Below are 281,032 nucleotides of genomic sequence, written 5' to 3'. Positions count from 1 at the left end.
TTGGTCTTGTGGATGGCTCCATGCTGTTGCATTGTAGTGTGACTAGAGACCTCAGGTGGTATCAGGGCCCCTGTGTGCCTGGTGCTGTACAAATGCACAGCAAGAGACCACCCCCCCAAGGCCTTGCCATTTAAATAGAGGGGCTCTGTTCGCACCAGGGAGAGGAGGATTTGAAAATGTTTGCAAAATGTGACTTTTTCTAACCTTCTCTGGCAGCTGGGTAAACTGTTATTCAGAACTGTTCCCTAAGCACACATTGGAAACTATGTTCTGCTAAGCCTTGAATGTACAGCTCTGTGTGTGTATGGGGGGTGTATGGGTATGGGGGGGTGTTTGGTTTTGTGTGTTTGTTTTGCAAACAGAAGGATTTTTTAACTTGATTTGGACCCAAATCAGCTCTTGTTCAGACCAGTTTGGTAAGAAGCAACACCTGATCCTGGTTTGGAGATGGCATCTCTTCCCGGGGTTGTAGGTGACGCACAGAAGGCTTGGGGAAGGGGTGGTTCTAGAGCACACACCTATGTGCCTAAAGCAAAATGCAGGACAATGTAGCACTTTAAAGACTAACAAGATGGTTTATTAGATGATGAGCTTTCGTGGGCCAGACCCACTTCCTCAGATCAAATAGTGGAAGAAAGTAGTCACAACCATATATACCAAAGGATACAATTAAAAAAATGAACACATATGAAAAGGACAAATCACATTGCAGAACAGGAGGGGGATGTGTGGGGGGGGGGAAGGAAGGAAGGTAAGTGACACTGTTGTGCTGTGGCTGTGCTCCAGGTGACTCTTACAGCACAGGCGTAGCTGTCCATAGCACAGGCGCCACTGCAGCCCATGAACGGGCCGTGGCTGAGGCCGGGGTGGTGCTCATATCAGACAGTTTGGCCTAGGAGCCGGAGACGTATCATGGCATGGAAGGCGAGCTGGGCCGTGGGAACAGAGCAAGGTCTAGCTACCACTGTGCACATGTTCATCGCTGTACCTGGCTCTGTGTGACCGGCGAGCAAGGCTACACAGGAGCACCGGACCATGGAAACCGTGGCAGCCCCTGTTGAATGACAGACGGCGAGAGCACATCTCCTTTATGCTCTGCACTGGCTGGCTGTTTGCTTTTGGGTCTTGTGCCTAGACTTAAAGCCCTCACTGGCTTGGAGCTGAGCTGTGAGGCCCCACAGATAGCAGCTCCTAGTGGGGAGACTGGAGCTGTGCAGACCTAGGGTGAAGTTTCTGAGAGTGGGCAGCGTGGGCATTAGGGCTGGAAGGGCTAGGATTGCTGGATGGTTTAACCAAAAATACCAAAAACCCTTCCCTCCCCCCAAAAAAAACACCAGGGAAAAAATTCTGTTGAGAAAAAAAAAAGGGGGGGGGGTGGGAGAGACCAAAGTTGTTAAACAAAAAAAAAAAAAAAAGAACCCCAAGAGTTAAGAAAAAAAAAATATATTTTTTTAAAAAACAGTGTGGCCCCTTTAAGAAATGCTTTTGAGGTTTTTTGGCCCTAACATGCTGCCAGCGGCAGTCTGCTATCTTGTCTCCCTGCTCTGGGCCGGACAGCTCGGCTGCGGAACCCAGTAAGCACCTGGGATTTTTGGCTCCTGGCCGGGAAAAAATCAGAAAATACTGGACATTTTAGGTCTCCAGTATTTTTCTGAATTTTTTTTACTGGACAGGAGGCGAAAATACCAGACTGTCCAGGTCAATACTGGACACCTGGCAACCCTAGGAAGGGCCGTGTGTTGTCTACCTGTGGGACTCCCTGCTGTGTGAAATTGAATCAGTCTGCGTTGCAGTGACTTCAGGCTCTGTAGCATGAGCTGCCATGCCATATTACAAACTAAAAGAGGAAGAGAGAGAAAGGTCAAACCAAACAGGCTGATTTGGGCTATGTCTACACTGGGAAGGTTTGGCAACAAAAGTGCTGTGGACATGCAAAAGTTTCCAGAAATGAAAAACAATCAAACCAGTTTTTCTTCCTCAAGTTGTTGACATTTCATGGCCACATTGCTATCCCCTTATCAACAGATCAGGCAAAGCAATGTGGGTAAGCACCCCCACAGTTCAGTGTTGTGGGAAAGCAGAACTGATCCCTGCTCTTCTTGGGATTCCCCTGTAGCTCTGTGAACTCTCCGTGCTAAGGAGAGCACAGCAGCCCTTCCAGCCCTCCTTCTGCAACAGCCGAACAGAAGCACTCCAATGATTTATTCTTTATTTGTTCCCCAAATGGAGTGGCTCACTCAGCTGTCAAATACTACCTGGAACTTTAAAAGGGGAAGGGCATATGCCTGCAAGGCAGCAGAAATTACAAAACACTGAGCACAGCCATTAAGGCCAGCATTGTGGGATATTGGTGGACGCCATACTGGCTCTTTGTTAAGAGTAAAGTGAGGGGAAAAGGCAAAAATCTCTCGCAGGGGGAGAAGATTTTTTTTGCCACCAAAACTCCCTGGAAAAATCACTTTGCAGTGTAAACACTCTCACTGTTTTGTTGCCAAAAGGCAGGTTTCGTGCGGTAGACAAGGCCTAAGAATCTTCTCTAAGTACCTTCATTCAAGGCACAAGCTCAGGGTTCTCTGGCTTTGTATGAGGATTGATGAGTGCCCTGCAATGTCTCTGCATAGAGAGGTGACCGTGTAGCCCTGTGGGTATTGCCAGTTGCTGAGATTCTTCTCCCTTTCCACCTCCTAGCATTTGTGAAGCCGCAGGAGGCTTACACAACACTGCAAGCTGAGGTAGCTGAAAGACAATTTTGGGTATCTCACCACTAGCTTATGGTGGCCTGCATACAGCTCTGCGGTGTGCTCTGTCGTGGAGTTCAGCAGATAGCTCTGTCCTGCAGCGAGGAATGAACGTTGCCGTGATCAAGTGGAATGCAGTCTGCTCCTCCATGCATGTGCTAAGCTGCTGGACTCCCCAGTGCCTTCGTCAGTTGCTGACCGTGTGTAGTGCCTGGAGAATCTGCACCAGAGGAGGGAGGTGTAACTTTCCCTTGACCTCTAGTTCTGGGGTGAGGTGCTGATGACCATCTGCATAGCTGAGTCCTGTGCTCTGACTTGCAGTCAGCTCAGCTGACTAGAGCAGTGATGGGGAAGCTCTCCAGATCTGCCATCCATTTAATTTAGTGTTCGTAGTCTGGAAGAAGCAGAGAGGAGGGAGAGTGAGTTGGCTGCTATGTGGGTCTTGCCTTGTTTAACACAGCTCTCTGGTTAGAGCAGGGGGAGTTGATTCTTTTTTGCCATGGTCCAAATTTCTTGGTCAAGGTCCAGACTCTGGAGAGAAAAAAGATTTCAGGGTCCATTCAACGGTTTCTGGATTTGGCCCTAGGTCTGCTTATTGACCACTCCTGGGGTAGGGCACCTCTGTGTCAGTGCCCAACATTTTAGTCTCTAGCTTCACGGGACTGGATATGTGCCTCAAAGGGGAAGAGCTCTGTAAGGTGAGACTCTGGTGAGCTGCTCTTCCTAATCATCTAGAACATCCCATTGACTTCACGTGGCTGTGGTTGGGCTTGGCACGTCCATTTCTACTATGTGAAAAGTCTGCTTCCTAGCACGTGGATCTTGGGGTACGTCTACACTGCAAGGCTATTTCAGGAAACCTCCGGTATCCTGAAATAGATACCCTGTGTCTACACAAGCCACCCGTTATTTCGAAATATTTTCTGAAATACCAAGCGCGCTCTTTTGCTATCCCGGTAAACCTCGTTGCACGAGGAATAAGGGCTGGCTCATAATAGCACTTTATTTAGAAATTTGGTGCCGTGTAGACGCACCAAATTTCAAAATAAGCTATTTCAAAATAAGGTATGCAGTTTGCATAGCGCAAATTGCGTATCTTATTTCGAGTTTAGGGTACAGTGTAGATGCACCCTGGCAGTGACGGGAGTTGCAGAAACCCATTGGCTGTGTCTACATTGGCACCCCTTTCCGGAAATGGGATGCTAATGAAACGAGTAGGAATTGCAAATCCACAAGGGATTTAAATATCCCCCACGGCATTTGCATATACATCGCTGCCGCTTTTTTCCGGCTTGGGGATAAGCCGGAGAAAAGCGCCTGTCTAGACGCGATTCTCTGGAAAATAAGCCCTTTTCTGGAGGATTTCTTATTCCTACTTTCCGATAATCCGGCACCTCTGGGACCCAGGGGGTGCCGGATTATCAGATATGCCGGATTATCGGAAGGGGGAGCTATGAGGGGTCTGGGGTGGGGGGGGATGCCACCCCAGACCCCTCATAGCCCCCCCTTCCGATAGTCCGGCTCTGCCCCAGGCGTCCCTGATCCTACTTTCAAGTAGGAATAAGAAATCCTCCAGAAAAGGGCTTATTTTCCGGAGAATCGCGTCTAGACTGGAGGTGGGAGACAGGGAGCTAGGGGGAATCAGTAAGTACAGTAAAACTCCGAAGGTCCGGCATCTGACGGTCCGGCACTCCTGATGGTCCGGCACCATCAGGAACCCGGAAGTGCTATGGGCAGCCGGACCATTGGAGCTGCTCTGCCCCCAGCTTCCTCTATTCAGCCGCTGCTAAAACTGACCAGCGGCTGAATTGGGGAAGCCGGAGGCAGAGCAGCTGGGGTGCTGCCGGGTAGGTCCCGTAGTGCTGCCCCTCAGGGCTGCGGGACCAACCGGGCAGCACCCCAGGTGTCCCCGATTCAGCCACTGGAGCAGCTCTGCCTCGGGCTTCCTGGAGTCAGCCACTGATCAGTATCAGCAGCGTCTGACTTCGTGACACCTGGGGCAGAGCAGCTGGAGTGCTGCCGGGTTGGTCCAGTAGCGCCGGAGAGCGGTGCTACGGAACCAACCAAGCAGCACCCAAGCTGCTCTGCCCCAGGCGCCCCCAAGAGCAGCAGGGGTGCTGCCCGGTTGGTCTCGCCGCGCCAAGGGTTGGCGCTACCTGACCAACCCGGCAGCACTCCAGCTGCTCTGCCCCAGGCGTCTCCGATTCAGCTGCTGCTGGTCAGTTTCAGCAGCGGCTGAATCAGGGACGCCTGGGGCAGAGCCGGACTATCGGAAGGGGGGGGCTATGAGGGATCTGGGGTGGCATCCCCCCACCCCAGACCCCTCATAGCCCCCCCTTCCTATAATCCGTCATATCTGATAATCCGGCACCCTCTGGGTCCCAGAGGTGCCGGATTATCGGAAGTTTACTGTATCTGAAGATTGGGTAGTTAAAACAAAGCAGATAAGAATCAAAGTCAATTGATAGTATCCTTCCTGACATAGGAATCTACACAAAGAGCTGTTTGCACCTTCATTGGCTGTTAGGTAGATAGGGTCTCAACCATTCTTCAACAGCCAATGAAGGTGCAAACAGCTCTTTGTGTAGATTCCTGTCAGGAAGGATACTATCAATTGACTTTGATTCTTATCTGCTTTGTTTTAACTACCCAGTCTTCAGATACTTACTGATTCCCTCTACCTTCCTGATTTTCTATACCCTCTGCTCCCTGTCTCCCACCTGCCCTTCTCTCCTATTTATTTTGGGTCTGCACGTCCTAAACTCAAAACTCTGGTCATCTGAAGAAGGGGGCTGTGCCCACAAAAGCTCATGATACCATCTGCATGTTTTGTTAGTCTATAAAGTGCTACCAGACCAGTTGTTGTATTTTTCTGTACAGAAAAAACTTGGCTACCCCCTGAAGATTCTTTCAGCCAGAGAGACTATTAACTGCCTCATTCAACCCTTCCTGCAAAAGTTGTCTCCTTGAGCAACGAGCTTTGATGTCCCACCCCAGGCCACTTCCCATAGGCATTTGCCCCCACAGCTGGTATCTGTGGGAAGCTGCTCCATGTGGGGCTGTGACTGGCAGACCAGCAGGCAGGTGGGAATGGTGCTGCGGTTTGTCTGTGCCATCCTCAGAGCTCTGAATAGATGGACTATCCCGGCAGCTGGGTTGTGGGGGCAGGAGCCAGATCAGGGTGTATCCTCATAGGAGCTGGGGGAAAGGACTGTCTGGGCAGGAGCCCAGGTGGGGCGTGCTGTTGTGGGAGCTGGGGAAGGGTTGGTGAATGCTGTTGTGGGGAAGGAACAAGGTGAGGTCATGTGATGGCATCCTGGAGGGCTGGAGGAAGAGTGTGGGGCTTTGGCAAGCACATAGGAGACAGCTCGCGTCATGGAAACAGTGAGGCGAGAGAGCCGGCTACTCTTTCCCTTCCCTTGCTTGGGGTGTTTGAGCGTCCTGAGCCTGCACCCCCTCCTCTATAAACACAGAGGCAAAAGGTGATTTCTGGGCAGCCAAGGATGAACCTGCTGGGCCTCAGGCTCCCAGACAGAGCCTGCCGCTCTCCCCCATCCCAGATCGGCTGGCAGAGGGTGTGCGGAAAGGTTAATTACTTGTTAAATTAACCGGCTCTAAGCAGATGCCCATTCTGCAGGCGGAGGGTTCGGGCATATCTGTCTCCTGCTGTCAGCCTCGTCCCTTCCCAGACGCTCCAGGAGAGAGACTGGGATAATGGTGGCGACAGGGCCGCCTTCGCCACGCTGCAGATGGGCCCCCGGCTGGTACCTCTGTTCTGGCAGCCCAGTTTCCCTGTACTAGGCTGAAGTCATTGTGCCTGGAGGTAGGGAGGCACACATGCACCTGCGTGCTCCACCTCCGCCCGGGCGCCCATGCCCTCCAGCAGGGATACGGTGCAGCCGTGAGTGACACGGGCTGGGGAGCTGGCTCCGAACCAGGGCGACATTATGTTCCTGATCAAATAAATCCCTTTCTTATCTTCCACAAGGAGATAATTACCCTCCTCTGCCTAATTTAACACACAGATTCCTCAGCTGAAATAATGAGGCCATTACCATGCTCTCCCGGCTGGAAACTGCGCCGAGTCAATGGGGCGGAAATGTTCACGCGCCAGGTAAAAAAGACAATTAAAAAAAAAAAAGATTCATGATGGGAGATGCGAGCGCTGGGCCCTCTAGGGACTTCCTTGGCAGGCCTGGTGCTGAGGGAGGTGAGCTAGTGCTTCAAGAGCACGTGACAGGTGTATTTGTCCAGGGATTTAAAGACCAGGGGGAATGAAGTTGCTGTTGCAGTGGTGGTGTTCCAGCTGTGGGCAGCAGGGTACCAGCAAGGGGGACATGCTTTTTGAGGGCAGACAGGGAACTTCACTGAAATCCATTGACTGTGGGACACAAGATGGACAGGGGGTGGGGAAGGATTTGCTCCTAGAGATATTAGGACTGGCACATGGCAGAGAGGTGGCTGGGAGCAAGACTTGGAAAACTTCTTATGCCCCTGCTGGCCAAAGCATGCTATGCAGGGACAGAGGAGGAGGTTGCTCTGTGAGGATGGTTGTAGGGCAGTGGCCCCATGAGAAAACCATGTCTCCTCCCAGCTGCAGGGAAAAAGGAGGGTGCTGGGATTTGTCAGGCTGCTATCTTTGGACCCTGCCTGGGAGCTGTATTTTCATATTGGGCCCTCACTCAATGACATCTGATAAATTTGGCTTCCCCCCACCATGTCTCGCTGCTGGAATGGAGCGAGAAGGCTTCTCTGTTCTGCTTCCTGATGGCATTGGGGGGTAGGGTAAGTGGTACTTGCCACAGATTCTCACCCTTCCCCTTGGTTACTTCCCACTACTCTGCCTCAACCTGAGCCTTCATTGTGGAGTATGGCCGCTTCCTCTAGAAATCGCTCCAGTTTCTGCCTTAGAGCCTTCTCCAGCAGTGGGAGTGACTTGATTCTTGATTGTTTCCTTGCTGCTCACAGGCTCCCACTAGCAGCAGAGATCCCGAGCAGAATCTTTCTAATTTTGCTCCGTTGTTGCCCGCCACGCTATGAGCAGCCTGGGAGGTGTTGGAGCTGTCTGCCTGCAGGCTCAGGAAGACTGCTCTGCATCGAGGCATGTTTCAGAGAATTTCTTCACAACCATAAGGACAAAAATGTCACTTTTTTTTTTAATGGAAGCCTGAATTCTGCAAAAGTTGGTGGTTTGTCTCTTCCCCGTCCCCAAATCAGTGAGATTCCCATGCCACGGTGGCAGGTAGAGGAGTGGATTTTTTGATTCCTACTTTAAAGATGTTTGACTGGGGGGTTTATTGAGCACTAGTTTCCATGGCCTCTAGCTGCTCTATCTCTGGCAGTACTGGAGCCCCATTGTCCTTGCTCCAGCGACCTTGTTGGGTCAGTGTGGCTCTGGCTCTCTGAGCCTGTGTGCTCTAGCATGTAGCTGGGGCTGCAGAGGTCTCCGCTATGGCTTCAGCAGCAGAGCAGGCTTGGCTGAACTGCCAGGGCGCCCTGCCCCACCACTGATGGGGAGTGAGGGGTTAAGGCTCCCAGTGCTGTGGGGCTGGTCCTGTCACTCAGGAAGTGGGGACGGGACTGGTAAAGGCCTTGGATGTGGCTGCACCGGGAGGAAGAGGAGAGCCCCACTCACTCTGCAACATGCCCGGGAGAGGGGCGTGGTGCAGCCACGCCTGAAGCAGAACCCCTGGCTTTAGCAGTGGGGAGCGTGGCAACATCATCAGTGCCCCTGTTCCCGTGGGAGAGCAGCAGCTTTGGGCTGGGTGCAGAGGGGCTGTCGGACTCCCTGGGGAGGAGCGCAGAGTGAGGGCTGCCTGGGGAGTGCTGGGGTTGCTTGCTCCAGGCTCCATAGAAAGACACTGATCTGATTAGAGAGAGACCTGGGCTAGGGGTGGTGTCAGGCCCCACTGGGATGCTCCAGCAGCCAGCTGTGCTAACAAGCCGAGGAGGGCAGGTCAGTTTCCTCCATGCCTTGCCTGACACCCCCCACTGTGCACCCAGCTGGAACCAAAGGCCAGCGCTGGCAGGTCTGTGTGGCAGGAAGGGACACTGCTTATCCCCGGGAACCGCACCTCAGGCTGCGGTGTCAGGGAGCGGAGCAAAATGCATTGATGCTGCAATGGTGAATGCACCAAGCAGTGTGCATAGAGCAGTGGCCCAGCCACCCCCACCCCGTGAGGGGTCAGCCCCAGCCAGCTTAAGAGAGCAGTGGGCCAGCTGCTGAGCATGGGGGGGGGAGAGGGATCCTGTCCTAGTGGTGTTCAGAGAGCAGTGTCCCAGCCACAGGGCCCTACTTGCCTGGCAGAGGAGATACCATGATCACAAAGATGGTTTTCCCAAGGTGAGGCTCATCCATTGCACTGTGGGTGTGCTGATTTCCCCAAATGTGGGAAACTGGACTGTATAATTTGTGATAGTGGGGGACTGCGTTCGTGCTTTCCCCTGGGGAGTGGGGGGAGGGAGGTCACCTGTAGAGCTGCACTGGATGTGGCCCCCCTGTGTGTATGCACAGAGGGGCAGCCCCGCTCTGGATATTCAACCAGCCACCATGCAGCGTGGTGCTAGAAGAGGAGTGAAGTTCTGGCCCAGAGCATGTCGCTATTGTTCTGGGAATCATGGAATAGTAGGATAGAACACTGGGACTGGAAGGGACCTCGAGAGGTCGAGTCCAGCCCCCTGCCCTCATGGGGAAGTGAAGGAGTTCTGCAGGGGCAGCAGTCTCGGGCACTAGGAGACAGACCTGGGGTCAGTTCTCAGATCTTCCACAGACGGCTTGTGGGGTCTTGGCTCATTTCCTCCTTCAGGGCCTTTCTCTCTCTCCCTGCGTGGTAAGGGGGGGATACGCGTGCTGCTCCGTCTCCTCTGGTTCCAGCTGTTTTGAACACTGTGCACTAGGCCAGCTACTGCTGGTCCATGGGCCCGGGCATCAAATCAGTGGCAGCCCCTGCCCTTCCCATGTTCCAAGAGCAACAGCCACACCCTGAGCTGCTTGTGGGTGTGTGGTGGCTGCCAGCTCCCTGAGGTGAGTGACAAGCCCAGGTGGTGAGGGTGAGATTCACTCCCGTGGAAGCCAGGCTCAGGGAGAGTACCCCATAGGGTAGAAGCCGAAGCCACTTCATCACCAGTTACACTGAGACTCAGAGAGCAAAGCCCTGGGCTTTGCCTGGGGCTCTCCAGTCTGGATTGTCCCAGGTCGTGGGGTGGTTATCTCTGTGGCAGGTGCTGCTTCACCTAGATCCTCTGTGTGACTCAGTGAAGTCCCCTCCACAGTCAGTGACTCAGTCAAGTTAATGCTGACTTGGATTTAAGGGGCGACAGGAGCTGGAGGGTGGGGAGAGGTGTGTGAAGTTCTGCGGAGTCTTAATGCAGCTGCCTTTAATCTTTGGAAAGTGACCCACATTTGCTACTAGCAACCTCTGTTCAGTAGTAGAGGGAGGAGGGAGTGCTGAACATCTGGACTGGGGTGTACTGGCAGAGCTGGAAGGGCAGGCGTGGAATAACGAGGAGGGCTGAGGACAGGACAGGGGTGCGTTGGTCGAGCTGGGTTCGGGACATGGGATGGAGTAAACCGAGATTCATCTTAGCGAGCAGCACATCTACTTCTGACCCTTAGCAAACTTGAGAGAAGCTTGCAACAAGCCAAGCCATTGAAGCAAATGGGAATGTGGAGAAAGTTAAGGCAGGTTCTCCGCTTGCTGACCAGACTGGGGTTGGTTTAGGTGCAGGACAGTTTCACTTGGAGGATGCTCCCTGGCTCCTTGTGTCCCCTGGGCCTGTGGATCTGGCAGGATATCCCTACGTGTCTGCTTGGGTAAGTTGGGGATATGCGGGCATGCTAGCTGGGACGGAGGCGGTTGCTCCGCTACAGGGGTAAATTGCAGAGAGGGGCTGGCTGGGGATGCAGTGAGCTTGTGTTGCGGATCAGAAGAACTAGAGTATGCTTGCGAGAGATCATGGGATTGTCAGGCCTGGCGACGGGGGGCAGCTCTGGCATGCTGCTGTGTGTGTACGCACCACATTCCGGCTCTGACGCGCTGTGTGAGATGTACTCCAGAATACCTTTCCAGGAGGGAATGGCTGAGGAATTCTGGGCGGGTGGCAAGGGGACCTGTTCTCTAGCCGGCACAGAGAATGCACGGCACGGCACGGCACGGCACGGCACGGCGCTGCGCTCTGCAGACTGGTGAGTGAGCCTCAGTGCCATGTTGCTAAGGCTGGTCTGGGCAAGCTGGAAAGGATGGGCTGATCTGGCCGGGGACCTTTTTGGGTGCGAGGGGATCGACTGGGTCTCTCCGGCAGAGAGAATGCAATGGCTCAGCCAGTCCCAAGGACTCAGGAGATCACAGGTGAGGGCTCAGGACTAGAACTCATGGGGCAGGATGATCAGTGAATCTTTGGAGACATCCCCTCCCCATGCACACAGGTCTTTGCAGGCTGCCCAGGGGCCGGGATAGCAGGTCATTGTTCTACGGCCCCATAAGCTCTTCAGAGTCCTGGCAGCTTAAGTGCTTCTTGTGCTGCAGCCCTTTAATGTGGGTTTTGTATAAATTAATTTCCTGCAGCGCTTCCCTTTCCGTCAGGTTTAATTTGAAATCTCTCTCAGCTGGAGAGCTGCCGATTATCTGCTGCGGCCTATGTTCACCCCACTCTGTCATGGGCCGGGAGAGGGAAGGGGCTTTTGGCTGCAGTTGGAAATCCTATGGCTCTGAGCTCTTCACCTGAGCCACACCTCGGCCTCCGCATTTTTCTAGAGCTCTCCTGCGGTTGCAGCAGCTCCAGGGCAGCGCTAGTGGGGCTGACAGGGAGATGGAGCCTGCTCCCCCCAGCCTGGCAATCACCCCACTTTGTGTGTTGTGTTCCTTTTTCCCTTCTTTGCCTCTCTTCTCTGGTTCAGCCTGCAGGCTCTCAGGGTTGAGGCTATCTTGTATGTGATGTTCTGCAGCATTCGTGGCTCCGGGTGCTCCCATCTCTTTTGTGGCAAGACAGTTCCATAACTACCGCGTCCGCATCAGCTCCCACGTGCTCTGCACAGGGTGGCAGCATTGCCTAATGGATAGGGTACTCCATTGGGAATCAGGACACCTGTCTCTTCCACCGATGTGCTGAGTTACATTGGACAACTTGTTGCTCCCCCGCTCTGTGCGTCAGTTTCCCCTCTGGTTCCCATCTGTCTTATCTACTTGCATTGTGAACTCCTTGGGGCAGGGACTTTGTCTCTCACGCCACAGCACCTCGCGTGATGGGATGCTGCTGGGTGGAAGGTATCTGAGTGACAATAATAACCGGCTGAAACGCTGACAGACTCTGCACTGTCACCTCTGGCCGTGCTGGCAGAGTCATGGCTGGAAAATCTGACACACTTCCCTGGTACTGACACAGCTTCTCTCCTGGGACTCCTCTCCCCACCCTTCCCTCTCTTGGCCCTGCCACCTCCTGCTCCTTGTGTCTGCCCCAGGCACACTGGTACACTCCCCTGCAGTCTGGAAGGCATTTGCAGACCTTTATTTGCACTGCTCCGGTTCCAATGACTTATGGTCCTTGTCTCCCTTCTAAGTTGGTTTCTGTTCTGTGGTTTATGTATTTCCGCTTCTGCTCCGATCCGTAGCAGCAAGGCGCTGAAATTACCCTCCTTCGCTGACTGCGGGTTTCTGGCATGCATGCAGCCAGATGGCAGAGAAACTGTTTGTGTGGGCGAGGTGTCTCTGGGACAGGCAGGCTCAGCCAAGCCCACGGACACGAGCAGAACCGTGCAAGTGCTGGGCTGGGGCTGGGAGAGGAGCGATCTGGCAAAGGATGTGGTGACAGGCCTGAGCCTGACGCTGGGTTTTGTAGCCTTAAACCAGGGAGCTGCCGACCAGCCACGGTGTTGGGCCAATATACACGGCAGAGGGGCATTGCTGGCACTTGATGGCACAGATCACATTACATATATGCGGTATGTGCCACGCCACTTTCCTGCCCCAGCTCTGGGGCTGGCTTCACTGTGAAAGCAGCTTCCCGGTTGCTCTAAATAGCATGGCAGAGGGGCCATGTTGTCTGTTCCCTGGGCCTGGCCACGGAGCCAGCGGCATGTGCAGGAGCGGGGTGTGTTCATGTCAATGTGTAGCAGGGCTTTTGCAAATTGTTTTCTAATCTCTTATGTGTTCAACCCTGCGCCATCCGGGCATCATCCCCTGTAAGAATCTGCGGGGTCGTCGCTCTGGGGTGCTGTGCAGGGCTGCTGCCTGTACGCTTGCTAACACAAGCTATTTCATCTTGGGGTTATCCCGCAGGGAAAAGCTTAAAAACATTTCCCTGTACCCCTGGCAGGAACATTTCCAATGCTCTCTGGGGCAGGGGCTTTGTGTGTCTACTGTGTCTTGTTCGGAGCAGAGCTTAGTAATAACAGCAGAGGTGCTTTACAGTCTCTGTCAGCCCTAGAATAGTGATAGAAATGTAGCCGTGTTAGTCTGGTGTAGCTGAAACAAAATACAGGACTATGTAGCACTTTTAAAGACTAACAAGATGGTTTATTAGGTGATGAGCTTTCATGGGCCAGACTCACTTCCTCAGATCAAATAGTGGAAGAAAATTGTCACAACCATATATACCAAAGGATACAATTAAAAAAAATGAACACATATGAAAAGGACAAATCAAATTTCAGAACAGAAGGGGGATGGGGGGAGGTAAATGTCTGTGATCTAATGATATTAGAGGTGATAATTGGGGAAGCTATCTTTGTAATGGGTAAGATAATTAGAGTCTTTATTCAAACTTAGGCGTAAAGTGTCGAATTTAAGCATGAATGACAGTTCAGAGGATTCTCTTTGAACTGTCATTCATGCTTAAATCCTCTGAACTGTCATTCATTGACGGCAGGAGACAGATCCATTGGCTGCTTGTGCTTCCCACTGTGGCATCAGCTTCTTGCCTGAATTCCATTGGATGTTAAGAGCGGTGCAGCGGCAGGCAATTCCCCTTGCATGGGGAAACCCCAGGTGGCAAAGAGCCTGAATAGCAGCTGTAGTTCCCTGCCACTTCTGCCTACCATAAGGCGTCTGGCCTGTGGAAAGAAGTTTTTTGCTCTATCTATTCCTGGTTGCAGGAATGTCTCCTTGGGCAGCTGGGTGTTATTTAGAGCAACCACGAAGCTGCTTTCATAATGAAGTCAGCCTCAGAGATGGGGCAGGAAAGTGGTGTGGCATATATTGCATCTATGTAATGTGATCTATGCCATCAAGTGCCAGCAATGCCCCTCTGCCGTGTATATTGGCCAAACTGGACAGTCTCTGTCACGAAGGATAAATAGACAAAAATCAGACATCAGGAGTGGTCATAGCTGCGAACCTGTAAGGGAACATTTTAACCTACCTTGTCACTCCATCATGGATGTAGAATAGCCATTCTTCTGCAAAGCAATGTCACCACCCAGTTACAGAGAGAGACTGCAGAACTGGAATTCATCTTCAAGTTTGACAATTACCCTGGGCTTGAAAAAAGACATTAACTGGTTAACGCGCTACAAAGCCAATTTCCCCTGCCATTGACATTCGCATTTTCACATCAAAAGCTGTGAATGGGACATACCTAGCCCACTTGATTAGCTTCATTAACACTTCCTTTGCTGTTATACATCTCGGAGTCTGTTATTTCCACTCCAATTCCTCTGATGAAGTGGGTCTTACCCACAAAAGCTCATGATCCTATGTATTTTTGTTAGTCTCTAAAGGTGCCCCAGGACACCTCATTGGTTTTTAAACTTTCATCATAGTTAGGGCCCTTTGTTCCCAGTTTTTATTTTATTTAATTTTTCCTGGGAATCTATCGGTATTTGCTATCACAACGCCAAAAAACAGTGAAAATATATGGGGAAAGAACTATTAACTTTTCTGGGTAACTATTGGGATTTACAGTAAAACTCCGATGGTCCGGCATCTGGTGGTCCAGCACTCCTGATGGTCTGGCAGAGCAGCTGGAGTGCTGCCGGGTTGGTTCTGTAGCGCTGCCCATCGGGGCTGCGGGACCAACCCGGCAGCACCCCAGCTGTCCCCGATTCAGCCACTGCTGAAACTGACCAGAGGCTGACTCTAGGAAGCCGGAGGCAGTGCTGCTCTGCCCAGGCGTTTCTGGAATCAGCCCCTGATCAGTTTCAGCAGCGGCTGACTTGGGTACACCTGGGACAGAGCAGCTGGGGTGCTGCCGGGTTGGTCCCCGCAGCGCTGCTCCTTGGCGCTACTGAACCATCCCGGCAGCGCCCCAGCTGCTCTGTCCCAGGCATCTGGATTCAGCCGCTGTTGAAACTGACCAGCAGCTGACTCCAGGAAGGCAGGGGCAGAGCAGCTCTGCCTCAGGCTTCCTGTAGTCAGCCGCTGATCAGTATCAGCAGCGGCTGTCTTGGGGACACCTGGGGCAGAGCAGCTAGGGTGCTGCCGGGTTGGTCCAGTAGTGCCGAGGAGTGGCACTGCAGGGACCAACCCAGCAGCACCCCAGCTGCTCTGTCCCAGGTGTACCAAAGTCAGCCACTCCTCGGTGCTACTGGACCAACCCAGCAGCACCCCAGCTGCTCTGCCCCAGGCGTCTCCCAAGAGCAGCAGGGGTGCTGCCGGGTTGGTCTCGCCGTGCCAAGGGTCTGCGCTACCGGACCAACCAGGCAGCACTCCAGCTGCTCTGCTGCAGGCATCCAGATTCAGCCGCTGCTGAAACTGACCAGCAGTGGCTGAATCAGGGACACCTGGGGCAGAGCCGGACTATCGGAAGGGAGGGCTATGAGGGGTCTGGGGTGGCATCCCCCCTCACCCCAGACTCCTCATAACCTCCCCTTCCGATAGTCCGGCAAATCTGATAATCCGGCACCCCTAGGTCCTAAAGGTGCCGGATTATCGGAAGTTTACTGTATTTTGGTGTATGGAGGAATAGAGGGGAATTATTCAGTAGATTAATGTATTGATGAATGGAATTCAGTATGGTTTGCTACAGCACTAAAACAGAACTGAAAACACAACAACACCTCTGAGTTTGAAAAAAAGATATCTCTGAGCGCCAAATATAACTTTTCATTGGAATAAACAGTTTACTATTGTAGTCTTAGAACTTTTAGCCTAGAACATAGCGGTACCACCATTTATTGCACATACACTCAACTTCATCCTTTTCTACTTTTTTTGTTTTTCTTTAAACTTTCAAATACTTGTTTTTGTTCTGAAATGTATTCTGATACAGACTTTCACTTTCTTCCCATTTTAGTGTGTCAGATCTTGAAATCATTATCTGCTAACAGCTTGGAATGTGTAGGTAGTTGGGTGTGAGATTCATCAGTATGTTCAGATGTGCGCACACACTTCTGAGTTTGCCTGCATGCCTGTTTGTGTGTAGTGTATTGCATAGCCTGACTTCAACAGGCAACTTTGTGTTATTCTGTGCAGATATACATGATCGTAATGCATATATCTCAAGCATCGTATTGCATTTTCCTAAGAAAACAAGTTTTAAAAATATATTTGAATGGTACAAAAGTAGGGTGAAAATCTGGGTGGAAATAATAATACTTTTTGTAATACCCGGGATTTTTTTTTTTATAGTAAAACAGTTTAAATTGAAAATGAAGGGGCTAATCATCATTTTAAATCAGAGCAGCTGCCACTTGTCAGCAAACTTCAGAACTATGTGTGTTGCATAGTGTATGCTTTGTTTCTTTTACACACTCCTATCTCTTCTGCCCCATGTGCACGTAGATAGATATATGCATGCACATGCACTTACATTAGCCTGAAAACAGGGTCTCTCTAGTTGCATCCTCTCCGTGCCACCCAGACCATTTCCACAGCAACTAGCTTTGATGTCACAGACAGATGGCTCAGATATCAGGTGGATGCTATTACTATGGCAGCTCCTTGCTGCCAAAGGAGCCAGGCATCCAGAGAAAGTGATTCAGAAGTGTTCCTGAGGTTTTCTGGGAGGGGATAGTGGCTTTGGGGCCAACGTTTGGTGTGGCGATTGAGGGTTCACATGTGTGTATTTATAAAATCCGGATAAGCTGCAGTTGTTGGAACAGATGTGCATGTCTGTGTATATGTATGTTTAACATACTATATGTATGTATAGATTTGGTACATACTATATAGCACATACATGTGTGTATAATATATTTAATTTTGATATTTGCCGATGGGTATATGTAGCGTCTGTGTGTGTATATAGTGTGCAAAGATGTTTAATTGTGATAATTGCTGCTTATCCTGCACCATCCTGTTAATGCTTGGCATTCAGCCGCACCCATTACTGTCAGAGTACTTATACTCACTCTGACCCTCCTCACCACGCGCCTGAGAGGTGGAGGAGTGCTTATCTCCATTTACAGCAAGGGAAACTCAAGCACAGGAAGCTGCCGTAAGGCTGTGCTGGCGCTGGGGTGAGAACCAGGGAACCTGTGCACGCAGCCCATGTCTCTGGCTGGTGTGATGCAGTCATTAGGATAGGTGGTGGCAGACACAAGGAAAGAGAGAGAACTGTTGTTTTTCATTAGTGAATGAGCTGTTTATAAGACATAGGCGCCATACATCTGGAAATGCTTGGGGAGGGGGGTGCATTTTCCAGAACATAGTGTACATTCCAGTGTACTGACAGCCTTTGCATTGAGCATGGCAGTGGAAAGGAGGGGAAAGGAATCTGCAGCCTCCTTATGTACCAGAGGCAATATTTATGAACTTGCCAGCCTTGCACTAGCCTAGTTCTGTGCAAACAGCTACACTCCCCTATGTAGCTTCTGTCTGACTGCCCCTTGCAAGAGTTGCATGGGAATTAGCAGCTGCCTGTGGATTGCCTCGGCTATGTGCCGTCCCTGTTTGTAGGCTGGTTACCTAAGTAACGGCAGTGCAGAAAGAAATTTGACTGGCCGAGTGATGAGACTGACAGTGATGGGGAGCAGGGTGTTGACAGGAGGGAGGGAGTGTGTGTGTGTGTGTGTGTGTGTGTGTGTGTGTGTGTGTGTGTGTGTGTGTGTGTGTGCGCGCGTGCGGGGGAGGAGGGGTGTGCACGCATGCGCTGGGGAGTTTCAGGTGGTTTGATTATGGTTTGTGAGAGGAATGGAAGCGGATGTTCTGAGTTTTTGATGTTCTTTTTAAAGTGATAACATCAACTGCCATTCGCCCCCAAAATCCGATATTTAAAAAAAAAAGCCGTTTACAGTAGGGATGTGAGCATATACTAGTGTACATGGTTAACTGCTGAGCCTGGGCTCATTGGTTAACCCTCATGGTTACCCGCAGTTTCCCCCCTGCTGCTGTCTCTAAATAAAAGCTTCTTCTAAGCTGATGTGCATGAGGAGCCGCCTCCTCTCCCCCTCTCCCCCTCCAAACTGCTGCCTCTTGTGTCAGAGGCAGCAGCATGGGTAGGCAGGGAGGGGGTAGGCGGGAGCCGGCTCCTTGTGATCAGTGGCTCCTGCTTCTCCCGCTCCCCCATGTGTAAACATGTAACCACTGACATTTGACATGTAACCTAAGGCTAACAGAAGTGGTTCTAGGAACTTAAAAATAAAAGCCAGTAGAAACAGTTGTGTTTTTCAACTGGATTCCTGCAGCATATGAATCTGCATTTTGCAGCATTGAGGACTGCGATGTGAAATTTTGAATTCCGATACAAAATGCTCCAGGGGAATATGAAAGTTGCAGGTGCCGACCCGTGGCTTGAGTGTATGTTCTCTTTCAAGAATCTTTGACATTTTTTTTTAATTCAAAATATCTATGAAAGGCAGAATTAAGATGGCATTTCTCAAACAAAGCACCCAGCAGGTATAATAGGCCAGAGGAGCTTCTACATGGGGCATATCCAAAGCTGCTTCTAAATAACAAAAGCTTTTCCCCTAGGCAGGTTGGGTCCAGGGCGGGGAAGCATGGCGCACGTTTGGCAGACCTGGTGATCCTTGTGGGGCGTGCTCTGGGGCTTTGGCCTTCCCGGGCTTCTCCAGCTGAAGCAGCGAGCTCTCAAGTCTTCGGCCAGCCCAGGAAGAACTCCTGCGGCCAGGGAGCGTGCACTTTGGGAGGTGGGAGGGCAAGGGGTCTTGGAGCTCCAGCCATTGGGAGGGAATAGATAGGACAGAGCTGCAGTCTAGTCTCCCCAAAGGGGGCCTCCACCCACTGCTCATGCACCCAAACAACCTCAACTCTGCCCTTGTTGCTAAGCCCTGAGAAAAGTGAAGACCTATCAAGCATTATCCATTGGAGTCTCACCTTAGTGGTGAGGCAGAAATCAGAGAGCCGCTGCCGTACTCAGGGCCTGAGCCAATGGAAAGAAAGACCTCCAGTGACCTCAGTGGGCTTTGTACCAGGCCTGTAACAACTGGGCTGCCTCGTACCTAGAATATAATCTTTCAGACTCCTGCCTTGACCCACCACTTCTCCTTTGACCAGGCTCGTGGCGCACAGTCCTTCACAAGCTGTAATGAGGAATCAAAAAACCCGGAGCCAAGCCTCTAATGCGAGGTGCCACGTTCTCTGCTGAGGTAAATTATCATCACTCGGGTCCAGTCAAGAAGGCGACGATGCCTGCTACCAGCAGAGGACCTGTCCCACTGTTAAGATGGGGTCCCTGTGCAAGCTTCATACAGCCTGAGCATGAAACCAGAGCACAGGCCTGCCCAGAGAAAGGGCAACTGAGGTGACAGATGCATACATACGGAGTGAGTTTGCCTAGGGTGCATTTTTTCAGTGCCTGTGAGGGAGAAGGGCAGGCTGGCTCTGCTACAGATCAGAATGAAGACTGGGTTGGGTGCAAGTGTAACTCACCCTTTCCTGGCTTTCCCTGTATGTGTGTATGTTTGTGCACACATGTGATTGTATGAGCATGAAAGCAGGGTCTCTAGTCCCATCCTTTCTGTGCCACCCAGATCATTTCCACGGCAGCTTGGTTTGTTCTCACAGACAGCTGGGCTCTTTTACGGCTCCTTGCTGAACCAGGAATCCAGAGAATGTGATTCAGAAGCAGAAGTGTTCCTGAGGTTTTTCTGGGTGGGGATAGTGGCTTTGGGGCCAACGTTGGGCATGGGGGTGTGCGTGTGTGTGCGTGCGCGTGTGTGTGCGTGCGCGTGTGTGTGCGTGTGAGACAGAGACAGAGAATGAATAAATCCGGATAAGCTGCAATTGTCGCAATTAAATTAAAATTTGATGGCCACTCCATAGCCAACACCGACATGGACTTCATTGATTGCCATTGTTCCAGCCGAGGGAAATACTGGAAGTGAGTGAACAGCAGAAATGAGTGAAAGGGGAATTGGGTTTTCCCGCCTTTCACTGTTCTGGTGTCGGTGACCGTTTTGGTAAAGTGCTGTCAGGACCTTGCCATAATGGCGCTAGGAGAGAGCCCGTTTGGCCAGCGAACCAGGCACAGAGAAATAAGGGCCCGGTCTTCAAAGGTGCTGAGCATGCAGTGCTCCCCTTGGCTGCCCGTGGATGGCGCCTCAGTGCGTTCTGGGGCCCAGGGCTGCAGTTCCGTCCAGGGGAGCCACGATGGAAGCTGTCACGCCGACAGGGCTGTCCAGGGCAGTAGAAAACCTGCTCTGAGCAGGGCTAGACCTTGCACCCGTGAAAAGGCCACTCGACATCGCACCATTGCTAGTGTAGGGGAAGCCGGCCAAAGGCGTTGGTTTTCAGAGGCACCGAGGGGCTTGTAGCTCCCGGACTTCAGCTGGGTTATGAAGAGGGCAGAGGGAGCCGGTGTCATGGATGCTGCCTCTCAGCGAGAAGGGTACAAGCCAACAATGGGTGCAGGCTGGAGATGGCAGGGTGTTCACGAGGCTCATGTCAGAGGAGCCGGCTTTGAAACTGTGCTAGTGGAAGTGGGACCTCTGAAGCTTCATGCACGAGCTGCTGCCACCTGAGCTAAAAGCTGCAGAGGGAACTCATTTTTTCCACCCTGTACGTGGGCTATGTGCTGCTACAGGCACAGTGCACCACGCCCAGAAAGTGTGTGGGTTATACCAGCAGCATGGGAGAAAGTGGGTAAGGGTTTGCCTGTGGCCCTGGCAAGAGCTCCCTCGCCACCAGCTACAGCTAACCTCCCCTGCACAGGCTGGCTGTGCTCTGAACAGAGCCTTGTAAGGAATACACAGTAACTGCCCCATCCAGGCCGCTGGGAGCTAAACCCCTTCTTGCACAGGTTGACGTGCAGACGGGAGTGTCTGACGAGCAGACACCACCAAGCCTTGCCTGGGACTCCTCCCAGTTTGCTGGCTCTGCATGAATATTTGCTGCCTGGGGCACTCGCTGTGAAGACAACCTGCAAATGGTGCTGTTCCCTCTTTGCTCTGGTACGCGCAGCAGTGAGCCCCATTCGCGTCAGGCCCATCCCCTGCGGGTTACCCTGCCTTGTCCCCGGATGCACGTGGGCTGCACCAGGCTGTCACGCTGAGGCTGTGGGAATGAGGCAGACTGAAACTGTCTCTCCATGGCCCCAGCCTTTGAATGTCCCCGAGGCTGGGGAGCCTCCCTGCAGCAAGAGAGGCATGGCAGGGCTGGGCACATGGTTACCTTCTTCACGTTGTAGCATTCTGGCTATCAGCCCACCGAGAGGATCCCAAATGCCCCCCCTCCCTCTCTCTCTCACACACACACACACACACACACACACACACCCACCCACCCAGCAGGAATCACTGGGGAGTTGTGCATCCCTCCTGATGGACTCTCGTTTTAGTATCAACGGTTGCGGAAGCTAGTGGGCACTGACTCCTAATCTGGGCTCTGCCACTGACCTTCTGGGTGACCTTGGGCAAGTCCCTCCCTCTGTCTCTTTTTTTCCCCTTATGCTCTGTGACTTGTCTGTTACCCGTATCAGCTCTTTGGGGCAGGCCGTTGCTGTGTGTGTAAATACAGCGCCTTGCACAAAGGGCTTTTAGATGGAGCCTCTTGCTGCCCCCATAACGCAGTTATTAAATGATGGGGATGTTTCCTGAGCTGCAACAGAGATTTCCCAGCTATGCTCAGTTCAGCCCATTGTTTCTAGAGCTGAAAAGCTTGTACAATATTGACACTTAATCTTAAAGCCTAATTATAATCACTTAGCAGCCCATTAAGATGAATGGAGGCCGGTTTGCACTTCTCTGTTGTCTGGGTCTTGTCTGGCTGCTGACTCAAGGGCTGTGTTGGTGCTGCAGAGCTGAGCTGTGGGTAATTAAACCAGTGGGATAGCACTGATGTAAATACCAGCGCCTTAGCAGTGGTGGCCATGTAAATGTCATTCCATGTCATGCTTCTGCCAGGTTGTGCGGTGGGGCCTGAGACCATGCCCTGAAGCAAAGGCTTCTGGGAGAGTTGGAAAGGCCATAGGGCATTTGAGCAGAACTTGCCAGGAGCCAGTGTTGAATGCCCCCATGCTCCTGGGTTAGTCGATTTGCCCACGCAGGAACTGAGGAGGAAGTGCTGGTTCTGGCCACTGGTCTGAGGCCTCAGCCCTGTGGGGCTGGGCTCTCCTTTGGCCCTAAGGAGGGATGTGAAAGGTTAACTGTTTCCAGTTAACCAGTGGGGGCTGGAGCATCTCCCTGCCCACCACAGGCAGCAGCTGCTCTGGCCAGGCTGGAGCAGCCCCTGCCTGTGGTAGAGGGAAGGCTGCTCCTGCCTGGCCGCCCGTTTAATCGGTTAAGCATCAAGTTTAACTCGTGAACCAATGAAACAGGATTTTACGTCCCTAGTGAGCTGCGGCGGCAGCACTCCAGTAGCAGGAGGGGGACAGACGGTTTCTCAGGGAGCCAAAGGGGCTTCGCCTGCATTTTGGGCTCCTGAATCCAGTAGGTTCACACCGTCCTGTCTCATGTCTCTGGGCCCGAACCTGCGGAAATCTCTCCATTGACATTAGCGGAGGTGGGAGCCCGATCCCTGTGTACGTCGGCGTTCCCTGTGGTGGGGGAACACACGCTGCAGGAGCAGAGTGCCAGCAGCGATCTCCTGGGGAAGCTGGCTGCCCTGGCTGGCTACTGGTGGCTCAGTCACCAGATTGGGACTGGGAAAGCCATTGGGGGTAGGGAGGTGCAGAGGTGGGCCAGGCCCATCTGGGTGTGCAGCCACCGTGGCTGCTGCGTCTGGGTGGAAGCGTGTGTCCGTGTGGTGCTCCCCAGCAAGTCCAGGGGGATGTTATTAACGGAGGGGACTCACTTTGTGCTGCGGCAGACCTGAGTGGGTGAAGGTGTCCGGTTCAGGGCCCAGCAAAGGGGATGCCACAAGAGCATTCAAAAACTCTGGACGTTTCATGGGTGGTCAGAGGGGCTCTCCCCACAGGGAACACTGGCTTGAGACGGCGCCTCTCTCCGTGCTGTCACTTCACGGGGGAACCCTCCCTAACGAAACCATCGTCAAGTCAGACACACCCAGAAGCTCCTTCCCATGCAGGTATAATGTAGTGCTGCTGCGGCAGGCTTTGGGGTGACTCAACTCAAGTGGCAGATGCTTGTTAGCCCTGCAGTGACCTGTTCTGTAACAGACGGAGAGCTCATAGTGTCTGCCCTGCTGTTTTTTCACATAGCGAGTGCAGAGGGGAGGTCCTTAAAGAACAATTGAGTGGGAAGGTGCCAGGACTTGGAGCAACCAATGTAGAGCCAGAGGGGCCCCTAGGAGCAGCTAGGAGCAATGTTCCCTCTAATTTTTTCCATCTATGTGTGTGGAATAAATTTAGTTATGCGTACCAAGGCATGTGGAGATGTGCACCACTCATACAAACATATGATGCTGGCTGTGGGTGCTTTGCTAATCAGCTGGGTGGCATTTAAATCTCTCCTGACCAGCTGCCTAAGTGCTCAGCTTGCATGTGAATCTCTGCCATGTTGTGCTGGGTGCTGTACACATACAAAGCAGAGCTGACAATCTGTACCAGGGCTGCTATCTATGAGCTCCGCATGCTGCCTCTGTTCCAAGGCTCTGTGCCCGTGTGCTGAAAGGTGGTGAGGAGCTGGGGATGGATGTGTGAACTCTGTATGACCTTGCATTCTGTATTAGGAGGCATTCACAGTTCTCTGGATGGTGGCCTTCTCCCAGCGTGCAGCTTTCTAACCTCAAATAATTATCTGGCTCTCCTGCTTCGCTTGCAGGGGTTTGGGTTTGATTTGTGTGGTGTCGATGGAGCCGTCGCTATTAGCGGCTGCTGCTGAGAGGCGCCTTTCTGTGAGCTGAGGAGTGGTGGGAGGAGACGCTGGAGTGTTTTGTCCATTTGTCATTCCTCAGAGTCATTTGTGATAAGCTCAGTGAAATTGCGCTCGAGAATGAATTGATGCGTTGCCGTTCAAGAACAGGGCGCACAATGTTCAGAGGTGCACAAAGAGCTACCCTGTTATGCACCAACGAGCTGGCCGGCCTGCAGAGCTATCCAAGCAAAGTAACACGGTGGCAGTAGAAAGATGGGGTCAGACCCGCTGCTGGTGTAAATGGGTGTGGCTCCATGGGCTTCAATGAACAGTGCCTAGCCACAGCGCTGGCTTTTCTCACACATTCCCAAAGTGCATCTTCCTGGGGCCTCGGTTGCCTCTTAACTGGGCAGGGTGGGGAAGGCTTAGATGTGCGCCGCACCATGCACTCAGCGTGGGGTGGGGAGGGAAAAGGGGGCAGAAGAGATGAAAGGGGAAAGCAAGCAAGGGTAGGGTTTGGGGAAGGAGTAATGGGGGGGACCCTTCTAGGGATGTAAGAGGTTAATTGGTGGGCTGGTTAGCTGGTGAACAGGCGTCTTATCGGCTTGCTTACAAGGTAACCGGTTAACCAGCCCTGTGGGTGAACTGTTGTAGGTGGTTTTTACATCCCTGGCTCCTGCACGCAGGTGGTAGTAGGTGGGGAGGGGACACAATGCAGGGCCCTGGTGTGGATGGGATCCCTCGGGAACACTCATTTGCCTCCTGCCTGAGCTCCACGCCCTGTGGGCAACGCCTGCTGCTGGCTCTGGGCTGTGCCGTCTGAGCCATGCCACATTCTCCTACTACTCTGCAATTCCCTGGCAGCTTATGGGCCGGACCTGGAGGGGGCAGTTGTGCTGACACCGGCACTGGCCAGGGACGCAGAGTTCTGCCCAAACTCTCCAATGGCTTCCATCAGATACAGTTCCATTCAGGGCTCCCAGTGGTATACAAATTGTTCCAGCGCCCCAGCATGTGGAAGGCAGAATGCGTGCGAGGGAGCTGATGCACAGAGGGCCATCCAGCACCAGTCTGGATTTGTGCTGTTGTGGAGCGGCAGGGCTGGTTGCTGAACTGGCCTTTTAACCATGATTTTCCTGCAGCCGTTACAGGGTCATTAGAGAGTCCCTGTTGTGTCTCTCCCTTTCTGCCTTCTCTCTTGTCCTGGAGATAGTCCTGCATCAGATTCTTGTTGTCTTCCTAGAGGCCAGTCTAACCTTAGTCACTAGCCACCATGCTCCTTGCCTGAGATCCATGCCCTGTTATGTTAGGGGCGGTGCATGTGTAGAGTGGGAAACATTCCCTGCCCCGAAGAACTTACAATCTAAATGGACACACAGGTCGGAGGGTGGGAGCGGAGGAGACTTAGCCCCTGTTGTGGAGCGGGAGTCATGTCACAGAGAGAAAGTGACTTGCCCAGGGTCACACAGGGAGTCAGTAGCAGAGTCGTAGAGAGTGACGCTAAGCTCCTAAATCCTGGAGCCTCAGCCCATCATCCTTCATCCCTGCACAGGAAGAAAAGCCAGTTTCTTGGGGCAAGGGGGCTTTCAGATGTGACCTGCATTTTGTGCTCCTCAAGCCGATGTGTTCACTCCGTCCTTTCTTGTGTCTCTGGTTCTGATCCAATGGGAGTCTTTCCATTGACTTCAGTAGAGGCTGGGGTCCATCTGTCTGAAGGAATTATCCTGCCACTGCCCTTGTAAGAGCTCCCTGCACTTGAAACCAACCGCAATAGCAACGTCTTTGGCACTTCTTGCTTTGCACAGTAAAAACTCTGCTTGGGATGGCTGTTTTGGTTTTGTGATTTCAGTTTGATTAATTTTGTGCCTCTTCCCCCATGTTTTTGGTTGGTTGGTGGAAGGGGTGTCGATGATGTGACTGTCGTTTGTGTGTGGGAAGAGTTTTTTCACAGAGTGTTTTTGCAGCGTTTCCAATAAATAAGCCAGACTCCAAATTGGCCTGATCTCCTTGGGAGGATTATTCTGTAGCCAGTTCCCCTCAGTTCCAGCTCCCTAAAGGAGATGCCACCCAGACAGAGCCTGCGTTTGGCACCCCAGTTCCCTGCCCCGGTTCATAACCCCCTCCTGCACCCAAATTCCCTCCCTTCCCCTGCATCCTTGCCCTGGATCAGAACCAATGTTCCCTGTAAACTCTGCACTTGTGTGGCCACTTAGGAGAGAGTCAAATGCCACTCAGATGATTAGCAGAGGGCTCATAGCAGGATGTGTTGGTTTCTGCTGGTGGTGCACACTCGTGCTGGCCTGGGTGCACATAAAACATTATTCTGCACATGGATGGAAAAAATCCACACATGGATGGAAAAGATTAGCAGGAACATTGGTCAGAACCCCTTCTTGTACACAAACTCCCTCCCAGACACCTCACACCCTCCACTAACGTTATAGAAAAGTGTGGCCAGTGACCACTTTCCAAATTCTCGGAGTGGCCCCCCATAGAAAATGATTGCCCACCCCTGAACCATTCCTCTCAGTCCCCAGGACTGCAATAAAGTACTCTGCTCTGTTTCCAAATCTAGTGCCTTCCTGACGGGGCCTGTCTCTCGGAGCAGAGGTGAAGAAGGCCAACAGTGCAACTAAAATGGACGCACGTCCCTTCTAGGAAATGGGGCAGGTGTGGGGACCAGGTCATGGCAAGAAGAGGGCAGGTGAAAGGAAGGAGGAGGAAGCAGGATGAAGGGTCAGCAGGAGATCTTGGCGGCCATTGAATCTGGCAACTTGCATTTTGAGTTTGAGACTTGACACTTCTCCCATAGGGAGCAGCTGTCGCCAGCCCTCTGCCTCTCACTGGGACTAGAGCAGGGGTGGGCAATACTTTTTGGAGTGGGGGACGCTTCACAAATTTCGGAAGTTGCAGGAAGGGGCGGGGCCAGGAGACTTTGATTGCTCCCTCGCCCACAGACTCTGGTTGACCGGGGGTGAGGGAGCACGTGAAGTCTTTGCCCCCCTCTCCTACCTTGCCAAGGGTGCACGGTGCCTAGAGGGAACCGCCAGCTGCCGGTGGTTCCCTCTGGTGCCACGTGCCCCTGGCAGGGGGTGGAGATTTTGTGCGCTCCCCTGTTCCCAGGTCTCGATTGGCCTGTGGGCGGGGGAGCAACGGGGCGGCTGCTGGCAGGCTCAACCGACTTGGCAGGCCAGATCTGGCCTTTGGATGCTGTCTTGCCCACCCCTGGACTAGAGAGGGGCAGACCCGCCCTGCTGGTGGCCAGGATGCCATGACGAAGTCTGCTGGTAGTGGGCTCAGCCTGGCGAGGGGCTTGCTGCATTGGGAGCGACAGGCTTGCTGCATTGCCCCAGACGTGATTGCCAGGCTGCAGCGCTGGCTTTATGACATGGCCATCAAGCACTAGAGGCTAATAAAGGCTGGGATTAATTGGTGTCTGCGCACTGTAGTGGCGTATGTCATCAGCCAGCAGGCAGGATTAATGGTCTAATTCCTCCCTCAGCCCTGGCGGCCTGTGCTAGTTGGACAGCGCTGGCTGCCGCGCACCGTACCCAGGGTTGGTTTGCACACTAGAGAGCAAGGCAGGGCAAAGGCTTCCATTTCTGCAAGCAGAAAATTCACAGAAGTCCTCTCCAGCCCCAGTTCCCAGCATGTGCCGATCTCCAACCTCCTGGGACCTCTGGCTGGTGGCAGCCTTCAGATCTGGAGGTAACGCAGTTTGGTGTTGGCTCTACTCAGACCCCCAACACATAGGGGGATGTAGCTAGAGGATTAATGGGCAGCTGTCAGGCATAGCTTGTTTTCCTTTGGCCTCACCAGTTCACTGGGGGCATCAGGGGAGGGACTGGAATGTGCTTGGCACACGTAGCCTCGGGGCTCAGTGGAAGAGCAGATGCTTAAGCCTTTTGGATTCCTTGGGGCAGGAGGATGGACCAAAATCTGTCCAGAGCCGCCTTGTTTGCTCTGCTTTGGCTTCACCCTGTGTGTTTGGACATTGGTTGTTGGGACAAGCTCCCATGCACAGGAGGGAGGAAGGCTGATCCTCCTTGCCCTCTCCTCACTGTGATGCCTCACCTGGAAGTGCTCTGGGTAAAGTGACAGGCAGACCCCAACTAAACAATGGAGTGAGTGTGGGGATTGCAGTGGTCCCATGCCACCCTGACGGGGCAGCTGGTGACGCACAGCGAAGATGAACAGCGCCGTCTGTAGGAGCGGCAAACCTCGCGCCGCTGCAGTCACACATGAGAAGCGGCGTTCCCTGGGCAATTTAGTGCTGGGGACGAGGTGGACACGCTCTTGTCGCAATGGGCAACCTAGGCTAGAGGGTGGGCTGCAGGAGTGACCCTTCTTCATCTCAGTGGGCTGCAGCATTGTGGTAACCAAGACAGTCTCCCGGGATAGGGCAGTTTTGCTCACTGCGGTTGCATACCTAGAATTCGCGGGGTGTTGCCGATGGAACCGCAGCAGCGCTTTGAGGGGATGCAGAGGGAGCGCCCGGCTCTCCCACTCAGTGCCGTGTGCAATCCGCACGCACCTCACTTCACAGGCCCTTGCTTTACACGCGTGTCACTTCTGTACTGCCGGTAGGAAAGAAATTACATGGGTGGAACCCGGCACCCTTGTGGGTGGGCAACGGCAAACAAAAAGTCATACCGGCCGCACATAGAACCCTGATGGCCACCAGTCGCCCGTCACTGTGCTGTTGTGTTAGCACATGGTAAAATAGGGATGTTGGGGCTGGGGTGGCCCATGCCTTCTGATGCCCAGCCATGAGAAAGCTGGTACCCTGGAACCTCTCCCTTTGCCTGAGTCTGTGCTAGGCTGTTCTGTAAAGGTTGCTAGCCCTGTTGTTCACAGTTGTGTGGGCCAGCCACCGGCCTCTATGCCCCCATGTCATCAATGCTGCTCCAAGAAGGCCTGGGTGCAGGACCGTGCTCCAGCACCTGGCCTAGGCAGAGTTCATGGGAAGTGCTTTATCTGCAGGTCCCATGAATATTCAGCAGCCCTGCACATGTCTGCCAGTGTTTGGGAGCCTGACAACAGGGAAACAGGAAACACCAGCCTCAAATCTTGCCTTTTCTCTGCCTCCCCCTCCTCCTGACAGAGACATTTTGCTAAAAGCCCTGGAGAACAGGTATCAGTGGCGTGAGGAGGTGAGCGTGCAGCAAATCAAATGGAGGGGGCATGCAAATGCTGTATTCTTGATAGCTGCATGGTAGGAAGTGAGTTTGCTGAGGGAATTAACCTTCGTTTGATCGCGCTTCCTCCAGCGCATTGGAGGCCCCCTGTGCGCCAGCCAGAGGTAATTGGGCTGATGTATGCACAGAGATGGAATTGCTCGTGACATATTCTGGAGCATGAGCTGTTTGCTTGCCAAAGGTACTGGGTCTATGGCAGCAGAGTTACAGGCCTCAAGAGCAGCTAACCCCTAGTTCAGTGGTTTTCAAACTTTTTTTCTCAGGACCCAGTTGAAGAAAATCGATGCTTGCAACCCAACATCGTTTGACTAGAGTGTGGGCCCCGTAGTGGAGCTGAAGATGAGAGCTTTGAGATGTCGGAGGGGACTCTGCCTTTCAGGACTGCAGCAGGAGGGACTTACCTTGAGCAGCTCCTAGTCAGTGGCCCAGCAGGGGGGCTAAGGCAGGTTTCCTGTCTCTCCTGGCACCACAAACCCATGCTGCGCCCCAGAAGCAGCCGGCAGCAGGTTCCCAGCCAATGGGAGTGTGGAGCTAGTGCTCAGGGCAGGGGAAGTGCGTGAAGCCCTGTGTACTCTCTCGCCCCCTTCCTCCCACCTGGGAGCTGGACCTGCTGCCATGCACTTCTGGGGCACAGTGCAGTCTGCAGTGCCAGGACAGGCAGGGAGCTGCCTTAGCGCTCCCCTAGTCACCTGACCCCCCCGCAGCAACGAGACCCAGAGCCCGACATTCCATGCCCCAGTGCTGGGTCGTAACCCATCGCTTGAAAACCGCTGGCCTGGCTAGTGATGAGCCTGGGAGCAGGTGACTAGGGTTGCCAGGTGTCCAGGGGCAGATGATGATTTTGTGGGGCCCAGGGAAGCACAATTTCGCGGGGCCCCCCCTTTGACATGGTGCATGCACGGTGGCGCCACGACGCATGCACGGGGCTTCTTGAAGCATGGGGTCCGGGGCGGCCGCCCCGCTCGCTCTGCCTTATATCCGCCTCTGCAGGTGTCCCGTTTTGAACCGGACAGTCCAGTATTTCTGTCTGGGAAACAAATTGAGAAAATAGAAGTGAGAAAATAGAAATGTCCGGTATTTTCCAAATGAGATGGGATGTCGATTGTGATGTCATGTCAAGTGTATCCGGAATTTTTGTTGAAACCATGTGGCAACCCCAGGTGACTAGCCCCATCTCTGCACCCAGAATTACAGCCTCTACAGAGCAGCGGGACTCTCCGAGGAGACCTCTTCTAGCAAAAGAAGGAGCAGCAGTTCCTGGGGCCGTGTTGCCTCGTGCTGCTGGCTTGATGAGAGATGTATGGGCCCTCATCTCCACATGCCCAGAGCTGGAAGAAGTTATATGCATTGGGGCACTATGCTGGGCTGTGGGAGAAATGGGGTTTTATTCCCCTTCTCCCTTCCTGTCCCAAATCCAGAGGCCTGGCATTGTGGGGAGAGGCAAGGGGGACCAGCCCTCTAGCTCACAGGCTCGTTATTTTCTCCTGCACTCTATCTGGCTGCTCCCTTGGGCCTTGAGGAGTTCTCTGCATCCCCCTTTCATCTCTCTCTGCACTATCCTGCATGATCTGCTTTGTCTCTCTCTCTCTCTCTGTTGAGGTCCTTTGGACCCGGCCTTTCAACAGCCCTGCCTGCGTTGCCATTGTGGAGCCAGGGCGCCAGGCCTGGACTGAACAATACACCCATAGGCCGCTTTTGTCTCCTCATTCAGGCGCAGTATTGAATTTGTCTCCTATTTCAGGCGCGATTCTGTTTTTAACGGCCTCCCATTCTGAGGAGAGCCCTGCTGGCCCTGCTATAAATAGGCTTCATGCCCTGGCCTTTGCTTGGGGGAGGGACTAGCGATGGTGGGGGGGGCGTGACGCACTGGACCATTCGGAGAGAGCCTGGAGCAGCGAGCCAACTCTGCACTAGTGCCGTGCGCTGACACGGGGGTTCTGAAATGGAGGCTCCATCACAGGGCAGTTTTAGGGAGCCCACAGTCATAGAAGTGCTGGAAAAATGTGTATAGAGTGGGCAGGGTTGCCAGATACTTTAAAAAAAAAAAAAGAACATGGTGGGGGAAAAAAATTGATTGAGCAAAAAAAAAAAAAAAGCAGGGGACCAAAGTTGTTGAGCCACCCCCCCAAAAAAGGGCACAACAGAAAGTCACTGTGCCTTTAAATCCTCACACTCACTTCTCCCCCCACCAAACGCGGCAGGGGGGGAATGTCCCAAGCGGCCTTCCATCCGAGAAAAACAGAAAATACCAGACATTTTACATTCAGTATTATCGTCCGGTATTTACTGGGTTTTTTTTTTACCGGACAGAGGCCACAAATACCAGACTCCTGGCAACACTAAGTCCGGGGGGGGGGGGCTGAAAGCCATTGACCCAGACTATAATCCCTGTGTATAGTGGAAATCCCTTCAAGCAAGGCCAGCATCCCTAGTGGCGGCATCTGTGTGCAGCCAGATTGTTCCTCCCTGTGATGGGCGACAAAAGGTGAAGCCCGTGCCCGGGCTCTCAGTTTTTGAGCACGCCGTGAGTTTGAGACGGGCTCGGTAGCTGCATTTCGTGGTCACAGGCTTTCCGGGAGTGTGGATTCCCCCCTCCCCGCTGAGACTCCCCCCTCCCCCATGTTGTAGTGTGGACTTTGATGTTCCTGTGATGCCGCACAAGCTATGGGATGCATGTGCAGTGATGGCAGTGATGGTGGGGTTACCCATTGGCACCAGTGGCCGCCTGGGGGGTCCCAGGCTCATCTCCCTTGGTGCATAGAACGTGGAAGGCTGCGTATGCTGAAGGGGTTTGCGAAAGGGAACGAGGGCTGAGAAGGGCACAGCTCCCGTGCTGTATTCTCCATTCCCTCTCACCCCTCGCTGCTGTGCCACATATCTGCTCACGCCAGCCGTGGGGCTGCGCTGTCCAGGCTGAAGAGTCTGTGCTCCAGGTGGGGCAGGGAGGGGAGCAGCTGTGAGAATGTAACTAGAACGCATCAGCAGAGTTGGAATTTGCTAGACTGGGGCCTGGTACTGCAGCACAATATGGGACTTCCCGCATTGGCTGGGACAGGGAGGGGTTCCCTCAGGGGCAGGGAGCTCTTCCAGCCAGGGACTTCCTTCCGCACATGGGTCTGTGCCACTAACAGTGGTGCATGTTGGCACCCGGCTTTCTGTGGAACCGAACCGCTCACAGCTCACTAATGAGTTTAATTTTACAGCCCTTCATCAGCCCATTGCTCTGTGTTTGATTGCACTGTTTTACTGCTCTAATTATATTGTTAATGGAGTTTATTACTTGTTTCTTTCTCTTTTTGTAAATGTAGATCAATGTCTTGGCTGGGACCTGGAATTGGTAGCTTGTTTCTCCAGAGCTCTGTCACCAAAGCCAGCCTCCCCCTGTCCTCTGAGGGTCACCAAGGTGGAAGGTGTGAGACATGCACGGTGCAGTCAGCTGACCTTCCCCCACCCCCCGCTCCTCATAGTGATCTGGGAGATGCCTTGAGTATATGGTGCCTCCCCCAGTTGATAGCATTGCTCCCCCATCTGCTAGCAAGTGGAGAGGGAGGCCCCACAAAGATTGAGGATTTATGGTGGGAGCTGGTCCACTAGGGGAGCCAGTTTAAAAACCAACTCCCCTGGTGGATCAGCTGCCTGTCTCCCCGTGCTGCTGCCTCTGTTACAGAGGCAGCAGCATGGGGTGGCAGCAACCCTTGTCTTGGGGGGAGGGGGAGGCTGAGCTCCTGGACCTGGGGCAAACCAGAACTGAGCTGGTCTGCCTGCCTCCTAATACACTTTAAATGCAGAGCCACAGCATCCGGGTAGGTCCCGGATCTGGTGCAAGCCAGGACTGAGCTGGGCTGCTGGCCAGCCTGCTAAACAATTTACTGGCAAGGGTGGGAGGGGATGCATGTAGTCTATAGCATTAACCGATACGCTTTTGCTTATTGGTTAATCGGTTAATTGCCTGTGCTATTACATCCCTAATGTATGCTGCATGACTTATCCTGGGTTCCTCTTTGGAAGGATTTCTTCCCCTCGCCAGGAGGGCTAGAAACTTGTTTTTTTTTTCTCTTTTAATGAAAATTAAGCTTGTGCAGGAAGGAACACCTGTTCGTACGAGCGCACTCTCACACATGTACTCTGCTCTGCCACCCCAGCAAGTATGGACTAGAAAAGGCAGCCTCAGTTGGTGGCTGGCTGCAGCCCGGTCATTGGCACAGATAGGGCTCACCAGGGCAGGGCCCCGGTACGTGTTCCCTGTACTCTCTGGATCCGTGCTAGGGGAGGGTGTGAGGAGGGCAGGGTGCCCTGGTGAGCCTGCAGTGTTTCATCTCATCCCCCTGAGGCCACAGAAGTGCTGGGGTGGGTTATAACCATTCGCCAGGCCACTGCACACGATGTAGGCCCCTTGCTCATTGTGGGCTATCTCTGACTGGCCCTTCCGATGATTTTCGCCTTGTTCTGTGGTGGGAAAACGGCGGATGTGGAATGAGCCCCATTGCTCTGGGGTAGGGAGCGAAAGTCGGCGCCCAGCCCCCGCCGCAGCGGGTTATGCCCTGCTGGGATGCAGCTAGCGAGGTGACAGCTGCTGCCCTTTGGCTGCGTTCCAGGGGATTGGTGGGCATGTCCTCTGTGACTCCCTCTGGGGTCCAAGCACCACGAACCTGCGCTGCCCTCCTCTCCTGAACCCGGAGAGAAGTGACCCGCGGGCTTTGTGCATGTCCAGGGAGTGGGAGGGGGTTTAATCCTGTGTCTCGTGGATTGCTCTGGGCTGAGCACGCTTCGGAGGAGCAGGACTCCTTCTCCCAGCCCAGAGCTGCGTGCCGGCTGGCCCAGGACAGCGGAGTGTCCCTCCAAAGTGGGAGGGCAGTGAGGCCGACACGCAAGACAAGGTCACGGCAGACCCTGAATTCCGGCGCATTGCTCATGTCTTTCATAGAGTGCCAGCTGGTTCCTGGCAGCAGTTTTGCTTTCCAAACCATTCACTCCTTAAAATAGCATTGGGCTTGCCAAGCCCTGCTTCTCTGGGCTCAGCGCTGACTGCAGCACTGCTCTCTGGGGCTGCGCGCGAAGCTCTCTGGATGGGTGGATCTTGCCCCAGTGAGAAGGCGCACGGCAGACTGCCTGGCGAGGGGAGGGAGCATGGGGCGGCAGCCCTCACCGCTGTTCCTCCTGGACAAAGCACAGAAAGGAGCCCTCCCTGGCTCGTCTGGGCCACCTCCTCACCCCGCCGTGCAGCGCCGCCTGCTTCCAGAGCCACCTGTCGCAAACTGGAGGCCCAGCAGCACCGCTTTGGTGAGGGTGATAAGAGCTGCCCCGAGTCCCTCACTGGGATTCAACTCTTTGGTGACTGACTACAACATGTGTGTGCTTCCAGCACCACCGGTGACTGCTCCTGTACTGACCACAGCACCGACCTGTATGGTGCCGCAGCTGCTCACCGCCCATGCGGACCCAGCCGTAACATCGGTACCGGGAACTCCTCTCTTTGGTGCCGACCGTGCCCCCATCCGTCTGGGACCTAGTCAGATTGTGACTCCTGCCAGCTCTGCTCCTCCATTCTCAAGCGATGAAGAGGACGAGGAGGAAGTAACTAGCCACATGCCTCGCCACTCCTCTCCGAAACAGACTCGACAGCGACCACCACTGGCAATTCCAGGGCGTGCCTGGCAATCATTTCCTTGGTTACCAGCCATCCCTCTGCCCACTATGGCTACGTCTAGACTGAAAGCCTCTTTCGAAAAAGAGCGTCTAGACAACAACCAGTACTTTTGAAAAAGCGAGCTGCTTTTTCAAAAGAGAGCACCCAGGCAGTCTGGATGCTCTCTTTTGAAAAAGCACAGTTTTTGGATTACATAGCGCCTTTTTTCGAAAGAGCACTTTCAAAAAAAGGTCTTCTTCCTTGTAAAAGGAGGTTTTCTGCGGTCGAAAAAAACCACTGCGTTCTTTCAATTTACTTTCGAAAGAATGCAGCAGCAGTCTAGACACAGGGGAAGTTTTTTTTAAAAAAGGCCACTTTTTTCGGAAAAAACCCTGTGGTTGAAACACATCCTAAATGGCCAGGCTGGACCTGTGGGTGTTTTATAGAACCCAACATCCTGCACCTTCCGAACCCGCGACAACGCACTTAGCCACGCAGCCACCTTCGCCATCTGCCCCACCTCTGTCGGAAGCTCATCAGGCTGTCTGTGGACAGAGACAAAGCTCCAGAAGGAGAGACTGTGTTTTCCACGTGTCCTCTTCCTCCCCTGATGAGACAATCGTGCCCCCACTTCTTACCACAGGAGATGATTTTAAGTCCTTCCAGGAACTATTTAAGAGTGTGGCTGATTCGTTGGACATTTGCCTCGCTGATTTACTGGAAATGCTACATAAACTGACAAACGTACTCCAGACATACCTGCCAGTCAGTATCTCCTGGCTAATCATTGGATCCGGCAACCCCAATCTGGCAAATGCCGGCCAAGATTCCATGCTCTCCCAAGCGTGCAGACTGTGAATTTTATATCCTGGTCAAAGGAGCAGAGTTCCTCTTCACCAACCCTACTCTGAACTCGCTGGTAGTGGAGGCAGTGCATCACTGTGGCAAATTTGCCCCAATATAAATCAACACCGTATGAGAACTGGAAAAAGCTGGACATTTTCAGAAGAAAATCCTACTCATCAGCCTCCCTACAGCTCTGCATGGCCAACTGCTTGGCTTTCTTGGCAAAATGCACATAACGACCTCTTTGAAAAAATGCCGGGCAGTGGGCCTGGGTAGGCAGGGCCTGCCACACTGTGCCGCAAGTGAGGCCGGCTGGCGATCAAGGTACCTCAAGAATAGAGGACAGTTGCATTTAGTGCATAGTAATTTTTTTAAAACTAAATTTAGTGCTAAATCATCATAACCACATCTATAGAGACCACCAACAAAATTAAAAGTTTACTCCTCATTCTAGGAGTGACTAGTGTTGATATTTCTGTCCTTTTCTGGCCACATTCAGAAGTTTTTTGTTATTGCATTCATCTGAAAAATTAATACAGAGCTGGAGCTCTGCTTTCACGCTGTTTGCCTCTAGTCTATTCCTCTTGTTTCTCCAAGCAGTGGTCATCATTGGAAAAAAACCTATTCTGTGTGAGCATAGCTGCACGGTATTGAGAATATGTAGGAGCTGATTATCTTCATGTTTTTGAAAGATATATGGGCTTTGCTGAAAAGTTAGATACCTCTCCTCAGTCATCTGTCAGTCTTTCATTTCAGGAAAGCATGTAACACTTTCCACAATGCCAAATATGTTGTACAGCGAATCTCTGTCAATCTATTTAATATTGCAAGCCCAGATTCCATCACAAAACTATTTCAAGGGTACAGCACTTGCAATGGCTAATTTGGACACTGCTATGAAAGCTTTTTTCAGATAAAAAAAGCAAGCAAATCATCTGGTAGCACTTTATAGACTAACAAAACTGTAGATGGTATCATGAGCTTCTGTGGGCACAGCCCACTTCTTCAGATGACCGGAGTTATGATTAGAGGATAAGGAAACTCGAAATAAATAGGAGAAGGGAAGGGGGGTGGGAAGAAAGATGTTCTGTCACCCACCCCCCTACCTCTATGCATAAAGTATCAGGAGTATCATAAAGTATCAGATAAGTCACTTAAGTATTTTTTGGCTCTTTTGTAAAAATGTAGAAAGTCACTCACATTTGTTTGCCATAACTTGTGTTAATTGCTTCAGTCTGGTATTCACAGGGAACTCCCAAGCCCTGTCTTGACTCCTTTTCCAAAGTTTCTCATAGATGTCAGTCATTTACTCAAGATGATGCTGAATGACTTGGCCTCTGAAGCTTCAAAATGGTCCATGAATACTTTCAGTGTGCAGCTGAGAGAGAGAAAGTAAAGCTCAGCTAACTCCCTGTCATTTCCCTCATCACTGAAACATTTCCACAGTTTTTTGGGGGCACTCATCTTCACCTAAACTCAGAAAGTAACTTGTCAGAGATTTACAGCATTTCAACAACTGGTCAATAGATGGAAGCAGAGAAAGCCATCTGGTCACAACATGACACAATAGATTGCACTTCTCTACTTCAAGGAAGTCTCAAAACTCTTTCTACTGCTGTTCTCTTTGCAGAAATGCTGAAAAGAACATACACCTTGAGAGTGATATTTTCCACATCAATATCAAAGTTTCCTGCGGCGTGCCTTGTGGCGTTATGCAAAACGTGAGCCGGAGAGTTGGCTGCAAATGTCCTTTTGAGTGCATTTCATTTTTTTGGTAAACACTGTTGTGCTTTCCATAATTAACACTTGTGGGTTACTTGTGTGGTCAGCTGTGAATGCAGAAAGTTTAGCCAGGTCAAGACCAAAATATTCAAGTTTGGATAATAGTTGTGTTGCGATTGCTTCTGAGGTTTCCTGACTATCATTGTAAAAATCCAGAAGGACCCGCTTCTCAAAATTAAAATATCTCAAAACTAAGAGGAAACATTTTGTTATACCCTTGTTTGAGGCACCGGTTGCTAAAGAAAAATAAAAGTTGTTTGCTTGGAGGTAATCCAAATGCCTTTGAACAGTATATGGGGCTAGAATGTTCTCACAAAGTGATTTCACCTTTGCTTTTCCACACGTCAAATTTTTCACAATGATGGAGTCATGGTAGATTTCTTTATTGACAGCATAATCCAAACTTCTGTGCAACTAGTGATGCTTCACGGCGTGGTAGACTTTGCAAAAGTTCAGCTGCAGTAACTTTATCGTCCTGAGGTGAGACAGAAGGTTTGAAAGAAGAGGTCAAAGATGATGTACCAGCACTTTGAGTGTTCAGTTTGTGCTTTTCTGACAAAATGTGCTGATGTAGAGCTCCCTTTCCTTGGCTTCTGACATTGATATCATAGCGGCATGTGGTAAGGAATGCGTGATGCTCGCCCTTTCTGCTTTTCGCTGTGAAATCGTGTTCTTTTGACCATTCTGAGCTGAAGGACATCTTTCACTTGGGAATTTTAAATTAAGGATGTTGTCAAACTGAGTTTGAAGACAAACTTTTAATGGAGGCAACCAATAGCCCTAACGTAAGGACGTCACTAGGAAGCATTACAAATAGGATCTTTGTTGGCATTCGCAGGACCAATACAAACATGGGATTAATTAAATGACAAATATATTAACCAATTAAGACCAACAATCTAAAGTTCAATTGTAGGTGGAAAGGTTGGGTGTCTCAAGCAGGAGTAGTGACAGTAACTTAAGTTTCTTACAGGCACTGTTGTATCACATGCACCCTGGGAGGGGGGGGTTGAGGGCAAGGTACTGGGATGTGGGGGTGCAGGAATCAGCTGTGGGGGGGAGGCATGGCTCAGGGAAGGAAGATGTGTGTGTGGGGGGGGAGTCAGGAGTCACAGCAGGGGGCTGGAGGTGAGGGAGGAGCAAGGTGCCGAAGCACCCACAGGGACAGTGCAGGTGAGTAACCCCCTCTTCTCTCATCCTCTCTGCTCCTCCCTATAAGCTACACCCGTCACCTCCTTCCACCCTAGTCACATAGATCAGCCCCTGGCTTCCTCCCTTTGTAACTGCCTCTGCGCCCAGCTGTCCCTTGCCTGCTGGATTATGGACAGAGGCTCGTGCCGTGCACCCAGAGAGGTGGCTCTGGGGACCTGCCAGCCTGGGAATTCTGTGCCCGGAGCAGCCGTGAACAGAGCTCAGGCCTCGGCCCAAGCACAGCAGCTGCTGGAGAGCAAGGGGAAAGAGAATGCTGTGGGTGAGTGCCAGGGCAGGCTGCAGGGGGGCACTGGCTTGGCATTGCCGGGGATGCCTCCTCTAGAACAGGAGAGGGAAGATGCAGGCTGTTCGGATGCACACACCGCAGGGAGCCTGTCACTTGCCGCCAAAGACACAGATGAGCTGGGGGAAAGGAGGGAAGCTTGGGGCCGAGAAACTCTCCTCCCCCCTCTCTCCCCTCCCATGGGCCTTGCCTGAATATGTTTCGCCCGTGGTTACACAGGGCAGGCTGCCAGCCCTCTCCCCACTCGCAGACGGGAGCCTGGCTGTCATTCATCCACCTTGCGATTGTTTTCTACTCGCCCTGGCCTGCGCTGCGGGAAGCAGCAGGAGAGATGAGAGTGACCCCACTGTGACCTGAGAGAGGGAGGAAGACAGGCAGAGAGCTGGGATGTGTCTGACGGAGCTTTCTGCCTGAGCGTGCTGGGCGTGGGGGTGGGTCATGGGGGGGTTTAGCTTAACATGAGGGAAGCTCTGTGGCAGTAGCCCGTCTTCCAGCAGCAGCCATACAGAGCCATGGGCACTTGTGGGGGACGTGGACCCACTGCCATGCGTGGGGATGAATGATCTGGTGGGGAAACTCTGGTGGGATGCCAGAGTTACTAGATTTTATGGCTCCCCTTAGGCTCTGGGATAGGGACAAAAATGAGGGCTTCAGTGAGACACAGAGAGTGGGACGGGGTGCAGGATCTGGGAGGGAGGGGGGTGCAGAAGGGGGAGAGATTGTGAGGTCTGGATGTGAGGTAGGGTGCAGAAGCAGGCTGGGAGTAGGGTGTCTGGCCAGGTGGATGAAGCAGTATGTGTCCAGGAGGGAGGGAGCAGGAGCAATGGTGGATGCAGGTCTCTGGCCAGGAGGGAGGGTGCAGGAACAAGGGAGGGTGCCAGAGCAAGCTGGGGGGGGGAGATCTAGGCAAGGAGGGGGATTGGTGCGAGGAAGAGGGAGGGCTCTCCAGCCTCTGTGTGGAGGAGGAGGGGCGGGGCAGGGCTGGGTGGAGCTCCCCCTCCCCCGCCCCCCCATGTGCCACTGAAAATCGGCTTGCATACTGCAGGTTGCTGACCCCTGGATCAGAGCGTCCAGCTTCGAGAGCAGGACCAGCGTCATCTGTGGGAGAGGAGTCGACAGAAGCCCAGTGAGATCCTACCTCAGGCCTCCCACTCCCATGGGAACTGTGTGTGGAGGGGGGTGGGTCCGAGAAAGGGTCTGGTCACGGTAGTATGAGTCCCCAACAGTTGTGGGAGAGCTGGGACTCAGTTCCCCCCACTCTGGTCATGGGTGGGGTCAGGGGGAAAAATAAGTTGAATTTTTTACAGGTACTGTCTTGTTGGGCCCCCTCTTGGGGGGAGAGCTGCCACATCACAGTACCTGTAAGAAATTTAAGTATAGGATGGAGTGCGGAGGTGGGAGGGGGTCTCAAGGCAGGGGATTGGGGTGTGTGGGGCCATGGGGGAGCTCAGGACAAGGGGTGGGGGTGGGGGCTGTAGTAATCAGAGAAGGGGTTGGGGATGCAGGAGAGTACAGGAGACAGGGAAAAGGGGTTAGGAGTAGGAGGTTGGGGTGTGGAGGGGGCTCAGGGCAGGGGCTGGGGGGCGGGAGCTTGGGGCTGGGTGTGCAGCCCATCCACCCCAGGAGTGGTGGGAGCCTGGCAGCCCCCTGGGAGCTACAGTTAACCGTGTAACCTATAGAAATTTCATCAGTTACATGGTTAATAATGTTTTCAATTGTTAACATCCCAGTTCCTAGGTGATGTGCCACATGCCATTTATATGCGGCAGTGTTGGGTGAGAGTGTATGGGGGGGGGGGGCGTATAACAAGCCTCCAGCTGGTGGAATTACATTAAGAACAATTAGAAAGAGACCATGTAATCAAGTAGTGCCAGTAAACAAATTGACAGGTCTGGAAAGAACCCAGCGACTGCCGGGGAAATTTCCCCCTCCAAACTCTAGATGGCGAGTGGCTGTGTTAAAGGCGCATGTACTGCAGCCTGGTCTAGCGAAGCAGAAAGATGCGGGAGGAGTGAGGTTTGATTTCACGTCCTGAAAGGAACTTGGCTTGCTGGTCAGCTCAGTGGGTTGGTGCATGTGTGTGATTTCTGACTTCAGGTCCCTGTGTTGTCGTAGTAACAGAAAACCATCTAATTTATTGCTGTCCTGCTAGTTCCTGGTGTGGTTGGAGCTGCCTCAGCCTTGGTGCCACTTCTCAGAGCATCCAGTCTCCTTGTTCTCACACAGCTGCCCTGAGATGGCTTGGATCAATGCAGGCCCTTTCATCGCAGGAGCACGCTTGGAGGAGTTTTAATTAGTGCTCGGTTCAGACGTTGGCTCTCCCACCCCGAGATATCTAAGGGAACTGGATTTGTACTGGCTTTCTGTTCCAGCGGGAGATGCCCCATTAATCAGAGACTATGACCATTTTTAGGAGGGAGCTCTGATGAGCCTTTTCAGCCCTTCAGCTTCAGACTTTGTGTCTAAGACCAGATCCAAATACAGACTCTAAAAGGCATGCCTCACTCAGCATGCTTTCATAACAACTGCTGTCCCGGGATTTCAAAACCTTTTACGCACCCATTTGTGAGTTGCAGCACCTCTGTGGCATAGGGTGCATGGTCTCCATTGGGCACATGGGGAAACTGAGGCGGCAGCCAGTGATGTGACCTGCCCATGATCACACCACAGGGCACGGGTTGGTGGAGCTGATATAGGCTACAGATCTTCCTTTCAGCCCTGTGCTTGAACCACGTACCGTCCTTTGGCCACGTCCGAGCCCTGTTCTCCGGCTCCCCCAACATTTTTCCAGCCTGTTTGATGTCTGCTGAGTTCTGTTTCACGGTGAGGATTGTGTTCTCCCTTTCTCAGCGTGCTTTGGCTGGCTAGGCCCATTCCCCTTGTGATGTGGTACGTGCAATGCCTTGCAGAGCTTGTGCATAGACCAGCAGCAATCCCGGCCACTGCTCCATGAACGAGTTGGCTGCACTGTTACACTCTGCCTAGAACAGCTTTGCTGCAGTCACGCCAGTTAGCAAACTCCAGGGAGGCTGAACAGCTGCAGCAGGTGGCTCCTCTCCCCCCCCCCAACACCTCCCACTGCCTCTTCTGTGCTTTGACCTGATGACAAGTGTTTCTTTGGCTGTACGTCCCGTGTCTCACCTCTTTGAGGGCTGGTCTAGTCTCCTCCTCAGGCAGCTGAAGCACCAAGGTAGTGCACGCGGCACAACACACTAAGAGGCTGTGCAACCCCAGTGCCGAGCCAGAAGCCAGCTAGACAATGACACCAGCAGAGAGCCAGCCCGCCCGCCGTGGGAAAGGAAGCTCGGCACAAAAGCGGCTTTGCTCAGCGCTGGGCTTTGGCTGGGGAGCCCTGCATGCGCTGTGCCTCACCGGATGGTGCAGGAAGCCCGTGGGCTAGAGCAGGTGCCATGGGCCTTTCAGGGAGCTGCTCTCCCTCTGCAGAGTTAAAAGGCACCCAGCACAGTGCGCCAGGGCTCCTGAGCAGCCCTGCTTCACCTGGAGTCATGAGCTGTGGTGAACAGGCAGGAGCCTGACTCCGCACCAAGGCTTGGTGGTGGCAAAGGCGTGTGTCAGAGCAGGCCTCCCAGATGTCCTCCAGCCAGGAGTGCCTAGGGCTTGTGAGGTTGCATCCAGTGGGGAAAGTAACATAAAATGTCTTATAGGTGCTGTCCTATTGCACCCCTGGGTCCCTGCCAGCTCTTCAATAGCTCCCTGCTGGCTTTTGCTGCAGCTCAGCCAGCTCTTACCAGAGCCGCGCACCGGGGCGCGCCCACTCACTTTCTTGAGCCCTTTAGCAGGGTTTAGTGCTGAGCTGGCACTTTGCAGCCATGCTGTAAGGGAGCGACAGGGCAGGCTCATTCCCCCCGTTCTGTGGTGGGCAGCAGGGGTGGACTGGCCCGGTGGGATACCAGGAATTTCCCGGTGGGCCGTCGTGTCCATCTGTGTCGGGCCGCTGTCGTCCCGCACTCTGAGCGGCTCTGCGTCCCAGCTGTATGCGGCACACAGAGCCTGACCCGCCACTTGTGCTGAGTTCTGGACGGGACGCAGGAAAAGGGGGCGGGACTTGAGGGGCACACGGGGTGACGTCATGCGGAGCCTGCCTTTGTGATGGGTGGTGCCTTGCACCAAGGACCACAGCAATACTCAGGTTACTCCCTGTGCCCTTTCCTCAGGTCAACTGCACCTTACATCTCGCTCCAGAGGCAGTGCTGGGAGTCAGTCCTGCAGCAAACTACCTAACGCTCTATTCAGCGGGAAAAGGGAAGCGGGTTATTTATGTGGTTAAAGCAAGTACATACCTATATAAGCGATAACAGAATTGGCCAGGAATTAGAACCCTGCTGCTAACATCGATTGCCTTCCCTTTGCTGCCCGGGCACTGATTTGCTGGGGCCCTGCCTGGGTGGGGTTTGGGTAATTGCCAGCTCTCAGACAGTCCATGGTGAGTGGGGATCTTGCCAGATTGGACAGTAGGAGCGGAGCACGGCAGGGAAGCAATGCATAGCAGGAATGTGCAACACTTCGGCCTGCGTCCCCTGAACTGCCTCTCTGCTTCCTGCTCCGGACAGCGGAGGCTAGTTTCAGAGGTGACCCCCCCCCCCCGATGCATGTGGATGGGAGGTTGCTCATGGTGCCTTTGCTGGGGCAGAGCATTGGAGTCAGATGAGGAAGGGGAGGAAGGGGGTGGAAGAAACGGGTCCTCCCCAGCTTCTTTGAGCTCGTCCCAACAATCTGCTCCAGCCTGCAGTCTCTGTTCTGTGCTCACCCCTCACGTGTCTTGGCGCTTCCGCCTTGCGCTGTCGGCTCCCAGAAATGGTCACACCGTGGCCCTGTCCCGTGGATCTCTTCCTCTGGGCATGCTCATCTGGCCGGGGGGGGGGGGGCATGAAGAGGGGCAGCCAGGCAGTTAGAGGGGAAGCCAGGCAGTGCTCTGGCGTGAGGTGGCATGTGGTGTCAGGGCGGCGCTGGCGTGCTAGATGGAGCAAGGGACCCTGTGTGGATGCTGGCGGGCAGGGGATGTGGGTGGAATTGAGTTGCTGGGAGCCATCTCCCTGCTGTCTCCCTGGCTTCACAGATAATTACCCGGCAAGTTAACTTTGTCATTATGAATTCTCCCTTCTCGCCATTAACCCCGGACCCGTCCTCCAGCTGGCTTGCTGGGGAAGTGGCACATCTCCATCAGCGTGCTGCAGCGGGGCCCTGTGTTAAATGGAGCTGGGTCCGGGCAATGCTGAGGGTTTATTATCTTCCTGGGCAATGCGAGTCATTCACATGCTGACTCCCCCTCCTGCTCCATGGCTTTTCCTTCAGCACCCTGCCAGCCTCAAGGACATCTCGGCCCCTGTTGACTGAGATCAGAAGGGCAGATTAGGGAATAGGGAACAAATTCTTGCACGTGCACACACATGCTCCTGATTCCCTCTCCAGCTTTGCCAATACACTGACACCCTGTGCTGCAGCCCTTATGCTATTCCCAGGGCAGGACACTCACCCAGATCTGCCAGTGCACATGTTGCTCCTCTGCAGCCTCTGTTATCCGAGCCAGGACTCCCTATGCTACTGTGTGTTGTGGATCTTGTCCCTTTATAAATTGTTCAGAGAGGAACTGTTCAGGATGGAGGGTTGGGGGATGTGTGTGTGTGTGTATGTTTGGGGGGGCGGGGCTAAGAGCAGTGTGGCGTGGAAGCAAGCAATGGAAAATTCCTAATGAGATTTGTGAGTGTGTGGCACTGCCCCACTGTGGAAAGGGAGCATGTTTCCAGAAATGCACTTGTAATCCACACACCTAGGCTACGTCTACACTACGAGTTTTCTCTGCAAAAACTATGCTAATGAGGGACTCATTTGCATGACTCGTGATCTCATTTGCATATTTCCTGCCGATCCATTTTTGCGCTAGGGGTTTTTGCGCAAAAACAAGCAGTGTGGACATTTTCTTTTTGTGCAAAGCCCCCTTTTTCCGCAAGACCGGTATACCTCTTTTTTTAGGGCATAAGGATCTTGCCTAAAAAGGGGTTTTTATGCAAAAAAAAAAGTTTTTACGCAAAAAGAAAACTGCTTGTTTTTGCGCAAAAACCCAGAGTGCAAAAACGAGATTGGCAGAAAATATGCAAATGAGGTCACAACTCATGCAAATGAGTCCCTCATTAGCATATTTTTTGCCAAGAAAACTCATTGTGTAGACGTAACCCTAGTGTTGTTCACTGTCCCATGCAGTGAAACCAAGACCGCAGCAACAGCTAAGACCAAGAGGCCTCTGCAGCAGGGGCTGGGAGCCAGCTGGCTTTTAGCTCAAAGAGTAGAGGCTCCTCTACTAAGCTCCAGAGGTCCCCGGTGCATGGTAGTGATTACACATAGTCCTTCAGCACGCTGCAGTGCTGCCTGCTCTCATTCTATTGTCGCGTCTGCTGCTGGTTGGTGTTTAAAGGCCCCACTCCTGGAGTGAAGGGATTCTGTGAGACTTGCAGCTTTTTACTTTTCCTATTTCTTGGAATGAGGTTCCTAGCCCACCTGGAAAAAAATGTCACAAAGTGAATGCCCACTTTGTTATTTTTAAGTGATCTGGGGTTTCTTTATGCCAGTCTCCTGATCTTTGGGGGTCCGATTCCTGAGCGGGGGGTACTTAGGGTGTCAGGGCTACGGGTGAAGAGAATCCTGAGACAGTTCTGTCCCTGCTACTATACGCAGGACGGCTTGTCTCTCCTCCTGGAGCTGGCGGGTTGAGTGGAGGCTTTTCCTTGGCAGAATGTGAGGCCCAGAAGGAGGGAAGGGAGGTGTTGGGGGAGGGGGTCAGGAGTTTGCTTGTACCTCCTGGGGCTGGTTGTCTCTCTCGGATTGATGCCTGCTTTCAGTGGCTAGTCAGCGGCGTCCGGCTTGTGCTCAGAGGCACGTGTTAATACTCAGTCCTAGCACATCGCTGCTGGTCTATTAGGTGTTTGATTTTGGCTCATATTGTCCTTGACTTCCTGGCCAATATTTGAATGGATTAAGAACAAACCAGCTGGCAATGGTACAGAATAAATGGGTTTTCCCTCCGGTGGTGGCACTCGACCTGCTCTGGACACCTCTGAGTGCCCCTCTGCAGGGGCTCTCTGCACCCCCAGTTCCTGATGCTGTAGAGTGGGGCTTTAATTTGATCTGTGTGGCTCCTTGGTGTCACTTCAGTGCCACTGCAGGTTTGAACAGAGACCAAGGGACAGTGCATTAGGCGCCTGGGGTCAGCTGGGGACACCAGCTGATCCCTGACTCCGCAAGGCCCCTTTGAAGTGCTGCTCCAAACTGTTACATCCACATTGCAAGTGCATTCCTTCAGCAGTAAATCAAAAAAACAGAGCAATGGGTAATCCTCGTTCTATGAGGAAGAAGCCTTTTTGCGAAAGAGCTCTTTCGGAAAAAGGCCTGTGTGGACATGGAAGAGGGGAGTTTTTTCGGAAGAAGAGGGAAGAGGAAAAAGCACAGGTGCCCTGGTGGCCATTCTATCCATAGGAATCACAGCTTATGTGCGAGAGAGCATCCAAGCAGTCTGGGCGCTATCTTGTGAAAAAGTGCATCGCTTTTTCGATGCACTTTTGCAGTGTGGACTCTGTCTTGCACAAGAAGATCTCTTCCAAAAAAAGCTTCTTGCTCAAGAAGCCTGCAGTCTAGACGGAGCCTGGGGCACTGGGAGATGAAGGCTTCTGTGGAGGTGGCAGGGAGGGAGGGCTGCTGTTCATCAGAAGGACCTGCTGGTTTTGCTTCTGCTGAATGGTCCTGAGAGAGAGGGAGGGATGCTGCCTTCTTGCTTCCTGAAAAGAAGGCGAGCACCTAGAAAGAGCCTCCAAGGAGAGCGAGCCTTGGATGGGCAGGGGGACCCGTCAGCCAGCCACCTGACATGGCCAGTGGGCTCCCACAGGGCTGGTGGAGGAGATGGCAGTCACCAAAGTGTGGGGGAGCCAGCAGGCCCTGCAGCCCATTCTCAGCCAGACGTGATCTCAGCCACAGTAGAACAGACTTGGCTGCGTCAGTACAATTCATCTTCGGGCGCGGGGGGCCGAGAGCCAGGGCCCTGGCCCTCCCCCGGCTTTCCTAGTCAGCTGAGACTGACCCACTCCCAGGTCCTGGACCCAGCCCCTGCAGCCAGGCCGCTCCCCGTCTTTGTCCTACTTCCCCTTGGGCACAAAGTGTCACCTGGTCACACCCCGTTCCCAGCTCAGGTTACAATCAGCCATTGTGTTGTGCAAGAGGCTCTCGCACCAGAATTCCCATTCACCGTCCCATGGGAGCCGTGCCCAGGGAAGTTGAGACACACACACACACACAGGATAACTGTAGGACAGTAATCATGCATCCTAAGAAGGTGAATACAACCCCCACTTCCTCCCATCGGCCATGGGGCCTGGGGTGCTTTGCCATTGGTGAACCCCAGCTCGGGCAAGGCAGGGCTCCCTCCCACAGGCTGGGCAAGGTGCGTGGGCTCCCGGGTGAAGTTGGCCAGTGTGCCTGGCTTGTGGTGGGGAGCAAGGCCCCCGATGAGGCTGGTGGAGGTGAGGGGTAGAGGGGGCACTTCTCCGGCAGCAGTAGTGGGGGTGTCTGGTCTCTTTATTTGGGGTGTTTTATATCCCATCCTGCTCCGTGTCTGCATTGTCTCCCTATGCCAGTTGCCAGCATCAGAAGCCTGCGAGGGGAACGGGATGCTGCCAGGCTCTCTGCTGTGGTGAGCTCAAGGCCTGTTAGTTCCTCCACCAGCAATGTCCTGCCTAAGAGTGGCACAGGCTGGGTTCCTAATGGTGCCTGACAGGGCCGACCCACCCCTGCCTATCTCATTACCCAGCGCCTAACCTGGGGAAAGGAGCCGCCACAGCTGCCAGTCACGGGGCCATGGCAGCCGGGTGCCGCGTGTGGGTGACTCCCCTGGAGCTGCACCAGCAAGACAATTACTGTCCCATGCAGCCGGCCTGGCCAGCCTCCGGGCCCTGGCTGTGTCCCTAGGAAAGCACAGCGCCAGTGCCAGCTCCATGCAGGGTGGTGTCACCAGGACCTGGGAGGCAGGAACTCTTGAGTTTGAAGCACCTCCCCCCCCCCCCCCGGAACTTTTTCTTCTCTTGACCTTGGGCAAGTCACCCAGCCTCTGGGCCTGGAATCAGGGATGATACGTGTTACAGGACAGGAAGGCAACTGTGGGTCTCTGAGATCCAGGAGAGAGCTCGGGAGCGAGCCTGACTTGGCCTCTTCACCCCACCCAGGGCTGGGAGCTGAGCAAGCAACCTACTGGCAGGGCAGCAGAGAGCCCGTGGCGCTAACCCGCCTGGATTGTTCCCACCACCTCTTGCACGGTGCTTAGTGCAAACTGGCCTCCGCTAGCTACCCCCGTCACCAGGGACTGCTATCTCCGGGCAATAGCCGCCTGAGCTCGGGGGGGGGGGGCGTTTTTCTGGCTAATCACTCTCTAGGAAGGCCGAGGGTGGGGAGGAAAGTCACTGCCCCACAGGGAGTGAGCAGAGAGCAGGAGACTTTGTGAGTCACTGCCTAATCGTTCCAGCTGACAAGGCCCCTTGTGCTCGCAGAGCAGCTAACACCCGCAAGATCTGAATCGCTGCCTGTGCCCCTCGCGTTCCCCCCCCACCTCCCGCTGCTCTGTGGATCCATTGATCATCCCTCTCCTCCCCCCCCCCCCCCGAGTGAAAGGTGGCGTAGATTTAAAAGGAAGGGACAGCGGTGGGAGGCGGGGGGAGGGAGGGCGGCTGGAAGGGTGGGGAGAGCTGCCAAGCGAGAGAAAAGCGATGGGATTGTCAGCGCTGGCATACGACCGCGTGCAGAATAAGGGGACTGTAGAAGTTAATTTCCTGTTCCTGAGATGCGGTGTGGCTGATATTTCTGCTTCCATCTCCTAGGAGACGCCAGGGGCTGCTCTGCCTCTAGAATACTAATGGGAGCAGGGCTGGGCGCTGGCGGGGAGGCAGGGGCTGCTGAGAACAGCATGGAAGCTTTAGAACGGGGATGGGGGGGACTTGGTGCCACTGAGGCATTCCCCCCCATCCCCCGCCCTTATGTTGTCTCAGCAAACACCCGCCTGGGGAGAGCATCTGTCCCTTCACCACCCAGCAGCTCCCCCCAGCGCCTGCCTCTGAATGTAAGGCCGTGCCAGCAGCCAGGCCAGCAATCCCAGCAGGGCTGCATTTGCACTGAGCGTGGGCTCCCCTCTCTTGATTTTCTCACTGGTAGCAGGTGACAGCCGGGAGCCTCCAGGGTTTGTTTGAGACTCACATTTCAAGTGCCGTTGAGGTGCCATGAAAACACCTGCTGCGAGTGGCGCCCGTCCCGGCGGGACCTGAGTGCTTACCAGGGCTCTGAGTGAGCCCTACCCTGGTCTCAGCGGGAGAGACCCCCTCCCCCCCTCCACCGTCCTCCCCTGCCACTGGGAAGGGCCTGGCGTTCTCAGGGATGTTCGCATGAAGCTGTCTCCTGTGAGGCTGGGGAGTCGGGTTGGGGCTGAGGATACCAGCGCGGCATGTGGACATGGTGCTCTGTGCGGGGTGATGAGCCTATGGGGCTAATGCACTTCAGTGCGGAGACCCAGAGCAGGCCCGTCCTAGGAGTGGTATCTTGCTGGGCAGAGAAAGGAAGAGAAGCTGGCATGGGGATCTCTCCCCCACCCTCCTTCCCTGCCCAAGAATGATCACCAACCACACCAGCACCCCTCCCCCTATGCCACCCCCTGCCACATCCAAATCACAGCACCAGCTCCCAATGTGTTGGCCGAGGGGCGGGGAGGGAATCTGTCTTGGAACAGATCTGGGAGGCTCCTACTGGGACAGGAGATGGCAGGGGGAGAGGAGGGGAGGGGGTACCTTTCTATGCAGTGCCCGGTGCGTTTTGTCAGGCTTGCAAAGAAGCACACAGCAGCCCTGTGGGAAGAAGGAAGCTAATTGCCCCAGGGTGTTGGCATTGCTGCTGGAGCCCCTGTGGGCTGGGAGCCAGCGAGTGGCAAATTCCAATCCCAACATTGTCGCTGCCTTACTGTGTCTATGGGACACTTCCCCCTTCCGTGTCTGAGGTGGGGAAGAGGCTCTGCCTTCCTCCCACGCCGTTTTTGCTGAGCTGAAGACCCTTCCTGGCCCACAGTCCGATGGCACCACCCCTCTCTGGAGTGCAGATGCTGGGCTGAGCACTTCAATAAGGTTGGGATTACCCGGCCTCCACATCAGCATCAGTGCCTGGTGGAGTCACCAGATGGTTTCAACAAAAATACTGGACATGCTTAACATGACATCACAATCCACATTGCATCTTATTTAGAAAATACCGGCCATTTCTATTTTCTCACTTCTATTTTCTCAATTTGTTTCCTGAACAGAAAGCTCAAATACTGGACTGTCCGGTTCAAAACCGGGCACCTGGCAACCATAGGCGTGTGCAGCACATTTCATTAGGGTGCGCACCCAAAGAATTTTTTTAAATGTACTCTTTGACCCCCATTAGCCACGCCTCTGACCCCTATTAGCCATGTCTCTGGAGGTAAACTTTCAGGGCAATATGGACACATGACCAGAAATAAAAGGTATCATGTGACCCCCCCCCCCAAAGACTTTTCCCACTATCCTCTTACCAATAGGGATTAGTTTGGCCCTCACCAAACCCCCCTCATGCAACTATCCTGCAATTGCATTAACCCAATGTGTGTGACATTAACGCGGGATGGAGGGGGGGGTGGAGAGGCTGGGGGAAGTGTTCCCACTAAGAGTTTCCTCCCACGAGCACAATAAATTTTGTGTTGTGCACCAGTACTGAGTTTGTGGCTTGTTTGGATGTTCCACTGTGGCACCCAAGTTATTAATAAATATCTTATGAACCTCTACCTTTCCCCTCTGCTGCTCTGTCTCCTCCGCTTGCTCCATCAGCTCCCCTGGTGCCTGCTGCCCCCCCAACCCCTCACCCACCTCTGCTGTCCTGACTCCTGCCCTTCTCACTGCCCTCAGCCTTCCTGAGACCTGCCCCCCTCCACCAGCCCTTCTCTCCCCACCTGTGCCCACTCCTCCAGTAGCCCCACTCTGATCACGTGAGCTACACCTCTTCTAACACCTCCCTCTACACACCTGCCCTGCCTCTCTCCTCTGGTGCTGGTCCTTCCCCTGAAGGTGTCTGCCCTTCTGCTTCACCCCCAGAATCCCCTGGCACCTGCACCTTCCCTTACCCCTGCACCCTCCTGGTGCCTCCCCCTTCCCTTACTGCCCTTGCCCCTGCCCCCTTTGCCTTCTTTTTCCTTGATGCCCACCCCCTCACCACCCTCTGCCCCCATTCCCCTCATGCCCCTCCATCCCTGCCTTCCTCATGCCCACCCCTTCTTTCAAGCCTTCTCCCAGCACCTCTCCTTCTCCCCTCTAGCCCCCAAAGTCCTTCCCCTCTCCTCTCCTAGAATCATCCTGCCCCTTCCTCTCACTGACACCTTCCCTCCTGCCCTTTTCCTCATTGTCTCCACTTGGCGTTTGTCTCTCTCCTACACCCTGTCCCTTGGTGCCTTCCCCTTTCTTCTCCTGACCTGCCCTGCTCCCCTCAGCACAAGCCCCTTCCTCTCTGACCCTTACCCCCTATTTTTCCCTCCTCTTCCAGCAGCCACCAACTGGTCTGTAACAGAGTTCTAGGGTCACCCTGAATGTCACCTTTCTGGTGCTCCCCCTACTCTGTCTGTCTTAGGTTTCTCAGCCCCCTTTTGGGCCACATACCCTCACCCCGCAGTCTCTGGTTCCCAAAGTTCCGGCAGTCCCCATCACTTCGTGCCTGCACCCGTCCGACTGATAGGGTTGCCAGGTAGACCCTCCCCAAAAAAACCAGACACACTTGATCTTGGGCGGGGGGGGGGAAGGAGGAGGAAGAGGGACTGGCTAGGGGGCAGGGACTGGCTGGGGGCCAGGGGGAAGAGGGGATGGGAAGCAGCTCGGGGGGGGCAGCCATGCTACCCCCTCCCCTGGCCCCCTCCCCTCCCCGAGGCAAGCCGCACTGACCCTGACCCCCTCCCCTCCCCGAGGCCAGCCGCGCTTTCCTCGACCCCCTCCCCTTCCCTCTCCGAGGCCAGCCACACTGCCCCCGTCCCCCTCCCCTCCCGTCCCCTCCCCAAGGCCAGCTGTGCTGCCCGCGACCCCCTCCCCTCCCCAAGGCCAGCTGTGCTGCCCCCGACCCCCTCCCCTGGGCCAGCTGCGCTGCCCCCGACCCCCTCCCCTGGGCCAGCTGCGCTGCCCCCGATCCCCAGCCTAGGGCACCCCCCCCCCCCACCTTCCCACCCGGGGTTTAAACTCACCTCGCTTGATGGGTCGGCCGGGTGATGTTGCCGGGCAGCCCTGCCACCTCTTTCTCTGGGGTCTTAAGACCTGCTGGTTTTGGCCATGCATGTGCGGCAAACACAGCGCGGCGTCCGTTCCCCAGAGCACTGAAGCGGCGCTCCTTCGCTCACGCCCCCTTTGAAACATTAGGGTATGCCTGGGCACACCTGGCACACCCCGTGCGCACGTTTATGCTGGCAACCCTTGTGCCTGAGGATCTTGAACAACTTGCAGAGCCAGGCCAGCTTCCCCTCCCACCGGCGCTGTCAAGCAAACCTCAAACGGCACAGCAGCAGGGCCCAGGTGGCATTCCTGGAACCGTCTTCAAGTGTGTGTGTGGGGGGGGGGGGCGGGTATGAGCTCCTCAGGAATTTCACCACCCCCTGTTTAAGGATTAGAAACTTAAACATGGCTGAAACTGTGAAAGGAAAGGCAACCAGCCCCCTCCTCATTGTCATCTCCTTCCTTGCCACTGCCTTACTCACAGTAAATGATCCCAGAGCAGATCCTGCCTGAAAGCCCTGTGGCTTCCGCGCTGGGTGTGGTCTCGGCACACCTCCAAATTCAGGAGAAATGTCATGAGCAGACCCACGAGTCCTGTGTAGTTTTGTTGATCATCCTAAGGTCCTCCGCAAATTCGGTTGCCCTGATAAGTTTGTCAATATTATTACATTTTTAAGAACATAAGAAGGGCCGTACTGGGTCAGACCATAGGTCCATCTAGCCCAGTAGCCTGTCTGCCGACAGTGGCTAGCACCAGGTGCCCCAGAGGGGGTGGACCGAAGACAATCATCAAGCGATTTGTCTTGTGCCATCCCTCTCCAGCCTCTGACAGAGCCAGGGACACCATTTCTATAACCTGGCTAATAGCCTTTTATGGACCTAACCTCCATGAAATTATCTAGCTTCTCTTTAAACTCTGTTATAGTTCTAGTCTTCACAGCCTCCTCTGGCAAGGAGTTCCACAGGTTGCCTACGCGCTGTGTGAAGAAGACTTTCTTTTATTAGTTTTAAATGCACGTTTTATTTTTCTTTGCAAGTATGCAGGTTCATGTTCGCCAAAACTGCTTCTCAGCTCCCTTTGTTGTCGCCCGTGGAGTAAAGTGAGGCTGTGTTCCCGTTCCATTATTTAGTATTGTCTTTGCAGCTGTCTTCATACATGCATTCAGAGATGTCGACTGTGGCATTTGTATGCGGTGCTGTCTGAATGGAGGTGTCTGGAATCTTCATTGCCTGCCTGTGAAGACAAAAGCTCTGAAGGCAATTAGTCAGGAGTGGCTGACAATCGTGCTGTACTGGCTCATCGTGGAAGGGACATTTTTGGACCCTGACTGCTTTGTACATGCAGCAAAATCTTCAGCCTGCAGTACATAGACGTCATGGTCCAGCTTTGAGGTACCACTCAAGGTTTTGCTGCCTTGGCAGTGTCATTTCAAAACATGCAGTGATTGGCGGTGACATGGTGAAATGCACTGGAGCTGCCAGTGAAGCCTTTAGAGAAATCTCCATGTCATCTCTGTAGTGAACATAGTGTCACACTGCAGATAAAATAGGCATTTGCCACGTCGGCATTGACACCCAACTCCGCTACGGCTGTGAGAGGTGGGCGACGTATCAGTGCCACTCAGAATGGAATGGCCCAATCCCACCGACCGTGTCTGCAGTGGATAATGGGAATTCAATGGCAAGGTTTGGTTCCAGATGCCGAGGTCCTTGAGTAATATCACAGGCAGAGCAGCTTCCATGGTGCGAGCACAGTGTGCTTTTTAGGGCTGAGGGTGGATTGCCGAAGGCCAGCTGTTATGAAGAACTGCAGAGCACTAGAAGAAAATGTTACAAGGACACTTTCAAGACCAACCGCCTATTTTGCAGCATTAACCTCCACACCTGGGAGCCCTTAGCCCGGGACGCTGGCTGGAAAGGCTTTGAGAACTGGTGCCTTGCTGCAGTCAAGGACAGCTGACCATTGGTTTCGCTTGTGGAGCTTGCAGATGAGGGTTTGCGGGTCCGAAACGCGCCTTTGGGTCTCATCTCCTGGCTCACAGTAACGGACTGTTGAACTTGACAGGAGACGGCTTCGGCATGCGGCAGAGAAAAGCCCATGGCAGCCAATTAACTGGGGGCTTCTTGGTCCGGCCAGCAGACATGGCCTGGGAAGGGTGGGCCTGCACCTCCTTGCTCTCCTCTCCAGGGCCAAAGCAGGTTGCAGCTGCATTGTCCCCCAGCTCCCCGGGGCCAGGGCAGGCTACAGCTGCATTGTCCCCCAGCTCCCCGGGGCCAGGGCAGGCTACAACTGCATTGTCCCCCAGCTCCCCGGGGCCAGGGCAGGCTACAACTGCATTGCCCCCTGGCTCCCCAGGACCAGGGCAGGCTGCAGCCACACCATCCACTGGCTCTCTGGAGCTCCAGAGCCAGGAACAGCTGGGGATGCACTATCCTAGACTGGGGATGCTATCCTGGAGCAAGGGGTGGGGTTGGGCAGTGTCTAGCAGCAGCCACAGTGGTGGGGGGCTGGGCATTGGTGGGTGGGGCTGGGGGAGTTTGCCTTCCCTAGCCATGAGGACACCCTGGAGCGTAGCATGGACTCCGGCTTTGTGTTGGCCATCACGGCTTTTAAGCACCCATCTCGGATGGTTCCTTCTACGCAAAAACACCCAGGCCGTTTCACAATTGGTTCTGCCCCTTCTGCTGTGTGAAAGCAAACGCCTCATGCCCCTGTGGCGCGTGATCCCTCGCTCCCTCCTGCTAGTGACCCTGGTTCGCTTCCAGATCTTCTTGTTGGTTGGAAAGGCTCTGAGGTGTCAGTTTCACGGGTTGGGCGGATGGCGGGTACATTAGTGAACAGCTAATCCATTTTCAAAATCCCTAGGATGTTATTCTTGGGAAGCAGATTATTTTAATGCTGTAAGTAGAGACTTTTATCAAACCTCCCTTGGCTCAGCCGGGCAGAAGGATCAGTGTCAACTCTGGAGGGAAATGCCTAGCTCGGGAGTGTTATTATGCCGCGCTGTAACAGAGCAGTTTGAGAGCTCTGCTGTCGGGGGATGCTCCCGCAACTTGGACACCTGCCTCGGGGCTCCTTTAAGAGCCTCTCACTTATTTCTTCTCAGCCTGCTCAGAAGCTCTCCACTCCAGCTGGAGTCAGGGCTTGTTTTGCCACTCAGGAACAAGTTACAAAGCAGCATTGACTTGAGGTTTACGTGGCCGGGGCCAAGTTTGCCTTCCACTGCTGCTCACCTCAGTGCAGAGTGGGTGCGGTTTAGTAGTGTGCACTTATGTCTCACATTCTTTGTGCTGGGTGAATGGCTGCACAGGGCCCAGGGAACCAAGGAATCAAACCTTTTATGTCCCTGATCTTGAAAGGGGGCAAGGCCCGGGTGTTTAGCCATTACTTCTTCCAGCTTCGTATTGCCTCTCTGACCCTGGAGCCCCGGAGACGGCTCCTCTTTGCTCCCTGCCTGGCAGAGAGGAATCGGAGGCTGCAGGTGAAGTGACTTGGCCGAGGTCACATTCGTAGCAGAGTTGAGCCTAGAACCCAAGAGTCCTGCCTACGGGCTGACCGCTAGACACACATCTGGCCAGGGGTTCTCCCTGTCTAGTGGGTTGGAGCTCAGCCCCACCTGGGCACGGTGAGAGGAGGGACGATGGGCAGCTTTTGCATTCCTGTGTCAAGCCTGAACCTGGAGGCTTTAGTGGGAGTGTGGGGGCTTGGCTGGGCTTTGGGTGTGAATGAGGGGAGGGCAGCTCTGGCAGGGGGAGCTGACAGCTCAGAGAGCGTCTCTGCTGTTGTGGGGCCAGGATCGGCAGCCCTTTCCAGGCTGCTGGAAGGCCACGTCTACACTACAGCCATTTTTGTGCAAAAACCCATGGAGCGTTCACACCTCAAGCGTGTTTTTGTTCAAGAAAATCTACAGGTAATCGACAGAACGAAGGGCTTTTTGCAGGGTAGATAACCTTCTACGAGGCATAACTCCTTTTTGCGCTACAGCTCTTGCGCAGAAAGGTGTGCGTGGACGCACTGCAGGGGTTTCTTGTGCAGAAAGAGCCTATCCAAAAAAGCCCGGTTGCTCTGACGGGCCGTTCTGCGAATGGCCGTCAGAGCTTTCTTGGGCAAGAGCGTCCATGCAGCGAGGACACTCTCTTGCACAAAAGCACGTCGCAAAAGAGTTTTGCCCAAAAGCCCTGCAGTGTCGACATAGCTAGAGTGAGCGAGAGCTGTACTGACAGAGTCCTCCCCCAGGAGTTCTCGCTGAAGTCCTTCCCTCCTGCCAGTGTGGTGAATGGGGCTCCTGCTGAGAGCTCTCTCCTGACAACAGGCAATTACAGAGCCCTGCTGGTGGCTGCTGCCCTGTTCACTCTCCTCCAGACCCTGCCTCTGCCTCTATGGTACTTGCATGTCCTGGGGAGAGTTGCCTAGGACCAGGGAGGGCCTGAGACCCATCTGCATTGGATCCAAATGTCTCCATAAGCCCCCTGGGGGTCTGGATCCAGGGACCCATCTCTACTGGGACCCATGGATCCCATAGGACCGTCCCCACCAGGCTCAGCTCCTACAGAGGATCACTTAGCCTCCCAGTGGAGCGGGGCATGCTGGGAAATCAAGCATTCTCCCCGCAGGCTGTGCCGGGCAGAGTTGGGGGTGGGACGAGCTGCTGCAGCAGGGCCGGATATAGGGCAGGGCGAGCGGGGCGGCTGCCCCGGGCCCCGCGCTTCAAGAAACCCCGCGCATGCGCCGTGTCAAAGGGGGGGTCCCGTGAAATTGTGCTGCCCTGGGCCCCACGAAATCCTCATCCGCCCCTGTGCTGCAGGGCGGGTGGCCACGGTGTGTTGAGGGCCCTGTCTGGACGCTGGGCGTGGGAGCTGTTTTAGGAGGTCTGGTCTGGATGGGAAGGAAGTGGAGCCCCAGGGGATCCCGCAGGTCCCCTCTAGCCCCAAGCTGGATGGGCAGTTTTCTCTTCCTTTCGCTCCTCGCGGTAAGGGGAGGGGGAATTTCAGGGCCTGGGCTGCACCTTCCTCTCCGTAGGTTCCGCTGCGCTTCGTGCGCCACCTGCTCCGGGGGAGCCTGCAGCAGGCAGCTTCCACCCAAACCGCTCACCTGCTGCAGCTCCTCATGCTGCCAGGGCTGCCTGCCCCCCAGGGGCTAGAGACACCTGCCCTGGAAAGGGCATCCGGGCTGCAGGCCTCTCGGGTCCAAAGAATGCAGCACGAGCGAGACAGGCCAGGGCCTCCCCACTCCCCGTCCTGGGAGAGAGGCAGGTCTGAAGGGGGTTGGGTGAAGCTGCGATTGTCGCACTCGACCTGTGACCAGGGCCTGAGAGCCAGCGGCAGCAGTTGCCCGCTCAGGAGGTTGCTTGCACCCAGGCGACAGGTGGGCCAGTCGAGGGCTGTATGAGAACGCCCAAGGCCCAGCCCTGCACTCCTGCAGCTCCCCTGAGGGCATCAAGGGGGATCTGGCTGTGGGCGTGGGGGGCATAGGATGTGGCAAAGCCAGGGGCTGCTGGGGGAATCTGCTGCGCGCCTCACTGGGGACAGAAACAGGACTGTTTTAGAAAAGGTGCTGTCCTCTCTGTGCTGTGGAGTGGGGGGGAAGTGGTCAGCTGGGTGCATGGAGGGCCCCTCTGCATCATCTCTGGGGCTGGGTGCTCAGCCACAGCCAGGAGCCTGCAGTTGAGTCCTGCTGTGATGTCAGGGCTCCGGGCTGGGCGGCCTTAGGAGTAATTAAAGCTGATGCTGATGAGCTGCTGCAAGTGGGTGAGCAGAGGTGTGAGGCAGGAGCCCAGAGCAGTGCCCCTTTGCTCCCCACTTTCTCCTGCCAGTACCAGGACCAGCACCACTGTCTGCAAGGCACATGCCTCCTGGGACCAGGGCAACCCCTCCTGCTACTGCCCTCCTCCAGCCATGTGCCCAGCCCCCAGGACACCTGCCCTCTGCCCCATGCAGCCCAGCCCTGGAGTGTCTCCATCAGCTGTGCTAGCTCCATGCTGGCAGCACTGCTCCCTGCCATCACCTGGCCCCTCTGACGTAAGGCAGGACATCCCGAGTGCCAGGGGGCTGCTTCTCCAAAGCCGGGCCACAGCAGGTAACAGCAACTGAAAGCTGTTCAGTGGGGTCTGAGTGTTGCCACCTGTCCTGGATTCTGCCCCCACGTGCCCAGCCCACAAGTTGAAAAAGCCAGGGCAGCTGAGTTATACTGCTGCTGCAAACCTGCAAAAACGACGCGGAGTCCTGTGGCACCTTATAGACTAACAGATTTATTGGGGCATAAGCTTTTGTGGGCAAAGACCCACTTTGTCTGATACATGTCAGATGCTGCAAACCTGGTTAGTAGTCTGAGGAAGTGTTTGTGGTAGCAGTTGTGCTCAGACCTCGCCCATGTAGAGTAGCAGAGACACAGCGGCTTGGATCCAAAAATAATCCCAGAACTTTTGCCAAGTTCCCTGGGCCGCAAGACCACATCCTGATTCCTGGCCCAACCCAGCCTGATATGTATCCTGGTCTCATCTAACTTAATTGGCAACTTGCACTCAGGAGAGGCCCACCTCCGAAATAGCAGGGCGGGATGGGGGGGCGGGCAGCTGGCAGAGCTGTGGGTGTAATAGGGGAGGTTCTGGGGGGCACTGCTGAGAATGTCAGTTCAGGACACATTGCGTAGAGACGGGTACTTCAGCCCAAGACTGGGGTCCTTCACCATAAGGCACACCAAGCCAGTCACAAAGAGCACTGCTGTTTGCCACACTAGCTAACAAGAAACCATACACGCAATCCCCCCTCAACACTTCAGTTTTCCTGTGCCACCATACAGAGAGAGGTTATGAAAACGGATCTCACCAAATGAAAAAGGTCTTCTGATCCCAAAGGACCAGCCACATTCTTAGGTCAATTTATAACTTAGCTCTCACCCAAAAAGCATGTTGTTGCCAGTCCTTGAGAATCTAAAATGTAAAATCTCAGAGGTGTAGCCATATTAGTCTGTAACTTTTAAAAACAACAAGTAGTTCAGTGGCACCTTAGAGTCTTATAAAAGTATATAGGATCATAAGCTTTTGTGGGAAAAGCCCACTTCATCACATGATGCTCATGGTACAATATACTTTTGTTAGTCTCTTAAGGTCCCACAGGACGACTCATTGTTTTTAAACTTTAAATGTTTATTTATAAAAAGAAAGAAAGGGTGAGAGATAAAATAGTAAAAGGAATCAGATTGCATATACCAGCTGCAAAGTGCTTGGGGGCAGGCTATTAGCAGAGAGGGAAGCAAACTACCGGTTTAAGTCAAGCCTCTAGAGTACATTTCCTTAGGATGGGTCATCAGAGGTGAGAAGCAGGATTGAAGACAAATGGAGGGATTTCAGGGCCTTTCTATGTTCTCAGCCATGTGGAAGGAAACCCATTGTTCTCGCTGTGTAACAGTATGTCCCAAGGTGGAGTTTGGAGTGGTGTGAGCAAGTCACCTGTCTGTGCATGAGTCAGGTCTTTACAGGTAGACACAATAGCTCACATTCCAGACTGAAGGTTTACAGGGAAGCCCATTCAGTGTCCTTGGTGCCTCCCATACTTCCTTGTTCATTGAATGTTTCTTGATAGGCCAGTCCACCTGACACCAGACATGCGGGCGAGCTACTTGGTGGGTGTTGCTCCAGCAGCTAACATTTGAAGTACAGATGCACAGCTAATGCTCAGGTCTCCAAGTACAAACATGATACATGCACACACGTAGCCCAACCATAACCAGCGAACCATCAGCTTTGCATAGACATCTCACTTGGCCCACTTCGTACATGAAGCAGTGGTCGCAACAGTGATCAGTAAAGACACATCACAATCCAATAACATCACAGTGAGGTGGGGAGGTACCAGGCTACAGCTGGGGTGTGTGGGCGAGGCTGGGGTTGGGACAGCTGGGGGCTGCAGGTCAGGCAGGGGCACTCGGTAATGTAGGCAAGGGAAGGCACAGTCTTTCCAAAATAGCCTACGCGACCAACTGCCTTAGGCTGGGGCCGCGGCGCAGCAGCCTGGCTCTGTCCGGCCACTGGGGAAAGCAGCCCAGCTCAGCAGCCCGGCTGCTTGGGAGCAATGAGCCGTGGCACAGCAGGCCAGCTTCCCCCGGCAACTGGGAAAGGATCAAGCCATTGCGCAGCAGCCCAGCTTCCCCCAGCCACCAAGGACCACAGCACAGCAGCTGCAACTCTCCACATGGCCAGGAAGCCTTAGGTCGAAAGGGGCGGAGCTTCAGGTGGAAGGGGGCGGGGCTGGGACTTGCCATCCCCAGCTGGCCTTTCATGGGTGCATGGGCAGAGCTGGGAGGGGCCAGAGCTGGGATAGTCAGCTGGGTGAGGGTGGGGGTGGGATAGCTGGGAGGTCCAGATGAGGTGTGGGATGCACGGGCAAATCTGGGTGAGGGTTGGGCGGGGCTGCAGGGCAGGCCTGAGGTGCATGGGCAGACCTAGGTGCAGACTGTCCCTGGCTGTGAGCGGGGCTGCGGCCTGGGCCCCTGGCACACACAGGTAGTGGTGCTGATCGCTGAGCTCCGAGGCGCTGCACCGACCCTTCCCATGCCCCGGGGTTGGCGGGTGGGCGGCAGCTCTCCAGCTGCGGTGCTGCCGTCTCATGCGCCCCCCCCGGCATCTGTTTTGTTGTTTGCAGATGGCGAGCGGCTGGGCGAGGTGACAGATGCTGGCAGGCGCGGGGCCGGGGCCCGGGCATCAGCGCAGCAGAGAAAGGCCGAGGACTCCAGCGAGAGCCGGGAGGATGAGCAGATGGTAATTGCCGGCTGGCCTGTCCCCTCTCTCTGGCAGATGGGAAATGAGCTCTAGGCTCCGGCTCTGGGCTCCAGGCATGTGGGGGGGGGGTGGAGCTGTGTGCGTGCCGGGGGCGGGGCCAGTGAGCTAACACTAGGCCCCTCCCCCAGCTCAGAACCTGGGGTCTCCCTGCAGGGCTTCCTGCCGCTGCCCCTTGAGCTGGGCTGCGAAGGGGTCTCCCCATTGATGCTGCCCTGACACAGAGGGCACCCTGAGGGAGGCAGGGGTCCTGATGGGAAGGCCATGGAAGGAGTTAGGATAACCGTGATGGGAAGTACACGGCAGGACTCCTTCGGGCAGTGGCTCTCAGCCTTTCCGGACTCCCGTCCCCCTCTGAGGAGGCTGGTTTGGCCTGTGTACCTCACTTAAAAGCTGCTTGATGACCAAATCAGACACAGACACACAGTGGCGGCAGCGCCGCACGCGAGTACTGCATCGTGCACTTTCTTATGCTTGCCATGGAATCGTATAGATAGTAGCCCAGTGTCTGTGAGTCTGTAACACTGACGTACATGGCCACACCCCCTGGCTGTGTATGTCAGCGCCCCACCCCGCTTCCTCATCCTCCGTGGCGGCTCGGCCAAGCGCTACACCACTCAGCTGGGCCGTGGCGGGGGAGCAGGCGGCGGCAAGCGGCCATTTGGGGTCTGTGCTCCCAGGCTGAGCGCCATGGCGGGAGGGGAAGGGGCTGGGGTGGTGACTCCACAGTGGGAGGTCGATGGGAGCAAACAATCCCATCAACTTCCCTTCCTCCTCACAAATTGAGGGCGCCCTCAGCGTTTGATTTAGCGGGTCCTTACTAGACCTGCTTAATCAAATGCCAGAAGATTGATCTCCAGCGCAGTAAGTATAGATGTGGCCTGAGTTGCTGTACTCCCAGGAAGACCCCAGCATACCCCTGGGTACACCTGCCCCAGTTGAGAACCACTGCCCAAGGGGCTTGTGCTGCTGGAAACCAGGAAGGGGTATGAGAGCTGGCCTGTACGGCTTCGTCCCTGTGGCGAGCTCCTGCAGGCATGTGTGGGGATCCTGGATCAGAACACCTCTGGCGTGTCCGTGGGTCCCATGGGGTGCCCCCTTGGCGAGCACATAGGCAAGAGGCGTGGGGCAGCCCCGTCTCAGCGTCGCCCTGTTGAGAAGCACAGAGTAGGGGTAGAATGCTGCTCGGCCGGATGGAGCCCGGGAACCCAGCCGCCCCTGAAGATAACACTAGGTGGGGAGCAGGCAGGGGACTGTGGCCGGAGTGTGTGTCTCCCAGTGGCATCACCACTCTGAAAGACGTGCGGGAGGGCCTGCCCAGTGGACGGAGCACAGCTGGTCTCTGCTGGTTGAACTGGACATGGCCCTGCTCCCGCTGGGGTCTGTGGGCTGAGAGCCCGGCTGTGGGCTGGGCACAGCGAGCTGCTTCTGCCATTGCAGCCCCTCAGGGGCTGGAGGAAGAGCTGGCAGGGCACTTGGGTGCTTGGCTTGCGGACAGAGGCATGGTAGCACCCAGGGGATGCTCTGTGCCCTGATTGCTGACTGGCTGCTCCCTCATGCCCCCTCCCTGATCCTCGGGGGGGGGGCTCTCCCTGCACCCCTGCTCCCCACAGGCACCCTTGCTTCTGCCTGTGGGCCATGTGCCGTACAGGGCCCCTCGCCCACGGTGGCCCGGGTAGTGCAAGGAGCACGTTGGATCTGGCTCACTCTGCCAGGACTGCGCTGTCAGGGCTTGCGCAGGCTGTACGGGAGCCTGGTGGAGGGAAAGCTCATATTTCACCGCCTGCCGGCGATAGTTCATTTCCCCTCACTGTGATAACGGTGACACTGACAGATCGCTGCCCCTTTCCGCAGGCATTGGCAGCCACGGGATGCAAGGGGGACAGAAACGGTTCTGGAATGGAAATCACATGGCAGCATTTAGCACAGGGTGTGGACCGTCTGGCCTGCCACATGCAGAGAGCTGTGCTAATGGAGCCCTGGCCCAGGCCAGTAGCTGCGGCCAGGGGTCCCTGTAAACTGAGCACTTGCGCAGCCACTCAGGAAAGATTCAAATGCCGCCCAGCTGATTAGCAAAGCGCCCACAGCCATCAGCATGGGTTTCTACTGGTGGTACATACCTGCTCATGCCTCGCTACACACAACAAAATTTATTCTCCACATGGCTGAAAAAAAATTACAGGGAACACTGGCTGCAGCCCCCCAGCTTATTGAAGACTCTGTGGGGAGGACTGGAGAAAGTAAAGGACCATTTACATCCCAGCCCAATTCCAGGTGGTTTAGATACCAGGGCCAACCTCACCTTCCTCTAGGCTGGAGCTATTTCTTCCTGGCCAAGCTGCTGCCCTGAGGCATGAGGGTTGGGAGCTCTTGAAATACTGACATGGTGCGAAAATCCAGCCTGCCCTTCGCACACCTTTCACCTGAGGCTGCAAAAGTGTCTGGCGAAATGATCAGTAGCATCCACTCCGGCACACCCCGAGAAGCAGACGCAGTGAGAGATGGGCACGGCGTGCACGTCAGCCAGGGAGCTCGGAATAGACCCCAGGCCTGTGGGCACCCAGCTCCCTGCAGTGTCTACTGGACAAACTAACCCTATGCTGGTTGTTACTGAGCCGTTTCCAAGCCATCAACCCTGCCTTGCTGCAAAGAGTCCCTTGCTTGGCGTGGTCTATCCCAGCTATTTCACTTCTCCCTGCCCTTCATCCTTTGCACCCTGAACAGCCCTGCTGCCTCCGTTGCCTCCTGCCTGCCCCCTCCTCCCTTGCTCTCAAGCCCTGCCGCATCTGCTCCCCTCCTGTGCTGCTCAGAGAAGGGGAACCGGCCCTGATAGCCTGCGCAACGTGCCGGCGTTGGGTGATCTCAGGCCACGGTAGCAGCTTCGGCGCCCTTCTCTGTTCTGTGCTTGCTGGCGGGGGCAGCGCCCTGGGGCACTAATGGATCATCTCTGCCGGGGCGGGGCGGAGCGATGCCAGAACCGAGCATTTGGCCTCTCGGTGGTTTTGTCCCCAGCCTCGTTTTGGGGATGTCACTGGAACAAAGGCCGCTGTTAAGTGGGACCCAGCCAGCAGCTCCCGGAAGTTGCTTCCCATCTGAAAGAGCACGTGTGTGCTGGCAGCCACAGGCATCTGGCCTGGCTCCCCACCCTTCCCTCCAGCCGCTGAGAGCAGGGCTCCTCCATGCCTCCCCCCATGCAGCCAGGAGCATCTCCAGCCTGTCACCTGAGCATCCCATGCCACTTTGCAGGCCCTGCAGAGCTAGCCCGGCTGGACCCAGTGGGAGGCAGGAGAGGACTGTGATCCGGCGGCGACGTGAGGGTGCAGCTCTCCCAGGCAACCAGGGATTCTCCCTGCTTTGATCTCAACTAGACACGCCCCTTTGAGAAGCAGGATTTGCACCATTCCAGCCATTGGGTCCCTGCTCCGGTGCCCCGCTAGGCTCAGTGGCTGTTTTCACTGGTGGAGCTAAGACTTGCTCCAAGTGGAGCTTTGCTGGCTGGGGCTATGAGGGGGGATCCTGTCGGTGCTGGGGTTTGCCTCAAGACAGCTGCCCCATTGGCCGGCATGGGGGCAAAGCCCCATTGCCTGTCCGCTCTCGTCTCCTCCGTTCCGTGCTGGCGGCTCCATGAGCGAGGCCGGGAAGGGCATCCCACAGCTCAGCAGAGCTGTGCCCCGTCTGAGCATTACAGGCCCCTTCTTCCCGCCCCCAGCGCTGGGAACAAACGGGAGAATTATCCCGCAAGGCAAGCCAGCAGGGGCCTGCTCAGGGCAGCCTCTGAATTGCTGCCTCTGTCAGTGCAGGGCGGGGAGAAGTTCACTGGCTGGAAAGGAAAACAGCCTTGGCTGCCATAGCGCCCTGGATCCAAAGCAAAGCAATGGGGCTAAAAAGCCCCAGCCATGGAAAACTGGAGCCCAGGGTGGTTTAAACTCAGTAGCATTAATTACAGAGGCTGTCGTCCACAGACAGCTCCTTATAGCTGGGGCAGGGCAGGGCTGCCAGCACCCAGCCCCTCCTCCGATAGAGCTCCCGCCTCCCCCCGTTCTCCCTAGCCATGGCAGGGAGCCACCTTGGCTCCGCACTGCTGCGGAACAGAGACGCTTTTATCTGCCACCGCTCGGCTGCCCTGGAGGCGGGGGCTGGAGAGTGGGGAGAGCCATTTTGGGGGGTTTCCCGAGCGTGTGCTGCTAACAAGAGCCAGCTGCACACGAGGCCGCAATGAAATTGCAAGACAAAGGCTCATTAGACATGGCCGTTGTCAGTGCGTCCTCCCCCTTTGATGTGTGCCAATCCAGCGCTGGTCCCACATGGATCCTGCCCATCAGCCCCTCCCCCCAAGGGCCCACACCAAGGGGTAGGGGGCTCTGAGCAAGTGGCACTGAGGTGCTCTCACCAGCCACGGGGGCCTTAGCAAGTCCCCCAGACATTGGCATGAAAGTGCCACTGAGTTTTGGAACTGGCACTGGTACCGGCTGCTCCCTCCCTCTCCCTGCACTGACACCTTCAGAGCCCTTCCCCACACCCACCCCAACCACAGCGCATCTTCTAAAGGCCACTCTAGAATTCGGGCTAAACTTTCCATGGGAGCAGAAGAAATTCTTCCTTTCCAACAATCAAAGCCTAATTATGCTGCCTGTCTAATCGTGTTTTCAGAGGGCATCGTTCCCCTCCTCCAGGGCTTTAATTAGTTCGTTTAGACAAAGTTTGCTAATTACTTCCATAGTGCCATGCATCCTAATAGGCTCCTCTTTGTTTACAGCATTTATCTGCCACCTCCGGTCGCCGCGTGCTCCACTCAGATGTGCAATGTACTTGTCACCCTCCGTGCTGGCCTCAGCCATGGCCTTCCCTGAGTCTCTGGGGGGGCTGCCTTTTTGTGTGGTCCCATCAGCCTTCATGTCCCGGTGCACTTAGGGGCCTTTGGCTCGCTGTACCCCAGCAGCAGGGTCCGGAGAGGCAGGCTGGCCTTGGGAGATCAGACTCCTTGGCTACATCTACACTGGCAGGATTTTCCGAAAATGCTTTTAACGGAAAAGTTTTCCGTTAAAAGCATTTTTGGAAAAATCGCGTCTAGATTGGCAGGATGCTTTTCCGCAAAAGCACTTTTTGCGGAAAAGCGTCCGTGGCCAATCTAGACGCGGTTTTCCACAAAAAAGCCTCGATCGCCATTTTCGCAATTGGGGCTTTTTTGCGGAAAACAGAACTATGCTGTCTACACTGGCACTTTTGCCCGAATGGGAGCAGCATAGTATTTCCAGAAAAGCACTGATGATTTTACAGGAGATCGTCAGTGCTTTTCTGGAAATTCAAGTGGACAGTGTAGACAGATGGCAAGTTTTTCCGCAAAATCAGATGATTTTGCGGAAAAACTTACCAGTCTAGACACAGCCCCCTGTGTGTCCAGAGCTAGTCACTGCATTTGCCATCTGTAAAATGGGGATGAATGGGTAGGTCTGGCTAGTTCTTGTCCTTACCATGCTGTGTATAGGGCCTACCGTGATGGGCCACGAAGGGCACATCTACAAATAACTGGAGATGGTTAATTCTAGTAGCAATTGGAGGCTCCGTAGCAGGATTCAGCTGTGCCAGGCGCTACACAGATGTGGGCTAGACTGGGACCTTGCCTCTCTCAGGGTATGTCTACACTAGCCCCCTAGTTCGAACTAGGGTGGCTAATGTAGGTATTCAAACTTGCAAATGAAGCCCAGGATTTAAATATCCCGGGCTTCATTTGCATGTTCCCAGGTGGGTGCCATTTTTAAATCCCCTTAGTTCGAACTGACTGCCCGCGGCTTTACGTGGCAGTCAGAAGTTAATCCGAACTAAGTCCTTAGTTCGGATTAACTGTTACTCCTCCTGCAATGAGGTGTGCCAGGGCACCACTGCCAGGCTGCAAAATGACCAACATCTGCATGGGTTTATCTCCATAAGGAGCAGGTGGGCTAAGGCCTGGCATGCGGGGCTGGGAGCTGGGAGAGGCAAACTATCAGATGGATGCAGCCACTGACTCTCTCGGGGCATGTCCATACTAGGAAATGATTTCAAAGTAACCTATTTTGAAATAACAGCTCCTGAAATAACTGTTTCGAAATAGCACGTCCACGCCACGGGGAAGCCTCAAAATGAGTCCAAGGCAGGCTCCCCCTATGTGGGCACGCTGCCTCGCTATAGAGCCCCAGGAAGCACTGGGGAGTGATTACTTTCAATGACTCTGGGGAGGAGCTATTTCAAAGTAGCAGCAGTGGAGCATCCACAGACCTGCTATTTCAAAATAAGCGTTATTCCCCGAGGAAAGCAGGGGTTATTATTTCGAAATAACCAGCCCCTTTACTTTGGAATAACGGGCTGGGTAGTGTGGACGCCAGAGCTCAGTGATCTTGGGTTAATACCTTTTCCCCCTTCTGCCCCTGGGTCCATCATTGCGCTGCCTGGTGTTGTGGAAGATCCAAGCGTTACCAGGAGGCGGGTTGCGTCAGGAGCAAGGAGCGCTCTGTGGAGGAGCCGGTTGGAGCTTTCCTCTGCCCCGGCACGCTGGAGAGCCAGCCACTCACTTTTCATTGTCTTTGCCGTCAGCACTGCAGGTGCCTGGGCAAACTCTAGTTAGCAGGATCGCCGCTCGCGTGAGCCACGAGAAAAAGAATTGCCCCACAGGGGTGGGTCTGCTTCTGTCCAGTAGAGGGCAGTGCTGTGTACCAAGGGGGCGTGGTTACTGACAAGCACCCATTCATAAAGCTTTACTGGATGCTGCTCTGCGTGGCTGGCCCGGCTCTGTCGGTCCTGCTTGGGTGGGTAGATGCACTTCGACGAGATCCTGCAGCTGATGGTGCGGTGCTGGAGGAAGCTGAGGGGAAAGGGCGAGGCTGGGAACTAGCACCGCTGAGTGGGAAAGCTCCCAGCTCTGCTGAAGTGAATGCCTCTTGAAAGATCAGCTTGCAGTAACAGCTGTGCCTGGCCCACGCCCCAGCTAAGTGGGATACGCCTGCCACTAGCGTCCTGTGAGAGATCTTGGGCAAGTCGTTGACCTCGTCGGGCTCTGGTTGCCTCATCTGCAGAATGAGGCGAATGAGATTTCAGCCGCAGAGGAAGCATAGGGAGGCCCAGAAATAAACACAAGCCAAGTTGCAGTGCTGGTGTGGGGAGCAGCCCCGAGGCTTGGGACAGCAGTCCCGGGCCAAGGTTAAAGTGACAGTGGGATTGGGCTGTGCAGCGGGCGAGGGGAATGGCGGGTGGATGGATTACCAATGCCACTTGCTGCCCACTCTCAATTAGCTAAGCCCGATCGATAGGCCCTGTGTCAGAGCCAGACACAGCTCAGGGCTTAGAGGGAATGGAAAGGGAAAGCCGGCTGAAAGGGGCGGAAAAGCAGAATCCGCTCCAAACTGGCTCCACGCCTGGTTCAAAAGGCTGGGCCGCCCGCCAGGGAGAGTCGGTGATGTGCACTGGGATGGTATGGAGTGAACCTGGGACTCGAACCCTCTCGTGGCCACTGAGGCTCTGTGGCAGCGCTGCCCATTGCAGGGCCTCTGGGTAAGGCAGGCAGGCAAATCCCCTTTGGCCGTCTGAGTGCCGTAAAACAGATCTGTGCATCTGTTCAGCTCCAGCGGGCACCAAACGATCAATAATAATCACATCCCCGTCGCCGGTTGCTTTAACCTTTGAAAAGGGAATAATTTTCCACTGCTTCTTCCAACCGCAAAACCAGCTCCTTTGCCCACAGGCAGCTGCTGTCGCCAGTCAGCAAAGACCCTCCCTCCCCCAACTTTGTGATTGGCAAAGAGAATAAACTCTTGCACGCTCTCTCTCAAAGCTTTTTTGTTGTTGTTTTTACCAGACATCAACAAATGTTTCGCTTTTGGTAGATTGCCACAAAGCCAGAAATATTTCAAATGACACAAGCTTTGTGCTTTGGGAAAAGGCTATTTTTCATCCAGGGAAGGGGGAGCATGTTTGGACAGGAAATGTGGGACCAGTTCTCCACAGGATGTTACATCAGAGCCCCTGTCTGTCTCTTCGGCTGGAAGTGGTGTCAGCCAGAGTATACCAAACAGCCCCCTCCTGGTTTCCAATAGATGGGTCCTATTTTTTAGCTTTCCAAAGCCTTTGGCTTGTTGGTGGAAGAGCCTGTTCCCCATCTGACAGGGAATTACTGAGTCTGAATCCCTGGGGCAGGGGGAGGGCATACGTGTGCGTATTTGTTTAAAGTAAAAACAAAAATCGAACCAACCGTTCTTTGAACAAGGCACCAGGGAAAGCAGTGGAGGTTGGAAGCAGCTGAGCTTGGGCCCTGTGGGAGCAGAGCCCTTGTAGTGACCATCCTCTGCTAAGGCTTAGAGACCCTGCCTGGGAAATGTGGCGCTTAAGGGTCTGGGATAGAAGAGCCAATTCACCACCTGTACATGAAGGATCCTCATCACCCGTTGGCTTTCTTGTGCTGGGAGCGACCGTAGCCACGCCTCTGAGCTGGAGAGCAATCACTTGGTGCACAAAACCCCCCAGGTGGCTTGTGCATTTTTGGCCAGGTGGCTCCTTGCGCCTCTTTGGCCTCAAGAAAGAAGCTCAGCGGAGGCCAGTGACAGCCCAGAGTTTGGCTCCCTGTCAGCCAAGCTGCACCAGGACAAGTCAGTAAGTAGCAGCTGGTGCGCTCCATCCACCCCTGCATCTGTGAGCTGGGGGTGTGGTACCCGTTACAGCCCTGAACACCAGCGGCCCCTTTTCCGAGGGCCGCGGCGCTCCGTTCCCTTGCCAGGCTGCAAAACTGACATGATGCGTCTGGACACGGAGCAGGAGAGGAGGGAGACGTGGAGCAAATGGCAGGGCCGTCTCCCCCCGCTCCTGGGGCCGCAGGGCAGGACCCCTGACACTCGCCAAAGCCGACGAGAGTTTGTACATGCAGCTCGAGTAGGAATCATGGGAGCCCTGATTGCACCGTGCTGCTGGGCTTGCAGGGGTGCACGTGGGGCGCATTCAGGCGTGCGTCTCTGGCTCTGTTGCTGGAGAATCCACTAGGGCAGCTGTTTGCAGCCTGCTTTTCCCCTTCCCATTAATGTCTGGCGGATGGTTCTCCGAGACCAGTGTTCTGCCCTCTTTTCGGAGCCTGTCCCCTTCACGCCCTTCCTCTTATCCCATATCCTGCGGCTGCCAGGACACAAGACCGTCCCTTATTTCACTCGCTGCCCAGGCAATGTTGGGATTGAGTGGGGAGCGGCTCAGAGTAACAGCAGTTACCGGGGGTTGACCAGAGCTTTGGTTCTTCCTCCACAGCCAATGCTTGGCTCAGCTAACTGGTGCAGCTGCTAGCAGGCAGCTTGCTCTGGATTTCGCCCACCTCTGCAGTGGCAGTGTCGGGAGAGGTCACGGGCAGCAAAGACCCAAGCCATCCTGCGGCCTCACAAATAGCAGCTCTTTGCCAGTGTCTGGCCGCACCAGAGGATTTTGTAACACAAAGAGCACATCACTTGTCAGAGGGGCTCTTGCCCAGTGCGGTGCAGCAGGCCTCAGAATTGTGCCACCCCCTTTACAGATGGGGAAACTGAGGCATGAAACAGCTAACTTTGTTTTCGGAGTTCACGGGGTCGGGTTATTTTTGGTCAGGATTGGGACCCTGTCACAACGTCCCGCGTGGCTCACACAACTCGGTCACGCTGCGTCTCCTGCAAGTCACATCTGGCACCTCTCCTTTCCAGAGCTGTAAAGAGCATCCCTGGCCATAGGGCCCCCTCCGCCCACCCTCCTGAACACACATTTTGTTTGCATGTAGGTACAGTGCTCACTGTGCGCCTAAGCTTGTGCCTGCCCCAAAGACCTTCTGTTTAAGCACCCCTGGGGCCACCTCGAGCTGGTGCCAGGCGCTTCACCGGCCAGATCCCTTCCCTAGCTGCCATGGACCCAAACAGCGCTGCCCCGGGGCCGGCTGGGCAGCCACGCTGCTACGTCTGTAGCTGCAGGCTCCTTCCATCCCTGCTTCCTTCCTACGCTGGGCACAGCTGGCTGGGAATTAATTCCACCAGACGGGGAGCTTGACAAGGAGTCATTTATCACGGGCTAAGGCGCTTTGTTTCCTTCTCGAGAACCCCAGTCGCCAGGGTAATTTGTCTCTGTGTAATGAGGAGCGGCTGGCACAAGCGGATTGGGTCAGGCGTGGTTTATCTCCTGCCTGCCACTGCCTCATCCCTGCGCATGGCAGGAATGTGGGCAGCAGAGGGCTCCCCCGCGGGCATTCATCTCCCCCATGCAGCCCTCTTCTTCCTCCGCCTGGCCCTGCTTTGAAATTCCCCTCTGCCAGCACAGCCTTGGCATGGCCAGCGGCTCCTGGTGCATTGTCCGTCCTGTTCTACTGGGCGGCCTGCCTTTGCTCTTGGCCAGTCTCCCATCCCGGTTGGCCCCTCGTCTCTGTGGGCAGCTCCCTGTGCTCCCTGGACCTTCCCTGCCTCGAGGAACGAAGCTACATGCCGGGACCTGGCACCAGCCAGTGGGCTCATGACCACCCGTCTGCTTCACCCGGTGCCTGGCTCTGGGTGTGCGGTGTCTGTGTCCTGCTCGGGATTGGCCTCCCACGCCTAGGAGACAACCCATCCCCATCAGGACAGTGACACGGGGCTGACGGGGGAGGAAGGGCTCTGCGTGGGTCTGGGTGCAGGAGAGGACCGGACACCCGCTTCGCTGGGCTCAGAGCGCCAAGCCAAACTCACTCCTCTGGCTTCCCTACCCCAATGGACACAGGTAACCCCTTCCCTTCCCCCTGCCTAGTGTGCTCAATCCTGTTGCTCCCCGGGCTGAGGTGGAAGCTTCAGCGCTGTTGCTGTTTCCCCCAGCTGTCGGCGTGACGTGCTTGGCTCGACTCACGCTGGCAGTGAGCTCTGCAGAGCTGTAAGCTCAGTAGGGGGCACGCTGCACCTTGCCCTGAGGGGCCCCTCATCCCTTCATCGGGCCTCTCTGGGGAGCTGCCAAACCAATGATCCCGCAGGATTGTCCTGTGTCAAGGGGCTGGGGAGGTACCAGGATGCTGCGGTGCCTGGCTCTGGGACCATCTCTCGATTAGACAGGAAAGTGCCACACACAGGCCTTCCTGCCGGGTCACGGAATGGTCCCTGGCCCCTCGCCTGGGTGTGGGTGGCTCAGAAAGGGTGTTTAGATTCCCCGGGCCCTTGTAAACAAGGCCCTGCCGGTCTCCTCATTGGACACAACCCTGCCCTCCAATGGGGAGGTGGGGTTCTGCGGCCCTGCCAGCCTCCCCATTGGACATGGGGCTCTTCTCCACTGCCTGCCCTGAGCCACCCCACGGCCTCGCTGCGGGGCGCTGAGCAGTGCTGACTTCAGCCTCGGGAGGGGCTGCATTTCTGGGGTAGAGGGAGTGCTCCATTGGGCCTCAAGCGCTGCTGGGGGGAAGCGCTCCCGCTCCCCAATGGGAGAATTTAAATGCACAGCCTTTAAATGGCATCCATGTCATCCGTGTCATCCATGTCATCCGTTGACCCTCCCCTGGCCTGGCATGGGATGCAGCTCTCTCATCTTGTCCTCGGTTTCCCCAGCAGGGCGAAGGGCAGGACTTGGAGGGATGGCTGTCCAGAGGCCACAGGGCAGATGGAGCCAGGAAGCCCCCCAGCCTGAACCTGACCAAGCGTGTTCTGCCATGGAGCGAGCAGGTGAGCTGGGCAGGAAGGAGCAGGCGGGGTGAAAGCCATCCTCGCTGCCTGCGCGGGAGCTGTGGAGATGGGGCTGGGGGTGCAGGAGAACCTGTGGGATCACCAAGCAGCTCCTTCCCTCTGACTGATTCTGCCGGCTTGCTGGAGGGGAGCCCACCTGGAGGCAGCCTCCCTCTGAGCAAGCTCCCATCCGTCGTGATGGGCAGGCACTGGGACGGAACCAGCCTCCCAGCCAGGGCAGAGCAGAGGCCGGAGAATCCTTCATTCCCCATGTCTTAGTGTTGGAAACGTGGCCAGCAGACAGGCCCCCTTTGCGCTGCCCCCCAGCAGCGCTGTAGCAAGAGCAGCTCAGCTCAGAGCTCAGCAAAGGGGCCAGGCAGCCAGAAACCTGGGCCAGGCATCTGCCTAATGAGCTCATGCGGCGCACCAGCAGCCATGGGGCGGGGGCTGCAGCTGGGAGGGGCTCGCCGAGAGCTGTTCCCCGGGTGGAGGCTGTTTTGATCACACCAAGGGGCTGCATCCCCAGTGAGTGCAGGGAGGCCAGGCTGCTGTGCCACATGGTGGGCCCTGCTCTGGGGCCAGATCCAATTACTTATTAGGCACCCTGGGAGGTTGGTCCCATCCTGCGATGCATTGGGTATAGCGAAGCCCCATCGCATGGGCATTGGCTGCCGCCCTGGGGTGTGGGGCCTCTGCTGGGAGCTCCTAGAACTTGAGGAGCTCAACTGGGGCTGCAGGTCAGCGTGGTATGACCAGGTGGGACGCTCCGGCTGGCGTCTCCACAGACACCCCAGTGCCATGGGAATGGGTGTCACCTTGCCAGTTTCTGCTGCTCCTAAGTATCATGCTTTTAGCACTGAGGGTCCCATGACAGCGGCCACCCCACATTCACAGGAGAGGAGTTGCCAAAATACAAAGCCAGAAGGGAAAGAAATGGGTGTTAATGGTGGAACAGTCCCTGGGTCCCTATTCAGCAGACCCATGACGGGATGGGGCAGCCGGTCAGATTCTGGAGGAGGTCTGATCTCTGGAACTTGAGCTGTCGCAGGGCATTTAGGGTATGATGCAAGGCCTGTTGCCAGCAGCTTGGCTTTCTCATCAGCTGGGGATCAGCTGTGCTTGTGGGCAAGGGCATCATTTATGGGGGGCTGTGTGGGGTAGTAGCTGCATGCCCTGACTCCAGAGGCAGTTTTTAAATGCTACGGAGTTTGAGCTGCTTGCAGCTTTGATTTTGGGGCAGGGAGTTTGTTATAAAAAGAGGAAGGCGGAGTGATTAAGAATAACAAAAGGCTGGGCAGTCCAGTAATTGATGGATCGTTAGATCATCATGAAAACATTGCCAGGTACTCCGCTTAAAAGACAGGGTGAAAAAAGAGTAGGAATGAGTGTTGTGCTGCAGGGATCTGCATTGGGATTACTGTGTTAAATGTTCTTGAAAAATGGGTGAACAGGGACTTATCCAGTGCTGACTGCAAAGAGTTACAATGGGATCTCACAAAGTTGGGTGATTGGGCAACAGAAAGGCAGATGGAATTCAGTGTTGATAAGTGCAAAGTAATGCACGTGGAAAAATATAATCCTAACTATAGATACAAAATAGCTGTTACCACTTAAGAAAGAGATCTTGGAATCCTTGTGGATAGTTCCCTGAAAATATCTGTCTAATGTGAAGTGGCCATCTAAAAACTTAAAAGCTAACAGAATATTGGGAATCGTTAGGGGTGTGTCTAGACTACAGATTTTTTTTGAAAAAAGTGGCCTTTTTTCAAAAAAACTTCCCCTGCATCTAGACTGCTACCGCGTTCTTTTGAAAGTAAATTGAAAGAACATGGCAGTTTTTTGACCCGTTTTATGAGGAATAAAGTGCTCTTTCGAAAAAAGGCGCTATGTAATGCAAACTGTGCTTTTTCCAAAGAGAGCATCCAGACTGCCTGGGTGCTCTTTCTCGAAAAGGCGGCTTGCTTTTTCGAAAGTACTGGCTATAATCTAGATGCTCTTTTTCAAAAGAGGCTTGCAGTCTAGACATAGCCTAGGAAAGGAATAGATAATAAGACAAAATACCACATTGCCTCTACAGAAAGTCATTGTATGCCCACATCTTCAGTACTGTATGCAGATCTGGTCAACCCATCTAAAAAAAGATACGTTGTATTTTGAAAAGGTACGGAAAGGGCAACAGAAATGATTAGGGGTAAGGAACAGCTTTCATGGGAGGAGAGATTAACAAGACTGGGACTTTTCAGCTTGGAAGAGAAATGACTAAAGGGTGGGGGGATATGTCAGAGGTCTAGAAAATCATGAACGGTGTGGAAAAATAGAATAAGGAAATGTTATTTATTCCTTCACTAACAGAACACAAGAAGCTGGCCCAATTAAATATATGGGCAGCAGATTTAAAACAAACAAAATAAATCATTTGTTCTCAATCAACTGGTGGAACGCTTTGCCAGGAGATGGTGGAAAAGCCCAAACTATAACAGGGTTCTAATCAGAGCAAAATAAGTCCAAGGAGGGACAGGTCCATCGATGGCTAGTAGCCAGAATGGGCAGAGATGGTGTCTCTAGCCTCTGTTTGCCAGAAGATGGGAATGGGTGACAGCGGATGGATCATGAGGATGCCTCTTCTATTCATTCCTTCTGAAGCACCTGCTATTGGCCACTGCTGGAAAACAGGATACAGGGCTAGAAGGACCATTGGTCTGACGCAGAGTGGCCATTGTGATGTTCTTACATAGAGCTGAAGTGTATCTGCCCCCTGCTGTAACCCACTAGACCCCACTCCCCTTCCTGAGCTGAGATAGAGCCCAGGAGTCTCTCTCCCCCCATCACAGTATGCACAGGTGCCCCCCCCCCAATCTGAAATGGCGCCCCTGCCTTTGGGGAGCATGGTGGGGGCTGTAGACGAGGGATTTGTCCTGATTTGAGCCACTAGCGCTGTGGCCACATGGCACCCTGGCGAGCGCTCAGGACTGGCTGACGGCAGAATCGGGGCTAGGGAGCTGGTGTGGGTTGAACTGAAACTGATCTTCCTTTGAGCTGGCAGTGGCGTGGGCTGGCTGTGGAGCCGGGCAGGAAACGTGTCGTACTAACATGCCACAGCCCAGAAAGACAGCAGCCTGCACCCATGTTTCCCAGCGAGCGCCACCCAGAGCAGGGGGCCATATGTTACTAGCGCTGTGTGCCCCCTTCCCTTCCACAGCCCCTCAGCTCTCCCCTCTGGCTCGCTTGGCCATGTGCAGCTCAGAGCTGTTTCATGGGGTCGGACCCGGCACCATAGGCCTCCCGATGGGCGTGGCCTTTGGCCCGCGAGGGGAGGTAGCACGTGGCACCTGGGGCCCCGTCCGGGATGTGCTCTCATTCCCTCGTATTCCGTCGGCAGAACAAGGGGAAGGCGAACCTGCATGTTTTCGAGGACTGGTGTGGTGGGGCCGTGAGGCACCTGAGGAAGAACCTGCACTTCCCACTCTTCCCCCACGTGAGTACAGAGCCCTCGCTGGGACAGGGCCGCACTACCCCTACCTCCCCCGCATCGCCTCCCCTGCGGGGCGCTGGCTGGTCTGCTCTGGCCATGACCTTCATTGCTGCCAAAGCGCTCGGTGTCCTGAGGGCCTGGTCCCAAGGCCATTGCAGTGGAGGGAGCTTGTGAGTTGGGGCTGCCCTAGGGACTTGACCCTGGAGAGAGAATTCCCAGGTCTTGCTGCGGCCCGTTTCCCTCCATGCAGGGGATCAGTCTGGGGCCTGCTCACGCCCCATGTGCGCTGGCCAAGGTGTAGAGCTGAAGTGGGCGCTGGACCCAACCCCTGGCGGCAGAATTTCACCCTCACTGGGGAGCAGGGTGGGGCTGTGGGACATGCTCCCCTGCCTCACCCACAAGCATGGGTGCTAGTGCGACATGGCCAGGCCTGAGTGTGACCCGTCCCTGTGCTCTCTCCCTCTCGTGCTGGCCTGGGCAGACCCGCACCACGGTGAAGAAGCTGGCTGTGTCGCCCAAGTGGAAGAACTACGGGCTGCGAATCTTTGGGTACATCCACCCCTTTAAGGATGGTGAGCATCTCCGTCACCCCTGTCCCTCTCCCCCCTCAACAGCTGGGCTGGGAGGCTGCACAGAACCGCTTCCTCCTGCCTTTTGCCCTTGCCTCCTCCACCATGGGGGGGAGAGACGGCCTGAACCAGGCAGCCTGGCCCCAGACACTAGCCTGCTGTGGATTCCCCTCGCCATGGCCAGAGTGGCCAACGCAGCCTAGATCTCCCCCTGCTGCAGCCAGAGCTGCCTGGGCAGCCAGACCCTGGAGCTCTTCTTCCCCCACACACTTCTGCTGTAGGCCCACCCCAGAGCCCGCACCCCCAGCCAGAGCCCTTGCACTCCAACCCTTTGTCCCAGCCCTGAATTCTTCAGCACTAACTCCTCCCCAGAGCCCGCACCCCCAGCCAGAGCCCTCATGCTCCTACACCCCCCCATCTACCCCAGCCCTGAGCCCCCTGTCACACTCAGAACCCATTGCCTCACTCCCACCACATGAATTTTGTTGTGCACACCAATAGGAAGGTGATGTGTCACATACCACATGCGCATTGGTGCACATAATAAAATTAATTCTGCTCAGGGATGGGAAAAATGAGCAGGAACCCTGATCCAACCCCCACCCTCCAGCCTGGATGGCTCTGGCGTAAGGCATAGTGAGAGCAACCTCCAACCCCTCCTGGGACAACAGCGTAGCCCCAAAGTGTGCTGGCAGGGACCCCTAGCACAGTGAGTTACACGGGTGTCACTGACTCAGCCACCGTCTCCACCCCACTTCCCCTTTGTCCTGCAGTACGGAGAATGTCCCTCATCCCTGCTACCTGCATTTCTTCTGCATCATAACTTGGAGGTCCTCTTTGGGCAGCTGCTGCTGCTTTGCCTCATTGTTGTTCTGGTCACCCCATCGCAAAGAAGGCATATTAGGGTTGGAAAGGGTTCCGAAAAGGACAACAAATATGATTAGGGGTCTGAAATAGCTTCCGTATGAGGAGAGATTAAAAAAACTTGGGAAAGCTGTGAGTAAGAGGGATACGCTAGCTGTGTGCAACATAATAAAAGGTGTGGAGAAAGTGCATAAGGAAGTGTTGTTTCCTCCTTCCCATAACACAAGAACCAGGGGCCACCGAAAGGAATTTATAGGCAGCAGGTTTAAAACAGACACAGGAAGTATTTCGTCACACATTGCCCCGTCAGCCTGTGGAACTCCTTGCCAGGAGATTTTCCTAAGGCCGAAAGTGTGGCTGCCGTTCCTGGAAGCTCAGTCCATCAGTGACGATTAGCCAAGATGGTCAGGAATGCAACCCCATGCCCTGGGAGCCTTTGACTGCCTAAAGCTGGGGAAGGAGCACTCGATAATTGCCCTGTTCTGTTCCTTCCCACGGAAGCACTTGGCACCGGCCGCTATTGGAAGACAGGATACAAGGTGGTGAACCATTGTCTGACTCACTCTGGCCGCTCGTATGGCCTTGTGCTAATGGCAGTGTTCTTCCTTGCCCCACAGGGGACTTCCAGTTTTCCGTAGCATCAGATGACAACTCGGAGTTCTGGCTCAGCTCTGATGAGATCCCAGCCAATGCCCGGCTGGTGGCATTTGTGGGCAAGGTACAAATCCTCTCTCAATGACTCCTCTGTTCTCCCCTCCACCCCCGGCTTGGAAACACTCAGCCTATGCCGGAAACTCTCCGGGGCTCACCCCTCCAGGTAGCAACACTGTTATCCCCCAGCTAATCATACCATCTGCTGGGAGAGGAAGAGCCCATATCCCCAGTGCCTTGCTGGGATGCTAAAGTACAAATGCAGCCAGAATAATTCCCAATGGGATCCTTGGAAAACATGAGCAAGACCAGCGTGCGATGCATCATGAGTAGCTGTACAGGTGCTGTGTCCTGGCAGCAGCCCTGCAGCACTGACCCCAAACATTTCCCTTAGAAATGTCCCGCACACGTTGTGGCTGAAATGTCTCTGCCTTGCTCTGATCCAGGAGAGTGAAGCTAAGTGAATAAGGAAACTCTGGGGACAGGGAAGCTTTTCTCCCACCCCCTAGAAAGATTTGGGGCATTGCCCTTTAATAACTGTCCGGCAGGCTTGGATTGGAAATCGTGTTGTCGCTTGGCTCAGGCTACGCATTGCTGCCCTGGGGAGATACATGAGGGAAGGAGCAGTTGGAAGCTCATGGGAACGGGTGTGAGATGCACAAGCAACTTTTTTTTTCCCCAAATCTTTTCTTAAAATCTCACCTCCATCAAAATGGCTCCAAAACAGCCAGGGCCCCTGTTGATGATACCAGAGGTGTGGGCTTGGCTGATGTCCTAGGAACATGGGAACAGCCAGGTTGTTTTAGATCATGGGGCGTGCTAGTCCAGTGTCCATTCTGCAGTAGAGGGTGCTTCTGTGTAAGGTGCAAGAACCCCATAGTAGGCTGATGTGGGACCATCTCCCTCCTCACCCCTTAATGTGAGACCATCTCCCTCCCCTCTCCTGGTCCTAATTTCTATCCATAGTGATCAGTGTACAGCCTGAAGCCCTTGTGCACGTGCAAAGCCAATGCTCGGCCATGCTCGTCTATGAGCCAGGGGAGGGGAGATTCAGCTGTCCCGGTGAGCATGGCAGGCCGGAGCTGCTGCCAGCCAAAGTGTTGGGGGCCTGGAATGGTGTCTGCTGGCTCTCTGGGGAGTGAGAGCTGCTTGTGGCGATGCTACCTGAGCCTGCGTGGCAGCCCTGTCCGTGACACTCATCCCGCATGGAGCTGTGGCAAGGCAGAGCCAGCGGGGAAGCTGGCATCCTGGCAGTGAGCTCCCACGGGTGCAACACTGAGCAAGGAGGGACCATGAGCCCTGGCTGGTTCGTGGGCCTTGCCTGCGCACAGCTCGCTGGTGGTGCTAATAAAGTACCTAGGGAGCGGGCACGTGGAACACCAAGTCCCCTGGGTACTGCCTCTGTGGCTAGTGGTCCCTGGTCCCGCCAGGGCGCTTTCTCGTAGCTGGTTAGGACTAGCTCTCATGCCTCTCTCTCTCTTTCTCACCAGCTGGGCTCTGAGTGGACAGCTCCGGGGGAATTCACCAAGTTCAGCTCTCAAGTCTCCAAACCCATCCGGTAGGTGGGACCCTCCTTGCGCCTGCTTGGTCCTTTCCGTGCCCAGTGTCGTCTCCAGCAGGGTCACAGCAGCATGGGAGTGTGACCCTATGGGGCAGTGTGTGGCTAGCAACCCCCACCTCCAGCCTCACCCCTTTGTTTTCCCTGTCACCTCTGTCCCCCTCCCATCTGGCCCTGCTTCCCTGCCCCTTGTGTCTCTCCCACACACCCACCCACCACTGTTGTGTTAGCGAGTGGTTCCTCTCCTGCCACCCACGCTGCTTGTCGACATGGTTCAGCTGGAGCTGACAGCTCTATTCTGGCTTGTCTCTGCCCGCTTCGTCAGCTCTCTGTCATGCAGCGCATTAGCGCCTGGGCTGGGGGCGGGGGCTTTCCCTTCCGCTCCGTGTCACAGCCGCGTTCGCTCTCTTCTGCGCTGCAGCTCCCGGGGCTGTCGGCTCTCATGGCTCAGCCCCAACATCTCTGGCAGCATCAGGTGCTACACAGGTAGAACTCAGGGATGTGGGCAGCTGTGCTCAATAGGAGGGTCTGTCCTGGGTTAGGCACTGGGCCCTGGTGCCCCAGCATTACTTGGCCCTTCCTCCCTGTGCTGGCTCTCTCGGGCATGCTGGTAGAGAGGGCAGAGACAGCAGCGCTGAGCACACAAGAGTTCTCCCACAGGGCTCAGGATTCTGTGCCTGGTCTGCCAAGCAGGCTGCTGGGAGGGTGCACTCAGCATGCATGTCCAGCGTCCCCCTCTGGCAAGAATGCAGGAGGAGCGAGCCCAGCAAAAGCAAGAGGGAATCTGTCCAAATGGAGAAGGGACTCTGAGGACTGAGCCTCCCAAACCAGGCCTGGCCATGGGCCATGCAGGCAGCAGGCCAGCACCACCAGGGCTGTGTCTAGACTGCATCCCTTTTCCGTAAAAGGGATGCAAATTAGACATATCGCAATTGCAAATGAAGCGGGGATTCCTCTTAAAATGAGGGATAAGGGATCTTTCGGAAAAGGCTTTATTTTCCAAAAGATCCGCGTCTCGACTGACACTTTTTTCCGTCAAAGCTCCGAGCCGGAAAAAAGCGGCAGCCATTTTTATGCTAATGAAGCGGGGGAGATTTAAATCCCCGCTTCATTTGCAATTGGGATATGTCTAATTTGCATCCCTTTTAAGGAAAAGGGATGCAGTCTAGACACAGCCCAGGTGTGTGGTTCTTCCCTTCTCTCATAATGTCATCTCAGTAGATCTCCCTGTGCCCTCTGCCAGTCCTGACAGCAACACAGGCAGGGCCAGATAGAGGAGGACCCAGGCCCTGCTAGTCTAGTATCCTGTGGCCAGCACAAGATGCTGCAGAAGGCGGCGCGTGCAGGAAACCTCTCCGTGGGCAGATGCAGGCTAATCTGCCCCTAGGAATGTTTCATCCTAACCTCTAATAGCTAGAGGTTGGCCTGAGCCTGAAGCGGGATATTTCTCCTCCTTTCCAGAGCCCTCTCTTTCAGTGGTAGATCTTTGTGTAGTCTGGGGATCCACATACAAGCCCCGTCTCTGTCTTGCTAAGTGTTTGGCCTTGATGACACCCTGTGGCAATGAGTTCCACAGTCCAATGCTGCTGGGTCGGTCTCATTATTCCTGCGTGGTGGCAACCCTTCCCCTGTAGTAGAGTAGTTTGTAGAGCATGGTCTGTCCCCACAGAAACTGTACCACTGCTGAGGTAATAAAGCTAAGGGCTTAGGGGTATTTACCCCTCTTCTTCCAGACCAGGTTGCTTTAGACCAGATGTTATTGCCCTCACTCTTGTGCAGTGCTTGGCTCCAGCCTGGGCTTTCCCAATGAGGGGATGTCTACACTACCCCGCTAGTTCGAACTAGGGGGGTAATGTAGGCATACCGCACTTGCAAATGAAGCCCAGGATTTGAATTTCCCGGGCTTCATTTGCATAAGCAGGGAGCTGCCATTTTTAAATCCCCGCTGGTTCGAACCCCGTGCAGCGCGGCTACACGGGGCTCGAACTAGGTAGTTCGGACTAGGATTCCTATTCCGAACTACCGGTACACATCCTAGTCCGAACTATCTAGTTCGAGCCCCGTGTAGCCGCGCTGCACGGGGTTCGAACCAGCGGGGTTTTAAAAATGGCGGCTCCCCGCTTATGCAAATGAAGCCCGGGAAATTCAAATCCTGGGCTTCATTTGCAAGTGCGGTATGCCTACATTACCCCGCTAGTTCAAACTAGGAGGGTAGTGTAGACATACCCTGACTGTGCAGTGGGAGGGGGCTAAAGCACACCCCTCTCCAAGAACAAATGCACCCTGCCGCTTGCCCACCTGACCACCCTGGGACGAGACCAGAGTCCCACCCCGTGTCCCTTCACTCTGAAGGCTTTGGGCATGCGCTGCTGCTCCCCTTGCGCAGATGATTAGCTGGGGACAGCGTGAGTCTCTTAATCTAATTAGGATGGCAGTGAAAAAAAAGGGAGGGAGGGGAGTGTGGGTGGCAGCAGCCCTCAGGTGCACAAGCCACACACCATTACACCCAGCCAATTGGAGGCCAGCCAGCCTGGAGCCATGATAGCGAGATCTCCTGGGGTCCACTGGAGCTCTCACAGGAAATTAGAGCAGCGGGTTGCATGCAGAGAGAGCCGCTGGAGGCCAATGGTTCCTGGGCAGTGCTTTCTGGCGGTGCTTCATAATGTGCACGCAGCTCTGTTCTCACAGGGACTGTGCCAGGCCCGTGCTACCCCTGGGTAGCTCTGAAGTGCCCCTCAGTCCAGACCTGCCACCCTCTGCTATCCCTGCGCCAGGCCCCACGCAGCTCTGCCCACGTTGCCAGCTCCTAGCCACCGTGTCCCCAGCTACTCCAGCCCAGCCCCACTTGACAGAGGCTGCGAGCTTGGCAGCCTCCCTCTTTGAGAAGGCAGATGAAATCTTTGTGTCCCAGGGCACACTTGGCGTCACCCAGAGGCCTGTGGGTTCCTGGAAGTGAGAGAACAGGCCAGCCACCTCTGCACCGCTCCTCACGTGAGGTGTTCCTCTGCATCGCACCCTCCTGCAGTCCCTGTCTGCCACCACAGACTCTCCCAGGCAGCATGGAGCACTGGCATTGGGGGCCCTTAGAGTCCTTTCTGGGGTCTGCTGCTCTGCCCCATGCCCTAATCCCCCTCCCCTGCCTGGCACTGGAGCTGCTGACGCACAGGCCCTCAGAGGCTTTTCACGATGGGTCACCAAAAGCCAGTTGGAAACAGCGGCGTCCAGCTCTCTGTCTGCCCATTTCCCTGTCAGAGGGGGGCAGGTTTCTAGATGGTCTCTTCCCACCCTTGTGTTTAACTCCCAGGAACTGGTGCTCCCAGGATCATCATGCCTGGCCGCTGTTTGGTTGCTAAGGGGCTGGGGCCAGCAGCCCCCTCTCCTGTCCGTGGGGTATCTCCGGGCCCTAGGACAGTGGGTGGGCTAGGAGGTGCCCTGGCTAATGCCTAAGCTTCCCAGTCAGCATCCCCAGAGCGGCGTGTCCCAGAAGTTTAGGGCCTTTGCGCTGCGAGCCGGGCCTGAGCCCGAACGCGCACATCCAGGCAGGATGGGGTTACCATGGCAGCGTGTCACACAGCCCCCCAGGAGGTGGGGAGGGGGCGTTTGGCTCACTGCTGGGGACTGACAGGCAGCCCAGAGAGAGCAGCAGGCTCAGCCCAAGCTTTGCCGTCTCCTGAGGGGAGCTGTCAGCGACGCTGTCTTCCTCATCCCCTCCTGCGTCCTCGTATCCTCCCTTCCCTCCTCACCACCACACACACACCCTGACCCTGCTCCCCCACAGCGGTTGTCTGCAGAGTGCCTGCAGCTTGAGAGCAGCACGTTGTATTTCCACTCACCGTATCCCCGGGCCCAGAGAGGAAACAACACGTCAGTCTGCCCCACACGGGCTGCAGGAGGGGCAGGGAGGCTGAATCCCAGGCACAGGCGCTGGCCATATGAGAGCAGAATCAGTCACTGTAGTATGGCAGCAGTGGGTTCCCCACCGCACAGGTGCCAGCTAGCGAGGGTATCCGTGCTGGAGAAAGCTGGGATTGCCTCCTCCGTAAGCTGGGAGGTGTCGGGGTGAGCAGAAAGGCAGGAGCAGAAGGCTTTTGGGGGAACGTATCAGAGTCCCGTGGCATTGGTGGTACTTGGGCATCTCCCAAGCTCTGCATGGCTCAGCAGAGCAGGCTGGGATGATCCACATGGGACCCTCTGCCGTAGGGGCAGTGCAAGGCTCTGCGGGGGCCATCATGGGAAGGCGGGGAGGAGAGCTGGGCAGCAGGCACTGCGTGAAATCCCATCGGCACCTGTTGGGCTAGCCCTGCCTGCATGTCCCATCTGGGAGAGGTCTCTGCCTAGGGGGTGGGGAGCTGAAACAATGTGGCAGGCCCTGGCAGTGCAGACGAGGGAAGTGCCTGACATGCTGATCTCCCTGCTGGCCACAAAGCCCCTCGGCACGCTGCTGCCGCCGTCTCCAAGTGCCGGGACTGCCCTGCACCCAGACACCAGCCTGCTGGGCTGGAGGGTGGTGGGCTAGAAAGCCCTGGTTGAGATCTCCGGTTCCTAACCAGCCTCTCTCCCTCTCCTGCAGCCTCATGTCCTCCAGACGCTATTACTTCGAGCTCCTCCACAAGCAGGATGATCGCGGGTCGGACCATGTGGAAGTAGGCGTGAGTAACCTCTGGTTGGTCCCTGCCGGGCTCGCTGTATGATGCTGGCTTTGCTGGGCCCTGGCTCTCCTCTGCATGGGGCCCAGACGCTTACCCTCAGAGGGCTGAGAGCGCGTCCCCCCGTGGCCTCCGGCCCTAGCCGGGCTCTGCTGCTTTCCTCTCCAGAGCCTTGTCTTAGGTCTGTTTCCAGCGTGAAGATTTGCCAGAGGAGAATGGGGGAACCTGCAAGTGAAACCTCCCCTTCCACACCCCCAGCTTCAGCGCAGAGAAAAGCTGTGGGAGGCCTGAGAAGGCCTATGATGCGGGCGGTGGGAGGGGGGCCAAGGGAGCAGGCGATTCAGAGAGGCCTGGCTCCTGGCTGCCACCGCTGCTACTATGGACACAGCAGTGACCAGAACCCTTGGCCCTTTAAATTTCTGGGGGAGCGCAGCATCGTGCTCCGTGCGGCTCAGCGGGCCGGGGGGGTGGGCGTGCCACAGTCCAGGTGGCGCTGAGCGCTGCCTGCTCTGGCCCCACCTCTTCTGCCTGAGGCCATGCTCCTGGGGCCTGGAGCTGGGCCCCCCACACACGCTTTGCCCAGTTGAGCCCAGCTTGCTGGGCCCACACTTTGCACACTTCTCCCAGCTGAGCCCCACCTCCCACTGTCTCTTCCCTGCGTCCCTGGAGTACGCCCCCATCCCGTAAATGTGTGTCTGTATCCCCTCTGCAGATCCCCGACCTGCCCCCTCATCTCTGCCCTCCCTGGAGCTTTCCCTAGGAATGAGCCTCACCTATTTGCTGTCACCCTCTGTGTACTTCGTGTATTCAGGGCAGGGCCCCCGTGTGGGAAGTGGGACGTGGCTGGCCTGTAATGCCCCCACCTTCTGCTGGGATGAGATGCTGCAGAGCCTCAGGGCCAAGTCTTCTAGGTGCCCAGCTGCACTGAGCACCCGCGTCTCCAGCTAATGTCCGTAGGATCAGCAGCTGCTCAGCCTTGCTAAGGTCTCAAGCTGGCTCAGTCTCTGCATCCCCAGGTGGAGCCGGGAGGGGACTGCTGGAGCCCAATGTGTCCTCCTGGGACCTCCGTCCCTGCCCCATCTCTCCTCCAAATTCCCGGCTCTCTCCTCATCCCATTCCCAACCCTGCTGCTGCGGAGGGGCTTTGCTGGAGCGCATGGGAGGGCTGGCCTGGCCCTGCCCGACAGGGAGTCACAGTCCACTGAGTCCATCCTCTCTTCTCCACAACGAAGCCAGACAGCCTTGCTACCTTGGGAGGCTGCCACCGGCGTCAGTCAGAGTGGGGCAGCTCAGGCCTTCAGCAGGGATGTGGGTAAAGCTGCCATGAGTACTGGGCCCAAGAGCTGGCTAGTACAGATGCCCTGTGAGACCATGGCATTGTCCTTGGGTAGAACTCCTCCACCTGAGCCAGGGCACACTTGGCTGGATGAAGCACCGATGGGATTGCTGGAGGGAGACAGTCCTGCCTTGACTGGCAGGGATGGGCCGCCATGGGCTCTCAGCGTCTATAGCCTCTAAGGGGAATACCTTCCGCCTGTATAATTCAGAGTCACTCCAGCGGAGTGACACCAGCTGAACCCCTGTGATTCTAGCCTCCCTAGATGTGTTGAAGGGCCATCCCCAAAGGGGTGTCTGCTCCCGCTTCCCACGCTAGGAGCATGCGACGTGCCAGTCAGGGGAGTGCATGTTCCCAGCCTGGCGCTGGGCAGTTTCTTGCCTTCACACACTGGGTGTCTGATGGCCTAACAGCCTCGTCACCAGGCTGTTGTGTTGTAATCTCGATGCTTCTCTCCTAACGAACGCCAGTGGAGCATCCCTGGGAGAGGGGTCCCAGCCAGTGTTCCCTGCAAGTTACGTTCTTGTGCCGCTGCTCAGGAGAAATTCACATGCCGCCCAGCTGATCAGCAAAGAGGCCGTGGCTAGGTTTTGTGTTTCTGTTGGTGGTGCACATTTGCACATGCCTTGCAGCACATACAAAATTTATCCCACACATGGAAAGATTGGCAGAAACAATGGTCCCGCCTCCAGGACTTGGCAATCAATCTGCCAACCATCACTGGGCTGCCTCCTTCTGTTCCTGGAGCACATCCGTCATTCCTAGAGCAGGCATTCCCTGGGCCAGTGGATGGGGAAACCCCTCTGTGGGCACAGCCACCTTTTGGGCTGGCTTTGCGGGGCCGCGCGCTCTCCTGAGGCTCTCAGCTGTGGAGAAGGCAGGCCAGGCATCAGCTAGGCAGTGACATGCACTAGGACTGGGAACGAGGCAGGCAGGCATGTCCCTAGCTGTGGGGGCTGCTCTGTGCTCAGCCCTTGGTGCGCCTCTGGGATCTCTGTCCCTGTCTTACCTATGAGCCTCCACAGGGGGGTGCTGCCCCCCATTCCGCTGGGCTGTCATGGTGCTTGGGCTGTTTGTGGGGGGTGCAGGAACCCGAGCTGTGCGGGGGAACAGGGGCCGTACCTGGGCGTGGGAGACCGGAGGAAGTGGCTGATACAGTTGAAATCTTGGTCTACGAAGAGTTGCCCTGAAAGGTGGGCACAGATGGCCGCCCTGCTAGCCAGCATCCCCTCACCCCACCCTGCCAGGGGAAGCCAGCGCTGAGCAGCGCAGCGGTGTCTGTGGTATGTGCTGCAGCCCAGCCGAGTGGCGTCTGTGATGTCAAGCCACCCCCGGAGGCCTCTCCTGTCGCAAGCTCCACTTGGCCTGGGCAGGGTCCCAGCCGGGAGGGCAGGCAAAAGCTTTGGGCATGTCCCTGGGCGGCTGAGTGGCCCTCTTAGCTGTAGAACCTGGCACTGGGCACACGGGAGTGATGTGCTGGGCTAGTGACCCACCTGTAGAGACTGGATTCTCCTGCCCCGCCCTCATACAGCTCCAGGCTGGAGTCACTGCTCCTCAAACCTGCCTCCCTCAGCCACAGGGCCCCCTCACACCTCCCTCAGCACCTGGCATTTATGAGGGGAGACAGGGCCGGCTGTGGCCTTTGCTCGTTCTGCAGGGCTGTTCTACAAGGGCGGGAGAGAACAAGAGACTACCTAGCAGAGGGGGAGTATTAAAAGCAAGGGGGTTTTAAAACGGGGCACGTGTCCTTTGCCACGTCTCTGCGACATGGGAAGATGACTAGGAAGAGTCCACGTCTCTGCGACATGGGAAGATGACTAGGAAGAGTGCTTTTTCATGCTTGTGTGCCTTCGTAATGTCTGGGGTATCCAACCTGACCTTTTCCGGGCGACCTCTTGGGAAGCTCATAGCATGTGGATGCAGTTGGACATTGGCTCTTTAACAAAGGCTTCCTTTCTCCACAGTGTTTATTAGCCCTGGAGTTAAATGGATGCAGATGAAACACCAAAAGTTCAACCTAGACAGTCTGGCAATCCCCTCTCCTTTCTCCTCCGAACTGCTCAACTTTGATTCTCCCCAGGGCACCATTTCCCTAGTTCCTCAGTTGCCAAAGTCTTCAGTGCAGGCAAGACCTGAATTTCAAAGAGGAAAAACAAGTGGAGGTGGGGAGATACTTTCTTTGTGAGGAGAAAAATCCCTCTGAAGAGATCACAAGAAGGGAGGACCCGCAATGTATTTTTCCTTTGGCGGTTCCCCATCGTATCTCTGGGAATTTAGGGGCTGGTCCATACACAAAGTTGCACCCATTTAGCCGTAGGTATGATATTTACAGTGGCTTTAGTTAAACCAGTTCACGAGGCTGCAAGGATGCAAACTTGCAAAACTGAAGTCAATCAAAGAGGTGTCTATTCAACCGAAGTGGGCCACTTTCAAATGGCAATACACTAGGAGCATCGACCCAGGACTTGGGGTCAACATAGCGGCGTGGGTTTCAACGCCAGTGTAAGTCCGTCCTTGTTTTTTTACCCAGACCAGGCTTGAATGGAATGTCTTAGGGCTTGAGCCAAAGCTTGCTGACTTCCCGAGTTGGATCAGGTCCCGGGTTGGCAACTTCAGTAAGATCTGTCTGGTGTAAATGGCGTATTCCCAGCTGCTCAGGGGGAGGTTCTGTCTCCTTTTGGTTTTAATAGTTTAAGCACAGAATACTGCGCGGCTGACTTCAAAACTGACGGGTAACATTGTGCGGGGTGCGCTGAGCAATGCCTCTGTGCTACTGGTCTCAGATCCACCTTGCTCCTTAAAGAGCTGAGCAATGACACACGATCCATTCAGGTAGCACCTCCATGCACTAGCGTCTCATGCTCCCCCTGCTGGTGCTGCGCGACGAGCTCTCCATAGACCAGGAATTACTCTGACATCTATAGCTCAAGACCCCTATTGGTTAAAATGGCCTGGTGTCCACCATTTTGCAGGGGCAAGGGGTGTTCATGCTTGGCGAACGGTAGAGGCTGGCCAGGGAATGGCCCTGAGAAATGATGTTGTTACTTTCTTGGGCAGTACTGGGAACAATACTTAAGAAGGAAAAGGCAATCATGTCGAGCTAGCTCTCTTGTGGTGCTCGAGAAAGTCTTCCCTCCAATAGGGCGGGTGCTCATTTCAGGAGGGCAGCTCTTTCTCCTTGAGATAATGTTTCTCATTTCCTAGCGACTCTGAACAGTCTCGTTTTGATCCCTCTCCATGGAGCCCTGCTCCTTTCAGGGAGGTCGTTCCAGCTCTGTGAGCCACTGGATAGGAAATAGTGTTAGCCTTTTTAAAGAGACTCACTTCATCCCTCCTCTGAAGTGGGAGGCGAGCCGTTCACAGCAAACGCTCCCCTGCCCCCTCCCCTCCTCGTTCAACTAGCTCAGTGGTTCCCAACCTTGTTTATATCACAGACAGGGAAACCTATTCACAAACTTTTGGCGGACTGGGACTATTTTATTTGCATATTTGCGTATTCATTATGCAAATAGCAAATATGCAAATGCACACATAAAATGTTACCAGTCCGCCAAAAGCCCCAGGCCCCAGAGCCGCTGTGAAAAACCAGCTTCAGCTCCGGCAGTTGCCACGGGGCAGGTGGCTGCTGCAGCTGAATCCAGCTGTTCGTGGGGGCCGGGGCTAGGGTACACCCTGGCCCCAGAGCCCCCCAGTGCCAGCCCTAGCCCTTAGAGCCCCCCTCCACTACTCCCCAGCACCAGCCATTGACCTCAGAGTCCCCTGCACCCAAGGCCCACCCCCCATCGCAAATGCCTCAGTGCCAGCCCCCTGCCCCTGAAATGCCCCCCACGCCCCTCAGTGCCAGCCTCCTGTTTCCAGAACCCCACTGCACCCCCCGAACCTCCCCAATGCCAGCCCCCAGTCCCGAACATTAGCCCCATCCCCAGGGCCCCCCAGTTCCAGCCCTACCCCTGAAGCTCCCAGTGCCTGTCCCACCCCCCTCACGTAGCCCTGCGCTGACCTCCCAGCTGAGTGCTGCTGCCCGGTTCATGGTTGCTCAAAAGCTGCGATGTCGGGTTCCACGGGGCCCTCCCGCCATGCAGCGAACCGCTCTTCCATGGCCGGGAGGAGACCCCGCCCCTGCCCAGCGCTGGTTGGCTGAGAGGCAGGGCAGGACACGCCTCTCCCCACAGCCATGGTGGGAGGGGAGGCGCTGGGTGGTGTATCCCAGCCCAAGCCCCCAGAGCTGCCGCAGCCCAGCAGCCAGCAGTTCGTGGCCCGCCACCGGGCCACAGACCAGCAATTGGGAACTGCTGAACTAGCTGCTGCCATGAAATCCCTGGCAAAAGCAGCAAACTTGCACTCCTGAAGACGCTTGTAAGGAATGTGAAAATAATCTCGCTTCACACTGGGTGCTGCACCTCTTTGGGTGTGAGATGGACCCGCCAGCTCCCCTGGGGGGCAGAGAGACCCACATAAGGTGGGTCTCTCTGCTCAGCCATCACTCAGTCTAGATAGATTGGCAGCACAGGGGAGAGTTTGTGTGTTCTAGAGAGATGCACATGGTACAATGTGTGGATTCAAACTGCCTTTGTCACTCAGAACACAACTGTCTCGCAAGCCTGTTCAATCAGAACTGGTTCTGAGCCTCAATACCACAGCGATTTCCTAACCCTAAAAATGGAAAATCCCCGTTCCGCCCTCCTTTACTGAAGGGATTCCCATTGGCTTTGGTCACAGGCTTCTGGCATTGTGTTGTGTAAGGGTTTGTCTAGACTACAGAGACTAGCACTACTGGAGCTGTGTTGGTGTGGCCGCATTGGTGCAAAGTGCTAGTGCAGACACACTGAGCTAGTGCAAAGCAGGGTGTGCACAAATGCCTTAGTGAATTATCAGTAAATCTCACCTGTACGCACCCAGTCTTGGGGCAATACATGTATGGCTACAGCAGTGCAAACTCACTGCCCCATTCACCCCATCCCCCATGCAGACAAAGCCCGCACTCCTATCTGAAGTCACTCTGGATTTACACTGGTGTGTCCCCAGGGGCACCATTTTGGAGGACTAGGGAGACTGTAGCCCCCTCCTCCGCTGAATTTTGAACCAGGAGTCTACTAACGCTATCCCCAGATAGAGCTCTTAACAGCTTGAGTATGATCTGTGATGAATTTGGAAGCTGGGAGCAGCAGATCCTTTGTGGCAGGGTGATTAAGATAACAAAAGTCTTGTCATTAAAGTAAACTAAAGATCATTAGAGACTAACAAATATTTAGTATCGTGAGCTTTCGTGGGCACAACACTCATCTGAAGAAGTGTGTTGTGCCCATGAAAGCTCATGATACCATCTCTATATATTTGTTAGTCCATAAGGTGCTAAAGGATCACTTTTTGTTTTTTTAAGTTACAGACTAACACGGCTACCCCTCTAAGACTTTTAAAGATCATTAGATGATTTCGAAAGCATTGGCAGGTACTCCAGTCAAAAGCTAGGAAACAAAGTGTGGGCTAACGGGAGTTTTGGGAGGGAGTGTAGAGGCAGAGTTTGAGGGGGGGATAGATACATTTAACACTTGATGTTCTTTAAACTAAAACCAAAACCACCTGATTTAAAAAACAAAAAAGCCATCAAGAAAGGAATAAGCTCTAGGAGTGAAAAGAGAATGCAGACAGAAGCCTACCAGCAGAGTGAGGGCTATCCAGTTTACAGCACCCAGTGTTGTATGTATGCCTGTGGGCAGGTGGCGTATGTGTGCATTCTGTGCAAGGAGCTCCTGGCCCTCTAAAACCATGTACGGGCTTTGGAGACCAGGGTGGAGCTAAGGGAGGTAGAGAGGTACATAAGTAAGACTTTCTGAGACACTGTAGAATGGTCCCACCTCTGGTCAGATAGCCCCTGTGTTGTTGAGGAGGGTGAAAGGCTCAGGGAAGGAGAACATCCAACTGGAGCAGAGGGAAACCATCGCATAGTTGAGACCCTCGTTCAAGAGGATGTTGGAGTGTCTTCTGGCACTGAGGATCTCTCTCTCTCCAGGCATTAGGAAGAGACAGGTCTTAGTAATGGGAGATTCCATTATTACAAACATAGACAGCTGGGTTTGTGATGACCAGGAAAACCGTATGGTGACTTGCCTGCCTGTGGCGAAGGTTGCAGATCTCTTGAGACATCTAAATAGACTTTTGTGTAGTCTGAGGAGGAGACGGTGGTCGTGGTACAAGTAGGTACCAATGCCATAGGGGAAGCTAGGCAAGAGATACTGACAGCTAAATTTAGGCAGCTAGGTAAAACATTGAAATGCTTCCAGTTCCATGCACAGGGCCAAGTAACAGCCAGAACTACAGGGCCTCAAGGCATGGATGAGACGACAATGTAGGGAGGAGGGGTTTAGATTTATTAAGAATTGGGGAAACTTTTGGGAAAGGGAGAGGCTATACAGGAAGGATGGGCTCCACCTAAACCAGAATGGGGAACCAGATTGCTGGCACTCAAAATTAAAAAGGTCGTAGAACAGTTTTTAAACTAAGGGCTGTGCGGAAATGCTAACGAATACAGGAAGCACATGCAATGGACAGAGATATCCCCTGGGGAGGGTCTATTAATAGAAATTCTCCCTGTCCTACTAAAGAGGAAAGGATGGAACATGATAAAATACAGGTAACGTCTGATGAGAAACAGTCAAATGTCCATTCAATCACGTCATGTAATGGCAGATAGCTACATAGAGACAAGTTTTTAAAGGGCTTATACACAAACGGTAGAAGTCTAAATAATTAGATGAGTGAACGAGAGTGCCTTGTATTGAATGAGGATTTTCATATAACAGACATCACAGAAACTTGGTGGAATGAGGATAATCAGTGAGACACAGTAATACCAGGGTACAAATTATATTGGAAAGACAGAACAGGTTTGGGGGGGAGGATGAGTGGCACTATATGTGAAAGAAAGCATAGACTCAAATGAAGAATCTGAAATGAACCAGGCTGTTCCACAGAATCAATATGGGTAGTAATTCCATGCTCTGATAATAAGAATATAGCAGTAGAGGTATATTATCGATCACCTGACCAGGATGATGATAGTTACTGTGAAATGCTCAGGGAGAGTAGAGAGGCAACAAAAATAAAAACCTCAATGATACTAGCGGGATTTCAGGCTTCCCCATATTGACTGGGTACACGTCACCCCAGGACGAGACGCAGAGAGAACTTTTTTGGACACCTTAAATGACTGCTTCTTGGAGCATCTGGTTCTAGAATCCTCAAGAGGAAAGGCAATTTTTTATTTAGTCCTAAGTGGAGCACAGGATCTGGTCCAAGAGGTGGACATAGCTGGACCATTTGGAAATAGTGACCATAATGTAATTAAATTTAACATCCCTGTGGCAGGAAAAGTACCACAGCAGCCCAACACTGTGGCATTTAATTTCAGGAAGCGGAACTGCACTAAAACGAGGAGGTTAGTTAAGCAAGTTAAAAGGTACAGGGCCAAAAGTAAAATCCCTGCAAGCTGTATGGAAACTTTTTAAAGATGCCATAATAGAGGCTTAACTTAAATGTATGCCCCAAATTTAAAAATGTAGTAAGAGTACCAAAAAAGTGCCACCGTGGCTTAACAATCAAGTAAAAGAAGCAGTGAGAGATAAAAAGGCATCGTTTAAAAAGTGGAAGTTAAATCCTAGTGAGGACGATAGAAAGGAGCCTAAACTCTGGCAAGAAAAGTGTAAAAATATAATTAGGAAAGCCTACAAAGATTTTGAAGACCAGCTAGCCAAAAACTCAAAAAGCACTAGCAATTGTTTTAAGTACATCAGAAGCAGGAACTCTGCTAAACAACCAGTGGAGCCACTGGATGATTGAGATGCAATCAAGGGTGATAAAATCATTATGGAGAAACAAAATGAATTCTTTGCATCGATCTTCACAACGGATGACATGAGGGAGATTCCCAAATCTGAGTCATTCTTTTTAAGTGACACATTTTAGGAACTGTCCCAGATTGTGGTGTCAGAGGAGGTTTTGGAACAAAGTGATAAACTAAACAGTAATAAATCATCAGGACCAGATGGCGTTCACCCAAGAGTTCTGAAAAACTCACATATGAAATTGCAGAACTACAACTGTGGTTTAAAATCTATGCTTTAAATCAGATTCTTTACCAAATGACAGGAGGATATCTAATGTGACACCTTTTTTAGAAAGGGTACATCTGCACTGCAACACAATGTCAAAATAACTAGCACTATTCCGAAATAACTTAGTCCGTGTCTACACAGCAGGCAGTTATTTCGAAATGTGTCAAAATACTGTCAAGATGGAGGACTTCTTCCTCCAATTCCTGTAACCCCCATTGTATGAGGAGTAAGGGAAGTCAGAGGAAGAGTGCTCTATTTCAAAATAAGTGCTGTGTAGACGCTACCTATTTGGAAATAAGCTATTTCGAAATAAGGTACGCAATTCATGTAGCTCAATTTGTGTAGTTTATTTCGAGTTAAGCCCTGCAGTGTAGATGCACCCAAAGAGATCTAGAGCTGATGCTAGCAGTTACAGGCCAGTAGGTCTAACTCCAGTACGGGGCAAACTGATTGAAACTATAGTAAAGAACAAAATGGTCAAACACATAGATGAGCATAAGGAAAAGTCAACATGGCTTTTGGAAAGGAAAATAATTTCTCACCAATTTACTAGAATTCTTTGAGGGAGTCAACAAGCATGTGGACAAGGGTGTGGTTTAAAGTAAAAGGGTCGGAAATGTGGCTAGTCCCAGGAAGGCGCAGAAACAGGCAAACTGTTACTAAATATCTTTTAAACTTTTATTAGAATACTTCCAATTATAGTTTTTCTTTATTAGTCTCTTACATGCGTGGCTGCCAAATAACTATTAGTAGGAGCAATAAGAAAAGTGCAATACAATAAATGAAAATTCCCTGAGCTTTTTCTAAGTCCCAGTAGTTGTCAATAAGGGACCAGGGATTATCAACAGTTATGTTTACATTAATCTTACTCGTAAGTCTAATTACTTATCTAAAACTCTTAACAATACTACTTAACAAAACTTTTAACTAAGTTTAGATAGCAATACTCACACTTAGAAAAAACACAAAGTACAACAGCAACAACAGCATAGTTGGTATACGTTACGCTCTACAGGAACTCTGGTTTGGTGAGCGGGAGGTGGCCTTCGGGTGATCAGTCCTTGGGCCTGGCTCGTATTCTGCCATCCAATGTTTATTCGGGATTCCTCAATTTGATATAGGAGGGGTAGCCGTTTTATAGAGAGCTTTTGCACACTTTTGTGATAGGCTAGCAGACCCTGTCTGCTAAGTGACTGGGGTAAGGGGGTGAGATGGTTTCCTGTTTTTCCTTTTCTGCCTTATTGGGCATGGCACAGTCAGCACAACCAGCATGAACTTTACATGAACTTTTCAGGTCTGGTTTTGGTTCCTGTTCGTCGCTGATCTTTAAGTTACATAGTGTAAGGGTTTTCATCAAGGGGAAGTTGACCTTTTGCTTGGATGGCAATACGCGCGAGAGGCCTGGCCAGCAAAGAGCCTGCTTCCACAAAGGGGGATCCAGAGGATATAGTGTACTTTGCAGAAGCCTTTGACAAGGTCCATCACCAAAGGCTCTTAAGTAAACTGTCATGAGATAAAAGGGAAGCTCCTTTTATGGTTTGATAACTGGTTAAAAGATAGGAAACAAAGGGTAGGAATAAAATGGTCAGTTTTCAGAATGAAAGGAGGTAACTGGTGGTGTCCCGCAGGGGTCCATACTGGGACCAGTCCTATTCAATGTATTCATAAGTGATCTGGAGAAAGGGGTAAACAGTGAGATGACAAACGATACAAAACTGCTCAAGATAGTTTCAAGGATCTCTCAGAACTGGGTGAGAAGGCAACAAAATGGCAGGTGAAATTCAACATTGATAAATGCAAAGTAAAGGATATTGGAAAACATCATCCCAGCTATTTGTATAAATAGCACCTAGAATCATGATTAAAGTGGCCCTCCCCAACCAAAATCTGAAATGGTGCCCTGATGTGTCCCAGGCTGCAATCGGAATTGGAGGGCATCAGCACTGCACAATCTGGTGTTCCACTTTGGAGTGGCACCTTCCTGCTCCCCACACAGATGGGGCGGAGGCCTAGGGGCATACTACCCGGCAGCAGAGTTCTGGGCATAGCTGCTTCCTGTTTCCCAGAGAGGGGAAGTGTCACATGGGCAGCGTGCTGTGGATTTGGGCAGCCTCTTCTCCCCTACAGTCTTGGCAGCCAAGAAAGAAGACACAGAGAGATGTGTCGAGTGGACACATGTGGCCGTAGGGATACTGGGGCAGCCTCTTGCTTCCTGCTGGTATGCCAGACTGCTTTGGCTGGGAGGCCAGCGTGGTATGCACACCCCACCGTGATTCTCATTCTCCTCTCTCTCCCTCTCTTCCAGTGGCGCGTGTTCCTGCCCAGCCTGAAGTTTGAGGTGATCGACTCCAACTCCATCTCTCTCTACACAGGTAAAGCCATTTCCCGGGGCACTGCTCTCCCCCAGCTCAGCTTATCCCTCCACAGACAGGTGCTTGGGCTGGGGGCATGGGCAGCATGTCTCCGCAGGTGTGCATGCTGTGGGAACGGCAGGCTGCGTGGCTGTAGGAGCGTGTGCGTGAATGCCGTCGCCAGGGAGAGGCTGATGTTTGTGGTGGCTGTGGGTGGGATAGCCAGGGAGAGCATGTGCGCCATCGCAGACGAGCACCGGGCTGTGTAAATGGCCATCTACGCGTGTAACGGGCAATCCCGCGTCTGACTGTGTACTTATGTGTGTGTAGGCGTGGGGCCAGTGAGATAGGAATGCCAGTGGGAGCACCTGAGATTGTGCACATAGGCGTGCCAGCTTATGCAAGGCAGTGGAAGCACACGTGTGTGGCATTAGTGCGTCTGCGTGTTGAGGGCTGGGGATGTCTGCACGCCTGGGAGCCGGTGGGAATTTTCTGCATTACATGGTTTCCTTGTTGACAAAAGGCCTTTTTTACAACCCTCCCACATTTTCCTCAGAAACTTGCCCCAAAATGTTCTGCTTTCCATGATGCTGTTCGATGATGCTGGTGGTTTGTTGAAATCAGGGCCAGGGTAGAGGTGAGGGGTGGCTCTTGGCAGTCGTGGTTCTGTGGGGCAGACCCAGGCTGGGGCACTGGGGAGTGTCAGGGCAGGTGTGGTGCTAGGAGATGGATCGGGGCAGGCACAGTAGGGTGTCATGGAGCAAGCATGATGCTGTGGGGCAGATCGGGAAAGAATGACACCGGTTAGAAAGTCATCTGGACTCTCTGTGACTCTAGCAGAGCAAGTCAGGGAGACACGTGGCATCTGCTCAGAGACGCTGGTGGATTGCTGGCTCTCCCCGTCTGTGCTATGAGGTGGCCCATCTCTCTCCCCCGGACAAGCGCCCGGTCCTCTAAAACCCAATAGCACGTTCCCAAGACGCACCTATGCTGGCCACCTGGCCTTCCCTCCATGCTTTCACCACACGTTCCACGCTCCTAGGATTTGTGCTACTCCAGACACCTCGCCCCCCTACAGCACTGAGTGCCAGGCAGCAGGCCCTCCTCCTCAGGCCTTGCATTGCTATTGTTCCTCTAGCTGCTTGCCTCTCCCATGTGGGCCATGCCATGCGGTGGGAGGCTGGGGGGTTCCATTTGACTCAGGGTGCTCCAGCAGTGTGAGCTACTAGGTTGGGCCCAGGAGGGTAACAAGAGGCAGCTGTGGGAGAGCAAGCACTGTGTGCAGGCCAGCTCTGCGCTCACTGCTCCGGGCAGAGACCCGCTGTGGTTTAGTCAGGGAGGGTATGTCTACACTACCCCCCTAGTTCGAACTAGGGGGGGTAATGTAGTCATACGGAGTTGCAAATGAAGCCCGGGATTTGAATTTCCTGGGCTTCATTTGCACGAAGCCGGCTGGAGCCATTTTTAAATGCCGGCTAGTTCGGACTGCGTGCAGTGCGGCTACACGCGGCACGAACTAGCTAGTTCGTATTAGGAAGCCTAATCCGTCCGAACTAGCTAGTTCGTGCCACGTGTAGCTGCACTGCACGCAGTCTGAACTAGCCGGCATTTAAAAATGGCGCCGGCCGGCTTCATGCAGATGAAGCCCGGGAAATTCAAATCCCGGGCTTCATTTGCACCTCCGTATGACTACATTACCCCCCCTAGTTCGAACTAGGGGGGTAGTGTAGACATACCCGGAGTGACTTAGGGCCCTGCAGAAGCTGTGAGTCAGAGGGACTGGGATGGGGCAGGGTTTGGGTGAGGGGATCAGTGTGGGGTTTGGGGTGAAGAGTGGCAGGGCTTGATGCGAGGGGATGGGGCAGGGTTTGGGGTGGGGGATTGGGATGGGGCAGGGTTTGGGGAATGGGAATCGGTGTGTAGTTTGGGGTGAGGTGGGGCTGAGTTTGATGCGAGGGGATTGGATGGGGTGGAGTTTGGGATGGGGGTATTGGTGTGGGATTTGGGGTGAGGTGGGGATGCGAGGGTATTGGGATGGGGTGGAATTTGGGAAGGGAGGATGGGGTGTGGCATGAGGTGGGACAGTGTTTGATGTGAGGGGATTAGGATGGGGCGGGGTTTAGGCAGGGGTTTGGGATGGGGCAGGATTTGAGGGGCAGTGGACCTGCAGTCAGGGGAGATTGGGATGGAACAGAATTCAAGGCGGGGGGATCAGGACGGGGTGAGGTTTGAGGGGTTAAATTGTGTGTCAGGGGACCTGGAGCATAGTTTGGGGTCCAGAGGATTAGGGTGGGGTGGGGATTGGGCTTGGTGCTAAAGCTGTGGTTAGGGAAGGTCCACATGGAGCATCTCTGTCTGGCCCCACCACCCAGGAGAGGACTTGGTCGCTAAGTGCTCTCTTGTCAGGCTACTCCTGCCCCCAGAGCATGGCCAGCTGGGCCAACAGGAGTCCCTGGGTATGTTCACCAGGAGTTGAGCTGAGTCCCAAGGGCACTGTGGCCTTTCTCCTCGTTCTCTCCTGCAGACGAGTCCTCTCTGAAGATGAACCATGTGGCCCACATCCCCCAGTCCCTCGCCAGCCATGCCGGGGGCTACCTGTGGGAGGCACAGAGAGACGAGCATGGAGCCGACATGCTCAGACCCGACCCCAGGGACACCTTCTTCCTCAGTAAGTGGGGAAGGAGCCTCCCGGGAGAGGCCTTGCTTGTGCGGGGTGGGGGGAGTGGAAGGGCCAGGGATTTGCCCCCCTCGGGGGAGGGGCTGTTAGTCTGTGCAGAGTAGGTGAGGAGATGAGGCTGGATAGGATCAGTTACCACAGGCACCCAGGGATCCCCTGCCTGCGCCCCCCAGCTCCATGCCCTGGGGAGGAGCCATCTGTGCTGGCCTATTGGGGCTGGGCCAGGCTGGATGGTCATCCAGGATGGGCTGGGCTGTAGGGGATGGGAGGGATGGGCGGATGCCCCGACCGCAATGGGCTATAGGAGAAAGTGGGGGCTGGGTTAGCCTATAGGGGATGGGATGGGCAGTCACCCAGTGTGGCTGGGCCATAGATATCAGGCTGCGTTGCGCAGGCCTATTGGGATAAGGTGCTGGGGGCTTTGGGGTGGCGTGGCTGAGGGCCTCCCAGGCCACACAGATGAAGCCCTGACTTCCTCTTGCCCAGCTCCCCAGATTGAGGCGTCCCGCGTGGAGAACGTGCTGGTGCCCTGTGCCTACAGCCCCACCTACGTGGTGAAGGACTTCCCTATCGCCCGCTACCAGGGCCTGCAGTTCGTAAGTGTCCGGCTGGCTCTGGCAGGGAGCGCTCGGCCGTGTCTCCGCTCCCCTGCCTGCCCCTGGTCCCGTGGGAGCTGCTGGGTCTTGGGCACGAAACCCCTGTGTCTGCAGGGCCTTCCCGAGCCAGTGGACAGCTTCCCACTGGCTTCTGGGGCTCTGGGCCAGGCCCGCGGGCACAGCTCCTCCGGTCCCCGAGCAAGGCAGCGGTGGCCAGGCGCGTGTTGGCAGCACTGCAGCCCCCGGGGGCTTGTGGGTGTCGGGAGCAGCCACGTCACCAGGGCCCTCGTGATCCTGTTCTGTCCCCTGCCGGCTCGGCAGTCGTGACGCCCGCCTGGAGCTCTGCTGCAGTGCGGGAGCCCCTCCCCGCAGGCACAGGGCTCTGTGTGCTCGCAGAGCGCTCCGGGAGCACCACCCCCTCGGCTCGCCCACCCACCAGCTGGGACTTGACATCCTCCTCCCAATGTCCCATGCAGCCAGTCCGCCCTCGCCCACACAGCCACGGAGAGGCTCGCTCAGCTGCCAAGGCGGCTGGTAGAAAGGGGCTGTTGCTCTCTCTGCCCAATCTGTCAGCACTTCTGGGGACAGAGAGTAAACGGGGTGTGGGGGGCTGCCTAACACACAGGGGAAAGCAACATCCAGTAGGGTCCCTTTATAAAGACTCATTGACAGCCCCCCAGCCTTGCCCGTAAATACCCCTGTCTCCCACCTGTCCCAGAGGTGCCAGGCCCCTGCCCGACCTCCCAGTGCACCAGCCAGCTCAGATTGCTGGCTGCTCCTCTGGTGCAGTGCCCACCAAGGCCCTGTTCCTGCAGCCTCTGGCACAGGCAGCAGCAGCGCCAGGGAGCCACAATGCTAACATGAACTGAGTCATCTCCTTCCAGTCCCCTCCCCTGCCCTTCAAAGGAGCCGGCTGAGTGCTGGCCTGGCAGACGCCGTGGGCTGATGAGCATCAGGCTTCTCTGCCAGGAAAGGCTCCGGTCCAAGGAGCTTGTGCAAACGGCCTCATGACCTCAGAGCCCTCACGGGGTGCGCCCACTCCTAGACCCCTCCCTGGCTCCTCCTGCCCCTGGGGTGCACAGGCTCTCGGTGACTCCTCTGCTCGGCTTCCCAGGTCTACCTCTCATTTGTGTACCCCAACGACTTCACCCGGCTCACCCACATGGAGACGGAGAACAAGTGCTTTTACAGAGAGTCCCCCATCTACCTGGAGAAGTGAGTGACGGGGGTGAGGGGGGAGGAAGGTTCAGTGTGGGCCCTGTGCTGTGTCGGCTGCTATGGGAGCTGGGGGCTCCGTGACAAGCCAGAGAGCTGCTAGACATAGGGCCCCTTAGCACTAGGGCAGGGACATCTGCAGAGACAGGACAGGGCAGACCATGCACTGTGCCTTGGCCCTGCTCTGCCACGGGCCCAGCCAGGGCACTGAGGAGCCTGGGCTACCCACAGAGGGGCAGTGGTTGAGACTCAGGCCCTGTTTCCTAGGGAACCAGACTGGACCCACCAAGCCCATCCCTCAGGCTCTGTATCCCAGGCTAGGCCCCTTTCCAGTCAGCAGCCTCCCGTCCCCCTGCGCTGGCTCAGACCGTCCCAGCAAATGGATGCTGAGGCAGACGCCCGCTTTGCATCAACTCTGACCCTCCCTGGAGAGCATCCCCACAGGGTGACTTGCCAGGAGCCAGGAAGCATGTTTCCTCTGTCTACCTGTTTGCAGCGAGAGATTCAGAAGAGAAACGTGGGGGCCACCCAGCAGCCAAGCAGCCCACTGCTCTAAGCTCACAGTGGTGGATGAGCAGATAAGGCCTCGCCCCAGGCACCATGTAATAAGAGGAGGGACACTTCTGGGGGACACTTCTGACAGCATCAATTGAAGGCAAATAGCACAGAGACAGGGCTATGTACAGCCCCAGACTGAGGTCCTCCATTGTAAAGCACACCAAGCCGGTCTCAAAGGGCACTTCTGTTCACTACACTGGCTCACAAGAAGTCATACAAGCAATTCCTTTAGGCACTTCAGATCTCCTCTGCCACCACCAGCACCACTCCTTGCACAAACAGAGGTTATGAAAAGAAAGAAAGAAAGAAAGAAAGAAAGAAAGAAAGAAAGAAAGAAAGAAAGAAAGAAAGAAAGAAAGAAAGAAAGAAAGAAAGAAAGAAAGAAAGAAAGAAAGAAAGAAAGAAAGTTAAAATGTTTAAAAGAATCAGATACATACAACAATGGCAAAGTTCTTGGTTGAGGCTTGTAGCAGTGATGGATTGCTGAAGTCAGGTCTCAGAAGTACATCCACTATTACGGTGGGTCATTCAGTCCTTTGTTCAGAGCTTCAGTTTTTAGTAAAGATCCTCCAGAGGTGAGAAGCAGGATTGAAGACAAAATGGAGGAGCATATCCTTTGTCGTGTGGAGGGGATCCTGTTGTTCTTGCTGAGGAGAAGTACAGCTACAAGATGGGTACCCCCAGTACCTACAGTTTTCAGACACACACATAAATTTTCTACCATTGCAACACATTTGTTTAAACAACTTAATTGTAGCTGGGCGGACAATGAAATGTTTGGGTGTAAAAAGTACAAAAATAATAAAACTCTGTAAAACTTAAAACAAAAATTCAGTTTTCTCCAAAGTTCAGTTGTGTTGACGTACCACCCAGACTTCTCTCAAGTACCCCTAAGGGTACTTGTACCACTGGTTGAGAAACACTGGAGTAGATGACACTTATAGGAAAGTTCAATAAATTAAATATATGTAAGAGATTTTTTTATTAACGTGCTTGCAAAAGAGAAATAAAAGAACTGTTTTAAATTTGTAGGATTTCAACTTCAAACATTATTCATTTTATTGAATAATTACCATTCATAGTATATTTGAATCAGAAACTTGTAAAGTTTCCATTACTCTTTCCTTAACTAATGTGAATTATTTTAAACTTAAAAAAACAAAAAATGATCTGGTAGCACTTTATAGATTAACAAAACATATAGATGGTATCGTGAGCTTTTGTGGGCACAGCCCACTTTGGAGTGCGCTGTGCCCACGAAAACTCATGACAACATCTATATGTTTTCTTAGTCTATAAAGTGCTACCAGATCAGTTTTTGTCTTTGTAAGTTTATCCTGTACAGACTAACTTGACTATCCCTGAAGCTTTTGATTATTTTGTGATTTGTAACAGTAAAAATTTTCTTTGCACTAAAATGACAGTTGAATAGGCTACTTTTAGCAAATATTTTTATGAGCTCTAATAATAAAAATCAATATTTTTTCCAATGAAAAACAAAAATAATTATTTAAACCTTTCACCCAGAATATTCTGGTGTAAAAAGTAGTGCGTTCAGCTAATTTCAGTGGCAGAATTGTTTATGCAAAATTTGGTATCTGTAGGTAATCGCGAAGTACAACTATATTTTGCACAAAAAAAATCCACAAACAAAACAAACTCTTCAAAATATATAGTAGATATAAGCACAGAGCCGATACTAATAACTTCAAATACAAAAATGATACATGACTACAAATGGCATACACATAATCTATTTCTAGACATCTCACTTGGCACACTTTGAACAAGATGTGTTGCAAACATGTGCTAGTAGTTGCAGTACTGCCCTGTATGTAACACACCCTGTATGTTCATAATACAGTCCAATAACATCACACCCCAGCGTGAAACGCCAGAGGATCTCAGCTCTGGCCCTGCTGGGTCTGACGATAGGGATCAAAAGAGGCACCTTGTTTGGCTTGGCTTGGCTTGGCTTGGCTTGGGGAGGTTTGCCATTGGCTGGGTCGGCATCAGGGCATCTTGGGGAGGTTTGCCATTGGCTGGGTCGGCATCAGGTGTGTGGGCATCTCAGAGACGCTGTTGTTTGCTTCTCTTTCCCCTCCCCCCAGATTTGGCTTCTACAAGTACATGAAGATGGATGAGGAAGAGGAGGATCCTCGCCAGAGAGCTTTTCTCTTCCTGAACTCAGACAGTAAGCAGCCCTTGCACGCCGCTTGCTCCAACTGGGCAGCTGCCCTGTTTGTCTCTGCAGCTTGGCGTGGTGCTGGTATTCCTCCGTGCCAGTCTGTCCTGCCATCTGCTAGTAGGGATAGTGCTTCACAGCCTAGGGTATGTCTAGACTACATGCCTTTGCCGACAGAGGCATGTAAACTAGGCTACCCGACATAGTCAGTGAATTGGGGATTTAAATATCCCCGGCTTCATTAAAATAAAAATGGCTGCCACACTGTGCCAGCTCAGCTGATGGTCAGCACAGCGCGCGAATCAAGATGCAGATCGCTCGTCGGGGAAGCCTTTGTCGACCACTCCTGTAAACCTCGTTTCACGAGGCATAAGGGAGCGGTCGACAAAGGCTTCCCCTGTCGACCAATCCGCGTCTTGACTCGCGCGCTGTGTCGACGATCAGCTGAGCCGGCACAGCAAGGCGCCCATTTTTATTTTAATGAAGCCGGGGATATTTAAATCCCCGCTTCACTGACTATGTCGTGTAGCCTAGTTTACATGCCTCTGTCAGCAGAGGCATGTAGTCTAGACATACCCCTAGTATGCCCAGGCACTGGGTTGCAGCTGGAGCCCAATTGCTGAGCTGGATACCAGCTGGGTGGTAAGAAAGGAGTCAGGCAGGACGGGGGGATCTGATACAGAGGCAGGGGCACGGAGCGGCAGGGGGTTCTCCAGAGTGGGGCCGGAACGCACTGGCTGCCGACCCCACCCCTAGGGACTATAGAATAGTTGACTAACCAATAAGAATTCATGAGGTTACTCGACTATTAAATTAACCCCTATTTAACATCCCTAGGTGGAGGGGAAGGAGGGTGTCATCTGACTGCTGAATATTCGCTGTCTGCCTTTGGGCCCATCATTGTATCTCTCAGGCACAGTTTGCACACCTGTAAAATCAGGACTGTCCCTACTAATACACAAATCCTGCAGCTGCATAGGGCACCACGAAATTTGGGGCAACAAACGTTCTAGTCCTAGCTCGGCAGGTCACAGAACCTGACCCACCCACTCGACCTCGCACCTCTGGCTGAGTTCCAGAAGTCTTCAGATCTTGATGTAAAGATTTCAAGTTACAGACAGTCCACCCTTTACAGACAGTCCACCAAGTGACCCTCATCCCTCTGCCAGTCTGATCTGAGGGAAGTTTCCCTCCTGACCCCATTGATGGAGCGTGCAAGAGACCCGCCAGCCAGACACCTGGGAAAGAATTCTCTGTATTAACACAGGGTCCCCCCCATCTAACCTTTCACGTGTGGCCTGAGGACGCGAGGGCTAGTTCATTAGTGTGTGCAAATTTCTGTGAGATCCTCTGCTGGAAAGACAGAAAGGAAACACCATGGTAGTTAGTCCAGTAGTGAAATGAAAACACTCTCCGCATTGGTGCTGGGGTTGAAACAAGCGAATGGAGCCAGCCCATCAGAGTTGCTGCCAGTCAATCCAAGAGCCAGAGATGGACACTGATAAAAATGGACACAGTATTAGTTTCTATGATTTATTATTTGTCTCCTGGGAGGCCCCACCCCCCTGCCAAACTGAGCCTCCCTGCCCCTGTGAGCTGATGAAGCAGTCCAGCCCAACAATCAAAGGTCCAGTCCCAGATTCCTGGCCCTTTGGATGTCCCAGCGGCACGCTCTCCTACCCTGGCAGCACTTCTCTGGCCAGGAACAAATCTCTGACCCTTGCGAATAAAGGAATAACACCAAGCTCCTCTCTAGCTCCGTGCAGCAGGAGACCTCCAAGCGCTTCTCATTCAGTGTGATGGGGCAGTGCTCCCATTCCCACTGCATAGATGGGAAAAGGAGGCTAAGTGACCTGCCCATGGTCACACAGGCTGTAAGTGTCGGAGCAGGGAATTGTACATGAGTCTCCCAAGCCCAAGGGCAATGCTGCAGCCACTGGACTCTCTCACCCTCCCCCCAAAGGGCTGGAGCCTGAGCACCTTGGTCAGCTGAATGAAGCCAAGGGGCTGCAGGGTGTGGTGGAAAATTCAAACACCACTAACACAGCAGTCCCAGCTCTGCAGGTAACTAGGGAGTCACCCCTTCCCCTCCGATCCTGTTCTGGCAGAGCCCCCGCTGCTGGACACTGGCTGGCAGGGTCAGTTCCTCCCTGCATTAGCTCCCTGGGGTAGCTGGGGGGCAGGACTTGATGGCCTACAATAGGCTAAACCTGGCAGTCTCTGTGACCCAGGCCTGCTTGGGGTTATTACACTGCAGGGGCCGGCGCTTGGAGAATCCATCTCCCAGGTGCCTTGTGAATGCAGATGCTTCAGGACCTCGTGTTCCAGGGGCCTTCCTGCACTGTGCTTGCTTTGCAGATTTCCTGGATGAGGAGGAGGAAGGAGCAGATAGTCCTGAGCCCACGGACCCACCTCCCGCTGGCAAGGAGAAGAGCCCCAGGGCACCGAGCCCACCCCTGGGCACTGGGACCAAAGGGAGGGGCATCTCTCTAGCAGCAAGGGATGACGGGGGCAACGTGGACTACCACCTGCCCCGCCACCCACAAAGGACAGTTCAGGAGGAAGGTGATGCGCCAGGGCAGCCACGAATCCAGGACCTGCACAATGGGGCCAGCCCCAGCTCCACGGCCAGCCCCAGGGATTCCCAGACCTATGAGAGGACTCCCCCTTTACGAGGACAGGCCGGGGTCCCGGGGCGCTCCCTCAGCTGGGCACGCCAGGAGCCAGACCCGGCCAGCGAGAGAGAGGCAGATAAGCCGGGGCTGCTGGGGTCCCCGAGGCGGGGCAGTGCCCTAAGCCGCCAGCCCCACTTCTCCATGCCCATCTTCGGGGGCAAAGCCAAGCCCCAGGGCCCAAGCAGGCCTGTGGCGCCTCTTGAGGACAGGAAGGCCAAGAAGCCCCAGGAAAAGGTGTATGTGACCCGGCTGCAGCCGAGCAAGCGCAAGGCCCCACCGCAGGAGGCCGCCTTCCCTGGTGTCTTTCTCTACCCTAAGCCGCTGAGGAGGGTGCGCCTGAACTCAAGGGCCCCCCAACGGCGCTCCAGCCCCTCCGCCAAACTCCGCAACCTCCCTGGCCACCGGGCACCCTGGCTCCTAGGCAACGGCTCCAGGGAGACGGACCCCTCCAAGAGAAAGAGCCCCAGAGCCCGCAGCAGGAAGTGGGCGCAGCTGTACCAGCGTGAGGACCCAGAGGCTGTGGGCGAGTGGAGGGCACAGCCTAGCGTCCAGCTGCCCGCCGCGGAGGGGCTGTTCAGCCAGGAGGCCCTGGAGGTCACAGCTGCCACCCCAGCCCGGACCGCAGCCGCGGCCGCCCTGGATTACAACTCGGAGGCGGTCCTGTCGGCCGGGGTGCGGGTGACGTCCTTCCTGAGGGTGTCGGAGGTGACGGCGTCGCAGCAGGAGGCCCGGGAGGGCCCGGGCAAGGCCCAGGAGCAGGAGGAGGAGGAGGAGCTGTCGGACTACAGCTATGAGAACTCGGAGCTGCAGCAGAGCTGGCTGGAGGACTCCATCAACTGGCAGAGGACGTTCAGCGTCAGCGCGGTGGATTTTGAGCTGCTGCGCTCCGACTGGAACGACCTGCGCTGCAACGTCTCGGGCAACCTGCAGCTGAGCGAGAGCGAGGTGGTGGACGTGGTGGCCCAGTACATGGAGAAGCTGAACGAGAAGAATGGCGGGTAGGTGGGCGCGGGCAGGGTGCGGAGCTAGACCCGGGGATCGGGCGAGGCTACGCTCTGCTCAGCCCTGTCCCCATCTGGCGGGCCAAAGGGGAGGGGGGGTCTCCGTGTCACCCGGCCCTGGTGATACACACTCCTCTCCCGCAACAGGTCCCCGGCCCTGCACCTCCTGGCATGCGGGGGGAATCAAGCCACTAGTTTCTCCACCCCTCTTCCCCACCTGCAGAACTTCTCCTCAGGAAAGTGGGGGGCTCTCCTGGCCTAGGTGCACCCCCCCCCTTGGAAAAGTGGGCGTGGGACTGCCCCTGTTCCTGGTGAGGGGGGAGGGCTGGGGTCTTGCCTGGGAAGGTGATGGTGTCAGTATCGCCCCCCCCCCAAGGATCTACACGCTGCTGCGCATTGTCAATGTGGAGAAGCGGCGAGACACGGCTCGGGGGAACCGCTACCTGCTGGAGCTGGAGCTGCTGGAGCGGGGCCAGAGAACGCTGCGGCTCTCTGAGTACGTCTACGTGCTGCTGCACCAGGGCAGGCCGGACGACAGCACCGAGGCCAACCCCGAGGGACCCACGGCCACCCAGCCCCCGCCCAGCCGCTGGAGCCTGCTCTCCGGGAAGCCTGTCCTGTGCCGGCCGCTGCAGCTCAGCTGGAGGCAGGACGTCATGGTGCACTTCGTGGTGCCGGGTGAGAACGGGGCCTGGGACAGCCCTGCCAGGCTCGCGGCGCCGCTGGCCACAGGTCCCTGCAAGCTGCCTCCTGTCCCAGGAACTCTGGGGTCATTCAGAGCCTGCGATGGGTCTGGGTGGCATTTGGCTGCATGACCACACGGGCTGTGGCTGCTCACAGGAGCACTGGGGGGCCTGCTCCCCTCGTCCTCATGCCCCAGCAGCAGAGTCAAGCCTGGGCAGTGCTAGGAAATGAAGTCAATACGACGACAGTGCTCAGGGGCGTGCGGCCCCCGCTTGAGGCAGGGAGACTGACCGAACCCGCTGTGCAGAGAGAGCCTGGTGTGGGATGCGGAGTGTGTGTGGGGGCAGGGAGGGGGTAGCTCTCAGCTACAAGGAAGGGAACTCGTCCCTGGAGGGTGGCTGGGAGGTCTGACACTGGGATGGGGAGTGGGTCTCTGGGGAGGGGCGGGGTCAGGCTGTTGGCCATGAAGAAGGGGAGAGGGTCCTGGGGAGGGTCGGGGTCAGGCTGTTGGCCGTGGGGCAAGGGAGAGGGTCCTGGGGAGGGTCGGGGTTGGGCTGTTGGCCGTGGGGCAAGGGAGAGGGTCCTGGGGAGGGTCGGGGTTGGGCTGTCGGCCGTGGGGCAGGGGAGAGGGTCCTTGGGGAGGGTCAGGGTCGGGCTGTCGGCCGTGGGGCATGGGAGAGGGTCCCTGGGGAGGGTCGGGCTGTCGGCCGTGGGGCAGGGGAGGGGGTCCCTGGGGAGGGTCGGGGTCAGGCTGTTGGCCGTGGGGCAAGGGAGAGGGTCCTGGGGAGGGTCGGGGTTGGGCTGTCGGCCGTGGGGCAGGGGAGAGGGTCCTTGGGGAGGGTCAGGGTCGGGCTGTCGGCCGTGGGGCAGGGGAGAGGGTCCCTGGGGAGGGTCGGGGTCGGGCTGTCGGCCGTGGGGCAGGGGAGAGGGTCCCTGGGGAGGGTCGGGCTGTCGGCCGTGGGGCAGGGGAGGGGGTCCCTGGGGAGGGTCGGGCTGTCGGCCGTGGGGCAAGGGAGAGGGTCCCTGGGCAGCGCTGACTCTGGGGGTGTGGTTTGTGCGGCAGTGAAGAACCAGGCGCGCTGGGTGCAGCAGTTCATCTCCGACATGGCCGGCCTGTACTGGGACACGAAGGACGCCAACTTCAACGTCATCCTGGTGGACTTTGAGAGCGAGGACATGGATGTGGAGAAGGCGCTGCAGGACGCCCGGCTGCCCCGGTAACGGAGCAGGGAGCCCCAGGACCCCTCTCCCACCAGTGCTAAGCCCTGCCCTGCTAGACCCCTAGCCCCACAGGAAAGGGGGCCTGGGCCCAGAGGGCACCCTCCACTCCTGGGCCTCATCTGCAGCAGATGCGCACCCATAGCCAGGCAACGGGGGGGTTCCAGGCAGCACCGAGGTGATGTCCCTCCTTCCTCACAGGGCGGGACTGGGGGGGGGGCGTGTGTCTCAGTTACAGGCGCCCCCTCTCCAGCTCCTACTAGGCGTGTGGCTTGCTCAATGGGAGAGGAGCCAGGGCTTTGGTTTGTGACCTCTCGGTCACGGTCACTGAGCCCAGCCCCCCGAGGCCTGACCTGCAGCCCCCGGCTGTCCCCACTGGCCCGGCTATCCTAGCCCCACTCCCACCCAGCTCTGCCCACACACCACAGGCCTGATCTGCAGCCCCTCAGCTAGCCCAGCCCGAGCTCCACCAGCTCTGCCCATACTTGCCAGGCCTGGCCTGCAGCCCTCCCTCCCCCGGCTACCCCAGCCCTGTGGGCCGCTCTGCTAATGCACCTCACTCTTGCATCTCTCCTGCTATTGCAGCCTTGGCTCCTGTGCCACAAAGGCTCCTAATTCAATCTGCCTTGCTTTGCTTTACCTCCTGGCTGCGGCTGTGCCCAGACAAGCTGGCTGCCTGCCAGCCGTCTGACCTGCAGTGTGAGGAAGGAGGAGTAAATGTCAGGTGCCCGGAGACACCCGTGTCCTTGCACTGCCAGGGGAGCTGAGTGCATGGAGCTGCTTTGCTCCTGCTTTCCCTGAGCCCCAGACACCGTGTGCTCCAGCCTGCTTTGAGGGGCTCTCGCCGGACGCCCTCGCTATGAGCCGGCTCACTCTGCCCAGCCAGCAGGCGCTAACTGGAGTGGTGCATCCCCAGCCATGGCTGTTCCCCCACACACACCCACACACGCACTCTCTTCATGCTGTTGTAGTTTGTGTTGCAGTGCTGGCCAGACGCCCCCCTAAAGATCAAGGGTCACATTATGCCAGATGCCATCCCTGCAGACAGCCACACGCTGTCCCTGCCCCAGCAAGCCTGCAGGCTGGTTGCTTGCTTGGGCTCTCCTCTGTGGTGTTAATAATAATGCCGGGTGCTTAAGGCAGGGTGGCAGACTGGCAGGAGCCTTAACTAGCCTCACGCAGCCCCTCCCGGGATCTTGTTAGTGTCCCCCTCCCAGAGCACCTCACTGCTGCGTACAGCCTCATGCAGCCATGCTGGGAGCAGTCTGCCTAGGGGATTGCCCCACCCTCTCTCTCCCCCAGTGCCCACCCGAAGGCCATCCCAGCCAGTGTCCTGCCTGTGATGGGGCAGGGCCCAGTGCCAGCTGCTTCAGAGGAAGGTGCAGCCCTAGCTGCGCACTGGCACAGCATCTGTTTGCAGGGCAGACCCCTGCTGTGCCTCTAGCCCTACAGACGTTGATCTGGGGAGGGGTCTGCCCTGCAAATGGATGCTGTGCCAGGATGCAGCTGGTACTGCAGTGATGTGGGAGCCAGGCGGGCTGCAGAGGGGCTAGCTGCCATCCCCAAAACTGGGTGGCACTGCAGGCAAGAGGGGCCTGCCAGCTGAGTAGCGGGAGAGAGCCACGTGGCTGCTAATGGTCTGGGAGAGTTCACCCGGGAAAGGCTTCTTAGAGTTCAGCTGGGTTCCCTCGGCTCCAGCCCCTGGCCCCTCTAGTAACCCCCAGACGATTCCTCTCCTGCCTCAGCGTCCCCGCCTGGCAAGTGCCTGCGGTCACGCGGCCCAGCTGTGGCCACTGAGCTGGGCTCCCTGCAGTCGCTGACTCTGCGTTGTTCTCAGGTACCAGTACTTGAAGCGTACGGGGAACTTTGAGCGCTCGGCAGGGCTGCAGGCCGGGGTGGACTCCATCGAGGTGAGAGACGGCAGAAGGGCTCTGTCTCTCCAGCGCCACTGCCCTTGTCCCATCCTGCCCCCTGCCTCCGGCCAGGCTGTCCGGTCACGGCCTCTCTCTGCTCTTGGCTCCCTCAGGATGGGAGCAGCATTGTGTTCCTGTGCGACCTGCACATCCACTTCCCCCTCAACATCCTGGACAGCATCCGCAAGCACTGTGTGGAGGGCAAGCTGGCCTACGCGCCCATCGTCATGCGGCTGGGCTGCGGGAGCTCGCCGCGGGACCCCAACGGTAACATGCCCGGCACTCGATGCTCTTGCTGCGGGGTGAGCGCCGGGCTTTCGAGGCCAGGGAGCCTGCATCCCAGGAAGCTGCTAATGGAGTGAGGCAGCTAATGGCGCAGGCACTATGAGCACTGTGCTGCCGAGACCTATTAGATGAGCAGCCTGCTGCTGCTTAAATTACATCGGTGAGGAGCCCAGCTACGCTGGTGATTGAAACTCAGCATCTCCACCGGCTCCTTACAGCTGCATGTCCCGCAGGCTGGGGGTGTGAGCAGGGATAATAATGCCGGGTGCTTAAGGCAGGGTGGCAGACTGGCAGGAGCCTTAACTAGGCTCATCGCCCCTGCCGGGAGCTAGTTGGCATCTCCCTCTCCCAGGCAGTCTGCCCTGGGACTTGCCCCGCCCCCCAGTGCCCACATGGGGAGGATCCGGCTCTGCCTTCAGTGCAAGGGCTGCTTGGCCGTTCTCATCCCATGCACGCAGCAGTGCCAAACTGGATCCGACCCGAGGTCCAACCCGGCCAGTGTCCTGCCTTTGGTGGGGCAGGGCCCAGTGCCGGCTGCTTCAGAGGAAGGTGCAGCAGCTCCGGCCTGAGCAGTTATGCGGGAACTTAGGAGCTGGGGTGCAAGAACGGCGGCGCAGCCCCACCTTCTGGGGGACTGGTTCTCTACAGGCCCGCGAGCTGAGCCTCTCCTGCTGCCGTGCTGCAGTTGGTTTCCAGCAGAGGGCAGCCTGGCTTCAAAGGAGGGCAGAGCTGGATGGGACCGTGGGCCCTGCCGCTTGCCCCACTCCTCCCCCCCTGCACAGAGCCCCCTTCCCACCTGGGCTCTCGCGAGGCACCTCTCTCCCCTCCTTCCTCAGGCTACTGGGAGGTGAACGGGTTCGGCCTCTTCGGGATCTACAAGTCGGACTTTGACCGGGTCGGGGGCATGAACACGGAGGAGTTCCGAGACCGCTGGGGCGGGGAGGACTGGGAGCTACTGGACAGGTACAGCTGGCAGGGCCTGCCCCCACTTCCCCCCCCCCATGGCTGGGGCAGGGACACGGGAGAGAAGATGATGGGCACGAGGGAGGGATTAACCCCTGCAAGGCCCTGCAGCTCTGAGGTGCTTTCTGGTGGTACCTCACAGTGGGAGGGGGGCAGCGGGGCGGGAGCTCGGCTTGCACTGTCCGTGGCCCCGTTTGCTCCTGCCCAGGTACAGACCTTGGCATGGGCAGCAGGAGGCGCTAGGAGCAGCAGGTGCTCCAGCCGGGCTTGTGTGGAGACAAATCTGCTTGAAACGTCTCCGGTGTCCTTTTGAGCAGGGAGAATGGATTTGTGCCTCCCTTTTTTTTCCCTTACTCTGACCTATCAATTAGCCCTGACGGTGGCAGGGAGAGCACAGGGGCTGGAGCCTTCAGCAAGGCCGAGTTGGGGTGTCCCTGGCTTTGCCGGCAGACTCCATGGAAGGTTCAAAGATGGCCGTCAGTCTGGACAGCGAGCATCGACTGCAGCAGAAAGCGCTTTCCTCCGACATGTTCCTGAGGTGTTTGAGTTCAGTGGGTGTGGCAAGCCCCCAACCGGCTTCACTTCTTCCCTGCGCTCTCCTCAGCTGTGTCTCCCTCTCCCCGCGCAGGGTCCTGCAGAGTGGGCTGGAGGTGGAGCGTCTGCGCCTCAGGAACTTTTACCACTACTACCACTCCAAGCGCGGCATGTGGAACTCCCGCAGCAAGAAGACGCCCAAAGATTAGGGCCTGGGCCCTGCTGCCGGCCACCCCCAGGGCTCCTCCGCGTGATGGGGTGGAAGGAGACTGTTCTGCAAAGCCAGCTGCCGCGGCTCTGCCACCTCCAGCAGCCATGGGAGCGGTCTCTGGGCTGCTCTAGGCACCGCACTGGAGCGAGAAGCCCTCAGAGCCGGGGATTTCTCCAGAGCTCTCTAAAAAACCTGCCGTTACTTTGGGGGGGAGGGGTGATTTTTTTCTTAAAGACTTCTAATTCCTTAGTGAGAAACCAGATTATTAACTCATTAGCACTGAGGTCAGGGATCCTGTCAGAGGGAGGGAAGCAACCCCCCCTCCTGCTGCCACCAGCCCTTCAGGGAGCAGGGCAGTAAAACAAGGCTTGGAGCAAATCCCACGGCCCAGGGGCTTAGCAGCATGGCAGCTGGGATTCCCTCCTGAGCCTGGCTCTCTGAGCCAGCCCTGCAAAGGTGCCCAGGTTCACAGGGCACCCATCCCCCTGCCACACCCCATTGTGGGCAGCAGCCCTCTCTAGTGGGGCTGGTAGAGGAAGCTCCCAGTTCGTAACAGAGCCAGGGCCGAATGCACAGGGACATGCTCTCCAGGCTGGTCTCCCCGGGGAGACAGGACAGGCCTCCATGGTAACAAGCTGGATGAACATGCTGCGTTGGGGGGCCTGGGGGCAGGCTCAGGCCAGGGGCCTGCCCTGTAGCATGTGGAAGGGGAGCAATGAGCAATGGGGTTATTACGAGCCCAGTGCATTGTGGTTTGCTGCCCCGTAACCTTCACAAGCTGGTGCTGAAACTTGAACCCCCCCTCCTCCTGGCTAGACAGAGCTGGATACTGAAAACCTGGGCAGCACCTGACGCCGCTGGCGAGGTAGGACCAAGGCAGGGCTGGGCAAAACGGCCGATCCAGGCTCCTGGTGGCTGGTTGCCCAGCAGTTGGGAGCTGTCCCTCCACTGGCTGCAGCCCAGGTCCACTCAATGGACATCACCTCATGAACCTGGCCGGGTGGGGTATCCTCAGAGGGCCCTAGGGGCCCTGTAGGGGCTGAGCAGTAGTGCCCCTGGCATAGACTCACTTCTGTCCTCATCTCTTCCCTTCCATCCAGCCCTAAGGGCTCCTGTCCCACGGCTCAGCCCTTCTCGAGCACTGCGAGGTGCCGTGGTGCCTGGGGCGAACCAGATAGCAGCCCTGGCACCGGGCACCGCTTCCTGGGCCTGGTGTGTGGGGGATCCTCCCACTCCACATCCCTGCTGGCCTGGTGCAGCGTGAAACCCGCCGCCTCTGCAGAGGGAAGGGAGAAGGGGGCAGCGGAGGCAGGTGAGAGCAAAGGGGGAGGTGGGGAGCAGTGCTGTGAGTGAAGGAGGGTGTGTGGTGGGCGGGACCCAGAGACAAAGCGCTACCCCTGAGAGGCTGAACTCTGTGCTACCCGGTGAGCCTGAGCAAAGGCTAATGTCTCAGTCCCTCCTTACGCTGACCCCCACTATCCCCCGTGTGGGGCTGGGGACAGCAGCCAGCTGCCCAGCACAGGCTCACGGTCGTGGCAGGGTGAGACTGGCCATTGGAGGCCTGCAGGACTCTGCACCAGGACTGGCTGGAGCCTGCTCCTCCAGGGCTACGGCATCTCCCTGCAAGGAGGGCCCGAGGCAGGAGTCGGAACAGGGAGGGCGAGCAACGTTTCCAAGCTAATTTCTGTGAAATTATGAGGTAGGAAGCTGTTTTCAGGAAATCATGTCTGTTCTGTTTTTTATTATTAAAAAATAAAAGGAATGTCTTGGTTGGGATTTCCCCGTCCGTCTCTGCCTCCTTCCTTGGAAAGGGGGCAGCACATGGCAGGTGCCCAGGCTGGCGTAAAGCCCTCAGCTGCACACGTCAGCTTCCAGCCACTCTCCCCAGCTTGTCACAGCCAGGCAGGGTGCAACTCCCAGCAGAGGGAAGCTGCATCACAGGCAGTGAACGGGGCTTGACACCGGAACCTTAAACACAGCACACAGCCACCTGCTATTGGATCTAACAGGAAGCTCTGGCACCAGCAGCAGTGGAAGGCAGTTATCCTTGACTACGTCACTAGGCAGAGCACAATTTACAGCCACAGTCCTGCAAGCCAGACGCTAGAGGCACCTTCTGCTGATATGAAACCGTACAAGGGGAACCTGGCCAGCAATAAGGAGCATTTTAACTACAGGCTGAGCAGGTGCCACATAGTGGTTGAATGCACCTTTGGGAGATTGAAGGCGAGATGGAGGTGTCTTTGCGGCAGGGAACACCTCACTGAGGACACTATTCCCATGGTTATCGCGGCTTGTTGCACGTTCCATAATTTGTGTGAAAATTCCAGCTGGGGCTAGAAGATTCCCTTTGCAGGAACATAGCTCAAATGATGCCGCACTTCTCCACAAGCGGGTATCACCCTGGCAGACATCTCCCTGCTCCGAGTGAGCAAGGAAACCGGGGCACAACTCCAGGCTTGTGGCTTTCTCCCTGCTCCAAATGCTGCCCACCTCGGTTCTGCTTTGGTTCCTGCACCAGGGATTGATGAACGGTACCGGGCAAGTGTCCTCCAGGTTAGGTCCTGCGTCTGTGCCCTCTGAAGTATCCACAGGGCTCCTGGCGGTGGAGGTGGGGTCACCACCAAGGGTAACAGTCAGCTCTATATAGAAATGGCAGCTCTTCAGTGCGTCACTGGGGCGTCAGTTCACATCACGGGCCTTATGATGGGCTTGTTCGAGCTTTTTCATCTTCCCCCTGCACTGCAACGTGTCCCGCTCATGCCCCTTTTCATGCAAGGAGTGAGATGTGCCCGTACGTGTCCCAGTTCCTATGGATCACTCGCAGCTGGGGCTGGACAGTTTCCTCTCCCCATACACTGATCAGATCCAACAGCTCCGCGGCGATCCAAGCGGGGGAGTGTTTGATGCGGTGGCCAGGCAGGGGCACTTGGGAAGATGCCAGGGGACTACTGAACCCTGAGCCAGCCCGCAGGGCTTGGAGGGGTCCAGGTGTTCAGACAGCAGGAAATAAGATTTAAACTTAGCAGGGCTTGTAATGGGGCAAGGCAGGTAACCAGTCACCTGGCAAAGTGCTGACCACCTGGCAGAGCTGGATGGGACCGTGGGCCCTGCCGCTTGGCTGGGCTCTGGAGCAGCCCCACTTCTCCCCCCCGTACAGACTGCCAGGGAATTGTGGGGCACTTCCTGGAGGCCAGGATCAGCAACAAAACGCCTCAAGGTGTCTACCCCGCATGTTTGTCAACGACACGAGGCGAGGGGGGACAAAAGTCCCTCATGGAGCAGGAATTTGTCGGCTGTTTTTCCTGACAAAAGTCACCTTGCATGTGAACACTCGGGCGGCTACGTCAGAAAAGACTCTTTTCCTTGAGGAAACTTGCCCGTGTAGACGAAGCCTGGATCCCAGCTGCGAGCAGGCAGCAGCGCAGTCAGTTGTGTGTGCTAACCAATCCCCCTGCCCAAGTCACTCGGCTTGGCCCTGGCAGGGTTACGCTAACAAAGGGTGCTATGAGGCAGCAGATGCCCTTGGTGTGGAAATACAGGACACTACTCTCCTCCAAAGGACTTCAACTCAGCTCCCCCGAATAGGCCCACCAGGCAGGCAGGCCAGAGAAGGGCTTGGGGGGGGGGGGGGGGGGGGAAGGCCTGCTCCATAGGCTTCTGATCCCATTTATTGTCTGTAATTCTGTACATAAGCGACCAGACTGAGTCAGACCAAAAATCCATCCAGGCCAGTGTCCTGTCTGCTGACAGTGGCCAATGCCAGATGCCCGAGTGGGAATAAACACAACAGGAAATCACCAAGAGAACCATCCCCTGTTGCTGTCCATTCTGAGAGAAGCTAGGGACACCATTCCTGCCCAACCTGGCTAATAGCCATTGATGGACCTAACCTCCAGGAATCTATCTAGCCCTTTTTTCAACCCTGTTATAGTCCTAGCCGTCACCACATCCTCTGGCAAGGAGTTCCACAGATTGACTGTGGGCTGCGTGAAGAAAAACTTCCTTGTGTTTACTTTAAATCTGCTGTCTATTAATTTCTTAGTACTCATGTTATGGAAGCAAGTATATATTTCTTTTTGTATCTGCTTTCTCCACACCAGTCATGATTTTACAGGCCTCTTATCATATCCCCCCCTTAGTCTCCTCTTTTCTAAGCTGAAAAGTCCCAGTTGTGTTAATCTCCTCATATGGCAGCCATTCCAAACCCCTGTAATTCCACACCAGTTGATGTCCCTGCCACAGCGTTTGTAGATTAGTTACGATCTCTTCATCAGTCAGAGAATCGGCCACTTTGCCCTTTTCAGCTTCTGAGGACGCTTTCACAACTCCAGAGAGGTACGGTGGTTCCTCTGATCATCTGCATTTTATTGATGGGTGCAGTGACTTGACTACAAGCCAATGGCAGAGCCAAGAGCAGAACCTTGCAGTCCCTAGCTCCCCTCAGCTCATGTCTGCCCAGGTAGAGGGCAGAGCCCTGAGCTCGCTGGTGACCCTGTGCGTTTTCAGGGAGAGATGCTGGGACAGAATCTCCTTCGAGTCCCCTTTTCCCTCCACCAGCAGGAGGCTCCAGCAGCTTGGGAGCTGGCAGATAAAATCCGCAGCCCTTCTGAATGGTCCCAAAAGCTCTTTAAACAGGAATCCCACAGAGGGCAGGGTAATGGGTTTTCCCCAAGCTGAGTCAGCAAGGATGGGCTGGTGTGGAAACCCCCCATTGCACAGCTTCTCCTGCGGCATGCCCCGCCTCACCCCCGGGGATGGGAGCTCTGACAAAACCTGTCCCAGGCCACAACGCCTGCCGGATTGACGTCTGCACTATCCCAGGCAGGGCTCTGGCGCTGGGTGGCTGTGTCTGGCGCCCCCTGGTGGGCAAACAGTGCAACAATACCTCTCCTGGGAACTACAGGGGTGAAGCCAGTAGGGTTACCCCAGTGCAAGGGGGCAGAGGGGTCAGGTCTATGTGGGCGTGTGACTCAGAGCCCATGTCCCCACTGGGGTGAGGAGAGCGTGTGCTTGTACCAGGGCCCACACAGAGCCCTGAGCCTTCTCCCCATGTCCATGGGCACGAGGCCAAGCCGTGCTCCAGTGCATGGGTACCAAGAACCCCAAAGGGCAGTGGGGACCGTGTGCCCCACAGCTTTTGACGTCTGGGGGCCTGACATGCCCAGGGAACATGGCTGCCTGCCAGGGCAGACCCTGGCTTTCCAGAACGGAGACACTACATGGCTCAGTGCCACTGCTCATGTGGCGTCCCCTAAGGAGCAGCAGCCTCCCTGGAAGCCAACTCAGGGGTATTGTTCCCACAACCAGCTGCTCAGAGAAGGTGACTGGCCCCACAGAAAGTCACTGAGCGTGCTAGGAGCAGCACCCCAGGTCCTGATGTCCAGCCCCTGCTCCGTGCTCTCTCGTTTCCACCACGGCGCAGCCTAATTCCCAGGGGAGTGATGAGATGAAAGTGACTCGGGCACGGCGGGGAAGACTCACTTGTTCTACTGACCCCCTGACTGCACTTGGCTTCTCCACGGCTCTGCGCAGTCAGTGAGGCAGGAAGGGGGTGCACAAGCTGCAAGCTCAGTTCAGCAGCAGGTTCCCAGGCAGTCACTTCCGTGCAGGTTCCCCTGTCCTTTAGCTCTACCTGCCCCTGTGGGCCAGGGCTGGGGAGAGAGCGCCCTCCCTTGCAGAGGGGAAGGGCAGAGAAAGCTCATGAGGTCAGCCCCCTTCATCAATGAGAGAGAGAGGTGCACAGTGGTTGCTTCCCCACTCCAGGTAACAATTATTTACCCTGGGCTTGATAATACAAAATTTGTATCAAGTACAAAATGTAGGATTTAAGTGGTTGTGAGTGAAAACAGTCAGATCAAAGTAAGGTACTAAATTAATATAAACAAAATGCCAGCCAATCCTAATCCACGAAAACACTTGTTACATGTAAAGCCTTACACTAAACAGTTGTTCTAGACATCTCTTTCACACGCTAAGCAGCCGCCTAGCTTGGGCTTGATCCTCCCCTGTTCAATCTTACATGTTTCCAGCAAGCATCTTAGGTGGTAAGTTGGGGGAGGGGGGTCTCCTGGTATCTGGCAACTGCCACTATTGTTTGGTCCACCACCACCCTTTTATCTCTTTTGCCCAAGGTGGGAATCCTTTGTGGTCAGTTCAGACTTTTCTCACCTCAAGTGGAAAAGTACCAGATTCAAAATGGGTTGCAGCAGCAGATGGCCTGGACATGTGCCCTGACAGGACCAAGCACAGTTTGAGCCAACAGGACAAACAAGACTATTCACTGGTCACTGATTTGGGTACTGAGTCTTTCTAGAGCATCAGCAATGGCGCTCATTAGCACATTTGGAATTAAAGCGGATTCACACCTCATATTTCTAACTTCACATAGAAGAATGATACACGCCTAGAAGTACATGCACATTCAGCAGATTGTAACGTTAGAACGGACATGTTACATGATTGCATTTTGTAGAAAGCGCCTTTGAGTTATGCACATCACAAGCCAAGTTTCATAACGCATGGGGGTCATGACACATAGGTCACTAAGCCACTGTAGGTGCCCAGCTGAGCGAGAGGGGCGGGGCTTAGCTTGCACGTCTCCCATTGGCTGGGTAGGCAGCTCCCCACCCCACCAAGCGTGCTGTAGCTGGCAGTAAGGTGACCATCTCCCCTGTTTGTTGTAGAGGGAGTCTAGGTGCCCAGCTCATCTCTGTGGACCATGGCAGTGGTAGCTGTGACTTTCTAAGCTCCTGTATGTTACATGCTGTGCTGCTGTGGGCTTGTCTGGCATGGTACTTAGTGAAAACACTTCCTATGCCTATGCCTATCCTGGGGGGTAGGTGGGTATAACTGTGTTGCTCAGAGGGTGGACTCTCCATACGCCTGAGCACCAGTGCTCCACCCACACATTTGCAATGCAGAGCGGGGCTCTGCGTGGCAATGCCCGACTCCCTCCGTGGGTCCCCCCATTGCCTGTGATGCAGGGGAAACAAACACACAGAGAGCGGCTCCATGGCCCTGCAGAGTGCCAGGTCTTTGGAGCCGGGATGGTCTCACGTTGCAAGTTTGGACAGAGCCTGGGGCAATGGGCACTCTAGAGACAGGCCTTTCAAGGGCGTGGTGGCCGTGCCCTCAGTCCTTGGGGGATGGGTAGTGGGGAGACTGCTGTGCAAACGGAGAGAATATGGAATTGATGGGTGTCAGCAGAAGGGGGGAATGTACCATTGATGGGGGCTGGGGGAGTGGTCTGCCAGGCTTATCCACACTCATTACTCCTCTGTTTCTGCCTGATGGAGCAGGGAAGTGAGGTACCTCCCAGTCTGTGATGCCAGGACTCAGGTCCTGACTCAAGGAGAGGAGTTGGAGCCTCTCCCTGAGGCCAGAGACTCCCCCCATCTCAGCTGTGTGTCACACACCGTGGGCACAGTGACAGGTTGGGGGGTTAACCACAGCCAGGCAGGGCTGGAAGGAGGACACCAGGCCCAGCCCCTGCAGTGAGGCAGGACCCATGAAACCAGACCATCCTGGATGGGCGTTTGTCCGACCTCTTCTTAACCCCCCCCCCCCCCCCCCCCGCTCAGAAGGGGGATTCCACAACCTTCCTGGGAACCCTGTTCCAGAGCTGCTGAGAAGTTTTTCCTAAGAGCCAACTGAAATCCCCCTTGCTGGAGATTTTCTTTGTAAGCACCGTTAACATCGCTGAAGCCTGCAGCAGGTCCCTGCTCCGTCTTGTTGTCTCAAGACAAAACATGCCCAGGTTTTGTAACTTTTCCTGTCATCATTTTCCTTGCTCTGCTCTGGCCTCTCTCCAGTTTAGCCGCATCTTTCCTAAAGCGCGGGGCAGAGCGCTGGCCCCAGTGCCCCAGCGGAGGCCCCACCAATGCAGGACAGCTACCTCCCACCTCTGACATGACACCCCTGTCCACACCCCTCTCCCCCGAATGGTATTAGCTTTGCACCATTGCATCATGTTGTTGAGTCATACTCAGTGTCATCCATTCTCCTCTCCCTCCCACCCCTGTTTCTGCAATGCTACCACCTAGCCCGGGGTCCCCAACCTTTTTAAGAACAAGATCACTTTGTGAATTTCAGTGCAATCCAGGATTTACCTCAGACCCAAATCCTGAAGTACTGTGTTTGGTAGCCTCTTGGCCAAACCAGTGAGGATCACCTGTCAGAGGCTCCAAGATCTACTGGTTGGTGACCACTGACCTAGACAGTCTGTAGCTGATTTGGCCTCCCAAATAAAGTAGAATCATAGAACCATAGAGCTGGAAGAGACCTCAGGAGGTCATCAAGTCCAGCACCCTTCCCTAGGCAGGACCAATCCCAATTAAATCAACCCAGCCAGGGCTTTGTCAAGCCGAGACTTAAAAATCTCTAGGGACGGAGACTCCACTACTTCCCTAGGTAACCCATTCCAGTGCTTCACTCCAGTGAAACAGTTTTTCCTATTATCCAACCTGGACCTTCCCCACTGCAACTTGAGACCATTGCTCCTTGTTCTGCCATCTGTCACTACTGAGAACAGCCTTTCTCCAGCCTCTTTGGAACCTCCCTTCAGGAAGTTGAAGGCTGCTATCAAATCCCCCCTCACTCTTCGCTTCTGCAGACTAAACAGACCCAACTCCCTCAGCCTCTCCTCATAAGTCATATGCTCCAGCCCCCTAATCATTTTGGTTGCCCTCCGCTGGATCCTCTCCAATGCGTCCACATCCTTTTTGTAGTGGGGGGCCCAGAACTGGACACAATACTCCTGAAATACTCTTGATGTGGCCTCACCAGAGCCGAATAAAGGGGAATAATCACTTCTCTGGAGTACTTCGCATTTGTCCTGGGTGAATCTCCTCTCGCGGGTTTCAGAGAAATCCTCCAATGTGTTAAGGTCTTTTTGCATTTGAAGCCTGTCCTCCAAAGTGGTAGCAATCCCTGATGGCTTGATTTTATAAGCGCCCTCTCCCCTCCAGTATCGAAGGCTCTGTGCACAACGGCCGAGTTTAAAGCACTGCCGCAGCAGCACGGTAACGCGGTAGCATGGTCACAGCAGGGAGTGCTCTCCCAGCACCGTGGGTAAAGCATCTCTGTGAGGGGAGCAGCTAACAGTGCTGGGAACCTCTTCCCACTGGAGCTTTATGGTGCACTCTGCGGGGAGGGGTGTTTTTTCACACCCCTGAGCCAGAAGTTACAACGCGGTACAGTGACAGTGTAGAGAAGCCCCAAGACATTCATGAAAAGCTTGACTAGGGCCATGCCCAGGACTGACCCCTGGGGGGCCCGTTAGAGACCTGTCTGCCTTGAAACCACTCAGCTGCCGTAGCTAGGAACCTGATTGCACCAAGTTGCAGGCAGAAGTGGGAGTGCAAGTGGTGCTGGGGACAGACTGGTTCAGAGGAAGATTATTTGCCCCCACCCTCAATAATAGGGACATGGGGAGGGCAGACATGTTGCTGTCAAAGGGAGAGCAAGCGCACCATTTAAAGACTGGAGGAGGAGGGTGGCTGCAACCTCCAAGTTTCCTACCATAGCAGGACAGTGTCTCCTCTGCCTCCCCTCTAGCCAGCAGTGGGAGCAATGCAGGCAGCTTTCCTTCTCTGCTCCTCTCCCCTTCCCCCACTGGAGTGAAAGGAATGCAGGTGCATCAAGCAGAACAAAAGGCCCAGCCCATGCAAAGTGCTTTGGATCCTGGCTGAAGTCAGGAGCAGCTGGGTTAGAATCAGAGCTCCTGAGATCCTGGTGCCATCTTGGCAAGAACAGAACTGCAGCAGCAAATGCAAAACAGAGAAGGGAGCAGCCACCCTGCTCGCTGGCCTGTCTTGCCTTGCTCTTCTCCCCAGACAGCCAAAAGCTCCCTGTGCTGCGGTTCCTCTCCAAGATCTCCACACACCCCTTAGTCACACTGGCTGAAAAGCTAATTCACGCCTCTCTCGCTCCCAGGACTGGCTATTCTTTGCTCTGCCAACAGGAAAGCAGAGGTGTGTCTGGCAGATCCAACAGCAGGGCTGGGAGCTTCTGCAGCACTTGGTTCAAATTCATGGAGACAAGCAGGCTGAGGCAGCGGTGGGGCGGGGAAGGAAGCTCAGAAGATGATTGCTGCAGATTTCATCACAGTCTGCCCTCATCCTCACAGGTTGCTATGTTACAAAGGCTGGGAGGGGCCAGCCCCTTGTGACACCAGTAGACAGAGAGTGACTCAGGCAGGGGAGGGGGCTGCTGCCCCAGGCACATTCAAGTTAGCCCAGCTCTGGCTGTTTCACTGCTTCACTGCAAGAGCCGCAGCACTAAAGAATGGCCAGCTGGGATCTCCCCCTGCTGTCAAGAGCTGTCACACCACAAACACGGCTTCAGTTACACTTCAAACTTGCCCATTTTTTTTTTCAACTCCCTAATTTTGGGGGGAACAGCAATACCCCAGGGTGGCCACCTACTCTTCCATTTAGTCCACTGTCTGTGAGAGTCTTTCCTTTGACTCCAATGGGCTTTGGGTCAGGTCACATGGTAGGGCCCAGACAGGCTGTTCCACACAAATGTTGATTCCTCATCAAGGTTGCAGTTGCACTCTTCAATTCTAGGATTTTCCCCAGACCCCTTTTAAGGAGCTGCTGGGTTTGTGCATGTGGAGATACCAACAAACGCTGCGCTAGGCAGCCAGCCATTTTATAGCTGTATGTCTGCTCTGCTGGATGTCCTCCTCTTCCACCTGGTAAGTCATTTCAGCTCCCGTTTACTTACTCTTTAATATTTCTGAGGGTGGTTGAGTCTCACAAATGTGAGTACCTTCGGGCAATGTCATTTATACTCTCAAATCCTTTAGAGCAAGGGAGGGGAAACTTATTTGGGTCGGGGGCTACTGACCCACAGAAAAATCAGTTGGGGACTGGAGGCTGTGGGGAGGCGGCAGGGGGGCTGGAATGTCAGTGTGGGCTCCCCAATGCTGGGGGAGGCCCTAAACCTCGGGGGCCAGATCCAGGCAACCGAGGGGCTGCATCCAGCCCCCGGGACTTAGGTTCCCCACCCCTGCCTTAGAGCAACACACAAGGAGCCTCCTTCTAATCTGGAGTGCATCTCCTCCAGCAGCATCTCCCTCCACTCGCTTGCCTGCCCGAGTAGGTAGGTTGCATCTGCTCAAACATCTCTTCCCTAGTCCATTTTCAGCTGTGGATTTGTGCCAGGTGGACAGCTGGTGGGGGCAGGGGTGTGCGCAGCAGGCTGACCGCTGTTCCCGCTGTAACGAAACGTGAAGATACATTCACAGGAGATGCACTGTGGAGCATCAAGCCTGATCTGTTAGAACAAAAGGAAGGTCTGTCTACAGACAGTCGGGATGTGTTATGCACAAGGCCGCAGCTATGCTTTTAGGCAGTCACTTTGCAGCAGCTACACCTCACAGTTCTTAGGGGAGCAGTGACTCACTGCAGTGGCAGGCATGGTAGAGGACAAGCCGGGGCATGAGCCTGCAAGCCGGAGGGGGTGGAGGTCCAGTTGTGGGGTGCCAGGGCAGAGGCTTGCACGTCGCCCATGTGTTTGGCAGGAGGGGTCCAGTCATGTCAGCAGGGCAAGACAGGGGCCCGTGTGGCGCCCCTGTGTTCGGCACCCTCTATTTGCTGGGAGAATGCAACGTTCCCTTGTCGCAGGAGCGAGAAGGTGGGTGGGAGGGGGTCCAGGCGTGGCGGCAGGGCAGGGGCTCAAGCTGTGCTTCTTTGGGAATGAGCTAATGGAGGCTTATTGCAGAGGCATCAGCTAACAGCTTCCCCTGCCGCACTGAGGTTGCCCCATGCGCGATATCAGTCTTCCCAAAATCCCGCAGAGTGAGAGGGAGCAGATTATGACCGAATGTGGTCAGAAGCCTGGGCCGTACGCTGCCCTGCTTTGTGCTGCAGTGACACCAGACCACTGGGCTTGGCATGGGAAGGTGTCCTACCGTGGAGGACAGAATAAAGCAGCCTCCCTGGAAACCTTGTGAGAAGGAGAGAAGAGTGTCTCTATGGGTGTGTCTAGACTACCTAGTTTTGTTGACAAAAGTGGACTTTTGTCGACAAAACTATACCAGCGTCTACACTACCGCTGAGTTCTGTCGACATAACGTCGACAGAACTCAGCAGTTTTGTCGACGCTGGTAAACCTCATTTTATGAGGCATAACACCTTTTGTCGACAGAGTTCTGTCGACAGAAGGTGTTGTTGCCTGTAGGGTTGTGTCTAGACTACAGGGTTTTGTCGACAAAGCAGCTTGCTTTGTCGACAGAACTCAATGTGTCTGGACGCTCTTTGTCGACGGAAGTTTTGTCGACAGTATCTGTCGACAAAACTTCCGTCGACAAAACGCAGTAGTCTAGACGTACCCTATGAGAGCTTCATGGAGCTGTGCAGGGAGGATTCCTGCTCCGTTTCCAGACACGTTAACAAGCTGTTCTAGGGACCCCGCTGCTGTGTAGGCACAATGGCCACCACAGATCACACCTGATTGCCTTCACCCGCTTTTAGGAGGATAAAAAATGTGACCTCACCAGAAGTGTCCTCCACGTGATCAGTGCCCAACTGTGGGCAGGAGCGGCCCGAGGCCGGCTGTAGCAGCTGGCTCCCCAGGCGGAAAGTGCGATCGGCGCCCCCACCTGCACAGCCGTCCATGGCCATGACGTAATCACAGGGCGCCCAGGCACTCCGTGATGTCATCATCGGGCGCCCGAGCCAGCAGCGCCCTAGTCAACCGCCTAGGCTCACGGGCCACCCCTGACTGTGCGATGTCCTGGGAGGAGGGGATTGTCTCTAAAGTTATTAAAAAAATTACTTTTAATAAATATTTATGCGTTGTGTTTTAAAAGTTGTGTAAGCCACCTCGAATATTTTAAATAGAGAGGCAGGGTAAAAATACTTTAAATAAATAAATAGATAAATAGCATCTTGGCTCTCAGTGACCTCAGTAGTCCTGCTCGCCTACTGGCCATTCTCTTCTTCCTCCTCCTCCTCCACCAGGCTGCCCTCCATGCCTCTGCCCAAGGCTGCCTGAGTGTCTTGGGAGGACTCCTCAGACGAGCTAGGGAAGCTGGTTAGGTCCCCCCCCCCAAGGATGGCCTGCAGCTGCGTGTAGAAGCGACGTGTTTGCAGCGATGCTCCAGATTGTCCATTTGCCTCTTTTGTCTTTTGATACAACTGCCTCAGCTCCTTTATTTTCAGTCAGCGCTGCTTGGGGGTCCTGGCCCAACCTTCCTCCTCCATGCCTCTAGTGATTGTGGCATGGATACCGGTAGCTGCGTTTCTTTTGTAGCTCTGAGAGAAGAGATTCCTCTCCCCACACAGCAATGAGGTCCAGAATCTCCTGCATGCTCCATGCTGGTGCTCGTCTATGACCCTGGAAACTCACGGAACTACAACTCATGCTCAGGTGTGCTGCCTGCTCCGAGGTCTGCTGGTCACACCGGAAATGAAATTCAAATTTTCGCATGATCACCTGCAGAGCAGTGGAGTGGAAAGGTATGGCCAGATCAGTCACCCCGGGGCTCTGTGGGGCAGTTCCAGAGACCAAGAACGTTGACTTTCACAGCGCTGCATCTGCGCTACCAGTAAGTCAACCATGCGAGATCGAATTTAGCAGCTACTCCTCACGAAAGCAGGAATACATTAACTTTAACAGCCCTTTAAGTGGATGGAACAGGCATGGTAATGAGGACTCACTATTGCCTGAGTTATCACCAGTAAAAAGTTTTCAAATGACTAAGTAGCCTCTGGAATGGACTCGTGGTTAAAGCTGTCCCCTCCCTGCATCTGAAATCGTGCCTCTGGGAGTCCCATCACAGAATAATGTGCGCTCTCCATGCGACACCACATACACTGTACCAGCCTAACAAAACAGGTTTTCATTCTTGGGGCTCCCTGGCCCAGAATGGGCAAAAAACTTTAAAACTTGTTTGCAAAAATTGGGGCAAGTGGTGAAGATGTTTTGTTCCTGTTGTTTTTGAAAGGGGCTTTAAAAAAAATCTCTTCAAACTTTTCCCATTGACATTTCTTCACTTTTAAACTTAGAATTTTCTAAAACATGTCAACACTTTATCATCGAAATGTCCTGATGGTGAAATCCTTTCCCCTCCCCCTCACTATGCCCAAAAGAATTAATTTACAAAAAGAGCACGTGTCTAAGGTGATCAATCAAAACTGCAGATGATGAAACAAAACAAAGTTTTTGAAAAAAAGGAAAATTCCAAGAAAACTGGAATAATTTTGTAAACATATATTTTAAAGGCCATTGTATCTGTACTTTCAAATTGCTATTTAAAAAATTACAACAGCTCTATTTTAAGGGAGGTTGCTACCAAGGAGTTAATTAAGCACAGGCTAGACACCCAACTATTAGGGACCAGATGGCTTCCTCATAGAACCACAGTCACAAGAACCAAGGGAACTGGGCGGGACAGTGACTTCCTTGATCTAACAAAGGCTAATGATGGGATGTCACTGGGGACCCAGCCCTCTCCTGTCCCTGGGGAATAAATGGTGCCAGGAAGGCCTGTAATGATCCCATGAGAAAGCAGTCGATGTCACAAAGATGACAGGGCAGGAAATGTCAGGAGAGAAGGTGTAATTGGCCAGAGAGGGGGAAGCCCCTTTTGCCTCTTTCCAAGTCCACTCAGAAGTCAGTGGCTTGGACAGTTGAGTTGGAAGGGGAGCATTAGTGCTGCTACCTAGGAGCCCCTGAGGAGAAAGAGGGAAAGAGAAAGGTCTGGTGCGTGGACCTTGCAATGATGAGAGTGGATACCGGAGGGTCTTTGAGCGTCTCCTACAGGCGGGTGAGTATCATTATCCCTATGACAAGCCAACTGGGCACTTCATGAGCAGTACTGACTCCAAGGAGGCTGCTCTGCTTTGCACCAGCTGAGGAGCTGGCCCCACGTAAGTCTCCAGAGGGGGTTAGGTAGTGGGGAAAAGAGGTTTCCAGCTCAGCCTCGCTCGGACATCCCAAGTGCAGCATCTGGAGGGGCTGCGAAGCCTGCAGCTCAGGTTGGCTCCTTGCTTTCCGGCTCGTCAGCAGGGAGAAGTCTGCCCGGCATTTGCAAGAGACGTGGGGGTTTGCACAGAAGATTCCAGAATCATTCACCCGCTGGCGGCTTATGAAACCCTCCTGCCATTGACTCACTGTTGGGCCTTTGCCAGCCCGTTGCAGCCCCGAGCGACAGGCTAAGTGCAGGGCGCACAGAGACAGCGCTACCTGGCTGTGGCTTTCCTCGCATTCGACTGTAGCAGGAGGGAGGGTGCCAGACTGGCAGCCCGATTTCACTCTAGGCCAGGTTCAGGCCGGGGCAGCGTGGGAAGGAGTCCAGGCTTGTTCTGACAGGAGGGGTGTGTTCTAGGAGGAGGCTCAGAACGCCAGCCCCTGGACGGCGATCACCTCACACAAGCTAGCGAAGACCCGGCCGGCAGCAAACTCATTCTTTGTGCCCCGGCTGAGCTGGCCTCGAACCACAGGCCCGGTGGCGACAGGCCCTGCAGCCCAGCATTCCCCTGTGAATCTGGAGCCCTGGCCATAAGCTTGGCCTTCCTCCGCAGGGCGCCTTGGCCTTTGGCCCCCTGGCTTAGCAAGGAGGGGCAGTGCGAGGCGAGGGAGCCAGGGCATCAGCCACAGACTGTTGGTTCCGGTTGCCATTTCGGACTCAGAACCTACTTGCCAGGTGCCTGGGAATCTGGCCCTGGAGCAAAAGCCCAGTTGCTGTTGGTAGCAAGTGTTGACAGGCCGGTGGCCCCTGCCTGTTGTGCTGGGTGTGCACACGTACAGGGGGCTACCAGCCCATCCCCGGGGGTGATGGAGGCCTGGGGAACGGGCAAGGTGAAAACCAAACCCAAGGGAGGGATTTTGGTGAATTCCTGCCACTGCCAAACACCCCCGAGTCCCAAAGGTGTTTGTGCTGTGGAGTTGGCTACACTGGCCCGGCTTGGCCTCGGTTTCAGGTTTGGCAGTCGTGGGTGGTGGGCTAAACTCTTACGGCTGTGTGCCCGCACCGGTTCAGCAGCAAGCCCAGCCCGAGCCTGGAGACCTTCGGTTCAAGCTGTCAGGGGCCTGGCTGGAGCCACGGCTCTCGGAGAAGCTGCTGAGCACAGCAAGGCCCAGTCTGCACCCGTAGGGACGGCAGCTGTCCCACTTCTGGCACCTGCTCTCGGCATGAAGAACCATTTCCAGGATAGGCCAAGCCCTGGCTGCACTCCTGCCCACGAGCGCCGGGGGAGCTCCCTTGAGCTCTGTCCTGCCCCTTCCTCTGCCCCACCCCTTCCTCTGCACAGGCCATCTCTGCCCTGGCGGGACAGTGGGGCAGTCTCCCAGGCTGCATGCATCTAAACTATTGCCTCCCGAATGCCACTCAGGGGGCCCCTGTTGCGGGGGGCGTTGGCTTATCCTTTGGGTCTCTGCCACCAGAGACGGGCCGTTCAGAGTGACTAATGTGAGCGTCACTTCCAAGCCGGCCCTTTGGGCGGCGCGCCACAGGTTGGGCTTCTTTCAAAGGTGGCTTCTCTTGAGTTGCACAACACACCCTGGTCCAGCCCCTCCACCCTGGGGACGCCATCACTGACATTCCCTCGCAGCCGGGTGTCATGTTCTCTTGCCCAGAAAGCGGGTGCCGCGGCACATTCTTCTGATCTTAGGGCCATCACCAGGATTCTCTTGCAATGGGCAGCCCATCCACAGGCAGACTGGGAAAGCCTTCAGCCTCCCAGGCCCTGGGCGATTCCTGACATCTCCTCCTCCCGCCGCAGCATAGCAGGGTGCAGCACGCACCTGCCGTCCATGCGGCGTTCCAGCATCATCACTTCTGCTGAGAGGCACCACCCTGTCGTAGGCTGGGCCATCACTGCAGCCTCTAAGCACTTCCCAGAGAACAGCTGTCCTCTTGGTCACCAGCAGGAGCAGGGAACATGGGCAGCTCGGGTGACACCCGGCAGATTGTCTCTACGTAGCCAGACCTGTGGGGGAGCGTCCGGCCCGTCTGCCTGGCCACTTCCCAGCTCACTTCCCCCTCCATTCCCAGGTGCCAGCCACCGGCCCCCTCTCTCTGTGTGAGCACGAGGCGGGAGAAATGCTCCTGGGTTTATTGCCCTGTCGTATTGGGCACCCCAAGCACTTGGGTGCAGCAGGGGCTGCTCTCAAGACATGCTCCTCCGTCTCTTGCACAGTGGGCTTGGCGAAGGCTGGGTTGCCCCAGAAGACCAGGCCTGAGCAGTTCAGAGGGCTGGCTGCCCATGGCTCCGACCGGCTTGGCGTGTGGAAACCCCAGCTTTCCGTGAAGGGGTCTGCACATGGCTCCCAGTGAATCCCGGGCCTGCAAACAGGCTCCTCTGACTACTGGAAGCCTGAGTGCTTAGGGGACCGTCGCATACGAGGTTCTTCCAACCCCAGCACAGGCCCCTTCCCGTTGCAGCTGCCTTCCCAGGTTGCGCACGAGCTGGTCTTTGTGTGGGCTGCAGGACAGCTGGAGCCGTGTGCACCATGGAAAGCACGTGGGGCTCGGTCTCCCTGCTGCGAAAGGGGCACCGGGCCTGCTCCTAGAGCCAGGGAGTGCTGTGGGGGCGCCGGGCTCGGGCCCTCACTGGGCAGCTTTACGTCCTCCCTGTCTCTCAGCTGATGTGGCTTTTCAGTTAAGGCTGCTGCTTGCTAGATCCTCCAGCCCCAGGCCCATGACAGATACAAGCTGACTTCTGGGCATCAACGCCACCCCCGAGGATCCCGCAGGGACCGACGAACTTATCTACACGCCTCCTTCTGCAAAGCCCAGCTATCCCACTGACTTCATCCCTACCACTGGCTGGAGAAAGGTAGCACCTCCCTGCCTCCCCGGTTCTCTGCCCCAGGCTTGGAGCAAAGCTCTTGGGAGGTTCATGGACACTCAGTTCTCTCCCCCGGTAGCTCTGACGCTCTTGGGTCTGAACCTCTAAGGTGGGGAAACTCTCTGAGAGGAGCTTTCTAGTGCGTCCGGCTGGGAACCCCCCTCGCATCTTCCATCCAGGCCTCTCGCCGCACGCCCAGGGGATGCTCTATGGCTGGCCAGCTGCCCTGGGGGGATTCCCAGCTGGACGCACTGGAAAGTTCCCCTCAGAGAGTTTCCCCGCCTCCAAGGTTCAGACCCAAGAGCGCCGGAGCCTTTTCGGGCTACCGAGGCCTTCGCGCCCTGTCTCCCTCTTCCTGCCTCCCTGCCTAGGCTGTGTGAAGTTTGAGCTCCTCCTGCCCTTCTAAGCTCTCTGTGCCCCCGCCCTGCCCGTGTCTGAGCCCTCCATGGTCCCTGGGCTCCACCCAAGCCTCCCTCCTGGCAGCCATCCCCCTTGCCCACTCCCGACAGCGCAGCTCCGCCCTCACCGCCCCGTCCAGTCAGAAAGGCCACCCAAGCAACTCAGGCTGGGCCCCGGGTGTCTACCCACGCAAAGCCCACCCTGTGCGCCTCTGTTTATCTTACCCTGCCGGCCTGCGCCCCAGGCTGCTGGCCCTCCCAGCTTGTTTGGCCCAGCTGCCCATTTACACAGAACCTACACAGGTGCCCTGTCAGCCTGCTGTATTAATAATGGGCCTAAGCTGCCCAAGAGGGAAGTGAGGGAGAGAAAGGGGAAAGGAGGCCTGGGAATGGGACCGAGATGCGTAGGCCAGGAGGGCCAATGGAGCGGAGTGTGAGAGGGGACTGATGGCCGGGGCTTGCCTCTTGTAAAGCGCCCAGGGCCATCGCCTGAAGCAATGTCCCAGCCTCCTCACAGATTCCTCTGTGGATGCCCAGCCCACGTGCCCGCACGTGTGAGTGTATCCAGGGCGGGCTGGGATGGCAGCTCCATGCAGGCCTTGCTCTCCTCCTGCGAAGCTCTGAGAGAGGCCTGCCGCCTCCCCAGCCCGTGCCAAGGTGCTCGCCGCGCAGCCAGCGCCCCTCGCAGCTACGTAAGCCGGGCTCCACCAAACCCCGGAGCGCACAAACTTGTCTGTGAGGCGATGATGCATTTTCCACCACACGCACGCAACAAAGGCACCGCAACCGGTTGGATCAGCTCAGCGGGTGTCGCCCACTCCCAGCCCAGTGTGCCAGTCGGCAGCCACAGCGACGGCACAGTTAGTTCGGTTGGCCCATCCGGCGGCGGAGGGGGAGATCTGCCTGGGACCACGGGGGGCGCTGGGCTCCGTCCGTCATCAGGAGAATGCTGCAGGGCACCCTGGGCTCCAGGCCGCTGGGCACCGTACGTCTCCGCCTTTTTTCTTTCTCTCTCTCTTGGCTCCCCCACTTCCTAAGGCTGCAGGATTTTCCAGCTCCAAGTCACTTGGATGCTGGGCTGCTGTGAGCCCCGTCTCCAAGGGAGTCTGCTCCTGTGCTTTGTGCTGGCTCCTGCGCTTCCCCTGGGGTGAGGTGGCCAGCTGGGGGGCGTGGGAGTCGGGGGTGCCACAGCCGGGGCAGGGACTTGAGGAGTGGGACTTGTGGTGGCCGTGTGCTGGCCTTGAGGCACTCGGGCCAGGCAGCGGATGCTTGGACCAGGCAGAAGAAAGGGTCAGAGCCCCACAGTGCTCCTGCTGTGGGTTTGCGAATGGCACAGAAGTGCCGGGGGTGGGGGAGAGGTGATAGCAGCTGACTCCCTAGGGCAAGGGCTAGTTGCACCTCCTGGGCCAGCGCCCAGGGATGCTTGTGGGGCTTTGACAGAGCAGGTCACAAGGGAGACAAGGCCCTGAGCGCCCAGTAACTTCCCAGCTCTGTGAAGGGCCAGTTGCTCCCCTCTCCGAGCATTGACTGTGCTGAGCCACCCCAGTGACTCTATCAGCCCTACTCGGGTGGGGGCTGCATAGCAAGGGCGGGGCCCGAGGTGGCTACCTCAGCTTGTGGGGCTGAGGGGACAGACCTCTCCGCTGGGAGCCACACGAGCTGGTTCCTGCACCTCAGCTGGGTACCCCTGGGCCTGTCACATCACTGCTCCCTGCCTCCGTTTCCACACTAGGCCTAGCGGTGCCGAGGCCAGAGCTCTGCTAGCTGTGCGGCCGCCACTGGGGGAAGAGGCAGGGCGGTGGGCAGAGATTGTGAAGCAGTTTGGGGGCTTCCCTGGCAGGAGCTGCAGGAGCCCTTTTGGCGCCTGGCTGCTCGTAGCTCGTGGCGGGTGCAGGTGACGCCTCCCCTCTGCACCCAACACCGCTGAGGAAAGGCGAAGCTGCAGTGGTCCCTGGCCGGAGTTCGAGCCGTGGGGCAGAAGTGGGGAGCACCAAGGGTGCAGCAGGTGGAGAAGGGAGGGAGAGGGAGTGTGGGCAAGTGAGCAAGCAGAAGGGGGACTAATGCGGGAGTCACTCTAGGCAGAGATGTGGCCAGACTGTTCTCCTGGCTCAGCACCGCTCAGTGGGGACAGTGGCCGGGCAGGCGGGGGCGGAGGGAGTGTGGGTTGGCTTTCAGTGCATCCCGGAGCTGTGCTCTGCCCCATGGTGGTGTGGGGGGGGGGTCATTCAGCTGTCCCTGACTAGACACTCTACCCACTCCCCAGCAGTTGCAGGCTCCTCCTCAGTGCAAAATGCCCTGCCTGGCAGCCCCACTGCACATACAGAGTCGGGCCCTCAGCCTCATGGAGGTCATAAGAATGGGTACGCGGGGTCAGAGCCATGGTCCGGCTAGCCCTGTCCTGTCTCCCGGTGCCAGGTGCTTCCAAGGGGGCAAACAGAACTGAGCAATTATCAAGTGCTCCATCCCCTGCCGTCCAGTCCCAGCCGCCGGCAGTCAGAGATTTAGGGGCATCTGGAGCAAAGTGTGGCATCCGTGACCATGCTGCTTAATCGTCAGTATAGACCTATCCTCTGTGAACATATCTCATTCTTTTGGAACCCCGTTCTACTTTTGGCTGTCACAACACCCATGGCAATCAGTTCTACGGGTCGTCTGTGCGTAGGATGAAGAAATACTCCCTTGACTTTGTTGTAAACCTGCTGCCTTTGAACTCATTGGGTGACCCCTGGTTCTTGTCTTATGTGAAGGGATAAATAATGCGTCTTTGTTCGCTTTCTCCACACCGGTCATGACTTTATAGACCTCTCACATATCCGTCCTTAGCCATCTCTTTTCTAAGCTAAACAGTCCCAGTCTCCTTAATCTCTCTTCATATGGAAGCTGTTCCAGACCCCTAATCATTATTTTTGTCCTTCTCTGTGTTGTTTCCAAGATCTTTTTGGAGGTGGGGTGACCAGAAACACACGCAGTGTTCAAGGTGTGAGTGTACCATGGATTGATACGGTGGCTTTTTCATACTTTTGTCTTACCATTCCCTTCCCTAACGGCTCCTAACATTTGGGTCGGTTTTTTTTCACTGCTGCGGCACATTGAGCAGACGTTTTCAGAGAACTATTCACAACGACTCCTGGATCATTCTTGAGTGACAACAGTGACTTTAGACCCCACCATTTTCTATGTGTCGTGGGGATTATGGTTTCTGTTGTGCATCGCTCTGCACTGATTAAGATTGAAAGTGATCTGCCATTTTCTTGCCCAGTCATGTGAATCTCCTTTGTAACTCTTCCTAGTCAGCTTTGGAATGAACTATCTCAGTAACTTTGTGTCTGCAAATTTTGCCACCTCACTGTTCACCCCTTTTTCAGATCACGTATGAATATGTCAAACAGCTCTAGCCCCAGGACAGATCCTGGGGGGACTCTGATATTTATCTCTCTCTACTATGAAAACGGACCATTTATTCCTACTCTTTCTTTCCTGTCTTTTAACCAGTTACTGATCCATGAAAGGACCTTCCCTCTTATCCCATGACTGAATTTGCTTAAGCACCTTTGGTGAGGGACCTTGACAAAGACTTTCTGAAAGTCCAAGTACACTAGAAACACTGGATCTTCCTTGTCCACATGTTTGTTGACACTCTCAAAGCATCCTAATAGATCGGTGAGGCGTGCCTCCCTTTCTAAAAGCCGTGTAGACTCTTCCTCAACAAATGTGTTCATCTCTGTGTCTGACAATTCTGTTCTTTACTCTAGTTTACAACCATTTGCTTGGTACTGAAGTTAGCTTTACCAACTTGCAATTGCAAGGATCCCCTCTGAACTTAAAAAATAAATGGTGCTACATTAGCAACCCTCCAGCCATCTGGAGCAGAAGCTGATTTAAGCATTAGGTCACTTACCACAGTAAGTAGTTCTGCAATTCCACAACTGAGTTCCTTCAGAACTCTTAGGTGAATGCCACATGGTTCTGGTGTCCTGATACTGTTTAATTTCTCAGTTTGTTCCAAAATCTGTTTTATTGTCACCTCAGTCTAGGACAGTTCCTCAGTTCAGTCTCCTCAGTTCAGTCTGCCCAACATCTGCAGTGAAGATGGATGCAAATAATTCATTTTGTTCCTCCTTAACGGCCTTATCACCTTGACTGTCCAGTGCCCCACCTGCCAATTTGGCAGCCTTCCTGCTTCTCATGTCCTTAAACTTGTCTTGCTCTTAGTATTTGTGTCTTTAGCTAGTTGCATTTCAAATTTGTTCTCAACCTGCCTTGTTATACCTTTACAGCTGCATTTTTCTGACATCTATTTTCCTCACTGCAATTTGACTTCCAATTTTCAAGGGTGCCTTTTTCAATCTAAGGACCTCTTTTACTCAGCTGTTTGATTCTGGTGCCATTTGGGGGAGAGGGCAGGTAATACACTTTGTTGCAGCCTCTTTTACGGTTTTTCAATGGTTTCCGTGCAGCTAGTCAGCATTTCACCCTGGTGATTGTTCCTTTAATGTCTGTGTAACTAGCCTCCTCATTTGTAGTACCGCCTCTTTTTGAAGTTAAATGCTATTTTGGGGTTCAGCCCCAGCTTTGGATCTGGCCCGTGGTCAGGTACCCGGGATGGGAGCCGATCTCCTCCAGGCCTGTGGCCTCTTCTGGGGTCCTCACCTCAGTACCAAGATCCCTACATTCTCCAAGGAGAAATTCTTCTCCAAGCATCAAGGATTCCAAGTATAAGGAGAGGCTGGGGTGAGTGCAGTAGCCTTTGATATATGGGAACTGGAGGTTAAATGAACAGAGGCTGGATGGAATCAAACACGTCCGCCCTGAGCCCAGGGCTTCAGGAGCTGGGTATGCAGCAGAGCAAGGCACAAGTGTCATGAGGGTTAGCTGAGGATGAGGGGAGTCAGGATAGCAATACCAGAGGTGCAGCAGGCAGAGCTGAGATGGGCTGACAGTGCTGTGGGCAGCAGTGGAATAGCAGGGGCTGCAGGCAGGGCTGAGATGGGCTGGCAGTGCTGGGGGCAGCAGTGGGATAGCAGGGGCGGCAGGCAGGTCTGAGATGGGCTGGCAGCGGTGGGGGCAGAAGTGGGATAGCAGGGGCGGCAGGCAGGTCTGAGATGGGCTGGCAGCGGTGGGGGTAGAAGTGGGATAGCAGGGGCGGCAGGCAGGTCTGAGATGGGCTGGCAGCGCTGGGGGCAGAAGTGGAATAGCAGGGGCAGCAGGCAGAGCTGAGATGGGCTGACAGTGCTGTGGGCAGCAGTGGAATAGCAGGGGCTGCAGGCAGGGCTGAGATGGGCTGGCAGTGCTGGGGGCAGCAGTGGGATAGCAGGGGCGGCAGGCAGGTCTGAGATGGGCTGGCAGCGGTGGGGGCAGAAGTGGGATAGCAGGGGCGGCAGGCAGGTCTGAGATGGGCTGGCAGCGGTGGGGACAGAAGTGGGATAGCAGGGGCGGCAGGCAGGTCTGAGATGGGCTGGCAGCGGTGGGGGCAGAAGTGGGATAGCAGGGGCGGCAGGCAGGTCTGAGATGGGCTGGCAGCGCTGGGGGCAGAAGTGGGATAGCAGGGGCTGCAGGCAGGTCTGAGATGGGCTGGCAGCGCTGGGGGCAGCAGTGGGATAGCAGGGGCGGCAGGCAGGTCTGAGATGGGCTGGCAGCGGTGGGGGCAGAAGTGGGATAGCAGGGGCGGCAGGCAGGGCTGAGGGGCTTGGCAGCACTTTCTTGTGGAAGTTTGCTTGGCACCTGTCCCATGACGCACTCTCATTTTCCCTGCGCTGCTTTCCCTGGTGCCGACCGTCCATCCCTTTTATGAGCTCTATCAATTCTCTGCAAATTGAAATGTACAATAAAGGGGACCGGTGTCGGGCAGGGACACTCGCGCGCTCTCCCCGGGCATGCCCGCTGCGTGCTCCATTTCCCCGGCCTGGGGGTGAGCTGTCCCCTGGAGGGCTGGCGAGAGGAGCTCCCTGGCTAACTACAGGGGCCCTCTGCTGAGAACATGGGCGCTGCAGGTGAGCCTGGCTCCGTCACAGGGTACGCACTCAGGCTGTGCACTCAGTCGTGGGGAGCTGTGCTCTAGCGAGGCAGCTGCAGCAGAGTGGTCTGTTTCGGGGCCGCCCTGGGCCTGGCGCCCTGCTGCCCATGCCGTGCTGAGTAGGGAGGAGCCTCATAGGAACTAGTTTCCCCTGGGGAGGAACCTGGGCTTGCTGGGGAGCTGCTGGGCGTCTCTCTGCAGCGCAGGGCCAGTGCAGGCTTGTGCTGGGCGGGCTGTTCCGCTCCATGGTCCTGCCCTGTCCCCAGGGGGAGCCCGGGATCCATGCACCAGCCCAGGCTCTGGGGGCCTGAGAGGATCTTGCAGACTGTGGGAGCAGCTTGCCTGGCCTGCTCCCCGCAGAGCCAGCCAGCCCCTCCTTAGCAGTGGGGAGACACAAGGGCCAGGGGAGCCACGGCAGGTCTCACCCTGACCCTGGAGTTTGGCCAATGAGCCAAGGGGCAACTTGGAGGCTGATGTGAGTAATTCCCAGCAACGAGCCCCGACAACACCTTGGGATTTGGCTCCTTCCCAAGCACCTGGTGGAGCTGGATCCAGGCAGGGAAGCTGGGGGCTGTTCAGATCCAGGGCCCCATTAGCACCCAGGTCTCCAGACACCCACACCCTGCCATGCCCCTTGCAGATACTTGTACCAATCCCCAGTGCCCAGCTTGAGAGACCCCCTCCTGCTGCTCTGGCTTCCTGAGTCCTTTGTCCCGTCGGGTCCCAGCTCAGGGACAAGTACCCACCCCTGGGCCAGGACACCCATCCCCTGAGAGCAGCCCCAGGAACCGGAATGTCAGTGGCAGGAGGAAACGTGCCACAGAGGTCAGTGGCTGGCACTGCTAACAAGGGCCAAGTGGAAGACCAGTGAGGACGACAGTGCAAGGTCTGCAGGCAGCCGGGGGAGAAGCGGGGGCTGTACGGTCCTGCTCTGTGCTTCCCTTCCCCCGCTGCCCCTGCTCCGCTCCCTTGCAGCCAGGACTGGCTGCCCCGGGTCCCCGCTGTACAACCAAGCTAAATTCTAGGGAGGAGCCAAGTGGGAGGGGCTGGGTGAGGCACCTTGGCCCTAGCACAGATTTTTGCAGCGTGATGGCATATTCCTCCCTGGGATCTGGACGGTGGAAGGGGTTGATGCAGGTACTATCCATCCCCTTCCCCCTCCTCAGGGCTGCACTCAGGACTCCCTTTGGGCAGCCATCTGCGCTGGGCCAGTTCTTGCCCTGGGGTAGTGTGTCCAGCAGGCCAAGAGCAGATGGACTTTCCTGAAGAGTCATGGGGAGTGGCACCAGTCAGGAGTCACACCAAACATGAGATTACCCTTAACTCTGCCCACCCCGCAGCCTCTGCTCCCCACCCCAGCACTCCAGTGTCCCCCGATGCCTGGGAAATGGGCCAGTGGCCTAGGTGATTCCTAACCCTGGTGCGGTTAGTTTGAGTTATTAACATTTGTTTAAAAGTCACACGTGTGTACAGAGGTGCTCTGCGCTTCCCTCGCACCCGCCTGGCCAGGCACTGGGGCTCTCAGGGCTTCCAAATGCCCAGCCATGGAGTCGCCAACATGGAGGTCCTCGGCTGTCTTCTGGGGTCTGTGACACCTGGGACCCGGGGTTCCCAGGCTCCGGTCCACTTGCCTTACATCTGGAAAACTACTGGCCCTGGAGCATGGAAGCCTTCGGTTTCTCCTTGGGCAGTTCCCATGGCAGGGCTGCCCCAGGACTGATTGAAAAGCACGTGCCTTTTGTCGATTGCAGCCAGAGTGGGTGCGAACAAAGGTAGTTTTGGGAGCCCTGAGCGCGCCAGATTGCAAAATACAAAGACTTCGGAATTTCTCCTTCAGACTGTTGAAATGGCCTGTGGACTGGAAATCCTGAGTGTCGGCCAGTCCGAGCCAGCACGTCCCTTAGTGAGCGAATGGCTGGAGGGACGTGCTGTGGGGCCTTTTTAGCGCCGCAGTTTGCAGGACAAGTGGGTTCTCGGGAGGGGTTTCGTGCCAGGGCATTTGGTGCGTTCCCTAGAGGCGTGCAGGGAACAAGCAGGAACAGAGGTGTGAAGAGGAGGGGCTGAGACACTGAGTGGCCTGCAGGTGGTGGGACTGAGCGCAGAGGATCTTAATGGGACTGTGGCTGTACGTAGCATCTCAGGATCGCAAAGCAGCTCGCAGGGGTGAGTTGGTGTCATGGGAGGTTGCTGAAGTCCCAGCTGGGGAAGGCAGCCGAAGCCCCGCCCCAAGCTCCACCCCTTCCCCCAAGACCATGGCCTTCAACAACCTCCCACTCACCAGCCAAGTCCTGTCCAACCCCAGCTGAGAGCCAAGGGCTGCCACGCGGTGCATCCCCAGCCTTCCCCCGCGTGACGCGTCCCCAGCCTTCCCCCGCGCGACGCGTCCCCAGCCTTCCCCCGCGCGACGCGTCCCCAGCCTTCCCCCACACGACGGATCCCCCGCGCGACGCGTCCCCAGCCTTCCCCCGCGCGACGCGTCCCCAGCCTTCCCCCGCGCGACGCGTCCCCAGCCTTCCCCCGCGCGGCTCGTCCCCAGCCTTCCCCCGCGCGACGCGTCCCCAGCCTTCCCCCGCGCGGCTCGTCCCCAGCCTTCCCCCGCGCGACGCGTCCCCAGCCTTCCCCCGCGCGGCTCGTCCCCAGCCTTCCCCCGCGCGACGCGTCCCCAGCCTTCCCCCGCGCGGCTCGTCCCCAGCCTTCCCCCGCGCGACGCGTCCCCAGCGTGACGCGTCCCCAGCCTTCCCCCGCGCAGCTCGTCCCCAGCCTTCCCCCGCGCGACGCGTCCCCAGCCTTCCCCCGCGCGACGCGTCCCCAGCCTTCCCCCGCGCGGCGCGGCGCGTCCCCAGCCTTGCCCCGCACGACGGATCCCCCGCGCGACGCGTCCCCAGCCTTTCCCCGCACGATGGATCCCCCGCGCGACGCGTCCCCAGCCTTGCCCCGCACGACGGATCCCCCGCGCGACGCGTCCCCAGCCTTCCCCCGCGCGGCTCGTCCCCAGCCTTCCCCCGCGCGACGCGTCCCCAGCCTTTCCCCGCACGGCGCGTCCCCACCCTTCCTCCCGCGCAACGGATCCCCAGCGCGACACGTCCCCAGCCTTCCCCCATGTAGCACGCCCCCAGCCTTCCCCCGTGTGACGTGTCCCCAGCCTTCTCCCATGCGGCGCATCCCCAGCCTTCCCCCGTGTGACGGATCCCCAGCCTTTCCCCACACGGCATGGCACCAGCTTTCCCCAGCTGTCTTCTTGGGCAGCTGGTCAGCTGGGCAGTTTTGGGAAGGCAGTGCCTTCCCTTGCCTCCATTACCCGCTGTCCCTGGTTGGTGTCGTTAGCCGAGCAGCACAGAGAGGTTATGATCTTGGTTCACGTATGTGTGTGCAGGCTGGAGGTGCACGCAGGTTTAAAACAACTCACCCAAAGTTTGTCACGGTGAGTCAGGGGCTGCCTAAGGAACAAAGCCCTGGTGTCCTGGCTTTCTGTGCCACGTGCTAGCCATCAGACCCCACTGCAGCAGAGGTGGAGCGGGAGCAGGGGTCTAGCAGCAGGCTGGGAGTTACTGTTTCAAGACAAAGGATGACAGGGTTCCTTGTAAACTCCTGTCACTAGTCACTGGCTTCAATTCCTGATGAAAAAGGGCTTGTGTCTGACACTTCTCTCTTCCCTTGAGCTCAGCTTTGCCTCCTACCACCATGGAGGTTCAACGTGCACTCGCTCCTTCCCCTGTCCTGTCCCTTGTGCCCTCCTCTGTGCTCTGTGTATTTTTGTTTTCTTCCTAGGAGCCGGCATGAGTTGCGCTTCCTCCTGCCCCAAAATAGGGTGGAGTCAAAGGGGCTCCCATAGCCCCCTTACCTCCTATACTTATTCTGTGGTTGGACACAATCTGGCCAGAAGGGCTTTGTCTGTCCAGCTTGCACTTGCTCTGCACGCAGAGCGCTGAGAGACAGTCGCATCAAACCTCCCGCCTAGTGAAAGAACCAGGGTGGGTCAGAGGATTGTTACAAGGGCACTAAGGTTCGTCGGCTTTTGGAGGATGACCCAGGCCAACAGCTCAGTTCCAAACTCTCCTGAACTGTGTAGTGGTGGGGAATTCAAAAGCTGGTTCTGGAGTTGGTAAACGGTACCTGATATACAAGGCTGAGTCTTCCTGAAGCTGAGTTCTTGAGATGTTCAGAATCCAAGTATAATTTTTATATGGTGGGAGCATCTCTCCAGTCTGATGGGTCTGGGCCCAGCAGTAGGTTCACATCAAAGCCCAGAGCACATCTTTAATACCTGAAACACCATCTCTATATAAACACATGGTACGTCCACATCTTGTATATTGTGAGCAGATGTTGTCGTCTCATCTCAAAAAAGATATATTGGCATTGGAAAAGGTTCAGAAAAGGGCAACAAAAATGATTAGGGGTTTGGAACAGGTGCCATATGAAGAGAGATTTAAAAGACTGGGAAATTTTCAGCTTAGAAAAGAGGAAACTAAGGGGGGATATGACAGACATTTATAAAATCATGACCGGTATGGAGAAAGTGAATAAGGAAAAGTCATTTACTTGTTCTCATAACATAAGAACTAGGGGTCACCAAATGAAATTAATAGGTAGCAGGTATAAAACAAACAAAAGGAAGTTTTTCTTCACACAGCGCACAGTCAACCTGTGGAACTCCTTGCCAGAGGATGTTGTGAAGGCTAGGACTTTAACAGGGTTCAAAAAAGATCTAGACAAATTCATGGAGGTTAGGTCCATCAATGGCTATTAGCCAGGATGGGTAGGAATGGTGTCCCTAGCCTCTGTTTGTCAGGGGCTGGAAATGGATGACAAGTTCTGCTCACTTCCTCTAGGGCACCTGGCATTGGCCACTGTCGGCAGACAGGATACTGGGCTAGATGGACCTTTGGTCTGACCCAGTACGGCCGTTCTTATGTTCACTAGTTCTCCAGTGAAGACTTCCATGGAGTCTGACAGGAGAGGCTTATTTAAGGGTGCAAACGTCTAATGTCAATAACCAACCAACCAACTAAACAAAGCAGTTTCTTTTTCTTCAGAGCCCACCGAAGATTAAAAGGACACCGTCCCACTCAGCAGCAGCATGTTTCTGCAGCTCACCTGTAAAGCCACAGGTGTAGCAAACACCAATAATGTGATCAGAATGATCCACTAAAATCTGGAGTTGTCCCCCCAAAGCGTGAGATTGGCTTAAAAAAGACAGGATTTTTTAAAGTAACAATTGTGTGGTCCCTTTTCTTTAGGGGTCACATTTTCAGGCTATTCTCTGCAACCAAGGTGGCGAGAAACTTGTGTTTTTCTTTTCTTTTTTAAGCACGAGCTGGGAGTCCCGCATAATCGGCTGAGTTCAAAAGCTGGAAAGCTGGCTCGCCCGAAAGCGCAAGGGTTGGCCATGCTTGAGTCAAACAAGCAGGAATGTAACAGGGGGTGTGTGGCCCAACCCCTGGGGTGTAGGGCTTGAACCCCCAGCTCTGATTTACTGCCTAGGCTGCTCACCTGCGCTCCTGTTTCCCTCTGCTAAAGCCTGAGCGTGTTGGGAGCCACCCTTAGCGAGTGCTTGGAGCTAGTCACACAGGGCTTAATAGCCGGGTACACAGAACAGAGGGGCAGAGGCAGCTTGAATGTCCCATCAGGCTGGGGAAGCTAAGCTGGGCCTGGCTCTGCAGTCATCACTCACCTAGGCCATGGCACCTTTGATCTTGGGTCACACAGGGCTGCCCAAGGGAAAGGGATTGTCTCCAGCATGCACCGCATTGCCCCCTGCTGGCTGTGGGCAGGAGGGCTCCAGGCAGGGCGAGCTGTTTCCCCCTCCCTTTAATAGGTCCCTGTGATGCTTAGGGTTGTGGAGGGCTTGGCTCTGCTTCCTGGCAGCAAGGGATGCCTGGCATTTGCAGCTCCTGCAGTAGGGCCTCGGGGTCCCATTGCACCGGGCGCTGTGCAGACACATGGGGAGAGACAGCCCCGGGCCCTACAGAGCTCCACAGACAGCCCAGATGCAGGCTGGGTGAATGATCCCCCTGAAGAGAAAGGGGGGGGAACCGAGGCACAAAGCAATCAAGGGTCAGGTTTCCAGGGGCAGTCAGCTGTCAGGTGGGGAACACAGCCCATCAGCGGGCTGTCTGTGCAGGGATTGCAGTGCATGTGGGTGCTGCGCTCGTCTTCTCTCAGGGAGGATGCGGGAGGCTGCCCCCTCTCTCAGCTCCATCCTGGCCCGGTCCCGGTGCCTCTAGAACATGGCCGAGTGTCAGTGCTTCCTGTTAACTTCTCTTGCCTTCCCCTGCTCGCCTGTACTCACACATAATGGCAGGCAGGAGCCTGCAGCTCACACCTGGCCACACCCCACACAGCCATCTACCCCTCGCTACATGCCAAGTCACTGACCAACTACCGCTGCTCTGCCCTGCCCTGCCATACAGCCCCCGGCTACCCCCTTGGCTGGCTCCGGTGCCCTGCCCACAGGAGCCGGGTCGCAGCCCATACACACTGCCCTGTGCCTGTTGGACATGGCCCCATGCACAGCGTCCTCTGCTCAGCCCCACCAACGTGCGCTATGGCGTTTGGGGCTGCAATTCCATGGGTCCTTCTTGCCCCGGTGGCCAGCTCCCATTGGCCTGGAACAGCGAATTGCGGCCAATGGGAGCTGCGAGCGGCTGCATCTGCCGACGGGGGCCGCTTAGTGCTCACCCCTGGCCTGGTCCGTCGCCCTAGGATTTACAGCAGCACAATGGGCAGCGTCTCCGCTCAGCCTCTCCCGATGCTGTCACATCACGGCCACAGCCCCCCCGCAGGCTGGGTGGGAGGAGGGTGCCAGCATCCCCACAACCCTCCCAGCTGCGCTGGCCCCTGAGGCACAGGGTGGCGGCTGCAGTAACTGCCTGTGCTGGTTTCCTCAGCGGGCCAGGCGTGGCCAGGCAGGTTGTGCATCCCAGGAATACCACCTTAAAAGCCCAGGAAGCCCAGCCCCTGCCAGAGGCCTCACCTGCTTAAGGTGGAACTGGCTGACCTGCTGTGTGGGAAGCCGGCCTCCTTGCTGATGTCAGTGGCTAGGCAGAGGGGTGTAACCCTGTCTGGTGGAGTCCCATCCCAGGAAGCCAGCACTTGGGCCAGGACAGGGCTGGCGTGGGCTGGGGGTGCCTGCTGCTGTCTCCCCAGAGCAGCTCTGACGGACTCCCCAGGCGGGATCTGGCAGCCGGCCTCGCCCGCTCTCCTGCTGCAGCCCCCAGCTCCCCGGGGACTCGGCAAGACGGAAGCGGAGCTGGTGTTAGGAATAGTGGGACCTTTCCCTGACAGGGTCTAGGTCCCGGGGCAGACCGAGCCAGGCGCCCCACCCAGCCGGGACAGGAGCCATGCAGGAGAATAACTTCCTCCTGTCGGCTTTGCAGCCGGAGGCCGGCGTGTGCTCCCTGGCACTGCCCTCGGACCAGCAGCTGGGCAGGAAGAGCAAAGAGACCCCCGATGCCGAGCTGCTGAAGAGCGCCCGGGTGCAGGAGCAGGTGCGCATGAGGATGCTGCAGAAGAGCGGGTCTGCCCCCAGGACCAACGGATCTGGGCTTGACTGCCTCGAGGTCAAAGGTAAGGGCAGGGCACAGGCCGGGCCGGGCTCCAAGCCCTCTCATCTGTCAGCTCTGCCGGGGATGGGATTAAATAGGGGGTGGGGACTGGGAGTTGGGCCTGGCTTCGCTCGGTGACAGCACTTTGCTGTTCTGTGCCTCAGTGTCCCCATCTGTACAATAGGGCTGATTCTTGTTACCTGTCTGCAGGGGAGAGCGTGGGGGGCAGGGAGGCGGAGCTGCAGGAGGAGCAACTGGCCAACGTCTGTGACTGGTGTGGTGCTCAGCCCCCGAGTGCGTAGTGCTGCGGAGCTCTGCCTCTCTCAGAGGTGACTGGCCTTCCTGCACTGGCCGCTGCTGCCTGCCCTCTCTGGGGAGCGCTGTACAGACAGGGGGGAGCTCGAACTAGGGGGTGGGGGAAATCTCCCCGGAAAATGGGGGGGACTGATCAGGGCTCCAGCCAGGTCCCAGCGGCTAAGGAATGGGGCCGTGTGGAGCAGGCTGGGTGGAAAGGGGGGTGAACTGTGCCCCACTGTCCGCTCCCCTGGAGAGTCTCGCCAGCAACGAGACAGTAACAAAGCGAGAAGCTCCCAGCTGCTGCTGGCTCCCTCCCTGCGGGATCCAGCCCGGGCTTTGCAGCGCTCTTTGTTGTTGTGCAACAGCCCTGCATGGTTGCACACTAGGGCGGCCTTCCCCGCCTGCCCAGTTCTGAGCCCCTGCCCCCGCCCCCACCCCCTCCTTGATCCTGGGGCGGGCGGGGGGCATGACTCTTTGCTTTGCTGCCCCCCAGTCTGGGCTGCAAGGGGCTGGAGGGGTGTTTATCTGTCCCCTGCTCTGCCAAGGAGCCAGGGCCGCAGCTCTGGGAAGGTGCCAGGATTCGTTTCCTAGGGTTATTTTTGGCAAAGGGTTACAGTGTCTCCCCCCCACTCCCCCCGGGGGAAAGGGCTGCCCCATGCCAGTTGGTACACGGGCAGTGGGTTTCCACTCCAGCCCTCCCCCCCCCTTGCTTTCTAGGCGCCTCACAAGGCCTCAAGGAGCCACAATCCAGCAACTGGAGCAGCTTGCCTGCCATGGGGATTAGGCCTGGCAGGTTTCCAGTACTGGCTGGGGGGGCTGTTTGTTTGTGTGCGCTGGCATGGCTGGCTCTGAGCCCTTGTGCAATCCGGGGTTTGGGTTTTGCCCAGGGTGCTGTCTGCTCCCATACCCCCAGGGAAAGGTCTGCCCTACTAGCTGACCTCTGGACTTGGGGCATGATCTCTAACTCCCCCACGTCAGGGACCATACAGCACCTGGCAGACCTGATGTGGGATGGCGGATCCAAGTGTTTTCTGTCTCTCATTGATGTGTGGCAGTGGAGTGTGCGTCGCTATTTCATGTTTCACTTAGTAGCACTGTGTTTAGAGTGTATCTTTGAGGGTCTGAAGGAAACTAAGCTCCCACACCCCCATCCCCTCCAGCCCCTTGTGCCTTTATCCTTTGGGGAGGATGGTTTGTTACAACCCAGGACTGTAAATTTGGAGATTTGGGACGGGAGCCCCCTCACTGCTCTGCACTCCAGCAGTCATTCGCACTAGTGCAAGGCGAATGTAAAAAGCTCCCCCCCTCAGAATGAGTGAGTGTCACACTCACTGCCTGCTGGTGCAGGGTCAGGTCCATCCATGCTAATCTGGACTCTGCCACCGATTTCCTGTATGACCTCGGGTAAGTTCCTTAGCTTCCCTGTGCATCAGTTCCCCACTTGTCCAATGAGAATCATCTACCAAGGGGGATGCTGTTTATTATTTGTGTTCTGGTAGCCCCAAGGAGCCCATGTCATGGACAAAGGGCCCATTCTAGGTGTTGCACAAACAATCTCTGAGGGCTGACTTGATTAATTCCTGCCAAGTTTGAGATTGCTGGCTGGAAGGCAGTGGAGAAAGCCAAAGGGTGTCTCCTTCCCCCTTCCATTCTCATTTCTCTCCCCCGTCCTAACTGCCAGGACCTGAGCCTCTTCCTAGCAGCCCAGCTGTTCCCACGCACACCTGGAGCTGCCTTTATGGCTTCTCCTCCCTTTGCTCTCTCCCCATCCCATTGTAATTATGAGTGCTGCACCCACGCCCTGTCCTGGAATTTTGGCCTAGCTGCTTCCCTGCAACCTGACAGGCCTTCTCTGCAGCTGCCTGTCTCTGTTCACTAAAAGAGACTGGCGCCCCTAAGCGTGCACCTGGGAAGGGCTGGACATAGGGAAAATGGTGCCCTGGACACACTTGTATTTTGCCATCCTGGTACCTGCCCCTCCCCATCAGGCTAGCAACTCCAGGTGGTATCACCCACCCTCTACCTGGCTGGCAGGTGCTCCAGCCCTGGGCTTGCCTGAACTCAGCCTTGCTCTGGAAGTTCAGGGCCACAGTCTCATAGCACTTGGATAGCAGCCCCCTGCCCGATGTGCCCAAGGTCCTAACCCCTCAGCTCCCTGGCACCTGGCTGAGACACAGAGGCCTAGTTCTTAAAGTCTCCCCTCTTCTTTCTCCCAAGGAGACGGCACCATGCCAGGGGTGGCAGGTAGAAGAGGCAGGGGAAGGCAGGGCCTTCCCAAAGTACTTGGCTCACCCTGCCCATGCTCTGCCCCCCCAGGCCTGCCCCATTCAGCGCCTGTGCTTCAGCCCTGTGCTGCCAGCACCTCCCACCCCACACTGAGGCTGAGGATGCTGGAGCTGCAGGGCCAATAGTGCCTGGAGGGGTGGGCTGCAGACTGCAAGTGTACTGGGTGGGTGAGCGGGCCACCCATGCTGGGGGAGGACAGGCTGTAGGCCGCAAGCGCTCCAAGGGTGGGGGGCACCTATAGGAGCCATGGATGGCAGGGGCGGGTTCTCAGGCAGAAGGGGCGGGCTAAGGGCTTGCCTCCCCAGCTCTGTATTCACCCACCGCCTAACCCCGGGCCTTTGTCTACAGTAAGGCAAGCGTCTGAGGCTAAATCAGGTGCAAGTAACACACGTGACCTCAATCCAGCGTCACCCCTCCCTGTGCAGCACAACTTTTCCCTGGGTTTATGCTTCTGCTGTAGCCGGAGGCATCCGCACTCACGGCAAAGTCAGCTTACAACCCTACGTCCCCTCACCGCATTCCCTAACCTCTAGCCAACCCCGCTCTGTGCAGGCCTGGGGCTGCCAAAGCCCTTAAAGTAACAGTGAGGAGGGATCAGCCCCTGCTGCTCCGCTCCCGCCTTCGTCTCCTTGTTTGCAGAACGGGTATGAGTCCTGCCCGCCAGTGATGAGCCGCAGTCGTAACTAGGGATGTTTTCAGTGCCACACCACTTCTTCCTCGTAGGCAGGGCTACAGCCAGACCTCGGTAGAGCTTTCGCCAGCTCCTTCTTGGCACTGGGAGCAGCACCACAGCCTGGCCCCACACCCCTCCAGGCTGCTGCCATTTGGCTTCTTCCACTTGCCCTTTGTTGAGATGGAGTCTGAAGCTGGGGGTGAAGCAGACCCCCCCCCCCGCCCTGAGCCCCTCACACTCGCCCCCCCACCCCAACCCCCTGCCCTGAGCCCCCTCCCAACCTCCTGACCTGAGCCCCTCACACTCCCCCCCACACAGCCCCACTCTACTGGCCTGAGGCTCCCCCCCACACACATATGGGGGTTGCAATGGTGCTGTGCCTGAAAGAAATTTGTTACTTCCACCCCTGGGCTCAAGCCATTTTTTACATTTATTATTGATGCAGCAGGCCCAGAGGCACTGGGGCTGCCAACTGCCAAGTCCAGAACCCACAACCCCAGCCAGAGTCTCACCCCAACCCCTCTGCTCCATCCCCACCACACACTGTCCATGTCCAGAATGACTTTTGCTTTGTGCACCAATATGGCACATCACCTTCATAGCAGTGCACATAACAAAAGTCATTCCACACATGGGCAGTAAAACATTAGCGGGCTCCCTGGGTGTATTGTACTCACTGGCTTTTGCCTTGCTCCCAAGGGTGAACCTGCATTGCTGGGCCAGGGTGGGGGCGTGGGGCCGGCGGCGCATGACAGGGTGCTCTGTCACAGCCATCTAGACAGGCAGGGCGCTGGGGAAGCTAGGAGGAGCTGGCAGGAGTCCAGCAAGCGAGGAGCAGCGAGTGTGAGTCACGCTGCCTTGAGGGTCCAGCGCCGTGTGTTCATCACAGCTGGGCTGGTGGGGCTGTCCTGAGAACTCTGCGCACCCTGACATGCGGTGCCTCTCAGGCATGCATGTGCTCTGAGTGGGGGCATGCTCTGATTCCTCATGGGAAGGGTTGGGTGCTCACCAGCTTAGTAAGAGGATTTCTGTATTCTAAGTATGCACGTATCAGGAGCAGGGCCTCAGGGGCTGGGCACACACACAGATGTGGGTGTCCATCTCAGAAAAGATATATTGGCATTGGAAATGGGTAGGGCAACAAAAATGATGAGGGGTATGGAAGAGCTGCCATGGGAGGAGAGATTAATAAAGCTGCGTATTTTCAGCTTGGAAAAGAGATGACTAAAGGGGGCTGTGACTGAGGCCTATAAATTCATGACCGGTGTGGAGAATGTAAATAAATAAGGAAGTGTCATTTATTCCTCACAACACAAGAACTAGGGGTCACCCAAAGAAATCAATAGGCATCAGATTTCAAATCAACAAAGGAAGTATTTTTTCACACAGTGCAGTCAACGTGTGGAACTCCTTGCCAGAGGATGTTGTGAAAGCCAGGATTGTTACGGGATTCTAAAAAGAACTAGATAAATTCCTGGAGGAGGGGATCCATCAATGTCTATTAGCCAGGATAGACAGGGATGGTGTCCCTAGCCTCTGTTTGCCAGAAGTTAGGAATGGGCGACAGGCTGGATCACTTCCTCTGGAGCACTTGGCACTGGCCACTATCAGAAGACAGGATACTGGGCTAGATGGACCTTTGGTCTGATACAATATGGGTGGTCTTATGTTTCCAGAGCCAGGACTGGCACTCCCAGCTTCTGGGGGCAGTTGGGGCTCCACCTCCTGAGCGCGGGGGGAGGTGCCTGTTTACCCACACAGAGACGGGTGGCTGGCGTTATCGGTCAGCCTGGCTACTCACTGATAGGGAGAATGCCACCTGTGCTGTCTCCCTGGCAACCGGAGTAGTGCCCCGCCCCTTCAGACACTAACTCATTTGTGCCTGTTCTCTCCTGCCCCAAACTCCAGCCGTTAACGAGTCAGCGTGCGCCTCTCGAACAGCCTCTCTCTGTGGGGGAGAGCTGCCCTTGGAGCTGCGCTGCAACGAGAGCCCTGGCTAAGGCCCAGCGTGGGGCTGCGAGCTTCCTCACCAGCTGCCACTCAGCCGGGTCTTCTTCATGTTGGCATGGCCCTCTGATTCACGCGCCCGCTCTGGGAGGGAGAGGGAGGGGCGGGATGTATGGGGCTCCAGTGCCCCAGTGTGCGACAGTCACGGGGGGCAAGGGGGCAGAGAGGGGGGCCATGGGGCTGCAGGGGGCGCCGGGCTGCTGTGGCCCACTGAGGTGAAGGAAGGCCACTCAATCCTGGTTGCCCATCCCTGCTGTGGCTGTGCCCGTCAGCCCTTGGCTTTCCCAAGTGGTAGAAAGTTGACGGAGGGCGCCCTGGTACCGTGCAGAGGTCCCCAAAGTGCTCTCCCAATGTACCCCCGCCCTGACCTGCAGCCTCCCCACTATCCAAGCCTCTCCTCAGAGGTGCCGATTGTGCCGCCTCCTGGGATGGTTTCTCCAGTCCCACATGGAAGGGTTTGCAGTGGGCAGAGGCGGGGCCCCCATGCCAATCAGTATGCAAATGAACGCAGCCCTACGAACGGCAGTGAGCGGGGGAGCCGGATGTCTCAAAAAGAACCCAGGCAGGCCCCATGTTCATCTTATCGAGCCGCTCATCTTATCGAGCCAGCGGTCACTGAGTAGGCACCAAAGCTCGTCCGTTAAATGAGCTCCAGCCACGGTCCTGCATGGATAGGGACTCGAGCAAGCAAGAGGGGAGACGGACTAGCTCAGCCTGGTGCTTAGTGAATGAATGCTGGGCCGGGCTGGCCTCTCCATAGGGTTTCACGTCCCAGCCTGCCTCTCCTCCCTTGCTGGAAAGCTGATCTCTCTCATTAAGTCAATAGACTCCACAGACAAAGGGTGGGAGGTAATAGCTTTTATTGGACCATTTTCTTCTGGGGAGGGAGACAAGTGTGGGAGCTCCACAGAGCTCTGAGTATCACTAACAGCTATTACCTTGCTGGCCTTGTCTCTAATGGCTGCAGCTCCCCTGCAAACATTGTCAATAGGGCAAGTTGCACCATGCTCGCTGTGAGGAGGGTGTAGCTGCCGAAACAGGCTCAATCAAAGGAGAGGAGCTTTGTTGTTCACTCTGTGTGGAGAGGGAGCAAATTGGACAGTATCAACACAGACGCCTCCCAATTAGGCACCTGACTGAGTGGCCGGATTTTAAGAGGCGCTGAGCACACAGAAATTCAGCCCCTGGCTACCGTGGGTGACTGTCTGGCTTGCTGGTGAGCTAGTGGGCGGATTGCACTGCAAATGAAAGCTGATGGAGTTTCGGCTGGTCCGTGTCACTCACGCCGGTGCTGGGGGAGCTGCCTTTCCTGAGGCAGTCTCAGGGTAGCTGAGTCGGTCGCAGAATATGAGAGAAACCAGGTGTGTTGTATCTTTGATAGGACCAACATCAGTGGGTGAGGGGGCCCAGGCTTTGAGAACCACAGAGCTCTTGGGTTAGGCGGACTCTGGGAAAAACCACACTTTGCATTCTTGATATTACAAAGGTTTGAGGGTTTGGGTTTTTTTTAAGGAGGAATAATATCAGTTAAGAAAAGATCCCACTGGGCCTTTTTCCCTCCTAGAGGGTTACACAGCACAGTGGCAGGTGCTTCTTCCTTGCAGGTCCCCATTAAATGTCCTTTGGGGGTCTCCACAAATCCCACATCTTGCTTCCTAAGTTCAGGCCTCCCAATAGAAATAGGGAGCCTCCCCCCACCTTCAGCATCAGCCTGAGCTAACCCAGCTTTAGCTACACTGCGTAGGGTTGCCAGGTGTCTGGTTTTCTACCAGACAGGCCGGTATTTGCACTATCTGTCCAGTAGAAAAATTGAGAAAATACCGGACATGTGTAATGTCTGGTATTTTCTGAATTTTCGGCTGGGCACCAGACCGAAACCTGGCGGGGGCAGGGGAGTGACTGGAAGGCGGGGCGCGATTGGTGCTGGGAGCCTCTGGTCACGTGCAAAAGCTGGATGGGGTGGAGACTGGGACTTCCAGCCACTCCCCCCGCCCGGCTTCTGCTCGTGACCAGAGACTCCCAGTGTCAATCGCAGCCCCGCCTCCCAGCTGGGAGCCTGTGCTCTCGTGCAAAAGCCGGGCAGGGCAGGGACTGGGACTGGGACTCCCAGCCCCGCCCCTAGCCCAGCTTCTGCTCGCAACTCAAGGGAGCACCTGCGGGGGGCGCGGCCCCTTGGACTCCGGCTGCAGCCAGTGGCCCTCGACCCCCCCCACCCCTGCCCAGCTCTGCTTCCCGGCCCCCTCCCCTTCCGTCCAGCCAGCCCCGCGGCCCTCCCCCCAGCTCTGCTTCCCACCCCCCTCTCAGCCAGCCCTGCCCCCCTCCCGGCCGGTCCCTCTCCCACTGCTCAAGTGTGTCCGGTTTTTTGGCAGGGTCTACCTGGTAACCCTACTGACTGTGCTAGGCCCTGGTTTTCCTCTCCCTGACACCAGCATAAACCAGGGAGATCTCCAGCGACGTTACTGGAGCGACGCTGGTGTCAGTGATTCTGCAAGCCACCCCCGGCCGCTCTTAGCTCGGCTGATGATTTCGTAACAGGGACAAATCTCGGTCGTGCACTGAGCTGAAGCCCACTGGACACGCTCGACTTGAGACCCACGCTGGGTCTCAGCACAGATCTCCCAGGGTGCACAAATCACTCACCAGCCTCTTCACATGCTGCTGTCCGGGTTCCTCCCTTCCAATCTCCAGGACTCCTGCCAGCTGGTTGCCTTCTAAAGGCCCTTTGTACCTAAGGCTGCTGGTAAACAGGCTGGCCCTAACAAAGGGAAAGTGTGTTTGGGAAAGGGGGTGGGGAGGGGAGAGTTCAGCTTCCTCGGGGAACCCTTCCACTTAAATAAGGGGCAGGAGGAGAGGCCTGCTTGGCAGAGCTTTTCCCCCTACACAGACAGAGCCAAAGACCCCTAGGCTGGAGCAATTTGCAGGGGTGCTTGAGCCTTTGTGGAGCCCTGCCCACCACAGCCCTTCCATGTTGGTGTACCTCACTGATCCCAGTGGAGATATCGCCACCTACCCAGCTCGGGACTGGTTGGAAAACAGAAAAAAACCAACCAACCAAAAACTACTCCCCCTCACACACACACACAATTTTTCCGTTGTTCCGAAGAATTTGGTCCTCGCAATGGTGCACGTGAGCGACCATTTTCCATCCACATCGTTGTTTCTCTTGTGTTCTTTCAGCATGTTGTTTGCCATTGTTACCCGAAGAGCTGGGTAAAAAAATGAACGGGGAGGTGGTTTGTGTACTTGGTAAGATTTTTCTTTTGGAAAATTCTTTCCAATTTTTTTTTTTAAATTCATTTTTCAAGACCAGCCAGTGAGAAATGAAAAGGTTTGGGCAAATTTCCACTACAACTGTTGAGTAAAATATGGGGTGATAAAGGCTTTGTGGAAAATGTGAAAAAATTCAGTTTCATGAAAAAAAAACCCCACACCTGATGTGAAGAAAAAAGGGCCATGTTTAGATTCACAAAATGTGCCGCTTGAGAATAGGGTTACCAGGTGGTTTCAGCAAAAATACTGGACACACTTGATATTACATCACAATCTTCATTCCATCTTATTTAAATAACACCAGACATTTCTATTTTCTTAATTTGTTTCCCGAACAGAACGCTCAAATACTGGACTGTCCAGTTCAAAACCGGACACCTGGCAACCCTAGCTATAGGTCAGGACTGGGGTGTGTGGGCAGAGCTGGATGGTGCCAGGGCTAGGACAGTAGGTATAAGTATAGGTCAGGACTGGGGTGCTTTGGCAGAGCTGGGGGGGGGGCAGGGCTGGAATAACAGAGGGGTGCAGGTCAAGACAGAGGAGCATTATCAGAGCTGGGTGGGTCCAGGCCTGTGGTACGAGGGGGGGGCCAGGCCAGGTGCGCTGTCAGAGCTGAGGGGCCCAGGACTGGACTACCGAGGAGGGCTAGAAGTCAGGGCTGAGCTGTGTGTGGGCTGAGGCAGCCTAGGAGTTGCTGTGGGTCATGAGAGAGACTTCTCCCATAGGCAGCTCATCTCCTGACACTAGCAGAGCACCCCTCTTTTGCTCAGCTACTTCCCCATGTGGCCTGCCCTCCCCTGGAGGAGCTTGGGGCTCTCCTGGCCAGCAAGGCACAGGGAGGGCTTGGGGTTGCAGCTAGGGCTTGTGAGTTTTAGGTTCAGCAGATGAACTGCCTCCCAGGTTCCTATCCACTAACACAGGCCAAACTAAGCCCTGGGCGCAGAGATGAGACCCTGGCCAGTATTTGCATCCATACCCACTGTAGCCCCCCCTTGCCCCACCCCCGTGATGTGATAGTCTCCCTGTGGCTGCCAAGCCGGGATTGTCCCCGCCCGGCTGCAGCATTGGGCTGCTGAGCCAGACAAGACTGTGCGGGTGCTTGGCTCCAGGGCGGCGGTTCAGTTGATTGCGGATGCATAGGAGGGGCCAGTCACCAAACCCACAGTGTAACTCTCCCCCCCCCCCCACCAGAGCACTGGGTATTCACGTCCAGGTGTAGTAACCCCTCCCTATGCCCCTGCCCAGTCCCCGTTCCCCTGGCGCTGTGCTTTGAACACCCACGGCACATGCTGAGTTTTGCTAACACTGTCTGTCTGTCCGTCCTGCAGGTATCAGCTCCTCCCAGGGCCAGTACAACAACACCCTGCAGAAGTCCTTCAGCTCCCGATCCCAGACCAATGGCTTGGACCCCAAGGGCACTGTGAGTACTAGCTCACCTGCAGCGTGGAGCTAGACAGGCGGGGCTGGCCAATGGGCCTGTATACGGCTCCCCTCACCGCAGTGTCTGGGACCCAGCCATGAGCACGCTGTATCAGCTGGCTGCTTCTCTTCCTGTGGCCCTTAGGAAGCCCAGACACTGGGCAGTGGCTGGGGGGGGGGGGGGGGGTGTTGCAAGCCAGGTGTGGGGAAGTTCTTGGTCCTGATCATGATGGAGGGGGGCACATTTCCCCCAGGCGCCACTGGGGGGAAGACAAGGGGGCGAGGTTCTCTAGGGGGGGCAGTAGGAACACCTGGCACTCAGGCACTCTAGCGTAGCCCAGTGCTATAGCAGGCTCCAGCAGGCCCCCGGTCAGTGGGTGAAATCCTGGCTGTACCAACATGAATGGCAGAACTCCCATTGGCCAAGGCCAGGGTTTCTCGCTGTCTCAGAGCCTCCACGTCAAAGGGTGCTTTTAAACCCAACTAGGATCTGAGAGTCATGCTGGGCTGGTTCCCTTCCACGCATCCCCTCCAGCGCTAAAAGGTCTGCAGGCCCAGTGGTGAGACCCCGTAGACCTGTCTAACTCAGCATCTCCAGACGAGGACATCTGACAACTGCCCACTTGCTAGCCTTTGCCAGGGCCATATAGGCACTGTTGAGCCTGCAGGATCTCTCTTCCTGGGGTGTGGGGGGGGGGGAAGTCCCCCCCCCACCCCATCTTGTCCTTCAGATCCCAGGCTCAGGTTGCGGGGCCAGATGTCTGCAGGACGTGCCCTGTGTTTCCTGTCAAAAGGAGACATCCCTGACCCATTTCTCCTCTCCCCCAGCTGTACCAGCCACCTGCCAAGAATGGGTACAACAGCCTCAAGTCCACCAGCTGGTCCTCCCGCTCCGCGGTGGACCTCGGTCCTCACAAGAGGATGGCCACCATCAGCAATGGGGGTGTGCCCCCGGGCTCCGCCTACCGCATGAATCACACCCTCTCGCAGGCTGCCAGCGCCTCTTCCCGGCCCTGTTCCTTCCACGAGCGGCACTACCAAGCCCGGCCGAACTTCGACACCATGTCGTTGCATTCGATGCGCCTGACGGACGGGGGAGGGCCCTCTACAGGCATGGACGACCGCTACAGCATAGTCTCTGAGAAGCTGGACCCGGGGACCCTCTACAGAGGCAGAAACAACGGCAGCTTCACCAGATCCTACACCTTCGAGAGGCAGATGAGTGCCGGCTCCAATGCTGGGACCCAGGGGCCCGGTGACTGGATGGACAGCGTGGAGGTGCCTCAGAACCGGACCATCCGTGCGCCCGCCATGCGCACCCTTCAGCGCTTCCAGAGCAACAACCGCTCCCGCCTCAGCTCCGGCTCCTTCGGCAGCCTCCCAGCTCCACCGCCAGTTGTGGGGAGCTCCTACGGGGGCATGATGGAGCGCAGCACCCGGGCCCCCTCTGTGCGCAGCCTGGCCGAGTCCAACCACCACCTGCAGGACCTGCGCACCCTCGACATGTACAACGGCCACCACACCCTGGTGTCCCAGAACTCCTACTCCGGAGGGTGAGTCTGACGCCCGCAGCCAGGAGTCAGGGTGTGGGAGGGCTGTGAAGCCAGCCTGGCCAAGGTTAGAGGAACATGCTGAGCTTTCCAAGAAGGTCCAGGGGAACTGGGACTCTGGGCCTGGCATAGTCCCTGGGACTGCTGCATTTCCATAGTCTCCTGCATTGTGGATGCTTTGGGTAGGGATTTGAAATATCAATTAATTGAATAGTCGATTAACCTCATGATTTCTTATCGGTTACTTGACTATTCTGTAGTCTCCAGGGGAGGAGCTGGCAGCCAGTGTGCTCCGGCTCCATTCCCGAGGAGCCCCTGTCACTCTGTGCTGCTGCATCTGTATCAGAGGCAGCAGTGCGGGGTGCCAGGTGGGGGCTGGTCCACACGGGGAGCCAGTTTACAAACCAGCTCCCCTCACAGACTGGCTCCCTGCCGCCCTGCCCTGCTGCCTCTGCTACAGAGGCAGCAGCATGGGGTGGCAGCAGCCTCTGAGCTCCTGGATCCTGTGTGAGCTGGAACTGAGCCGGGCCGCCTGCTTGCCTGGCTCCTAATACACTTTAAATGAAGAGCTGCAGAGGAGATAGGTCCCGAATCTGGCATGAGCCAGGGCTGAGCCGGGCTGCTGGCCAACCTGATAAAAAGTTTACTGGCAAGGAGCAGGGGAATGGGTGTAGTTTATAAGCTTTTGCTTATCGGTTAATTGACTACGCTATTATATCCCTAGTTTGGAGAGTGACTGTCCCTCCGTCTTAGGCAGCGAGTCGCTCCCAAACTCACACCCCCTTTTTGATTTTTGGCATCACACCCCCTTTTTGATTTTTGAGAAATCCTTCCACCCTCCCCCCCAAAAAAATAGCAGCAAAACTTGGGGTGGGATTGATAGGGGTGGGGGTGTGGCTGGGTCGCCTCGTGCCCCCCCTGGAATTTCTTCATGCCCCCCCAGAGGGGCACGCCCCCCAGTTTGGGAACCCATGGCTAAGGGATCGAGCTGTTGCCTGATGCCCTCCCATTCAGGAGGTGAGTTCTGCAGCTCACCCATCAGGTACAGCAGCAAAGCAGAGTGGGGCGACGTGTCCCAGCAGGACTGATGCTGTGGCAAAGGACTGACTGGGGCCCTGCTGCTTCCAGAGCTAGCACGGCCATGGACTGCAGTGTATGGCCACGGCCCGCTTGGCTCTGGGCATAGCACATCGTCCTCAGCAGTCCCCCCTAAGGGCAGGGTGAGCAGCTGCATGGTGGGAGCTGAAGAAGTGCTGCCCTGACCAGTCATCTTGGACCAGAGGTGGGCAACCACGTGTCGTGGGCCCGGTGAAGGGGGGGCAGGGCTTGGGGTGGGGGCTCCTGGCTGCACCATGTCCCACGTTCTCTGCTCTGCTGGGAGGGCAGCCTGGGACCGCGGTAGCCACTCAGGACCCTCCCTCGGTTCCCAGGTTTGACGACATTGACCTGCCGTCGGCAGTGAAATACCTGATGGCCAACGACCCCAACCTGCAGGTGCTGGGAGCTGCCTACATCCAGCACAAGTGCTACAGTGACAATGACGCCAAGAAGCAGGTGTGGAGGGGGATGGGTGCATGGTGGGGTGGGGACACAGACGCCACGCCGGGCTGGCTGGGGGCGGGGGGAGGGGAGAACACAACTCTGCAGCAGCCACTCTAGCCAGGCTGTGACCCTGGCGGTGTCCCCAGAGGTCCTGCTGTGCATTGTGGGGAGCCTCCCATGAACATGAGCTAGTGGTGACCCAGGGGAAGACTCCTGGGTCTGCAGGCCCGGCCCCCTTCTCACCCGCCACCCCGCCTCCCTTCCAGGCTCGCAGCCTCCAGGCCGTGCCCAAGCTGGTGAAGCTTTTCAACTGCTCCAATCAGGAGGTGCAGCGCCATGCCACTGGCGCCATGCGCAACTTCATCTACGACAACGCTGAGAACAAGCTGGCGCTGGTGGAGGAGAACGGCATCTATGAGCTGATGAGGACGCTGCGCGAGCAGGATGACGAGCTGCGGAAGAACGTCACGGGTCAGTGTAGGGGGAGGGAGCAAGAGGGCGGGTGGGAAAAGGGAAGTTGGTCCTTGTTATCCCTCCCGTGCAAAATCACAGCCGCCTTCTTCCCCAGATCCCACCGCTGGCTCCTGTTCAATGTCCCCCTCCTTGCTTTCCCACCTTCCATGCACATGCTGCTTTTGCAGCCTGCAGAGGGCCCTAGTCCTCAGTGAGGAGCAGCCACCTGAGAGCACGGAAACCATTGGAAAGCTTTGCTCAGACTCATGACACGGAGGCTCCATGTCTCAGCAAAGGCTAACAAGATCCGGTGGCTTTTAAAAGAAATCTCTCTTTGGGTGGAGCGAAGCCTGGACATTTTCAGCTCAGCAAGAAGTTTGCCAGAAACTTTGGGCACATCTAAAACAGGGGGTTGTCCTGAGAGTACTGAGCACCCCCTCACCCCAGTGGGTGTTCCCAGCCAGCTGAATAGGTGATAGCACATTCTTCTGGGATCAGCCAAAAATGTCCAAACCTCATTCTCACTCCTTCAACTCCCATTGTAGTTCCACGAGATCTCCAACAGGTGGCACTAGACTAGGTAGATATTGGAAGAGGAAAGCATTTGAATTGGGCTAGTTGACATGTTGATGAAAAAAATATTTTTGGTCAACATTTCCAACTTTTCCGAAAAAATGGGAAACAAATATGTCAGAGCTGTTTTGGCTGGTTCTAGGTTAGGGTTCGAATAAGAAGCTGTCAAACCTTCTTGCCCAGGAGCAATGGCAGTAGGGGCCATGGCTCCTCAGCCTCTGAGGCTGCATGCTCATGCCTCCTCTCCTGGACCTACCTAGCGAGGGTTCAGAGTGGCTGGTGGAGTGCAGAAGGCCTGGAGGTTAGAACACTGGCTGGGCACTTGGGAGACCTGGCTTCAGACTTCTTGTGTGACCTTGGGCACTTTTCAAAGAGCACTAGGCCCCGAAATGCTGTGTGACTCTAGCCCAGGGGTGGGCAGTAATTTTTGCAGGGAGGATCACTTCACTAATTTTGGTAGTGGTTGCAGGCTGGGCCTTCTCAGGTGGAAGGGGCGGTTCCCTCTAGGTGCTGCGTGCTCCTGGCGGGAGGGAAGACTCTGCATGCTTCCCCGTCCCCGGCCAATCGAGGCCTGGGGGCGGGGAAGCCCGTGAAGTCTCTCGTCCCCTGCCCTCACCCTGCCAGGGGTTTTGAACAGCCAGTGGTTCCCTCTAGGCGCCACGCCCTGACAGGGGGAGGAGACTTTGTGGGCTCCCCGGCTCTCAGGCCAAACGGGACCTGTGGGTGGGGCCGTGCGCAAAGTCACGCGCTGTTCAAAGCAGCCGGCAGCTCCCATGAGGCTCCATAAGCCCCTGGCAGGAGGGATGGGGGGGGGGAGCTGCCAGCCATTTTGAACAGCACATTTCTTTGCGCACTCCCCCGCTCAGGGGCGGGGGCATGGCAAGGCGGCCACAGGTCAGATCAAATGGCTTGGTGGGCTGGATCCAGCCCAAGGTCCGTATCTTGCCCACCCCTGCTCTAGCCCTTGGTCTCTGCGCAGGTCCCCACTCCCAAGCTGGGGTAAATAGCCCGGCCCTGCGCCGCAGGAGTGTGGTGCGGGGAATCCATTCCCTCAGGAGGCGCTGTGGGGTGGAACCGTCCAGGCTCCCTGCGTACAAAGTGCCGGCGAGGCGGGGGCTGTGCCAGGCCCTCTTGGCGGCTCCGCTCTCTTTAGAGCTGACGGGGCCAACGTGACTCGACTGGACAGTGCTGAGGCCTGGTGGTTACTTGGCCTCGTTCTGAGGCAGGCCGGGGAGCCAGGGCAGGGAGCACAGCAAGGGAGAGGCCGCTGGCGGAGCAGGAGGCCTCCGTTTTTGGAGCGCAGATCCCTCTGCCCGCCTGGTGCTGACACCGGCCGTCAGGGCCCCTGGGCGTGCCAGAGCGCCGGCACCTGAACCCTGCTCTCAGGTGCTGGCACTCAAGGGACAGGCAGCCTTGGTTACTGAACAGCCAGGTCTTATCACTGGGGACCAGGCGGGGCTCTAGCAAGGAAAGAAGGCCCTTGGGTGGCTGGGAAGCTCAGACAGTCCTGCCCGGCAGGTGGGAGGAGGGACTAGCCCGCCAGGCTGCCCTGGCATGAGAAGGGAAGCTGTTCCTTTTAGGTAACCAGGTGGGGCGACACCCCAGGAGCCTGCTGCTAAGAGGTGGGGCTGAGGCAGAGAGAGATGGGGGAGGGAGACAGCCGTCTCCTAGCCAGCCTGGCTGCTGGAGAGAGCCGAGGGAGCAGGGGGATGGGTGGGAGGGGTGTGCGAGAGCCGTGGCCAGGGGCCAGGCTCCACCTGGCTCTGTGTCTGGCTGGCAGGAATAGCAGAGCTTACAGTTGCCTCCATTACCAAGGCTCTTGCTAATCCTGCCTGCTAGATTCGGGTTGTCTCAGCTAATACCAGGGCTAATGGGGAAGCCGGGCCCAGTGATGCGAAGGGCTTAATGCAGCGTAATGGAGTCTGTAAACATGGTTTTAGTTAAATGCAGCTGGAGGCAACACCACCCCAGGCAGACCGGCCCTGCACACAGGGAGTGCCTGGCAGGCAGGGGCCTCCTCGGCGGGTCGCACTGCCTCTGGGGCGGTTAGAACTGTCCCCCATGGGGCTGGGCCCTCATTGCGCAGAGCCTCAGCCAGGGAATCTGGGGCCTAACACATGAGCAGTGGGGGGGCTGTGGGGTTGAGTGCCTCTAGGCAGGCTCACAGCAGCCCGGGGAGGTATTAGCCCCATTTTACAGCTGGGGCTCAGACCCAAAGCCTCACGTGGCGACCTACCCTGGGGCACAGGGAGAGTCCTGGTGGAGCTGGGAATTGCATCCAGGCTTGTGTCCCAGGCCATGCTCCTAGCCCTAGCGGGGCAGCCAGACGCCTCCCTCCCTCCCGCCAGGGAGCTCCGGACTGCAGCACGCGGCACGTAACCAGCCTGAGGGGCTGCCCTGCTCTGACACGCTCCTGGGAACTTGCTGGGACCCGCTCCCCAAACTGGGTGTTTCTTGGAGCAGCGCCCCAGCGCCGCTGCTTTGCTTGGCATCAGAGCGGCTGGAACAGGTCCCTGCACAGCTTGGATTCACACTGCGTCTGTCTCCTCCCATCTCCCATTGCGGGTTATCAGTCAGCCGGTGGCAGGCACTGGCTGCTCCTCGGAGCTGCAGGTCTCCCTTCCCAGCCGTCTCTGCCTGATACTTGTGTGTCGGTGTCGCTGGAGCTGCTGATAATTAGACCCTCCCCACCCCCTGGAGGCTGCCCATCCACATGGGGCCTGCCCGATTCGGTGCAGAGTGCAGCATGCCTGCCATTCTGGGGGTCCCTGCATGGGTGTTTCTGAGCTTTGGAGTATCTTCCAATGGGAGTGGGGATGTAAAATCCCATGTAATCAGTGAGGTTTAACTGGTTAACCCATTAAACAGGATCCCAGATGGGTGACCACTGGCCCACGGCACAGTCGGCCCAGCAGGACTGGAGCAGCCCTCTGTGGGTGGGGGCTGCTCCCGGGTGCTGGTTCACCATTACCCATAAGCATCCCCCGGTTCACATCCCTAATTGGAGGAGTCCTCTGAGGGCTGCCTGTTCCCACAGTGACAGGTCAGAGGCTGGTAGCTATGGGCTGTCTGGGGGGACTCAGTGACTCAGGTGAGGGGGGCAGAGCTCCCTTGCTGCTGGAGCCCCATGGCGAGCCGGGAGCAGCCGCACCCGCGCTCTGGGAGGCGAGTGTGTGAGCCTGGCGGGGCAGCTAGCCTGGCAGTCTAGTTAGAGGAAGGGGAGCGTGAACCCCAGTGCAAATGGCTCAGCGCCTCATCCAGCCTGGCTGCTCAGTGCTGCTTTCTGTGGCTGGCAGGGATCCTGTGGAATCTCTCCTCCAGCGACACCCTAAAGGACCGGCTGGCTCGGGACACGCTGGAGCATCTCACCGACCTGGTCCTGACCCCGCTCTCCGGCACAGGCAGTGCCGCCATCATCCAGCAGAACGCCTCGGAAGCGGAGATCTTCTACAACTCCACAGGCTTCCTCAGGTAAAGGTGCGGCCAGCTCCTGGGCACGGAGAGCCGGCCCGCTGCCCTGGCCACGGAGCCACGCAGGCTGGGAGAGCTCTGGGCCACACAGCAATGGAGGCTTTCTCCCTGCCACTCTAGGTGCCAGTAGTGGTTCTGGCTCCCCTGTGTTAAGGCCACACCCTCTGGGCAGGCTACTATCTCCCTGCCATCCTCATGCTGCAGGAACTGGGGAGCCGGCAGGGTCAGGCAGCAAAGCCAAGCTCAGGAATAGGGACACTGCAGGATCTCCCTTGGCAGCATCGACTGCTGTTGGAAATAGCATCCCCTCCCTACATGGGCAGGGGCTCTGGCCTGGCAGAGGAGGGTATCCCAGCAGTCTGGGGGTATGGGAGACTCTTCCATACACTGCTGTGTGACGCCAACAGGCGGAGCCAAACCTGGGACCTGTGGGGCTTAGTGCAGGAGTTGCTGCGGGGGCTAAAAGCCGGCTGGCTCTTGGCTAAGGCAGCCGAGCAGAGTCATCACTCTCTCTGTAAGTGGGCTCAGTGCCCCTAGACAGGACAGTGCACCGCACCCCAGAGGCGTGTGGGTCACGCTGTGCCCTGCGCTCCCCCGGCAGGAATCTCAGCTCTGCCAGCCAGCAGACCCGGCAGAAGATGCGTGAGTGCCACGGGCTGGTGGACTCCATGATCAATTACATCAACAGAGCTCTGGAGGTGGGGAAGTCAGAGGACAAGGTGAGTCCCTGGAGGGAGTCTGCATCTGCCCCTCTGTGCTACAGACCCTCGTCTCCACTGCTTAGAGCTGCCAGCCTAGGTGGGGTACGGTTCAGTGTGGCGGGGCGGGGTGTGTGAAACTCTGTTCTTGTTGCTGCTTCCTCCTGGCTCTGAGCAGGACATCACTGCAGGGCCAGCTTCCTTGGTCGTCCCCCGCACACACACCTGAGGTTCACTGGGCTCTGCCCCAAAGGAGGTGACCTCCTCCACCCCCCAGCAGCACAGCATGGGCACCCACCCTGAGCTCCGCCAGCCCCCAGACTCCCCTGCAGGGCGGGTCTGACGGCAGCTGGTGCTGGGCCGTGTCACCCCAGCTTGAGAACAATGGGGTGTTTCCAGCAGGGCCTGTCCCAGCCAGCCTGCAGCTCGTCATGGCTCTGGAGAGCAGGCCGGGGCAGCAGAGTGCCCTGGAGCCGCTCCAAGGTGCAATGAGGGCTGGGGAGAGCAGGCGTGTAGGCCCCATGGGCAGCCAGACTCCTAAAGCTGCTGCTGTCAGAACCCTTTGCTGAGCAGCTGCCAGCTTCCCAGAGCCCTGGGCCAGCTCATTGACCGTGGGCCACCCCGAGCCTGGATACCAGGGAGATGGGCCCCTTAGACACGCCTGGCTGAGGGCTTTGTTGGCACAGTGGCACTGTGGGAGCATTAACCCAGCCCTGGGGAGAGGCCCTGTCCCCAGCCCCTCTTTGGCTGGGCCCAGGCTCTCGTCCAGTGGTTTTCAAAGTACGAGTCGCAGCCCAGGACTGGCATGTCAGGCACTGGGTCACCTTGCTGCAGGGTGGCCAGGTGACCAGCGGGGCGCTAAGGCAGCTCCCTGCCTGCCCTGGCACCGCAGATCACACTGCGCCACGGCAGCAGCCAGCTCAGGTCTGGCTCCTCGGCGGGAGGAGGGAGAAACAGGGCTCCATGCGCTGCCCCCATCCTGAGTGCCGTCTCTGCATTCTCATTGGCCAGGAACCAGCCAATGAGAGCTGGGGGCGGTGCCCGTGGAGGCGAGCCATGCCCAGAGCTGTTTTGTGCACTGGCTGCTGGCTGCTTGCAGGGCGCAGCATGGCCTGCGGTGCCAGTCTTGAAACCTCCCTTATCACCACCACTGACTGGCATCTGCTAAGCTGAGCCCACGCCTCCACCCCTGTTTCAACCCTGAGCTCCCCCCAAACCTGGATCCCCTCCTGCACCCCAAGCCCCCCAGCCCCACCCTGGAGCCCGCGCAAGGCCAAAGATGTAATTCTGGTGGGTTGCGAGCATCCAGCATTTTCTGCAACTGGGTTGTGAGAAAAAAAAGTTGGAAAACCGCTGCTCTGCCATGTGGGCTCTGCACAGCCAGCCCGCTGGGACTGACCTGCCCTCCCCCACCCACAGAGTGTGGAGAACGCCGTGTGTGTGCTGCGGAACCTCTCCTATCGCCTGTACGACGAGATGCCCCCTTCCTCGCTGCAGCGGCTGGAGGGGCACCGGAGGGGCGATAACACTGCTGGGACAGGGGAGCTGGTGGGCTGCTTCAGTCCCCAGGGCAGGAGAACGCGAGAGGTGAGAATGGGGGGAAGGCACATCGTGTGCGGCAATGGGAGGAGCAGGAGGGGCTCGAATCAGCCGTGGCCACTGAGTGATGTCTTGGGGCGCTACAATGAGGGGCGAGCAGCGGTGTTCCCTGTAAGCTGAGCGCTTGGGCAGCTGCCCAGGAGAAATTCAGGGGCTGCCCAGCTGATTAGCAGAGTGCCCTCAGTCGGCAGCCTGTGTTTCTACTGGTGGTGCACACCTGCACGTGCTTCAGTGCATCTAACAAAATGTATCCCGCTCATGGATGGAAAAAATGAAAGGGAACATTGGTGAACAGATAATTCCTCCAGCTAATTCAGCCCATTGCAGCCAGGGTGCATCTCTCCTTGGCTCCAGTGGACGGTGGCTCAGGCCCTGTGTGAGTGTGAGATGTCTGTGAGACACACTCCCACCTCCCCATTTCCCTGTAGGATACAGTGGGCGACACAGCCCTTTGTGAGCCCTGCAAGGGCCTGTCACACAGGCTGAGAAGAAACAGGCCATAGGAGTCACCTGGTGCTCTTCCGAGCCTGTGATTGGCTGGGAGCCTAAGCAGTTCCCATGAGAGAAGTTGGCATTTGCAGCCGGGTTCCGCACATACTTGTGTGTCTGGCTGTAGCAGGCTCCCAGGAGGCGCCTGCACGGCCGGCTGAGCACACAGGTCACAGACCCCGGGAGGCGCTGGGTGCTCCTGGTGGCCCGGGTGATAGGGAGGAGATGGGGGTGCTAGGGAAGGACACATAGGGGAGGAGATGGAGGCGAGAGGGAAGCCGGGCCCCCTGTAGGGCTGCGTTTGTTTCCTGATGGCCTCTCCCCACCCACCAGCACATGAACACAGACCTGGTGACCTTCACGGAAGTCTCCAAGGACCCCAAGGGGATGGAGTGGCTCTGGAACCCGCAGATCGTGGGCATCTACAACCGGCTGCTGCAGCGCTGCGAGCTGAACAAGCACACCACGGAGGCGGCCTCGGGGGCGCTGCAGAACATCACGGCCGGAGACCGGCGGGTGAGGTTGGGCGCCGGGACGGGCCCAGGCTGAGGTCTTTCCCTTGGCCAGGGAGGTGTGTGACAGGTTAGCGAGAAGAGCAGTGCCCACTGCCCACCCATGCCCGGCTCTGGCTCAGACGGGGCTCTCGAAGGCCACCGCTGCAGAGAGGCTCAGCCCGAGGCTGGACTCCATGGTGGGGCAGTGCAGGGGGGCTGTTTAGCCCCTGGGCTTCTGGTCCCCTCTGCCAGCATGGGGCACCGTGGTGGCCCATGTCACTGTCTGTATGTTAGGGTGGGCGCATGGCCCCTGCCCTCCCTGGCACCAGGGGAAATGCCCCAGAAAAAGGAAGAGGGAGCAGCAGAGGGGTGGGGGGAAGGACCCAAATCCCAGCAGTGGCTGGTGCTCCGAGGGGTCAGGCTGAGCTGAGCCTCTGTACCCACCTTCTAGGAAGTGATGCCACCAGCCCTGCTCTCATGCCCCAGGGCCCACCGTGATCTGGCAGCTGGTAGCGTTCGGGGAGCAGACGTGCCTGTAGCCCGCCCGACTGCGGCGCACTTGTGTCCGGGGCAGCACTTGCGGGGCAGGGTGAAGTACGGGTGTGAGGGGGCAGGGAAGGCACCACCAGAGGGGGCCCCACCCTGAGAATGGGGCCAAGTGAGGCTGGGGAAAGGGCTGTGGCTGCTGGCAGAGCCAGGTGGATGCCTGGGTGCTGAGGGGGTACCTGGGCCAGGAAGGAGGCGGTATCGAAAGGCAGGACTCTGTAACGCTCGCTTTCCCAACCCCCACGCGCAGTGGGCCGGGGTGCTGAGCAGGGTGGCGCTGGAGCAGGAGCGGATCCTGAACCCCGTGCTGGACCGAGTCCGCACGGCCGACCATCACCAGCTGCGCTCCCTGACCGGGCTGATCCGCAACCTGTCCCGCAACACGCGCAACAAGGACGAGATGGGTGAGTGCCGGGGCGGGGCCGGGGGAGAGCCCAGAGCCCAGGGCAAGGCAGCTGGGGGGAGAGGGGCTAGCGCCAAAGGCTGCCCGTCTGGGAGCCCTTCCCCCTCAGGGGCAGCGTCCCCACAGCTCTCCCTGGGGCCAGCCAGGCCTAGCTCGTTCTCCTCACTCCCCGGGGTCGTTCCAGGGGGGCCCAAACACAGCTGAGTAGGTTTGGTATGTGCCCCAATATGGAGGTGAGGTGTGTAGGGGGTTGGGGCCGAGGGTTGGGAGTGTGGGAGGGAGCTCGGGGGCAGCGGGTTGGGGGGAAGGTTCCAGCTGCGGGTGACGACTCTGAGGCATCGCTGGGGATAGGAGTTTGGGGTGCAGCTGTGCCACAGGGCTGTGGCAAGGAAGAGACCTCCCCCAGCCCTCCGCTGCCGCAGCCTCTTGGGGCCAGGTGAGGGGCACCTCTCCCCAGCCGCAGCCAGTCTAGCGGGGCCCAGGGAGGGGCTCCTCTCCCCACCGGCCCAGCCCTTGGTAGCCGGTTGCCTGGCCATGCAGCTTTCAGGGAACTTAGGACACGACCCCTCTGCGCACAGAGCCGAGCACTGGCCGCCTTTTGCCATATGCCCAGAGGTTGCCGGGGCGGGTGTGATCTCCGTGATGACAGAACACACAGTGCATGGCTCCCGGCTACGCCAGGCCTCTCGCCCTCCTTGGCTGCCGGCATGTCCAGGCCCCCCACTGGCTCGCCCCAGATGCTGCAGCAGCATTTCCCAAGCTGAGCCCCGATCTGTTGACTGCTTGTGCGTCTGAGCTTCCCCGGTGCTGGGCCCTGCAGCTGTCCCGCGGGCAGGGCCACGCAGAGCCCTGGCTCTGTCCTCGCTGGCTTTTGCACCCCCCTCCGTTTGGTGCCAGCTGGGAATTGTGTGGCGCTGCTGCTGCGTTAGGCCATTTGCTGCACCCACTGGCTTCTCTCCCCGTCATGCCTGTGGCTCGCCCATCAGCCAGGCCGCTGGCCACCTCCTCTCCAAGTTGGTGGCTGCGCGGTTCCCAGGCTTGGCCCCCGCCCACCGTGCCGAACCCTGACCCCAGCCCGTTTGCCTCGGCAGCAACCAAGGTGGTGAACCATCTGATTGAGAAGCTCCCCGGGAGCGTGGGCGAGAAGGAGCCCCCGGCCGACGTCATCGTGAACATCGTGGCCGTGCTGAACAACCTGGTGGTGGGGAGCTCCGTTGCCGCCCGCGACATCGTCTACTTCGACGGCCTCCGGAAGCTCTTCTACATCAAGAAGAAAAGGGACAGGTGGGAGCCAGCCCAGTGAGGCCGCCCTCAGCCCTGCCCCTCAGCTCCCGGCGCCCAGGAGCTCAGCTCAGGTCAATGCCTGAGACCCCTTTCCTGGTCTGCCTTTTCCCGACCAGTCTGGTGGCAGGCAAAGGACTTCCTGCCACTGCACCCCCTGCTGAGCTTGGGCCGGTCAGAGTCCCTGCTACTCACTCTAAGAGCTGCCCCAGGACCACTGAGTGTGTCTTCTCACCAGGAATTGCTCCCACGGAGTCATCCTAGGTCCTTACACCAGAGGAGCGCACCTTGGGGAATAATTCCCTCGCCCCGATATGTGTATGGACACTTCTAGTCCCCCCGCCTTATCTTCCCAGGAATCAGCTGTCCCATGTGTCAGTAACTTCTCCAGCCGCACCCAGCATGGCGGTTATGTGAGGGGCCCTCAGAGTGGAGCAGTGACCATCTGGTCCTGGCGTACTCCATTGGTTCTCCTCTCCGCTCTCCCCTCCCCAAATCCCCAGCCTTTGTTCATAGCGCCTCTCCCAGAGCACGGCCCCACGGTGCCAGACGGACTCTAGTGGGAGAGGAGCAAAGAGCATCATTGTGTCCTCTGTGTGTTTGCCCTAGCTCGGACAGCGAGAAGTCCTCCAGGGCGGCGTCCAGCCTGCTGGCCAACATGTGGCAGTACGCCAAGCTTCACCGGGACTACAAGATGGTACGCTCCTCCCTGAGTCACTAGCTCAGCTGAGCCTCTGGCTGGGTGGTTCCTCTCTCGCCCGGGCCAAGGGTTGGTTTGTCCCTGGTGGGAGTTTTCCTGCTGTTGATCTGAAGGCATTGTCCAGACTAGGACAAAGAGAGTGGTGCTAGGGAGAGTGAGCAGATGTAGGGAAACCAAGAGAGCTGGTCTGAAACTTTTCCACGCAATGGGTTTCCATGGGGCAAGGGGATTTTTTCCATCCCCACGTGTTCGACGGGTACGTGCTGCTATCGGTGAGAAAGCATCCAGTGGCTTTGCTTCGATAAACTCAGCGGCTGCGTCTAGACTGGCATGATTTTCTGCAAATGCTTTTAACAGAAAAGTTTTCTGTTAAAAGCATTTGCGGAAAAGAGCATCTAGATTGGCACAGACGCTTTTCCACAAAAGCACTTTTTGCGGAAAAGCGTCCGTGTCAATCTAGACGCGCTTTTCCACAAAAAAGCCCCGATCGCCATTTTTGAGATCGGGGCTTTTTTGTGCAAAACCAGTCTGAGCTGTCTACACTGGCCCTTTTGCGCAAAAGCTTTGCACAAAAGGACTTTTGCCCGAATGGGAGCAGCATAGTATTTCCGCAAGAACACTGACAATCTTACATGAGATCGTCAGTGTTCTTGCGGAAATTCAAGCAGCCAGTGTAGACAGCTGGCAAGTTTTTCCACAAAAGCAGCTGCTTTTGCGGAAAAACTTGCCAGTCTAGATGCAGCCAGCATGTTTCACTTCAACTTGATTGTTCTCATCCCATCGTGAGACACATTAACATTACCTGATAGGACACGTGCTGCCTGAAATGGTTTCAACGTCAACATTTTTCAGAGTTGCTGATTCGAGTCCCACGGCTCAAACTCGAGTCTGACTTAAGTCGCCTAGGTGACTCGACTTGAGACTCGACTTGGGTTCATTGTTTGTGACTTGAGACTCGACTTGAGACTTGCTAATTTTGTTAAATCGACGATATTTGTTAAATTCCGATATTGATGGCTTGTACAAAAGTGACTTGAAATTTTTTTAAATTAAGACTTGAGACTCAACTTGGGACTTGACTCAAAAGTGACTTTAGGGACTCAAGACTCGACTTGAGACTTGAACTGTAGTGACGTGAGACTTGACTTGGACTTGACAATGATGACTTGAAGACAACACTGACATTTTTTAATCCAAACCTTTCAGAATTTGTGCTGCAAGGAAATTCCAAACTCTGTTTTTGTTCCAAACGTTGGAATTTCCCATCAAGGTTAAGTTCATTTTTCTACAGCCCCAGTAACTCCCCTGTCGTGGCAAGCAGGGAGCCTGAGTGCTTCGTTTGTGGGTGCTTGGTTGAGTTTGCTTTGCCCGTCTGCAAAGCCCCGTTGAGACGCAGGCTAGCACACCGAAGCTGGCTGCGTGGAGCTCAAACTTGACGCGTCTAGACGTTAGCTAAAGGCTTCCTGCGCCCCTTTCACTCCTGTTTGAGCAGCAAGGAGGAAGCAGCCCAGGCAGGCTCCAGGGAATAATTCACCCCCAGGAAGACACATGTCAGCCGTGGGTCCAGCAGATGGTGGTGGTGGGCAGGAGGAGGCTGGTATTCAAGGGCCGTTGCTTTAAAAACTGGAAGTTCATTCAGACGGGAGAGGGGTGTGGAACAGGGTCTCACCCAACCTTGCCTTGGTTTCCCTACTGTGTCAGCCAGGGGGACCAACTTGCTTGCCAGTTCATCAGGGAACCTCCCACCAGGGTGTTTCTTTGGCTTTTGCCAGGGCTGTAGACACAGTTCAGCTTCCGTCCGAACAGGAAAACCCAGACCCTGCTGCCTGCCCTGTTCCCAGCCAGCCCTTTGCCTGGCCTAGCAGAATGAGAAAGGGCCCCTCCAGAAGTCTTCCCATGGCTCCCCCTTAAATGACCTGCTGGTTGGCCTGTTATCTCACCCGCTGGGAGAGGCAGCTAGTTAGTGACAGGTGGGGGCTAAGCCCAACTCTCCCCTATGCCTGTTCAAGGGCCCCCCATCCTGGGGCAGTGCATGGGAAGGCAATGGGGAGCTATGGCCACCCTGTCAGCCTGCACGTGGCCAGGTGTCCACGGACAAGCGGCTCTGCTCAGCGACTGTCCTTATGCTCAGTTCTCTGCCTCCGGGGATTTTAAAATGATCTAGTCTTGGAGTCAGGGCGCTAGGTGGCAGGGCAGGAGAGTGACACCCCACTCCAGTGATCTCTTTAGTCCTCGCTTTGGGGCTGGCCCAGGGAGTGACATCCCAGGTGACTGTGGGCAGCTTCTTCCATCCAAACAGCAAGCACAGCCAGCTAAGGGGGCCCGTGCGGCAGGGGCCTGAGCACAGCGTCCCTACACTTCCTGGGCGCAGCATGAAACCTGGGGTGAATTCTCCAGGGAACAGCCTCTTCCTGGCTTGCCCCAATTCCTCATCGGGACATCCCCACAACATGGCACAGGGGCTGCTGTGAGAGCTCCGGGTCGCCTCTGAAATCCAAGGGGGAGCCCACGGAGCCCATCAATCCTTGCTCCATCTTGACCTGAGGTGTTAAGATGGAGCCGGGTGGGCTGGGACCCCGTCGCCTCTTGCAGGAGGCTCCTTGGTGCTCAGTGCGAAGGCACCTGCTCCATCGGAAGCACACTGGAGGCGCCCTGGGCTGTCTGTGGAGATGCCGGTGCAGCCCTGGGGCGAGAGCTTTGTTGTGCCTCGTGGCTGTCTAGGAAATGCAGAAGCAGCCGGTTCATGAGAGTGGGCAGGGAGCTACCTGAGGGTCCTCATTCCCCTCCCTGTCTCTCACTGCCTCGCCACTCCTGGTTCTGCTCTCCCCACAGCGGCTTCCTCGCTCCTCCTCCATTTCCTTGGCCCGTTAGCGCCAGGTGACCAGACGGTCTAATGGTATCCAACCCCTATTAGGGAAAAATGGCCCAGAGACAACCAAGGGAGGGGACAACTTGGGCTATCGGTCCTCAGCCTGGTTACAGCCTCGCCTTGGTGTGAGCAGCTAGTGCTGCATGAAGGAGCAGGGTTTTCCCTGGCCCATATGAGGGATTTGGAGGGTTCAGCGTCCCAGGGTCCGACTGTCAGAGGGTGGCGGTAGAGGGGCACTGTGGAGACCGTAGGCCTGCAGGTGTGATTTCCCTCCCCTCCTCTCTCCTGAGCATCCGTTTGTCTCTTGCAGAAGGGCTACCGGAAGGAGGATTTCCTAGCTCTGTAAGGACGGGAGTCCCAGGAGCAGCTGAGCCCGGACTGACCAGCCCTGACTCGCCCAGTGAAAAGGATCCTCTCAGCAGCACAGGCTGCAGCGTGTCTCCCCTTGCTGCAGCTCCCATCCTCCTCCTCCCTCGCGACCCCGCAGCAGCTTGGCTGGCCTGTCTCATTTCTGCCCCTGTTCCAGCTTCGTCTTCAAGCCAGCCGGGAGCCGCTCCTCCGCGGGGAACATCGGCCTTTGCTCCAGCCGCACTGCTCTGTGCAGGCCCGGGGGAGAGATCAAAGGATTCCCCTCCCTCTGGCAGGCCCTGCGGATGTCACACGAGTCCTGCCAGCACCTGTGAGGACACCAAGAGGTCGTTGCAAGGTCTTCTTGGACCTCTGGATTACTCCTACCCCAGTATGTCTCTATGTAACTATTCCCCGTGCACCCCGCTCCTCCAGGAACTTGTATTTTATAAATGAAGGGGGATCTCAGCTCCTTCCTGGGGGCTAGGCTGCAGAGCGGAAGGGTGCACACAGGGGGACACTGGTGTCAGGAGCCTTCGGCTTCCTGGGGTTCCTGGGGCCGTGGTGAGGGGCTGGGGCTTATATCATGCTCACAAACGTGTTGGGAAGAGGGATGGCTATGGGGTGGGCTTGCGGCTCGGGGTTGAAAGGAATAAGGCGAGACGGTCTGTTAACAAGCCCAGGCCTGGTCGGAGGCGACCGTCCGGAGCCGGGGACAGAAACGTGAAGCTACTCAGAACTTCCCAGGCGTGGTCTTCAGCCTGGCTTCTGTAGAGCGAGTTACCTTGTAAACCAGGGTCCCACTGACAACCAGACCCTCCTCCCAGGGACCCTTCCCCTCTGGTGCCTGTCCAGGGGTGAGCTGGCAGGCCCTGTGCCAATCGGGGCAGCTCCCTCCCTAAAGCAGCTCCAGGGCCAGTCTGACTCTGGCGTTCCCCACCTGTTTCCGGATTGCGTTCTAGGTCAGCCCAGCAGCACTTCAGCAGCTCGCTAGCTGGGGGGGTGCCTGGTGTGATCTGACAGTGACCCGGGCCTGGTTACCCCCCAGTGCACGTGTCTCTCACGGGGCCCCAGCTCTCGTGAGTTGCCACCGTTTGTGTGAGGTGTATTCAGCCCAGATGCCAGAGCGGGGCACGTTCTGGGCTGCCGGCCCAGGCACTCCAAGCAGGCTGGGCTTGGTCCCCACGCTCCCTTTGCTGGCTGCAGCGCCCCGAGGCGCTGGTGGGTGGGGTGGGAGCGCTGCCTGTTGGCCGGGTTTCGCTCCCTGCTCCCAACGGCCCGATACAAAGAGCTGGGAAAGCAGTTACTGCCGGAACAAACCAAACTCTCCAGGGAAACTTCAGTGCCTGAGCACGTGTGAGATCTTCCCCTTATGTAAGAGGGATGGGCCGAGCCAGTGGCTACAGGGAGCCAGTCTGAGCTGCCTGGGAGGATTATCAATCCCAATGGCCTAGTGCTCGCCTGGCGGACAGGCCACACCTGTGGGATGGAGGGCGCCGCTCTGTTGGGTATTAAAGACTCCCGGGCGCTCCTGCCGCACGCAGCGTCCTTCCCGGGTTCCAGACTGGAGCAGGACATTCTGCCCAGTTTCAGCTTCATTTCTCTTTCTGAAAGCTGGCTCAGAGCCGCGCCCATGCTCCCTGCAGAGGGGGCTGCAGTTCACTGGCTGGGGAGGTTTCAGGGGCTTGGCTTAGCTGCACCTGCAGCCAGCAGCACTTAGAGGCAAAAGCGGATGAAGCTCCTGGCTTGGCCTGTGCTGTTTGGGTGGAGGACGGTAGCTTTAAGCAGCCTTCCTGCTCCCTCAGCTGCCTTGTGTGATGGGAAGGAGGCTGGGTGGGGGCCGCTGATGGGGAGCTGCTCTCTGCTTTGGCAACGCATGGCACAGACCGGCGGGCCCGTCTGGGGAGCTGTAACCCAGCAGCACTCCTGCCGTGAGCAGGTGGCCTGCTGTGCCCCCCAAAGGGTTAACCAGCTGGCCTGCCCTTGGGCTGCGGGGGCCAGAGGAGTCCCACACTCCTGGACTTTGGCTCCCACATTAGCTCAGGGGCTGCAAGCAGAAGAGGTGCCTGGCATCAGCCCCAGCTCCCCTCCCCCCCCCCAAGGTAATTCAGCTGCTCCCCACTGGCCTGGCCTCTGGCACAAACAGGGAGGCTCTGACTGTGCTTGTCCCTGCTGCTGCTGGGACTGTCACGGTCAGTCCTGCGGTAGCCATGGGGCTGAGCGTGGGCCTGGCCCGGCGGTGTGCGGGGGGCTCCTGCATGGCAACGCTGGCGAGAAGCTCCCTGGCTCGGCTGTAACCCAGTGGTGTGTGGGAGAGTTCAGCTTTGGGTTTGTCCTCTGCAGGTTTGGCACCCTGGGGGCTCGGTTCCCCCGCAGGGACATGGTTCCCCCACAGCTCTAGCTATGATGCCCCCTGCCCTGGGGGGGGGGATGGAGGAGGGTTCCCAGGGAGCATTTGGCTCCCACTGCCACAGGGTGGGGGAGGGGTTTGCAGCCTATTGGCCAACATTCACCAGGGAGAGGTGTTGCTTTGGCTAGAGGGAGCTGGGGGCACGGTCAGTGTAGACTGAATATCGGGCAGTAGCTCCTAGGGAGGGCTCCCCCGGGGAAACGAGGGGTGGACTGGCAGCACCGCTGCCTGAGCCATTTAACATGCAACTGGACAAACACTGGGGCTGTGTCTACACTGGGCCACTTATTCCGGAAAATCAGCCGCTTTTCCGGAATAAGCTGCGAGCTGTCTACACTGGCCCTTGAATTTCCGGAAAAGCAACGACTCTCTACTGTACAAAATCAGCTGCTATTCCGGAAAAACTATTCTGCTCCCGCTCGGGCATAAGTCCTTATTCCGGAACACTGTTCCGGAAAAGGGCCAATGTAGACAGCCCAGTAGTCTTTTCCGGAAAAAAGCCCCGATCGCGAAAATGACGCTCGGGGCTCTTTTCTGGAAAAGCGTGTCTACGTTGGCCACAGACGCTTTTCCGGAAAAAGGGCTTTTCCAGAAAAGCAGCCTGCCAATGTAGACGCTCCTTTTCCAGAAAAACTGAAAACGGAATAGTATTCCGTTTTAAGCAGTTCCAGAAAAAGGTGCCAGTGTAGACACAGCCTGGGGATTATAGGAACCAGCCCACTCGGCCCCTCCAGCTGTGGGACTAACTCACCGACTCTTCCCACCTCCCCCGTGCATGGGTTAGATGGGATGCCGGGCTGGGAGCCGTTTGCCATTCCCACAGTCTGGGCTGGGGGTCCTTTCTGAGGGCACGGGGCTCTGACCGGTGGAGGGGAGACCCTGTGTAAGTGCTGGAGCGTGCTGCCACCCTGGTGTTTCCCTAGAGAAAGCAAGTCAGACAAGCGAAGTGTTCAGGGGCTGGGTGGGGAGCAGAATGGAGCGGGGGAGTCTGGGTAATTCTGGTGGCTTTAGCAACAGGGACACGCTGCATCAGAGGAGGCCGTTCAGTGCCTGGGACAGAGACTTGAAGCTAGATGCTGCTATGCCCAGTGGCCCCAGGGTACTGCCGCCGGGAAGGGACACTGGTTTGACCCCAGTGTAGCCGGCAGCAGTCTGGCCTCCATGCCTTGGCTGGTGCCAAGCAGGGTTTCCAGGTGATGCTGGTGTCTCTTGGTGTGGCTGTCTCCCTAGTTACCTGGACAGTCTTCCCCAGCCAGGAGTGGAGTCATTTAAATAAAGGCTTTGGCCAGTGAGCGGCTCTTTCGGTGCTTCTGAGTCCTTTCCGGTGTGTTTACAAGGAGGAGGGGGGAGGAGAAGGATGTGGCTGTCGGGGTAATGCTCCCACTATGCCCCAGCGCAGCCGGCTACCCATGGGCAGGGGCCAGCAGCAAGGGATAAGCTGTAGTCTGAGTGCTGCACCTCCTAGAGGCAGCAAGGCAATGCCAGGCCTCCACTGGTTTTCTGAAGGCCCCTTCCTGCCTTGGTCTGGCTCCGATCAGGTAACCCCAGGGCTACGTCTACACTGGCATGATTTTCTGAAAATGCTTTTAACGGAAAAGTTTTCCGTTAAAAGCATTTTCGGAACAGAGCGTCTAGATTGGCAGGATACTTTTCCGCAAAAGCACTTTTTGCAGAAAAGCGTCCGTGACCAATCTAGACGCGCTTTTCCACAAAAAAGCCCCAATTGCCATTTTCGCGATCGGGGCTTAGTGCGGAAACAGCACTGTGCTGTCTACACTGGCCCTTTTGCGCAAAAGTCTTTCGGAAAAAGACTTTTGCCTGAACAGGAGCAGCATAGTATTTCCAGAAAAGCCCTCACAATCTTACATGAGATCGTCAGTGCTTTTCCGGAAATTCAACATGCCAGTGTAGACAGCTGGCAAGTTTTTCCGCAAAATCAACTGCTTTTGCAGAAAAACTTGCCAGTCTAGACACAGCCCAGCTGTGCTCTGCCGGCCAAACCTTCCTCAGGGCCCATCTGACTAGAGCATTTCCTGCCAGCAGGGTGCGTTGCTTTGAAGCAGGGCTCTGTAACGAGTGCGAGCAACCTGCCACAGTGCGACTAGGTCTGAAGTCAGACCAGCAGGTGGGGAGCGTCTTGGGTCACACACACTAAGCCAGGTGGGTCTGAGCACTATGGGGAGCCATCTACAGGCATGCAAGGGAGCACTGTCTCCTGACAGGCCCCATTTTCTATACTGCATCTGTGTCTGGCACTGGCTTCTGGAGTCTCTTGCGCACTTCCATGCCTTGTCATAGGCAACCTGGGAGAAGCGCTGTGTCTGGGGCCAAGGGTGTAGAAAAATGCCAGTGTCTCCGAGTGTATCCTCAGTCCTGACCTGCGTCCCCCCTGTACTCCAGTCCCGAGTACCCTCTCAGCTCTGCCCCTTTCCTGCTTCTACAAGCCACTGGCCTAGGCCTAGCCCTCCCGGAGTTGTGGGTCCCTGGCCTAACAGGGATCCCAACCCTCCTCACACAAAGAACCGACTGGCCCGCAACCACCTCCTATTCTAAAACCAGGCCAAGCCCAGCTTGAAACAAGTTATTTTAATTGTGGTTCCAAAGGAAGAAAGGGCAGAGGTGCTCTGGGAACGGTTCGGGCAGCTCCGCACCACTGTGAAAGGAGGAAACCTCTTCCAGAGCTGTCCTATTGGTCACTAACAAACCGGGAGGGAAAGTCTGGTGCCGCCACCACAGGGAACTTCCTGGAGAGCCACCGGCCCCTGCCAAAGTGCTGCAGCAGCGGGGAGACCAGCCTTTGCTGTCAAGCCCTGGGGCTTTCCTGGTGTGTCTGCCCTCATGCTGAATTTTTCAGTCATGTGCCCAGGTGAGATTCCCCATGAGAACTCTGCACTGTCTGGGCTCTTATCCACACACACTAGCTCCAGCTGATGGCCGAGGCCTCCGTGGGCATTTGCTGCAACAGGCTACGCTACACTATGGATCTCTGAACTTATCTTTACAAATCCCAGGCACCTGTCAGGTGACAGCACACGCAGTGCGGCGTGGCATTTCTCCAGCTCAGCCCTAGTGCCTTAGTGCAGCCAGGAGCTCACTACAGCACGGATCTCGGTACCTAGCGGCCACCACCGACACCTCACTGGCATCTGATACGGCAATGCCTGCCCAGTGGCTCTACCCACCAGCGGCCGCCTCCCAATTCTGCAATGCCACCGCCTGGTTCGCAGCACCCGCTTCCCCTGGGATGTTTCTGCTCCAAAGCCAAGTTCCAGGCAAAAGGCTGAATCCTTCTTTCCTAACAGCTTCTCGTGGCCCAGAAGGGTTTTAGGAGGGAAGCTGCCCAGCATGCACGTGGGAGTGTGAGGCTTCAGTGGGAGGTACAAGGTCAGTCCTTTCCCTGCCTGACTCCCCCACAGCGAGCAGCCAGGAATGGGAGTGCTGAAGACTGCCCATGCCTTGGGTCAAAGAAAATAGCTGAGCAGAGCGTCGTCCTTCTCAAGGCCACCGAGACAGCCAGTCCTGGGGGAGCGACAATCCCGCCCCCTCAGAGGTCGTCTTCTGTCACCAGGCAGTAGAAGTCTGTCCTTGCGCCGTAGTTGCGTGATCCCAGGTCAGAGATGTCAATCTCATTCTTCTGGCCCTCCTCCAGCTGCACTTCTTCCAGGATGCCAGCGGCTAGTGCGGGTGGCCCCTCAGGACCCATCATTCGAGGGGGCGGAGGGCCCCTTAAAACGGACCCACTGACACCTGTTGGGAGGGAGCGAGAGTACAGATTGGTGGGGGTGGGGACAGGACTCCCAGCAGCTCGTGGTCTGGGGAATCCCAGGAGTTCCGGTTCACTTCAGAGACAGAGGGAGGCCTTTGGAGAGAGCCTCAACAGGACTTTTCTACCATAGAAAAGCAAGTCCAGGCTCAGTAAACACCAGCCAAGAGCAGAAGAACAGGAAATAAAAACAAACCAGAGACTGTTTCTCTTAGGGAAGAGCTGTAGACTTGTCTGCGGGTCACACTGTCTCCCAGACTCCTTACAATGCCCTGAAAAGCTCGAGGCCAAGGCTGGCCCCAGTGTGCTGCACTAGCTGGAAGGGAGGTGCTGCCAAGCCTTGTGCTGGGCTGCAGTGCCAGGCTGCACACACCGCCTGGCCTCTCTGCAACAACCATCATTTCTCCAGTCTCCTCCAGACAGTCGAACCACTGGGCACAAGCAAGCTGGGCTTTGTGGCCAGCTGCTTGTAAATCTCTGATAAGCACAGGACTTACATTATCCCTGCTACTAACATTAAAGCAGATTTCCCGGCAACTCAGCAGGTGCTAACGAATCCCGGAGTCTCTCTCCAAGCCCTTTGGAGCGGGTACCAATGCCCCTCCCTCCCAGCAGCTGTTTCAGGGCTTGGACAGAGACAAGGCTTAGCAGGGGTCTCTGAAGGAGGCAAGCGGACACTGGTGCAACCCTTCCCTTCGACGTAGCCCGAGCTCTCCTTGAAGTGCTGACTGGAGGCCACCCGACTGCTCCATCCTGAGCAGAGAAAGGGATGGGGCGAGGGCACCATTTTGGGCATGTAGGGGGGGCATCAGCCATGTGTTCTGGGATGGGGCTTACTTTTTATCCCCATCCCCGGATACCAAGAGAGCGAGGGGGAAGTCCTTGTTTTCTGTGCATGCCTCTCACACATGGCTGGGGAAGGGCGCTCACTAGCCAGGTGGGAGAGGCATGCACGGAACGCAAGCACTTTCCCCTCACTCCCTTAGCGTCTAGGGAACGGGGAGGAAAGCGGACGCATCCCAGAGCGCACGACTGCTGCTCCCCCTCCCAAAATGAGGGCTCCACTTATTCCATGCTACAGGTTGAACCTCTCTAGTCTGGCACCATCTCTGGTCTAGTCTGATTTTAGGTAGCCGGATGTCCACATATCATGGGTGTGGCCAAGTTTCCCGCGGAGCCATAAAGTTTGTTTACAGCCACCAGTCCTGGCTCTCAGGGCTCTGTGCTGTTACTTAGCTCTAATTTACCCCTAAATGTCTTCTAAGAGCCCAATAACCAGTGGAAGTGTTGGTGATGCTGCGCGACAATAGTGACCTCCCATGGTCCGGCAAATTCTCTGATTCGGCAACGGTCAGGTCCTGAGGGTGCCGGACCAGAAAGGTTCAACCTGTAGAAAACTGTGGAGCTCTCCCAAGAGGCTAAAAAGGGAAGGGAAGGTGACACGTGTGGCCATGTTGGGGAACCAAGGAGGAGCTGGGACTGGTGTCTGTCCAGGGTGATTATTAGTTACTGCCAGACATGGACATCTTGTGTGACGAGTGGTTAGCTGATCTGGGTTTGATCAAATAATTGAAACGTAACATCAAACCCAATCCAGAGACAATGGCAGGGATAGATTTGGGGACATGGGAAGGAAACCTCTCTGCGAGGTGGGGTCAGAGCACAAGACTCAGGCAAGCAGCTGCGGAGAGCAGGGGAACAAGGAAACTTTGAGATGTCGATCAATGGTCCGTTCGCATTGGTTATCCCACTGATCTTGGCTGGAACCTCAGAGGGGCAGATTCTGGCCTTTGCAAAGAGGGCTGTACGGGTGGGATGTTGCTGTTCCACACATGGAGCTGGGCTAGAGGAGGGGCACTTGCCACAGGGGAGTCTGGCCCCATGTGCTCTACACACAAGATGTTAACGGAGTAAGTGGCTGCAGCCTCACCAGTTTGTTGGGCCACCCCTGTGACAGAATGAGGCTAAAACAGATAAGAACATGGACAGATGGTGACTATACCCAGGTCTCCCTCCAGATGGGAGTCTCCTTTGTACTCCAGGTAGCTGCTGTGCAGAATCAGCATGGGGTCCTTGTCCTCCTGGAGCTGGGTCTGAGGGTCCCCCATGGTCCTCTGGTAGGACACCTTCCGTGGCAGAGCCAGGCACAGCTCCTTCCAGAAATCCGAGGAGGGGGTCTGGAAGGAAGAGGAAGAACCCTGGTCACATTCCCCTGAGTTCGGTTCACGCCAGCTCCTCCGCCACGCATCAGGCCTGCAATCCCTGGCACGCCCCCGAACAAGTCTCAGCACCTTGCTGAGCGCGGGCGTGGGGCATGTGAGCTGGGAAGCACGTGTAGCAGGTCTGGCTGCGGGGACGTGCACGGAGACAGAACTCCCATTGCTGCAGAGGTAGCTGGAAACTCGGCCAAAAATCAGAGGCAAGGGGATTTTTGTTTTCTTATTTGTATTGTTGAACAAACCGAGAGGTCCCAGTGGCCACCAAGCCCCCCTTGTGCTAGTCCCATTTGTAGCTGCAGGAAGGGCCAGTTCTTGCCCCAGTCAGTATATGCTCTAGAGCAGTGTATCTCAACCAGAGGTACGAGTACCCTTAGGGGTACTCGAGAGAAGCCTGGGGGGTACGTCAACGCAACTGAAATTTGGAGAAAACTGAATTTTTGTTTTAAGTTTTACAGTGCTTTCTTATTTTTGTACTTTTTACACCCAAAAATGTCATCACCCGCCCGGCTACGATTAAGTTGTTTAAACAAATGTGTTGCAATGGTAGAAAAAAATGTGTCTTTGAAAGCTGTAGGTACTGGGGGTACTTATAATTTTTTTAAAGGGGTACTTTATAAAAAAAGGTTGAGAAACACTGCTCTAGACACACCAGGCAGACAAAGGCTGGACAGGGAAAAGGAGCGCACCCAGGAGGTGACTTTCCCAGAGAAGGCACCTGGCAGGTCCGTCACGTAACAGAGAGCTGGGACTAGCACTGTACTGTGCAACATCCACAGAGCATGTTCCTCCACAAACTTCTGTCCCTTTGGTGGCATTCGCCACACTCCTGGGCCCCCCAGAGAGCAGGGCAGGGTGCAACCCCGACTCTTCGCTGGGAACGTCATGTTATCTGAACCAAGGAGGACGCAGGCTGCCTCAGCGGCAGTGCCAGGACCGATGCTGGAGGACAATGCCGCACAGAAGCTCCAGGGATCTGACCAAATACAGCAATAAGAAGCTTCCAATCCCCTTCCAACAGGGGAAGCGCGGATGGGGCCTGCCAGACACTGACAGTCTGGCACTTGCACTGCCTGCCTCATGGAGCTGGAGGGGGCCTTGCATTTGCTGGGGCTGCTTCACTCTGGCAATGCAGCTCCCTGAGGTCAGCAAGGGCCTGTCCCTGCACGTGCCAGAAGCCCTGGCAACAAGGCTGTGCTCACAAGAGGGCACCTCGCCAAGCCGGGATCAGGAAAAACGAGCCGAGCCTGGGTGGAGATCCCTGCAGAACTGCTGAGCCTGTATAGAGCTAGACGCTGCAGATCTAGGTGTGGCTCTGAAAAAGAACAGCTGTGGCAAAGCCGTAGGTAGGGCTTCCTTGGGGGCCCAGGAGAAAGCTTCAGTCCAGCTTTCCATAGGGATGTAGAATCCCGATTAGGTGGCTAACCAGTGAAACAAAGGGCTTAAGCAGTTAACTGCGGCAAAGGGCCACTTCAGTCCAACCACTGCTTCATCTCCTGGAACATCTGCCTGCGGCATAGTTTGCCCGGTTGGGCTAGAACAGCCCCCTGCCTGCTCTCGCCGCACCACGTCATGGCCAAGCCCGCCACACCGTGATGCAGATGAGGGGTGGGAGCACTGGGCCCAGCCGGAGCAGCCCTTTGCCGATGAACCGGCTACCCAGGTACACATGCCGGTAAGGGGCATGCTGAGGGGTTAACGGGTTAACCTTTTATATCCCTACTTGCCACACCAGCTTTCTAGTCCCAAACACGCTGCTCTGGAGAGGGATAAAGTGCAGGTCTCCCCTGCACAGAATGGGGCTCCAGATCCAATGGGTGTTGCTAAGTTCAAAGCCACGGACCTGCCTCTTGTCGCTGCCAGAGCCTGAGCTTTGGGACCCGACAGTGGGGTCTTTCCTCATTCCTGGTGACGATGCAGGAGGAGGATTCTGCAGGCTGCAGGATGCGTCCCTTGCTTGTGTCTGTGCAAGCCCATTAGCTGCCATGATTTGCACTGGCACAGCCAAGGTGAGGAAGGCAGGGGGATTAGCCAAGCTTGCTAAGGGCAGGGTTTGGCCTGCAGAGCCCCTGTTGCTGGTGGTGGTGCAGGGAGGGAAAGAGCCCAGTCCAAGCTTGGGGTTGCTGCTAGAATTCACATTGGACTTGTGAACGGAGCCCTTCTAATCTGAAATTAGAGACTTGATGGCCCCAGAGCTGCAGGGAGCATGCACAGTGGGTCTGCGGGAGAAGCAGGCGAGGGCATAGGGCTGCCACTCCTTACCTGCCCCCCTTCAGGCTGCACCCCCTGTAGGGCAGAGAAAGGAGTCCCAGCGTTTCCCCAAATGTGGGGCATGGCTGTTCCTGCCCCTAATTGGGGGGCAAAAGGGCCAGGGACAAGCCAGCCATAAAATGCTTGTTAGTGAAAAACAGCATTGAACTTGGCTGCAGTTGCCCATGTCAAAGCCACTTGGGAAAAGCAGTGTGTTCCCACCCTATGAGTCACCCTGAGCCAGACGCCCAGGGGAATGTGGCTAGTCTAATGAGAGCGCCTACATGTGGACAATACACAAGCAGCCTCTGCCACAGAACTGGCGAGGAGGCTACAGCCAAGTGAGCGGCGCCGGGGGAGCCCAGCTCCACTCGGGGAGTCGGTGCTCGTCTCTGGAGGGCAGCGCGCCTGGGAACACAGCTTTCTGGAACGTGAGTGGGGAAGGAAGGGTGTTAATAGCAGGGAGGGGTTTGAAAAGGCTCTGCTGCCACTGTGGGCCTCGCTCTTCACACGCACGTCCAGTCTCCTGCACAACTGGGTCTCCAATGTCTCTGGCCAATTACCACGTCCACAATGGCAACCTGGGGAAGTGGGGTCATTTCTGTGCACAGACTCGGGCTCTGGGCAAGTCATTTACGTCCCGAGTTTCGAAAGTCCTCAGCTCCCTGCAGCCCTCCTTGTCCTCAATGGGAGCTGAGCTCTTCTGAGAGCCTGCCCCATAGGCTGCGTCTGTCTGGAGAGGATCATTCTTCCCCACCTTGGTAGCAGGCGACGTGTCTTACCATCTCTCAGGCTGTGGTGCCCCCAGGTGGCCTTCTGTGTCACTACCACACAACGCCAGGCTCCTCGGAGCTGCCAGGCCAGGGAGGATTATGCGGCTTACAGGATTTACTGTTCTTTGTGGGAAACTCGGCCAGCACTTAATGCGGGTAATGTGTCAGGGGCCGGAGGGCTTCTCAAGGAGAGCTGCGGTGCAGGGGGCCCAAGGCAGCAGCCAAGAGGCCTGCTGGGGAGAGCTGCAGTCCAGTCTGCTCAAAGGCTACTAGTTCTGATATTGCAGGACCCCTCCAGCAGGGCTGTCTGAGGGCCTGTACCCACTGCCACCCACATGGGTCTAAGTCCTCTCCCTCAGGGTGTAAACACGCCCCACCTCGAGGGGCGTAAGTTACCCCGACCTACGCACCGGTGTGCACAGCGCTGTCGGCGGGAGAGCTTCTCCTCTCCACCATGTAGCTTCCCACGCTCATGATTTTACTCTGCAACAGGAGAGCTCCTTCCTGTGGGCACTGAGCATCTTCGCCAGATGTGCGGCCTCAGTGCGGCTGCGCCACTGTGGCGCTTCTAGTGTAGGCTCTCCCTGAGTAGCTATAGGCCTGGCCTGACCATTCAGCACACACCATTGTGGGGTTAGTGAGCAGGGGGAGTGTCTGGGACCCTCCACCCAGGGAACCATGTCTGCCATGCAGGGCTTCTTGCCAAGGCTAGGGGTACCAAAAGCATCCCAGCAGTACTGTGAGACCCCTCCCTGACCAGAGCCTTCTGCTCCCCCTATTCTTCCCCCCCGCCACTTACCATTGAGCCAGTCCGCCAGAGCAGTAAGGTCACAGCGTTCTTGTGTTGCTTCAGCAGGTGAATGGCCGGATGTTCTATCTCCCGGTACTGGCTCTCAAAGGCAATAAAGATGGGTCTTTGGGACAGCTCCAAGAGTCGCCAGAGCCCTTCCCTGCAATACAAGGCAACAGTTGCAGGGCGTAAGGAGAGCAATGAATCACGCCTGCTCAGCTAACCCACCTCGTCATTACCCTGACCAGCTACAAAGCAACAGAAAGACTCCCATTGACTTTCAGTGAGCATTGGCCTGGGAGCAAGGGGAACAGAGGCAAGAACCGGAAGAGATGCCTTTAGTTAAGATTGCCCAGTACTCTCTCTGAGAAGTCATTTGCTTGTAACTTTGGCAAACTTTCACTGTCGGGACTGAAATTTCTCATGGCAGATGTCTAGCAAATGTTGTGGAAAATTTGAACTGAAAAGTTCACTCATATCAGAGAACAAGATTAGGGAAGAATTATTTTTATCTTTTAAAAAAAAAATCTTACAGTAGTTTCATTCAGAAGCTCTGGCTTTGGAACACTAGACTGGAAATTGGGTGGGACGGGGAAGTGGTCACCCTGGCCCTTTGCTGCCTCTATGAAAACATACCCAAGTCTGGCCTGGGGAAAACTGCAGTTTGCACATGCTCAGTAGAAACGTACAAAAGGTTGCTTGATAAATACTCAAGACTCTGTCTACCCGGAGCATGCTCTAGGCCAGAGATGCAGAGGCTGAGCAGGGCTTTACTTGCAATTGCTCCTCATAGCCACCACAGGCTGGTGTGGCACTGGACATAGAGCTGAGGGCAGGGGGACTCTCCTGTTGGGCCTGGGCAGTGTGGAGGAGGAACGACATGACGGGCTTGCAAAGGGGGAAGGACAACAGGGTGCAGTCTGCCATGCAGCCATTCTGCCAAACAAGGGAGGTCTAGCTCTGTGCTGCCAGGGCAGCAAAGCAGCAGCCCAGCACCCGGTTCAGTGGCCAGCCCCTGACCTGAAACTGTTGTTGCACCAGTCTTGCTCCAGGTATGCATACGAGAGAACCACAATGAGGCGCCGGCACCGGCTCACGTTCATGATCAGGTCTGCCGAAGGCTCTAGTGGAGTAGAATAGAAATGAGATTCACAGTCATGGCAAAAATGAAGCAGAGCCAGAATGGGTCACCGGCTCTCTATTCTTCTTCCTCCTCCGGGAACAGGCTGCCTTAGCATTTGAAGCCGAACTGAGGGCAACAGGGGGCCCCCACAGTCTTCAGACAGTTAAATTCATAACCCTGCCTGTCTTGCAGCATTAAGTGCTTTTTTCTCAGACTCAGGTTACACTGCTGCAGCTGAAGAGAGTGTTTTCCAGTGGTTACAGCAGGAGTAGGTGTCAGGACTCCTGGGTTCCACTCCAAACTCTCCCTCTGAATTGCTATGTTATGTCGGAGGGAACACACAACCCTTCAGTTCCTCTCTTTTGCAATCTCTAAAATACTCAGCTATTCACAGCTCAGTGCTCTTAATCAGTTAGTGTTTATAATCTCTGAGGGCAAGGTGTCTAGGAGGGCAAAGGGAAATGTCACACCAGAGAGCAGACCTGCTGTGCAGGGTGTGGCTTCCTGTGTCCTGAAAAGCAGTTTCAATAATCAGAGGTCAAGGCTGACTTTCCAGGAGCAGGAGTGTGTCTGTCTGCAGGCAAAGGTGAGATGGAAGGCAGCATCCGGTCTGGGCCCTACCTGAGTTGGGCAGGATGGCCTTATCATCCAGGAAGAGCTTGTAGCCATGACGGTTCTCCAGCTGTGGCTTCATAATGAAATTCACAAACTTTCTGTCGTCCGGTGAGTTTGCATAGGACAGGTATGCATCATACAGCTTCCCATCTGCGAACAGTGCCCAGCAGGGCGCAAGAGAGGCAAACGATACAACATGACCACATGGCAGATTCAGCACTCAGTTTGGCAGCACTGACAGTCAGTTCCCTATAAGCTCCCCAACAGGGGAAGGCACTGTTCTGAGCCCTTGGGCTGGAATCTCCTTGGGGGAGGGCACCCGTGTTAATCTGCATGTGAAGGGCTGTGTAATAGATGGTGCTATTTCCAGGATTTGTAATGACAGTGAAAAATGCACCCGGTAGGGAACCCAACATCCCACCCACAAGGACCAAGAGAGCTCCGGGAATGGACTTTAAAATGTCCCTGTGCCCCTGAGAGGAGCAAGGCAGAGAGTGGAGCCGGATGTGATCTTAAACCCAGTGTGTCCTGGTGTCATTGTTATAATGCTTTCGCCAAAGAGGACTGCACTGATAGTTATCACCAGTGCTTTGTGCTAGCAGACTGCACGTTTTTGAGACAAGAACCATCTCTTCTGTAGATGTTTTGGAGAGCACTATGGAGATGGTAGGTGCATCTGCTTTGGTTTGGGAGCAACTTTAAGACAAGTAACACAGCAACCCTGGCAATGGTTCTCGCCATCTCTACACTGTTGGGCTTTTTAAATACACAGAAATGGGAGATAAAAATACACACACAACTAGACTTTCCAGATTTTAAAAAGACCATAATTAAAGAGACAAGGTAAGTGAGGCAATATCTTTTACTGAATCAACTTCTGTTGGTGGGAGATACAAGGTTCCCACCAACAGAAGATGGTCTAATAAAAAACATTACCTCATCTACCTTGTCTCTCTCATATCCTGGGACCAAATATGGCTACAGCAATCTTGAAAACAACCATAATTTCAGTTAATGTTGGACAAATCCATCATATATTTTGAACAAAAAAAATCTTTAAGAGCATTGCTGTTTTAAGGAAATGACAACAAAAAGTCCCAAATAAAAAGCTAGCCTGGAAATACAGAATTAAAAGTTCTGCTTCAAAACACTGAGAGAGTGTATAATTCAGAATTAAGGTCACTCTGTCTTAACTCTGCCCCACTGTACCAAAAATAGAAACTTGGAGAACACTTTATCCATCCATTACTCGGGGACAACTCAATGACTGCAAAAAAAAAAATTCATCATACTGAACTTTTGAGATGAACTGCAAAGGTTATCTGTGTCCGGATGGCATAACGGGGCAGAGTTAAGGGTGTCTGGAGGAGTTATGTATCTGTGTACTTTCCACTGTTTAGGTGTTTTTGTAAAGTGGAATTCTTAGGATTTCTAATCTTTGTAATAACTTCTACCACAGAATAATTTACCAGCTTAACTTTGACAATAATCGTAAAGGCTTTGTCGTCAAGCTGAGCTGCGCTGATTTAAATCATTGAGCACAATTTAGTTCCACTGGAGCAAAAGGGCAGATGAGAAACAAGCAGAGAGGGCAGATGTTAAGCTCTCAGTGTGGGAGAGACGGCTAGGTAAGGCCAGGGACTGAGAAGTTTGATGTCTAGCACATTTCATGGAACAGAGACGAGGTTTAATTTGATAATAGTTCAGACTTATTTTGGATTTTTAAGTGCCCCAGAAGGGGTAGAATGGCAAGTAACTTAGCCAGAGGACTAAGTCTCTGAAACCCAGAAGAGCGGGCAGAGCAGTGGACAAACAGCTGGGAGGAAAATGGAGGCTGCACTGTATAATGTTTGGAGGGTTAGGATGTGCTAGACGTACCAGATTTAAACTGAAATCTCTATCTACAGAAAGGTATGGTTTATCTAAACTGGTGTAGAGGTGCATAGATAAGGGCTAACAAAAGTGTCTTTCATAAGAGGTAAAGAAATAGTGCAGGTTTTCATACACATACAGAAACTCTATAAAGTAAATGCCACTGGATTCTTTTTAGGAACACAGAATCACTTAGGGTATGTCTACACTAGCCCCTTAGTTCGATCTAGGAGGATAACTGAAATTGCAAATGAAGTGCAGGATTTAAATATCCCACGCTTCATTAGCATGTTCCCAGCCGGTTGCCATTTTAGAAATTGACTAGCCCGAAGTAACTACCCACGTCTACACGCGGCAGTGAAACGGGATTCCAAATTAAAGCCCTAAATCGAATTAGCTGTTAAACCTCATTCCAGGAGGAATAACAGCTAATTTGATTTAGGGCTTTAATTCGGGAGGGGGGTGGGAGACAGAGCATCATTAAGTATCTGGAGAATGGGTACTTAAACCTAAGCAGATAAAAATCAAAGTCAATAGATAGATTCCTAAGACAGGAAGGATACCACTCAGAGAGCTGTTAGCACCTTCAGTGGATATTAAGTAGGTAAAGTCCCCACCATCCCATATCACGATTGAGTCCATTAGCATTTGAATTGAATTTGTGGATGAACTGTGATTCCAGGGCCTCCCTGTGGATCTGGCTTGTGGAGCTGGCTTGTGACAAGACTGGTTGGGCTTGCTGGAGTAGGTTAAACAAATAGAGCTTTTCAGAGCAAACTAACATCACCCTTAACTCAATATAGGGAGCAGACTCCCTTCGGAATGTACTGACCCAAGAGGACAGACTATTAGAGGAACCATGAGTCACAATCCAGACACACACTCTAGGAACACCCTGGGTAGGCTGGCCCTTGAGTAGGAGTCACCCTCTAGGCTGCTGGGGGCAGGAAGACCCTCTGGCTGCAGGGGAATTCTAGTTCACTTCTGCTTTCCAATCCTTTTCTCATGCAATCTTTACAGGAGCAGCAGAAGCCAGGAATGTCTGGAACACGGAGTCTTTCCCCGTCTCCCTCAAATCCAAAGTGCAAATCAGACTGAAAACAGGATTCACAAAAGCCCATTGGGTTACCATTGATCTCCAGCTCCCCGTAATGGTTCCTGTACCACAGCAGCATATTCAAGCGGCACTTGGCATAGATCACAACCATGAGCAGCAGCAGCCCCAGGACCAGGAGGGCTGCCACCACTGCACTCACATGTCCAGCAGCTTCTGCAATTACCAAGAAGAACATTTTCAGTACACTTGGTATTTGACTTAAAGGAATTTTACGTTTTTGGTAAATGAGGGGTTTGAGGTAGGTAGTGGTCTGCAGGGGGAAGACCCAAGCAGAAGCTACTGGCCTCAAAGCTTCTAGCTAAAACCACTCCTGTTGTCAGACTACTAAGACAGCTGTAGTGTCTGCCTGTGGATGCTGTCCTGCATGTACATGGGATGGACTCTGATCTCGTGGGGGAGGGGGAGTTCTACATCTCTAGCCACCAGTGTGAAGAGGGGCTCAGCTGCATTTGCTTAAAGAAGGATCACACAGAGCAGATGATAGAGGCTCTGTGATATAAAGGGGCCTCCAAATTCTGTGACAGCAGCCTAGAAACAGATGAGTGGGTTTGGGATCCAGGGTACTTGGTGCTTCCTGGCTACAATTAGCCATACTATCCAGCTGAATTCTTCTGCATGAGGCCGATGAATCCCTTCACTAGGGCATGTGCCTGTCTAGAGTTCAGTAGGGCTGACTCCAGAGACTCCCTATCATCAGCTCCTTGTTGGGGGTCTTGAAAACAAAGAAGCCTTGACCGAGGTGGCTAGCCTCTGGGAGGCAGCCCCATCTCCACCGCTACAGGTTATGTTGCCATCCTATGGCACCACATTCAGTCAGCATATTGAAAGAGCAGCTTGATTTCATAAAGCCTCCTTTTCCCTCCTCCCCTCCCCCATGCTAATAGTCTCCTGGCTCAGGGTTTACTTTCAAAACAGCAATAGCTAAGAAAATGCAGCAATCAGTTCAGGACGTGCCTCAGCAGGTCACTGAAAGGGTTAACATGCATGACATGCTCCTTTAATCCCAAGAGCTAACCAAAGTAGGGCCTGCCATAGACTGGCCCAACCTGGGTGAAAGGCCTTATTCAGCAGACCCTACCACAACGTAGCCCCTTCTTTGCATTTGTATTAATATTGTGTAAATGCCCAAATGGCTACCTGATCTGTGTAGTGTGAAAGTGGCTGTAGTGTTCCTGACCACGCAGGCAAACACCCCATAGTCCTCATCGCTTGTCAGGTTCACCCCTAGAACGCTTGACACAAAAGTTTCTGTTGCATTGTCACTGTACCTGGGGGACATACAAGAGTAGCATTAGTGCACTGCTACAGTGGACTCTTTCAGGGAAATGGTGTCCTACTGAAACTATGGGACTGAAAAACTCTAACTAGAAGCTTCTTTTTGTTCCTCCTCTAAATGTAGCCTATAGGAACTCTGCTTTGTCATTTCCCAGAAAGGGAAAAGGCCTGGATGGAAGGATAGAGGCTGTCAATCTCTAACTTCTGAGAAGATTCTTTTGGAGAACCTTTGTCCTCTACACAATAAACGATTAGCCATTCAGTGGAAATTCACCTTTCTCTTAGGGTACATCTACACAGCAAGGCTAAAGTCGAATTAAGCAACGCAACTTCAGCTATGTCAATTGCATAGTTTAAGTAGAAATAGCTTAATTCGGCTTTGGGTGCTGGAAGTCGAAGGAAGAACACTCTTCCTTTGAATTCCCTTATTCCTCGTGAAATGCGGGTTACCAGGAGTCAGAGTAAGAAATCCTCCAGCTCGACATTATATTGAAATAATGACTTGTAGTGTAGATACTCACCTTGTTATTTCGGAATAACATCAGTTATTCCAAAATAACAATGCTGTGTAGACGTACCTTTAGAGACCAAAGCCTTTAGAGACAAAATAGCACCTAAGGTCAGGTTCCTAAATCTACAATTAAGAATCTTTTAGTGGCAGGAAAGTCTTCAAATTGTAGGAGTTGCTCTAATGGACTCCGCATTGCCTGGCCAACAAAGTGGATGGATAAATGTGCTTACACACACTCACAGGCGTGATCACCTTGACCTCCAACAAAGAAGAACTTCAGATGATTTGCCTCAGATTGGTTAAGCTGCTGGCCCTACTTTCCATTCATATCCCGCCATTGTCACACCCCTCATAGGTGCAGTTTTCCTACAACTCCTGCTGGCAACAGGGATAATGCATTTGGTTGCAAAGAAGAAGTGGTGCAGGGTGCAACGTGCTAGCTTTTGTGTGTTTAGTGCTCTCAAAGTAGTATGCCTCTGGTAGAAAAGAGTGTCTAGCCAGTGAAAGGCCGCAAAGCTCAGGCTAACTGCTATTGAGCAAGGAGACCTGTTGAAAGCTCTATGGTTTTCACAGAGGGTCAGCAGAAGCTTAGCTGGCAGATGTGCCTCTGTAATTGTGGGGGGAAAACATAGGATGGGACCAGATTCGGCTCTCAGTGACTCTAGTACCTACTTGGAGGAGCTTCTCTGATCACAGTGACTTTACCCTTGTGGCAGATGTGAGCCAGGGTGTATAGCAGCCCTCAGACCCCTGGTTTTGTGCTGTAGGGATATAAAAGTTTAACTGGTAAGCATTAGCCTTTTTGGCATGCTTACCTGGTAACCAGTTAAGAGGAAGGCTGTCGGCAGCACAGTGGGCCTGGCTGGGTGGGAGCAGCAACCCTGGGCGCGGCACCGGTTAATCAGTTAAATAATTAAAATTATACTATTTAATTGGCTAACTTTTTAAATGAGTATTTACATCCCTAGTAGGGAGTCTAGTTAGTTCCCTGAGCCATAATATAAAATGGACAGAAACATCAGCTGGTCTACATGCTTTGTGCGTGTGTGTGGGGGGGGCATTTCCTCATACTGTGCTTCATTGTTTATCTGTGTGATTAAGGAATGATGATGTTTAGAGCATACGAAAAGGGATAACTCAGACACTTGTACTTGTGCTTATATTCCAGAGACGCGAGTTCAAACCCTGCATCAGTCACCAATGAATAGATGCTGGGTGATGTTAGACACTTCTTAATTGTACAAAACCTCCACCTAAAAGGCTGGTATCACTGACATATTTCCCCAAGAGGCCTAGGATGGGAAGTGGAGAGTCAGGAGGACTGACGTGCCCTCAGACATAGAGGGAAGGCCAGGATTGCAATAGCAATAGCTGCAGATCAAGACTGGAGAGAGGTCTACACTACAGCCTAAGTTGATATAATTTACATCACTCAGGGATGAAAAAGCTTCTCCTCCCTCCCCCGATGTGCGAAGCAAGTTTTGTGCTGTCCCCACCAGCATTTCAGCTTTGCTCTGAGCTGAAGTGATGTGCTGGAGTGTAGACTTGCCCTTGGGTGCATTGACAGAGCTGTGCCGGACCGGGACAAGACTAGCAGGAGGTGTTCTGGATCAGGACTGAAGTGTCCTGGCAGAGCTGTGGGGAGAGGGCCTAGAAGAACAGAGGTGCTGAAGATGAGGTCTGGGGGACAAGAGCAGAGCTGTGTGGGGAGCCCAAAGCCAGAACGGGAAGTGGTGGAGGGCAGTACTTTGGCTGAGAGGGTGTCTTGCTGAGTTTTGAGCACTGGCACGCTGGGCTCAGAACTCCAGTACTGTGAAGTTGAGCTTATCAATAGGAAGTGCTGGAATCTGGGGTACTGCTCAGTGGAGACTCTGAAATTGATGGTGGGTCCAAGACCCTCACTGAGGCGTGGCTAACTAGCTGAGTGAATGACCTTTACACAATGATTGAAGCACTTTGTCCTGCCTGTCAGTAGCCACATCAGTGCCACATTTTATTTATAGATGAGCCTGACTTCTTACCAGTTTAACAACTTGCAGGTATACTGGCTGCTCTCGTTGCCTAGCCCATCGCCATCTTTCATCCAGCGCAGAACAGGGTGGCAGTCCTGTTCAAAGGGTAGCCGCATGGTGCAGTTCAGTGTCACCTGGCTTCCCAAGGCAGGCTCCAAAGTCTGATTGCGGGATGGGAAGAGGACTTCGGGGGACATGCTGCAAAGATCTGCAGGGGAGAGGAAGGACATACCAAGAATTTGGTTGCATGAGTAGTAGAATGAGGAGCAGATCCACATCGCAGAGAAAGCAAACGTGCAAAATGCTCCAACTGCCCAGCCATACCCTCTGTCACATACTGGTGTAGTGCGGGGCTATGTCTTTCCCCCAACAGCTGATCCTCAATGACTATAACAGCCTCCTACTTGCTGGCATAAGGCTGAGAGGCTTGTGTAGACGATCCTGGCTCCATTCCCCACAGAGAAGTAAGCTCTCTCGTTTGTGTGTGCAGTGAAAGTTGGTTACAACGTGCCTAACATCTGAAATGTCAGTGATACATACAGAGCAAGCAATTTTCATTCACATTTTCACCCACATTTGACACTTCTCCACTTTTAAAGACTAGTGTAGATCCATGGCAAAGAGCTACTTGCCCTCTAAAAGAAGAAATGTCTTAGGGCACGGTGCTGCTCATTGCTCAGCCCCCGATCTCCTAATGGCCGCTGCTTCTTTTCCTCTTCTAAGCACTGGCCTCCTCTATGTGCCCAACCCAACTCCCACTGCAGTCAGTAATATTTCTTTAAATTCAATGGGAATTGAGGCTTTTCTCCCTTCACAGGGGGTGCAGAAGAGGTGGATGAGGCTTTTTTTTTTAAACAACTAACCAAATCAACCAAAGCACTGGACTTGGTGGTGATGGGGGACTTCAACTATCCAGACATCTGTTGGGAAACTAATCCAGCAGTGCACAGATTATCCAATAAATTCTTGGACTGCATTGGAGACAATTTTTTATTCCAGAAGGCTGAGAAAGCTACCGGAGGGGAAGCTGTTCTAGATTTGATTTTTAACAAAAATAGGGAGGAACTGGTTCAGAATTTGAAAGTGGAAGGCAGCTTGGGAGAAAGTGATCATGAAATCATAGAGTTCATGATTCTAGGGAATGGTAGAAGGGAGGACAGAAAAATAGAGACAATGGATTTCAGGAAGGCAGACTTTAGTAAATTCAGAGAGCTGGTAGGTAAGGTCCAATGGGAAGCAAGACTAAGAGGAGAAACAATTGAAGACAGTTGGCAGTTTTTCAAAGGGAAATTATTAAAGGCCCAAGAGCAAACTATTCCACTGAATAGGAAAAACAGAAATATGGCAAGAGACCACCATGGCTTACCAAGAGATCTTAATTTATCTAAAAATAAAAAAGAGTGCATAAAACGTGGAAACTAGGTCAGAGTACAAAGGATGAATACCGCAAATAACACAATTATGTAGGGGCATAGAAAAGGCGAAGGCATAAAAAGGAGCTCAATCTAGCTAGAGACATGAAGCGTAAAAAGAAGACATTCTACTTAGAAGCAAAAGGAAGAGCAAGGACAGAGAGGCTCAATGCTCAATGAAGAGGAAGAAACAATAACAGAAAACATGGAAATGGCAGAGGTGCTTAACAACTTCATTTTTTTGGTTTTCACCAAGAAGGTTGGTAGTGACTGGATGCCTAACATAGTGAATGATAGTAGAAATGGGGTAGGTTTAGAAGTTAAAATTAAAAAAGAACAAGTTAAAAATTACTTAGAGAAGTTAGATGTCTTCAAGTCACCAGGGCCTGATGAAATGCATCCTAGAATACTCAAGGAGCTGACAGAGGAGGTATCTGAGCCATTAACTATCATATTAGATAAACCATGGAAGTCAGAAGAGATTCCAGAAGACTGGAAAAGGTCAAATATAGTGCCCATCTATAAAAAGTGAAATAAGAAGAACCCAGGAAACTACAGACCAGTCAGTTTAACTTCTGTGCCAGGAAAAATAATGGAGCAAATAATCAAAGAATTCATCTAAAAATTTCTGGAAGATAATAAAGTGATAGGTAACAGCCAACATGGATTTGTAAGAACAAATCATGTCACACCAATCTGATAGCTTTCTTTGTTAGGATAACAAGGGGGAAGCGGTAGACGTGGTATACCTAGGCTTTAGTAAAGCATTTGGTACAGTTTCTCATGGCCTTCTTATTAATGAAATAGAGAAATACAACCTAGATGGGGCTACTATAAGGTGGGTGCATAACTACTCTCCAAGAATGGTAACTCAACCAGTTATAAATGGCTCACAGTCATGCTGGAAGGGCATAACAAGCGGCGTTTTGCAGAAGTCAGTTCTGGGGCTGGTTCTGTTCAATATTTTCATCAATTTAGATAATGACATAGCGAGTACGCTTATAAAGTTCGCAGATGATACCAAGCTGGGAGGGGCTGTAAGTGGGAGGGAGAAGGAGGGAGAAAATTGGTTCCCCTTGACCTCTGATGATAGGACAAGAAGCAATGTGTTAAAATTTCAGCAAGGGAGGTTTAGGTTGAACATCAGGAAAAACTTCTTGTCAGGGTGGTTAAACACTGGAATGAATTGCCTAGGGAGGTTATGGAATCTCCATCATTGGAGATAGTTAAGAGCAGGTTAGATAAAGCAGGTTAGAGCAGGGATAACCAGATGGAGCTCGGTCCTGCCCTGAGGACAGGGGACTGGACTGAGGATGTTAAATTCCAGTCAATAGGCACTTCTGCATTCCTCCTTTGAAATGTACAAGAGCCCTAGGGCTCTTGTACACTTCAAAGGAAGAATGCGGAACTCCACATACAGCCCAGGGCCAGCAGGAAGTCCTGCTGACTCTGGGCTGCATGGGCTGCAGGTGCCTACTTTGAAATGTACAAGAATCCCCAGCGGGGGCTCTTGTGCATTTCAAAGCCTTGGAGCCTGGGAACAGCATGGGACCTTGAAGCAGGGGATCAGCATGCTGCGTGGAGCACAGGGTCAGCTGGGGACTCCCCAGCTGACCCCGGATTCTGGGGAAATGCTGCGCAGAGCCGGGGATCAGCTGTGCAGCAGCTGCCCCTTTGAAACACCGCCTCAGCTTTTCAAAGAGGCAGTGCCGTGAAGTCCAGGGTCAGCTGGGGACTCCCCAGCTGACTCCGGGCTTTGCTGAAATGCCACAGGCACTGCCTCGGCTTTCCCCTCCACTATGCTGCCATACTAGTGAGTAGTCTGGTGTTTGTATACTTGTTCCTTATCCCCTCCAGTGGTTACTACTTCTGCCCTTGTTTCTTTCTAAATTCAGTGAACAGATGCTCAGAAATGGGGGAGTATTTAGTTGGGGGAGCTGTATCACACCACCAATATGATTTTAAAATTTCCAGTCAAAGCAAACCTAGATATCCAAGGGCACTTATGCCTAAAATTTCCACACACACAAACACACACACCCCATATACACTCCTGGAGCTTTGCTTGCTGAATATCAGAAGCACAAAATAGCCTAGGCTACCTTGTGTGTCTAATAAGCCAGAAGCAGCATAAGCAGCCAAACAACACTGCTGTCAGAAGAGGCTTACTCTCTGCATCAGCCAGCAGGAGGCACCAGTGTTTCAAGCCAGGTGTTTAGCCTTAGCTCTGCAAGGATACATGTGGGGCACTTCCCACAGCCCTACCTGACATGGCCAGCCTGATGGTGAAGAAGGCGTCTGTGTGGCTGTTCAGGTGGGGCATGCAGGCGTAGTTCCCAGCATCACCAGCCGGCAGGTGAGGTAAGCGGTCCCGTTGGCGTGCAGTGTGCTGGGCAGGTGGCCTGTGCAGAGGGGTTCAGCGGGGGTCTTTGCTCCACAGGAAGCTAAAGTGTGAGCTGGACCAGAGTTGCTGGAGGCTCAGCTCGTCCAGTGGACAGAACCAGTGATTACCAAGCTCCAGCTGGCTCCATACCTCGTGACCATAGGAGCGGTCAAGGTCCTGGGAATGACACAGGAATAAGTTAGAAATTAAATTATACCAGGTTGAAATGCAACCACTCATGCAGTGACTGGCGCACAGTGTTCCCCACCACCAGTCACCCTGCACAGATGACAAATGTCTGCTGGGCTGGCTGAAACTCGGTATTGTCTTGTTGTAGCACCTAGAAGTCCCAAGCAAGAGTGTCCTTGGTACAGTACATACAAGAGGAGACAGGCCTGCTGCAGAGCGCAGATTGCAAAGAGACAAAACAGACCAACAAAGGCTGGTTAGTCCCTTTTCATAGATTAGAAACTAAGGCGCTGTCACTAAATGACTTGCCCAAGTCCATGAAAGAAACCTGTGGCGGGGGGGTGGGCTCTGCTCCCTGCTCTAGGTTCCCATGGACTGGCTATCAGCAGCACTGCAGGGAGTGGAGAACAAACCTTAACTTGGCAGGAGCTGAGGCAGGTGCCACAAGAAGAGGGCAGGGGCATGGCTGGCAGGGAAAGGCTTAGCAAGTGAAATTGCTAAATTGCTGGTGCTAAAGCTACATCTACTGGCTTCTCAAAGGCACCGCAGGTTACACGATTGGCCTTTGCTGACCCAGTCTCTGGCATAGCCAGGCTTGTTTTGTGCAAGCTTTCTCAGACCCATGTCTTCCAGCTGACCTTCAAGCCCTCTGCCTTGTCTCCATCAGTAGTAAAACCCCCACCCACACACTTCCAAAGCAGCACTCTTTGAAGCTGGTTTCCTGGCAGGGGAGATACCTGCTATCCCTGCTTGCTGTGCAAACACTGTGGAGCCAGGAGCTTGCAGAAGAAAGTATCACACAGGCCCAGCCTGCTTGGAGGTGGTCAGAGAGCAAATTGAAGCAGAACCAGTTTGAGCTGCAGCACTGGACTGAGGACACTGTGCTCCCCGGTGGAGTTGGGCCAGCTAGTCATTCTATTCAAATGCAGGGTTTCCCCAAAGGAAGCTGCTTCTCCCCATGGCTTTTTGGCCTAGACTCCCCATTTAACTTGGCTAAGCTCAGCTATATTGCTTCATATTTCCTATAGTCTGGGGACCGATCCCCTCCTAGAAACCAGAAGAGGTTAAGGGGAAAAAATCCCACTACCCTTGAAGCAAACAGGGAGCCATCCCCTGCAAGGTCTCTGGCCAGACCACTTTTCATTACTCACTGAGGCTTTGCCACTCCCTGCCTAGGAGGCTGCACCATGCTCCAATGGATCTCACTGGAAGGACATACCGGCTGCTCTTCAGCAGAAACTTTCTAGCTTGTTACCCTTTGACCTCTATGCTCCTCCCTCCTCCAACCACCCCAAACCATTTCACTTCCCCTGGACTGTTAGACCCTTCACATGCCAGCAGATTGCACCCGATCCAGGAAGCATAAATTCTCTTTGTAATCCGACCAAGCTCCCTAGTCTCCATTTTCTTGTATTAATTGGTTCTTTCAGCCCTCACAGCTACCCCACTTGCACCTCTGCCCCTTAATGAAGGGGGAGGAGAATCCCTGTGTATGCTCAGAGTACTGTCAGCTCATTGCATTTGTGGGTAACAGCTGCACATTCCAGTTCTCTCTTGTTTTTTCTCTCTCATCACTGTTCAAAACATGTGAGATGAGTAGGCTGTGCAGCTAATTGTCAACTACGGGCCCTCCATATCCCACCAGCAAGTGCAGGAGAAGATTTGACTGGAGCACACTTGGGCAAAATGCAGCCTGTGGGCTGGATTTGCCCGCCAAGCCACCGGATCTGGCCCACGGAGGCAGTGGGGAGTCCCAGACAGGCTCCCCGGCTTGCCCTGCAGCCCCACATATTGATCAGAAACATGGTTGCAGGGTGCTTTCCCCTTATGAGTCCAGAGGAGACGGGAAGATTCAAATGCTGCTCCCGCCCCCAGGACAATCCCATTGGCTGGTTTCTGGACAGAAAGTGGCAAATGGGAGCTGCCTGTTTGACTAACAGGCAGTCACCCTCCTGCTCAGTTACTCACTCAAGCACATGGCTGAGCAGGCAGAAACATTTAAGTTCTGCAAGCCTTCAGCCCTACAGGCAGACAGGCGGACTAGGTTGGCTGCTGGCTGGTAAGTCTCCTAGCCAGAACGTGCCTCTGGCACCCTCCCTTCCCCAACCCTCTGCCCCCCACTCCTGTCCCACTACTCCACATGCACCCAACCCCTCCCAGATCTGGCACCCCAATCTCCTGCCCAAGATCACACATGTCACTTCCCAAAACCCTGCACCCTAGTTCCCTACCCTACATCACAACCAGGACCAGCTCTAGGTTTTTTGCCACCCCAAGCAAAAAATTTTTTGGCTGCGCCCTCTTCCCCTTTTTTTGTCTGGGAAGGGTTTACATGCAAATGCAGCGTTCACGGATTGTTGGGGGTGCTTGCACAAATGCAGCTTGTGCGGCTTCCTGGGGAGTGGAGCGTGTGCTTCAGGGGGAGCCCAAACCCAGGGGTTTTTCCATCTCCTAGGAGAGTGCCAGGGACTCCCCACGTGAGGACAATGGGAGGGCAGGTTCATCCACAGCAAGCCAGTTAAAGACTTCCAAAGCATGCAGCTGTTCACATCACCTAGTGCTGGACTCCCGGTCCCACTCCTCACTCTGCAAAGGGATTTTATTATTAGAAGCCTTATAATCACTCAGATTCCAACACCAATACATAAGCTGTCCAACTCTTGGTGTCCATGGACAAGAATCAGCCTCCCTATACAATGAAACAGTTCAAAGGGATTAAGAGAACTTTTGTTTCAACTCCCCAGCTCAACTGTCCAGAACAAGACAGGCACCAGACAACAAAACCCCAGTAGCCTAGGACCTATTCCATGAGCACAGCCCTGTGCTTTTTCCTTCAGGGACAAACCAAACAGCCTCTGAAGCAGGGTGGATTGATTTAAACAGCTTTGATTTAAATCTCTAATTTTAATCATGATTTAAACTGGCAAGCAGAAAACTTAGGTTTAAATGAGCAATTAATCATTTAAATTATACTTTTAAAATATTTTCCTAGAAGATGGTTGAGTGTTATTGATTAGCAACCTTTAAAACATGTTGATTTACAAATAAATATAATCTTTATGCCAAATTTGGTGCTTCTATTTACTAACCAGGAGAACACACTCAGTACAGCTACCAACTAAATAAATGCCCAAATAATTGTGTAACTTACTTGTAATCAGATTCTTAATTTTTACATTTTTATTCTATTACAAAATGGTGTGTAATAGGAACACTTAAGAGACAGGTTTTACCCCATTTATTATTTGCTAAGTGGTGGCTACTTTTTTTAAAACATAAGATTTGCATCTACTTCTGTCTGGACGGAAATTCTATTTAAAATAAACAAAACCAGCATTTAATTTTTGTATGAAATAAAACTACCTTAAATGTGAAGGACACAGAACAAAAAAGTATCCAAACACATTTTGAATCTAAAATTCATTTATTAAACAAAGGAAATATCCATAGTGAATTTAACAGATTGAATCTAGTCATCATGTTCTTCAAGATGTTAGAACACTCTCATAACCATTTTTTTACTTAGAGAAGAGGAAAACAAGTTTTTCTGCTTTGTCAACTCTCGGTTTTGCAATGATGAATGAACTAATCATTGGACTGAACTAGCTGAATAAACCAAAGTGATAAAAACATTCTCTCTTCACCTGCAGAAGAGAGGTGATGCTGATGTAAACACTGCTGATGTAAACAACTGCTGATGTAAACACTGGTTCTGGGTACCTACACTAGTGAACTGGTAGAATATCTTTAAAAGTTGACAGGAGACATGTTCTATTTAATTTTTAAATTTAATTCATAAGTTATTTAAATAGGTTATGATAAATTTAGGCCATAACAATTTTTAATTTAATTTTAAAGGTATATTATTTAAAGCAAAGCCTATTTAAATGGGATCATAATTCCAATTTTAATAAAGCTCTCCTGCCCCAGACAGGAAGGGACTTGGGGACATGGGCACCGGGAACACCAGAATTCTCCTTCCTCAGACAAAGGGAGAGAGAGAATCACCTGGGTCCCAGGCAGGTGTGAGGTTGTCAGGACACAGCAAAAGGGGGCTGGGTTCCTGGGCAGGTGTGTGTGTGGGCGGGAGTGTTCAGGGCCCAGAGAGTAGGGGGAAGGGGGATCGTTTAGAGAGCCAGACAGGAGATGGGGATCCAGGTGGGAGGCAGCGGTGGGGGGGGGGAGGGGAGAGAAGAGGAGACGGGATCCCAGCAGGGTTGCTGTGGGCCAGAAGGTGGGGTTGCTGGACAGAGGCCAAGCCCGGGGAGGCAAAGAGAGGGGACGGTAGCAGGACAGTGGGCAGGGGTACACAGGCCGGAGTGTGGGGGGAACAGCCAGGCAAGGGGGGTTCACAGTCAGGGGAGTTGCGGGGGAGAGAACACAGGCGGGGGAGAGCGGGGAAGTTGCGGGGAGGGCACACGGGAGGGGGCAGGTGGCTGGCCGGGTTGGGGGGGCACACGGGCAGGGGGGAGGCCGCACTTGCAAAGGCGAAGAAGAGGCTGCCAGGCTCAGCCTCACCAGCCATGGCTGCCCCCCAGGAAGCACCCCAGCAGGGGCCACACCTCGGGGCTACCCACGCAGAGCTCCCAGTGCCCTGGGGCCAGGCGCAGGATCCAAGCAGCCGAGCGCGGGGCCCCACCGCAGCTGAGCCCCAGCGCCCGCCGAGCCCCTGAACTCCGCTCCAGTGGGGCAGCTGCCAGGAGCAGCCATCATGGCCAGAGCCTGCCCCACCGGGCTCAGCGTCACCAGCCATGGCCGCCCTGCACCGGGGCCAGGTGCCCCGCCCTCCCAGGACCCCGCCCCGCCCTGCGCTACCCTGCCCTGCCCTCCCAGTGCCACGGGGCCAGGCACAGGCTCCAAGCAGCCGGGTATGGGGCTCCCAGCTCAGGGCGGCCTCCAGGCGGCTCCCCGCCGCCCTGCTCCTCCTGCAGGCTGGAATGCTGCTCCTGGCAATGTGCCACCCAAGCACCTGCTTGTTTTGCTGGTGCCTAGAGCCGGCCCTCATCACAACTGCCTCCTTTACCCAAACTCCCTCACAGACTCCATTCTCCCTCCTGCCCCCCAATCCCTTACCCCAAGGTCCCTTTTGCACTAACCTCCTTCCCAGATCCTGTATCTCCTCCATTAATAGCATGAAAGAGTGAGGCACGCGACCACTTTCCAAAATCTTGGAGTAGCCCCCCCCATCAAAAATTATTGCCTATCCCTGGGCTGGAGGGTGCCCTATTCAGCCAACCTACGCAAGCTTTAACTCTTCCTCATACCTTGAGCCAAGACCCCGGCTGCCCTGACCTTTCCCCAACCAGCCGGATGCTGCTGTAGCATCGCTGCTTGCGGGAGAGGAGAGAGTGTGGCATGAAACTCAGATGCTGCAAAACTGCCTTCTCCTCTGCAGAGGATGCTATTCACAGAGTGCGCAGCACTGGTTTTCCTTCCTGCATCTCTTCTGCAACCACCAGCTCAAAGAATCGGACACCAAGTGCAAAGATAAGAACTGAACCAAACCTTAAGCTCTCTATATAATGGAACCGCTTCTAGCCAGTTAGAGAAGGTTGCTGAGGTACAACAGGGACAGTCATGGTTTATAAAGCACTGTTACTTCACAAGCTAATAAAGGTGCCCAGTGGAGAATCATCATTTTCCATACTTCTCCACTCTCATAAGTTTGGATCATTTAATCTTGACACAAAATGCTTCGCTGTTTAACGATGCACAGGCTATGCCTAATCTAAAAATGCTGCAGCTGCTGGAGTGCTTCAATGGAGATTCTCACTACAGTGATGGGAGAGTGTCTTGTACTGTAGATCAGGAATGGGCAAAATACGGCCAAGTGGGCTGAATTCAACCCATGCCCATCGGGAGTCTCAGCCAGGTTCCTGGCTTGCCCCACCCACACACCACTCAGAAAAATCCACTGCGGGGGTTAGATGTGTTTGTGAATTCTGCAAGCCTGGGAGGAAAGGAAGAGGATCCATGTGCTGCTCCCATCCCCAGAAAAATCGCACAGCTCCCATTGGCCGTTTTCCAGCCAACGGGAACTGCCACGCATGAAGTACTTCTCCCCTCGGGTTTGCAACCTTCAGAGAAGCACACATGGCCCCTGCAGCCAGCTGCTCTGAGCAGCCTGCGGGGTTATGGAAGGCAGGGAGCTTGGCTGTGGAACCTGGTGGGCTGCTGGCTGGGAACTGCCCAGGTAAGCACTTTCCAGTTAGAACCGGCTTCTGGCACCCCAGCCCCTTCCTCCTCCCAACCCTCTGCCCGCTCCCCCACTCCCCTCCACTCATGCCCCCTTCCAGAGGCTGAGGGCCTTAACAAGGGCGAGGTGAGTGAGGCACGCGCCTCAGGCACATAGCTGAGGGGGCACAGAAAAGACAGCTACTATGCTGTCTTCGCTCATGCCTCGTGCCACGTCAGTACCCCCACCCGCGCCAAGGACGGTCTTGCCTCAGGCACCTAATTAGCTAGTTACGACTCTGTAGGGCTGCACCTCAATCCCCTGCACCCCAGTTCTCTGCCCAGGTCACAATCCTCTCCTTCGCCCAAACTACCTCCCACATCCCACACCCCATCCTGCACCCTTACCCCAAGTTCCCTTCTGCATCCAGCCTCCATCCCAGACCCCGCATCTCATCCATTAACATCATGAAAGAGTGCAGCCCTTGACTATTTTCCAAAGTCTTAGAGCTCCCCTCATCAAAAATTATTGCATATCCCTGCTGTAGTCAATCCACCTCCCAGAGAGGCTGTAGCTAAGTCAACAGAAGAATTAGCAGCTTAACTACACTGGTCAAGGGGGCGGATTTTCTGCATCATGGACAACATAGCTGGGCACAGTTCCTTCTCTTTCTAGTCTACAGCTGGCCAGAGCTCCTTCTCATGGCTAGCTCAGCCACAAAGTGGTTGCCAGCTGCCCCACTGGAGCTCCCATGCTTCTAGCATCACAAGGACAGCACTTTCCAGCCAGACACTGCCTCCAGCATGGAGCTTAGACTTGCCAACTGTAACTGAAGTCATTAATTAAACTGTGCAATGTATTTATAGTAACGAGCACTGCACGCCCGGTGACCTTTCAGACTGTTGAGCTAAGCAGAGTGGGTGCAGCTTTCACTTCAAATAAAGAGATGGTGTGTACACGCATGCTAACTTACAGCCAGACTGTGGAGGAAAGAGGTGGGAGAGCGTACATGCAAAGGAATAGTACACTCACACAAACAGCAAAGAGAGGTGTGGTCCAAACACTGGTGGTGGGCAACCTGCAGCCGGAGGGCCACATGCAGCCCATCTGGGTTTTATGTGTAGCCCACGAGACATTTGCCCAGGAGCAGGGTTGCCAAATTCTGCTGGTTTCCATCTGCATAGTTTTTTGCCTACAGGTATTACTAAAGGGACACGCATGCAGAGCAAGGGCATGTGAAGTGAGGAGTGTGAGGCACGCAACCGTGGTTGGCAAAACTGCTCTATTCCGGGAGACTATCTTGGTTGTGCCAATCCTGCAGTCCACTGAGATGAAGGAGGGCTACTCATGTGGCCCACTCTCTAGCCTGGATTGCCCCCTCACCGACTGGGACAAATCTTTCAATGGTGAAAATCAATGTCGCTCCATTAAGTCAGCAAACTGCTCTTCATGTGTGAATGGACGGAGAAGTTACATAAAGGTGGGGCAAGAGAGGCATTGGGTCAATGCATACGCAGAGTTTCAGGCCCACACAGTATACAGAGTGTAAACAATCTATACAAAACCAGTCTAGGCAAGGTGGCATAGCTGATCTGCACTGACCTAAAGAACCTTCTTAGTGCAAAAGCTTAAAGATTACAGTGTAATACTGGACCAACAAATGCAATGTGACATTGTCAAGGATTTTCCCAGGGCCGCTACCACCATAAACACATCCTGCATACCAGGGAGGGGCAGAGAGATAAACCTTATCTCAGTTTCCCTCTAGTGCGCCCCAGGACATGGCACTCTTGATGCAAACAGCTTCTGAAATTACAGCTTGGGGGTGCGATGGCTCTTAGATAATGTTTCCCAGAACTGAACTGTGTCTGAGCCCAAAAACTTCTCAACAGAGCTGCCTGAAGCAGAATCTTTCCTCTCCAAAAACAGTTGCCTTTCTTTCGAGATGGGAAGTGATAGGATCTGTTGTTTACAGAACTCAGGGTCTGAGACCCTCAGGTTTTCATCTGGCTGGTACAGCAGCTGCAGCTCTCCATACCACAGGGGTCTCTATTATGGGTTCAAAGACACCCAAAGACACTTCTAATCGGTGCAGCCTTATCAACAAAAAGTAAATTCCAAAGAAAAAGGTTAAACAGACTCCTCTGTCACCTGACCATAACAGCCCACCCACAGCCAGGTGCTCCTCTCACAAATCCCCTGGTATTGGGAGAGAGGGTCCAGCTTTGGGATAGCAAGAAACCTGGAGGGAAAGTGCTGAAACAGGAACTTAAGTGGCTGTCACTTAGGAAGGAGCATGGGGTGCATGGAAGGGGCATGTGTTGGGGCGGATATTGCTGAGGCAGGGTAAACCCAAGGTTGGGAGTCCTTTTTCCACATAGCTGTGGCTGTTCAGACGCAGTCCAGGCAGGCCTGTTAGAGGAGCTGATGATTAACACCGTTTTGCTCCAGCGCTTCAGAATGAGAGAGCCCACGACAGTTACAGCCGCCTCTGAGAGCTCAGCCTCTTCCTAAAAGCCAGTGTGAAATCATTCCGACCCCGCAGAGGAGGGTCCCACTGTCCCTTCAGCCCCTTCCTCCTGAGTCACTGCCAGGGCCCCCTTGTTCCTGTTTCACAGTGAGCATGAAACGTTGCTGCAGAAAGACCGAGCGGAAGGATGTTTGAGGAGGCAGCAGCCAATCCCGGCCTTGTGAACATCTCTCCTCACAACTCTTACCAGCCATCACGCCGCATGTGTGGGAGGTCAGAGCTGACAGGTTACAGAGCTGAGCAGCTAGCCTCATAAGCCAGTCAGAACCCAACCCTCTGCCCCTCCATCCCAATCAGAAATGCTCACAGCTCCGTTATGCTGGAGACCAATAATGTCAACCTAGTAGCAGCCTTGGCTTTCTGGAGATGCCCCTCTTGTCACACAGGAAGTGGGACACAAGCAACAGACGACCCTGACAAGGGCATAGGATGCTCCCCATACTGTTCAATGGGGAATAAGCAAGGCAGCAGGCAAGAGCTTAGGACAGTCAGATCAGCTCATGTAGAGGAAACCTACAAGGAGGCCAAGTCCCAGGTGAGGCTGGTGACAGCTGGATTTTTCTGGAGCGAGAACACACACATCGTTATGTATTTTTATAATAATAATGTTGTCATTTGCTGCTAGGCAGGCAGCAGGGCCCCTCCATCCTGAATCTGGTAGCCCCAAGAGACTCACTTAGCTGCTGCTGGCACTGGCCCACTCCCAGGGACTCCAAAAAGTGCAAGAGCCAGAGGAGGGATTACCTCAGTGTGTTCCCCAGAATGACAGCTCAGCCTCGGCTTTGCTGCCAGGAGTTTCAAGGGCCAGAGTTCTTGGCAAGTCAGAGGTGCAGCAGCAGTTTTACTGACCGATGCTGCAGTTCCCCACTCTACTGAGAGGAGTTACACCCAGTATTGCATATTACAACTAAGATGGCACTGCTGACGTATGGAATGACAGTGTCAGTGGTGGTCTGCCGCTTCGGAGAGGCAGGTGGCAGGGACAGCACGGGGAAGAGGAGAGAGGGATCCAGGAAGTCACGCAGGAGGGGGGTCAGAGTATCCAGAAGCAGGGGTGGGAATCTGGTGGGAATAATTCAGGGGAATAATGGAGACCAGCAGTATCATCCAGAGGGAATCACAGACTGAGATACCACAAAATCAAGCAATAGGGAACATGGCTAGAGAGGAGCTCATAGGCTCAAATGGCAAAGAGAGGGAAAGGAGGGGAGCCCCCCTCAAGGCCAATCAATAGGGCTTGGTCTCATGGGTCTAAGCAGTAACAGAACCTGTAGATTTTCACAGCAGGAATGGAAGAGTGGCCACAGGGCCAAGCAGGCTAGAGGAGAGCAGCAGGGACCAATGGGGCTAGAAAGCCTGTGCAGCCAATTGTCCCTGTTTTGTTTTCCAAAGGAGCAGCGTCTGCCTTTATCATCAAGCACTGTACAAAGCAACCCCCAACCCCGAGCTCCCACATTGCTCTACATTACCTCTCTTTGATCCTCCCCTGGTGGGGCTGTGGTCCTTTCCTGCTCGCTGCCTGCCAATGCCTTGGGAAGGCAGAGGGCTGACAGCACAGCTGTTACAGACCGAACAGAGGCCAGCCTCCCCTCTACCTTGGTTCACGCTCACTCTGCAAAGATACACGGGGGCGGGAGGGGGGGAGGATTACCTTTCACAGCAACCTTCTTCCAGCTTTAGGCAGAGGCCTCCAGACCCAGACACGGGGCCACTGCCCATGCTGCGCACTCCCTGATCCAAGTCACCTTGCTCATGTGACCATCCCACAGGCTGGCCCTGCCAGTTATGTAATTTTTTTCATTGTTCAACCTATGCCCTTCATTTTGTGCTTTAAGGGTTTGTTCCACCCTCCCCCCAATCACAAGCCTCCAGGCCTGCACTAGGGACAGCAAGTCCCCTCCCACCTGCTGCTATTGCTCCTCCTACCTTTCCACCTGAACAGTACAGGGAAAAAGAAACCTCCACGCACTGAATAAAACAAAACCCACCCAACCTGTTAGCAACAAGGAATTTGCTGTCCGCAAAGCTGGGACGGGTGGGGGCAGATTGCACAAGAGATCCCTGCGAAGGCTCTGGCACTGTGGGAACATGGCTGCTTCGTGGAGCACAGCCCATGATCCCCGACTCGCATGATTCTCCAGCAAACATCAAGCTGCCACCCCAGGGGAAGAAGAAAAAATACCCCAAGGAGCCCTGCTTGCCAATGCAGAAGCAGCAAATGGAGATACGGAGACAAGACTAAACCTGCATACAGCAGATGATGCGATCAGTAACATTCGCTCCAAGCCCAGGGCTGCGGCTAGAATGGCTGGCCATTCACACATACTGTTTTTCCCCCTTTCCTATCCCACAGGCTAAGCAGTCTGATCCTGAGTAGGGATGTAAAAATCATTCAAGATAGTTAACCGGTTAAGCGTTTAAAATTATATTATTAGCTGGTTAACGGGTGGCGGGCTGGGGGTAGATGGAAGCCAGCATGGGGGTCTTATGGGACTCTGAGCAGGAAAGGCAGGACTACTGTGGTGCGGCTGGAGTCCCGGGGCCGCTGTGGCGTGGCTAGAGCCAAGGTCCCTCCTGCTCCCAGGATTCAGGACTGTAGGCATAGCCAAGACTGGGGTCCTACCTGTTCCTGCACAGGATTGGGATCCAAGGCAGGGGCTGCCACTGTGGGTGCAGCCACGGCAGCTACTGCCCTGACCTGTGCAGGTTCCTGCTGGTGGCCCAAAGGTTAACCAATTACCTAATAAGCAGTTAATTGTTTAACCTTTTACATCTTTAATCCTGAGAGGCACTGAGAATCAACAGCTCCACCAAAGCCATCAAGACTTACCAGTGCTCTTAGCTCTGGGGTCCAACTGTTTATAGCTTGGCTTGTAGAACACAACAGCACAGGTTCAAAGGCAGAGCAGCCCAATCACATCACCCATCATGAAGGCCAGTGACAGAAATATTCTGAGAGCGCACTGAACTGAGCCAGTATGAAATCGTTATTAGTAGATATCCTTACACAGTGCCCAATCCATCACAGTTTTTTTACACTAATATCTAAAATGTCCATATTTCCCCTCGATGATTTAAAAGCATTTTACAATTTTTAAACTGACAGTTTGTTTGCTGACTTTGTCCCACTTAGGGATGTAATAGTGTAGTCGATTAACCAATTAATCGATAAGCAAAAATGTATAGGTTAATGCCATAGACTACACAAACTTTCCCCTTCCCTCACCTTGCCAGTAAATTTTTTAGCAGGCTGGCCAGCAGCCTGGCTCATTCCTGGCTTGTGCTTGGTCTGGGACCAACCCACACTGTAGCTCTGAGTTTAAAGTGTATTAGCAGCTGGCCGGGCAGGCAGCCCAGGAAGCTCAGACATGCCCACCCTGGACAAGGGCTGCTGCCACCCCACACTGCTGCCCCTGTATCAGAAGCAACAGCACAGGGTGACAGGCAGCTGGTTCATGAGGGGAGCTGGTTTTTAAACTGGCTCCCTTCATGGACCATCTCCCACCTGGCTCCCCACACTGCTGCCTCTGATACAGAGGCAGCAGCACGGAGTGGCAGGGGGCTCCTCAGAAATGGGGCTGGAGCTCACTGGCTGCTGCTCCTGCACCCAGGGACTATAGAATAGTCGAGTAATAGATAAGAATTCATGAGGTTAATCAACTATTCAATTAACCGATATTTAACACCCCTAAGCCCACTCCAAGGGACTCTAAAAGGTGCATACGGAAGTCAAGTGGTTATCTCAGTGTGTTCCCCAGAATTATTTATAGTTCAGCCTCTGCTTTGCTATCAGAAGTTACAAGGGCCAGAGTTCTCGGGAATCTATACTGATCACTCACCCAGCAGTGAAATGCAACCACTTCTGAGGTGAACCATGCTAGCTGATAAACAGCACATAGTAGATAATTATTAACATTCCACAGAGTATGTGCTATGCTGTAACAATGGCAAGTCTTGATGCTGGAAGCATGCAACACAACCTCTCAGACAGAAATGAGCTTAGATGGTAGCAGTGGTGGTATTTACAATCTCCACTAGACTTCACTCACAGCTATTTGACAGATCTTCATTTAAGGCCCAAATCTGCTCCCATTGAAGCCAATGGTAAAACTCACAAAGACCTCAGTGCAAGATTGTGCATTAAATGATCGTCCCTCTTTCATGCAAGATTTGACAAGCAAATATGCTGCTATATTATATAGTCTTTTTAGACTTCAGACTCAACTGAGCTCACATTTCTCAGTGTTATTGTTTCAGGCTCTCTGCAGCCTCAGACAGATACTGCTACATCAGTTATACAGAGGTCACACATTGAAGGTTATCTTTGCAATCATGAAAGTTGACAGAAATTAACTACATCAGGCGGGTGAGAATATCTTTTACTGGACCAATTTCTGTTGGTGAAAGAGCCAAGCTTTTGAGTTTACACTCAGCAATTCTTCAAGTCTGTGTGAGCTTGAAGCTTGTCTCTTTCACCAACAGAAGTTGGTTCAATAAAAGATACTGACTCACCCATCTTGTGTTTCTGATCCTGGGACCAACAAGGCTACTACACTGCAAATGGCTATTACGGATGGCCTTTTCAAAAACATCCAGGTTTGATGTCTGCATTGCAGTCCTTTGTAAAATTTCCACTGACTTCAGTGAGGAATAGTTGCACCAATACTAAAAAACTCTCTAAAATCCTGCCCTTTTAAATCTTTAAAAAAAAAAATTGCTTGGATTTTGAAGCCCAAGATGGAAGCCGTCACAGGGAAATAGGCTATCTTGCCAAGCTACAGCAAACAGGTTCAGCTGACCCTGCTTTCACTGTGTACGTAATAATAAATGTTAGCCTACGTGGTGATTTTGCATTCCAATGGCCTGTCAGGCTTTAGACATAGATGTGTGTCTCTTCTATGGTATTTTAGCTTCTATGACAGAAGTTTCTACTCCACTGCACTGTGCTCCTTGGCTTGCAAAACGTTTCTCTCACACACATCTGTATTTGCTAATCTGTTATTCAACACTCTGAACTGAATATTGAGAAAATAACCTATTCCCTGGGTTCCAACTCCCTAGCCATGCAGCAACAAACCATTTATGGTTAAGCAATAAGGTCACTCGGGATATTTTTTCCATCCCACTTGACTATAATGTGTGTCACAGACATTACAACTCTACTGGGAAGCAGGGCCGGATTAAGGGAGGGGCTAGCCAGGCAGCTGCCCAGGGTGCCAACCTATAGGGGGTGCCTGATTGAAGTGATAAGGGGCACCGTGCGACCGGGGGTGGGGCCGCGCATACGCCACGCAACCAGGCGCTTGGCTGCCCTTACCACTTTAATCAAGCGCCCCCCCCCCCCATACGTTGGCACCTGGGGGCGGGGCCACACATGCGCCGCACACCCACTGCCCAGAGCACAAGTAGGGCTCGGTCCGGCACTGCTGGGAAGCAAGCAATACAAACTGGGGTTAGGTAGGTCCATAAGTCATTTAATATATAGGGATATGGAATGACACTAATGGTGTAAACCCATTTTTCTTAAAAAAAAAAAAAAAAAAAAAAAAAAAAGACTGATATATAGGAAAACAGCAAGCTAGTCCAGCCATGTAAGCACTGTCCTCTAGGAGCAAGTCTTAGCCTGCCACTGGTGGGAATGCCAACATAAACCAGACACTAATGGTGCTACCTCTGTGTCATTGAGCCCTGATCTGAAGTTCATAGGTTTTGTGGCATCTGTGGAAACCAGGGCCTAAGTGTTAAGATGGGTACTTTTAAAACAGAGGCACATTGAATGATCAAGGTGTAGGCAAGGAGCGGAAGAATGTGGTAGGTTTTGTCATAGTGGGGAGAAGAGGTGGTCTGTCAGTTTGAACATTTGATAGGCTCTGGAAAGCGGCATGATGAGGAAGTGAGGAAAGTGGAGAGCAGCTGGTAGGTTAAGATTCCATTCCTGGTTAAGATTATGCAGGGGTGAAAGGAACTTAAATTTCTTACTGGTACTATCCTATTGCAACCTGGATTCCTGCCAGCTCTTAAATTGCTTCCTGATGACTCTTGCCACACAGCTCAGCCAGTTCTTGCCGAAGCCGCGTACTAGGACGCACCCGCTTACTTTCACCTCTGAGATTATGTCCTAGTGAATACAGTGTTGGCAAATGCTGCCAAGTTGACAGCTCAGGAGACATCTTCTTTGGCTAAGGCAGCAGTGCAAACTTCCCACACATTGGGCCTCAACCCTCTCATATAAGGTCCAGTTCCACAGTGGGAGGATAGCTGAGTGTCCACCATGCACTCTGCTGAAGGAGCCAATTAAGGCCAATCAGGCTGGTAGCTTTAATGCTGTGGACCCTTCCCCAATAGGTTCTGTCCTGAGTGAAATTTCTTCTGTCCCATCTTTTATTCTGGAACACTGATATGTATGTAGACAGCCTGTGATCTCCAAAAGAACTCCTCAGCATGTCCATGTGGCTAGATCCTGCATCACTGTACAAAACATGATGGGATATGGTTAAAGCAGGTGAATTATGCACCTGGCAAAAATAATCAAAAAGAAAAGGATTAAAGATGACACTGCAGTTTGTATGCCTTTACCAGCCTTTTCAAAGGCAACTTTGATTGGCTTTTTGCAGAGCTCTGAAGCTCAGGGTCAGACTTGTTACACCTACTGTTCTTTTCTGTTTGCAACCTACATTGTGTCTTCTTTCAGAGAAGCTGGGATGACATGTCAGCTTTTCTCTCAAACCACAAAACAGGATGTCCCTTCCTTAAATCTTTGGATCTCAGGGGAGAGAACCTCTGAAGAAACTGAAGGTGCTTCAAATAAATTGTAAAATGAGGGGGTAAATTCTGTGGTGTAGCTCCCTGACTTCACAGAAGTTACATCAACAGAGCATGTAGCCCTACATCTCACTTTTTACACAATGTCTTTCATCTCAAAGTATTTTACAAACTTTGTGAGCCCAATCCTCTCAATGAAGTCAGTGGGAATTGAGTGCACTCAGCAGCTGCCCTATTTATACATCCTTCTATTCACTATTGAAATGCAGCCTTTGGTGGGGTTAAAAACAGCGGGTGTTTAACAGCATTCAGCAGCCTTACACAACAATTAAGGGCAGAAAGTAAGGGAAATACAGTGGCAAATGTAACTAAGGGGGGAATTTAAGAAGGTATATTGTAACTATTCCAATTTAAACGTTGATAACACACTAGAGTAACATGCCTGCTCTTGCAAAAAAGCACCCTTGGATATTTTTTAATGACCAGTGATGAGGCATTTAGCTTTACATCTCATTCAAAGACTTTAACCCTGCACACTTTTTCCTGCTTCAGTGGCAGTATGAAAGAGCAGTGTGTATTAATTCAGTGTTTCTCAACCAGCGGTACGAGTACCCTTAGCGGTACTTAAGAGAAGTCTGAGGAGTACATCAACACAATTGAAATTTGGAGAAAACAGAAGTTTTGTTTTAAGTTTTACAGCGCTTTATTATTTTTTACACTTTTTACATCCAAAAATTTTGTTGCCCGGCTATGGTTAAGTTGTTAAAACAAATGAGTTGCAATGGTAGAAAAAAAATTGTGTGTCTGAAAACTGTAGGTACTATGGATATTCATATATATATATATATTTAAAGGGGTACTTTATAAAAAAAAAGGTTGAGAAACACTGTATTAATTCATGCCCAGTGAAATCATGATCAATGAATGCATTTACTGTCAGTGTCTGTTTGGTAATGCAGATAAAGGTATGTGGTAGATTATTAAAAACAGAACAATGCTGAAAATCTTCCCTTTATTTCTGCAGATTGTTTATTTCTATGTTTTCTCTCTGTATAGACTGGACCTCCTTGGTCCGGCACCCTCAGGACCTTACTGGTCCTGAACTCAGGGGCTGTGTCTAGACTGGACAGTTTTTCCGCAAAATCAGCTGCTTTTGCGGAAAAACTTGCCAGCTGTCTACACTGGCCGCTTGAATTTCCGCAAGAACACTGACGATCTCATGTAAGATTGTCAGTGTTCTTGTGGAAATATTATGCTGCTCCTGTTCGGGCAAAAGCCCTCTTTCGCAAATCATTTGCGTAAGAGGGCCAGTGTAGACAGCACAGTACTGTTTTGCGCAAAAAAGCCCCGATGGCTAAAATGGCGATCGGGGCTTTTTTGCGCACAAGTGCTTCTAGATTGGCACGGACGCTTTTCCACAAAAAGTGCTTTTGCGGAAAAGCGTCCGTGCCAATCTAGACGCTCTTTTCCGTAAGTGCTTTTAACGGAAAACTTTTCCGTAAAAAGCATTTGCGGAAAATCATGCCGGTCTAGACGTAGCCAGGGAGTTTGCTAACCTTGGAAAGGTCAGTACTGGCCCCTCTGCTGCCTGCTTCCAGGCTCCACTACCAACCTCCAGCTCCCAGCTTTGGGGATCTGCTCCCAGCTGCTGGGCTCTGATCCCAGTCTCGGGCTCTGCTCCCAGCTGCTGGTCCTGGACTCCACTTCCAGCAGCCTCCCAGCTCTCTGATCCAGCAAGACCATGTGATCCAGCAAGACCAAGCGGAGTGGACCGGGCCACCACTTCCCGCTGCTCCGTTTGGCTGCAAAGAGCGAAACGGAGCTGATGGGAGCCGTGAGGCTCCATGGCCATAGCACCAGTAAATAAACAAACTGGGGCGGCCAATTAATGTGTTTCTCAAAGTGCTTTCGCAGAGCACTTTTCAGAAACACTGCTCTAGAACATCTGGGGATCCCAGCATCATGAACGCTAGAGAGCTCTGCCTTCCACCTCCTCTGTATCTGTACCATGCTGCATTCAAGTCGTGTCCCCTGCATGACAAAACCTCTCTCTCCTTGACATGACCACTAGACAGGGGGCTACGAGTGGCTAGCATTGTCCTTATGTCAGCCTTTATAGTTGTCAAGTTTTGTGCAGCTCTGCTGCTTGAGGCAGGGTGTATTGATATTGTCATATCAAACTGGTTGTAAACATGCTAATAATTAACTCATGACATTTTTAAAAATGTCACCTGTGGAAACTGCATAATGCTACTTATAATGCAAATTGCCACAGTATCCAAGCTGTGCATTTTTTTTTTTTTTTTGGTTTTGCATTAGGAAAAAATTATTTAAAAGATTTCACAAAAATCTAAGTTTCCTATGTCTCTGGAAATCAGTATTTCTGTTCTTAAAAAGACAAATGAAGAATGAAACACAGAGGAAATTCAAGAGAGTAAAGTATAGGGAATTCAATGGCAGGAATGGGCAAAGAGTACACACTTTGCTTTCCAAAGGCTAGAAGATTATTAAGGAAGTGCTCTTTGTGCCTCTAGAGCTCCCTAACAAATGTTGTATTTAACAACACACAGCATTTAAAAAAGGTGGGTGGCATCCGCATGACTGAATGTGCACTTTGGCTATAGGCATGGATGCATTCACAAAGGTCCTCACATCTGCCTAGTCACAAAGTTAAACCCATTTTCTAAGCAACCTGACCATACTATACTATCCTACCCACCTGCAAAAAGTTGTATTTTGATTCTGCAATTTCCTTACTAAGCAATCCTCCACCTGGTATTTTCATTTCCAATCTTTCATTTTATAGCAACTTACATTGAAATTCAATGTAAAATCAGTTTCCACACAAAATGTCAGCATTAAGCATGTAATACCAAGCTCGTCATACCCTGACATTCTAGTTTCAATGGGTGATTTTTTTCCAAAATTTTTGGTATTGTATCTTTTCCCCTTTAACAAAAAGAAATAATGAAACTATTTTACATCTTTCACTTTTTTCTAAGCATAATATGAGAGATGAATGTCAGTCCCTCCCATCACCCTGTATAGCCTGATCATTTTCTACTATAGAACCACATGCTCATCAGCTTTCTTTTTAAAAAACTGGTGCCAGGATATGAGCACTCACTAGCTTCCATGATTAGAAATAAGATTAAATCAAAAAAATGGATGTCAAATCTCTAGATCTCTCCAAGTTTGAGGGTTTTCTGATCCAGCAGTTTAGTGTCTGTGTGTCTTTCTGTCTCTCTCGCACATACACATACACATACACACTCTACACAAAAAGAAAGGAGCCAGATATGATGTTTGGATTCAGATCCACATTTTCCCAATATCTGGACCATTTGAATGTTGACTTTTGGATCAGGCTCATCTCTAATTACTATGTGTACTTTTAATCTGGGGTGTCCAAACTAGGGATGTTAAATATCAGTTAATTGAATAGTTGAGTAACCTCATGAATTCTTATCGGTTAGTGGACTATTCTATAGTCCCCGAGGGTGAGGCCAGCAGCCAGTGAGCTCCAGCCTCACTCCCGAGGAGCCCTCTGCCACACCGCACTGCTGCCTCCGTATCAAGGGGCAGCAGCGTGGGGTGCCAGGTGAGAAATGGTCCACGAGGGGAGCCTGTTTAAAAACCAGCTCCCTTCATGGACTAGCTGCCTTTCGCCCTGTGCAGCTGCCTGTAATAAAGTCAGTCAATGGTGCGATCACCTGTTATATACCACTGTAAATCGCCATACTCACTCTCAGGGAGCATGGATCACGTGGGTGACTGAATACGAATATACTAGCACTGCATCGGACAAAGTCGAAGCTTCAGCTATCAAACCAGTTGCTTGTATGGGAGTGCACAGGCAGTGCTCTCGTGAATACTTTACTTCAGTATAGTTGCGTGATTTCTTGTATTTAAAAATGTAACCGTGACAAATATAAATTGACTATGATAGATTAATCTACATATCTTTCCAGTATGAAACCAAATATAAAAAGAATTTGCCAAGAAGAAAAACCACTCTTTGCATTGAAAACTGCCAATATAATACATATTCGTTTTTGAGCTTTATTTTTTGTACACATTAAATGTGATTTTTGTTTTTAAATATGTGCAATTAAACTAAATGCTGATCTCATGACCTTGTTTAGCATTTGTTTATTATTATCCATACTTATTTGTGGTATACTTTTTTTCAGCTCCATATATAAGACTTATATTAGGGGTTCTGCAAAATTCTTTTGAGTTTAAAAGGGTTCCATGGCGAAATAAAATTGGGAAACACTGGACTACACTATTACATCCCTAATCCAAACATTGTCAGGAACACCAGAGCTGTTCCAAACCACGGAGCCATTGATTGTGCCACCATCAACTTAAATACATAAATATATCCTGAGAAAAGCCCAGTTTCTAGCATGTTGTGCCTCACCTCTACAGCTGCTAGTGGAGAATAGCTTGTTGGGTCTGGTATCATAAACTTGCCACTGGTCACAATATAACTGGGATCTATCCCAATATAAACTGGGCATCTCTGCAAGGTGACTGCCAGGTTGAGGTGCCTGCATAATGCCATCAATGGAGGATGGTCTTGTGCAAAGTGAAGGTTTCCTTCCTAGCATAAGGATCAAATGGGTAGGGCAGCCTGGTGTGGTAAAGAACACTGGGGAGGGGCAGAGAGGCAGCAGCTAGTAACTCGATGGGTGATAGAGAATCAAAGGAGCAGCGGAGAACCCCTTGGATGTGCATGATATTGGCAGAGGAGCAGACAGACAGAGATCCTATGGAGCAGGCAGCAAGGAAAACAGTGGGGAGGAGTAAGCAGGGAATCCTAGACATTATGGGCCCAGCAGAGTCCAGGGGGCTGCCTGGGGCAGATAGCACTGGGGCTGAAGAAGCTGGGGTGGCTACAAGAGGAGCTGTGGTAACCAGGGGGTCATTGGAGACTGGGAAGGGAGGGGCTGAGCTGGCTGGGGGGTGACAGGTGAGAAGCTGGGGTGGCTGCAGGTGGCGCTGAGGATGTGGAGGGGTAGGGATTGGGGGTGATAGGCGAGGGATCTGGGGTGGAGGTGGAGAGGCAGGGTTGGCTGCAGGGGGCACTGTAGGTGACGTTGAGGGGTGGGTGTGGGCAGTGGGGATGGCTGCAGGGGGAGCTGGGATGACTAGACAGCCATTGGGCACTGGGGGAGAAAATTGAGAACTGGGGTGGCTGGGGTGGGGGGGATCTGCAGGGGGCGCTGTGAAGAGGCAGGGCACATTGGGGTGAGGAGGGCTGCAGGGGGGCTGTGGAGAGGCGGGGAGCACTGGGGAAGCGGCGGAGTATCTGCAGGGGGGGCTGTGGAGAGGCAGGAAGCAATGGGGTGAGGGGGGCTGCAGGGGAGCTGTGGAGAGGCGGGGAGCACTGGGGGAGGGTAGGGGGCTGCAGGGGGCGCTGTGGAGAGGCAGGGAGCACTGGGGAAGGGGCGGGGGCTGCAGGGGGCGCTGTGGAGAGGCGGGAGCAGTGGGGGAGGGTAGGGGTGCTGCAGGGGGCGCTGTGGAGAGGCGGGGAGCAGTGGGGGAGGGTAGGGGTGCTGCAGGGGGCGCTGTGGAGAGGCGGGGAGCAGTGGAGGAGGGGAGGGAGGCTGCAGGGGGCGCTGTGGAGAGGCAGGGAGCAGTGGGGGAGGGGCGGGGGCTGCAGAGGGCGCTGTGGAGAGGCGGGAGCAGTGGGGGAGGGGAGGGGAGGGGGGCTGCAGGGGGTGCTGTGGAGAGGCGGGGAGCAGTGGGGGAGGGGAGGGGGGCTGCAGGGGGCGCTGTGGAGAGGCGGGGAGCAGTGGGGGAGGGTAGGGGGCTGCAGGAGGCGCTGTGGAGAGGCGGGGAGCAGTGGGGGAGGGTAGGGGGCTGCAGGGGGCGCTGTGGAGAGGCGGGGAGCAGTGGGGGAGGGTAGGGGGCTGCAGGGGGCGCTGTGGAGGGGCAGGGAGCAGTGGGGGAGGGTAGGGGGGCTGCAGGGGGCGCTGTGGAGAGGCGGGGAGCAGTGGGGGAGGGTAGGGGGCTGCAGGGGGCGCTGTGGAGGGGCAGGGAGCAGTGGGGGAGGGTAGGGGGGCTGCAGGGGGCGCTGTGGAGAGGCGGGGAGCAGTGGGGGAGGGTAGGGGGCTGCAGGGGGCGCTGTGGAGAGGCGGGGAGCAGTGGGGGAGGGTAGGGGGCTGCAGGGGGCGCTGTGGAGAGGCGGGGAGCACTGGGGGAGGGTAGGGGGCTGCAGGGGGCGCTGTGGAGAGGCGGGGAGCAGTGGGGGAGGGTAGGGGGCTGCAGGGGGCGCTGTGGAGAGGCGGGGAGCAGTGGGGGAGGGTAGGGGGCTGCAGGGGGCGCTGTGGAGAGGCAGGGAGCAGTGGGGGAGGGGCGGGGGCTGCAGGGGGCGCTGTGGAGAGGCGGGAGCAGTGGGGGAGGGGCGGGGGCTGCAGGGGGCGCTGTGGAGAGGCGGGAGCAGTGGGGGAGGGGCGGGGGCTGCAGGGGGCGCTGTGGAGAGGCGGGAGCAGTGGGGGAGGGGCGGGGGCTGCAGGGGGCGCTGTGGAGAGGCGGGGAGCAGTGGGGGAGGGGCGGGGGCTGCAGGGGGCGCTGTGGAGAGGCGGGAGCAGTGGGGGAGGGGGGGCTGCAGGGGGCGCTGTGGAGAGGCGGGAAGCACTGGGGGAGGGGCGGGGGCTGCAGGGGGCGCTGTGGAGAGGCGGGAGCAGTGGGGGAGGGGCGGGGGCTGCAGGGGGCGCTGTGGGGAGGCGGGGAGCAGTGGGGGAGGGGCGGGGGCTGCAGGGGGCGCTGTGGAGAGGCGGGAGCAGTGGGGGAGGGGGGGCTGCAGGGGGCGCTGTGGAGAGGCGGGAGCACTGTGGGAGGGGCGGGGGATCTGCTGGGGGGATGTGAGGGCGGGGGGACACTGGGGGTGACGGGAGAGGGGCGGGGGATGTGAGGGCGGGGACACGGGCGGTGCTGGGGGCGGGGCCGTCTCTCGAGTGACACCTACCTACCGCCAGCCGAGGCCCCGCCCCCGGGGCTCAGAGGCCTCGTGGCATCTGCACCCAGGCGCTGCCCCCTTATCATGGAAACCTGCCCGCAGAGGGGCGGGGCCTCCCCCCAGGAGCCAACGTCCCGCGCGGGGCATTCTGGGCTAGTAGTCCCGCGGCGGCCCCGAGACTAGGAGTCCCAGAGGGAAGGGGACTACAGCTCCCAGCATGCCCCGCGCAGCGGCTCAGCCTGGACAGCGCCCAGCCTGCGGTGAAGGTGCCAATCACCTGGGGGGGAGGGAGGCTCGGTCCCCATCGCACCGTGGGGGCGGGGGAAGGTTCTTGTGGCCATGGCCACCCCTGCCCCTTTCTCAGCCCTGCGACCCCCTGGCAGCAGGGCGGGTCAGGCGCCTCCTGCCGCAGTCCCAGAGTCCACGGGGATGGGCGTGCTCTAAAAACCTACCTCGGTAGGAGTGCTGAGCCTTGGGGGCTGCATGGGCACAGGGGCAGACCTGCCTCTGCAGTCAGTGGGGTCGGGAGCAGGACTCCCCCTTTTTGCTTAAATAGATGCCCTTAAAGAATGGGCTGCATCAGCCTTGCTTTGTGTGGGGAGGGAAAACCATGAGCCTTGAAATGTTAGGGGGACCCGCCTGGTTTAAATTGAGCCTCTCCACTGCCAGAGGCACGGATCTGCAGGGGGAAATAAAAATTAACATGGGAACCCAGCTGGGCTGAGTCAACAGCAGGAAGGGAATTGCCAGATGACAGGAGACAAGGGTTCTGAACCAGCATCCTGGATCTGTGTAATTTTCCTTTCAATGCCCTATGCGCCTGAGCACGATAACTAAGCATCAGTAATTTTGGATAATGAGGCCACCAAACCCCAGCCTGTGTGCAGAGAACATTTGCTGCAACACTGAAGGCCTTGTGTTCCAAAATCCACCCCTCTGACTGTGTGAAGTTGTCAGCACCATAGCGAACATTAGAGGACACAAAGCAGCATGTGTCCCTTTGAGCAGCAGGTGCGATGGGCTGTTCTGCCCACTGAACAAGTTCAGCTAAACTTTTAGAGCTGTGGTAAATGGGTTCTTTAATAGTTGCTGTTTTCTCCGTGTCATGTGATTACTGGCGTTGTGCCAGGAGGAGGTACTTCCATCCATAAGTGTGGAAAGGCAAAGAGGAGGATAGGTCAGATCCCTCCCCACTCCAAATGATGAGTTCTTCTAAAGTGCTTGCTGCCAACATCTCACCCTGCATAATAATGTTCCTTAGAGGAGGGAATGAAATACTTAAGTCCTTTCCATCAGCTTAGCCTAATGAAAAGAAAAAAGCTTTTAGGGACAAATTTTGCTTTCTTATGCAATTCCACTGAAACTCCAAGCTTGCAGAATGATCTGGCATCATATTTGCTAATGGATTCTTCCTTACTTTCTGTTCTAAGCTTATGGCATTACTGTGCATATAACAGCTTCTGTGTTCCAATTCAGTGGGGGCTGCATTTCAATGGTGCAAGAAGGGTTGCCTTTGTGTAGCTTGGAAGGTGCATTGGGATGAAAATTGCTATTTAAATGTGAGAGTAGTATTAATAGCCAACATACTGCATTTTATGGTATGAAGTCAATTCAATAAAGCTACTGACAACAGCTTTTACCACAGCCAGCAAGAGCATTGCATGTCTGTGTGCAAAACGTGTCAGAGTTCCCTTTCAAATCCAAAAGTATCACCACAGTAGGATATAGTATACAAGTGTACAATAAAAAGTAGTTTAATTATTATGGTTGTCCTCAGGGTTCCCCTTCTCAGAGGAAGTCTGAAGCACTTAAATCACTTCTGAAAACAGGACAGAGGCTATGACACAACACAGCCAGGTTGTACTGCTTAATTGTACAGATATAAAGAAGTATAACAGCCCTAGTGAGGACAGGTATATAGATTGAAAAATGCTTCACACAGAGAACTTGTTCTCTTTCTCATGTAGAAATAGCTATACCAGCATAGGTACCTTTTAGCACTGGATTGTACTGGTATAACTATTTCAGGTGTTTTTTTACTCATTGAAATAGTTAATGGTACAAAATCTGTGTGTAAATCAGGTTTAAGTTACAAGTGCTTTTGAAAATGTTACTCTTACAAGTTTGTACAACGTCTAATGCACTATATGCATTTCCACTCCATACTAGGTAATCTGAGCCATTCCCAGATACTAACACACATTTTCACAACTTGCCTAAGCAGCATAGGAAGTAATATCTCCATTTTACAGATGGGCAAACACACACCAGGATTAAGGGTGAGCTTTTCAAAACAGGCTAAGAGATGTGGACACCACGAATCCAAATGTCTGTGGCAGCTTTGAAAATCACCCCAGTCATACAAAGCTGGAAACTGACCCAGATGGCCTGTGTTCCATGCCAATGCCTTAACTACAAACAACTCTAACCAGTTTGCTGCTCTCTCCCACAAGCCAATATTTAAAATGGCCTTCACATTTCAACCATTTATCATCCAAACCCAGCTCAACTCTTTGTTTAATAAACTAAAGCAACAGTTTTTTCTTTAAAAAAGTTTATTATATAAAATTGCCTTTATTTTTAAAAACTTCATTATTATTGCACAATTGTTCAAGCAACCATCACTGAGCATTTCAAACTATATACAACATATCTGGTATTCAAAATGAAGGAGGCCAGGAAAATACTTTAAATGGCCACATAGGACTTCAGTGGATTAGTCACATGCTTAAAGTTACACATGTGCCTGCATTCCAGGAAGCATCAGGGCTCAAGTCCTTTGTCATATTACATAATCTAGTCACTTAGTACGTCTAGACTACATGCTTCTGTCGCCAGAGGCATGTAGATTAGGCTACCAGACATAGTAAAATGAAGCGGCGATTTAAATAATCGCCGCTTCATTTAAATTTACATGGCTGCCGTGCTGAACCGACAAACAGCTGATCAGCTGTTTGTCGGCTCAGCGCGATAGTCTGGATGCGCAGGTGGCAACATCAAAGGTATTTGTCGACCACCCAGGTAAACCTCATCCCAGGAGGCATACCTGAGTGGTCGACAAATACCTTGGATGTCGCCACCCGCGTGTCCAGACTATCGTGCTGAGCCGACAAACAGCTGATCAGCTGTTTGTCGGCTCAGCACGGCAGCCATGTACATTTAAATGAAGTGGCGATTATTTAAATTGCCGCTTCATTTTACTATGTCTGGTAGTCTAATCTACATGCCTCTAGCGACAGAGGCATGTAGTCTAGACGTACCCTTAGATGTACATTGTGAATGTAAAACTTAGTATAAGCACAATGCTGACAAAAAAAATCACAAATCAGGGTGTTAGAAAAGTTAAGATTCTTTTGACTGCCAGATTAATTTGGTTACTGTGCTGAATCAGTGTACTTTCTGACGTAGATTAAATACATACTTTAGAGTTGACATTAAGCAAGGAAAACAGGAATGCCCTGAGTGCTTGATGCTCAGCTTTAATGCGTTATGGATGGTGTGTGTGTGTGGGGGGGGGGGGGTTGCATTTAATTACCTTGATTATTTAAGAAAACTAGAAGAGTCTCAATTTACTCCTTAAACTACACATTGAGGACTTATCTAAATACAGAATTTGTACCAGGAATGGCATTCCAGCAGAAAACCAGAAAACCCTCATAGTAAAGACAGGTCATGTGAGCATTGCTAGAGGTCTATCTTTTGTGACTTGTTTCTTGTAGTGGTTTTTGAGTGCTTTGTTAGTGTTATGGTATTGAATAGGGTCTCTCTGTGACCTTATTTATTTAGAGACGTCTGCATAGACTACAATGTTTTGATTTTTTAGAGGACTGCCTGTACCTTTGCTTCCCCAGGTGGCAAGTTGATCAAAAACCTCTGCATGCTTCCATGCTGCCGCACAAGGCATTAGATGGCAGCAATTGCACTGCTGGAAAGCTTGAGGGCTGTACTCCAGGAACACATGGGCTGATCCTGGCCTCTTGCCAGCATTTGAACAGGGAGGGAACATCTGGGCAACATGACCCCAGAGCAGTGGAGAACACCCAGGTAAACAGACAGGCTGGTCCTGGCGAAGTACAGTGAGATAGAAGCTGGCGTACTGCCAGCCTACTGTGACTGAGCAGTGCCTGAGTGTGAACATTAGTTTGCTCCATCTCAATGTGCAATGAACTTTCAGAGTGGATTGTAGGATAAGTATTACCAGGCCAGTTTATCCAGCTGGAAGAACTGCAGCATATGTGGGCTGAGAAGGTCATTTGAGTGCTGGCTAGTGAAAGTGAGTGTGATTTTAAACCCCTCATGTGGATAAGCCCTATGTGTGAATTAAACCAATGAAACATTGTGGCATGAGTTTGTCTCACGTAGGCTTAGCTTGGCCGCATTAAAAGGTCTGTGTGGCTCACACCCCTCCGTGCTCTAAGACCCTGATCCTACAATAGGCTCCAGGTCGGTGGATCTCAGCCTGCTCCGGCACTTCATGTGAAGGGATTCAAGAGTGTCTTCTACTGTGACTGACACTAATATTTCTCACACCTACCTGTCAGGCCTCATTGAAGACTGACAAGGGCTCAGTCCACAACAGTACTTAAGCATTGTAATGCCTAGCTTGTGGGCAGCTTGCCACCTAATGGAATTGTTAGCCAGGGGGCAAGTGCCCCAGGGCCCAGCAATTCAAAAGGACTCGGGGCTCCTGGCTGCCGTTACCACTACTGTTGGCCTGTTTGCTCCCCATACAAGACCTGGGAAGAGTTAGGTATGTATGGGATGGATCTACTGAAGCCAGCAGAGAATGGCTTAAACTAGCCAGAAGAGAAGTGGTGATAAGCGCAGGGCTTAAGAGAGGGAGCCATCTTCCCCCATTACTGTCCAAGGCTTAGGGTGCTCACTTGAGATGCAGAAGATTTAGGGTAAGCCCTGTTCTACACCCTTACCTATGGCAAGAACTTCTGTGATCGCTTAAGTAAAAGCAAGAGAACAGCTGATTCTTGAGTGATAGAGGTGTACAGGAGCACTGAGGGACTCCAGTGTATGGAGAAAGCCTTGTAAGAAGTATGAGACACAAAGGGAGAGAGAAGGTAAGCAATCCACTCTGCAGCAAGGCCTTCCTCGTTTAGCCCAGTTTAAATGACAAGCAAATGATTAAAATGAACTACTGACGATAAAGCCCGGTAGCCTGCCATAGATTAGCCTCAGATTGCCTGGCTGGATGAAATGCTAACGCAATGGGCAGGCAGTATCTCCAATCAAGGGCTGATCCACATTGGCCAGCAATTGGCATCACTGGCAGCACCAAAGCAAATCACACACATGGCTGAGAAGAGCCCCAACCTGCTTCAGTGGAACTAACTGTTGTTTGAGACTGAAGTGAGCATCTACCCATGTCAGTCACAGATTTCCTTGTGTGTATCTGGAGTGTGTAGTGGCTGGTCACTGCAGCGGCTGGTCACTGCATGATTGAATGCAGGCAAATTCTCCATGGCGACAAGGCCTCAAAGTGCTTTAGCTAATAATATTTTAAGCTGCACGGTACCCAGGTGAGGTAGGTAAGTATTTGCCCCATTTCATAAAACTGGGGCACCAAGAGGTTAATTTGCAGTATGTCACACATCAATACAGTAAGAACCACTGGTCAGGAATCTGGTCTTTTCAGATCAATTCCATCTAGTCAAGAAATAGGTCTTAGATATGGGGCAGGAGTAAGGGAGAGCCAGCAGGGGGCAATGTTGATACAACAGACAGGGTAGCCCCACTCATCTCAGTAGTCATGAGCCTTGTAGAGTATGTCCTCTTAGCAGTGTGGGAGGAAGATTCAGGGGTAAATTGTATCTGCCACTTATGGTGGAAAAGCATGAGCAATGTAGCAAAAATCAATCCTTTTCTAGCCCTCTTTGAATCTCCCAGTGCTACATTTGGCCAATAGTGCAAAACTTTTCCCAGCTCTGAGAGACTTTTGCAATGCAGCGTTTCTTAAAGCTACCACGTTCTTCCCTGCCACAATGAGATCGAAAATAATCTGCTCATGCAAAGTTAACAACCTGTTGTTCCCCCCATCCCCTACCCCCATCCCGTTCAGAGGCAAAGTCCAAAACAATAGGAGAGAACGAGCTGCAATTGCAGAGATTGTGGGAGGTGCCTCCAATGCCCGTAACATTGTTCTGTTGGATCCTGGGTCTGAGATCTCTGCTTCTGACCCCTACCATGTGCTCAGTGATTCGCTACACTTCTGTAGAGCGATCCATAGAAGATACAATCCAGGTAATTCCAGTGACAACAGCAGAATCACTGAACAGAAAAACAAAATTGAGGAGAGTCCAAATTAGTGGGAAGGGCTGGTTGAAAATGTTCTAGCAAAGCTATTTTACTAGGGCATGTAGAGTTTCTATTAAAAGCCTTTTTGTGGAAAGAGCCTGCCATTCTCAGCAAATTATATTGAGAAAAACTCCAAATGGCGGAAAGCCAAGAGATTTTGTTTTAGATAAACCATCCTGGAACATGAAGTTCTGTTCCCTCATGTCCCCATTCCCCTCTATGGGCTGGGTTTCTTAGCTGGGCTACACTTCCCAGAATGCAACAGGGTCAGGGACTCCCAAGATGCACCACTTCCCGTCGTTAACAGAGGGAGCCTGTAATATAGTCCAGCCTACAAAGGAAAATGGCATCATGAAGCATCTGAACTTTACCTCCCACAAGGCATCAAAGCAGCATTTCTTCAGTTTTTAGATGATTAAATGTTGACTTTTCACCAAAAAAGTCTATTTTTTTCCATGGAAAGTTGACACATTTTCATTTCTGTGGAAGTTTTCTGGAGAGGGAAGCCCCCTCTCCAATCCACCCTCCAGCCCTCACTTTCTGACATCTAATCCAGGGATTCTCAGGCTGTGGTCTATGGATCAGTAAAGGGGTGTGGAGCCTGTAGAATGAAGAATGTGGCCAGCCAAGCACTAGGGCAGAGGGACTGGGAGGGCAGGTGGGTCACTCGAAGTGGAACTAAAGTGGGAGGCTAACCAATGCTTGTAGGACTCTCTTCTCAGAAGTCACACTTCCCCTACTGAAAGGCTACCTGTCAGGACTTGACTACAATGAGCCAACATAGACCATGTGTTACTCATTACACTGACTCCAACCTGGGCAGAATATAAGATGTTGTCAAGGCCCACCAGCTTGTTCCCCCCTTTTGCACTGCTCACTCCTGTTCAGAGTATGGATGTTAAAATGTGCTTAATTGTCTAGTCAATAGGCACTTCTGCATTCCTTCTTTGAAATGTACAAGCGCCCCTGCTGGAGCGCTTGTACATTTCAAAGGGGGAACCTGGAACTCTGCGTACAGCCCAGGGTCAGCAGGAAGCCCTGACTCCGGGCTGCACGTGGATGCCTGTTTTGAAATGCACAAGAGTCCCCAGTGGGGGCTCTTGTGCCTTTCAAAGCCATGGAGGTTCAGCAGGGGACTCTGCATGCCTCTAGGAGCCCAGGGTAAGCTGAGGAGTCCCAAGCTGACCCTGAGTTCCCTGCGGCACTTCCCCGGAACCCGGGGTCAGGTGACCCCGGGCTCCACTGCCCCTTTAAAAAGGGTGGTGGTGGCAGTTTCAAAGGGGAAGCCGCTGCACAGCTGATCAGCTGTGCGGTGGCTTCCCCTTTGAAACTGCCACACTGCACCTTTCAAAGGAGCAGCTGTGGATCCCGGGGTCCTTTGAAATGGAGTCCCCGGGCTCTAGGTTGCCACTTTGAACGGTGCACAGGTGGTATTTTAAAGGCGCAGCCGATGCACAGCTGATCCGCGGATCAGCTGTGCAGCCGCTGCCCCTTTGAAAAGCTGCCTTGGGGTTTCAAAGTGGCAGCGCTGCCACTTTGAAGTACCCCTCCCCCCCCCTTTGCTTCCTCTATCTTATAGAAGCAGCAAAGGGGGGGGGGGAATATTGACTAGTCATAATACCATCCGATAAGCAAATGCTTATCGGATAGTCGACTAATGGACTAGTCTTGTACTTCCTTAGTTCAGAGCAGCCCTCAGGGGAGTGGTGGAGGGAGGGCAACTAATATTTCTGGCCGTGGTGCAGGGGAGGTGCAGTGAGTAACTTCAAGGTCACACAGCCAGTCAGGACAAGAAGCCAGGTCTCCTGTGGGAGATCACTGCCTTGTGGGAGAGACAGCCCCATGGGACCCTTCACAGCTATTCTTGGGAAAACACTCACCTGAGTCGGCTCTGCAGATTTTTATATTTTTCCTCCAGATGCTTATTCTTAACCGTCAGGGAGATGTCGGGTACGTACCAGGCTGCAATCAGCTTGATGCACAGAGCCACATGCTGGAACGAGCAAGCAGAGCCCACCATGCAGTCAGAGCCCCAGCCTCGGGGGAGGTAGCTATGATCAGTAGCCCAGCAGCAATTAGCAAGGAGTAATAGCTGTGCTCAGATGCTTCACTGCTACATTAGCATATACCAACCACACAGGCCAATCCTGCTCCCAATCCAACTCCCATTGAAATCAATCAAGACTCCGATTGAGCACCCATTGACGTCAGTGGCAGCCAGAACACACACACTCAGTGCTGCTTCCAGGCATGGTTTCTGGGGTAATGCCTCCTCTTAAGGCCCCAAATACAGGCCACCTTTGGGGCCCCCAAACATCAACCCCCTCTCATTCCAGTCCTGGGAACGCTGGGCCAGAAGGGGTGGCAGAACAAGCCACAGTCCCTGGTTCCTCTTACCTTTGTGTTTGACCCTAGCTGCATATCATACTCCCTTGAAAATGCTGGCTTTGCAAAGATACCATGGCCAGCACAGCTTGCCTCTCTCAGGCTGCCCTAGTTCGCCCCAGGCAAAGGCAGGGGCAGCTTTTCTGCCAGTCACTTTTGGATGGCATTGCCTGAAGGGCATACGGCAGGTGGGTAAGGGGGCTAACAGCAGGTGTAGGAGGAAGGAGAGCGATGGCCGGTGTGGGGGAGCACAGGAGAACACAGAGGCAGGTAACAGAGTAGGAAGTTGATGCAAATGGCCAGTCCTGGAATAAAGGAGCTAAATGGCCTTGCTGAAGAGGTCAGGCTGGAGAGGTGAGAAGTAAACTCCCTCAGGCATGGGGGCTGACTCCCCCCTAGCCTAGGGGAGGGATACTTGATTCCCTCCATTTCCACCCAGACTCCACCCCGCCCCCACTCTGCTTCCTCCCCACAAGTGTACCAGTCCCCTCTCTTCTCCCACCCTCCTGCAGCATCCCAGAAACGCCACCTGCGGCCCACAGAAGGTGCTGGGAGGGCAGGGGAAGAGCAGGTCAGTGAGGCTGCTGGTGGGCGAGAGGGAATGGGGGAAAATGAGTGCTTGGTTACCAGTGAGTGCTGAGCACCCACTATTTTTCCCCATGGGTGCTCCAGCTCCGAGCGCCCACAGAGCAAGAGTCTATGCCCTCAGCTCCTACCCAGGCCACTGCAGAAGCAGCACCCTCAGAGCGCCCAGGCATGCCCACTCCCCCCTGGGAAGGCACAGGGCTCTCTTTCTCTGCCCCCTCTGTCTCCCTCTCCACGCCACACAAGGCTCCCTGGGCAGCCGGGGCATTGACTGCAGGGCTGCCCTCCACAGCACTCACCTCAAACAAAATAAGGAAGGCGAGCCGGGCTGCGAAGACGTGCCAGAACTGAACCGAGTAGCTGTAGTCATCAGAGTTCCTGTAATCCTGGTACCTACAGGCCAACACCGGTCAGCACTGTGTGCACTGCCCATCAAATCCCATCCCCCATTGGTCACAGCCCATCTCCCTGGGCCCCCTCTCACCGTGAGTTACAGGAGTTAGTGGGAAAGGCGCCTATGAGTTCATATACTCTAGTCCTGCTCCTGCCTGGCCCTAGGGCAACTTTTTTTCAGGTTTAGATGACTCTAGTAATAGGGCTTCCTTCTCTTGACCCACTTCTCGTCCACTCATAGTTCCAGCGCTCCAGCTGGCAGAAAGCAATACTGATCCATTGATTCTGGGGGCCAAACTAGTTTACACCTGCTACGCATCTTATTGTCTGTTCTCCCACTAAGTGGGGTGGCAGAAGGGAGGCCTCTCAGGCTACCTTAAAACATGCAAATATCATCTACAAAAATATCTTGTTGCTGAAGGATATTATTGGGAGAATGTGGGACTGGATAAGGGACAAAAGTACGGAGCCCTCACTACCTGCATTTTGTGATCCCATTCATAAAATCCGGCAGCTTTTCAGGCAGCTTCATCTGCCACTCAAAGTCCTTGATATGGAACACTGAGAGGCTGTTGTTGATGTAACCTGTCAAACAGCTGCACAGGGAAAAAACAGGGTATAGGTTGAACCTCTCTGTTCCAGCATTCGCTGGTCCGACAACATCTGTGGTCCAGCATAGTTTTAGTTAGATGGGTGTCCACTTATAGATATGGCCAAGTTTCTCATGGTCCCATAAAGTTTGTTTACCGGTCCTGGCTCTCAGTGTTCTGGGCTGTTATTTAGCTCTAATTTACCCCTAAATGTCTTCTCAGATCCTAGTAAGCAGTGGAAGTGCTGGTAATGCTTCTAGACAATATTGACCTCCTGTGGGCCGGTAAATTCTCTGGCTTGGCACCAGTCAGGTCTTGAGGATGCCAGACTAGAGAGGTTCAACCTGTATTAGACAATGCCATACTAATGCCCTACTGAGGTCATCCAGACAAGGGCACCCAGGTGAGGGTTAGAAGAGATGGGCGTCTTTAGCTAGCTTCCCAGGCAGTTCTTTTCAGGGTGGGAATCTAGATCCTGATCTTGCTTGTATTGGAATTACTGGCAACGAATTGACGTTGATGGTGTAGGAACAAGGCATCAGAGCTGCTTATTAAAAATCATTCCTATATTTCCATAAAATGACATGGAGTTTCCTAAACAAAGGAATCTTTGCAAGGTGCTGAGTCCCCTCAACTCTCTGAGGGCTGAAGGCTCCTACGAACATCTGAGACATGCTCAGGCCCCTGCATGAATAAGCCTACAGCTCAAGAAGCATCCCACTCCCAGAGGGCAATATAAAGAGCTGATCCTCGGTGATGGCCAGCACCCTGAATTCCCATTACACTGTGCAGGTTCCAGCACAGAGACAGGACCAGGCAGAGAATGAACAGTGAGGAGAGACTGTTGGTGAGAAGGGAGAGGGAGCAGATTCATGGGGCAGTGCTGTCTAAGAGGGATTTGAAGGAGAGGAAGAGAGGGGCTGAGAGACAGTCCCAGGCTGGGGCGCAGACTAATCCACTTTTACTGCTTGACCACACAGCTGTCTGATTTGGTCAGACAGCCGGAACTGGGCAGCAGAGTGAAAGAGTCCCCCGAGTGCATTCTTGCAGTGCTAATAGCCAGAGGTAGCAGCTATTCTACACAAAATGTAAGAGCTTTCCTAAGGATTTCTGTATGGGTTACTCTAATGTCCATTTCAAAAGTAGGCGTTAATTACTTTGAATAGCCAGAATGCAGAACAGCTAGTGAGCGGGTAGCTTTTTGGTAGTCATCTGAGCACAATTAGCCAGTGTTTGCATGATTTGTGACCCCACTCCTATCACCCATTCCCAGCCTCTAACAAACAGAGGCTAGGGACACCATTCCTATCCGTCCTGGCTTAATAGCCATTGATGGACCTCTCCTCCATGAATCTATCTAGTTCTTTTTTGAACCCTGTTAAAGTCCAGGCCTTCACAACATCCTCTGGCAAGGAGTTCCATGGGTTGTGTACAAAGCAGATGCCAGCTTGTCCACAGATCTGCTCTGCTCTGTGCAAATGGGAGTGGAAAATAACACTGGCTGTAGTTCTTGCTGTGCCCTCTAGAAGGCACTGCCTCACCTCCTGCCAAAACTGGCTGCTCTTTAGATCTTCTGCTGGCTTTATAGCCTTGCTAACTGTGCAGCATAGTGCATGGAGGGATACTGGGAAGAAGGTGATGCAGCCTCACTCACTACGGGGAGCTGCAGCTCCCCCAAATTCATCCCCCCATCCCGACAAGAGCCACAGCGAGCAAGAGGGAGCATAGGAGAGTGGCAGAGCACCAGCTATCCTGGCTGGGCTTTGCCGACCAGTTGCACAAGGAGAGATGGGTTTCTCCCCATTGCAGGGAGGCACACATAGAGACACAGAAAATGAGCAAGATGGCGGTGTCTCAGGCTAAGGGGACCATATTTCCCATATTCAAGCAAGTTCAACAGCAGTCACTGAGAGCTATTCAGTACAAATGTTCACATTAACATCAAGTTGACTGCTCCCGCCCTGCCAAAAAAACGGGCTCTGGGCAGCAGCAGGCTACGCCAGCACTGATGTGGGGAAGATAGAAAATATGGGACCATTTGCCTGTTTTTAAGAAAAAGTCGTGCCAACTGCAGAAGGGCTTCAAAATAGGACCGTCCCTTTAAAAAGGGGGCAGGGGACACCGAGTCCAGCTCGCTCGGGCAGAGCAGCGGGCGTTGCAGGGTGACACTTACTCAATATCAGTGCGGTTCTGCAGCACACAAGGGCTGTAGGCGTATTTGTAGACCTGCATGGGGATGAAGTCTGAGGTGATGGCGATCACCAGGCCATTGCCAATGACGGCCAAAATGCCAATCGCCTCCAGAACCTGCAGCCAGATGCCTGCGAGAAAACAGAACTCAGAGGCCTGCCCAGTGAGGCACTCCCACCCCGGCTGGGACGCTGCTCCGGGAGCTTTGCCTTTGCCATGAATGGGAGGAGGACTGGGCTTGACCAAGCTGATCTCGGGAGTTGTGTTCTGGGTGGGGAGGGGCACAGCACGGTGGCCCAGTACAGCAGCCTTGTATCAGCCAGAACACTACAGAGATGAGCTTCCCCTGGCACTGGGCACGTTGGCTGCATAGCAACTTGAGGAAGCAAAGAGTATCTAGATCAGCGGATTTCAAACTACGGGTCATGCAATGTCAGGCTCTGGGTCTCGTTGCTGCAGAGGGATCAGGGGACCAGTGAGAGCGCTAAGGCAGCTCCCTGCCTGTCCTGGCCCCACAGACTGTGCTGCGCCCCAGAAGCAGCCAGCAGCAGGCCCAGGGCTCTGTGCACTGACCAACAGGACTCTGTGCACTGACCCTGCTCAAGGTAAGCCCCTCCTGCCTCAGCCCTGACAGCCCTAAAGCCGGAGCCGCCTCCGACACCCCAAAGCTCTCGCCCTGAGCCCCACCCTGCAGCCCACATTCCAGTCACATGACGTTGGGTCCTGGGCATCAACACTTTTCTTCAACTGAGTCATAAAGAAAAAAAAAGTTTGAAACCCCCGGCTCTAGATTCTAAGCAGGCCTCTAGCAGTGTGCTTCCGTCCTGACTTACAGCCCCCCCTACAGTCCCAGTCTTGCCCCCTCTGTCTCTAACTGCCCTGGCAGAGCCACAACAGGAGCACCAGGAGTTAGGGCGAGAGACCATGACAATAGTTCATGGCGTTGTTAAGTCTTGGGGCAAGATGAGCCCAGCCTCTCCCCTGACCCCCACTGGTGAGCCCATGACCTTCAGGGGAAGCCCCTTCCCTTGGCACCAGCTCACCAATGTCATTGGCTCTCCGAGGCACCATGCGCCTCTGCAGCCACACCATCTTGTAGTTGTCCAGCGGGATCTCAATGCAGTTGTTGAAGAAGGCCAGGAGCGGGGCGAGGGGGAAGGCAGCCACAAAGATGGTGGTGAAGCTGTATTGGATCACTGAGAAGAGGACAAGGCACAGGTCCCATGAGTCCCAAGTCCTTACGGTGTGAACTACGCCTGAACGGCCAGGCAGCATGAGAGGGTGAGACACCTCCCCCTCCCCTTCCAAATGATCTGCTTGCTTCCTGGCTCTAGCAATGGAGGGGAGACGGGGGGAGGGTGGGAGATCAGGGAGGTCACACCTGTTCCCCAAAGTGTAGATTGGCAGGAGGGGGGAAGAGTAGCTGCCAATGGTCACAGCCAGTACCCAACTGCCAGAAGCAAGGGCAGGGCAGGAAAGCAATTGGCCACAAATCCTTCCAAGGCCTCTTCCTGGGGTGGGGGAGCTACATGCCAGGGGCAAGATATGTGCGAGTGACCCCTGGCAGGTGTTTGCTGAATCTGCCCAGTCTGTGCCCGTTGTGGGAATCACAGGTGGGGGAAAGGCTTTGCCTTCTGAACCCACCAGGAAGGGCCCCGCCCACACTCCACCCCCAGAACGCCTGCTGTAGGCATACTGGGGGGGAGTGTTGCTGCCCCTGAGTGCCCGGCCTCCCCAGTGCTCCAGGGTCAGGGAGGCTGGGGCTGCATGGTGCTGGGGAGGAGGAGCCTGGGCAGAAGGGGCGGGGTTGGGGGCAGGGCTGGGGGCGTGGCTCCCCCAACCTTACCTTCACCCACTGCCCATGCCCGTGGCTTCCTGGGCTCTGCAGTCTCAGTGTAGGGATGTGCTGCCAACTGGCTGAGCTGCAGGGCTGGTTCCTTCACACCTTCCCTTCAACAGGGCCTGTGGCCTCGCCAAACTCAACCGTGTTCCACAACCCAGAGGTGCAGACACAGGGCCGGCCTGTCCCCACTTGCAGGGACATGAATGGGCATTTGGTGTTACCGCGCTGTCCCGGGTTGGGCCGTTTCTCCCTCAGGAACCCCAGGTCCCTGCTGCCCACAAGTTACGCCCGTGACCCCCGTGCGCTACATACTCATTTCCAAGAACTCATCGAACAAGCTGAAGATGTTGACGTCGTTGAGTTGATAGTTCCTGAGCCACTCCTCCTTGCAGGGGTCCTGCTGTTCTTCCTCGCCGTTGCTCTTTGGGCTGGCACAGCACATTCGGAACTTGAGCATTACCCAGCTGCAGGAATAGTAACACAAGGGCAGAGGGTGAGGGACACGTGTTAAATAGGGATGTTAGTTATCGGGTAATAGAATACAGGTTGAACCGCTCTACTCCGGCACCCTCGGGACCTGACCAGTTCTGAACGAGAGAATTCTCTGGACCACAGGAGGTTAATGTTGTCTAGCAGCTTACTTCTACTGCTTCCTGGGCCAGCAGAGGACATCTGGGGGTAAATTAGAGCTAAATAACAGCACAGAACACTGAGAGCCAGGACTGGGGGCTGTAAACAAATTTTATGGGACCTCAGAAAACTTGGCCGTACCCCTGATAAGTGGACATCTGGCTAAAATCATGCTGGATGACAGATGTTTCCAGACAAGAGAGTTCTGGATTAGAGAGGTTCAACCAGTAGTCATGTAACTGCATGAAATATTAGCGGTTACAAGACTATTCTTAGCAGTGGGTGAAGGTAGGGTTGGGGAAGCCAAGCCCCCAACCCTGCCCCTTTTGCCCAGGCTCCTCCTCCCCAGCACCATGCGGCCCCAGCCTCCCTGTCCCTGAAGTACTGGGGAGGCCGGGCACTCAGGGGCAGCAACCTCTACCCCCAGTATGCCTACAGCAGGCATTCTGGGGGCAGAGTGTGGGTGGGGCCCTGCCTGGTGGGTTTGGAAGGCAAAGCCTATTGGAGGTGGGGCTGGCAGCCAGGGCAGGCGCCCCCTGGGGAGCGCCCTGTCACCCTGCGCTGCTGCCTCTGTATCAGAGGCAGCAGCATGGGGTGGCAGTCGGTAGCTGGTCTTTGAAAGGAGCTGGTTTGAGAGGTAGCTGCACTGGGTGGCAGCAGTCTCTGTCCGCGGGGAGTCTGAGCTCCCCATGGACAGAGGCTGTTGCCAAAGAGCAGCCTCTGGCTGCCGACAGAGACAGCAGCATCAGGCGGGAGGAGAGGGCAGGTGGCACTGGGGAGCTGGTGTTGGGGGGAACCAGCTTTTAAGCTGGCTCCCCCTCAGCACCGGCTCCTGACTGCTCCCCACTGTAGAAGGCAGCAAGGTGGAAGAGGTGGGTCTGCGGGAGCCAATACATGTGGGGAGCTGGCTTGAAAATCAGTTCCAGTGATTCAGAAAGACTTGCTGGGCTCCTGGGCAAAGGGGGAGCCCCTGGAAGGGGTGGGGCCTGAGGCAGAAGGCGCAGAGCTGAGTAGCTTCCCCCGCCAGCTCCTCAGGGGTGCCCAGAGTGCACCGTGTGGAACCCCAACAACGATTTAAAGGGCCCGGAGCTCTGGCCGCTGTTGCTGCTGCAGTAGGGGTGGCAGTAGCCAGGAGCCGTGGGTCCTTTTCAATTGCCAGGCCCCATGACAGCTGCCACCCCATAAGTCGGTGGCCCTGGTCAGTTCTGTTGTAAGGTCTAACATAGACATTCCCCTCCCCCTCTCAAACACAGCTCCGTTTGCTAGTGCTACTCAGGGAATTCTTACCAACAGCAGACAGTAGTTTCCATCTACAAGACGGCCCAATAGCGGTAGTGTCTCTATGGCCTATCAGTCTTCTAACACTGACAATCACACACTCGTGTGTAGTCCCACTAGAGTCAACAGGGCTACTTTGGAGTAACTGGTCCCCAAGATGAGCAAAGTCAGGGCCTAACCATACAAGAGGTGGCTAGCCTACACAACAGCAAGCTAGCAGGGCCTTCCCAGATGTCAAAGACAATTATTTCACTTTTCAAACTAGAGTGAATTTTTTGTTAAGCCTGTAGCCACATCCCCCCAAAAAAACCAAACCCACAGGTGCCAGTTAGAGCTAGGCCAAGCTGTTCAGGGGAATAACTTGTTCAGTGACTTCAGCCCTGTTTCTGTCTGACTTGTCCAGGAGCAATTTATTTATTGGATTTATTTGTTCTTTCCTCGAATCATTTTTAGGATGAAATCTAAGCTGAACTCTGTGTGCGGTCCTTACAGTCCATTGTTTTGTATTCGGATGGACTGTTCTGGTTTTGTTGTTCCTCACAGTGTTGTTTGGTATTGTTCCCGTCCCCTGACCAGATCTACCTTTTATCTTGAAGAGAATTTGCTGACAGAACTTATGTCAGTAACAGGCCGTACATTTGCCTTCCCCAGACGTTGCCTGGGGGAATGCCAGCTAGAGCTTGTAATAAGAGACGATTCATTTCACAAGCAGGAATACACAGCTCCGACCTGGGAGCACATCCTGCTGGCATGAGTGGCCTACGGCACGTGGACTTACGGGGAGAGATACTCCACGAAGTTACTCAGGGTCTGCTTCAGGCCCATTATGATGACCATCTGGATAAAGAGATCGGTGATGCAGCCGCTGGGATGGCACTGCAAAGAGAAGAGAGAGTGGTGCCGTGCAGAACAATGGGCTGGCGTCGGGACAAAGGGCTGAGTGCTAGAGGCATGGTCCAAGAAGAACCTGGAGTGATGGAAGGGCTATTCTGAGTGAAAGGAAGCAATGCTTTTAACCAAGGCAGTACCAGGAAGTGGGGTGGGAAAGGTGCAGAGAGAGGTTACAGGAAACAGCAGTGGGGCATTAGTACACAGTGGACATATCACTTACCTCTTCCAGCCTCCACTTGCCAGCTACACGCACATAGTTCCCAGGACGGCCATTAATCCTGACCAGGAGAGGGCAGAGTTAAGTAGGTCTGAAGCTGGTGCTCCCAGATGCTCCCTCTGTAAGCAGGGAACTGGGAGGACTCCTCAGGGGGCAGACACACCAAAAGGAGTGAAAAGTAGTATGCGGAGACTGAAAGAGAGGAGTGAGGGCCAAACACAAGCAGAACCAAGTGCCCCAACCCAGCAAGCAAGGGACAGGCAGAAACCAAGACAGATAAGCTGAAAAAGATGGCAAACTACACCCCCTCCCGAAAAAACATGGGTGAAATCCTGGCTCTGTTGGAATCAATGGCAAAATTCCCAGCGACTTCCTGGGGGCCAAGTTTTCATCCCAAAAGTCAGGCTGCAGGGGCTTTCTCTCACTCATGAGATTTCTTTATCCTTCCCAAGGGAGCAGACAAGCTCTTCTCCCAGCAACCAGTGGTTAGAAGCCTGGGGCAAGCTTGCCTGGGTTTAGGGGCTCCCCTAGGGTGACTGGCTTTGGCTGTGCGTGTCAGTATTAATGCAGACCTCTGGCTGGGGTGAATGCGCCCAGCTCCTTCTGTGCCGAATGACACCAGCTGGAGACTGGGCCGGGCGCAGCCGCGCTCACCTTCCCAGGAAGAAGGCGACGTAGATCAATGAGGAGAAGTAGGTGAAGAACTGGAAGGTGAAGAATTTCACAGTGAAGATCTTCTCGCGCTCGCAGAATGTCCGCGGCTCCTCTGGAAACGGAAACACAGGGAAGTGGGTTAGTCCTGGTAGTGGGAGCCCCGTTCCTTCCTGGACAGGCTCCTTCAGCCCATCATGCTTCCATTCCAAAGCACTCCGTCCTTTTACTGCCCTGAACACAGTTCCTTGGAATGTGTAGCCCGGGTTCGAGTAAACCTCGGCAATCCAGGATGTACACAGCAATCCATGCACTTGTGTGGCCTCTGTTCTATGACAACTGCATAGCTAGAGTTGATGTTCCTTACATCAATTTTCTGGGGCAGCCCCACAGCGGGAGGTCAACAGGAGAAATGCTCCAGTTGACTTCCCTTATTCCCTGTGACTGTGAGTAGTACCACGATCAAGGGGGGCACCATCAGCGTTCGATTTAGCAGGTCTTTACTAGACCTGCTAAATCGAAAACCAGAAGATTGATTGGCGGAGTGTCACTACTTCGTGGCAGTAAAGACAGGCCTGTTGGTGCCATCCAACATGCTGACTGGATTGCTGGCTATCTGCCAGACTTAACTCTCCTTACGGGAGCCTTGGTAGCAACAGAGATCAGAATTGGGACTGGAGCAGAGTCCCTCCTTTTAACCATCTGAAGCTAGTGCCCCAGTGGAAAACTTTTAACTCTGGAATTGCTTCCAGCCCACTGTGCTCATTAGAGCTCTGTGCAGGTTCATTCCGTTGGCCTGGGCCACACAGAAGACCCAGGCACAGAGCGAGCCCTTTTCGTGCTCTGCCGCCAATGTTCAGGAGGACTCCAGTTGGCTGCGCTGGAGGATGCTAGAGGCAGGGGGCAAACCATCTCAGCTTTGCCTTACCTAGGTCACAGAGTAAGAGCGCCACACGCCTGTTCACCTGCAATTGAGGAGAGACAGGGAGGGAGGGTGAAAGGAGAGAAGGGACTGGAAGGGTGTTTGATGGCAGGGAGCAAGGAGGGCCCCAGTCCTGTCGTGCTTTGTACCTTGGTCATGATGACAATGGTGACGTAATGCAGCACGGCCCCCGTCACCACCGCCAGGGTGTCGGCCCGCTCTCGGAGGAACTCGGAGTCACTCTTGGTGAAGATGACCGTGGCCATCACTCGGTAGATGACAAGCGCGTGGGCGATGCCAATGAGCACGGCGATCTGGGAGGACAGCAGGTTGGGGATTAGAGACAGGAGGAGCTGGGGGTGGGGAGCAGGCAGCAAAGGCAGAGGGGGAAACTGAGCCAACTGGGGTGCGTGTGGGGAACAACAGACCGCAATGTGGCCAGGTGAAGAGAGGTTCTGGATGCTCAACTGCTGCTGGTTGAGATCCAGGCCCATGCACGGCCTGCAGAGCAGAACACCTGTGCCCAGCACAGTTCCTAGCAGGGAGGTGGGTAAATACAGACACACTGGCCAGGAGCGTGCATGTGGGGTTGGGGGGGCAGGGGGAGGCAAGTAAAGTCTGATTCTCATTGTTAACGTCGCCATCAGGGCCACATTATGACTTTCGTGGGCCATAGGCACTTTTGCCTTCATGGGCCCCATCCTCCATTAAAAAAAAATGTTCAAAATTATTTTTGATATAACTTTAAATACTTCAACATTTCATTTTTTTTCTGTTTTAGGCAAAACGTAATAGATTTTCGTGGGCCCTAAAAGTTTCATTTTTTTCTGACGTGAGAAAAAAATAAAACATTTTCTTCGACCCTAAAAGTTCATTTTTTTTCTTCTGATTTTAAAAGAACTTAAAATGTTTTTGTGGGCCCCTAAAAGTATCCTGGGCCCTAGGCACTGTGCCTACTGTGCCTAATGGATAAGTTGGCCCTGGCCACCATCTCTCATGAGCAGAGTAATCATCAGTTACTCATCCTGCCCCTGCTGACCCCCTGCCCCCATGTACAGTTTGCACATGGCTTTTCTAAACCATCTTCCCTGTCACACGGGGGGGGGGGGTTGTTGCTGGGACACTGTCTGCAGGGGCCTAGGGGAGAGTCAGGCAGTTGGCACGGGCCAGTGAGTTTTCAGGAAAGAAACTGGCCTTTTCCACGCAAACAGCTGCCTCCCTGCTGTGTCTGTGGGAGCGTAGTGCCCAAGTGTCAGCCCTGCAGCCTGACTCCCCCCTCCCCTGCCCAACACATCTGTCCAAAGAAAAGGCGGAGGATGTCCAGCAGCAATTCATGTTTCCAGCACAGGGACAGCCCTGCAGACGGGCTTTACTAGGGTGACAACATTTCTCTATGATGAATACAGGACACCTGGTAAAATGGCCCATATTCCTGCCCGTTCAATGGCAGTCAATCAGAACTGTGCAGTACAAATGTTCAAGCTAACATTAAGGGGACCGAGACCCCGTCCCCCCAGAAAAGAAATACTGCATAATTGGATTTTTGTAATTGCCTTTTTGTCTTTAAGGCTTTAGGATTTGCACAAGAAAGGGTGACACACAACACTCCCTCTACACACACACACTCATGGGGAAGCGTGACACACACTCCCATGCACTCTCTCACATGGGTGGGAGGGGCAAAGGAGGTGACCATCCAACCGGCCCAAACCTCCCTTCTAACGCTCTCTATTCTCCATTCCTGGCTGGGCCCCTGAGACAAACCTGCCTCTCCTGATAACTGGTGCCGCGTCTTCCTGAGGCCACAGGTGGATGGGCACAAGGGGTGCCCTCTCCCCCCAGATTTCTGCCGAGGTTCACACCAGAATGGGGCCAGCAGCAGCCTTTTGGCACTGTGTGGGAGGATGGGACGGGAGCTGCTTCCAGTCACGGGGAGGGGGGAGAAGGAAGGGGTGACCTGGCCCATGTTTTTGCAGATCTCAGCTCTTCTTCTCTCCTGCCCCTGCCTCTTCTCCTCCCCACAACTGAAAGATGTAGCTTGTTCTTTCCTGCCCAGGTGGTGTCAAAAGGCAGCTGACCCCTCCAGGCTACTGCTAGCCACCAACAAAACCCATCCGCCTTCTTTCCCTGCAGGCTACAGCGTGGGCAGGAAGGGGTTAAGCATGAAGGCTACACTGTGCACCAGGGCCCAAGGAACCGGACTGCAGGGGCTTCCGCAAACCCGACCAGAGAGGGGGCTCAGCAGGGGACAGGGTAGCCCCTTGCTCATCCCTGGGGGCAGGACTGGGATGGGGGTAGAAAGGGTGCTAAGGCCCTGCCATGGGGGCTGTTGTGGAACCTGCAGGTTTGGGGTGTGAACAGGCTGGAAAAAAATCGCTCTCCCCTTCCCTCCCCCAACCCCACCACTCCAGAGCTTAGCCAAAGGGTGGTGAGGCTTCCCCGTGCCAGCCCTTTGCAGGGCTTTGGCCCAGGCAGGTCTCAGCACCTCCTGGCCAGCGCCTCGAGCCAGAGGGCCTTGAGCTTTCCCAGGGTGCCAGAGGCAGTGGGGGGAGGAAGGAGCCAGCTGGCCATACAGCTGCTGAGCCGAGCGCTCCGACAGGGGCTGGTTCTCCACATAGCGCTGGGAGTGGCACGAGCCCTGCCGGTGGGGATAGGGAGGGACAGCAGAGCTAGGGAGCGAAGGGGCAAAGCAGGGATAGGACCAAGAGAAAAGGGCCAATGGGTGGGCAGCAGAGGCCACATATAACTGGCTGCGGCCTGGCATTTGCACCAGCCACGGCAGCCAAAACAGGACAGGGGGCAGGGCCCTGCTGGCTGAGAGCTGGCATGCAGCGGGAGCCATGCTGATGGACCAGCAGGGGGAGGGGCCAGCCCTGTGCACTGCATCTCCTCCCTCCCCCCACCCCGTCATCAGTCCCAGCATGCCCACCTCCATCATCAGCCACTGGACCTCCTCACTCACTGCTGGTGGGAGGAGGGGCTGGTGAGCAGGGAGCTGGCAGCATACACCAGAACTGATGTGGGGGAGATGGAAAATACAGGACAATTTGCCTGTTTTTAAGAAAAAGTCGGGACAGCTGCAGAAAGGCTTAAAAATGGGACTGCCCCTTTAAATATGGCGATCTGGTTACCCTAGACTTTACTCCCCTGTAGTAGAGGCTAGGGGTGCTCGGTCCCCAGGCCCACTCAATACATGTCCACTCTGAAGCTGGGCCAGTTAATGCAGACTCATTGGGGGGAGGGGCGTGTTTAGGAACCAGACTGAGCTCACCGCACTGGCCACCAAGCAGCAACACAATGGCGATGGCTTGAAATCTCCACCGTTCTGGGCCAGAATCCACGTGGCCTCTGATGAAAGGCTCCACAGGCCACCCACAGACCCTAGGCTATGCAGTCCCCTGTCTGCTGTCATGCCCCTTTCTGTTGCATTCACTCCACCGACACCCCAACGCCGATAGAAACCCACACATGGTCAGAGGTGTCCGGGACAACCGAGAGCACACGTACCATGAGCAGGACTAAGAGAAGCACGGCAGTGCTGCCAGCATAAGAGTGCTGGTACTTCCTGAGCTCGTAGTTGGGGTCGTTGATCAGCTGCAAGGCCAGCTCTTCCTGGGAATGAGGGAGAAAGAGCATGCATCAGAGCTGTACACCAGGGAAAGTGAACCAAGGGGCAGTATATTGCTTTGCATGGGATGAACATATGAGATAGAAGCCTGGGATGAATATGGCATGCTCTGGCAGAGCAGAATAGGAACAGGACTTGTAGAGCGGAGTGGGGAACCTTTTTTGGATCACGGGGCTGCTGACCCATAGAAACATTGGTCAGGGGCTGCACACAAGTAAGGAGCAAAACAAACAAAAAAGCCCCTCCAAACTCCCACTAACGTGGGCCGGAGGTCACTTGCAGGTATAAACTAGCATCAGTGGTGCATTGTCTGTAACTCGAAGTCTTTAAACCATTATTTGAGGGCTTCAGTACAGGTTGAACCTCTCTAATCCAGCCCTTTCTGGTCTGGCAACATCTGTGGTCCGGCAGGATTTTAATTAGCCAGGTGTTATCACAGGTGTGACCAAGTTTCCTGTGGTTCCATAAAGTTTGTTGACAGCCACCAATACTGGCTCTCAGCATTCTGTGCTGTTATCTAGCTCTAATTTACCCCTAAATGGCTCAAAGAGCCCAATAAGCAGTGGAAGTGCTGGTCATGCTGATAGACCTCCCGTGGTCCGGCAAATTTTATGGTTCAGCCGAGGGTGCCGGACTAGAGAGGTTCAACCTGTAACTGAGCCAGAGGTTAGGGGTCTATGACAGGAGTGGGTGGGTAGGTGAGGTTCTGAGGCCTGCAACACACAGATCGGACTAGATGATCACGGTTTTGCCTTCTGGCCTTAAAGTCTATAAAGAGGGTGACAGTGCAAAGAAGAGACTTATTCTCACCTCATCATCATCCCACCGGTACAGTTCCCAGCCACTGACCACCTTCGCTCTTTTCCTCTTCCACAGCTCTAGAAACACGGTGGCTGTAGGTGAAACAGCATGGTCAGAGCAGCAGAGACCCTTCTGCCCCATGAAGACACCCACTTAGCAACGGAATCACAGGAGCACAAGTCTTTTCTGCAGGCCAGGGCGGGGAAGGGCTGCTTAGCATCCAGGTTCTCGTCCAAGAGGGAGGGCAGTCGCCTGGAACCCTCTGCAGAAAAGCCCTCCAAACAGAGGGTGTGTATTGCTGGGAGTCCTGGGGACAATCCAGGATGAGGAGCCCAGCTGGTCTGAATGCACTTCCAGGACTTGGTGGCCAGTCTGTAGTAGCCAGTGTTGAGAGATGCCTATCCCCAGCTTCACGGGCTGCCCCTCCCCTCTGTTCTGGGGCATATTTCTCATATCTTTGCTGTGTGAGCTGCTAGCAGAGCGTTGGGCCAGATCCTGTGCCAGGCTTTGCAGGAGAGAGGGAAGGCGTGGAGATCCAAGTGTGGCTTAATGCCAGAATTTGGGGCTGGAGGCCCACCCGGCCCCTGTATAGCTCGGGGTAGCCCCAGGGACAGCTGACTTCAGGCAGTCTCCACTTCTCCAACCCCGATTGCCCAGCTAGACCTTGAGGCTATCAGTTAGCGCAAGCCATGGCGATGCTTTTATAAGGCGTATGCTGGTCACCTCAGAGCTGAAAGGGAACCAGGTTAGATACCCAGATGCGTACAGAGAAAACCCATAGGGAGATGGGCCACCGAACTCAATTCACAATAGGCCACGGGGCAGACACCAGGGGGGGAAATGTCCAGAACTGGATTTGAACCAATGATCTAAAGTGACAAAGTACCCAAACCCATCCCCAAATTCATGAAACTTCATCAACCCTCCCCCCTTCCCAAGCTGCCCAACCCCACTCCTCCCCTTGGTAAATTACACCACTCTGCCAGGCAGAGAGGGAGTAGGTCGGTTCTGAATCAACAGCCTTGGATCCTGTTTGTCATCAGGCTGCAGCTGGCAGGCCCTTTCATAGGTCCTGGAACTAGGGATGCAGAGGGTGCTGCAGCATCCCCTGACGTGAAGTGGTTTCTATTGTCTTTACAGTTTGGTTCAATAGTTCTCAGCACTTCCTGTTATAAAAATTGTCCCCTGAGCCCTTTCCTGCTTCAAGGCCTCATGCTCAGCACACAGAGACAGAAACCTACCCCAGAGAGCCATGTACACGGCAAAGAAAACCGTCCCCTCGTTGTCAAACAGGTGCGTGACCTGGAAAAGGAGAGACAGAGACAGGGATGACACAACTCTGGCTGGTGCGGATGGATGAAGCCCCTGGGGTTCTGCAAGGACCATGGAAAAGGCACTGGGAGAGCAGGGAGAGCAGCTCCATGGCACTTAAGAGAAACCAGAAGTTCTTAGGACTCCACCCAGGGCCTGGGAAGTCCCTACCCCACAGGCAAGACACCAGAGCTGGACACAATTCTCTTGCAAGATCTCCCTGCAGCCACCTTCAGTAACTGACTCATTTCCTGGAGGAAAGGTATTCATAGAATTGTAGGACTAGAAGGACCCTTGAGAGGTCTTCTAGCCCAGTCCCCTGCATTCATGACAGCACCAATCACTGTCTAGACCAGTGGTTTCCAAACTTTTCAGCATCACGCCCGCCCCCTAAAAAAAATAGCAGCAAAACTTAGGGTGGGATTGACGGGGGGCGGGGGGGAGGGCTGGGTCACCTCGCACCCCCCCCTGGAATTTCTTCACACACCCCCATGGGAGCACGCCCCCAAGTTTGGGAACCCTTGGTCTAGACCATCTCTTACAGGTAGGTGTCTGTCTAACCTGCTCTTAAAAATCCCCAGTGATGGAGATTCCACAACCTCCCTAGGCAATTTATTCCAGTGCTTAACCTCCTGAGGGTATGTCTACACTACAAAGTTAATTGGAACTAACAGCCGTTAGTTCAAATTAACTTTAATAGGCGCTACCCATGCAAACTGCTAGTTCGAACTTAATTCGACCTAGCGGAGCACTTAATTCGAACTAGCGGAGCACTTAATTCGAACTAGGTAAACCTCATTCTACGAGGACTAACGCCTAGTTTGAATTGAGTAGTTTGAATTAAGGGCTGTGTAGCCACTTAATTCGAACTAGTGGGAGGCTAGCCCTTCCCAGCTTGCCCGGTGGCCACTCTGGGCACAACCAGGGAAACTCTTCTGCCCCCCTCCCAGGCCTGGAGCCCTTAAAGGGGCATGGTCTGGCGATGGTGCCCGTGCCAAGTGCAAGCCTGCAAGCACCCAGCTAGCAGACCCTGCACCTGGCACGGCATGAGCCAGCCACCCGCTGCCACCCAGCCCTCTGCCTCTTCCCAGGACCAGGCTGGCGGCTCCCAGGAGCCTGCCCGGGGCCGCAAGAGGCGGGCGCCCGCCTGGTCTAGTGCGGAGATCGTAGACCTCATCCAGGTTTGGAGGGAGGCCTCCAACGTCCACGACCTCCGCACTAGGCACAGGAAAGTGGCCGTCTAGGGCAGTATAGCTGCCAGCCTGACCACCAAAAGCCACATGCAAACCCAGGAGCAGGTTTGCATGAAAATCAAGGTGGTCCGGTGATACCCCCGACCCTGAGCCCTGAGCTTAGAACTTAAGAACGGCCGTACTGGGTCAGACCAAAGGTCCATCTAGCCCAGTAGCCTGTCTGCCAACAGTGGCCAACACCAGCTACCCTGGGGGGGATGGACCGAAGACAATGACCAAGCTATTTGTCTCGTGCCATCCATCTCCAGCCTTCCACAAACAGAGACTATGGACACCGTTCCTACACCCTGGCTAACAGCACTCCATGGACCCAACCTCCATGACTTTATCTAACTTCTCTTTAAACTCTGTTATAGTTCCAGCCTTCACAGCCTCCTGCGGCAAGGAGTTCCACAGGTTGACTATTTGCTTTGTGAAGAAGAACTTTCTTTTATTAGTTTGAAGGCCTGCTACCCATTCATTTCATTTGGTGTCCTCTAGTCCTTCTATTATGGGAACTAATGAAGAACTTTTCTTTATGCACCCTCTCCACACCACTCATGCTTTTATAGACCTCTATCAGTCTCCTCTTTTATAAAAAATTGATGAAGATATTGATCAGAACTAAACCCAAAAAACTGATCCCTGCAGAACCCCACTTATTATGCCCTTCCAGTATGATCATGAACCAAATATCCAACAGATATCCAACCAGTTAGGATATCTTATAGTAGTTCCATCTAGGTTGTATTTCCCTAGTTTGTTAATGAGAAGGTCATGCAAGACTGCATTCAAAGTCTCACTAATGTCTAGATATACCACATATACGGCTTCCCCTCCATCCACATGCTTGTCACCCTATCAAAGAAAGCTATAAAATTGGTTTGACATGATTTGTTCTTCACAAATCCATGCTATTATTTATCAACTTATTATCTTCTAGATGTTTGCAAATTGATTGCTTAATAATTTGCCTCATTATCTTTCCTAGTACAGAACTTAAGCTGCAGAGCCCTACAAATCTGCAGCTCTCCACTTTGTATCTGTGTGTCTCCGCATCCATGGATGTGAATGCGGATATACGCAGATCATTTTTGCAGATGTAAATTTTGTATCCGTGCAGGGCCCTATTAAGATGACCAGTCTGTAATTCCCCAGGTTGTCCTTTTTTCCATTTTTATAGATGGCCACTCTGTTCGCCTTTTCCAGTCTTCTGGAATCTCTCCGGCCTTCCATGACTTTTCAAAGATCTTAGTTAAAGGCTCAGATATCTCCTCAGTCAACTCCTGGAGTATTCTAAGATGCATTTCATCAGGGTTGGGTGACTTGAAGACATCTAATGTGTCCAAGTAATTTTTAATTTATTCTTTCCCTATTATAGCTTCTGAACCTCCCCCATTTTCACTGCCATTCACTACACTAGGTGTCCAATCTCCACCACCCTTCTTGGTGAAAACCAAAACGAAGAAGTCACTAAGCATCTCTGACATTTTCTACATTTTCTGTTATTGCTTTTCCCTCTTTACTGAGTAATGGGCTGACCTTATGCTTGGTCGTCTTCTTGTTTCTAATGTATTTGCATCAGCCACGTGCTGCTGGGGATATTCTGAGGAGGCACAGGCACAGCATCTATTGGAAACAAGGGCCTAGTGGGGAAACAGAAGGTTTCTCTGGGGAGCATTGATTTACCTTGGCGTAGGTACAAGTATCCGACAGCTGCCAGAACGGGCACTTCTGGTCACAGAGCGGGCACATGATGGTGGTGTTGGCTTCACAGATCTCTTTGCTGGAGCAGGAAAGAAAGGAAGGAGAACAGTGTTTGCTTTGCCAGCTCACCAGATGGGTACTTATGCCATCTATCACACTCACCAGGTAGAGGAGGTACTCCCTGCTAGTGGAAGGAATAAAGCTCTACATGGCAGCTACCTAATATCCGTGCTATGGTAGAGCCAGGTGGGGGTCTTGCAAGCACGTAATCTGCAGCTTGGACAATGTGGCGCTCTCTGCCTGCGATGCATCCCCCTTCTCCACAGCAGTTTGGTCCGTGGTGGCTTAGAAGGGCCAGACTAGGTGCTAGAATGTGGGGTCATGTGACTGCGGAACACGCACCATTACGATTGCTGTCCTGCGGTGGGAGAGCTGCTGCCCTTAAGGGAGATTCCTGCTGTGGTTCCAGGAAGCGGAGCAGTTGTTAGAGGTCAGCGACCCGGCAAGCCCTCTGGAGGAGTCAGAGGCAGTCCCATAGAAAGACCTCTCAGGCTGGGGCCCCCAAAACTGGATGCCATGTCTAGGCGATGTGACCACCTCCATTTCCCTGCAGTCGATCACGCATCGATACATGACGTGCACATAGTGTCCCCTCAGTGCACTTACCTGACCTGACTGGAATTAAAATGGAAGATCCCATATAGGAAGAGGAATATGCCTGGCACAGCAGCTAGCAATAGGATGTAGGTGTACCAGCCTAGCCAGGCAAAATACAAGGCCACCTTCTCCCCAAAGTAATTCCTGAAAGACAAGGCAGGAGATGAAACCAGGTACCCCCCCCCTCTAGTTCCAGATTTGCAGTGACTATATCCAATGTCAGCCAAATGCTCTTTGGCAGTGGTCTCCACTCTGGAAATCCCTTCTGAATTTTCCCCTCAGGACCTCAGGATTGGAGATGCTGTCCCCGTATATCTGTGAGCCCCATAATCTTGTTCTCCTTAGGTCACTGGCCCCTGCCCTGATAATACAGGCGTTAATGATCTGGAAGAGAGGGAGGATGAACAATGATGTGGCAAATGTCTCCTGAGAACACAAATCTGAACACTCAGGTTAGTCAAGGCCAGAGAAGAACGTGGGGAAGTTCTGAGGGAGTAACCAAGCCGAGCGATTTAGCAACCAGATAACCCGTGGGAGGGACTGATTGGAGTTGCTCGTTCCTGGGTTCTCAGTGAGCCTGTAAGAGACCCAGGCATCACTGTCAGGGAGTTTGCTGAAGACCTCTGGGACGTGCAGCTGTAGTCAGAGTAAACAAATCTGAGACTTAACACCAGAAAGAGAATGCCTCCATATAGAGCTAACGGTGCAGCTTCATCTGGAACCCTGTGTTCTGTCCTGATCCCCCCCATCCCCAAAAGGAAAGCACAGATTCAGAGTAGGGATGTGAGCAGCTAGTGACTTGACTAGCTGCTTTCCTCCCACCTTGCTGCCTCTATCAGGGTACGTCTACACTAGCCCCCTAGTTCGAACTAAGGAGGCTAATACGGGCGACCGAAATTGCTAATGAAGCGTGGGATTTTTTTTTTTTTTTTGGAAACTAACTAGCCTGAAGTAACTGCCCGCGTCTACACGCAGCAGAGAAGTGAGATTCCGAGATAATCTCCTTAGTTCGAATTAACTGTTACTCCTCGTGGAATGAGGTTTAACAGTTAATTCGAACTAAGGGGTTTATCTCGGAATCCTGCTTCTCCGCTGCGTGTAGACGCAGGCAGTTACTTTGGGCTAGTCAGTTTCCAAAATGGTGACTGGCTGGGACTATGCTAATCAAGCGCAGGATATTTAAATCCCACGCTTCATTAGCAATTTCGGTCGCCCTCATTAGCCTCCCTAGTTCGAACTAGGGGGCTAGTGTAGACGTACCCACAGAGATAGGCAGCAAGCGAAGGATGCTGAGGGGAAGCCAGCTTAAAAGCCAGTTCTCCCCGGCACTGTCTCCATGGGGGCCGTAGGGGCACAGTGGGGACTAGCGGTGCTGCTGCCTTTTAAATGGAGCAAGAGTGGGGCTCTTGCTACATTTCAAAAGCAGAAGGGCTGTGGGAGCACTGGGCAAGCAGGGGACTCAAGCAGTCCCCCGCTGGCCCTGCGCTCCCTACTTTTGAAATGCAGAAGAGCCTAACCCTAAGCCCCCACTCTTGTACATTTCAAAAGTAGGGAGCACGGGGCCAGTGGAGCACTGCCTGAGTCCCCCACTGGCCCCGTGCTCCCTGCAGCGCTTCCACTTTTGAAATGTAGCAAGAGCTAGCAGGGCTCTTGCTACATTTCAAAGGCAGAGGTGCCCTTATCAAGTGATCGAACAGTCGATGCAAATTGCATCGACTGTTCGATTAGTTGGTTAATCTAAATTTAACATCCTTCATTCAGAGGGTTCAGAGATGGTCAGTGAGAAGGGTTTGGGGGAATGCGGGAAAATAACCTGTGGTGAAGAAATTGAAAAGACTGGGATTCTTTATTTTAGCAAGGGGACTAATAAAATGAGACAGTCATTACTTTGTATACTTGAATGGCCCATAGAAGGTAGGTCAGGAATTTCTCATGCAGTACAAGAATAAAAATGAAACATGGCAACTGAAAATGCAGTCAAAGGAAATGCAGTTCTAATCCGAGCAAAGGAGCATGAGGAACTCATTGCCACTGGATACAAGAGAGGCCCAGAGCTTAGCAGGATTGAAAAAAAGGCTGTACATTTCTATGGAAGACCAGATTATCCAGGGCTACAATCTGTAAGGGTTAATATACCCAGGGGGTCTGAAAGGGATTTAGCCCTCTTGGTCACAACATGAGATGTCTGGGAGAAGGATGTAGGGGGACAAAAAGGCCCATTTCTTGGGGGGCAGGTCTCATAATTACCTGCTGCAGAATTGCTGCACCTACCTCCAATGCAGCTGGCCGCTAAAGGATATTAGACTAGAAGGACCAAGAGTCTGATCTAGTGTTAACAAAATCCTATTCTCCCAAACCCACAGCAGCCAGGTGGGCTCAAAGGGAAGCAAAACAAGTGTGCCCAGCTGCAGTTTGAGCTTGGAGTCATCTGGAGAACTAAGAGGAGCAGAAGGAGCTGGGTGCTCAGAGCCATGGACTGTGAAGTTATTCTGACTCCTGAGTGCTAGCTGGTTGTTTTACACTGTGGCTTTGTGTGGTCCCCTTGGCTCTACTCTGGGCGTGGATTACCTGGAAGTCTCAATTTCCTCCTTGCACTTTTTCCTTCTCCATGGAGCCCAGAACATCTTCAGGGATTTTCTCCTCTCTTCTGACTGGAAACAGCAGCATGCAGATCAGACACAGAGAGAGAGACAAGACACCTGCCAGCCGCCCCCTTTGCACATCCCACGCACTCCTACTAGGACGTTAGCGAGGGCTTTTTCCAAACACAAGCCAACAACACCCTCACCTAGCCAAAGGAGCTATAAGACCGTGACCAATTCCTCCGTCTTCCCAGCCACTCCTCCCCTACTAACCTACATCCTCTTCTGCATTTGCAGTCCATACCCGTTTCTGCCTGTGCATATATACTCTCAGCCTGGAGGCACTTGCCCGTTCCTCACCTCGTGCAGTGGGAATGCTGCTTCAAAGACCTTCTCCTTTATCAGCTTCCAGAGACACTCTAGCAGCAAAGCAGGAACAGGAAAGTTAGCGATGACAGGCCAGCACAATTCCCCAGCCCCATGCATACAGTAGAACCCAGGCTGACCCTGCATCCAAACTCCCCTTAAGAGAAAAGGCTCTGGGTGAAACCTGCAGACAACTGGAGGTCAGATGTTGAAAAGGAATGGGCAGTGAGGAATGGGCACGGCCATTGCAGACAGAGCATGTAGAACATGCCTAGGCAAAAGACGTCCCACGGGCCAAATTCAGCCCACCAAACCATTGCATCCAGCCCGCGGACACAGCAGGGAGCTCCAGGCAGGCTCCCTGCTTTCCTCGCTCCACCCACATGCTGCTCAGAAACGTGGCTGCTGGGTGGTTTTGCTTTAAAATCTGTAAGCCTGGAGGGGAGGGGAGAGGAGAAAGCTTTAGGAGCTGCTCTGTCCCCCAGCACAATCCCACAATCCTATTGTCTGGTTTTTGGCTGAAACTAGCCAATGGGAGGTGCTTGTTTCAGTAACAGGCAGACAAGAAGCACCACATCCCTCTCCTCTAGGGCTCGTAGTTATTCACAGAGCACATGGCTGCAGCCTGTGTGGGGACAGGGCAGGGAAGGAGGCCCCTTCAGGAAAGTGCTGGGCTGCTAGCTGGTAAGTCTCCAGGACAGAGCCTGTCTCTGGCTCCTGAGCCAGTCCCTCCCCCAACCCTCTACCCCCCCACTCCAGCCTTGTAATCCACATACCCAAATCCTCTGCCCCCCTCCTTCACCTATATCCCCTCCCAGATCTGGCACCCCAGTCTGCTGCCCAGATCAGAGTCCCCTCCTGCCCTAGTTCACAACCCAATTCCCTGCCTTAGGTCACAATCCCTTCTCTACCCCAATTCCCTGCTTTAGGTCACAAACCAACCCCTTGTGCCTCAGTCCAGTGCCCCAAGTCACAACCACCTCCTTCACCCAAACTCCCTCCCTTACCCCAAGCTCCCTTCTGCACCTAACTTCCATCCCAGACCACACACCTCCTCCATTAATATCATGGAAGAATGCGGCCCTCAACCACTTTCCAAATTCTTGGAGTACCCTCTCCCCCATCTAAAATTCTTGCCCACCCCTGACATAGAACATCCCCCACCGGTCAGTACACAGGGTGCTGATGATGGCAACCTCAGCAGAGGCACTGTTCCTGCTGCCCCCACAAGTATGCCAAGATTTCTGTACAGCACCTGTCACACTGGTGTGCGCACGAGGTCACGTGCCAGCTCAAGTGTGCCCATGGGCAGAGCTAGGAATGCAAGTGATTGTGTGATTTGCACTAGAGGTGAGTATTTGTGACTATCCACATGGGCCCTGCAAGAGAGAGCTAGAAAAGGGAAAGTATTTCCTTACCTCCAGAAGAAATCCTTGTGTGCTGCAGGATAAAGTTGACGACATAGATCCTGGAAACCCAAATGGGAAGAATTAAACACTGAATGGTGAGCACGGGTCAGTGTAATTGCCTGGGATTATCAGGGAAATGGGAAATAAAGATAAAGACCAGGACTTTAATAGGGTTCAAAAAAAGAGCTAGATAAATTCATGGAGGTTAGGTCCATCAGTGGCTATTAGTCAGTATGAGTAGGGTTGTCCCGAGCCTCTGTTTGTCAGAGGCTGAATAGGTGACAGGGGATGGATCACTTGATGATTCCCTGTTCTGTTCATTCCCTCGGGGGCACCTGGCATTGGCCACTGTTGGCAGGCAGGATACTGGGCTAAAGCAGTGGTCTCTAACCCCAAGATCACTTTTTAAATGTCAGGGCAAGCCAAGACCTACCCGATCCCTTCCCCAAGAGCCCCCCACACTTTCTTGAGGCCTTCTCAGTTCCCCTCCTCCCCATCATTTGCTCTCCCCAGCCTTTACTCACTCTCAATGGATTGAGACAGGATGTGCGGGCTCTGGGGTGGGAATGAGGGATTTGGGTGTGGGAAGGGGGGAGAGGTGCAAGCTGTGGGTGTAGGATGTGGGAGGAGGTAGAGAAGGGGCTGCTGGCTCAGGGAGGGGGCTCCAGGCTGAAGAGTGTTGGGGTGCTGAGCAAGCCGCAGGCTTGTGGATGTGGGGGTGCAGGAGTTTGGGTTAAGGTGTGTGAGGGGCTCAGAGCAGAGAGGCTGGGAGTATGATGGGCTCAGGACACAGAGTAGCAGTGTGTGGATGGTGCAGGAATGTTGTGGCAGACTGGGGATGTGGGGGTGCAGGAATTTGGGACTGTGAGGGGCTCAGAACAGGGGATTCCACTGTATGATAGGCTCAGATTTGGGGCCTGGGGGGGTGCAGGTGTGTTATGATGCTGTAGCCAAATGGGGGCTTGGCCCCAGTTGGGGGTTTATTGGCCAGGACTCATTATGAAGTAAAATATTATGTCAAACACAAAAGGTTTCAGCATTGTCTTTATTTATGAGAGGGGCAGGGAACCTGTTTTAAGTCAGGGGTCACTGACCCACAGAAAAGTCAGTTGTGGCCCCACAAGTGAGATGCAAAAAAGCAACTCCTCTACCCGCCCACCCCCCCAGAGCCTCACTAATGTAGCCCCCATTGAGACACCTCCCTCTCTTGGCACTCCAGTCCCATGTAAGGGAAGAGTAGGCAGGACTGAGGTTCAAGGTTCCAGAGTTAGTGGAATCTGTGGGCCTCTCTACACTCTGAGGTGGGGCCAAAAATGAGGGATCTAGTGTGCGGGACAGGGCTGCCAGTGAGTGGGATAGGGATAGGGGTGCAGAATCTGGGTGGAAAATAGGGTACAGGAGTAAGCTGGGGTGGGGATGGGGGGGCAGGAGCAGGATGCTGGTAGGTGTTGGCCAGGAGGCGGGGCAGGGTGCTGGTGGGTGTCTGGCCACAAGGCAGGGGAAGGGTGCTGGATGGTATCTGGGCAGGAGCAAAGTGCTGGTGGAGGTCTGGCCAGAGGGCAGGGTGCTGGTGGGGTTCTGGCCAGGGGGAAGGAGCAGGGTGCTGGTGGGGGCTGGGGCAGGGTACTCATGGGGGTCTGGTCGGGGGAAGGGACAAGGATAGCTCAGCAGGTATCTGGGGAACCCACAGCTGCATGCCAGGTCCAGGTCTCAGGAAGCACATGGGCTGTTCTTCCCTTCCCCAAACAGCCAGCACGCTTCCTGAAAAGCCAGGGACTTCCTTCCCCCTGCTGCCTTCCTGCACGGGGTCGGGGAGGAGTAGGAGTCTCAGGACTGTGCACCAACCCCAACTTCCCAGGAAGCACGCTGGCTGTAGTGGGGAGCAGAGGAGGAGCATGTGCTTCATGAGAAGTTGGAGCTGATGCACAGTCCTGGGACTCCTACTCCCTCCTCCCACCCCCCACAGGAAGCAGGGGGAGGGAAGTCCCTGGTGGTGCAATAGACCCGGCTTTTTAGGAAGTGTGCCAGCTGTTTGGGGGAGGGAAAGAGCAGCTTGCTCACTTCCTAAGACTCCAGACCTGGTTCGCAGCTGTGGGACTCTCCCCTCCCCTCTGTCACAGGAAGCTGGCACTACTTTCATTTTTGTGGGAGGTTCTGTCTGCGCAGGCTCCTTCTTGGGGGTGGGAGGAAATGGGGGGGTCTGGAATGCCTCATCATCAACTGCTCATGCCCCCACAATCGACCAGTCGATCGCAATCTACAGGTTGGTAACCACTGAGCTAGATGGACCTTTGGTTTGACCCATTATGGCAGTTCTTATATTAAAGTACCATAGCAAGGACCACAGATTCAGGAATGGGTTAAGAGATCTGGAGCAAGGAGAAGAGCAGGAAGAGGAAATGAGGATTTGGTTCAGTTGTGGGGAATCGGTGGAGACCAGATTGGGGAGGCACAATGCATGAGGACAGGAGCTCAGCATTACGCTTTGATTTGAAGTGTTATTCTAGGGAGGATACCAAGCACAGCACAGTAATTCCCCATAGGGATGCAAGGAAGGGGGCCTTTGATCTAGCTAACAGGTGCTTCTCACCCTAGGGGACATGATCATCACAGGCTGAAATAGCAAACCCCTGCACCCTGTTGCCTTTGGGTATGTCTAGACTACAGGGTTTTGTCGACAGATACTGTTGACAAAGCTTCTGTCGACAAAGAGCATCTAGACTACATCCAGTTCTGTCGACAAAGCAAGCCGCTTTGTCGACATAACAGTGTGGACGCAAAGGACAGCGTAGATGCAATAATGTCTTCTATCGACAGAACTCTGTTGATAAAAGGCATTATTCCTCGTAGAACGAGGTTTACATACGTCAAAAAAACTGCTGAGTTTTGTCGACATTATGTCGACATAACTCAAAGGCAGTGTGGACGCAGGTATAGTTTTGTTGACAAAAGTCCAATTGTGTCGACAAAACCCTGTAGTCTAGGCACACCCTTTGAGATCAAGGAAACGCTCACCTGGTGGTGATGGGCACACCTTCCTGCTTGTCTTGATTCTGCCACCCCTTGTCTGGATTCCCCACCAGCCACTGGTATTTGGGGAAGATTTCACTTGGGGCTCGGATCCCCCAGAATAGCTTCTTGTCCTCGATTTTCTGGGGGCAGGATAAGAGAGAAGGGAGATTAGCAAGGGAGCGGGAAAGCAAGCCCTTGGAAGTATCCAGCATGACTGGAGCATCGGTAAAGAGCTGCTCTGTGGAGAGGTCAGGTCAGTGAGAGCGTTAAAGGGCACTCAGCTCCGGAGCAAACCTCTGCAAAACAGAGAGCCAAGAGGCAGAGGAGCAGCCATGTCCAAAAACTCTCATCCTCTTCAGAGACCTGTCCTGCTCCATTAACTCCCCACTTCATGCCTCTGCCCCTCCCCTTCTTCCTTCCACACTTCACTTCCCTGGGCATGATGGTTCTTTCTTTCCCATCAGCCAAAAGTGCTTGCATTTCTTCAAATTCCCTCTTCAACGCCTTCTCTCCTTCCTGGAGTGCTTCCTCCCTGCTCCCATCTCCAGGCCTGGGCTACACTGAAAAGTGACAACAGCATTGCTATATCTTCCAGTGGTGTAAAAAAAAAATCCACCTTCCTGAAGGGATGCAGCTATACTAACCTAACCCCACAGTGCAGACCAGTGGTTCTCAACCAGTGATACAAGTATCCTTAGGGTACTTGAGAGAAGTCTGGGGGGTACGTTAACTCAACTGAAATTTACAGAAAACTGAATTTTTATTTTAAGTTTTACAGCGCTTTATTATTTTTGTACTTTTTACAACCAAAAATTTCATTGCCTACCTGGGTATGATTAAGTTGTTTAAACAAATGTGTTGCAATGGTAGAAAAAAATGTGTGTGTCCAACAACTGTAGGTACTGGGGGTACTTATAATTTTTTTAAAGGGGTACTTTATAAAAAAAAAAAGGTTGAGAAACACTGGTGTAGACAAGCACAGGTCAATGGAAGATTTCTTCCCTCAACTGAGCTATCACCCCTCAGTGAGGCAGATTAACTCCAATGTCAGGAGACCCGTCCCATCACCATAGTGAGCATCTTCACTGTTTCGTGACACTTCACCTCTATATTTTTATGGAAATATGTTTTTAATATAAATATGTGTATCTCGAATATGCTCTAGGCAAAACAGGTCAAGTAACTGATCAATCAAGAGCCTGTGGTACCCTGAATGTGTATATTTTATTTGTGTGCATGTCTCAATCTTGTAGGTGAAGTTAGAAATATGAGCGAGAGCCATTAATTGCAGTTAGGGGCTTAATGGCTTGGTGCTCAAGGTAAATGTAAATCTGTGAATGGCTTTGTTTTTCCTGCAAACCCAAACTCTGGTTGGTCCTAGACATGTGACCCTGCCACCTGGTGCTGGAATCCATCTTGAATCTGGTATTTTCCCATGGGGACAGGGAGAGTTAAACGAAAGGTTCCCGCCATGGGGAAATTCTATTTAAGGAATGGAAAGCAATGAACATAATTTCTGCTGGCTTTTGATGACTGCCTCCCCACCCTAAGGGAATACTTAAGAAGCTGTTACACCCAGGCCAGAGTAAAGATCAGCCCTGACATGAAGGAATTTATCTGGAATAAGCAGAGGGCTGAGAAATACATTTGTAACAACCTATCTTAGAGTATTTGGCGTAATTAGCCTGTTTTGTTTATTTTGGGTTAGTAACTTCCTTTGATTTGCCTGTTTTCACTTGCAATCACTTACATCCTACATTTTATACTTCATAAAAACACTTTTATTAGCAAACCCAGTGTAAATAATTATTACCAAGAGGGAGCCACAGCTGTTCATCTCTCATTGAGAGGGAACGTCTTTATGAGTTTTCTCTGTGTAAGCTGTAAGATAGATTTATTTGGGATTTTGGTCCCTTTTCAGGACTGTGCTTTTGGGTGCTGGCAAATCCTTGTAAGTGAGCCCTCCCAGAGCTGAGCTGTTGCCAGTGCTTGTGTTGCTCTGCTGGGGGGCTGTCACTCCAATGCTATGCCTTGGTTGGGGGAGATCAGAGCTTCTGGCCCAGCAGGACAGCTTGGTGGGGTGCCCCAGAGGGCAGACAGGTGGGCTCAGTGGTATGATCATAGCCTCAAGAGGACCTCTGTGATCCAACCTGTCATATTGGTAACTTGACAGGGTTAGATAAGGACACTACATCCAGGAAAAGGTGGATGTTGCCTCTCAGGGAAGAAAGTCATCTCTGGGTCTTGGGGATAAATAGATGTTAACGCCAGAAGAATCCGTTAGATCATTTATTCTGGCCTCCCATAGAAAGAGGGCCCTACCAAATTCATGGTCCCTTTTGGTCAATTTCACAGTCATATGAATTTTAAAATTGTAAATTTCATTTCATGGTGTTGTAATTGTAGGGTCCCAACCTAAAAAGGAGCTGTGGAGGGGGGATTGTAGGGGAAGTTATGGTACTGCTACCTTTACTTCAGTGCAGCTCCTGGCAGGGTGCTGCTTTCAGAGCTGGGTTCTCGGCCAACAGCTGTTATTTTCCAGCCACCTAGCTCAGAAGACAACTCAGAAATTCCCTGTAAGCTGGGCAATTGTGTGGCAGCTCAAGAGAGATTCAAATGCTGCCCAGCTGATGAGCAGAGCACCCACTGGTAAGTTTTGTTTCTACTGGTGGTGCACATTCGCACATGCCTCAGTGCACATAACATTTATTCTGCACATCAAGGGAAAAGATTAGAGGGCACATTGGTGAGGACTCCCAATTTGAGAAACATTGGTCTGCCTTGTGAAATCTGTATAGTATAGGGTAAAAGCACACAACAGACCAGATTTCATGGTCTGTGATGTATTTTTCATTCCTCTGAATTTGGGTCCATCATATAAAAAATTAGCAGTCACAACTCATCAGTAACTCTTTGCATTGCAGGAATTGGGTCTATCCAGAACAGGATCACAGGGTCCACTGGTGAGAAAGGGTTGGGAAAGAGGGAAAGCCCAGGACTGAATGATCAAGGAGGCCGAATTGTCTTCATCTCTGGAAAAGGTGGCCGCACTACGATTTCCTGGAGGAAAAAACTCAGCTTTGAATGAACAGCAAGGCAACAGATTGCTGAGAAAGCTAGGAACAAATTATTATACAGCTGTGAATTGCCTTCCTTATGCCCTCAACCACTGCTGCGACCAGAATGGGGCCAAGCTAGCCCATCTCATATGGAGGAGCTTACTGCGCACTAACAAGCACAAAAGAAAAGTCTTGCCTTATGCAGGGAACCAAGCCCCACATATGTTTGATGGGAGTGAGCACCCAAGAGCCTTAGAACTGTGGAGACGGAACCCTGAATTGTCACTCCAAGAAGGAAGCCTCTGGTGGTGTCCCATGGTCTGCATGGCGAGGAGCCCTGGAACTGCCTAAGTACAGGCTAGATCCTCAGCTAAGTCAATGCAGCCCTGTAGATCACAGCGGAACTGTGGGGACTTTTAGATCAGCTGAAGCTTTGGCTTTCTACCTGTAGCGTTATAAACCCAGCCGGTGGCTCAGCTTACAGGCGGAGGAGGGTCTAGGCTGCCGGGGACAGATGATCAGAAGAAAATTGCACAACATCTGGCTGGAAATCATTTTAGGCGGAGCCTCCCGTCTGCAGCTCTGAACAGGCCGATTACACTTTGTGACACGCACCATCGGGATGTGGGACTGTGATAACACGATGGGCTTTCCTTTGATGTTTTAAAAGAAAGAACGGGGCTGGGGGAGGAACCATGACCTGGCCAGCTCAAGGGCAAGAGGGGAAGGGAAGCTTTTGTGAGTCTTTCATGCGGGCTATTTCCCTTGCACTCCCTCAGCCAAATCCCCCAAATCCCTCCATGGGGGCCGCCACACAGCTGCCTTGTAGCACTGGGAACTGGCACATGCTCTATGAAGATTACATAAGACAACCCAGGAGCAGCTAAGCCTAGAGTAAGGGGATGAAAATAGGTAGAGAGAAGACACACAAGTGGGCTCAACATTCACAAGTTTCCTCAGGACGAGGTCCATCTGCAGAAACATCTCCCCGAGGGAAGCGTTGGAAGCCCCACCACTTGGGTCTTTGGCCACTAGATTGGCCACAGACCAGGAGAACGTGCTGCCAGTGCCAGGAGCAATCCAGCACTGGATGATCTCATAGGGTATGTCTACACTAGCCACCCTCATTCGAACTAGGGTGGCTAATGTAGTCATTCGAACTTGCAAATGAAGCCCGGGATTTAAATATCCCCGGCTTTATTTGCATGTTCCCGGGCACCGCCATTTTTAAATGCCCGGGTAGTTCGAACTACCTGCCCGTGGCTACACGTGGCATGGGCTAGGTAGTTCGAATTAAGAGCTTTAGCCGCGGGCAGGTAGTTAGAACTACCCGGGCATTTAAAAATGACGGCGCCCAGGAACATGCAAATAAAGCCGGGGATATTTAAATCCCGGGCTTCATTTGCAAGTTCGAATGACTACATTAGCCACCCTAGTTCGAACTAGGGTGGCAGTGGAGACATACCCATAGATCTTTCCTGGGTTCTGGGATGCAATAGCTCACAGCAAGAAGGGGGCTGAGTGATGTGGCTCAGCCAGGAATCCCATGTATCCGGTGATCTATCCTCCCCTAGTTAATCTCACCTTGAGCTGAAAGCCTTTGTTCTTCAACTCTTCCAAGAATTCCTTCCTCTTATCATCCTTCTTGCTGCCAGGCTTGTGTTTGTCGCATACTAGGACAAAGTCCCACTGCATTTGGTTCTGGCCAAAGAAAAACAGCCCAATGAAATCAGCTAGCAGTGGCATTGAAAAGCAGATCCTTACAGCTGCCTCCCTGGGTGCAGAGGCCAGACTCCATCTCAGCAGGCCAGTCTAGCAGGCCCCTAAGGATTCCTTCCCAGTGGGAACAGGTGAGGAAGCAACATCCCCCCCACACACACACTCCAACTGGCTTGTGAGGAGGCTCCCATTGTTGCTGGGATTACTGGATACTTTGTCTGCAAAGCCAAAGCAGGATGTCAGGACGGGGGCTCTCTCCCAGGACTGGAGAGGACACCCGGGGGGACTTTATCAGCACTAAGGGAGCAGAGAGGGAGAAATAATCAGATTGTGGTGGGATTTGCAATTTGAGGTCACATGGGTTGTGGGGAGGTCCCACACCACAGCTTGAATTTAAATGCTGCTGCAGCACCAGCTGGGGAAGCTGTAACTTACCGGAATCAAGGTCTCCAAGTGTTCTGAGGGAGCATCTCTCCAAAGAGGCAGCATAATTTCATCCTAGTGGAGAGGGAGAGAATGAAAAAAGGAGGGACATGAAGCATTCCATGGACTGACATCATCTCAGGACTGTGGGAATACAGGAAATGTCCCCATAGTAACCAAGATCTCCTGGGGGAGGACCCGCCTCCTTCTGCTGTGAGTAAGGGAGGGGCACCTCTTCAATGAGAAACTGAACTAGTTCCTCTTGGGAAGAGCAGGTATCCAGGGTTTCATTCCATATTGTAGCTTAGTGAGGGCCCCTCTCCCTTAACCACCGAAATAACATCTTACCAAGGGACAGAGTCTTCCATCCTGAGAACTTTGCAGACACCACAAAGAGTTTACACTAACAGCTTCCCAAAATGAGACACTGCAGGAGCTGGTTAAGATCACCCAGCAGCACTATACTTTAGCTTAAGATAGGAAGGGAAGAACAAATAATATATCTGAACTGCAACTCCAGAGAAAAAAAATCCAGCTGGGAAGTATTTCAGGGCCTGCCCAGGAAGTATAAGCCAAGGTACAGGAGGGCATGTGTGAGAAGCTGGCAGAGACATGTGATTGAACTGGAGGGGAAAAGATCAGGAGAGAGTGAGGAGCTGATTGCATAGAGGTGCTATTGGAACACATGGGATCTAATTAAACTACGGTATATAGAAACAAAGCAGAGAGGCAAGGGAGGAGCTATTTATATTTCTGTCTTTGGTTCAGTCTCTTGTTGGCTGAGGGGGAGAAGAGAAAGAGGGACAAGGGTTACAGGCAGGCAGTGGTTACAGAGTGCTTGGGGAGACAAAGAGGTCTTAGATTGCCCTTTGTGCATGAGCCTCTTCAAACACTGCAGAAAGCTCACTTCTCCTCAAACCCTGGTTGGGTAAGAGAGGGCAGGGTTTTCCCCAGCAGATCAGCTGACTGTGTGTATTTCCAATATGCCTGCTGATTTGTTTCTTCTTTGTTAGCCCTGCCCAGCTGAGAGAGAGGAGTGAGGTGGATTCTCCTCCTGTGTGTGTATCAAGAGAGTTGCTTGCCACTTTCAACATATGCAGAAAAAAGCCCTTGGAAGCAATGACTGGGCATAATCTGAAGACAATCAGGTTGTACAGGTGGGATTGGGGATATAGTTGACCTTAAAGGCTCGGCTTTAATTCGGTCACATCCTATGTGGTAGTCAGGGGGAGGAAGGAATATAGCCCGGAGTACAAATTAGGAGATAAAGGATGCATCTGACGAAGTTGGTCTTTGCCCATGAAAGCTTATGCTTCAACACTTCAGTTAATCTATAAGGTACCACAGGACTTCTTGCTGCTTTTGTAGATTCAGACTAACATGGCTACCCCTCTGAGTCTTATTACTAGCTCTCTGGCACTGACCGGCAGCTGGCCTGGAGGAAGTCACTTCACATTTTCTCTCAACTGCAATATTATTTTCCCACACCACAGGGGTGTAATGATGAGGAAGAGGAGCTCGTGGCTGCACAGAACTTCCTGAAGCATTGAGCACTGCAGAGAGGCTAAGTATGCTCATATATTTAATGCCTCTGGAGGGTGGGGAAGAGTAGTTTCAGGGGCTAGTGACCAGTAGTAGAAACAGTCACTCACACTGTGTGTGCTCTGTCCTGTAGACTTTACATTTGTCAGCTCCCTTCAAGACTGCAAGCATTCAGCACCTCTTTGTCTCTAGGGAAAAGAGAACCAGCTCCAAGCACTCCTAGGTAATAGTGTGATGATTAGCATACGCTACCAAGGGCTCTTGCTTCTTCTGTCCTGAGATATTTATGAGTCTACACAGCAGGGAAAGTGAAAACCATGACAGCTCATTAACTAACTCTTGAATAATGTTGAAAAGGCCAGCAGGGGTGTGGAGATGCAGCCCCTCCTGGGGCAACCTGGGCAAATGAGGAAAGGAACAGCTGGTTCCTCAGCTGGTGTGAATCAGCTGTTTTCTGTTTGCTTCAAATGAACTATGCCAATGCATACCTGATGAAGCTCTGGCCCCAGATGTCTTCTAACAGCATGTGGACCCTTGCAACCATCCGTGTTTTTTAGTGCCCTACCTTTGTTTTCCAGTACAGCCTCAGCATGGTCACTGGGACAGTGTTTCAGGCTGGGCAGACAGCTTAGATGTGAGGTTGGAGAGAGAGAGCCCAGCCTGGGTTTGCCCGTGGCCATAGGAAATGTGGATGCAAAGAGTGTTTGAGTGTTGCTGCTCTTAGTAGCTGGAAGGGAGAAAGAGAGTGTGCAGCCAGAGGAAAGGCATTTGTCTTCAGTCAAGTTGGAAAGATCATTGTAAATCTCTAGGAAAGAACAGAGTGAAGCCCAGTCTAAGGCTCATGTGGCTCCTTTCTGATAAGGGCCCCGGGCCAACCTTGGAGAAAATCTGTGATCACTTGTTCCAAAGAGGAAAGGAAAAATTCTCCTTTCTGATCTGCTGGACTTCTGCATAGAATTATAGAACTGGGAGGGACCTGGAGAGATCATCAGGTTCAGTCGCCTGCCCTCAGGGCGGGACCAAGTACCGTCTAGAGCAGTGTTTCTTAAACTGTGTTCCGTGGTACACCAGTGTGCCACGAGGCAGTCGGAGGTGTGACATGGAGACCAACAGAGTTCAAAATGGCCACCCTTAAAGGGACAGGCAACTTCCCCCTCCCCCCCCCCCCATTAACTTTCCTCTGACTTTTTTTCCCCCCCTCAATAACTTTTCCCCGGACTCTCTTTTTGTTGAGCGTAAAAAAAAAAAGTCCTTGGTGTTCCTCATAAAAACAATTATTGTTTGGTGCTCCTCCATCTGAAGAAATTTAAGAAACACTGGTCTAGATCATCCCTGATAGATGTCTATCCAGCCTGCTCTTAAATATCTCCAGTAATGGAGATTCCACAACCGCCCCAGGCTGGTGCGGCGAGAAGAAATTCACAGTAGACCTCTCTGTGAGATGTGCAGCCTGATCCAAAACCCCTCAGAGGAATTGAAAAGAGTCTCCTTGCCCTCCGTTGGGCTTTGGATCAGGCCTGTACAGAGAGCAGTATGCCCAGGCTGAGTACTGCCACCCTGGTCTGAGAGAAGACTTTTGCCCCTAGTAGATCCGATTCATCTAACATCTCATTATTTCAGCAAACTTCACCCATCCCTTTGACTTACAGGCACTTGAAAATAGGAGTGGTGCTCAGACTTCAGGCCAAATTTTCAGCTGCTGTAAACAGGTCAAGTTCCATGGGCATGTGCTTGTTCACAGCAAGACATGAGGAACTGGTCTGCATGCAAGACACAAGGCTAAAAAGTGAGGTACGTATTATCTGTGATGTGCAAAAGGAAATCTGCAAACAAACTTCTGAGCACAGTGGCAGGGTTAAGGCTCTCTTCTCACTGAGTCAACAACCCTGTGCAGCTAGACAGTCCTTGCTGTTTATTTTAAGTTGTGAAAGTAATAAGCAATGGGATCTAGCAGAACAGGCAGATTGCTGACTACACCGCTTCAGCATTAAGAGTCAATGACCCGTCTCTGAAAGGCACTGTGAAGTATTGACAAGTGACAGCACTAACAACATGCTTGGCAGAAAAACAGGTATTTGCTCAGCGTCCTCTGCAGAGTAATTTAAGCATCACTATTCAAATCCCTAATTAGGGATAGCAGGGGATGAATCAGTTCAGAGGTAAACTCAATCAATCACATTCATGCCTTCCAATGCAAAGTACATTTGTTTTACATTCAGTGTCTTCAAAAGCAGTGTCACTTCTGGAAGTGTGCAGGAAATACAAGAGGAGCAGATTAACCAAGACGGGCTGCATGTTCAGCCAGTGTCTTACAGCTCAGTGATACAGATATTCTTTACTCCATACGCACTACTGCTGCAGTGGACCAAAGCTCGTTTGATAGGAGTATGGCCAAGGGGCTCTTAACTAGAAAGGGGCTCAGATGGCAAAATTCAGATCTGAATTTCCAGTGGTCCAAGTTTCAGCAGGGTTTAGATCTAGGGCAGTGGGTCTCAGACTTTTTGACCTATGGCCCACCCCACTCAATACAGACCTTTCTGTAAACCATTTGCCAACCACCCATGATGATGGACTGGGTGCCAGAGGGGGTGGGATGTGGGGTCTGATGGGAGAGGTAGGGCACAGGAGCAGGCTGAGGGTGGGGAGGTGTGGGTGAGAGGGAGGGGTGGAGCGGGGTGGGTGTAGGGAGTCGTGGGAGGGTGCAAGGTCTCAGTGGGAAGACATGCATGAGCAGATGGGGGGTGTGGGATCTGGACACAAGGGGGATAGGGGCACTTACCTGGCTCTGTGCCTCCCTTTGCTCCCAGACACCATTCCTCACTACTCCCATTGGCCGTGATTCTGGCCAATAGGAGCAGCAGTGAAAGCCTCCAGGCAAGTGGTTTCCTGCACTGCTCTTCCCTAGCCAGGGAGAGCGGGAGCACATGGAGTCACTTCCTTCCCCCACAAGCCAGATCCAGCCCACGAAGCTCCCTCTCCCACAGCGGGAAGCCAGTGCTGGTGCTCCAACCTCGCATGGGGGGCTGCAGGGCTGGAGTGCCAGTGGGGGCTCCTCGCAGCTGGAGGGGGCAAGCTCTGAGCCTGCAGCCTACCTGCAAGATGGGCACAGACCACACTTTGAGAGCCACTGATCTAGGGCTTGGGGTCAGTGTATATAAAGTTAGAAGCCACTTACTTACTTGTTACATTCTGATCTGGATTCAGAACTTCCCCCAGAATGTTCCGAACTGGGGACTTTGGGTCAGACCTATTTCTCAGGCCCTGCACTCTTTCTGATGGGCCTTACGACTCTCTATTACACTGTGGGTGCGTCTAGACTTGGCAGCTGTCTACACTGGCCGCTTGAATTTGTGCAAGAGCACTGACTTTGTAATGTACAAAATCAGTGCTTCTTGCACAAACACTTTCATGCTCCCGCTCAGGGATAAGAATACTTGCACAAGAGGGCCATTGCAGACAGGCACCTTAATTTTTTGCGCAAGAAAGCCCAATGGCTAAAATGGCCATTGGAGCTTTCTTGCGCAAAAGCGCGTCTAGATTGGCAAAAGCATCCTTGCCAATCTAGACGCTCTTTTGCGGAAATACGTTTAACGGAAAAATGTTTCCGTTAAAAGTATTTCCGCAAAATCATGCCAGTCCAAACATAGCCTGAGAGTCTAAATCTGCTCTCACATGCACCATTGCAATCCCACTAGCCTCAGCATGATCACACCATGGTAAGGAGAAGAACTTCGCCTTTTCCTGAACTATTGATACTTTGAGGAATGCGTCCGCAAAAATGTGTGGACCAAATCCAGACTTGGTATGAGCAAGGGCAGCTCCATTGACATGAAAGGCTTGGCCTGGCTTCTGCTGATATCTCGTGTGTATGCCGAGCGGCTCATTTGTCACAACATCAGCATTGAAAGAGCACCCAGAGACTAAGACTCAAAGGGCTGAGGGAGCCAGTCAGAGAGGAGGCATTAGTCTGACAGCGAGGAGTGCAGACCCAGCAGTGAAACATATCCATCAAAGGCTGTTGCTCACCGTTACTGTCAGCAATTGCTAAACCGTGGTGGCTTGTTACACATCCAGCAAATTAACGAGGTTCAGACCCAGTGGCTTCTTCTGGACTAATTACAGATCTGTAATATCTGTTCTCACAATGAGTATGGGCCAGCAGATTTGCCTGCTGCTACCGTCACTCACAACTGGGATCCATGTGCAAACAGTTCAAGTTGCCAATGATCAGATATGTGACCCAGCTCAGCTGAATAGAAGGGAGGTTTTGACTGTACAAAGATTGACGTTCCTTCTTTTATTCCATATGAGACTTTCAGTTTTTAATTTGTCAATGCTCTCTAACTTCCTGGTCTCCCCGTGAGTGATTGGAGCCTGGAATCTTACATCACAACTTGCTTGTATAAGCAGCTTTCAGCCTGTGCGCTAGAACCAGAAGAACTTGTCTGCCCCCCATGTCCACAGTCACAGCTTCTTAACTGAGCCAGTGCCCGGTAACACAGCTGATGCTCCAGTATGTGGGGAGTAGACAAGAGGGCACTACCTGACTATAACCAGATATGTGCCCATCCCCAGCGTTTACTGGCTTGAAAGCCCCACCCTCCCTCCCCCACCTCCTGTCTTCCCACAGTGTTGACACAGAGCCCGTGGAGCTCTGAAATTGCTACTGCACCCCTCTGTTAGGCCATACAGGTAGTCTGTGGCCCAGCTGGGAACAGAGCTGACATGATCCCACCCTCCACTTCAACTTCTAGAAAATGCAGACACACAAGGGAAGTATGAGAGGGGCTTCAAGCCCTCTTTGTGCCTCTCTGATCCTCAGGCTGCTCTGCACCACTCTGCTTCTTCTGTTCTGCCAGACAAGAAATAGGGTGGCACAGGAGCATGATAGTGGCTTCACACCATTTGAAAGTGCCCTGGTGCATCTGGCCTGTTGCCTCTCTAAGGCTCACCCTATCTGGTTCTCTCCCATCCCCTTCTTCTGGCCCTTGTCTATGTGAGACGTATTCTAAGGCTATGTCTATGAGGGAATCCCAAGAAACGCAGGGATCAGCTCCACCTTCCCACAACACTGCACTGTGGGATGCTTACCCACGGTGCTTTGCTCTGTCTGTCGACAGGGAGCTAGCAATGTGGCCACTAAATGTCGACCGTGGGAAGGAGAAAAACTGGTGTGACCGGTGTTCAGTTTTGGTGACTGTTGCATGTCGGCAGCACTTTCCTCACCAGACCTTCACAGGGTAGACATGGTTGTAATGGCACAGCCCTGCGTACAGCTAGCACTACTCCAATCAGCTTGCTTTCCCAGAGCCAAACGGGAAGGGTAGCAGCAGAGAACAGCTTTACATTACCAGGACTGGACCAGGGAACTTCTCCAGGTCATTTACACTCCTCCCTGCTTCAGGCAGACCTGTGTTTTCCAACCCGTCTTTCAGGCAGCCTGAGTGGGAAATGCCCCAGGCATCCGTTTCCCGCCAATGTCAATCAGTTTAGAAATAACCATTAAATAGCAAATAAAATGTGATGTGTCCTCCGGGGCTAACTCCAGCTGCACTGCCAGCCAGAACAGATGAGCTGGGAATAGCCAGCTAGGGAAGACTGTGGGAAGAATTAAGTTGTAGAGGCACCACCCTACTGGCTGGTGCCTTGTACTTTGTCTCCAACATGCCCCCTCCAGGGTCCCAACAATCCTCTTTTCCACGCTGCTTTTTGCCCTCCTCCATTTAACACCTACTTCCTGCCTATTGCTCTATGGGGAGTGTTCATTATTGTTTCCACAGCAACCATAACTTGGTCACAGTGCACACATGCATATTCAATGGCATTAAAGAGAACTCCATACCTGGCAGATAAAAAAATATATGAACAAATTAAACCCAGATTGCTGAAAACTATTCACTAACACTGCACCTGAGCCTCTTGGGAACTGGCTGATTCATAGGAAAAATGTCTTCCCAATGCCTCCTATTTCAGCCAAGCTCTGCCTAGCACAAGACCAAGGCAAACACAAAGGTGGCTATAAGCACCACATACTGAAGTGTTCTAATTTTTTTACGTTCATGGGCTGAATAAATTTTGTTATGTGCACCACCTCTAGAAACACATGCTGCTGGCTGTAGGAGGCGGTGGGTGCTCTGCTAATTAGTTGGGTGGCACCTGAATCTCTCCTGGGGGCCACCCAAGCACCCAGCTTACAAGGAACACTGCTATCCTGCACCAGCCTGGATCTCCAGCACAAGTCACGGCAGCCTTCGGGTTGTTCTAACTTGTGCTGCCTGGCTAAGGGGCTGCTATAATCCTTTCCCTGGACATCACTGGAAGTCCAATTTTAGGACAAAATACATCCGGGGAACTACTACATAGCTCTACTCCACCAGGTATAGTCCTTGCCCAGGGGAATCCTCAAGAGTTGGTTAAACTAATTCTAGGGCTGCAAAGTGTGTCTGGAACAGCACAAGGCAGCCAGAGAAGGACCACAGAGCTGGCCTTGTGCGCAGCCAAGGAGGCTGAATTAGGGTGACTGTGGCAATTATGTCTCTGAATTGGCTATGGTCTGTGTAAAATGTCAGCCCCTAATTTTTGCCTTTAACTGACAAGTTATCCCATCTCTTCCCTGCCCCATATTGGGAGAGCAGGTAATCAGCTCCACCAGGTGAGAGAAGCCAGGTGAGGAAACATGTCATCCCCCTCTAGAGGGGGTGCTGGCAGCTGTTGTGCCAAGCTGTAAATCCTGTATATAATGGAAACCACTTCGAGCCAGGGGGTGCTGCAGCACCCCTCCCTCACCTCTAGTTCCAGCACCTATGTCTCCTTGCCACACTTTTAGCTTTAGCCTGCACAAGCCCCCTCCAGAGAGTCCTAAAGCATCTCAGGCTGAACCCTCACATGTGGAACAAGTGGTCCTGTGGCACCTTAGACACTAATCAAAATATAGAGACTCATGAGCTTTCATGAGCAAAACCAACCCAGTGCCCTATGACTCAGTACTGGGTCACGTCCCGTGGTTTGAGAATCATTGCTATAGGCCACAAAGCGCCTGTGAGTAGGGCTATGGGACTGTTCACGAGAGTTATTCACTTGAGTGAAGTCTATAGGGCAGAGGTGGGGAACCTAAGGCTTGGGGGCCAAATTTGGCCCTCGGCTTGCCAGGATCCAGCCTGCCAGGCTTGAGGCTCCACCCTAGCATTTGGGAGCCCCGCATGGGGCTGGCGCACACAAAATATACTAGCATGGGACCCCCTAGGCTCTGGTGTGTATGAGGAATGTGGGGAGGGTCTTTCTGCTTCTCAGTTGGGGGCCACATCAGTGAGGTGGGGTTTGTTGGTTTGTTTGTTTTGCCTCTCACTTGTGTGGGCTCCCTGACTGATTTTTCTGTGGGTCAGCAGCCCTGGACCCAAAAAAGGTTCCACCCCCATAGGGTTAACGCAGCTGTTTGGAGACCTACCACAATGAGCATTCATATATCTATCTGATCTTCAGGAACCATTTGCAACAAGCAGCTCATCTCCACAGATTCTCTGCTCAGCCTACAGACATTCCAATCTGGCAGGAAACTTGAACTGAATTGACACAAAATACATGCCTATATTTCCTATTCACTCCGGCCTTCCCGGGAGATTCCAAGAATCCTGTTTGGACTCAGGAAAATCAATGCCTGATTTCTTTCTTTCTTCAAAACCTCTAATTGTCAAAGCTTAAGAGCCTCTTAGCTGATGTAAAAAAAAAAAAAAAGTGACTCTCCACAGAAATCGGCAGAGCCCTTCAGAAGATCTGAGTCCAAGTTTCAATGAAAATTATTTCTCCATCGTCAAATAGTTGCTTCCCATCTCTCCTTTCTTGATTTGACACCCCCCCCCAGTACACAGAAGTACACGTCATTTGAACCGAAGCGGCGGCTGTAAGCACTTTGCAGAGCCAACTGGGGCAGATGCCAGGGGAGATCGTTGAAATGGCCATGACCCCGACTGAGTCGGTTTCCCGCGGCGAAGGCAGGCTCGGTTTGCGGAGCGCGTTCCAAAGAGGATCGCGCTGTTTACACGGCGTCTGAAGCGCGAATGAGAATCGGTTCAGACTTCACTTAGGTGCCTGGGTTGGACAGGCGCTGAGCAGTGTCGCCTTCTTACCTGCATGGTGGGGAGCAGAACCAGCCGCTCTCCCCCGAGATCGGCCCCTCCCGGGCGCTGCTGCTGCTGCTGCCCCCTCCTCGGGCTCAGAAGCGTCCCAGGGCTCCGCTTCCACCGGACTGAGGCGCTTCCTCCTCCCGGCCCGGCAGGAGCCTGCTGCGGCGGCGGCTTCTGGCACAGGAAGGGCGCTGTCCCCGCACCCGCGCCCTCACCTGCTGGGGCGCTGAGTCCGGGGAGTGGCGCTCGCCGGCGGGTGGCTGCCTTAGGCCGGTGTAGCGACAGAAAGTGAAACTCTCCGTTTTTGCGATGGAGAAGTTAGTGTTTCTGTCGTTACACCGGAGCCCTGGGCTCATGGGCCCGCCTGCCTCTTCCAAAGTGGCCCCAGTCTTGGGGTGGGCTTTAGGGTTTCACAGGGAATGGGGTTACACACATACCTCTACCCCCAGAGAGGACACACACACACCTACCTCACAGCGAGGTCACACACACACATACACCCCTACCCCCAAAGAGGACACATACACCCCTACCCCTAGAGAGGTCACACACACACCCCTATCCCCAGAGAGGACGGATACACACACACACACACACACACCTACCCCTATAGAGATCACACACACACCCCTACCCCCAAAGAGGACACATACACCCCTACCCCTAGAGAGGTCACACACACACCCCTATCCCCAGAGAGGACGGACACACACACACACACACACACACACACCTACCCCTATAGAGATCACACACACACTCCTACCCCCAGAGAGGACACACACGTACATACACCTCTACCCCCAAGAGAGGTCACACACACACACTCCTACCCCCATAGAGGTCACACACATACCCCCCTATCCTCCAGAGAGGTCTCACACACACACCTCTCTTACACAGTGGGGACACACACACACACCCCTCTCTTACAAGGTGGGGGGGGTGAGAGGTGACTGCCTGAATGGACCCTCCCTATCTGACCTTCTCTGCCCTTCACGCCTGGCTGGGCCCCCAGGCTGGACTCACCTCTCCTGATACCAGGCACCATATCTTCCCCGGGCAGTACCAGGGGGCTCACATAAGCCCCTCCACACAGGTTTCTGCCAGGGTTCACACAAGAAGGTGGACAGCAACAGCCTTTCAGGGTGGTGCAGCAGAGAAGGGATTGGAGCTGCTTCCAGCTGCAAGGGAGGGCAGAGGCAGAGCCAGTCTTAAGGGTGGGCAAGACGAGGGTTCACCCGAGGCTGCCATTTTCAAGGGGGCGCCGACAGAGCTGGTCTTACTCCCTGACCCTTTTCTTTTGTCTGGTATGTTTCTGAAAACATCTGGCAAGCCGGATGGTGGCCCAGGGCCACCAATTGGTTAGGACCAGCCCTGGGCAGAGGGGAAAAGGGTTGTGGGGGGTTGAATCACAGAAGTCCCCTGAGGGTTGTCCCCTGCTGTGCTGATCATGCCTTCCTGCTCTCTAGGGATCCCCATTATCTTGTCCTACTATGCCAGATCCTCTGGTTTCCCCCAGACTAGGCACAGAGTTGGAGTTACCACTCCCCTGCAGAGCAACACAGACACTGAACCATCTCAGCTCTCAGGATTCAGCACTCAGGACACCAACCTTCAAGCCAGGCCCGTATGCAGGAATTTCTGGCGTGTGTGTGTGATTTTGTTTGGAAATGTGGACTGCAAAGGTGTGAATGCACCCTCCATGGTCCCCCAAGTAAGCAGGGAAATCAGCCCCAGCCTTCCCCTGGCTGGCCAGAGCAGGAGGGAAGGGAAGCTTAGGCAGTGCATCACTCCTGCCTTCCCCTGACTGGCTGAAGCATGCTGACTTGGAGAACCCTGGGGATGCATACGGGCCTGCAAACCCCAAATAAATCTGTCTTACCTTGTGTAAAAATTTTACACAAGAAAAGCTCATAATATCTGCTCACTTTCTCAAGAGGGAAATTACAAAGTAACATGTCAAAAATGTTTCCGAAGCTCCACCATCAACAGGCAGCTGGGCGACCACCAAAGCTGCAGCCTGTTGGCATGCATCAGAACACAAACCCCAGAGCTGCAGCTGGGGACACGGGGAAAAGCAGCACATTTTGACAGCTCTTTTTAGTATATGGCTCGTGGGCCTGATTCTCAGTTGATTTACATCGGCATAGTGCTCATTGAACTGAGTGGGCTTTTGCGGGTTGGTGCTAGTTGAGAATCTGGCTTTCTGTGTGGGTTTTTTTTTATGGGACTATTTGGAGTAAGGTGAGAAATTACAGACCTTAAAAGCTGTGGAAATCTCCTGTTGCTCCCCATGTCTCTGAAGCTCTGATCACCTTGACATAGCTAGGCTGACAATCTGGCTGCTTCCTACTGTAGGCCTTCAGATTTCATTTGATATGCTATCCAGGGCAGTTTAAAGCAATCGTTCTCAACGCGTGTAGTCACATCTGAACATGCTGAGAATATTGTAACAAGAGGCTCCCACAAAACGTTCCTCCTCTAGCCTGTGAAAAGCAGTGGGGGTTTAAGTTTACATGGAACTTCGATCAAAAACAATCAGAAAGCTGCTGGCAAATCCAAGCTACTACTCTTAGATGCTTCTGGCATTCCTGATTCATCTCCTGCTGGTTCTGCCTAGTGCTCCCCTGTCTTTACCAACAGTGGCCCCTACCCATGGGCAGTGTGTAATGTAGGCAAGGGAAGGAATTGCCTTCCCCAAACTGTCTATGTTCCCTGGCCTCCTGGAAGGATCAGGCTTCATGGCTGGGGTTGGGAGGTTGCTGAACCGGCAAGGTCTCAGGTGGAAGAGATGGGGATGTCTTGCCTGGGAAAATGTCTTACTTTCGAAATAGCTTGCCGTAGTCTATTGCATTCTGTAGGCAATGCATTTCCTCATCAGAAGTATTTTTGTGACCCATTGTTTTTCCAGTAACCCATGAGAGGCAGGGAAATCATTCCAACTGCTCCTTACAGTTTAATAGCAGAATTTTAACAAGGGACTCCAGTCCCCTTCCAGCATGTTCCTATGTCAAAGGGCTAGCACGAGTGTATTCTCTTGCAAGGGCGCTGCCAGTCACCTCCTGCTCTGCATGTCTATAGGACACAGGTTTGCCACTGTAGACACACACATACTTGCTCTACTGTGCAGTACATCAAGAATGCAAATGGGGGTGTTGATAAAACTCAACAGGTGTCAGGTTGTTTCAAGAAAAACAAAATAATAAAAAACCCCTTTGCGTCCATCTGTCTTACATTGGCACCTCTCACTGTAGAGAAGGGGTCTCAAACTCACAGCTTGTGGGCCCTTTATGGCCCAGGCAGTTCCACAATCAGGCTTGCTGGCATATGAGCTCCTGCAACTCTGGGGTAGGTGACTGTACCCTTCCCCCAAGACCAGCCCCTTGGTCTAGCCCCACTACGCCTCTCCCCGTCTCATTGAATCCCTTCCCTCAAGCCCCCTCTCCCAAGGGGCACGGTCTTGGGGATTACTTGGGGGGGGAGGCTAGTGCAGGTTGGCAGCAAGGTCAGCCCCCGCCCTCCACACACACACTCACCATGGCAGCAGGAGTTGCAGGGAAGCAGAGTGACCCAGCAACTTCTTTTTCACTCCTCCGCCTTCTTCCAGACTGGCCCAGTTGCTCCACTTTCCCTGGCTCCTGCCACTCCAGTGAGTGCAGGGGAGTCTGACCACCGCTGCCAGCCCCAGCTTGCCAAGGGTCCCGCGGACTAACCTGAGTATGGGCAACCATCCCATCCATGGGACAATTGGGGTGGCTGCTGTGGGGCCCCCTGACAGATCCGTGCCCTTGACGTTGGCCCCAAACCATGCTATGGATGGGACAACTCTGCACACACCTCTCCCAGGCCACAAGGATATGTGGCAGCAGCACAGAGCTAGCAGCCAGTAGCCACTCTAGACTTGCTGCGCTGGCAGGTGGGAGGGGGGAGTTAAATCACCTGGGGGTAGCAGGTGGGGCTGGGAAATGCGTGGGGAGACGTGGGGGTGTGGACATGTGCAAGAGACTCCTGCCGCCCTCCTGGAGTCTTGCCAAAGGGGTTGCCCACTGTCCCACCAGGAGGCTTTGAGGACTGGCACTGGCCCTAAGGTAAATTGAGTTTGAGAGCTGTAGAATCGTGGTGTAATGTTTTTTCCCTTGTAGGTGAGTATTAATTGCAGAAAGAGAGGGAGGTTTACAAACAGTCTGAATGTGAATACTAGTTCAAAGAGGGTGAGCTAACAATAACTTTCATCTCTGCAATAGAGAGGTAGCCGGGTTAGTCTGATCTTTCTAAAACAAAAGGAAAAACTATGTAGCACTTTAAAGACTAACAAAGATGGTTTAATAGGTGATGAGCTTTCGTGAGTCAGACCCACTTCCTCAGATCATATTCTGGAAGAGAATTGGCATGACCATATATACCAAAGGAATACAATGAAAAAAGTGAACACATTATTCAACTGACAAATCAGATTTAGTACAGAAGGTGAGGTGAGGGGGAAAGAGGGAGGGAATAGCTATTTGAGTCAATGAATGGCTAATCAGGGGTGATAAGTGGGAAGCTATCTTTTGTAATGCTTAAGGTAATTCGCATCTTTGTTAAGGCCCATTCGTAAAGTGTCAAATTTAAGGATGAAAGAAAGTTCTGAAGTTTCTTTCTGTAATCTGGTGCTAAAGTCTCTTTGAAGTAAGATGCATGTAGTGTGCATCTCTGCAGCCTGCATCGCCAAACTCGTGAGCTCAAGTTCCACTGCACATTTCTCCTTTATAAGAACTGCAATGATCTACAGTCCAGTGTCCAAATTCCAGCAAGAGCCAGCATATAGATTGCACATGACTGATCACATTTGATATAGGCCTGATTAACAGCTCACTAAATGAGGATTTGGAGGATCCTGTGTGAACTGATACTGTGTTGCTTAGGTAATGGGCAGACCTCAGTGCACCAGGAGCATTGTCTTTCCAAAGGAGGGAGAAATATGCCAGAATCTGAGCATTTGAAGTGTTACAGTGGTGACTTTAGAGAAAGTTTCTGATTGAATAAAGCCACCTTTGTGTGTGCAGGCTGCCAGCTCTTGTAATTTTATTAGGAGTCTCGTCATGTTTAGAATGTTTTTTAAATCCCAAACTCCTGGAGTCATTTGATTACATGAAAATATCAATTTTTTTATAAAAGTGAATGTCTTTTACCCAAGGCTGCAGAATACAGTTGAAAATGTGACTTGAGTGCTAAATTCCCCCTAAGCTGCACAGCCACGTGGCTGCACAGGTTCCCATTACACCCCGTACTGGGGCCCAGGGCTTCAGCGAGGAGAGATCTCTCTCCCCAAGCCCTAAAGCTGCTGGGAACGGTGGAGAAGAGGCCCTTCCCACCTGCCCCAGCATGGAGCTTCCAGGAATGGCAGGGGACTGCCCCTCCCTGCTGGCCCCCTACACCGAGCTGCTGTGGCCAAAGGAAAGGGGCCCCTCCTCGCCGTCCCCAGCAGGGAGCCACCCAAGTAAACCCAAGCCCCAACCCCGTTTCCCACCTTGAGCTCTGAGCATCCTCCAGCATCCAAAGCCCTCAGCCAGCCCTACCCCATCCTACTTTCCACCCATGCCATTAATTTTCCTCTCTGAGGATTGCATTCCACTGGCTGTGTTTGCACCCGGGATTAAGTGGAGCTAAGTATGGTGAGCAGTGCACCAGTTTTCACAGCCCTGAGTACTGTAGCTAGATCAAGCTAATTTTTTTAGCATAGACCAGGCCTGAGTCATGTTAGGGACTTCTAGATGCACTTGCAAGACAACCAAAACTTACAGAGCCTGACTCTACACTAAACAAAGTCCATTTAGTTCAATATCTTTGCCAAATGCCTCTAACAGGACCAGAATCAGGCTTGCAAGTCTTAAAAGAGAAGAGTTCCAGATTTCCTGCTGTGTGTATAATCAGGGCAGGCACTTATCTTCCAAGAAGCTATCTGTGGGAATTGAAGGGCGTGAAATCTTTGTTGTGTGCAACCACAGAGTAGCAGAGGGAGCAAGGATGAAAAGGTGTGTGTGTTTGCACAGTTTCAGGCAGCTGATAAAGAATGGTACAGCAGTTTCACTTGTTAGAAATTATCCTGTTTTCCCAGACATCAGAAGAACAAAGTCCAGGTGTGTCTGAAAAGCCATTAAGCTATCTTAGGGCACCAGCATTGCCACAAGGAGGTGAAGCAGGTCTGTATGTGGAGATGCCATATCTTCCCAATGGTCCATGTGCAACCTCCACTGGGAGGATTTCAACTTGGGACCTCTAGCGCTTAGTGTAGGAGCCTCTACTGGTTGAGCTAAAAGCCAGCTGACTCTCAACTTAGGCTCCCTTATTCTTATCTAAGGTTTACAGGATCTTTCAAAAAAGGGCCCCGTTGAAGCGTCTAGACTGTGGTTTCAATTTCGAAAGGGTGTTTTTTTGAAAGAGCGCCATTACGTGATTATGCAAATGAAGTGCAGGATATTTAAATCCCCGTTTCATTTGTACTTTCAAAGTGCTTCATTTACATCCCTCTGCCAATAGAGGAATGTAGTCTAGACGTAGCCCAAGTGAGTATGTGCATTGGGGCAGTTAGTATAGAAACCAATTTCACTCCTTTACTCCAGCTGAGAGCTCTCCTAACTGGGAAGAATTGTCAGCTAGCCAGACAGCGCCAGATTCTACTACTTTCTGCTGAGTGGCATGAAATGGGTGGACCCAGAAAAGAGCATAGGGTCCTATAGGGTTTTTTTCTTCTATTTCTTAATACTAATGAGTATATTTTGAAGCGATCTGATTTCAAGTACTGTTGTAGCCAGAACAATCCATCATAAAGATGAGTGAAGAGAGTTACATCCATATATATACCAAAACTATTATTTAATGCAACTTTACATAATGATGTCAAGCTACTGCTGTGAGTCTGACTAATATTTCTTAGCAATATTATTTTTAAATGCTGTTTGTCAAAAGTGTTTCTTAGCCGCTAGAGAAGATCCCTTTACAACAGTGTGGACCTGACCACAAACTTAAAACAATAAATAGACTATAGCGTTAGTTCCAATCTAAGGTACAGCCTTACATCGCCATCTAGCGTGCTTAATGATAGCACCATAGAAGCAGTTCTGTTTCAGGAGTCTTTTCTCTTTCGTTAATGTACTCAACCAGGGCCTGATTCTCCTCACTGAAACCAACCACCGTCTCTGTTGACTTTAATGGAAGTGGGACTAGGCCCTGCCTCTTGACTTAAACACAGACAACTAAATCCTCAGCAGGGGCATATTGATTTAACGCTGCCGAAGTGAATGGGGTTATGCTGCTTATTTACACCAGTTCAGAATCTGGACTAGCCTGTGCAGAGATTATGGCATTAAACAATGCTGGGCAGTTGGGGAGGATTAAACAATTTCTTGAGGAAGAAGAAAGAGTCTTTGTGTTGCCTGGTCGCAGCCCAAATTCTGTTTGCAATGACAACAGTGTAAATTCAGAGTAAACCCATTTAAAGCAACACAACTCCAAATTTAATTACTCCACAAAAGCTCTTCACACCCTTGACAAGTTGTGAAAAATATATTGTATTAAATAAACAGACTTCAGATAACAATGGAATAGCTAATCTTTTATTAATAAAGTCCCCGTTGCATTCAGCAGCACTCAATGAACAAAAACTATTCAGGATTGATAAAATCACTGTTTATTTTGTCCTTTATTTGTTTGACATTTGCAAGTGCAGTTACCTGGTTTGCATGCCCACTATGAGAAAGTGCCAATGCCCATTGAATCAAAGGGAGATTTCCTATTGAAGTCATAGCTATCAGATTAGTCCTTGTGTACACAATCAATGTGAACAAATCACCTTCTAGGTCATTTACATGTCATTACGATTAATAAATTCACACATAACTTAGTGCTGTTTCAGACTGCTTGAAAGAGCTCTACATTTGGCTCAAATCTGAAGGTTTTATTCACAAGGAATTATTTTTTTATGAAAAGAAAGCTTAGAATCTGAATCTGTCACTGGGGTCAGCTATGATGATGTTGGATATCCATATAAATATATACAAAGAAAGATAAGTAAATAGAGAAGGTCGGTGAGATAATATCTTTATGAGAACAATATCTATTGGTGAAAGAGAGAGAGAAGCTTCTGAGCCACACAGAGATCTTCATCAGGTCTGGGAAAGGTACTCCGCGCATCAAAGCTAAATGCAAAGTAAAACAGATTGTCTAGCATAAGTGGTTAGCTCATATTCTAAGGGACCATTCAAAGCAGAGTGTCCCATTAACATGTTTGAGTTGCTTTTCTCAGAAATGTAATGGTTCTTATATATTGTAACTTCTGGCAGTGGCATTTCTTGTACCAAGTGAAAGATTCTTTATACCTTATGACACTAGAGATAGCCAGAAAAAAGGGCAGTTTTTCAGATTGGGGGCGGGGTTGTGCAGTATTTAGAACTGTCATATTATGAGTAAGTGAAATTGATTTTTATGGAGCAACAAGGAGCATTAAGATATTATCCACTTACTATAGAAGCCTATGTTGCAACCTTTTATTCAAAATACACAGTACATATAAAGAATTACATGGATTTTGCTAATAAAATAACAAGGAAAAGTGTGGCTATGCTCACTTTGTCAGAATTCATTTTTTCACATAAGGGAATGATTTAGAACACTCCTTGGAGTTTGATTCAAATTGCAGCTCTAGAGTCAAATACAGCTTGTGTCACAAAAGGTATGTCTACACTCCAGAGTTTTTGTCGGAAAAACAGCCGTTTTTTAAAAAAACCATCAATTACATCCGCACCGCAATCACATTCTTTTGAAAGAAAACGAAAGAACAGAGGGGAGTTTCCAGCGTTGGTAATCCTCTTTCTTTGGGCACATCTTTGCATATCTTCTTCTAATCGCTTTTTCGAAAGAGGTTTTTTCAAAAAAGAAAGTAGTCTAGATGTGGTTCTTTCAAGAAAAAAAACCCTTTTTTGAAAGAAACCTAATTTTTTAGGAAGAATGGTTCTTTCGAAAAAGGGTTTTTTCTCGAAAGAACCGCGTCTAAACTACTTTCTTTTTCAAAAAAACCTCTTGAAAAAGCGATCAGAAGAATATATGCAAATTCGTGCTGAATTTGCATATCTTCTTTCGAAAGTGAAAGCAAGTCTAGACATGCCCTTCGAGGAAGAAACCTTTTTCCGAAAGACTGTTTTTGGAAAAAGGCATGTATGGACATGGAAGAGGGAGTTCTTTCAGAAGAAGAGGAAAGAGGAAAAATCACAGATGCCCTGGTGGCCACTCCATCCATAGCAATCACAGCTTACATGCGAGATAGCATCCACACTGAATGGACGCTATCTTTCGAAAAAGCAGATCACTTTTTTGATGCGCTTTGGCGGTGTGAACATGTTCTTTCAAAAGAAGGTTTTATTGAAGATCTCTTCTGGAAAAGCTTCTTCCGAAAGAAGCCTGCAGTCTAGACATAGCCAAAGTTTCAGCAATAGTTAAAAACTGCTACAGTCTCTTCTCCTTGCTTATCATGTGCTGCCATCACGTGGCCATTTCGTTCATTTAATGCCTCAGATGTGTTTATCTTTTGGCATAACTTCCATTAATTTAGTCTCTTCCATATGATCATCCCACGACAATGGTATATGAAAAAAGTTTAAGGACCCTCTTCCGTTTAACCATAAAAGACCATAAAACCATTTCCTGTCTGGAAATGGATGACAGGAGAGGGATCATGTGATGATGATGAAGGAAGGTTTTGAGGACTTCCCTCCCCACTAGCCTGAAGACCAAGTGGTGGAAACCTACCTGCCCATGCCCTGCAGGAGGGTCAGGAACTCCAGGCTGAGAATCTACATTAGTCCCATATTTGTATTTGTAAAGCTTTGAGGGCCTGATCCATAGCTCAATGCATTTGATGAGCCTTTCTATTGATTTCAGTTGGCTTTAGGTCAGATCCTGAGTGAGAGCATGACACAGAACGTTGATTAGGAAACTCTTGGATTGTTCGAATGTACAGCTCCTCCGAAGGAAGTGGAGATGTATTAAAATATGGTGCAGTATGCAGAATAATTACTTTGGGGCAGACAGGGCCACATGACCCCATCTCTAGATGCTTTAATTACCTCCGCCCCCCCCCCCCCCCCACACACACACACAATGGTGTCACCAAAGCAGCTGTGTTGTCCTAGTACTGATTAGGCTGTCTCATGTGCAAATTAAAACTGCTGGTAACTGAGCAAAATGCCAGAACTGCTGCTTTTTGTTGTTTTTACAAAGCAGAATACACAATAACCCTAATTAAGGCTTTGGTGTACGCTCTTATATCTGAACTCCATGAATCATTCTGTCCCTCACAACATATAAGCAGCTTGGACCATAGTGTATCACCACTGTCCCACACTCCCAGACTTTGATAAAAGTCTCCCAATTCCTCTTTTCCAATTTTCTTTTTCTCTCTTCACCATCTCCATGAAGAGAATGAAAATGGCAATTTTGTCTTTCTACATATCGCCTTCAACATGTTATTGCATGCAAAGGTTGGCCTGCAGCTTGAGATCTTCTCTGAACTTCTACTTCCTGTGCAGTTGCCATTGGCCAGGAACCAGGGCCAGTGGGAGCTACAGGAGTCGTGCCTGTGGACGGGGCAGCATGCAGAGCTGCCTTGCTGTGCCTCTATGTAAGAGTGGCAGGAGGGACATGCTACTGCTTCCAGGAGCTGCTTGAGGTAAGCACCACCCAGAATCTGCATCCTGACCCCAGGCCAGGCCCCAAACCCCAGCCCAGATCCCCCTTCCATCCTCCAAACGCCTCAGTCCCAGCCTGGAATACCCTCCTACAGCCAAATACTCATTGCCAGCTCCACCTCAGAGCCTTCAGCCCTCGCACAAGTCCTTAGCCCCTCTGTGACCTAGCCTATACCCAAGCCCAAAGTCTCCCCCACTCCTGAACCCCTCTAGCCGAGAGCCCATATCTTCTGCACGCCAACCTCCTGCCTCAGCCTGGATCCCCTCTCCTTGTGCGGCTCCCTAGGAGTCCTTGCTGCTAAGTGCCTCTCCTGGCATCCCCTCCTCGGCCAGGGGAGAGGAACGAGGGATAACAGCCCCTCTGATCACGAATTCTTAACAACTATTTACACTACAAATGAAACAAACTATCAGAACAGTAACTAATTACAATGAGCTAGGGTAGACTAATTGTCTAAAGTGCTCCACCTACCGTCACTGGTGGTAAGAAGGAACTGAGGGGGTGAGGGGCCAGCAGGGGTATATATGCACTGATATGCTGATGCCACTCCAGGGGGCTCCCTAAATGCTGGCCCTCCGGATACTGCTAGGCAGGGGTGGCCCTAGACTAGCTGCGAGCAACTGGTGCCCTAGGCGAACAATGCAATCGGCACCCCCACCTCCAAACCCCTCAGTGATATTGCACCACCATTTGGCGCCCCATTTAACTTGGCACCCTAGGCGACCGCCTAGTTTGCCTATGTGGATGGGCCGCCCCTGCTGCTAGGGAAAAAGCTCCAGAACACTGTGCACGCGGCGCGCGCGCACCTGATTGGAATGGACATGAGCAAGCACTCGAAGAAGAACCAAAAGAATCTGGCAACCTTGTGCATGGGCAACGGTAAATAAAATGTCTCGCGGGCCACACGTAGAACTTCAGTGGGCTGCAGGTTGCCCACCACTGCCTCACCCCCTCCTGCACTGCCCGACCCAGCACAGTGAAAATGAGTGAGGGTGTGGAGAGAAGTGATGGAGGGGGCACCAAGTGAGTGGGGGGGCGGGGGCTGTGCAGGGTCTCAGAGAAGGGGCAAGAAAGAGGCTGGGGCAAGCCTGGTTTAGCGCCTGTAGGAGGTTGGCAACCCCACCTTGCATGAGTGGCCCAGGCAAGGCCAGGGGCCCCCCTGGGGATTACAATGCAGAGACCTAGGGGAATGCCATAGGGCAGCCAACAATGCAGCAGCACATCCCC

General features: G+C 53.8%; 4 protein-coding genes, 1 long non-coding RNA gene and 1 pseudogene across 16 annotated transcripts in view; 4 read left to right on the top strand and 2 right to left on the bottom strand.

Moving 5' to 3' along the window:
* Positions 1-114,533, top strand: part of B4GALNT4 (beta-1,4-N-acetyl-galactosaminyltransferase 4) — a 120,295-nt gene extending 5,762 nt beyond the window's left edge. The window contains exons 2-20 of the mRNA XM_006131669.3: positions 60,709-60,824; positions 72,368-72,481; positions 75,861-75,956; positions 76,435-76,525; positions 78,004-78,104; positions 79,528-79,595; positions 84,166-84,244; positions 95,993-96,059; positions 98,563-98,706; positions 99,202-99,311; positions 100,426-100,526; positions 103,196-103,278; positions 105,628-106,942; positions 107,322-107,623; positions 108,693-108,846; positions 110,685-110,757; positions 110,874-111,027; positions 111,882-112,008; positions 112,637-114,533. Of these exons, the coding sequence (XP_006131731.2) occupies positions 60,709-60,824; positions 72,368-72,481; positions 75,861-75,956; positions 76,435-76,525; positions 78,004-78,104; positions 79,528-79,595; positions 84,166-84,244; positions 95,993-96,059; positions 98,563-98,706; positions 99,202-99,311; positions 100,426-100,526; positions 103,196-103,278; positions 105,628-106,942; positions 107,322-107,623; positions 108,693-108,846; positions 110,685-110,757; positions 110,874-111,027; positions 111,882-112,008; positions 112,637-112,751 (3,410 nt within the window). The 3' untranslated portion in view covers positions 112,752-114,533. The remainder of the gene's footprint in view (positions 1-60,708; positions 60,825-72,367; positions 72,482-75,860; positions 75,957-76,434; positions 76,526-78,003; positions 78,105-79,527; positions 79,596-84,165; positions 84,245-95,992; positions 96,060-98,562; positions 98,707-99,201; positions 99,312-100,425; positions 100,527-103,195; positions 103,279-105,627; positions 106,943-107,321; positions 107,624-108,692; positions 108,847-110,684; positions 110,758-110,873; positions 111,028-111,881; positions 112,009-112,636) is intronic.
* Positions 9,031-9,185, top strand: LOC112547208 (U1 spliceosomal RNA; annotated as a pseudogene).
* Positions 114,534-131,780: 17,247 nt separating the features above from the next.
* Positions 131,781-175,190, top strand: PKP3 (plakophilin 3). The gene is made up of 14 exons (XM_006131652.4): positions 131,781-131,940; positions 144,348-144,537; positions 154,377-154,468; positions 155,296-156,020; positions 157,448-157,571; positions 157,826-158,030; positions 161,882-162,056; positions 162,658-162,775; positions 164,174-164,341; positions 165,176-165,358; positions 166,133-166,286; positions 167,377-167,569; positions 168,176-168,263; positions 171,446-175,190. Exons 1-14 carry the CDS (start codon positions 131,902-131,904, stop codon positions 171,479-171,481), a joined length of 2,490 nt encoding a protein of 829 aa, XP_006131714.3. The 5' UTR covers positions 131,781-131,901; the 3' UTR covers positions 171,482-175,190.
* A 1,274-nt stretch (positions 175,191-176,464) lies between these two features.
* SIGIRR (single Ig and TIR domain containing) lies at positions 176,465-218,751 on the bottom strand. Of its 9 annotated transcripts, none has more exons than XM_075928345.1 (12): positions 218,641-218,715; positions 206,369-206,511; positions 205,207-205,460; positions 195,888-196,182; positions 192,220-192,418; positions 189,550-189,680; positions 188,425-188,565; positions 185,430-185,573; positions 184,706-184,808; positions 183,695-183,845; positions 179,659-179,833; positions 176,465-177,640 (listed from the first exon to the last, which is right to left on the bottom strand). In XM_075928345.1, the coding sequence occupies exons 4-12, from the start codon at positions 195,943-195,945 to the stop codon at positions 177,438-177,440; spliced, it is 1,305 nt and encodes a 434-aa protein (XP_075784460.1). In that variant the 5' UTR covers positions 195,946-196,182; positions 205,207-205,460; positions 206,369-206,511; positions 218,641-218,715; the 3' UTR covers positions 176,465-177,437. The 9 variants fall into 9 exon arrangements, with proteins under 9 accessions (XP_075784460.1, XP_075784462.1, XP_075784459.1 ...); XM_075928347.1 differs by having other exon boundaries at positions 205,207-205,412; XM_075928344.1 differs by lacking the exon at positions 205,207-205,460.
* A 3,067-nt stretch (positions 218,752-221,818) lies between these two features.
* ANO9 (anoctamin 9) lies at positions 221,819-269,526 on the bottom strand. 4 transcript variants are annotated; one of them, XM_025188941.2, is made up of 25 exons: positions 269,084-269,525; positions 262,608-262,720; positions 259,431-259,493; positions 258,861-258,977; positions 254,221-254,357; positions 251,215-251,264; positions 249,791-249,849; positions 249,417-249,499; positions 246,858-246,992; positions 246,174-246,270; positions 243,183-243,243; positions 241,951-242,033; positions 241,020-241,124; positions 237,662-237,826; positions 237,519-237,555; positions 236,594-236,705; positions 235,943-236,000; positions 235,610-235,707; positions 233,236-233,387; positions 232,124-232,276; positions 231,064-231,211; positions 228,780-228,896; positions 228,207-228,300; positions 226,818-226,930; positions 221,819-224,910 (listed from the first exon to the last, which is right to left on the bottom strand). In XM_025188941.2, exons 3-25 carry the CDS (start codon positions 259,482-259,484, stop codon positions 224,844-224,846), a joined length of 2,295 nt encoding a protein of 764 aa, XP_025044726.2. In that variant the 5' UTR covers positions 259,485-259,493; positions 262,608-262,720; positions 269,084-269,525; the 3' UTR covers positions 221,819-224,843. The 4 variants fall into 4 exon arrangements, with proteins under 4 accessions (XP_025044726.2, XP_006131711.2, XP_075784457.1 ...); XM_006131649.4 differs by lacking the exon at positions 262,608-262,720; XM_075928342.1 differs by lacking the exons at positions 262,608-262,720; positions 269,084-269,525 and adding an exon at positions 259,767-260,260.
* Positions 260,252-263,587, top strand: LOC142829260 (uncharacterized). Its single transcript, XR_012903697.1, has 3 exons — positions 260,252-260,575; positions 260,912-260,986; positions 262,610-263,587. It is a non-coding gene; the product is annotated as an uncharacterized LOC142829260 (long non-coding RNA).
* Positions 269,527-281,032: the final 11,506 nt, after the last annotated feature.

Source organism: Pelodiscus sinensis, chromosome 4 (genome assembly GCF_049634645.1).
Source record: "Pelodiscus sinensis isolate JC-2024 chromosome 4, ASM4963464v1, whole genome shotgun sequence".
Taxonomy (NCBI): domain Eukaryota; kingdom Metazoa; phylum Chordata; order Testudines; family Trionychidae; genus Pelodiscus; species Pelodiscus sinensis.
This window is presented reverse-complemented; position numbering and strand designations above follow the sequence as displayed.

Coding starts and splice junctions, on each gene's coding strand:
- PKP3 (XM_006131652.4), top strand. CDS start 131,902: ATGCTGCAGGGCACCCTGGGCTCCAGGCCGCTGGGCACC. Junction 131,941..144,347: donor GCTCCAGGCCGCTGGGCACC/GTACGTCTCCGC, acceptor TCGGCTTTGCAG/CCGGAGGCCGGCGTGTGCTC. Junction 154,469..155,295: donor GCTTGGACCCCAAGGGCACT/GTGAGTACTAGC, acceptor CCTCTCCCCCAG/CTGTACCAGCCACCTGCCAA.
- SIGIRR (XM_075928349.1), bottom strand. CDS start 195,945: ATGCCCCACCTGAACAGCCACACAGACGCCTTCTTCACCATCAGGCTG. Junction 189,681..192,219: donor ACCTGCAAGTTGTTAAACTG/GTAAGAAGTCAG, acceptor TATGTCCCCCAG/GTACAGTGACAATGCAACAG. Junction 179,834..183,694: donor TCTGGCGGACTGGCTCAATG/GTAAGTGGCGGG, acceptor TCTTCCTTCCAG/ACCCCCTCCTCGGATTTCTG.
- ANO9 (XM_006131649.4), bottom strand. Junction 251,265..254,220: donor GGTGTGCCCATCACCACCAG/GTGAGCGTTTCC, acceptor TTGGGTTTCCAG/GATCTATGTCGTCAACTTTA. Junction 236,001..236,593: donor GTCGCCTTCTTCCTGGGAAG/GTGAGCGCGGCT, acceptor TCTCCTGGTCAG/GATTAATGGCCGTCCTGGGA.